Raw genomic sequence first — 288,358 nt, 5'->3', positions numbered from 1 at the left:
TTATTTAGGAGCAGCCGGTAAAAACAAAACTTTGACTTATTTGAACAATTGATACAGTTGATTGGATGTATAGCTATGCTTATACGGACTCAGTATTTTGATGTATTTACACAGGCTTATCTTGTATATTCATTTGAATATAAATAACACGAAGCGTAAATCTTATATATAAAATTCTCGTGTCACAATGTTCGTTCCCGTACTCCTCCGAAACGGCTTGACCGATTCTCATGAAATTTTGTGAGCATATTGAGTAGGTCTGAGAATCGGCCAAAATCTATTTTTCATACCCCTAAATGTTAAGGGTGGTACACGAATTTTTTTTTTTTTGAATTTTTTTGACATTTTTTTTAAATTTTGGATTATGAGTCAACATTAAAAAATACATACAACTTCAAATTTTCACCCATCTACAATCAACAGTTACTTTTGTATCGCGATTTTAATATCGGCAATACAACGTTTGCTGGGTCAGCTAGTAAGTTATAAAATTTGTAAAATGCCATTGCCAATACTCACTACAATATAATCCATATTTATATCTAATATCCTACATATCCAATACAATGTAATCCATATTTTTTATAAAAAAAAGACCGCTGAGTTTCTTTCGCCTGTTCTTCTCAGGTCTGAGGCAGTGTCTTTTCAATGGGTGGTAGTTTTTGACGTTCAATAAGTGATTTTGAATTCTATTTTGAATATAAATATTTGAATTTATAATATTGCCGTAATAATAAAGTTATTGTTCTTAGTAAGTACGGTATGTAGATGGAGCATAGCGGATACCAATCCTTAATCAAAGGTGAAAAGTGTTAAAAGTTTCAAGGTAAAATTTAGGATGAACAATGAAACATTTAGTAGTATGAGTAATGGGTATGTAAGCAGCGATTCGCGCGTTTGTATCCTACTGAGATGTTTGAAAGTATACTGTCAACGAATGTTTGTTTCTTGTGCTGAAATTAGAAAGTTTCCTTAAATAGCGTAAATTAACACTAAGAATGAATTGAAATTTCAACACTTGTTATAAAATAAGGGATGAAGGTACATTTTATAAGCGAGATCCATGAAATTTGGCATGCCCCCTTCTGGCTAGAAATAATAGGTTTTGAAATAGGTGTGTTCAAAATTGTATCTCCTACGTTTAAGGGGTTACGTTTATAGTATATATAGCTTTAGCGCTTTTTTTATATAGTTGCAAGTATCTTTGTTAAGAGTCTTAATAAATCATTTTAATCAGTCTATCTCGCTCGGGAACGGTATGATGATGTGATGATCAAATAGTCGATATCAATTTCTACAATTTTTTTTGTTTGAAATTATATATTTTTAAAATAAATAAAATATAATCAATTTTCTTCATCGGTGTTATTCCTTTATACGCTACTATTTGTAACTAATGCGGTTATTATCATATAAATTGACACTTTAAAGTTTACGCCTTTCTATTAAATTTAGTATTTTCCTAAATACAGTTACAGCTATAAACAGCCAGCATAGATAGTTAACATAGGAACATGTACAGTTAGTCTCACAAAAACAAGAGCAGAATTGGTAAATCGAAGAATCCTAAATAAACACAGACCAAGGGTGTCCACACTTCGATTCCCGATCTCACCCACTACATTAATTCGGGTGTTCATTATAAATGCCATCAAGTCCACCGGTAACGAAGTGGAGCGCAATTAAAGACGCTGACGTCACCCCACTCAAAGTACTTGAGGATCGGAGGACACCTTGAGACAAATTGAAAAAAATTAAGACGTGATCGGTGATGTGGAATCTTTGTCATCATTAATGAATGTGCTTGGTATACTCATTGATCAAGAGGACTTTAATGGATTCCCCTCTGCATCAGAATTGTTTAACTATCATGTAACCTAAAGGTAAAATGAAGGAATATTATAAGGAATTATTGAAAAACCCGCTGACGCTATTTCTCATATTTTTATGTAAGAAGAGGCAAATGGGCCGGAGGCTCACTTAATGGTAAGTGAATAACCCACCGCCCGTGGACATTTGCAATACCAGAGGTCAAGACATGAGCTGCTGGCCTATGGTGGTTGTGCATTGTTTGTACCTAATACCAGTACAAAGTTCACATTTAAAATAATTTTCCTTTTTTTTTCGGTAAAAAAGTCTCAGTGGGCAAGACAGTCAGTTTGAAGATTGGCTGGGGTGTACTTTAAGTTTCCCGAATACAAAGGAAACAAATACTTTCAAGAAAATTTCATAGTTGTTTCTTAAATATTTTCTGATATCGGAAATGCAATTTTTATCAAGAAACAATTTTTGAGAACTTTCATGCCACTTATCAGGTCGCCAGACCTCGGAGACATAAATTGGTGGAACACGTTAATCATACTTATCGACAGTTTCACCTGGTGATGAAAATCGTTGACTGCATAACTGGTGCTTTGTTCAGGGATACTGTAGCCCACAATGGTTTCCAAAAGTAAATTTTTATTGTGTTATTAAGTTTTTTTATTGTAAAGTGCGCGGTTTTAGAATTATAACAGACAACATGATGTGGATGAAATTTTGTATTTATTATTTATATTTTCGTCTTCCATCAATCACGTGGAGTTTTCTGAAGAGGTTTTTGAACTGATTTCTTCCGCCGAATCCTAGGAATGGTGTGTGCCATGTGACATCATTACATCATGGGTATCCACGTCCAATTCGAGAGTTCACGGCCAGAATGCTTGTATGAAGAAGAGTTGATGCGTTGTTGAAGTGAAAGAACCCAGAACAGTGCGTCAGGATCGCGGCAATCATAGGCCATTGATCTCAGGTAGACTGGCGTGATTTTATTTTAAAGGCATGTACGCATTTTTAATAAGCGTAACGACAGTTATATCTTTTCTGATTATTTATGGACATCAAACACGTTACAAAATTTCGTACGTATTTCATTAAGGAATCTCATTAAATATTACCACTCTGTTGGTCTGGAGCTGTTTAATAGTTTATTTTTTTAAATGGCGATACAATAATAAAAAATCCCACAAATTATCAAATCACAAATCAATTTTGAAATTAACATTTTCACAGAGACGTGGCAGAAGAAGAATGAAGGCAGAGTAAATGTGGTACAAATGAGAGCTATGCTTTGTATTATCTTCATTTAGTTTGAATCGATTGTGAAGTTAAAAATGATGAATTAACAGTTGTTGATGAGGAAATGTGGAGGTAGCTTGATCATATAGTCAAGACGGATAAAAGTAGATTTACTGCACAAATACCTATTTGGCGTGAATGTGAATGGAAATATTGGGAAGGGTTGATTAAGTAATCGACAGGGTATATTAAAAAAGAAACCAATTATTAGACTGCTTGCAATAACAAGGTTATGAAGAAACAAAATAAATTTTACTTTATTATCTCTAATCGTCAGAAACACATTACACCATTACTGTATTTGTTTGATTAAAAAATCACATTACATTTTATCACTCTGTCACGATTAGTATAATCCAGTTTTTATTAATGTGTCAAAGTCTTATTATTGTCCCCCTATTAGGGGCCCGAGATAAAACAGTCTCCCATTAGCGAAAGAAACGTCGATGCTATCACTTGAAAGGTGCCAATCTACTTTTTTCTTAACCGATGCCAGAATAATCGAGGCTTGATGCAATCTACGCGGGGGTGTTGGTAATTACCTTTTTGTGAACAATGTCTAAAGTGGTTTTCATGCGTTTTGGATATTTGATTGATGTCTATTTCACTTTATCACAACCTTCAATGGATAGGGCTCACTTGATAGCATCAAACTTTCACTCATCGACGCCTAATATAAGGCCTACTCTCGCAGATAAATGAAGTAATTAATTGATGTATTTGTAACAAAATTATCGTATTGTTATAGTTATTATAAGTGGCCAATTTGCTTACGGGGTGAAGTGACGTATCCGAAAAACGAGAAAAATCTTCAGTATCGTTCCTAAAAGTCTGTAGCAGTTTGAAAAGACTGCTAACTCTATGGGACGGCCTAGGCTCGTTGGAGTATGAAACTAAATCGCCATTTACAATATTCTTGATAATGTTATGTATGTATATAGGCACCTAAGTGAATTATCTAAAACTGTCAAAATCGCAATGGTATCACTAGGAACAAACATGAACTTTTTATACATAGGTAATACTTAGCTAAGTCGAGTTAGTTTTATGTGAAACGATGTATGCTTTTACAACGATCCCAGAAAATATTTAAAACAAATGTATTACGAAATTCAAAAGAATTGTTAAAAGACGTTTATGTGGTAAATGTTACTATTACATAAATAACTTTATTAATGATACCACAGACCGGGGATGGAGCGACTGCAGTTAGGATATGAAGTTATAAATTTATTTGTAACGAAATTTTATCAAAAAAAAAAAAGAAGAAGCTCCCTGAATAAATAGCGCCCGTTAATCTCAGGTCTAATGCATTCATTTCCGTATGGGTAGTAGTTTTTGCCTTTCAATAAGTGATTTGATATCCTATGATCCTTGCATGCGCCTCTCTGCTCCTGGAGAATAGCCGTCAGCTGAGTGAACTTCCTCTTCAGGCTATTTTTCTCTATTGATAATTGTCTGCTTCCGGATGTTTTGGAGCTATGCTTCTAATCTACTACGTCCAGGTCTTCGCTTGCCTTCCGATTTCTCCATCATCAGTAGTTAAAAAAGGTCGTATCTCTCTAACGATAAATATTTATAAATTATACAGGATGGCCGGTGTAGATCAACCTGAAAATAGTTCTTTGTATGTCTTATAGTATCAGACATTCTTGTCATCAAATTTATCTATAAGGAGAAACTGCACTCAAAACCAGTTCGGGAATCAAACCCGGAAGTTTTGAAAAATAAAATATACATAACTTCTATTTAGATATCGATTTTGTAGGTCTTAGCAGTAAATGTTACTATGGAACTTGATAAACTAAAATGTAGTGCTTTTCATATTAACCTTTCATTTAATTCATTAGGTGTTTAAAATGACAACCATATTTGAACTCTCATAAATTCACGAAAGATTTTGATAGTCTAATATAATTTTTAAATGCTTTTACTAGCCTAACTTCTATAGACTCTGACACGGATCTTAAGCAGTCCACCCAAAACCCTTATACTCTGTCACGATATATGAAATTAAGAAAAACAATTAATATTCAACTCACACGGCTAAATATAAAGCCTCTTAAAATCCGCATCAGTAAGACCCAAGTAGATATTTCGAGTTATTCCACTTTTTTGCATTTCTCTTTGAAATAAAGTGTTTTGTCAGGCGTTAGAGCGAGGGGTGTGCCATAGATCGCGAAGGTGTCTCAATCAGCATAAAACAAAAGAAATCAATAGCCGCCCCTCGCGGCTGACAAAGAGCAAAGATTTCTTTTCACAATTAAACACCCCTGGGTGTTGGGTGACGATAACAGTTTTAGCTTTAAAGATAACTAGTTTAGTATTAATGGATGCAGTAAATATATTACTGTCTTGTTATATAAATAATAAGGTAGAAATAAAAAAATATTCAAAGCAAATCAATTAGATATATTGATTGCAAACAGTTTTAGTTTTAAATAATATATCTTATTTAATACAAAGCATTTACAATATAATCATGTTTTGATTTACGCTTCAATTCAATTACATAATAAATTTAAATAGCAAATAAACGAAGCTCTAAGTACAATAAGTACTGATAGCTTCGGTATCTTTGAACGTTATACAGCACACCTATTTTTTTCCTCTCTTTTGTACGTTGCACGCGTTACTCACGCATATCTTACAATATAAATGTAAGTTGTGTATATATGTATATGTGTGTGCTTACATGTAATTTGTTGCCTAGTCAAGTTATTGTAAATAAACTCTCCTACACCCTTAGGCTATCTGGAAGTAATCGCTGATCAGATCAACCACATCGATTGCTCAATTGAACTCTGCAGAAGTTGTAATGGTATTTTTGAAATGCAATAAAGGTTTTCATGATAATATCTGTAGTATGTGATATAATTCTTTTTTTTAGTAATGGCTTTCATAATTTGAAATGGTAAAACTATTCGAATCTTTATTGAAAAATAAAACGCTTTTGAAAATAATCTCTATTTAACCAACTTATAGCAAAAACAGAACGAGATAGGGACAATGTGGCGGTATTTGTTACGATGGAATTTAAGCAAGATTTTAGGTATTTCCTTTCTATTATTTAAAAAACAAACATACACATATTTTCAAAATCTATAGTGTTTGAGTTATACAAAACGTTTTATGTTAAATACACTTTTTATAGGGCTACTACTGCATGTTTCAACGCGTGCTTCTCTCTGTAGGTCAAAAACAAATAAGTCAATGTTCTAGAACGTTTTCAAAAATCTAGAACGTTCTAGCTGTCATGTTATAACGAAGTTATAACGGAAATTTAGCATCTAGGAGGTTTTATTTTAATCGTAAATAGTCAGTTGGACAAAATGAAACTTATTTACTTCATACTTAACTCCCATTATGTAAACTTAGGTACATGTACAGATATTAGAGAAGTTGAGTATGAACATAGTTTACATTTTACATATGGAGTGAAAAAAACGTAATATTTCTCTGTTTATGTCTTTATAATTTGCCTGCATTCAATTATCATCATACGAATAGAAGGTACCATCTGTATTTCGGTGTTTCTTTTAGTTTAATTCTGGTACTATTTGCTGCCCAAGACCTCGTCCACGTGGATGCTATGGAGCAGCAAAAATACCAGCATGCATGTAGTGTTACAATATGTGTTGTCCCGAACTCTTGATTAACATACATACAAAATTTTAATTAAATCCATTTTTGCGCTTTACCGGACATAATATAATAAACAAATAATTCGGTATTGATTGTAGTACACACAGCAAGTATTCTTTTTAAAAGACTTCAATGTACTGTTTTAACTTTGTTACGATGTTATTAGATGTGTAGATAAAATACAAAAACAAACTCCTAACAGTAAGATTTTTAAATTTTTGCACTTATTCCAAAGTATATTGCTAGGTTAAAAATAATGAATATGTGAACATAAAGCGATGTAAGATGACCCCATGTTTACAATACATTAAAATGCGAGTAGAGGCTGTTCAATTCTCGATTCTTGTTTATTTTTTAGTCCATTCGAACCTAATCCTACAATTTCGCGAAGTTTGCTCCCGGATCACGGTCTAATGCAGGTACTGTGGCGGACTGTACGTGTTGATGAATACTAAACAAAGTGAAATATTTCGTCTTTATTTTCCTACGCTACAAGCGTAGCGATAGCTTTGAAGAGGATAAAAAAACGGTGTGCGGCCCGACAGAAGTGAAAACCTGCGACGATTATCATTTGAAATGTCTTATGATTATGAATAAGAAACTCAGAGGTCAGTGAAATTTTCAAGGTGAACTCAATTCAGCAAGAAACAAAATCCTTCTTGCAGTGAATTCAAGACTGATATAACTTAAGATAGTCACATTAACTAAACTGCCTGTTCTTTTTTGAAGAATAGGACAAACGAAGTAATGGGAATCCTGCAATTCCAGAGGACTAGCTGGAGCGATGCCGGTCTTTTCGAAAGACGTACGCACTTTTTAAATTTAGTATTGTGGAAACACCGCTCAAGGGAGCTTAGTCTTCAGTTTGGTTGTACGAAGCAGAAAGTTCCTGGAAAACAGCACTGTGTAGGAACATCACTCTTCCAGATAGTGACCGACTTTGATAATAATAATTTGAATCAAACGAAAATAATCAAAAATAGTTATATCAACGCTTAATATGTATAAAATATTTACCTAGGAATATCTCAAAATCGCTCGCCTCCCACTGGTAAAACGACTTTACAACATTCGATGAAAGCGTTGATTGGAACAAATCCAGTTGTAACAGAACCTTATTAAAATTAGACTCTATTCTCTTATCTTGTTGGATTTCCAACGGTCGCCTAGGAGGAAGATTATATTTGACGAATACGGTTTCAATATTGAATAATCCGTCGGTAACGAGCTCGATCCGGACAGTTAGAAAAGTTTAAATGAGTAGAGAAAATCCACTGACGAGTATGAATATTATAATTACGTAGTTTCAAAGCTCTTATCTATTGCCGTACCTATATTATTAAAGAGATTTCGCAGGGATTTTGCTATATTATCAAGTAAACTTTGCTTATTTAAATTAAAAATAAATCCTAACTTTTACCTTATTATCTTAATTAGTACCTAATAACTGACCAAGTCAACAGTATTTTAGTCAACTCAAATGCTTAATAAAATCCTCAACGTATGTTAACGACCGCTCAAATATAAACACGTTTATCTACGATATTAAGAAAAATGTTATTTCTATACTCGTCGAACTTTTGAAATTGTATTCATACCTATAATTTTTATTTAAAAAGTCTAAAATCTTTTTAATTACCGGCCCGGTCTAGTTTAAATAGTCGTTACGATGAAATAATATGAAACTGGTTTAATTATGTAAAAGTTATGAACATATGAGTAATATATGTTATTTAGGCACTTAATTTATATTATTTATAAGAATCAAATAACAATTTTTTAAATAATATTTGCTACAGACTATTGGAAACACACTATAAAAATCAAATTAATTATTATCAAGATACGTCTTATTCTAAAACTAATGTCAAATGTATGATGTTTACTATAATGTTGTTTCGTTAAAAATTTGCCGTTTGCAAACTACTTAAGTTTTTTGTAAGGGTCTGAGTATCTAGAAAGAGTAGTTTTTATTGTTTATTATTTTCGCATACACACGTAGCAAATGAAAAAGAGATTGAATATAATGTATAATACAATGTGGGCTTAAACACAGGAGCAAGGGTCAGGCAAATTTGATGTGAGATTATCTTACGAATGAGAGATTCATTGTTATGTGTTTGTCTTTCGTCTAATGGACTGAGGTCGTGCATATTATGGGCCTTATTAATTAATATGGACGGTAAAATATCAACATGGAGAAAATAGAATAGCTGATGAACGTCTGGACGTCTGGTTTAATATGATGGTCATGTCCAATGAAATGTGGAAGTTTCAGTACTCTCTTGTAACACTAGAGGAATCACAAGAGCGTTGTCAACCTTATAAATAATACTAGAAAACACTAAAAATACGCTTTCATAGAAAACCAAACTAAAAAAAAATACTTTCAATAATGTTAAAATTAGGAAAGGTGTGATAAAAATAAAAAACGTAATGTGTGCTAGACCTCACGACGAAGTAGAACAAAATATTATTCTATAAAATAGCTCAAGAATGAAATGAAATTCTGAAATAATCAAGAAATCACCGTTTGTGAAACGTTGGCAAAGTCCGAAACGAACTACTAGTAAGGAAGTATTACGTTAAAATTATACAATGTCATCACCAGTGTCTATGCTTTGGTGCAAGATCTCGTGATACTGGATTTCGCAGGTACGATTTAGGTAATATAACAAATAAACCGGTTATTTTATATTCTACTTAGCTTCTAACAGTTGAAGCTTGACAATCTTCAATATTTACTATAACCGTCATCAATCGGGTTGTAAATATTTCTCTATTATTTTTCATTATAAAACATTAAAAATGTTTTTTTCCAAAAACGTTTGGTACAACAGTTAGTATACCGAAACGATCTTTAAACTCTAATTTAATAATACCAGAATTGATTATGAATAAAACACAATATAAAAATAACCTCTTACCAATGGTATAGACATGAGTGTAATTAGGAGCACAGAAACAGACAAGAGGTCAGCAATAAAGTAACCTTCGTCAGGCTACGTCACGTCCGGCCACGGACGGCGGCGAGCGGCCGTCGCCGTCGTGGTGACACCCTCGTTTTGTTCATTCTGCAAATCTGTTTTATTGACTCTTGCGGTTTCTGTATTCCCAGTGTTATTTTGTACAGTGAAAAAATATTATGCACACTAAATAAAACGAAAATTATATTACTGTTTACATTATTTTTATTATAATTTAATATGATTATAATATACCATTTTTAAAATGATATATTGTTTAATAAAAGACATAAAAGGCATTTATTTTCTCAAAATTGATTCTAGATACTACTACCGCTTTGGTAATAAATAACTTTAACAATAACATTTTCAATCAACGTTCATAACTTTTAGTATAGGGTAAAAGCAATGAACTTACAATATTAATCTAAATAAATACGCAAACTAACAACGCAATAAATAAATAAAAAGTTGTACTACATCTATTAAAAATACTCGTATTGTTATCAAAAATGATGATAACAAGATTGTTAAGCTAAGAAGTTATACACAAATAAAATTTGAAATCAAAATTTTATGAACGATGCGGGTCTCGAACCCTCTGGCGTTCCATGCCAGTGCTCGGCCAACTGAGCCAACCGTTCGAGTGACGTATCGTCATAAAATCTTGTACGTTTTCTTCAATCATAATGATACAACCTAAAAAATTTTAACACTTTTTTACAAGAGCATAAAAATAAACCAAACATTATTCTTAATGAATATTATATTAATTCACATTAAATGATTTGATTTCGCATTAATGAGAAAAATAATATTAATTTCATCGAGAACATTTATGTCATTATTAATAAATAAATCTATTTTTCACGTTAGTGTCGTCTACCAATCATTCTAGTAAAGAATCTCACGTTTACAATACAGAATAAATACTATTTCGAAACTACGTAATAACAGATTGTAGAGACACACCATAAACTAAATTATGCATAATGTGTCATTCTAACATCTGTACCAAAGAAGTTAATTCCGAGTTATGAATTTTCCGTAGGAGGACAAATATCCTTCATATTTCAAAGTCTTTTGCATCTGGACACGGGCTATTGAGACAGGGGCTTTACAAATAATTGTTAAGGGTGTTGGGCCGTTACTTATAGTCTAGCCTTTCATTTGAGATCAGCTTAACTTCAAATAACCTTTTTGCAGCTATTAATCGCTTACAAATAACAAATACCGTCTTCATCTTGATATTTCTACAATTTGACATTTTTTTAATTGTGTTTTCTTTGACAAATGTATATTTTAGGATATTGCCTAGTTGTTTATTAGTATTACATACAAAGAAGGAGTTTCATTCCTTTTTATGTCTGATTTTTTTATTTTTGTTTTTTTACGATGTTTACTTATTATCTCCTCTTCAACTGTTATTTCTTGATGTAGAGAAATTCGCACATTAATTGTTATATCACGTTTTCTTTTAAGTCTATATCGCTGATAACTAACAGTATTTTGGAGATTTCTCTTTCAATTTCAGCAGATTTTTCCCTTGACTTTTATCATTATCCGAAGAAACCGCTTCTACCTTTTTCATCTTCTTCTCTTTTTTTTCTTTTACCGCCGCATGAAGTCATCTTCAAGATCAAGGACCTAAACAAATATGAAAAACGGATATTTTATTCATCGCTAACAATAATTCGCAGTTAATCAATCAGCAGTTAAAATGAAACACTAATAATTTTACGCTGTCACATTATATCGCTGGAAATTCCGTTTCCGACAGACCATAAAACCCAAATTCGGCAATAAAAGAACACCCTACAAAACACTCTTCCTGGACACTGACTCAATACAATGGCCGCATTCACAACGGATTATTGTATTTTTCCACAACTCCAAATATTTAAGAAGACTCATAATGAGGCAAGGAATAGGTAAGCAATAAGGAACCGTACTTCGAGCAGATTTAGGCTCATTTGTTCGATGGATGCTGAAAACTTTAAAATTCAGCAAGATTCGTTTAACAATAAGCGCTCTAATTAGCTGTCAGGGCTGCAGACTCGCGTTTGTCTATCACAGAAGTGGAAATTATTCAGCGGATGTCTCCAGCGATTTCTTTTAATGTTTTTTTATCTCAGTTGAAGGGATAAAAATTAGATTTGGATTCATTGTTATAAGATATAATAATATTATATGTATTATAGAAGCCGACAAAAGAATCAATTATTTTATGGATCAAATGCTAAACATGTACTCCAGGGTTTTTGTCCGGTAATCCCGGTTGGTAGATATTATAAAAACCGAATTGGATTTAAGCCTTCGTTTCGTAAACTTAGTCAGCATGTTATGTTAAGCGTTAAGCAATGTTATAACTATTGGCAGGTGATAACCCTCGTACGTTGTATTTCCGGCTGCCATTTTAATATTTTTTTTTATTTGGAATAACAAACAATTATATTCTAAAGTTTAATAAATACATTGTATATGTAAGAGGAGATTCAATCGTATTCGACTACGTAATTCACAGAATTTTAAAATTTATTAAAATTTATATTATATTGCTGCTTAAGTTTAAGACTTCGAAGAACTGATAATATACACGGATATTATCGAAACAAGTACGTACTTCAGCAATTTTTATTTTATTAATTTACATTGACTTTAGATCCACCCAGCTATTACCGTAGTCATTGGTTATACATACTTACTTATATACGGTCGGCAACATAACAATAATTTTTTATTCAGTTTCTGTTAACATGCTAGATTCAATAAGAAAAAATATTTTTTGACATTCATAAGTGTCATTTTCTTGACCTACATGAATAAAGTGATTTTAATTTCATTTGATTTGATTTGTTTTTTTGTTTCATATGTGTATTCATTCATTATTTTGTACAATATAATTAAAAAAAATTGGAAAATCGGATACATTTAGCAGTCAATCAAAAAGACCTACTATATCGGTATTACTTATGAGTTTGGGATTCATAAAAATAAAAATTCAACTAACAATTCCTAATTTACAATAGGTTCTACTACTGAGTTAGTTCTATATCTACTGTTATTGTATATGTACATTACATTATTACATACTAGAAAAATGTATGGGTTGATATTTCACAGTTTTTGAAGTGATAACTTCTTATGGGAGGGTAAAAGTTTTCGTAACGTAACGCGTTACGGCGCCAGTCTGTCTGGCTTCCCTTTCTCTCACGCATACGGCAGCCGTCCTCCTCTCTCACTCTAACCAATTGTTACTTTTATAGGATTAAATAATGTAATATAGATAATAAGAATATAATGTATTTTATAATCAATACAAGACTTGATTTAATAAATAACATTTCCTTACATTATTACATAAAATTGAAGTAAAAACCGTACTATATAGTTTCGTACAATAAACATTGATAATTAAGGAGCCTGAGGGTGTTCGCTTCATTCCCAGTCTGTGGTATCATTAATAAATAGACAAATAGTAAAAACCTAAGAATTTCTCAAGTTGAACAATTTCTATAGTAAATAGTTCAACATATATTAGTTGTTAGCACTTCTGTCGAGCGTCCCGAGACGCATACGTTTTTTTATATCACTTTACCTTATAATTATTAATTGTTTCAAGGATGTAACGTCATCAATGTTGGAGCGTCACCATACACACCATACAACGCTCAAGGCTAATTTTCGCTATAAATCATTGGCATAGCGAAGTTAGAATTCAAAAACAATTACGAGGGCGCCCGCTATGTTGGGCGGATGCCTAATTGGTGTGAGATTTGCAAGTGTAGCTAATTGCGTTGAAATTTGTGAATCCAAGGCGATCAGTCACAGTGCTATCAGGTTAATTAAACCATTAGTCTGAGATTTCCTGTTTCGACATTACAAACAACAATATTTAACTTTTGTTTTGCGTTTTCGTACCACGATTTCAGCTGATTAGTTTCAGATCCCACAAATGTTTTTGTAGACTTCAGTAGTAGTAGTAATTAAAATAAAACGTAGGTCCAATATAAAAATGAGGAGATCCGGAGAAGAACCAAAGTCACCGCCCAAATGATTGCGAAACAGAAGTGGCAGAGGGCAGGACATATAGTTCGATGGACAGAAAGTCGTTGGGGCAGTAAAGTTCTCGAATGGCGACCACGTCCCGGAAGACGAAGTGTTGGTAGGCCACTACAAGATGGACTGATGATCTGGTCAAAAACGCCGGATATAATGGATGATGGCAGCGCAGGACCGATCGTCGTGGAGATCTTTGGGGGAAGCCTTTATCCAGCAGTTGACGTCTTCCAGCTGGAATGATGATGATGTATAATCCTGTGAGAAAGTCTCTTTGGCTGTACTGTATGTACTGTAAATCGTTACAATTTCAAAAAAAGAAACAAGTGAGTAAAATGCTGTTTCCAGCTATCCTTCATTTGTTTTTCTTTTGTTAATACGAGTGAAGAATGTCAATACATCTCAAAACTTAATTTGATGTTCGCATAAAATTTAAAAAGCTTTCCTTACCACTAAAAAGTAGTAGGTACCATTTTCAAGTACCTGATTACACTATTTTCGTCATATTTTTCGTTGTATACATCATATTTCACAAGATATGATTTATGTCATAATTATATTACCAATTTTGGTATACACTGCATTTTTCACCTTTGAAATTCAAATTGCCGCCTTTTTAGAGGGACAATGTTTGACAATTTACAAATGACACTTTTCTCGTGTTTCTATTTTTAAAGGTTCATTTTCATTAACGCCTACGGCTTACATGTTTGTCATAACCTGTCCCAACTCAACTCCATTCATTCTTTTTTCGGACATTTTTAATTTGCGACGTTACGGTGTTATTCCTTCGTGCGTTCCTTTCTCTTTTGGAATTTTAATCGTGAAATTGCCGAGTAAATTGATTAATTTGATTTTTTTGGTAGCTTCATTATTAAAACGATATTGTTAATGTATACGGTTCTATTTAAGAGTCTACTTGATGCTTTTGTTGACTTTTTATGGGCTTATTTAAAACCTGGCCAGTCTATCTGCAAGATTACTGCAAATAAATTTAAATAAGTAAATTGACCAATCCTCTTGCCGAGGTCCTTTTTTCTATTTATACTTAAAAAATCGTAACAAACGAAAACCTAAAACGTATTTTATAGAATTTTTGTCTCGGTTTGTTTTTATGTAAAAAGGCATAAAAGGCGTAAAAGGCATTTATTTTCTCAAAATTGATTCCTTTAGAATTCTTTTTGATATCATTTCTAATATACTAGATGCTACTACCGCTTCGGAAACAAATGGTGCTCTGAGATAGAAGAAGCGACTTTATTATAAAAGTATACAATCCCTTATTTCTAGTGTTATAATAATGAAAATCACTATTAAGAGCAAAAAGGTGACGATATTTGTGAACGTATATTAAATTTTCATAAATTTACTGACAGTGAACAGTCATCATATTTATTTCTTTAAGCTTTTCTTTGAGAGACTATCTATAACCAAGCTGATATATAGCACGAACAGCTCTCTTTTGCAGAGCAAACACTATATCAATGTCAGCAGCATGACCCCATAGTAAAATACCGTACGTCATGATGCTGTCAAAATAACTGAAGTACACTAATCTAGCGGTCGCAACATTCGTGTACTCTCTAATCTTTCTAACAGCATATGCCGCAGCGCTGAGTCTATCTGCTAGATGGGCAATATGTGGACCCCACTGAAGCTTTTTATCTAACGTGATACCCAAGAAGACCGTAGTGTCCACAAGTTCCAATCCCTGCTCATTTATAAGTACGTTGGTTTGTCCACCTCCGCTGTGTTTGGTGTAATGAACCGTAAACACTTTGTTTTTTTACTATTTAAGTGCAGATTATTCGTCTCAAACCAACGCACTATCTTTGAAAAAGGTGCAAAGGAGCCTCCCACTGGTAAATTGGTAATAGATTGAATTCAAAATTTGTTTCAATTTTAGCGATAGGGACAACATATTATAGATTACATATTGTTAAGCTAAGTACACCCATATATTATAGCTAGTTTGTAATATTCATCTTCGTTTAGATTTAAAAACCGCGACTCTCACATCGATGGTATCTCACTAATGAAATATTAATAATTACAGAGGAAATAATTAAATTGTACCATTTAAATCTTAAGCCTTCATATGCCAATAAGAATAATATTGGGATTCCATTACCTATATTGTTACTCATCAAACATCATAATTATTTTTCTTTATGTGAGGTTAACAAATGCTTAGGCGCCTATTTCTGCCGAAAAGCAATGTGTAAGCTTTATTGTGTTTCGGTCTGAAGGGCTAGCAAAATTACTGGGCAAATGAGACTTTACATCTTATGTCTCAAGGTGAAGAGCGCAATTGTATTGCCGCTCTGAATTTGTTTTGTTTTTCAAGAATTCTGAGTGGTGCTGCATTGTAATGGGCCAGGGTGTATCAAATACCATCAACTGAACGACCTGCTCGTCTCGTCCCATAATTTCATAAAAAATGCTTACTCTGTCTTTTGATTGGTTACATCTAGAAGTTGTCTATTTGGTTGTTTAGAGCTTCATTTCGTAGGTTTCGTAAGCCGCAGAAATTTGTCATATCAAAATTCATACTTGCAATATATTGTAATAATTTACTTCATAATCGTTAAAGACTAATCTAAATACTATTTTTTTATCTTAATAAGGGATGAGACGAGCAGGACGTTCAGCTGATGGTAATTAATACGCCCTACCCATTACTATGCAGTGCCACTCAGGATTCTTGAAAAACCCAAAAATTCTGAGCGGCACTACAAATGCGCTCGTCACCTTGAGACATCAGATGTTAAGTCTCTTTTGCCTGATAATTTCACAAGCTACGGCACTCTTCAAACGGAAACACAGTAATGTTTACACATTACTGCTTCACAGCAGAAAAAGGCGCCGTAATCTTCGCGGAAATAACACTCAAGAAAACTGGCATTGGGATAAACCTGGTTTAAGTAACGACATATAGCAGCTATAAAAACTGCAATGCACAATCAAATCTTATATCTAGTAATTAAAAACATCAAACAGAGATATTGTATCAATAAATTTTCATAAAGCAGGCGGGGTTTCACTATTTGACCTCTTTGCATGATGAAATATTCGCGGATCGTTCGCGGCTTTAGATAGAGTGGTGTCTAGACGGTTTGGATGTTACATCTACCTACTATAGGTTCTTAAATTAATTGGTATAGTATATTTAACAATAAATATAAAAAATTTGCTAAATTGTTAATGAACATATTGTATTTGCACATGCAACAGCACCAAAAAAGCTATCAAATTCAAATATTTTTATTCATAATAAGATTCAAAATCACTGATTGAACTCAGCGGGCTTTTTTTTATATAAATATATGGATTACAATAGTACAATAAACATTTATAATTAAAGAGCCTGAGGGTGTTCACTTCAATCGCAGTCTGTGGTGTCGTTAAGAAAATCTTTTATGCTATAGTAACCTTTCCCACACAAACGTTTTTAACAGTTTTAAATTTCGTAACACCTTTGTTTTGTACATCTTCTGGGATCATATTGTAGAAGCAAGTGTAAAAAAAATTGGAAAGGAGAAGAATTATAAATATGTTTGGATAAAAAATTGCAGTATAATGTTAAGACGTTCCGAAAATAGCGCTGTACTAAATATATGTAATGTGAATGATTTAAACAAAATTGTATAAGGATTACTTATATATCTACCTATGGCACATCATGTTATGGAGTCTTTTTGTTTTCCTGCTATAGTTGTTTATATCTTTATAATGCATTTTGCTCAATTTAAATTTTTAACGTTTGTGAAGGCATTTGTGTTTATAAGTTATCTTTTAAATGGGTTTTTAGTCGCGGAATCTATTTAATGTATGTTATTATAGTTATTTTTTATATTTATTATGTAATATATTATAATTTTTCTTTTAATACCAGGCAAATATTGAATAGTGGAGCTATAATTATTATTTTACAGAATTTTTTGTACGTGTAATTGCTTTAAACTTTTTAAATCATGGGATATAATTTAAACATTTTGTACCAAAACGTACGAGGCTTGCGTACCAAAACTAATAAGTTCTTCAGGGCAATGTTGCATGGGGAGTATGATATTATCTGTCTTAGCGAAACGTGGTTGTATGATGGTATTTTTGATTCCGAACTCCTTGATTCAAGATACACTGTCCATAGATGTGATAGAAATTATAATGTACGTGGTGACAAAATGGGCGGCGGTGTACTTATCGCCTTAAAGTCTAACATAACAGTTCGTTCGTCGACATCCATTCAATTGAGCAACTTTTCAGCTGAAATAGTGAAAGTAACAGTATCGTTGATGTCTACTGCAATAACCAGGTCACTTCATATATATTATCATTGTGAGAGGCTTATTGATTTCTTTGAATTAGTTTCGGATGAGAAGCTAAATTATCCTAACGATAGTTTCTTGGTGTTGGGTGACTTTAATGTTCCGACTGCGCAGTGGGATAGGAATGACAATGTCATGATCCTGTGTAACCTTTGCGACGATAATAGTCTGGTGTATGCCTTGGCCAACTTTATGAATTTTGCTGATCTGAGGCAATTTAATTCAGTTCATAATGTCAATGGCAGATTTTTAGATCTTGTTTTTAGTGACTACCACTGTTCCGTTAGTCGTTGCACTCAACCGCCTGTTAAAGAGGATGCACATCACCCAGCTCTGGGAATATTATTTTCTATCCAGAATTTACGATTAATTAAGCCAAATGCTAGATTGATTCGACTTTTTCACCGTGCTAACTACGAGGAAATCAATAATGCACTGTCCGAAATTAATTGGTTTGAATTATTGGATGGCCGTGATATCTTGGATGCAGTTAATGTTTTTTATGAAATAATGCATAAAATTGTAAATGATTTTATTCCAGTCAAAATTTTAAGAAGTACCCATAAGTTTCCCTGCTGGTACCCTAGATGCTTAATAAAAGTTATTAAAGAAAAATTAAAGTATCATAGGAAATGGAAAATTTATAACAGAATTTCTGATTATGATACGTTTAGTCTGTTGCGTGATCGCGAAAAAAGGTTACAAACTAAATATTATGACTTATGGATGGAAATGATATTTGTTCCCTTTTTAGTCAATATTTTGAATCCATTTATGAGTCACCTGTCTTAACCTACAATAATAATTGTGTAAGTGCTTCGAGTAAGTATAGGTCTGTTAGCATTGGATCAGTTTCACTTTCTCCTATTATAGTAAAGAGATACCTCAGTAAACTGGATATTAATAAGGGAAGTGGGCCAGATGGCTTGCCTCCTATTTTTTTTTGAAGACGTGTCGTACCTCTCTATCTCTTCCTCTTTATTTATTATTCCACAAATCTATTTGTAGTGGCGTTATGCCTCAACTGTGGAAACAAAGTTATGTGGTACCAGTTTTTAAATCTAGTGACAAGCACAATGTAAAAAATTACAGACCCATATCCAAATTATGTACTATTGCTAAACTTTTTTAAAAAATTATATTCGATTGTGTTTTTCCTATTCTACGACCCATTATTATTCCTCAACAGCATGGTTTCGTTAGCAATAAATCTGTGGAGTCCAACTTATGTGAGTTTGTTCATCAGGTAACTACTGCAATGGATCAAGGCTTCCAGGTGGATGTTGTGTATACCGACTATTCAAAAGCTTTTGATAAAATCTGTCATCTTATCTTAATTCGTAAAATTGAAGAACTCGGTATACATGGCGACCTGCTCCGTTGGCTTACTTCATACCTCAGGGATCGAAGCCAGGCTGTTACAGTTAAAGGTTACTGCTCTACGTTCGTGCCTGTTACTTCTGGTGTTCCTCAAGGATCTCATCTTGTACCCCTTTTATTTAACCTATACATAAATGACATTATTGCAGTATTTAAACATTCTTCAATTCTTCTCTATGCTGATGATATTAAGATATATAAAACAATAAGTAAACCTTCGGATTGTAGCTTATTACAGGATGATTTGAATGAATTGTGTAAATATTGCAATGATAATCTCTTACAACCTAATATTAAAAAATGTAACGTAATATCTTTTTCTCGCAAAAAAAATGCTATTAAATTCAAGTACACTTTAAATAAAAATCTTATTGAACGGGTTTCATGGGTGAGAGATTTGGGCGTTCACCTTGACTCCTCGTTAACCTTTATTCACCACTATAGATGTGTGACTGCAAAAGCCTATCGCATGCTTGGGTTTGTTCTTAGAGTCAGTAAAGATTTTAAACATATTACCACCTTGATTCTTCTATTTAATGCATTTGTTCGTTCTTTACTTGAATTCGGCTCGGTAATTTGGAATCCTCATTACAATGTCCATATTCAAGAAATAGAGAAAATTCAAACGAAATTCTTAAAGCATTTAAAATTTAGGTGTTCCGCTATCGATCAATATGTTCCTAACTTAATCTCTCTGGAAAAACGTCGTAAGGTAAAGGATCAAACATTTCTGCTAAAATTACTTCATAATATGATTGACTCTCCACTTCTTCTTAATTGCCTTAATTTCCGATGTCCAAGACAATCTTCTCGAATTAAATCTTTATTTAATTTACATACTACACGCACTAACTATGCACAGAATGCCTTCATTCATCGTTCTTGTTTAGTATACAACAAAGAATTCTGTTCAATTGATTACTTTTCACGGTCGATACAGAAGTTGATTGAACAAATTAAGAAAATGTCTTAGTTTTAATTAATTCTCATTAGTATTATATATAATAAATATTGCATCTCTTTATTAACTTAAAAATGTATGCTATTATTATTAATATGATTACTATAATCATATATAATTTTCTTAAAATATTTTGTTATTTTCAATTCAATATATTTAATTAACATTTATTATTTTCATTACAAATAGGTACTTTTAAATTGTAATTAATTTGCTCGCATTTTTCTATGTACTATTAACTTTTATTGGTCAGTGATTTATATTTTAAGTTTTATTTTTTAAGTGTATTAAGTTGTACTGTTTGTTTCCCGAATAAAATTAAATAAATAAAATTAAAAAAAAAAAACATATACATTGCCCAATAAAAGACTTACTAACTCGACCCAACCGAGTAGTAGGCATACCAAGTTTATGTTTGTTCCTCTATCGATCTATCTTAGAACTGTACTTAAATAATTAATATTATTTTTGGGTTCCTAAGGAATTGAATAGGAAGTATTCGAAATTAGCAATTATTAGACCAACGTTTTAACATGACAATAACATGTTAATTCATTGTGCTGTTTTCCATAAAAAAAGTTACTCAATACGCACCATTTCCTTAGTGTTTTAACCCTATTACGTACTTTATAATTGCTAGGTGCACTCATATTAATTTGGAAATTTAATATAATGAGGAAAGTAGATGTATTGGTTGTAAACAGCTTCGCTGATTGAATTTGTTAACGATGGTTTATAAAATATATCTGAGGAGCTTCGTGGAAATTGCTTCCAACCGAGCATAAATATCTATTAGGCGGCATTGTGAGATTAATATTTTTACAATGGGGGCATTTGTTAACTGTAAGGGATTGTCTGTGAATAAATGTGAATAAATATATGAGAGTCTCAACAAACAGGGGTGTTAGAGACTGTGTTGCGAATTAACTGTTTGTAGGTTTTATAATTTCATTGAAAACATCGGATTGGAGTAGAACACTTCGAAGTTGTTATGAAATAACTGTTGTTTCGTTATAATATTAAATTTTTTATAATATTATATTTATTAAAAATAATTTGATTACAAAATGCTTTTGATATTTTGAAATTCACAATTAAAAGTAATACAATGGAAGTAAGAGTCAGATAGATAAAGTTGTTTTACATTTTCCATATCAAAATTAATTTGCTTTGATGAAAGGTCCCTGTCGGAGCTGTACTGCTTGGTCTAACATATTATGGTCCTCTTTCACAGTAAAAAATGGTTTATAGTTAATCGCTTTCAGCCAGTGGTGGAATAAGTGCCTTATAGTTTTGAACATCTCAAGTTTCTATTTAAATCACGTGTTTACATATTTCAAAAACAGATTGAAACTTTTACTTTAAAAGTGAAAAATATAAGCAATAATTATAGTATCTTCAATTTTTCTTTAGGAGCGTACTGAGCATTCTTTTTTGTGGGTATTTAATGAGAATAAGCCGTCACCCTCGGCTATGTAGCGCTCACTCGCATAAACTCGTTTACCTGAGTAATTTGTACACAATTTCAACTATATATAATTATATATATTAATACTATGTGAATATAAAACAAAAATTGTTACTTTTAATATCATCGATCGCGTCTTGATGAAGTTTTAAAGTGGTGTGGTTACACACCGTTACTTATAACTTACTTTATACTCATAACTTTATATCGTTAAAGTTTAAGAATGACTTGATTTCCTGGAATAATTAAACTACTTTGAAATAAAATAAAAATGATTCAAGTAGCGAGTGTATTGCTTAAGTATCATTTGTAAAATATAATTATTATTTCGTAAAACAATAACAATTTGGAGTAAGTAACTTAAAGTATTTTTCGTCCATTTTCCTCCCCTTTGCAAGGTGCAAAATGATATAGCTTCCGAGGTCCAATGTCAGACGATAGGTTGAATTCATATGGAGCTTGCGTTTTGAATACAAAGCGTCTAATTATAATTCAAAGATGGCGCTGAATTTTCTTATAAAATTTCCGAGGTTTTTATTTTATTAAATGAGTTTTGTAGGGTAAGGGTTTGTTTAGGTAAATATAAAATGAATGTGTGCCTATATTTTTCTTTAATTTTGATTTTGTGATTGATTTGATGTTGGATAGGAGCGTGTATTTTCTCGCTATAAAATCTTCATATTTATTAAGTAAAAAGTTAAGGAAATCGGTAAAAGTCACAGAGCTAAATTATTTTTGAATCTTTGCGCAACGCTTATGATGACCGAGTTAGTATTCGGAAGCGCGCTAAAGAGCTTTTAAGAACACAGATTTAAAATTAAAATAGGTGTTGCAAGAGAAAATAGGCATCACTTATTACCAGGCCGTACGCTCATTTTTCTCCTATTTCATGCATAATATTTGAAACTGCATGATATTTTAGTATTAAGTCCTAAATTCAAGTAAACGTGAGCGCACATTATCTCAAATAGTCCCCCGATCAATAAATCGAAAAGTAACATCTTTATCTGGAAGGTAAATACGAGTCCTCGTTTAAAACTTAAGCAACACTTCGCAAACTTAATGGCATTTCATTATATCGTTAGATAGGCTTAGTCGGTTCCGTAACTTGAATTATGGTTATTTGAATTGTAAGAAACAAAATAAATTTGGTGAACGTGCTCTATGCCGTACTGCTCTGCATTTTTGAGTGCTTATTTCGAGTGGGATAAAAGTTTGTGTTATTTATGAGACGCCGAGAAGATTTAATGTGAAGTCAAACAGCGATAATGTTGCAGTCTGAATAATATTGTCGATTTCATGTTTGTGTTTGTTATATATGAGTACATTTGACATATAATGATGAAGGAAGTTTCACGCCGGTGTTATAAAACTTTTTTAAAGTTTAAGTGTCTATTGATAGAGCGTGGCTTCAATTTTATTTAAAATTGTTTAGATAAAAGGTTATTTGCGCAACATTTTTTAAAGGCACAGTAAATAAATCTGTTGATGTATTTTTGAAGTGAACTTTTTTTGCCTCGTAGGGGAAAATCTTATGGTTTCGCATCACCGACATGCTCATGAATGGCGCACGCGGTAAATAATTATACAGATATATAAATATATATATTTAGACACATTTTTTGGATGGGTGAAATCTCGTGAGTTCGCGTCACCGAAATGCTTATAGCAGTTTGATTAATATACTATTAAAATTAAGTTTTAAAATTAAATTGAATTTAATTATTTAAATATTATGAAATTTCATATTTGAATAGTAAAAGTTCTAAGTCTCTAGAACTGCAATTTTTTTTTTATTACTTTTTCATGTTATCTTTTTTTATTTGGAAATAGTTTGTCCTTGGATATAACTACAGCGAAAAGATTTGAAAATTATTTTTGTGGGAAGAATTTTTTTACAAGGATCCATTTTTTATTGAAACAATATGTTGATTGTAATAGTAATTGATAATTATGTATAATTTACTTAAGTGAAATAAATGAATTTAGCTCAACCCGTTAAAAGAGCGCGCTTTCAATTCAAAAAATTTAAATGTTAATATAATTGAATAAATGCTCAAGAATTGGACACTTGTCACCTTTTTAACTTGAATTTGGTATAAGAGGGATTATTACGTAGTTACGACTTAAGTTATTAGTTACATAAAATAATAACAAAAAAAAATCAATTATCAATAATAATTATATTCACTTTAACGAATAGAATTACAAAAAACTAACATAATCTTATTTATTTTATTAAAAAGTTTTAAATTTAAGTTTTTGATGTTAAATACACTTTACAAGATTATATACAAGATTATGTAATACATATATATTGTAAGTAGCGTATAGATAAAGCCTACAAGATAGAAGAAAGTCTCCAACGAAGTTACAGCGGGATAAAAATATAGCGAATCGATTGTTACTGTTACCTATTTTGATTGACAAGTCTTAAGCAGTCAGCCACTCTTGGTAAGTACAAACACACACATTGACAAATCAAAAGTCACACATTATCGGGTCAGTACGTTATTTTATTCTAAGGCTGAGATCTATAGAGCGTACTTTTCTCAGACTTTAGTTACGTAAAACTTAGCTGAGTCTAATAAAACGTGAATTTGACTTTTCTATTGCATTGTCTTAGCTTAACCTCATTACATTTCCTTTTTCATTTCATCATTTATTTGTAGTCATGGGTATACATAAGATGTTTAAAATCACAAACAAAGTTCTCCATTCCTTGCCCGCATGCTGGGGCGTACAAATAATAATTAATAATAAGTCAATTAAATATATATACAGAATATCAGTAAATTGATATGTAAATAATTGAAATTGGTAAAAACATTAGTTAGTAAGTAATTACATTACGTAAAATGATATTTTAAAATGTCATTTGAATGAAGCATCTGAAAAGAAGTCTTTTATAGAATAGTACGATTTTGTCAGTAGGAGATTAAATAGTTTCTTTTAAAAACACGTCAAGTTAAGTGCTATGATATGTGTTGGCATCTTGTTAAATATTCTCGGCGCCATATCCAGAACAGTATTGTACATTGAAGCTGTGTTGCTATTATGTAAATGTAATCTATTCTTAATCTATGTATTCTCAGCATAATTTCAGCTGTCACAAGACTCTAAAAACGATATGAAAGATACCTTTAAACGAGCAATTCTTGTATATATATATTCTCATTCTCGGAAACGGCTCCAACGATTTTTGAAATTTAGTATACAGGTAGTTTCGGGGGCGAGAAATCGATCTAGCTATGATTCAATTTTAAAAAATGAAGTTTTGTCCGTATTTTAATGAGAAAGAGCTACAATTACATTAGAATGCAAAGGTAAGTTTTGGCACTATATACAAGACTATAATAGTTCAGCTATACATTGGGTGATCCGGAAAGCAGAAGACCCCGGTTCGAATCCAGATGTTTCGAAAAATTCGAGCAAGACTCGGTCGTCCGGATATTGAAAGATTATGCTAAGTCTATAGATCTCAGCCTAAGTCTATGCTTGTTTTTTTTAATGAAAATAAGGGACGAGACGAGCAGGACTTTCAGCCGATAGTAATTGATACGCTCTGCCCATTACAATGCAGTGCGGCTAAGGATTCTTGAAAAACCCCAAATTCTGAGTGGCACTACAACTGCGCTCGTCACCTTGAGACATAAGATGTTAAGTCTCATTTGCCCAGTAATTTCACTAGCAACGGCGCCGAGTAATTTTACTAGCTTGTAATCGTGAAACAAAATTAGGTAGCATACAGTCCATTTCCGGGGCCCTCTATTCGTGTAACATTGCTTTATTGTCCATAAGTAGCCACCTTACTATTTCCCCTCCGGCCGGATTTCGATCCCGTTTCGCGAGCCATTTGCTGCAATGCGTGGTTTGCCCGGATTGACATGTTCGAGATCCCTGCCTGCCTAATGATACTTCCAAATGTGTGATTTAATGACAATTGTAACGCGAATTTCTAAACTAATCCCTAACTAATCCAATGCAAATGCTGCGTGACATTAGAATATAGTCTTATTTAATAAGACGGCAAGTGGCATTATAGGGTGCCGTACCCAAAGGGTTAAAACGGAAGCCTTTTACTAAGACTCCGCTGTTCATCCGACCGTCTGTCTGTCCGTATGTCCGTCTGTCAGCAGGCTGTATCTCCTGAACCGTGACAGGTAGATAGATGAAATTTTCACAGAAGATGTATTTATGGTGCCGCTATAGCAACAAATATGCTAAAAGCTATGAAAACCAGAATAAAAAATTTTTTGGGGGCTCCCATACAACAAACGTGATTTTTTTGTCGTTTTTATATGTAGATAATGGTATGGAACCCTTCGTGCATGTTTTTCATGTTTCAATCCTAAGGTGATATATAGAATGAAAATTTATTAGAAACCCAGTGGTTAATTTATTTAAAGGTTGATTTTGTGGTTTATTTTGTTGGCCCGTCTGTATTTATTTATATATATTAAGTCGGGAGATTTGTTAGTGTAATTTAACCTGTGTGAGCTTAAAGTATTTATTGGATGTCTGTGGAAACTTTGTTGGTTTTAGAACTAATTATATATTTTATAGCGTAATTACTTATTGTACTGTTTGTTTTCCTTACAAAACAAATAAATAAATAAATATATGTATAAGATAAGCCAAGCGGCCATGTTAACTGAAACACCAATCAGAGTGAATGACGTCACGGCTCGGTAATCATCATTGTGTCGCTTTAAGTTTCGGTTGTGAACAATCATCATTTCAATAATCTAACAATTTGGGAGTTAAGTCACTCCCAAATCGGAAAGACACAAACTTTTAAATCAAAAAAAGGTTAAGGGAAATTCAATTTAAATTTAAATTAATTGTAATTACATTTGGAGTAAATGATTGTACACAAGTGGCTAATATTGATGGTTTTCATAGCACTTACATAGCGAGCATTGATAATACCTCAACATATCTTAATAAACTAACTATGAATATCAGAAGTATTAACAAGAATTTAGACGATTTTCTTATTTTTATAACCTGTCTTAAACTTAAACCAGACATTATTATTTTGACTGAATGCTGGATAAAACATGTAATTAATCCCCCACTTATCGCGGACTACTGTGTTCATACAAGTGCTCATACACAAAATAACTATAATCAAAATTATAGAGTTATTGTTTACATAGCCACCTACTTGAACGTTGCATCTTTTGAGACTTCAATTTCGGAGGCTAACTGTCTTGTTATTTCATACAACGATATTCATATTATAGCAATATATAGACCCGCGGCCTTCAAATATCCACGGACGTTCTTAGATTCTTTTAGTATGTTCTTAGAAAGTGCTAAATATAAACGAATTATTTTAACGGGTGACCTAAATCTAGACCTTCTTCCGGATAGTCTTTGCACTTATAGCCAGGAATACCAAAATATTCTTGCTCTCAACGCCCTCGTACCAGCAATCGATTGCCCTACGAGAGAAATGCGTTGTCTGGATCATTTTGCTATAAAGAACATAACACATTCCCATACATTTGTCTTTGAACCCCATATTACAGATCATGCTCCTATTCTATTAAACCTTAAATTAAACAACAAAATAATTAATACCTCGCTAAAATACAAAACTAAATACACATATGACACGATGCCATGCAGGAAGGCTTAAGAAAACTAGACCTGGAAAGCTTTTATAAATCATACGATACTAATTATACTGCAAACTATCTCGTAAAAAATGTTCAAGAATTAATTTCGAATAATACACTAATCTCAATTGTCTCTAAGAAATTTAAACCTATCAAACCATGGATTACGTATAGTATTCTCAAGTGTATGAGGAAAAGAGATCGCCTGTACAAAGTATCTAAAAAATCGCCATCCGATCTAAATAGGATAACTTATACTAGGTATAGAAATATCTGTAACTCACTGTTGAAATCACTTAAGCGGCAATACTTACGAGGAAAATTAGAACAAAACACGGGTAACTCTAAAGGTACTTGGGATACTATTAAAGAAATTTGTAATTTACCTACTACTAATGATCTCCCTACTGAATTATTGAATACTAAGTCTACCCTAAGAGAATCATTAGCAGAAGTAAATAAATACTTTACTAATATTGGTAACAACCTTGCCTCATCAATATTTAGTAAACTAGGCGAACACAAACTTGATTGCTCTGATATGGCCTCAAATAATCCTCTCGGATCTCTTATGCTATACCCTACTGATATTGTCGAAGTGAAATGTATTATCCTCAAACTTAAATCAGCAAGTGCTCCAGGTTATGATAAAATTAACTCTTATTTTGTTAAGAGATTTATGAATTTACTCTTAGAACCATGTTTGGGCGTCGCAATTTGGTCTGGACACCAGACCGGGAGACCCATATTATTATTTATTTTCCTTCATATAATTGTCAGATTATGTATCAGGACGACAAGGACATTAAGATGAAGCGTTTGTATAATCTGACGCGTTTGAGTATTTCATGGACACGATTTTTTTTTTCACTTTTAAAAAATGTTCATAACTTTTAGCTATGTTTAAATCGTCAGCCTTTTAAATAGGAGCTACAATACGCTTCATGTAACATCTCTTCCCAATGACGCACTGTAAGTATAAGTTGTTTTTCCGATTTTCTTCACCTTTGTATGGCCACCCCCACCATGCAAGCCGGCAGATAAATATTTTTCCGTTATCACGTGGGGCGCATACACTATTAATATCAGAAGCTCTTGAGACTGTTGTTGACTCTACACATCATATAAACTATTTTTCTTTTTAGCATCTAATTAAATCAAATCAAAATCAAATCATTTATTGATAACACCATGTTACAAGTCAAAAAGCAAAAATAGGTCAATTTAAAATTCAAATTATCATTTTACATAGGTAGGGAAGTCCTACCTCACAATAATACAGTATTATGTAATTATAAATTGTTATGTATATAAAGAAAATAAATATTTTTTACGTATTGTAAAATAAGTTTTACCTAGTCAAATAACTGGCATCTTGTAGAACTCCTCAACTGAGTAAAACGTATGTTCGAGAAGCCATTTTCGGAGTTGTGTCTTAAACACCGTTGTGGAAGTTGCATCTTTCTTGATCGAGTTCGGCAGCCTGTTATATACAAATGGGCCCATTATGTATACTGATCTCTCCGATTTACGCAGCTTATGGTCTGGTGTGACCAGTAAATGTGCGAGATTGTTGCTGCGTAAAGATCTAGATGTATTAACACCTTTCTGTCGGAAGAGGTTTATGTTATTATACGTGTAGAGTGCTATTTGATAAATCAGCTCGCAAGGTAGAGGCATGATTTTAAGTTCCCTAAACAACTCTCTTCAAGAAACATCGTCCGAGACGCCCACAATGGCGCGCACGGCTCGTTTCTGCATGACAAAGGCTCGCCCAACGTCCGCGGCCCGCGCCCAGAGCTCCGCACCGTAGGTGAGATTGCTGTGGACGGTAGCGTGATAGCACGAAACTATCACGCTGCGAGATGCAGTGCTGGCGAGACGGCGTAATGCAAAGCAGGCACGACCAAGTCTAGAGCAGAGCTCGTCAATGTAGACATCCCAGGTGAGGCTACTATCTAGATAAAATCCGAGCAATTTTGTTGATTGTACCATCTCTAGTGGGGCATCGCCCGCGGTGACTGTGAGAGGCGGGGGTGGTGTACCATTCAGGTAGAAGGACATAAAGCAAGTTTTATCTCTATTCAGAGCCAGACCGTTTGATCGGAACCACTGCTCAAGTTTTTGAACAACTGAGTTTAGCCTCTGCTGCAACTCGTATGTTGTCGGTGCGGTGACAATGGCGGCGACTTCGTCTGCGTACATAAATACCTCTGCGTCGCCGACTGGGGGACTCCGAGGGTCGTGACCATCTCAGATGACCTTAAACTTCCGTTTTGCCCTGCAACAGTCTGAGATCTCTTGGACAAGAATGAGGTTAGTAAGGACAGTGCCGGGCCGCGTATACCGTAGAAGTTAAGTTTACTAGAGATACGGTTGTGATCAGCTGTGTCAAACGTGCGTGAGAGGTCGCAGCACAGGACCTAACCTTCACAATCCAATAAGTACCCGAAACCCGTATAAAACCCTATTAAGTATCTTGGGCTCTCCTAATATTATATAAATTGATATTATTTTGTGTAATACTTGTCTCTCTGCTAGCAGATAACTATGATATTTACTACTAGATCTATCCTATAAGGTAAATGGCGCTTATGTGTTAAATAACACTATTTTAAATACACTGTGAAACATGATTTGATGAATTGAGCTAATTATGATGATAAACGATAAATAAGTAGCAAGTAGCCTATTCGTAACCTTACTTGTACATTGTGGAACAGCCCCTTAATATAACATATAATTAATGGGACTTAATAACACTTCTATTTAAAACTATATATATTATTTAGTATATAAGCTAAACACAAAATAGTATAAAAAGATATATAATATAGTAAAGCTCATAGAACAGGAAACTCCACACATAATACAATTCTTCAGTTATATCCTTCAATTAATTAAGCGTACAAGCCACATGTAAGTTAATCTGACCGGAATAACTTAGATTTATAAGGGTTTAATCTCTTCATAACTTGTTACTTAGAACAAGACAATATACGGGTCTTATACAACCGTGTTGTTGCGGTATTATATATCAAGGAAAATGTAATTGAATGAATTTAAATATGAAAGGTTTTTAAAAGAATTTTGGTGTTATAAAGAAAAGCTTCGTGAAACCACTGGGCTACATAAATAATTCTGAATCAACAAGACAGCTACTTGGGCTAAAGTGTTAAAAGTTATAACGGCATGCAGATAACCTACATTAATATTAAATTATACGCCATCGCGCATCGAATAGAAACCCCGCGAGTTGAATGCAGTCGCAACCTGAGGTAAGGAGCGGGAGAATCTCGCCCCGCTGTGTATACGCCTCGCTTCGCGCGTCTACAGAGTAGTGCCTTCCTTTACGAGTTATCGCACCCTTCCCGTGTTATAGCGTTAATACTGAAGTCTTGATCCTGTGTTATTTTTTTAAATTTAATAATGACTGATCCGAGTTCATCAGGTTCTGTTCCAAAGAAACTAGTTTTTATTCATCACCCAGCATGAGCAACGGCGAAAAATGTTTTAGACGTGTATGTTGAAGAAAAGCAGAACAAAAATGTGAGATTTAATCATCAGATTAAAATGATAAACTCGAAGTTTTGTTTAAATTTATCGACACAGGTCATGATTATTTGCCACTATTTATAATTAGGTCACATCACTATCGCATTCCTAAACTCTGTATTCAACTCGCGCGTTATATGTACACTGAACGCACAATACCCTTAAAACCATGAAATTAAATTGGCGTTCTCATCTACGTCTTATTTCAAAATATATTGTTTTGCAAGTCCTCTTGCATATCCTCTGGGTAAACAAATAAACAGGTCACTTTATGGTAAGTGATAACCGCAGCCCATATACTCTTGTAGCGCTAGCGGAATCACAAGAGATCGCCGATCTTATAAACGTACATGTTACGAATTCGAGACCGAAAACACACTGGTACGTAGGTTGCTCCTTTGTGAGAATAAACAAACATTGTTTTATTATTGCTTATCTAAGAAATTCTGTTATGATTAAAATCCATGTAACTGGGACAAAATATAGCTAATACTACATAATTACTATTATTTCGCTGCATTCAAAAATTAATATATAAATCCTTTTAACCAATGTATAATCGGTATAGCCAGATAGCCAAATGTAAATACCAATATATCGCGTTAATCCCCCAGAAATAAATTAATTAATATAATTTCAGTGTAAGTATATCATAAGGGTTGGCTGCGAAAAGGTCGGATTAGCTCGTACGAGAATTTGTTGAAGAGGTAGTAAACGGGTGCCTCGCGGTAGTTTGTCGACCATTTTATATTGAGCTCTTATCGTGAAATAGGTGCATTGAGGTTTTAAGAAAGGAATTGTCTTTCGTTGTTATAGCGAGTTAAGTTACGAGCCGATATTTTCTTGCAAAACTTGTTAAGTCTATGAAAATTTATAACTTTTTGAAATTAAGGTTACAGGTTTTAAGAGGGATAAGGATATATCAATGTAGATAAGTTTAACTTGATTCAGATTAATCTGCAATGCCTAATTACTTTCAATATCACAACGAATATTATGAAACTTCTTAAATAAGCCTTTAATGTCCCAATACGAAGTTACCAGAAATGAAACATGGGTCTTATTAAGTTGGATGCTGAAACATGTATTAATACAAACGGACAGCCAGCCTCAACTATCTCCCACTCGCAGACGAACACTATAATCCCCGATAAAGCCCGCACATTTACATTCAATTCTAATTCCGGGACACCCACTACTCGCTTCTGATTGCCTGGTTCTTGTTCGCTTGATTAAAATGGCATCCACTCAAAAAGTAATTGAACATGTTTTTTTTTAGCAACCGACACTTTTTATGATATCCTAGAATTCTATATATATTTAAATGCTTGTGTGGCCCACCACCAAATTCATGAAATACTGCTATTTGAAATGTATTCTAGTTTTATCGACTTGAAACTTAGAAAGCTTGTCCCGTGGTGAGATTATATTTCCACAAGGAGAAATGATGACGAAGACTATGCTCAAAACCTCATCAGAAACATCGGCTATTTATTGATAAATTATTATTACTATCAAGTAAAAACATAGCGCAAAAAAAATTGCCATGAGGCTGTGTCTTCCACACGGCCATGTTTTTTTACGTGAATGTTCTTTTAATTATACATATCAGTATTTTGTTTTGAAGAACGTATTAAATGATTTATAAACGACGACCTGTATAGCCGAGTGGTAAGCGATCCTACCTACCAGGCTAGAGGTCCCGGGTTCAAATCCCGGTAGGAATCCCGGCAAGCATTTATATGAAGACTATTGCTATATGTTCCCGAGTCATGGATGTTTAAATATATTTATGTATGTTTAAGTTGGTATATTGTATTAAATATATCGTTGTCTTGCAACCCATAACACATGCCTATACGTGGCTATATATGCCTAATTTGGGGCAAGATAATTTGAGTAAAAAGTGTGTCAATATTATTATTATTACTATTATTACAAACGTAACGTGGTTCACAAACGTCCTTCAACTTATATGTATATTACTTTTGGATAACTAAACTTTGTATGTGGATGATATTATGTAATCGCAACACCAAACTGTATCCCTCTTTTATTATCATCACTTTTCTGGATTGCCTCCCACAATAGAAACAATGTTATATACATATCGTATAAATGCATTCGCATCATCTAATTCCGTTGGAGCAACGAAACTATCATTTTCGGTATCACAAAGAGTCATACCTAAGTTAATGAGATACCATAAGATTACACCGCACTGTGACCTGAGACCAGTCTCAGGACGGTACCATATCTAAAGATGGCACATAATATCACGTGCTTGTAATATTTGAAAGCTTGCAGTCATAAATGTGGAAGCAGAAATACAGTGAGCAGATATAGACAGGGCCAAGTGCATGAGCCGTTCGTAGAATATTGGATCATAGACAATACTAGAAACTTTCTGTTGAACGAGGTTTGAGCTCATACAATGGTGCACGAAACGGCAGATCACAGCAATAGCTGGCTTGAAGCATTGCCACACTTTATTGATTTCTCAGATTTCTCGAACCCAAAAAGTCTTAACTATTTTAATACCCAGTATTCCGTTACTGGATAAGGCAGAGGAGTGATCCCGAGAATACCATTCATTGGCCGGAATATCAATGCACGTTGGAGACTTTCAACATAGTTTATGATAACTAATTGTGGAAACCTATAATTGGCTCTCTGTAATTATCTTAAGTATCGTTTAAGTTTTTAAAGCTGTTGGTTTTCCAAATAAATAAAATATCATTGATATGTAGAAGGAATAAAACTAGATAGAAGGAACTCCCACGTTCACATACTAGGTAACTTAAATAGGTAATTAAATTAACCTTATAATCGACTTGCAGAAACTCTTAGGTAGATGCGCATTTATAGGTCAATCTTTTCCGATATTTCTTTATATCCAGAATTACACCATAAAATTAATCAATCAATTTCATTCATCCTGTTTCCAAGAAATTCCTATGCCAACATTTATTTATCAATAACGGTCACATATTTTTCCTACATTGCCTTCTAAAGATATCATGAACTATAATGAAAATTGTTCCTGTATTAATGGCAACACTGTGCACAATTTTTGTTTCAGATGCTACACCGTTTATTTCGACGAAGACAGAGTAGTGACTGAAAGCCATCTGCCCCGCAATTCGTTCAAAATTAAACAGTTCAAAGGTAAAGGGCACTTAATTGAGTTTGTTCAGGACAAAACAAAGAAGCGAAACTTTTTAAATTGAGTGTCCGTGAAGTGTTGGCGACATGTTGATCTTACGCCAGGGAGCTCTACCTGACATTAGAGTTTTTCAACATTTGATATTTTCTTTCTGAAAGTGGTCTAGTTCTAGCGACGAATTAGATTGTTCATGAAAATATAAGCCACAACTAACTACTCGTACATGTTTGTTATGAATAAACATAGAATTTATAATCGAAATGACACAATTATTTTTAAAAATAAACATAATACTATTCTTTATTTAGGGAGAAAAGTATTTATATAATAGACTTTATTTATTCCAACACAATTACAGATTGCTCCAATAGAATGCAAGAGACTGAAGCCTAAAGTAAATCAGAGCCTGAATCTAAGGACTTCATGTTCTCCTAATCATCATGTGAGGTTAATTAGCACTTACAAAAATTATCACATTATTTATTTATTGTGTTTGTTTGTTAGTTGGCGTGACTACCTATATGTTAAGTATTAAACAACGATTTCAAATAATGTTTCCGTATGGTCGTTGGTAAGTTGTTTTATCCACTCAGTAATAATTGATTTGCATTTACGATTATATTAATTTGTTATATAGAGTTTTATAATGTATGGTTTACTATAGTGATAAGGATATAATTTTTGTCCAAAGTAGGTCGAAAAAGAAAGGAGCTTCGACTGGAACTATAACAAATTAATAAAACGTTTACTGTATAACAGTATTTAAAGATATTATATCTTATGCGACAGTAACGAACCCTTTGATAAACCATTCGTATATGAGTTGGAGTCGCATATGAATGGTTTTTTATAATCTGTTTTGTCTCACAGCACACCCTACGTCAAATTGTCTTCGGGAGATTCTTAGCTGTATCGAATTGTAGATCAATCACTTTGAAATGTACCTAAGTGAAAGTTCAGGGTTAGATCTAGCCTGACATTCTTTTATGTAGAAATACAATTACGTACAATTTTCTCCATAGAATAAGTCATAAAGCTCAAAATAAATAATCAAATCAACCAATCAATGCATAGTATTGAAATTCAAATTTATTGTTTTTTCACATCTAACACATAGGGAGGGTCAATGAGTTGACGTATTTATAATAACAAGTATTAAGCATAGAAATTTAACATGAGATATTATAAGTGTGGTAGTCAAATGTAAAAAATTCGAGGGCGGCACTGAAAATTTCGGGAAACAAGGACACAACATTACTATTTAAAAATGTATTTATTGCTTTTCGAAGTATTCTCCGCTAAATTCGACACATTTTTCCATACGATGGAACCAATCATTGAAGCAACCATTCCATTCGGAAGTTGGGGTCTCCAAAATGGCCGTTTTGTAGGCGTCCACAGTTTCTTCAGGTGATGAAAATCTCTGACCACGCAATTTATTCTTTATTTTAGGGAAAGTATAGAAATCATTAGGGCTTAAGTCGGGGCTGTACGGCGGATGGTCTAATAATAATGTTTTCTTGCTCTAAAAACTCTTTTGTTCTGTGCGTGGTGTGAGAGCTCGCATTGTCGTGATGGAGGATGATGCAGCGGTTGCAGTTCTCTTTACGGAGTTCAGAAACGATCTGTGGCAAACAAATGCTAGCATACCGTTCTACATTAACTGTTCTGTGTCCGTCAAGAGGAATAGTCGCAACATGGCCGGTTTTGGAGACAAACGTGGCCACCATTTTTTTTGTAACACTCCGTGAACAAACAATTTTTGTTCGCTTTAACTCATTTTCGAAAACTCGTGACTGGTTTTTTTGTTTTGGGTTCCTACGCGTATATCCAGGATTCGTCACCTGATGCGATATTGTATACAGCATTTGAGGATCCTGCGTGGAATCTTTCGAGAGTTCTAACGCAAGTATCTCGCGTATCCATCGGGAAAACAACTTTTTTACACCTAATTGTTCATGCAAGATTATTTGTATTTGACTCATGCCAATGTCTAAAGTTGCCTGAATTTCGCGGTATGTCACATGTCGATCTTCCTCAATCAGCTTACGCACAGCATCAACGTTTTCTTTGGTGACTGCAGTTTTTGGACGACCTTGACGGGGATCATCACTGAGCTTGACACGTCTACGTTGAAATTCAGCAAACCAGCGATAAATTGTGGTTTTGGATGGGGCTTCATCACCAAATGCAGAAATCATCCGGTCACCACACTGTTTTTGTGTTAAACCACTTCGAAAGTCATAATAAATAATCGCTCTAGAATTTTCTCGAGTCAATTCCATTTTCTCAACGACTAAACAAGTTTGACAAGACCAAGTGACAAGACCGAGAATCTTTTTTTAAATAAATAAATGGTATTCGATTTTTAAAACCAAGGAGTTTTCAATTAAAAAGATTTTAATATGACAGGAACAGTGGAAATATTATATTCCCGATACTTTTAATGCAGCCTATGAATTTCTAAACAATTAATGACGACTATAAGAAGAAAATAATTATAATATCTTATATCAGAACATAATCGTCATTAGACCAACTTTTTTCTATAATTTCTACATAAAATATGCCTTGCCTCATGAGAAGAATGATATTGGTATTGTTCCCAAAACTTGACTAAATAAATTGAAGTAATTACTTACTTAGCGCTTACTTAATAAATAAAAAATATAACGATATTTCCCAATAATATTGATTGCAATCTAAGTCTCCATTACTCCTTTCCAAATAAACAAAGTTACCGTTCTCTCTATGCCGGATAAAAAACAAACATTGCTATGAAAAAGTTCGTCAACTACAGTGATAGGAAGTTTTTACAGCCTCCCATTGCTATTACACCTATGATATAAGTATCACACGGGGATCGGTAACAATAATTTGTTTCTACTTTATTTACAAACTTTCGTTATTGCAATACTGATTTACGAAGAGATTCCCCTTTGTAATGTGATAGAACGTCAATTTTGGTACCAATATTTGTGTTGTATTTATTCTTATCTAATATTGAAGTTAGCTTGTAAAATATTACATCTGAAAACATAAAACAATGATGGATAATAAATATTAATATTATTCAATGTAAAACATATATAATAAAAAAATCTAAACGATTTAACATTTTTTTTATGAAAGAGGAGGACAAGCGAGCGTACTGATCACCAGAGGAATCACAGGAGCGTACCTATGTCATATTAACGAATATTATTAATGTATGTGTTACTCAGTGTTTGTAGTATTCTTAATTTTGAGGGCGTTAGGAATGTATAATATATCATTTCCGTAATGTTGAGAGCTATAAATTACCAAAATAAAATTCAAATGTACGACATGCACAAAAAATATTCAAAAAGTGTTACTATGAATGTTTAAGTTTGTAATATAAATGAGTTACAGTTTTACCACACAATCGGATTTCAAACCTTCCAGATTTTTCAGGATTTAAGAGCGCAGGATAATCATAGTAAAAGTAATCAGGAAAATATTGCCCCTAAAACAATTTTTAAGTAAGAATCCTGAGAAACCCCTAATGAAAACCAAACAATATAATTAATTGATTACCTTCAGGCCTGAAGTAAAATCTCTAACCCTGTTTTACTTTTGCTTACAATTAACTTTGGAAGTGAAAAATCTCTCTAAGTTGGCAACAGTCAGTAAAGTTATTCTTGTTTCTTAAATTGCCCGAATTTTTCTTTCGTGAAACTTTTCGATTAAACCCTTTCTTTAACAAACAATCGATGAAAGCAGTTATTCCATAGATTACTTTTATATAGAGAGTTTGGAAAAATATTTATATTTTTTCTGATAGTGGAAATACAATAATAAATATAATACGAATACGGAATATTTATTTTTAAGAAAACTCATAAAAACACACAAATAGTTGTGTAAATAATGTGTGTTGGACGCGATGTATTTTACTTTCTTTCTTAAAAGCAACTTCTGCAAAATATAAAGTTCTTTATTTTGCTCTAATAAAATTATTATTTTATAACATTTTTTTTCAGTTCTGTTTTTCCTAACCATACCTTCAGATTTAAATTTTTGATTAGCCCAGACGCAAATCAGGGAGCAAAAATGAATCATACAAAAAAATACAAATAGGTATAAAGGTGAATAGTACTTATAGCCTAGCTTACAATTATTTAAAAACAAAGATGAAACTGGAAGCTTTGGAACATAATATTATTTCTTTGGAAACTCCTCCCCTATTTTTGACTATCAGAATAAATTGATTAAACCTCAAATTCAGAGTTACTCTGTGCATTTATAATCACAGGGGCAATAATAATGGATGCCGTGGCAAATACAATTAGGTTAATTAATGAATTAAGGCACGAGTTTCTTTATCTCGTTATTAATTTGTCTTGGGAGAAACCCAGACGTCTTACAAACGAGAGAAAAGCAAATGTTTGCTTTGAACCATTTATTTGTGTTCGCAACTTTCAATATTTGAAGTGGTATTGGATGTGTTAAGTAATATAAAATTAATATGAGTCTTAATATTATACATTTGTTGTCTCGCCCATTGAGGGTTCCATAGAAGCAAGTAACATTACATAAAAGTTCTTTAATAATAATAATAATTGAGTTGATATTGAATGAAAGGTAAACTGCGGCTTACAATTTATGATGTATTAAAAAACTACTTACTAGATCTCCTTCAAAGCAATTTTCGGTGGAAGTTTGTATGGGAATGTACATGATATATGTTTTTAGTTCTATCATTCTCTTTTGGATTTGAGTTGATTATAATAATTGTAATCTAGATAATTCCTTAAAATTATAAGTCAAAATCTATTTATAATTGTCTAAAGCATAGACCAAACATATACCTACTAGATGGTGACAGGTGCGCTTCGCTACCTACTGCTAAACAAATGCATGTAATGTTAGGGGTTAAAGTATGACATTGCCGATTTGTACTGAAAAACTAAAATAGGTTTTTTTTATTTTAACATATTTATTTAATCAAAAGAAATACCATCAAATAGGAAGTCATTTATGCCTTTGCGATAGAACGGTGGTGATCTAGATTCGGCAAACTGTGTGAAAGCATTTTGTTCTGCCTCCTGAGAAGAAAACTTTTTATCACCTAGAAAATTGTCCAAATCACCAAAAAAAATGGTAGTCCGTTGGTGCAAGTCCGTTGGTCCGGAGTGTGACGAATGGTTTCTAATTGCAGTTCCTGTAGAGTTAAAACGGTTTCTCGTGAAGATCGATTCATAAGTCGGGGCTGTTTCACTGTTAGTTTTGCTGTTATTGTTCGGAGTTCGGCACAATAGACATTTCTGCCGTTATTGCTTGACCACATTGGAGAAAGCAATAGTGAATAATACCATACTGAGACCACCAAGAACAGTTACCATTACCTTTTTACTGGTAAGCTTTGCTTTAGCACACTGTTGCGGCATTTTTGATCCTGGGTGTCAGCCATTGGATTTTTCGCTTACGGTTATCGTAAAGAATCACTGCTCATCGTATGTCACAATCCGATCCAATATTCCTTCATTTCTGTATCGATTCAACAAGGCAACACATGTTTCAACGCGTTTCTTTCTACAGATCAATCACAAATCATGAGGTACCCATTTTTCATATTTTTTTATTTTATTCGATATATGATATTTTTGTATTTTATATTTTGTTCGTTCTTCAAATCAAAGTTTCCATCACCAAAGTTTAAACCAAAATCGCACGATGCGTTCATTAGCAGTCCCCTCTCCAAACGCTAAACGTCTAAAGAAGAAAATATTTTCTAAACCAAATCGAAGACAAATCACTCCTTAAAAACAAAAGTGTGATCGCAGTATATAAGCGGCCATTTTCGCGTAAGTGCAGAGTACGATACGGCATCAGAGTTCCGATCACGTACTGTTCCTTTATGACTAATGACCAGCTCACAATCTCACATGGCCCGCGCTCCGTCACACCTCATGAGTGTCGCTTTATATTCAAATCATACAGCTTCCGTGACCCGATTAATGTTTTCTTATGTTGAGTTTCTTCAATGTATTCAAATGATCATTAGTTTCTTCGCCGGGATATCTCGTACGGTAATGTTTTATTATTAAACGCGTTTATCTGCAGACAAAACGTCAAAAGGCTTCGACTGTTCTGCAAATATTAATTCATTACAATCTGTAGTGAATGTTTGGTGTAGATGATGAACTGTTTTTTTTCGAGAGGAGTAAAATAAATTTACGTCCCATATGTCGGGCTGGGGGTGCGGGGCGTCTCGTAATGAGACTCAAACCTCGGACCGACTGCTTGCTAGGCTAGTTGTAGAGAAGATAACTAACGACCTATTGATCTTGCAAGATGAAGAAGAATGAAAACTTAATAAATGTGTTATAAGTGAGCCTATCTAATAGAATAAAACACCTACACGTGTGAGTATGTAACTGTTTATGTATTTGTATGTATTGGTGTGTACAACAGTCAAGTATAACACCGATGTGATCCTAGTTCTGGCACGTATCTTAGTCAGAGAATAAATTTAGCCAATCAAATAGGTTCCGTGGTCAGAGTCTTAGTTATATTTTCGCAATCTGCGGCAATAATGTTTTTCTTGCTTAGGTATAATTACTTAGTATAGTATAGCCAACTTCTAACTCCAACAAGATGGACCGACCAAATTAAAAACTCGTCATTCTAATTCTCCACGGTTGTTAGAGACGAAATGGACAGTAACTGGTGGAGGCTGATCATCCGCTCCAGATGCAACCTTAATGCTAACCACTATCCTCAGATATGAGGGACCGACCCCAGAGAGAGAGAGCTACAAACTAATTAATTGATTGAATATTTTTGGTTTTGTTGATAAATATTTGTTAATTGTATCGGAAAAACATAAAGTTTGATTCAATTTCGTGGCATTGGTACTTTGTTTGATCCCGGCCGAATATTAGAATATTATGAAAATACAGATGAAGAGTCCAAATTCAATAAAAAAAGAAACTTCACACCCTTCCAATAACTGGATTATGAAGGTAGTGACATTCGCAATTGAAACGATGGTCCGGTCCAATTTAAATATATGATGTTTCCGAGCCAGTGGATCGTAGGAAAACATCAGATAAATTTATATGGCTCTCAATTCGGACACTCATGTGTCGTGAATCACAAATAGTTTCCTAATTTGTTAGTGGTGTAAAAAAATATGGGGTGATAAAATCGAATGTTTATACGGACAATAGTTTTAAAACTTATCTATTTGTAGGAACGGGTTTCACGGAGCTATATATATATCTCATGTAACTGTGGACGTATTTGAGAAAAATAAAGGAGTAATCGTGCGTTTTGCAATAAATTTCTTGCTTCTCAAGCTTTGTTAAATTAATTACTGGATGCAGTTCTTACTGAAGTGATGACCTTAAGGACCTTCAAGCATAGACCATACTTTCATCTTAAAGGCCGGCCACGCATATCTTGACCCCTTGTGTTGCGGACGTCGATGAGCTGTTGCCATTTAGCAAAAAATTTTGATCATTCTCAGCAGTACATTAGAACTATTATCAATTTTACAATTATATAGTGACAAGTGCTGACCCGGCACACGATGTTTTACCATATAAATTAAGTAACCCGCGCCCATTCATAGTGTGAATTGTCATGTTATGTAACGAAATGTCACTGACTGAATTATTTGTATTGCGAATATATAAGTAGTTTTATGTCTAAAAAATATATGTTCCGGATATGTAATCACTAACATATCATGTACTAAAACCTTTTCCGAAACATGCTGCATCTTATGGTATTATTCTGATCGATTCAGTAGTTTTCCTTAGTATAACCGAAGGAAAAAATCGGCTCTCCATTTATTTAGTATATTATTAACGTGTATAATATTCATTAGTAAATAGCCAAAATACGTCCTATTTTATTTACTTTTAATACTTTTGTGTTTTAGTCGTGATTTTCTAGTCCTTTAGGAAATAAGGTAGAAAGATTAAAAATGATTAATTTTTAATATTTATGCAAAACAGTATTTAAATTAATATCTCCGTCAAAAAGGTTGAAAATAAATTGACTTAGGATAAATGTGAAGGTATCTCTTCTATAAATCAGACTCCAGTTTCAGGGACGCGTACGTATTAACATTCCGTAGGAAGAGTGAAATCAGTGCGGCGGTAAAAATCAAATTGAGTAGCCAATAAACACACCACCCCACAGGACTCGCAAAATTTTGATTACAACGAAAAGTGTTACTTATTCTCAAATAAAAAATTCCTGAGGAAAAATTTCGCTGATGTCGATATTGTTATGGCGGGTTTATGTTGAAAATTGAGGGTACGGTTATTGCATGTCATTAGGAATTATGGGCTTCCGAGGTAGGTCGGAGAAATTTAGCGTGGAGGTGGGATGATTTTTTCGATAATGTAATTATTGGAAATTTATTCCTCGCCTAAGTGGCATGGTTTGTAACCGCTACGCGTTCACAGGACATTTATCATTGTATTTCACAAAATATATATTTATCAAGGCTTAGAAAACATAATAGTTATAATAATATTGACACACTTTTACACTAATTATTTTACCCCAAACTAGGCATAACCTTTACTATGGGTACAATATAATGATATATTTATTACAATATACTATCTTAAACAATATATACAAAAATACATATAAACATCCATGACCCGGAAATAAACATCCACATTCATCACATAAATGTTTGCCCCTGCCGGGATTCAAACCAGGGAACTCTAGCTCAGTGGGCAGGGTCACTAACCACTAGATTGATAAATTTATTTCTTAATCTCTAGTATAAACGACCTTAATAAATCACTATGGATAAAGAGTCTTGCTCACTTAAACGTATTTCACAATAAAAATGGTTCAATAATTGAATAATTCATTTTAAAAAATTAAATAGTTTTTCGCCACTCGAGACTAAAAGGCAGGAAATCTTAATATATAATAAATTTCGTGTCTCATTGTTTGTCGCGATGAATTTCTAAATTACTGAACCAATTTTTATTAAATTTTGCACATTCTGTGCAATATGGTCAAACTTGAGAGATAGAATAGTTTTTATTTCAATTCATGCAAATAATTGAATGGAAAACATAACATTTTTGTTAGTTGAGCGTTTAGCGCGCGACGCATACCCACATACATACCTGGACGACATCATATTTACAATCTGTCAATATTTTTTTCGCAATCTCGATTACGTCGAATCTATTAAGCATACGTAAAAGTTTAAGTTACGCGGCTTAATTATAACTTTTTTTTAAAGTCACTAAGCTTTTTTACCATGAGTACCTATCTACACTACAGAAAACAACGGCACTTACTAGGCAGATTGAACTTGCATATAGCTCAGTAGTTAGTGCCCCTGCCAACACAGCTACAGGTCCCGGGTTCGAATCCCGGTAGCTCAAAACATTTATATGATGAATAAATGTTTGTTTCCGAGTCTTATATGTATTTATGTATGTTACTAAACGCGTAAACCTGAGTCTTCTGGGGGTTAAATTGGACAAGGCTAATTTTACCGAATTCCGCGCCCATCTCAAGAGAGGACTCGATAGAAGACACATGTTTCCCCCGGCACTAGTGGACGATTTCGCGAGAGAGACCTGCATGGCCTGTATATACGGCCAAGTAGGTAAAAGTATTGATTAAAATTCATTATTGCAATAAATAAATCTTCAGTGATAATTCAAAAATGATGGCACGTACGTGGTACGCGACGCCGTGTCCCATAAAACCGTAGCAGGACTTATTTCATATAGTTACGGGCCCATAAAGCATAAAGAGCATTCAAATGTGATGTTATTTTGCCGCCAACACGGGGTAATTTATTTTCGTGCGATTCATAATTTTCTTTATTCACTTTATGTTGATTTTCCTTGGAGAGTAAGTATGGAGTCGTAACGATAATATTATTTCAACAACCCCATGCATCACGTGTGTGCCTGCCTCCTTTATTTAACTGTTTATATTGCTGGAGAGGATTCTTTGCGTTTATGTGAACTCTTAATGTAATTTAATTATGCCGCGTAAATTGTTATACGTTTCTGTGGAGTATTTTTAATTTTATATCTTGAAGGTTTTATATTTAAATTTTTACGATGTATTACAAATATATGTTTAACAAAGTTACCCAAATTACATCATAATTTTATTAAAATCTAATATATAAAATTCTCGTGTCACAATGTTCGTTCCCGTACTCCTCCGAAACGGCTTGACCGATTCTCATGAAATTTTGTGAGCATATTGAGTAGGTCTGAGAATCGGCCAACATCTATTTTTCACCCCCCTAAATGTTAAGGGTGGTCCACACGAATTTTTTTTTTTAAATTTGTTTGATTATGAGTCAGTCTTAAAAAATACATACAACTTCAAATTTTCACCCATCTACGATCAACAGTTACTTTTGCATCGCAATTTTAATATCGGCAATACAACGTTTGCTGGGTCAGCTAGTTAAATATATAAGTTCTAATTTTTTAATATCTTATTGAATTGTATGAATCCTACAGTACGTTTCAATTTTCTCATTTTATTTTTTTTTTTTTTGTAGCAGATGTGTTTTACCTATTAAATATTTGTGTTAAATTATATGTAAGGAGTATAGGAAAATTAGTACTTTCTTTTTGAAATTTATTAATGCTGTTGTAAGTAATATTATTTTCCTAACGTGGTTTTTTAAATGAAAAATATTTTATTAAAAAGGGACTAAATACTGCAATTAATTATTAATTGATTTTTAATTCAATTTCAAATATGTTAATTCAAAATAGGATTTAAAATCACTTATTGAACGTCAAAAACTACCACACTCACTTATCATAACATTCTTGTTATTATATCACTATTTAAACGAACGTTTTTAGAATTCTTAATTCAAATAATGAATGAAAATGAATTTTTACAACAATCTACATCACTAAAGCCAATGATTTCAATTTAATAAGACTGCAAAATTAATATATATTCGGTATAGCATAATTACAACATTCTCTGTAACTCTCCTAGAGCTTTGTATCTTTTCCTAACGAACGAATACACGTAACATTCCATTTGAAGTTAACGCATGTGTTATTCTCAAAATCCTTCAAAGGTCATCATAATATTTCGTCGATTGTATCTCTCATCTGTTTTCCTCACCGCTACAGAACAGCGCTCAAGCGGGTACTTGTATAATATTGCTTTACACCACGAGATTTTGCTAAGCTGAATATTATGAGACGATTGTCGACACAGGTGGTGTTAAACATCGAACTTGCAAATACGAGGTTCTTAAGTAAACTCTACCTGCCAAGCCGTTTTCGTCTTTATTGTGAAGTGGCAGGGATTCTTGTCTTATCAGGTTTATTGAAGCCCCGTCAGTCACGTAATCGTAAGGAAAAACTTCCTTAGAAAGAATTTGTTTGATCCATTTGTTGTTGCTCGGATATATTTTTATTTATAGATATTTATTTGAGTAATTTTCAATTAATCCGAAAATTCAAGTGTATTGTAGAATGAATAGTATTATATTTCTATAACACTACGATACACAAGGACATACTGTCGTGTCAATGACGTTCTATATAAAACTAATAAAAACCGTAGTTTCACTAGCTACGGCGCCCTTCACACCGAAACTCAATAATGCTTACACATTACTAATTCACGGTAAAAAAAAGCGCCGTTGTGGTACCCATAATCTAGCCAATATCCTGTGCAAAGGAGCCTCCCACTAGGAAATTGGAATGTGCAGGAGTGGCCAACGAAAGGGCAAAAGCCTTAGTAAATACAAGATCACTACGAGAAGTCTGCGAATGGTTAATGTATTGGTTTTTCAATAATTTTCATTTTGTAAATTTATTTGAATTGACACAATAAATGGATACTTTTACACACTAACTCCTTCACTAAATAAAGCGTTTTTAGTCCTCGATCTGAATAGATATTGCAAATAATGTTAAAGTCCTGCTAGATTTATTATTGAATGAAATCGTATACTATTAAACATTATTGATAACTGTAATTTCATCCATTTGAATAAACTTATATCTGACAAACAGAATACCCCAAAATTTATAGTTTTGCAAGTAAAGAAGTATAGAATCTGCTCATAGACCCAATATTAAAAAAAGAATATTTTTGAAGAATTTAGTTCTAGCCAAAAGTATTAAACTTTCTGTAATTGTACATTTTAGTGTTAGTATCGATTAATTATTTAATACTTAATTCTTAGATTAAGGAAAGGTTTCCGCTGCGCTACACCAAGATACCCCACCAACTAAGAAGAATAGCTTTTTATTGAGCCTACTATTAGATACTTGTGTGCGTGGCATCTTTCAAATTTTCGAACATATGGTTCATGTTATTTTATATTGAAATTAATTAAAAGTTTGACAGAACATGACATTGTGACACTTCAACGTCACACATTGTTCACCACGAGACCACACGAGACTGGCTGGAGTACGCCTACGGGCGTAGTATTAGTTGCCGCACTTTACTACTATTCCTGCGCTATCTAGTTGGAGCGCAAAAGAGACCAATCTTTAATCTAAGACTTAATTATAATCTGTATGTATCAAATCAAAATCTTTATTCAAGGTAATGACAGTTATGAATTTCAAAAGATTTTATTTTCTTTATCTGGCAAGTTTATTTCCGTTGAACCGTGGTAAATTGGCAATAGCAAATTGTGCGGGGAGAAATATTATATTTGAGAAGTAATCGCACTGTACCACTAGTAATTTATAATTTACTGAACATTGGATAGGGGACGCATTGCTGACAAATTTATCTAACAATAGTCTATCAAAACAAGGCATCTAGTTACAATAATAGAGGCAGTTGAAAACAAAGCGTTTACAAAGATATATAATCTGTGAAAGGAATTGTTTGTCAATCTGATTTACCTTTGCTGGCCAGTTGACCGGTATAATTCAGTCGGTGTTGGGCCGATACGTTCAGCGGCGCGTAAACTTCGAACAATTTAACAATTCAAGCGTCGCCAACATCGCAAAATAAGGCAGCTTGACTTAATCGTGTTGAAAGTTGTAAGAAAATGTTATTTCTGTTGAATTATGAGAGTAAAAAAGCTTAGAAAACTATGGTTGTAATTATTTGGAGTTGGTTATCATTGTAATGTGCAGATTTGTTTTGTGTTATTTTTTTTATTTATGGTTCTATACTGAATTATGTACAAATACAATGATTTTATTATAACAGGTCGACCAGGAACCACAAGTAGTACTCGTTTACGTCGCATATATTTGAGGGAAGGAGACGACTGGGCACACGACGCGGTCGCAAGCAACATCACTAATTGAACGCCAAAAAACTACCATCCATTCGAAAAGGCATGCCTCAGACCTGAGAAGACCGGGCGCAAGGAACTCAAATAAAACTACTTGGATTAAACATGTTAAGATTTATTTTTCATAGGTAATGCTTAATTAAGTAATAAAATAACTAATTTATTAGTACTATTAACAGTTATAATTTAAGTTTTATAAAGCTTATCTGTGTATGTTAACTGCTTAATTTTTTTACAGTATTTTTAAAAGAAAATAACAATTTCAAAAATTACATTACTTTGCCATTAAAACGTGAACGATGAATGATTTTTTTAAATAAAATATATTTGTAATTCTTCGACATCTTCTCTCTCCGTATTTCGAGGGTAATGCCAATCGTCTTACACAGGTTCTACAACAGCATCGCTTACATATTTTATTACCATGTATTTCGTCATGTATAATTGAGTTATCTTAGACGTCTTTTTGCGAAACAAAAACCCACACCTACATACTTAAAAAAGACTATAAAGACTAACCCCCTTATTTATAATGGTCCAATAACTTTAAACATCCGCTAAGGAGTGTTTTTTCTCATTCTGACTCAGGTCAATAGAAGAAAACTTAGTGAGAATTAGCAATGCTTTAATTTAGCAGACTATTATGAATAAAGGGGTAAGACTATAAGGTTTCTTAAAAAAAAGATATATAGTAGACTGGCAATGTGTTTCTTCCCACTTAATACAATAACTCAAGACACCTTTTTCAGTATATAAGTGCCATTTTGTTCGATGACTTTTTGCCATCTTGTAGGTAGTGACATGACCACAATTCACTCACTCAATTTGGTAGAAATAAAATATAAAAATAGCTGGGAACAACATTTTACTAATTAGCTTCTGTTTTGATATGTTACCTCTCTAATATACCTACTACTTAATATACCTAATAACTACTTCAAAAAAATGTATAAAATACTTTTCGAAAACACGTTCTGTATTCCAAGAAATGCGTCGTCAATTCTTTATGATGTCTCCGTTGATAGTTTTCCAATAAATGACCACCTCAGGCGGCAATAAAACCTCCCGCTATCTGACGACTTTTCCAATACACTAGCCAGTGCGGACATAGCTACGTCGGCTAACAATTATCTAAATAGCCATCTACATTCTTACCCCTTACTTTATTATTACCGGTCAATTTATCCTTTGTTCGCAAATCTCAGCATATCCACTCGCATCATGGGTCCCTGGTAGATCTGACGATAACAATATTGGGTGACAAGGGGATTTTGTTGTATTGGAATGGATCAATTGTCGAAGCCACGTATCGAAATATATTTAAATAATTTTTGCATAGTTAATAAATACATAAGTTTATAATTATTTATGGTATTTTATAATAAACCTATATCTGTGTATATATTATATGAAAGAAATCATTATAAAGAAAACAAAACAAAAAGTGTAATCGACGACGTACAGACTTACCACAATATATCTAATATAGTTTGTTAGTCTTATAATCCCATTAATTAATTCCAGATACAATCATACGTGTTGATTTGAAATTACCCTCGATTAATAAACTACCCAGACTGCGTTGCGGTCTGTACTTAATGTCCCGAACCCACATAATTCGAATCCTTGATACTGATTTGACTATAGATATATGTATGAACATAGACTTACCACCTTACCGACTTAAAAATCGTTAATTTTTCAATGTAAAGGTACGCTCAATCTATTACGTATTTATTCGGCCATAAAATTATGTAGAGTCTACATTCGTAAGTAATTAATCATTTATAAACTCATTAATATTTTTTTATGATGACAAAACTTACTGCGTTAAGAAAAGCAGAACTAACTAATCTATGCGGCTATGTGATCTCTGTTTACTCGCAACGTTTACGTTCAACGTTCACCTGAGCATTGTCGGCGTTCTTCTTAACTGAATCTTTTAAAATTCGGTTTTTCTCTTCTTTTTTCCTCATTTTTCGCCTTTTTCGCGGTTATCTGGCCTTATTTCGTGGGAATGTAAGCGCTAAATCTGCTCTGTTCGCTAAGCAAACTTTTTATTTGTATTTAATAAAGTGTATTTGAAGGTAATGACGCAGTTAGTGGAATGGTTCGCTATACTATAGTCATGAAATTATTTCTTGAGAAAAATGATTTCGTCTAAATATTATATTCTTAAAAAATATCTTGGACCCGAAGCACAGCATTGGTTTAGTATGAAAAAATATTCCGTAGCCGCAGCAGTTATTCTAATTAATATTTGAAGTCCCCCTAGGAACTTTATTATTACTTGTAAATACGTTTTTTGGCAATTTAAGTCAATTATATTTTTGGCCAAATAAAAAACTCAATATTTTCTTTCCAAAGCAAATTTAATTATACTTAGAGATTCTTCTTAGTTGCTACACACTTCATGGCCGTCATGTAGTTTGTAGCAGGGGCAGAGTTTATTTTGTTAATATTATTTTAATATAATTATAATATTATATTATTATAATTTCCCACAAACCTTACATGTTAACCTTACATAAGTGTTAACTCATGTACGCAACCGCCGAGGAGTGGGAGGGTAAGAGAGGACATCTATATCGTTTTAAGCTCTATGGTTTCCCGTATTGCTGAGTCGAAGTCCTTTCTTACATTGTCTCGGCTGACCAGTGGGGGCTGTGCGAGATGGCGAGACAAAAGAAACACATCACTCAATATCCCCCCGACTGCCTCGCTCAATGATCATACCCGCTATTTATCTTCCGGATTAACTTGCTTATCATGCACTGTCCACTGTCACTGGAAAATCGGACCTATTTTTATTACCATTCCTTAACGACGTCATGCCTTGACAGCTTAGAAAGAAAGAAACGTTCTTCTTTTTGTTTTAGATTTCGCTATCTCGACAATTTGGTAAGGGTATAGCCCAGACTTGCTTTTGAAACTATGTATTGATGTACCTCAAAGGGGTGCCCTCGAAGCCAACGCAAATTTTATGCACACATGAAGGTAACAAACCTTGGTATAAATTTTCCTATCAAGCGAATGTCAAAAGAATATAATGAGTACCTAAATAAAATATATATAATTGGTGGACATTGGTGCAGATGGACTCGAAACATTTATATTTAAAATGATCTAAACTTAATTAGACGTAAATTTGTGGTTTTTTACTGTACTTGATTTTAAATTTAACATTTGATACTATTTTTATTTTAGTAACATTATTAACTAATGTAACCCAAGTTATATAATATAGTAAGAAAGGCAACAGTGAATTATGTGTAACTGTGTGAGTTATCTGTACACTTAGATATACATTTAATTTTTTGTAAGTAGTTTATGTATAACTTAACATTTGGAAAATAAAGGATTGAAACGCGTGTAATTTGAACTGTATTTTTACATTTGATTTTTCGTTAAAAGTTACACATTAAAAGTCTCTCTTAGCACGTGATTCTGCAAAGGTCACGGGTTAAATAAATAATATTAAAAATGGAACTTTTACGCATAACTGTAACTGTTTATAAATAAAGTTACAATTACTTGCGTATTATTATTTTAAGAAGTATTTTATTTCAATAAATGTGTAACGCTCGCGTTAATTCACGAATTATCTATTAAATTTATAACTTTAGAATTACTATGTATATGACCACATCAAAATTTTGATGATAATATAATATTGAACAAGAAGTTAATTCTTAATAAGTGCAATAATTTTTGCAAATCCAAATATTTGAAATCCGACGTCATTGTTCAAAGCAAATTTGAAAAAAAAAAAGTGACAAATGTCACTTTACAACCAATCCTTAGTTCTTGTTAGTTGCTTGATAGCAATTAGCATGACGTTAATACATATAAGAACGCTTACCAAAATAAAGTGTTTAAAAAGTCCACGTCAGTTTTTTGTTTTTAATAATATTTTTAAATAATTTGAGATACTCTTTCGGCATTTTTTTTTAACTAGATTACTAATTATATATTGTTATAATATTTTAATGTATATTCCCTTTATGCCAGTCAATTATAAATACACCATCTATATTATAGTTTTGATCAGTGACTTGTTAACATTAACAGCTTTGAAATAAAACACTTTTTAAAGTATTAAAACGCGTGTTTAACTATGTTTTACATTAGATTTTGCGTAAAAGTTACATTTTTATTATTATTTTAGTTAACCCAACGTTTCGAAACCTTTCCAGATCACGTTTTCAAGGGGACATAACTTTTACGCAAAATCTAATGTAAAACACAGTTAAACACGCGTTTTAATACTTTAAAAATGTTTTTTTTAAATGATTAAATTATATATTATGTAAACATATTGCACTTAGATGCGTTTTAATCCTTTAAAAAGTATTTTATTTAAATGTGTAACACATGCGTTAATTAAAGAAAATACTATGAATATAAGCTTATTTTATTTATACGAAACATCAACATGATGATATATTTAAAAATTAATAAGTTTTAGTTAATAAAGGAACAAACACTGACCGACATGATAATAATACATGTTTACGTCACTTAGTTTGGTTATTTAGTAAAATTTTAATACAAAAACATATGACTAGACAACAATAATGATTATTAGATTAATTAAAGTAATTTAAATTTTTAAGTAAATTTTTGCATGAAACTAGGCCACAAATTACCAAATTTTATCTTAGTTTTAAATGAAGTAAAAAAAAATAACGTTTAATAAAAAAATTATAAAAATGCATATTAAACGTTAGAGTAAACAGTTAAAACAAACAATTAGGAACAAGTGTCGGATGTAGGCGGTATTCCTTATTGTTTATTAGTTTTGAAATTGTTTTCAATATCTCCAGTGATATATTAGCCTATAAAAACGATAGGTAATCACGGTTAATATGGCAAGTTTACCTTTATTATTTGTTTACACAATCTGCCTAAAGTAGTGCGAATATTTTGTACATTAGGAATATTGAAATTTTAAGGTAAGTAAGTAAGTTGAGTAAATTATAAAAAAATGTAACAATAAAAGCAATTAAGACGTTAATTTATTCAGACGATAGGACCCAAGAGGGTAGAATAATGTCCCTCTTAGCACTTTAATAGTGCGGAATGTTCCCTAAGGACGGTCAAGCTGTGGACAGCCCGAAGGCGTTCCAGAGACATTAATAGCGCTCCCGTACCTCCCCTTGTTTGTTCCCGCAAATTAGCTCCCAAAGAAAACGTTCACCGTCATTTCAGAAAATCTTTCGTTTCCAGCTTGACAAAATATTAATATTTGGCACGTATAGAGCAAGGGGGTGAATACAAAATTAACATCGTACCTTGAACAAACATTTCCAAGACACCGGTAATACAATGTTTGCTTGTATGTGAGGGTCTTTCGATGAATCTTAATCTTCCTGAGTCAGGGCTACCCTATAACCCGCATGTGTATAACTTAATAGGCGCCCCCCCGTCTCCTTAACTTGCCTCTAATTGTTTGCTCTCGATGTTGTAGACGTCCGTTGCTTTAGATGTATTCATTATTCAGAATCTGTACTCAAATATTACGAGCAACTCAGGAATATTCAAAGTATTTTTGCTTGATTCTAAGAAATTTCCAATAAGTTAATTAATGCTGATTGAGATATGTTCATATTAAATTTAGTATTTTCTTAAATGACGCGAGTGTTACACATTTAAATAAATTGTTAAAGGATTAAAACGCGTGTTACTTTAACTGTGTTGTTTCGTCACCTTTTCAGAGCCGTCATTAAAAGTCCCCACGATAACGTTCTCTGAAACGTCGGGTTACATAAAATAATAATAAAAAATAACTTTTACGCAAAAACCTATTATAAAAAATCAATTACAATTACACGCGTTTTAATAATTTAAAAAGTATTTTATTTAAATTTAATTTTAGATATACTCTGTATATCAATATCGATGTGATGTAGAGACAAACGCAATGTATGCTAAAAGCATTTCATTAAGTCTGTGACGCGTACCAGTATGAAAGTTAAATAAATTTTCTTCACAAACTTACCTTAATTGGACGGGGATGTAGAAATGTAAACGAATTCTCAAGCGTCACCTTTTTATTGCATTGTTCCAAGATGTTCTCGTTCTACCCTTCAACGTGTTAAATTGTCGTAACGAATAGAGCTCATAAACTCACATACTCCTTATAAACTTCTGCTTTCCTAATCTTCTTACCCTATACGATTTGAGTGTTTAATTTAAATGGTTCAACTTTTGTCATATTGTTGTACACACTAACATGATAATGGCAAAACTATATCTATCAGTTTATATACTAATGCTTTCTTTGCAGTTATACTGCATTTAATGCATCTAATGCGCCATTAGGGAAAAATTATAGGAATCATTTTTTGTAGGGATTTTTGTTTTATTACGACAAAGATAAATATTCTTGCGTGCGTTCGTAACTCAGTCTTTATTATAAAAGGAGTTAAAAAATAACGTTATATAAATAAATAATATCTTCAATTCAGCCATTATTATTTCGTTAATATTTTGCTCCCGAGAACGAAAGACTATCTAAATAGGTACTAATAATAATTCAAATCAATATCAGTAAGACGGACAGTTTGGTTACAATATTTGGATTAAGAAACAGAGAAATCTTTAAAAAGGATATATATATATAGTAGAGAAGTAGGCCCCTCAAATCTCCATCATAAAACTTTCCTATTTTTCATTGTTCTCTTGTAATAAAAAAACCGTCAGCAGAAAACCTCTCTACGGACCCAATATAAACAGAAACATTTTCTGTGTATTTTCCTTTAATTAGCATATCACTGTTGTCTTGTGCCTACTGTTCGTTACATCATTTCCATATGGAAAAATGATTCAAATCTCATATCATTGTTCCCCCAACATTTCTAATACACTGCCAAAATATCTTCACAGAACTCTAGCATTTAAATCGTTATGCCAAGCCCTTTTATCGTGTGTACAATTTTTGCCGCGATCAAATAATTGTCTTGCTAGAATATTCAATATGTTAGGATGTCGCAAGAAACCCTCCCATACGCGAAAATTATACCGTTGTGGAACGCATTAATTTGCCATATTAATTTGGCCGTAAAACTCTGCTCGCGACATGCCACAAGGGAATTGTTCAAGTTTTGAGTCCCGAACGACCGCTTGTTCACACAATCGTTTGTACAACATGACTGCTTTATGAGCCTTCAGCTATTGAAGGAAATTCCTCTACATTTCCTGTTATTGCCCGTTACCGTATCCTTTTGCTATTAAAATCTTGTAGACTTGTACGTTGTGTTAGAGTAAGTTTGAATAGGTTCTACTGATACATACGAATAGTTAGTTATTAGTGAGGTTTGATTAGCATTTAGTTTAATGTTAATTTATTTAAACATCTTAAAATATAGCTTTATTAATATTAAAGTAATAAACAATTATAAAGAGACAGGAACATACATCAAAATTCTACCGGACACAGTAATTAGAAATTTAGATATATTCCCAAATTGAATGATACCAAATAACTAATTTTCGACAACAATTCAGTTTAAATTGATTTTTAATTATAACTTTAATTATTTATTTGCGTAGGTGTTGAAATATTGCGAATGATTACGTTAATGATGCTAATTTTCAAAAATATTTCAAGCAGTTGACAGAGGACTGTCCCAAATGATATGAATTATTTCTTATATTTATGTCTTATCGTAAAGTATATATAAATGGAAACATTTCAGATATCCACTTACATTAATAAACATATTATACTGTAGTTGAGTTCTGATTGGAGTAATTTCATAAAGTAACAAAATTTATATAAAATAGTAAATAAAATGCACACTTTCTATACTGAAAAACATTCTTCAGAGAAAATTAAAGTCTGTTGTATTGTAACAAACTTCAATTTTCATTGCCACCAAACATATTTCCTATTATAAGCATTACATTATAATTATAAGTTCTTAATGTTCTTGTATTAATTAATAAAGCCTTGTTTTTTTTTTATATTCAGAAATATATAAGTATTAATTATTGTCGTTATTTATGTATTTGATTTGTCACTTACCTATTTTGAACGTTAAATATACATACATGTCGTTTTAACATTCCATTTTTGTGGCCTTAAAAATAAATATGTTTTCTAATATACAGTCTCCGTAACTCACTGAAGTGAGTAATCTCCACTGACAGATGTATCGAGAGATCTGGGAGTTCATTTTTAACGCCATTGTTGGAGTGTCCGGTTCAACCCTTGGGCACAGAGTGGTTAATCGAAGGGTAATTTATGATCGTGAAAGTCCAAGTAATCCGTGAAAGTCCGTTTTAGAAAGGCGATTAAAAGAAATATATTAAATTGCCATTAATTTTTCACTTATTTTATAATTTTATTACAATCACCAGTGTTAATAAGAAAATATGAAAAATGCTAATTTTAATTAATGTATTCATTAATAAGAATCCCAATATGCACAAATATATTTTGAAATTAAATGAAATGAAATATAACTTTATTGCAAACCACAAAATAATTAATGCTAATATAATTAATACTTAATGTTGTATATATATATACATATGTACAATATAATATAATATATATATACAACATGACTGCTTTATGAGCCTTCAGCTATTGAAGGAAATTCCTCTACATTTCCTGTTATTGCCCGTTACCGTATCCTTTTGCTATTAAAATCTTGTAGACTTGTACGTTGTGTTAGAGTAAGTTTGAATAGGTTCTACTGATACATGCGAATAGTTAGTTATTAGTGAGGTTTGATTAGCATTTAGTTTAATGTTAATTTATTTAAACATCTTAAAATATAGCTTTATACATTATTTATTTATATATATATATATATATAAATAATGTAAAAACATACGGTAAATAATAACTAGAAAAGAACTAATTAAATGACACAGTAGTTGATAATGACTACGGAGCATTGTTTTGAAAGACAAATCTTTAGACTTAATCAACTCTCAAAAGAGTCTTTCTGATTTCAGTGCTATTTTATCATTATACGATAAATTTCGTTGAAAATATTTGAAGATACTTATCTTCTTATGTGAAAATTTGCTTCATTGCTCTCTAAATTACATGATGGACACGATGGAAGTATTATGTGATATTTCCAAATTTTTATCTTTAGCTGCATTTGAGTTTGCAAAGCAATATACTTCAAAATGCATGGCCTTCTATAATGTTAATGTACAATCAGTACAAATACGATACTAAACACAACCTATCCCACAAAGGCTGATGTAAATTACCAACAAATAGAAGTACCATCACATCAATATGTTGCCATAATTCATCTCACGTCTATCTCGGAGGTATCTAAGCCCCGTGATAAGCGTTTTCTCGTGACTTGCATATTCGAATAAGTCGAGAGCCAGATACAATATTTAAAAGTAATTCAAACTAAATTTCACAGGCGGATATTTTTCTGTCTGGACTTAAACTTAAACTTAAGTAGACTAATTTAATTTATTTTGATTTGAGAGGAAGTAAATATTACTTTTTATTTTATTTATTTATTTCAGGAAATAAACAGTCATAATATTCAAACATAATTACAAAGTACATAATTCAAATGGACCTAGCAGTTCCATTAATTATTTGGAACTTAAGTAAACATAGTATTAGACATACAAGTTAACTTAAAACATGTTTGGAGACAAAGCGGCAAACAAATGTGGCAACAATTGAAAATAATCTATAGACTTCCGAATACAATATAATTATTAACATGTACATTCTTCTATTTGTTATGGTTATTTCCATAACTTCTAGGGGAATACATCAAACTGCAAGATTTTGATTTAGAGAAGAAGTATTATTAAGTAAGTATTATATTTTTTTATAGTTTAATTTCACAGAGAGATTCAAGTTGCAATAATCGGGTAAATATCATGATACAATTTCTAAATTTGCAGTTAATTGTGTACAGAGGCAATTGCACTAAGGAATTTGCACGGTTGTGAATTTGTACTGTATTCGAAAAAAATATATCATCTTAGAATTTTTTGTTTTATATTTTACGATCATATCTCACCTTATAAATTACTTGACTTCCTTGACCTTGATTGATGTTTTAAACAGTCTGAAGATTAAGAGAGCCAGCCAGCTCCCCGACTATAAGGGAGCGCGACCACGCATGAAGCTTCCAATCGACATGTTTATCGCTTTAATATAAAATAAAGGGAACGGGGTTAACGTATCGATAGATGAAAAAGGAACATCGCTTCGGGAAAGGAAATTATATTTCCTTTTTCTCACATACGAACTCTACACTTAATCCGATTTAAATGTGTCAGAAGCTTTTGAATTTAAAATTGAGACATTTGTATTACTATATATAATAAAAAACAACTAAAATGTATCTTCGCACACACCACGTATAAGACTCACACGTAAAGTAACATTTCGTATTTATTTCGTCAAAATTAATCCACAGAATTTTAAACTGTTGATTTAATTAGAAACCTTAACCGAGTGCCGCTTCGCGTGCTGTTTGTCGCTTGTGATGTTATATTGCAGTTGTGGGACGTCACGGAGGATAGCGGACAAAGTCACGGGCACACATAGTTAAAATAATGAAAATAATTAAATTGTAAGTTTGAAAATAAACTCTGAAGCTCTCTAAAATATTAATTGATATTATATCAAAATTATTCCCACTTTTTCTTGTCTTAAAAATACACCGAGAAAATAATATTAATTTACATTTAAATTTTGAATTAAAAAAATAATTTAAAAATAAGTTTAAGAAAATATTCATAGTTATTAACGTAACTTTCATAAATTCAGTAATTATAACGTGTTTCAAAGATTCTCGTATGTATTATTATTAGCCCAAGAAAATCGTTGCTCACGATATCAAAGTGTGATGTTTGGTTTATGTTCGTTTTGAAAGGATAACGGAGGTCTATCGATGTTTTAAGCGCTTAATCACGTAGGAAATTAAGAGTAGTTTTATTGTTATATTAATTTTGGGGATTATCAAGAAACTCGTTCATCAAATAGCAATTTTTTATCTAACAATCCTATCAAACGATAAAACAAGTAATTGCAAACTAGCTTGGCGATAGCTAATTGTGGTACCTGATTTATTTATAGTTTTGGTCTGGTATGAGGCTTTTGTTTGTGCAATTAGGCTCCTTAATTGGGGCCGTTTACAGTGTTGGCCAGACACTCCAACCAGCCCAGCTCCTTCCAGAAGCTCAGAACTGGGAAATTCGCAGACTTCTCAGAGCAACATTTTTACCGTTGCTAAGCCACTCCTGTATTTTTCAGGATTACATGAGTAACAGTTTCATCTTCGACCAGATATCTACTTAGGGCTGCTCGTTCTTCTTCTTCGTCGGATTACTCTTGACAGAGCAGTCTTGGTCACGTCGAACGACGAACGTTCTACGCCAGTTATCCCTGGCTCTTGCTTCACTGGTACATGTATTGAGGGGAGTATTGGTCAGGGCTTTGATCTGGTCTGTCCGTTGACACTTCCCTGAACAACAAGCCTCAATGGCATACTCTCCACGTCGCGTGATATGTCCGAAGTATCTGAGGATACGCGCTCTGACTATAGATGCAAGCCCTGCCTGTTACGCCGATTATGAAAAGGTGATGTTGCTGAGCAGGTGAAGTGATGTGTGTCGCGTCAGTTGAATGGTTTCTTGTTTATTCTTATAAAAAATGAAATCATTTATCATTAGCATAAGTCCAACATATTGATATGTACATCTTAATATGATAAACAAATGCTGAACCAAAACACACGATCCGCACATGAAGTACTCACACCATGAACAAGGGTGTGTGTTGAATATTATTTGTTTATAATTTTAATAGCTCCCCATCCGCCTCGTATATTACTAAGGGTGTGCATTTTTCAAGGTACGTACAATAAGGAATATTGTCACTTTAAAATTTGCGGGAGCGTGGAGGGTGATATTTATAGATTATCCCGGATTTTCCTCTTGAAATATACGACGTGAGGCCATAAACATATTTCTTAGATGCATTATTGCTTGATCGGATAATAGTTACATAAGTTATATCTCGCATTACCTAAATCCCTTTCTACGTAAAGTGCCCTTTTGTAAATAGGAAGACAGTAAGTTTTATAGGATTAATTATACAAAAAAAAATTAACAAAAAAAACAAATTACTTCAAAAATAATATTCCAAAACAATAGATATAATATGCAATAAAAAGTATTAAAAATAATTAAGAAATCTCTATACAATCTAATTAATTAACCTAATTCTAGTTCAATTATTGTTATATTTTACGTCGGTGTCCTCCCGCCACGGCCCCGCTTTCGCCTCAAACCTCCTCACGTTCGACGAATCGAGTCAAGACCTATAGTTACTAGTTACAAACCTACCTTGACTTTTTGACTTTTAGTGAATTTGAAGTACACTAACTTATTTGTCAGAATGTGTGTAGACCTACTAAATTTAAAATGAAAGTTAGCGCATTGCAATTTGATTACGGACAGTTAGAAATTCTGCCAAAGATTGCTCCCTTACTGTAAGTCATCAAGGAGCTCCAACGATCATCATATTCTACTACGACGATTAATTGTTAACCGTAACCGTTAAATAGCTAAATAGCGACCTGTTAAAAGTTTCAAATAAATATTCGATATTGACTTTTCACTGATATTTCACTTTTTACTTTAACTTTAACTATGCCAAGGAATACGATGGTGCAACAAATTCCGCAGTCTATCTTTAAGTCAGTGTTACTGTTAACGTGAAATTTGACTTCCACCTTAGTACGATGCAACCCAGCCTTAATAATTAAGAAGACAAAATTTTCAACCACCATAATAATTTTATACAAAAATAAATCTTTCAGGCAAAAGTCAATATTCCCTTGTTCGTATCAATCGATGGCTCAAATGAAAAAGTCAACGCACAAGATTTGAATACCAAATTCGGGTCGCAGTTATTTTCATTCAGCTCTGTTTTCTTCCTTGTTGTTTATCTTCATTCTTTTATTTTGTTATCGGCAACACGGCTGAGGTGTTTGCGTATGTATATGAGCTTTCCTATCGTGAGGGGTTTGTTTTTCTAACTGTATATTATGCTGCACTAGCTGATGCATCTGACTTTGTCCTCACAAATGTATTTTTATTAATAGAAGTAATTAATTAGAAGCATGGCAATCATCTGATGGTAATTGAAATACTCAGCCCGTTTGAATGCAATGGCGGTGAGGATTTTATACGTCATGACTACTACTCGATTAAATTGAGTTAGTTCGTTATAGTTATAATAACAAGTTAAGTTATATTTGGTTGGGTATATAGTCTTACCATATGTTCCCAGAAAATGTACAAATCTAAAACGATATTATTTTTTTTGTAAAAAAACATTTCCCATTTATAAAATCCATCTTAAGATTTTACCAGTTCTTTCTTTTTTTATATAGAAGAGGAGGACAAACGAGCGTAAGGGTCACCCGCCGCCTACATTCTCTTGCACCACCAGAGGAATCACAGGAGCGTTGCTGGCTTTAAGGGAGGGTTAAGTTTTTTTTTGAAGTAACCTATGTCGTGGAAACACACAAGGAAGCTCATCCCACAGCTGTGTGGTATTTGGAAGAAAGTTCTTTGAAAACCGCACTGTGGAAGCTCCTAACTTGTTTTGGTATTTATTTAAAAACATTACGTTTAATTTATATGTTATGTGCCATTTATCAATACATCGTTTTTAATCAGTCAGTCAAGTAATGAACGGAGAGCCACAATATTGCACAAGTAGTCGATCTCCCTTGTTATCTTAGTAAGCACTAAACGTAGGTCAAACACCCATAATGGATTCCACCCAACTCGGTAAATTATCATCTTCTCGGATATTGAATATATTAAGACAATATTGCCATTCAAGGATGTAAAATAGGTTTGTGTTTCTGTAATTGCCAATCCCTGGATCTTATGTAAATAATATGGCGAGTGTGTTTGGGGTCTATTGGTTGTTAACATTATAATATTATTTGGTTGAATACACATTAGTTATATCAGTAGTTTTTAATCTATATAATACTAGCTGGTAACCGGTGCACTTCACTTCGCCTCAACAAATTCATATATAAGTATACAAGGCTTCATTCAATAAAAAAACAACTTTTACCCAAATAACTAATATAAAAATTATAAATAAAGCTATGACAGCTGCCAGAAAACTTTTCATTACCGCCAGTATCGGTTAATATTAAAAGTGTTCATTATTGCACATTTGCGGCTCCTGATTGCATCGTGGAGGCTTATAATATGTGGGTAGATTAATAAGTGAATGTAACTGTACATAATTAGGCATTAAAACGTTCACGCTAAACAACGAACAAACTTCAAGCTAAGTTACACTATCCACGTACTTTAACTAAAGTGCACTTATAAATCCTCTCGACAGGAATCGTACGCGAGACTGATTTATCTTTCAATTCCATAAAAAAATCTATTTAACGGATCTCAAACGCACAGCAACTGTTATTACTGAATGTGACTCAAAACCATGGGTACCCTAACGCTGGAATCAGCGGTCGAATTAGAAAAAGTGGAAACTGCGAAGTACCAACCATCATGTTGACGTGTGGCATTCTACAACCACGCTAGTTTTCCAATAAATTTGTCGCCTCGCACAGCCACTTGTGGAATCAATTACTGGCTGCAGTTTCCCCGAAACGATAGTTCCAACTTAAAGTCAGGTTACGCATCTCTTGACTACTCGTGTTGCGGATGTCCGTGGGTGGTTGCCTCATAACTTCCCGTCACATAATCCTCTAGCCCGTTTGCCTTGCTTATATAAAAAAGTAAATAATATTCCATAGATAATTTTAACGTCTAGATAGATTCTCTTGCTGTGAGACAAACGCTGAAAACAGGCCAGTAATAATATTGTAGTGTGCGTGACAAGCTACGTCGTACACTCGCGATTTTGTCACTTTGTGTTAGTGTGCGTGAATTGCTCTAAATAGAGGTTAGTTCTAAGCATAGCTTTTTCGCCGTTTTCACAGCTGTCATAGTCTATCTAGAAGTAATAAATATGATCTAAGTAATTTGTATTGGAGCGTGGCGTGATAGTACATTGGAATCTGTGGTCAGATCCAACTATACTATATTGCGATAATCGACTATAAAATCTTAATTAATTTTGCTATTTATTTTATCAGTATTTCAAATGTCAAAATGACTTATCGTAACATAAATTCGATGTTCAGATATGAACGTATTTTAATGGCAAGACGACGGAAAGTTTCATTTCAAATTCCTATAATTTTATATCTGACGACAAAAGGAAAGTAATTAGTTTCGAAATCAAAGTGAAAGGAGGCGGTCGAAGACGCAAGAGACGGAGTCCAAGCAATAATGAGAAAGGAGATGAACCAGACCAACCAAGTCTTGAATATTAATCGACTACGGGAAATGGATTAAAAATTCCATGTCCCTACGAATGCGGCCTCGCAACGATCTCTTGTGTTTTTAAACAACTTTTTTTAAACATTCCCGGTCTCATTTGCATTATTTTTTACTTTTCCCTTGTGAATAAATTAATGAATCTTAAGAAATATCCTCTGCTGTGAGGGAGGCGTTACCAATTACAAGTATATTTCTGTGTTGACTTTTTTATGTGGTGTTTAGTACAAGAGACTTTGATTGGGTATTGCGTGAGTAGTTAATTAGTAATTGATCAACAGTAACCACAAAACAAATTAAGATTTACTTATTATTTCACATTACTTTTGATACATACAATGAATCTTGTTATATTGGACGGGGCAAACGGGGAAGAGGTTGACGTGATGGGGAGTGGTGAGGCATCCAACCATCCACAATAACAGATGTCAAGAGTTGCGTTGCAGACCTTTACCTAAGGTAGAAGTATGCTCTTTTCTTAAAGGCCCCTAGGTCGTATGGTTCGGGAAAACAGGAGCCGTTAATTATTTCCACAGAAGGCTTAATTATTTTTTATAGCAAACTAAAAAATAAACAACACAAAGTAAAAAACTTATCTAAATAATTTTTCTCTTCCCTATCACCGTTTGCTTGTCTTTAGACCTAGAACCTTTAGACGTCTTGCTATTTTTATAAATCTTCTTCCCATCGCTTTTGTCTTCCTTGATTATTGCACCATGTCTTGGATACCATCACTTCACTTTATCTTTCGCCTATTATAATATATTTATCAAAAACGAAGATGGTGCTTACTGCTTTCGCATAAGTTGATAACCTATCACCGCCATTTTAAAGGGTTCTTTCCCTTTTTCTTCCTTCTCTCTTCAGGAGATATAGTTTGGGACAACAAGAAACCATGTTATAATTGGGTAACTTGAGAAATAAACAACATCGTATATAAAAAATGTTTTACAATATATTTAAATTTTGACCGGACTTATAACCTGTAGATATTTATTACTTAGATAAAATACTTACTCTACCATCAATTTATATCCATGAATCATGTAGGAAGCACGTAAGCTTGTATGCCTTGTGAAAAGTAATAAAACAAATACCATGTATGTATATAATAAAAATATATATGATTAATAGTAGTATCATAATATAATATAGTAATAGAATAGAGCGACCGAATGAGACGCACGCACACATACACACGATTTACACGGCCGCTAAGCAATCTTGGGACAGCAAAACTATTGAGTGCCACGGCATGCCTTGCCGCAACTGGTATGACTTTAATTAGCTGCGCCGCACCGTCCGCGTCGCCAATCTTTTTGTATGTATCATCCCTAGCGCACTGCTCAGACGTAAGTATAAATTACAAGGAGACTGTTAAGTTACGTTTCCGTTCTATTACTTGTATTGTGGTAGTATAACAGTAATAATTACATGAGAATATTGCTTAAATATTTAACTTAACTTTAACTTAAATAGAAAGAAATCATATTGTCCATGAACATTTAAAATTAATAATGGAAATCTAGAGCAATTATTATCAGAATTCGCCTAAAAACCGAACAATTAAAGCGCCATTTGTCCACAACAATAGACAATCCCCGTCCCCTTTTCTTACGAAATTAGTGATGACTTCAATAAAAATAATTCTTGTCTTTTAGGCAAATTGCATCGCGAAGTCCAAGTAAAGCCTTTAATTAAGGTTGCCCCCCTTTGCCCCTCCTTTGCCCTTCCCGCCGCCCGTAAACAGCGTTGCGGCCGTCACCTTTTATTTTTGTTAATTCTTGAAGCTCTTTCCTCGCCGCATAAGTTACTCTCACCCCTTACCCCGTGATTCTTAACGCCTTTTTGTCACCGTTTTGAATTCTTTTGAAGAAACCCTTTTCTTCCCATCTGCTACGCCCGTCAATATTAACTCCGCGCGACTTAAACTTTTTAATATCCGTTAAATTTTGTTACGGCGAGTGATGCTCTTTAAACGAATTGTTGGAATCTTATTATAATTTTTCTTGTAGAGCGAATCTTTTGTCGTAAATGTTTTTATTTAGAATGTGATAAGAATGTGTTCTTTTTTTTAAGGTTGTGTTCACAGGTCAGAAATGTTTCTACATTTTATCGGTAGTATATAAAGTAGGCGTTTCTGCACACAATGCCTTCTAGGTAGAATCCTTTTTCTGCTGTCAAGTGCAGTAGCAGAATTGTGCAACCATTGTGCTGTGCCTAGCGCAAATTGTCTACATATTGTATACTTTTATGAAATCTGCATGTATTAAAATTAGTTTTTAGTGTTTAACGTTAGTGAGCAATCTATTTGATTTTATGTCATTAAAGTTTATTTTACGTTGACTTTGACTACAAGCTACTGAGCACTACTTTCAAGAATATTTCTTAGAGCGAATTTCATACCACCGGGCATATACAGCGCAGAGATGAAGATGCTCAGGTGGGCAGGTGGTGTAGCTAGGCTGGATCAGCTCAGGTCCCTTATTGGCATAAAAAACATAAAAAGGCACCTTCAAAGTGAGACCTATCTCACATACTACAGAAGAGTGGTGGTAGGGATACGTTCCGAGGCGTCAGGCGACCATCCGACCACATGACCAGGAAAGTGGTAGAAAAACTAAATCCCGAGGGCCAGGGAGACCCCGAATTCCATGGATGTTAAAGAGACCCCAAATAAAGTCAAAGTCAAATGAAATTTATTTAATTAGGCTCAAACCAAGAGTTATTGAATCGTGACTATAAATATTTCCTTTAAGTTACTGATTTTACTATATGTTAGAAGAGCACGTGAAAAGAACATACAAGAAACTCAACGGCCACTCTTCAATCAATAGAGTATTTTAATTATGTACTAATATATTATACTATATAATATAACATCATCATCAAATTATGTACTATCGACAAAATTGAATCGTGGTAAACTTTAATGTTATTTTCAAAAGTTATAATAAGCAATTAGGTCGAAATTAGCTTGAACATACATTTCCTAAGCAATTGTTATCATCTTATTAGTCACTGGCAGTCCAAATTGTCATACAATCTTTTTTGTGCTGATATAAACCCTACTGTTTTTATAATTTTAATCAATTTTGTCAATGGTACCTACCTAAATATACCTACACAAAATTACTGGTATAATGTGCTTGTCAAACTGAATTGATGTAAAAAGTATAAAGACATTGAGACAGTAAAAAGGGGAGGCAGCAAGAATTATCCATAAAAAAACGTAACTTATTGTCATAATGCGTCCCAATTAAGACACTTTCGAATCACGGGTTGAGCGTGCTCATGCTCTACTGACATCTTCTTTTTATGGAAAAGGAGGACAAAAGAGTGTACCTGGTGTTAAGTGATCACCGCTGTCCACATTCTCTTGCAACACCGTAGGAATCACAGGAGCGTTACCGGCCTTTATGGAAGGTGTACGCTCTTTTTTGAAGGTACCCATTTCGTATCGTCCCGGAAACACCGCACAAGGAAGCTCATTACTACTATAAAGTCAGCATTCTTTAGAAAGTTTTCTGCTACCGGTCGTTTTAAAATGATTGAGCATCCATTTTTACAATGAATAATTTAAAATTGATGTTTAATACCAATATTATTAAGCTGGTAAATGAATATGAAAAACAAACACACCGAAACAATTTTAATAAAGTTTTTCAAAGCTTAAACAAAGTCTAAGTAGTATTAATTATCTTGGTCCTTTATTAAAATTACTCGAACTTGGAAAAAATCCGAGTGGAGACAGTTGTTCGAAAATCCGAGGGTTGGTTGGACGCAGAAATTAAAATCATAAGAAAATAATTAAAGTACGTAAGGGGATTTATTGGACACAGGCGTCGTGATTAATTGGTTTTTGCTACAAATTCGGCTGAAAGCAATAAGTGTCAATTTTACGTGTTAGCAATCGTTCGCTAAAAATTAATAAGGAAACTTGTAATTAATTTTTGTTAAGCAAAGTACTGACATAATAATAATAGCTGTAGAATTACTGACATATTATTTATAGTATATAATATAGATTTGTATAATTCCATCCATTTTTTATAATTTTATGTTACTCCGGCTACACCGGTGGGCCATTTTGATTAATTTATTTTAACTTGTTTTTGAAAATAAATTACATTTTTATTTAAATTAGGTATATTTCTCCACATATAACCTAAGTAACTATATTTTTTTATGTTTAACATTTCTAAATTCAATTCATGTTGAAAGTTGTCCAAATTATTGCATGGCCAAGGCTTACTATACGAAAAATATTAAAGTAATCTATAGTTTTAACCTTAGTTATCAAAATAAAATAAAATGCTTGAATAGTAGTAAGAAATTAAGCCATCAATATATTAAAAGGCATAAAAGGCATTTATTTTCTCAAAATCAATCAAAATTGAATTCTTTAGAATTCTTTTTGATGTTATTTCTAATATACTAAAGAATCTTTAATGTAGATACAGCAAGATAGAAAAGAATAGCAAATCAATGGTCACTGTAACCTATTTTGATTGACTGTATTTTGAATATCATACCACTAGCTAACGCACGCATTGACAATAGCGACAATTGGAAAATTGTTCACGAATTGTTGGGCTGTCAGATAGTTTATACGTTGGTATTTTCTTAGTCCAAATAATATAATCCATTAGTCCGAGCACCGACGTAGTAATACAATGAAAAGTGAAAACGAAATAACAAATGACAGCAGTTTAATAATTCAGCTAGAGCAATCAGTTTCAATTGGAGGGTGTTCGCGGCGGGGTCTACTTGACCATTAATAAATGGCTATGATACTTCAGAGTTAACCCTCTCCGGAATAATGAGAGATATCAGCCACCACTTGTGTCTGAAGCTTCATTTCATGGATCAGTTTGAGCTATTTAGTTCTTTAAGGAATTTAACTGTAGAAATGTATCTTTTTGGTACGCAAGTTGAAAATCTTGTTTTTTAAAATCAATATCTGAAATAACTTGTTTTAAACCCAATAGAGCCTGAATTTCTTAATTTCATAAATCAATTTGAGCTATTTCTATTCTTTAATTTTAGAAATGTATCGTTTTGGTTCGCAAGTTGAAAATGTTGTTTTTTTAAATTAATATCTGAAACAACTTGTTTTAAACCCATAAGAGCCTGAGTTTTTAATTATTGTCTTCTAGTTTTTTAAGCTTTATTTCTTTTGGCGTGATAGGCCGAAATTATCAGAGTGAATCATTGACATACCTACAACTTCACTCCCAATCGCATATTAATTGGTCCTTAAATGTAACGTATACAAATAAGATTAAAACATTACACCCTATTTCATGGCAAATATAATTATTTCGTAATACGATTAAAAGCGTTAAGTTGGTAACACGATTTTGATAATTTCAAGGGGCACTCACCTGAAATCCGACACATTTAAAGTTTGGAGATGCTGTTATTTGTACAGTTTTTTTAATTGAACACTGGTCTGCGCGGCGTTGTATTCAAAGCGCGGTCGAAGCACAACTGTACTTTTGTAATGTATAATTTGTAAATTAAAAGAATTTATTGATATTATATTAACGTTGTTTAATTAAATTATGCTTATTTCAAAATCGTTCTATCTACCAACGTAAATTAATCTTTCTCCAAAAGTAACTTTTTTAAGAATTTTTGTTTTGTTAGGTATGCCAAAGAAGTGTAACTTCTTGTAAGTACGCACACTTTTTTATTTTTATCAGGCATCTAAAATTTAAGACTAAAATATACATCCCCTATAATACAGACAGATGTGAGAAATTCCATATTCTTACAGTATATGAAAGAAGGCGAAAAGCCGACCTCTCATATCTACTGAGTATTGCAAACGGAACTATGGACTGTCCGGAATTACTAGAACGCATGAGCTTATGAGTCCCAGGCACGTGTAAGAAGACCAGAACTGTTACATGTCCGAATGGTATCAACATTCTATACACAAAATTCATTCATTTAAGGGCATGCTGGTATTACAATGACAGTGCTAGAGACTGTAGTATAGGTATAGATTTATTTAATACAACGGTAACGAAATTAAAACACCAGCACAGCAAAAATATAAAGAACTTAATATATGTTAAATTATAATGTATATATATATATATATATATATATATATATATATATATATATATATATATATTTATTATAAAGTTTAATATTATAGTGTAGAGTATATGAATAGTAGTATTATTCAAAATATAAAATATTATTTATTAGTATATTATATTATTATAAAATATTATTCAAAATAGTATTCAATGAATGACAGTCTTTATTGAAAACGTATGTGCGTCTAGATGTACGTCGGTTAAGGTACAAAACTTTAATGTATCTTCTTATATAAAATAACTTAACTATGTAACTATGTCACCAGATTAAATTTTATTATCTTCGATTTGTTTATATTAATCACGTATTTTGTAATTAGCTAGTAAATATCTGTGAAAACTTGTATATAGCCTTTCATGTAAATATTTTTCTAACTATTAGGCATAAAAAAGGCATAAAAGGCATTTATTTTCTCAAAATTGATTCCTTTAGAATTCTGCTATCGCTCAGAGCGCCATTTGTTTCCCTTTGGAAACAAATGGCGCTCTGAGAGAGAAGAAGCGACGCAAGAAACTCTCCCAGTCTCTCATTATTGTATTTAGCTGTAAGTTTTACTATTATAATAAAATAAAATAATAAATAAAAATAATTTAACCACAAATTCAACTTATTTATAATTCATTTATCGTTTACTTCAATAGTAACTAACAATAACATAATTATAATTTTTAACACAATAGCTATTAAATTTAAGAAATAAACATGTGAACTTATAATTTCTCACTTATATGAATGAGCCTGAATAACTAAAATGTTATAATAAAATTTATCAATGTTATAATGAGATTTCTAGAACAGGTTTTCATCACCTATTTCATGATAATTATGTTAATAATGAACAACAAGTCAAAGTCAATTGATTGTGGAGGAAAATTAATAAATTTTACTGGAATACGAACTTAATAAGAATATATTGTATAGACATCTTAATACATGCAACATTCGTTGTACTTGTAAACTTCCATTGAATACGGCAATGTCTACGAATTATATGAAAGTAGACAATATTCAAACCGATTTTGTTTTATTAAGTTAAATTTAAATATTACTTCAAAAGTCGGAAGTTTTATTAAGAATACACCAGGGCGACAGAAGTAGACATGAGGTATGGAAATTACATTCCCTGAGGCAACTTGCTTTCACGGTCCACTGGGTTGATCATAATAAAAACTCGCGCCGTCGCCTCCGCGCGAAGTTTGACCATAAATTCACTGGTCGCAGTAATCGCCCACCGCTCTAAGGCAAAATTTCCCGACCCTAGATCTGCTTTTAATATAATAATAAATATCACCGGGATACACTACTTTTTTTGAAGTTTTTTCGTCTTTGTTTTCCCTAGGGTGAGCCAAGACCATTAAAATGGTTGGGGCGAAATTTTATGCGCTTTTAAGTGTGTTACCGCTTTAATAGCCGTTATATTACAACGCAAATTTCTCAAGATCGATTTGATATTATAGTAGGGGTTAAAGTTTAAAGTATTAAATTGCTGATATGTACTGAGAAATTTAAATTCGTTTTTTTTTTATTTAACATATTTAATTAATCAAAATAATTATCATTAATATCTATACATCTAATCTAATAGGAGGTCATTTATGTCTTGACGATGGAACCGTGGTGATCTAGATTCGAAAAACTGTGTGAAAGCATTTTGCAACTGCCTCTGCCATTTTGCCTGCCTGAAAAAGATGGTAGTCCGTTGGAAAAAGGTCTGGCGAAGGCGGAGGGTGACGAATAGTTTCTAATTGCAGTTCCTGTAGAGTTAAAACGGTTTCTCGTGCTGCATGAGGTCTCGTGTTATCATGGAACAATGATGGTGAAGATTGACAGATCATAGAAAGCTATAGTGAATAACATCATGCTGAGACCATTTATAACATATATAACAGTTACCATTACCATTTTATTGGTAAGCTTTGCTTTAGGACACAAGACACAAGAATCCGCTTTTCATCGCATATCATAATTAGATCCAATATTCCTTTATTTCTGTACCGATTCAACAAGGCAACACAAGTTTCTTTCTGCAGATCAGTCAAATCATGAGGCACCCATTTTTCTAATTTTTTTATTGATGTGACGCAAATGAGTTAATATTGTTGGTAACGTTAAACCATGCGCTAATTTCTGGGCAGTTTGGCTCGGATTGGCTTTCACCATCTCTTTCAATTTATTGTTGTGTACCTATGTGTCTTCCACGTAGTTCGTTCTTTAAATCAAAGTAATGATAATGTAATTAAGTCAAATATTAAACTTTTATTGAAAACAAAACAATGCGTATAACTTATTACTTAATAAGTTATAAACATGAAGTAAAAACTACCACGAAGAATACTGGCAGCATTTCCACGTTTGATAGCTTAGCTGTTCCGTTGACCGAAATAGCTGCAAGTACTTGAGACATAGTGTTGAGAGTATAATATTGAAACAAATATATACCTCTACAATGTCTATAAATTATAAAGGGGAAATACTTGTATATTTTAGTTTGTAATGCAAAAACTTTTCATTTTTAAAAATTATTTCATCAGTAGAATAATATAGTAGACTGAGTAACATGGGGTATGTTTAAAAAAATGAGATTCGTACGAAATTACAATTATGTGAGGCAAGTTTCTAGTAGAAATATATTGTAGAAGCTTGAAACTCGATGAGTAATATTTATTGTTTTAGAATTATGTACGAATCGGACAAACAAGTGTACGTGTCACCTGATGTTAAGTGATCACCGCCGCCCATATTTTCTTGTAACATCAGAGGAATTACAGGAGCGTTGCCGTAAAACCATTCCAACCAAAAAAGGCTTATCTAAGGATACTTCTTGGTTTCAAACCTAAGCATACTTTTATTGCAAAAACTAGTGTACTTAGGTATGATACGAATAATTTCCAATGCTGTAATAGGTAGGTACCTATTACAGCATTGAAAATTATTCTGACCAACGGATAAGCAAAGTAAACTAGAAGTAAAAATAAGTAAAACTTTAAAATATAGTTTTTTTACATGCAACTGGTTGTGTATTGTAGGTATATGTAGTAATAGACACGGTGTTCTTGTATATAATTAAATACTTATTTATAATACCATAGCTTATTGTAGGTTCAAATTGAAATAGTAATTTTCTATCGCTTCTAAGAGTGTATTGAGTAAGTTACCAAATTACCTAATTATAGTATTTGTAATAAGCCGCCAAATATTGAAACATCTTCATCAAATTAATAAATATATTTCACGTGAAACAACACAATTAAGCAAAATAAACACGATTCGGAAAGAATAAAAATTCGTCGACGTTGAAAGAATTCAAAATAAACAGACGATGCGAGAACTCCCTCGTCATTTGCGAAAACTTTAAGTAAGACGTGAAAAATGAGAATATGAAAAGAAATAATTTTCCGCGTGAGTCGGCTGTGCAAATGAGCTGAATGAAACGACTCATGCGAATGATTGAGTGTTGGTGAAACAATGTTCAACTTTATTTAGACTTATTTCTACCTTCAAATTTGGAATCCCATTTTAATCTTAAACTTTAATTACACAGAAAAGTGTGTTTACAATCATATGATTCACGGATATATATATAAACAAGAAACAATATATATTTATAGCATCTGTTACTTAAACAATAAACATCTTATGACTCAAAGCCCGATATTGACTTTTGCTAATGAAAATCTCAGGTTTGAGGTATAATTGTACGTTTTTAGGGTTCCGTTTTATCCTTTAGATGTTTAAAACGGAACACTTAAAGGATAAGTTTGCTGTCCATCCGTCCGTCTGTATGTCCCCTTACGTACTGTACCTTACTTACCTGTACCCTTTATCTCAGGAATGTGTGGAGGCATCGAGTTGAAAATAAAACGATGTACTCATTATTACATGCTCTTGTAGCTGTGAAAAACATCTAAGTTAAAATGAAATTGAAATTTAACAGCGACTGGAAGACGATGTTGAAAAAGAAGAGGAAAATTGAAATTAGAACTTGTAGGTAGTTAACTACCTTCTTTACCTACATGTATAAATTTTTAAAATTGATTAGTTATTAGATATCAATTTAAAATAATTTCTTCGTTCATAAAATGTATGAAATGGTAATTTTCAATAAAAACATTTTAATAAAAATTTAATTCATTTCTCTTTATTTAGTTAGGAAGTTATTTATATAAATAACATTAGAAAAAAATAGCTAAGGTATTTTCCTTAATAACTTTATAATTACACGATGAGGTAAGTGTTATTAAATGAATAGATACTGAATAATTTAAAATAATAATAATTATAACGTTATAGTTAGTTAAAAATGCAAATAAGTGTCTCAAAGAAAAATTTAAAGAAATAAATAATGTTCATTGTCAACTGTTCATTGTCAGTACATTTATGAAAATTTAATATACGTTCATAGAAAGCGCCACCTCTTGCTCTTAATGGTGATTTTCATTATAATAATACTAGAAATAAGGGATTGCTTGTACCTAATTCTAGTAGGCTTCATTAGGTAAATAATAGCTTTAAGGGTAAATGTATTCAAATTCAAATTCAAATATTTTTATTCAAAATAGGATGTGAAATCACTTATTGAAAGTCAAAAAAAACTACCACCCATTCCAAAGTGAATGCCTCAGGCCTGAGAAGAATGGGCGCAACAAACTTTGAATTTTGCTCTCAATGATTCTCTAGGACCTAGGTTATAAATAGCGCGAATAGCCCTCTTCTGCAGCACAAATATTGTATTAATATCAGCAGCGTTGCCCCATAGCAATATACCATAGGACATAATACTATGGAAATAACTAAAGTATACTAGTCGCGCCGTATCTATGTCAGTTAATTGTCTAATTTTTTTAACCGCGTATGCTGCAGAACTAAGTCTGTTCGCCAATCCTTCAATATGGGGGCCCCATTGTAATTTGGAATCTAGAGTTATGCCAAGAAATATAGCAGATTCCACCGGTTCTATCACCTCTCCGTTTAACAAAACATTTGCATTTACATTTATGACATTTGGTACGGTAAATTTAATGAATTTAGTTTTCTTGCTATTTAACAATAGGTTATTAGCGCTAAACCAGTACACGATGTCAGATAAAATATCGTTCACTTCGTCATACATAGATTGGTTGCAATATTATGGCACGTCAATATAAAATAAATTATTCAGTCATTTAAATTAATTGACTTTAAACGGAAACTAACTTCCAAGTCGAAGGCATAATGGGTTCAAATACAAAAATATTTTATCACATAAGAAAGAATCCATAATAAAGTCATGTTGACATTGAATGTGTAATTGTATCATAGGTATTAAGTATAACATTAAATAGTTCGGAGAAATCACGATATTACAGATATAAAAGTTTTTTCGGAAACAGGGAAAGACCTACCCTCTGGGATAGCGAAGGGAGGGAGGTGGTTCTAATATAAAATACATGTAATTGGTTATTCTGAATTGAAATGATACAATTAATTATTATAAGCAACTTAAATTAAAGCCACTAGTGTCATCTATTGGGTAGCGTTAGTGTTTAGAACATTGTGATATTACAGATTTCGCAGCATTTCACGTTTCATTGCCTGTTTCAATCCTCGTGAACTGTCATCCAACATAGTTTCTGCAGTATTTTGCAGATGGCGCTTATTACGTAAGTGTGGTTTATATTATGGATTTTAAGGTTTTTTAAGTGGTTCTGTGGTAGACCCAGTTACGGCCTAGGTCCTTTGGAATTTACGTAAGAATATATTTTGCTAGCACATCAAAAAGACGAATCTGTTTGGAAACTCACGAATTAATTAAGTACCTTGACCTTTCTATTTTAATACCTACTCCACCTATATCTTTGTAAAAAATTATTATACGGTTATCTAGTACTAAATACGCAACTTTCTAAAAGACCGATTTGTTATATCATTAGTGGATATGGCCCAGGAGCCCCACAGGTGAGGCATACTGAGCGCAGCAAGAAGAAGGACTATTCTGGCATTGGGTAGTACTTTAGTCCATGCCGATGAAGTAGTGGGGACAACTAATATAAAAATATAGAATGAGATATTTGATGACTATTCACATTTTAACAAGAACCTATCACCACAGGGTAGGGATATATATTTACATATACATACTATCACTATGAAAATTAGCATCATATATTTTTTTTATCAGAAAGTTTTTCTGTTATCTTCCTTGTTGCACCTATCCCCCAGGTGGAACTGCAGCATATCAGTTCACGCAGCTTATAAGCTTGGTATACCACTAATCTTGAAAGTTGGCATGTATCCACTCTGTTACAGCCTGGCGCTGGAGCATACCTACCAAGTTCACTGCTATGTTTGCCACAGTTCGCTATGAAAATTGGTATCCTGCTGAGAACGGAGAGTGCATAGGCTGTATTCATCTACAGTTTTTATTAAATTATTCTGGTGGTGCTTCGCTTTCTCAATTTTTTTTAGAGATCCCGAGGCGAAGTCGCAGGCAGGATATTATATTTGACAAAGTACCAGTTTAGTCAAAGTCAAATAAACTTTATTCAATTAGGCTTAAACTAAGCGCTTTTGGATACTCACAATAAGTTTAAGTAATACTTAAATTATTGGATTCACATTTTTGCAAACAATATTAACTTATTTCCATTCCACGTTAGGTTGTTAACAACTGATATTTTGGACCAATTTAAAAGCTGTTAGTTAGTTTTTTATAGATTTTAATGTTTGATTATTTTGATTGATCAGTCATGTCCAAGGGCATTATTAGGGGAAGTTTGAAATAATAAAACGATTTACTGGTAGATGCTATTGTATAATAGGCTTAAGGTACCTACGTCGTACAGGTTCGGAAAACCTGCAAACAGCATATTATTTCACAAAATGGTTATGCGAGGCCCATGACTCACAGAGCGTAATTAAGATCAAAATAAAACGAAGTGATATACATGAATCATATTATATTTTGTAACAAATACAATACCGTTTAATAACAATTATTGTATCAGTAAGTACGATCACTTTGAATGGAAAACAGTATGTACAATTGTATTAAAGCTATAAATTAATAGGACGTGTCTAAGATACTATATACAATACACGTTTTAACTAAACAACAGTCATTTGATGAAGGCAGTTGATTTTATATAATTTAATATCAATTCGATATAACTAATTTATAACAATAACTAAAGTATATACAATTCTACAAATACACCTAATAATACTTTAGGACGGAGTGCAGATTCTTTACACTATAAAAATAAGGCACATTTAATTATTCTAATTATATAAGTTTGACCAGAAAATAAATGTTTTAAATACAGTGACAAAAATATTCCTTTATTTTAATGCGAAGTTGAACTACTGTCAGGTCTCAGTTGTTTTGTTTGAACATCATCGTAGGCAATTGTAAAAACACTTTTTTTCTCTGTAATTGGAGGTCGTTTTAGGATTCCTGTTTGTTGGGATAAAGTATTCATAGCTATCCCCGAGTCATCGTCATCTAACTTTGATGCAGCGGTTTTATTTAAGTTGGCGTTATCTCCACCAATACTTATTTTTGATACATGTACTTCAGATGCAGATTTCCGATCCTTCTCGTAGTTGGTTGATATAGAAATGCTATGTGTTAGTGCACTTTCAGAAATTGCTTGTAGATTTTGTTTCCTTTTAACTTCTTCTTGGTTCACATATATTGGTTGTTGTTCTATTGATTGTCTTTTCGGCAAAACAGGTATGTTAGAGTCATTTTTAAGATATTTTGGGATATGAGTTGGCTGTATGTGACACAATGGATTCTGATTTTCATATTTATGTTCATATCTGTGTTCTGAATGTTGTAGGAGTGGATGTGCATCAGGCATTGGTCCCTCAGGTACAGGTGTTACTTTACCTTCTTTCAGAATCCTTGGATGTATAAATTCACTTTCTTTTACTTTGAAGTTTTTTTTTGTTTCTAAATTATCGTGCGTTACTTTGGGTGTTATTTTACCATACCTTCCTGATTTTTCATCGTTTGGTTCAATACCTGACTTTATCTTAGAAGGACGTTTTGGCTTATCAGGTGCAGATTTATCAGCCGGTAGTTTCGAATCTGTTGTCTTCTTACTATACCACTGCATATATCTAGGTAGACTTTTCTGTGGTATCTTACTATCATTTGCTTTATGTTCATCATCTTCTTTCTTGTCTTTATTGACTTTTATAATGTCATCTTGCTCATTATGAGAAACAAGAGATTTGCCTAATTCATTTTTCACAGTTTGTTGGTGTCTAAAGTTTTCTTGTGCTTCTGATGAAGAGACATCTTGCATCAACTTACTATCTTGACTTTTATCGCTCATGCTACTACTACTTTTACTCTTATCGTGGCGGAGTTTGGATAATCTATTCATTGCTCCTGAACCTTTTTCCTCTTTAAAATGTTTAGACCCATTAGAGGTTTGGTTTTCATCGAGCGAATCAGAAATTTCTAGCAATATTTCTTTTCTTAATTTTTCATTTTTATCATTATCTAACTTTATTTTAGTAGAGCTTGTAATTTCATTTTTGGAAGTTATAACGGTGCTTTTAGTAATATCTCCATAACACTTTTTGCTTTCAAGGCGCTCATTTGTTTTACTTACTTTAACACGTTTTTCACTCTCTAGTGATGGTGAAACATCACTTTCCTCTATAATCGGTGTTTTGATTTTCCTTTTTACTTCATAAGCACGGATGCTCCGTCGAGGATCTTTATATTTTATTTTCTTTTTTGGTTTCTTCCGCTTAAGCCACACGGGCTTTGTAATCTCATCTTTGACAGAATTTTGTGAATCATCATCGCTATAAGAGTCATTATCACTTCTCGCTTTTCTTTTTACTTCATTGAAAACATTTGGTTCAGTTTGTGTTCCAATATGACATTCTGTTTGAGTAGCCATAGCAGATTGCCCAGGTAAACTTTGTGTTTCTAATTTATTTTCAACTTGTGATGCAGTTTCTTGATTTTGAAATATTTTTTCTCTCTCAATTAGTATTTGATGTAGTAATTCATTCTGTTTCCGAAGTGATGATTCCAACAATTCTTGATTTAATGTTGATTTATTGTGTATTTCTAGAAGGGCTGTTTGTAGGTATTCAGATTTTAGAGGTACTGTACCGGGTACATTATCCTGTGAATTATGTTGTTCTTGTAATCTTGCAGCATCTATATTAGATCGATCGATCTTAGATTCCTTCCCAAGAGAAACTTCATCTAAATCAGTGACCTTGGTGTTCATTCTCTGTCTCATATAATTAGCCTCTTCACCTTGTTCTCGTATAAATCTTTCCATCAATAACTCTTTTCCATTATCAATAACAACGTATTGCGTCTTAGGTATTAATGTAACAGGGCGCTGTTGATGGATTGGAAAATTGACATATCGTTCTTCTTCATTATGACCTCTGGTAACAAGTCTTAAAATTTCCGTATTGCCTTCTTTAATATAATATTGATCTCTGCCGTGAGAAGACGAAGCGTGTTTTTGGTTATCTCCAATCTTTTTTGAACTTTCATCTTTTTCTTCTGCGTTTTTGGCGATTTCAGATTTGTTGGCGATACCAGCATCAGAACCACGATCAATTTCATGCCTTCTTAAGGAATCATTGTCTTGATCTTTGCGATGATGAAGTGTTGCTATTCTATCATAATCGTTGTCTAGATCTTCAATATACTCCTTGTGCTTATTTGCGAAAGCCTCTTGCAACTGCATTTCTTTAGTGTAAATTATGTTCGGTCCATCCCTGTGAATTTAAAACAAGATACTGAATAAGGCTAATAAAGTATCCACTAACAAATATCGAAATATCATTTATCTTTACAGTATACTAGTACTTTGAAGTGTCTTTACTACAAGTAAGATAATAAAATAGTATTGTAAATTCTGGGTGACAATTATTGTAATGGGCATGAAGTGTAAGTCACTTTTAACATTGTTAGTATTTTCGAATACTGAAAGTTAAAATTATAGTTCCATTGAAGGCACATTTTAATGATGTAATAAGACAGGATGGGCACGTCCATATAGAGCATTTCAAAATGGCTACATATTATCTGCACAAAGCTATTATTATAACTAAAAATTAATGATCTTTTTTGTAGTCTGTAAAATGCTGGTCATATTTAAATTATAATCATCATTGAAAAATTTTCAATAATACAAATTTAAATTACCTTTGCCTCAAGGAATGTCTAGTATCATCGTATTTATAGTCGTTGTCTTCAGCAGCATGAACAAATTCTGATGTTGACGATGGTTTTATATCTTTAGATCGTTGATTTCGTTTATTGAATTTCCACTGAGTTGGTTTCGTCCTCAAATCTGCTTGTTCTGCACTCCACGCTTCTCGTCTTCTCCACTCAGCAGTTTGCATTGTTTTATTTTCTAAATTTTGCGTCGATTTTTCCCTCACAGCTCTCTTGTCGCGTACCACTAAATGTACGTCGTCCTCTGTGGAGTTGACACGTATCACTCTTTTCCTAGAATTTATTAATGGATATCTATGTACCTAGCGGTTTGATTTATGTTCAATGTATATGGAATGTGCCACATTTTTACAGTGAAGTGGTTTCATGCATGCACGCACTAAAAATAAATGCATGGGATTAATGTTAGTTGGTTTTAAACCTATTTAATAAAATGTATTATTGTAATGTGCACATGAATCAAAGCACTTATCTACTGGTCATACAAAATTTGTGACTTATATGTTATGGTGTTAAAAAGCAAAATTATGTAATACACAAGATTAATAAATATTTGTTATTTTTAGCAAGATTAAGCTATTTATTTCATTTTCATTTATATTTACCTTGGTGGCATGTAAAGAGGGCATCCTTCGCAAATGCAGCAACATATCAATAATAGGAGAACAAGAGCCACTAGTACAGCTAGTAAAATTAATAACCAGAATAAAAGGCGACTTTCAGCTTTATACAAACTCTGAAAAAAATAAACATACGGTTTCAATTTTATGAACATACTGATTAAAATAAATAAAAAAAAATGTTACTGTTTTGCTTACGGAGTCACTATTATCAACAGTAGATTTTTCATCATTGCTCACAGACCCTGTAGTATATATTGTTTTGTTCCTGGCTAGTTGCTCCTGCAGTTTAGCTACGTTAATTGCACTTTTTTCTGATATTCGTACTAAAGCGATGACTTCACTCCTGAAATCAGAAATAGGTTTACTATTCTGAAATGTCACCTAATTTTATTTTTAATTGTATAGTACTATACATTCACAAACCTTTCTTGATCAGACCCTGCAGACTCATCTGCCTTGCCTTTATAAGGCTTGATATCTATAATATTGACCTTGCCTCCAGAAAGCGTGCTAAGTAGTTCTTCTAATTTCTTTCGATCTGGATTTGATCCAGGGACAATAAATGACATTGTTCTAGTTTTACTTTCTGGTGGGTAGATCTTAACTGTTGTTGTCGAAGTGAGTCTAGGTACTCCGAGATCGTAAGCTCTGATAGTCAATATATAAACTTCAGATTCATCGCTGTCTTCTTGACGTTTTTGCCTAAACTTATTTTGTACCTTATTTTTTTTCAATGGTTCCTTGATACATATTTCTCCTGTGGACAATTACAAATATATGTTCACGTTTATTTAATGTAATTTATCTACCTTATAGGAGCATATAAAATATCAAGACTATTTTAATACATATATAATATATTAAAAAAATACATACCAGTTTCTTCATTGATTGCAAATTGTTGCTCTCTATTTCCCTCGATAATTTCATATCTTATCAAATTATTTGGTGGTTCTGCGTCTTTATCAATTGCCTTCACAAATGCCGCTGATGTAAAATTATCTAGATTCGGCGATAAAACAAATTCATATAAAGTCCTTTCAAACTCTGGTGGGTTGTCATTAACATCTAATAACTTAATTATTAATGGCACTGTTACTCTTAAACCTACTCCATCATTATCTCTAGCCTCTACTAAAAAATGTAATTCTGGCATTGCCTCTCGGTCAAAACCATGATTGTTTGTTGCTACCGTAATAAGACCAGAAATAGGGTCCAAATTTAAGGATGTATTTAAATATCCTAATATGGCAGTATATTGGATTTTTCCAAATGCACCAGTATCTACATCATCCGCTTGCACTTGCACAACTCTTGTACCAGCTGTTACGTTTTCAGGTAGCTCTGCATCATAAGATAATGCCAAAAAAACAGGTGGATTATCATTAACATCGTTTAGGTAAACGGTGACATTTGTTGTAACTGAAAGGTTGGTGGATGGACCAAGTTCTTGAGCTAAAATCTGAAATTTATAAATATTATTAGTTAAATATTATAAAAATTATTAAATGTTATAAAACTTAACTGTTTCGTATCCACTTTTTAATGTATTTGCATTTATGTACGGATAGGGGTTTCATTTTTAGACTTAATTGTTGAATATTTAGTTTAGTGGATCAGTGGCATGAACAACTTTATTTACGAATGTGTCAGAATTTTGATTTAGCGCTTGCGTACGAAGTACGTATTTTTTTAAAGATTCGTTACGACCATCTCTCTCTGCTCCAGATTATTAATTTCTCCAGTATTTCAGATAAACGTAAACAAAGAATACATACAAAAATTATCATCACTTATGGTCGAATGAACTTTGACCAACATAAATTAATTAGAATTAAATTTCGAAGTACAAAATACTCATAGACCTACTGAAAAATGAATTTCAATGGACACTGAAAAAATGCTGTACAGAGGTTTTGACTATTGAAGAGTTTCACCTAAGGTAGGTTTTATCAGAGGCATTATACTCAAATTAAATTAAAGAAAAAATATGTATTAAATTGAGTTCTAAGACGGCACTGATCACTTTGACTTAGATTAATAAAGATTGTGAGTAAAGAAATGGGCTTTAAGTAACAGGGAAGGTCATGGTCAAGGCTATTTTAATGTTGTGAAAGATGTTTTGACTTATCGAATTTCGATCCAGCGAATTCACACTCATCACTCACATACACACACATGCGCTAACACACATACACTTGCAAGGATAATAGCACAAAAATATGGCTTAAGTAGGTAATCGAGTAGTCATAATACATCCACTCTCACACGCTGCATGGAAAAATGAATCCATGATCCCGTATTAGACGAACCTGAGCCTTCTTCTTTTGTGTATTGCTCCATCGACGGCAATAAAGCATATAATTTATTTCGAGAACTCTACTAACACATACCTGAAATATAACCGATTTTCTGGCTTCATAATCCAGCATAGTGTTATCCCGTACTTTTATAATGAATTGCGCATGTCTCTCCGCAACAGTTGGTGATATTTCAAAGGTCCCATTGTTCCCAATTAGCGAAAGAGAAAAAACACCATTTTTGCCAGCATCATTGTCGTTAACTTGAGGAATATAGGGGTCACTGAATGTTAGTGCAGTACCTTGTGGTGCATTCTCGTCCAGATATGTGATGTAACTGAAAGTTGATAATATTCAAAATAAGATAATATTAACTATAACACGGATTTATTGTTGGTCAACATTTGTCATCAAATTAAATACGGTAAAAATTTAATTCAGATCTAAGTTTAAGATACTGTGTTGGAAAAAGCAACTGTTGCATATTATTTATAATACTTATATAGTATATATAATACATAATGTACTAACATCTTTTAAATTACTACCTTAAAAAATATTAAAATAATTTTAATATTCGTTTTACCAACAAAAGGCAGTAAAATTTAAATCAACCAACGGTGTTATTGCAACAGACTTTCAATATAACTAACTAGTATACTAGTAGGTGACCGGGTTAATTATATAATTTTTAAGACAGTACTTACTATTCGTTTTCAAAATATGGGGGCGAGTTGTCTTTTTCCGGTAAAATAAATGCAAGTTGGACTGTTGACGACATAGCTTCCGGCTCTTCTCTGGAGAGCCTCACTTCCTCAGCAACTACAGTCAGTAGGATCGGCGTGCCTGCGTGTGAAATAGCTGCTATTTCTTCAATGGGTCTTTCAAGAGTCACTTCACCTGAAAAAACACGATTGCAATTATTGTATTGATAGATGATATTCAAAGTTTAAATAAGTGACTTGCTCTAATTATAATCTGGCTGTCTGTTTTAATAACTTATGGACCTTCAGGTTAAGAGCATACTCCCAACTTAAAGACCGACAACACATCTCTTGACCCCTGGTGTTGAGGATGTCCGTAGTTCTCACCACATCCCATCAAGTGATCCTCAATACCGTTTGCCCCTCTTAAAAATTGTATACACCAAATCGTTTGTTCTCCCCGTGGAAAATCATATATTTTCCACGTCGTGGTGTGAGGCTTTAATTATAGAATTTTATATAACAATCCCATATAACCACGTGGTTACTAACTAACACTAGTTAGTTCGTGAATTTCCTTACTACTCGAATTTAAAATAAAAAGATTTAGGCCTGAATTGACTTTGTTGAATACCGAAAAATGACTCAAGTAATAATCGTTACTCTCTAAATTAACTAGCCGGTCTAAAAATAGATAAATATTATGGTGTATAATATAAAACGATGGACTGTTATTGATTTTTTCTTTCAAATCACATGTTCTTAACAAAAAATCATAAATTTACCTCGGAATATTCAGTTTAAACCTAAACGTTCGGTTAATATTACTCCAAATATCATAATTTTTATTTTGTAATTCAATGTAATGTAATGTAAACGTAATTTTGTTTCCAAAAATACAGAAAAGAATATTACACCGGGTGGATATCTTAACCTTACTTATTCATGAAATTATTATTAATAAATAATTATTATTTTAATCTTCTCGTACGATTCCGCTACCCCCGGTCATGCGCTATCGCCCTATGAGCAAGGTCACGGGCATGTATTTTATTTTCAAACCCTATATATCTTTGGGCTGATGATGCTAGAAATTGAACTTGCAGAAATTCGAGAAGAATGAAATTTAGTATTGGTACAAAAATGTACAAATTAATTGCAACGTTTCCCAGGTAACAATCTGTAATACAGTCACGGCAAAAATATAGCTGTAGAAAAATATGAATCACTAGAAACATTTGCTTGCCAAGACCAAAAAGTTCATAATTAATAATAATCCAAAGGAAATAAATTATGAGACCTATAGTAGAGGAGAGAACAATATGACGGTATTTATGAACTCTACATTTTGGAATAAAGTATTGCTTGACGTTAAATGTTCGTGGATCTTAAAGCTATTACGTGACACAGACACGTAACTATTTAAGGAATAGTTTGTGTGGCCCAGCCATGCTATAAATCTTGGCAACTAACTTGCCCTGTGCTGGCAAAAAAGAATAGGGGAGTGCCAGGCCCAAGGGAGTAATCGTAAGAGGCGACTAAGGCCTTTTTTAGAAGTGGGAGAGTCTGCAGTCTTATGACGTCACCACGAACTGGTCATACTCATCCGGGTCAATTACCACACATACACAGAATACCGGTTTAAAATAGTGCCGCTATTTTCTGCATAGGTTATCGTCTAGGACCGAAGCCCATACCTTAAAGAGATTTAACCCCAGCGGGTGGGTACCCACTCTACCAGAGTCGGAGTACCCCTCCTCGATCATTTCCACGTTTTTGGTGATAACTCTCCTCAGATGATAGTACCTTCAGAACTTCAGAAGCACCCAGCTTTAAGCGCTCAATTGAAAAGGTGTAGACAATAACAATTAATTTTGCTTTTACAAAAAAATAAACCAATTTAATGATAAGACAAAAGCTCTAAAAGAGGGTTAATTGTATGAAGTAAACGTGCAATAATATGTGCTGGTTTTCGAGCGAACAAAGGGTGGAATTTTAATATAAATTACAATGTGAAATTATTATGAAATAATGTTGACTTGTTGGCCTTTGTAAACAATGGTAGGAGAGGCGAGATAGAAGCCGCCTTGCAGTATGTAGTAATGAGGTATTATGTGCCGAGCTAACTGCAAGGTTGCATTTGTGGCAGATATCTCAAACCCCATTAACTAGCAACGACGTCCTAAAGGTTATGGCGATGTAAGAGAGCATGCAGTTCAAAGTCAAAGTCAAATAGGCTGCAACTAAACACTTTAGAATCATCATAATAAATATTTAAGCAATTTCTTATGTATTAAAGTGATAACCCTCACTTCAAGGATTAATACACAACCAAATTTGAAAACAAAATTTTATGAACGATGCGATACTCGAACCCACGACCTCTCGCGTTCCGTGCGAGTTCTCGACTAACTGAGCTATCCGTTCGGGTGGCGTATCGTCATAAAATCTTGTATGCTTTGTTCAACTCTCAGTTGGACCTCTCGCACGGAACGCGAGAGGTCGTGGGTTCGAGTCCCGCATCGTGTATGGACTGGATAATGCCAACCGATTCAGAAGATTGTATTTGCCAGCTGATTAACAACTAGGAGCCAACAACAATCACGGATTTGGTGTTATTTGATTGTACCAAACTTGCTTAAACATTTAGTTGTACAATTAATTGTATTTATATGCCAACTTCAAAATTGGTAAAGCTTCAAATAATTAATGTAAGGTTTAACTTGTCACATGATGTTTATACCATAAGTTCAATTATACCCGTATTTGGAACTAGATTACTTCAATGATTTCAAATAGAATGTTATTGGAATTTAGTGTTAAGGTGAACCAAAAGATTGATTCGATGATTATAGTCCAATTAAAATGTTTACACTTTGATCTGAATTTTTCAGTAGGTTTTTATACATCATATATTTCGCTAAATACTCTAAGGCTTCACACAAAATTTTAACTCATTAACATACGCGTTTTGTAAACAATATGGTTTCTATAAAATTGTGCATCAAACCATATTTATTTACAGATATTGGATCAAGTGTTACGTGATTGATAGTATTAACCGGCATTAAATCCACACGTGTAAATATTGGTAATCTCATTTTATAGAACACAACTTTAAAGTCAACTGTTATAGAAATCAGTCGTCAGTCTTTTCTATTTTATGGTTTTAAATAGAATCTTAAATTGATTCGCATCGAACTGTGAGACGATTTGGTTTTCAAAACTTACAATATATCGTTCATAAAAATCAAATAATATTATCAAGCATTAACTTAACATAACCAGTGTAACACAGTGACGCCTATTTCTTTCGTAATACAGTAATGTGTAAGCATGTTTCGATCTGAAGGGCGCCGTAGCTAGTGAAATTACTCGGCAAATGAGACTTAACATCTTATATATCAAGGTGCAGGACGCAGTTGTAGTACTGGTCAGAATTTTTGGGATTTTTAAGAACCCTGAGCGGCACTATATTGTAATGGGCAGAGCGTATCGATTACCATCAGCTGATCTATCTGCTCGTCTCGTCCCTTATTCTGCTAAAAATATGATCATTAAGCTTATTATGCTAGTGCCCCTCTTAAAATAACAATGTTCAATAAATCTTACAAATGTTTTTATTACCCGACGCTAACCACAGCATTGATACCTTGGTCCGTAAGGGAAATTATCGTAACGCTAAGCTCAATTTAGAGGCTATACTTTACAAACATTTGAAACAGGAAGTAAATAAGGATGAACAATGGGCACATATATCTTTCGCGGTCATCACCGACTCCACAATTTACCCAGGCAAGAAAATTGACACTTAAGCACATTGATTCTTCACACTTAGCATATCACTTAAATATGTTAGCTATAACGGTATTTTGTTTTATAATTTCATCTTAGAAATTATCCTAACATTCTTAAAATAACTATAAATATTGTCTTAAATTGTAATATAAGTAATTGTTTTTATCTAGACAAGTCTGAGTGTATCTTAGGAGCCTGCAGATAATAAATTGATATTCTATCACTGTACAGTGAACCATTAATTTCCAACATTTCCTTATGTAAGAGAAATTACTAGGTCAGAATAGTTTCCGTTACCAGGCAAGCAGCATTGGTAGGTATGATCTGTTAGTGCGAACAATACGCATTGTGGGCGGAAACAACGTCGCACAATGCGTGTTCCTTATCCGATAAACTTCAGATATTCAAATAAGGTTGAACTTAAGACTTAGACTAACTGCGTAGTATGTGATTTACATTAACGCAAATGTATGGTTTTCCATTTCGAACTCTATTATCATTTTGTTACGCATAATGTTTAAGTCTTTTGACAATGCAATGCACATTTTTAGACTTATTACTTGTTTTACGGTTGTTACCCGCCATATTGTTTTAGTTTTGAAATTGCTTTGTACAGTAAGTGCTCAAAAATGCTCAGTGTTAAAATGTTCATTTGATATTTTTACACAAATTTCGACACTTTTCTGTGCTCCGAACTCAACTCAATGTTAAACATTCATTAATTATTTAGATATTTTGAACTAATGTATTAACTAGTACCATTGACGTATGAACATTTTATTGAATATACTCTCTTCTAATTTAAGCTAAAAAAAACATAAAACATTTGATATTAAAGCCCAGGTCAACGCTCGTGTACCTAATTTATAATCCTTAGTATATAACCTATTCATATACAGTTATTTATTTCGCCATTAATAAAAAATACTTTAAAATTTAATTTTCTCTATAAAATATTAACATAATGGTCATTCGTTTGGCAGAATTTGAATATTTTCTTGACTGCCTGTCGCTTTCGGCTAATATGCGAAATGTCTGAATTAACTAAAATGTTCACTGGAAGATCGTTTATATAGGGCTACTTTTATATTTAATAAGTTAATAAGTTATGGTTCCATAAAAAACCATGACATTGTGAAACTTTCTGATTAAATCTAAACAATTTTTTATATATAACCCTCACTTCTAGGATTAATACACAACAGCACTGGCACGAAACTCCATAGGTCCTAGGTTCGAGTCCTGCATCGTTCATAAAATTTTGTTTCTCAAATTTTATTTCTGATCAAATGTTTGTATTGCCACGTAAGCATGATTACAAAATCACAGGTGGCTGGAAAAACTTAACATTAAATAGAAACTCACCTGTTGTTTCATTAATATTGAAGAAGGGTGTGAAGGGATTCCCTTCAGACACCAGCCCATATCTGATCGGGCGAGGAGCACCCTTGTCTCCATCCTCAGCTTTCACCCTCACGATTAGGTCACCAGGAGACACCTGCCGAGGCAGGTGGGTGATTGGTGGCGCGGACGTGAACACCGGTGGCATGTCTTGTATATCTTGGACTACCACGACCACTTCCAAGGCTGCGATGTTCCTCGTGTCTTTGCCGACCTCTACGTAAGGATCCTTAAACGATAAAAAAAAATATTTTTTGTTGATCAATGAATATTTCTAGTTCTAGGGCACATAGTTCGACGGACAGATGCCCAGTGGGGCAGAAAAGTCCTTGAATGGCGACCACGTACCGGAAGACGCGGAGTAGGTAGGCCCCACAAGATGGACCGATGATCTGGTCAAGATCGGCGAAATAAGTTGAATGAGGGCACAGGACCGATCGTCGTCGAGATCTTTGGGGGAAGCCTTGTTCAACAGTGAATGTTTTGGGACTGATGATGATGATGAGAAATGTAATTTAAGACTACAAATCTGTATACAACTTACCACAGCTAAAAGGGTTAGATGATACATAGACTGAGCTTCGAAGTCTAAGGGTCCGACCAGGAATATAGTGCCTTCAGTGTTCTCCGTGGACACTCGCCGCTGACGAATTGCAAACAAGGGAGAACCCTGAAAAAATATTTAAATAAGTAATTAAACTATAAAACCCATACAGAGCTGTATCTCACTCCAACATTATTTCTATCTGTTCATAAACTATTTTGTCGGTTGGTGAAAGCTTCTATAGTAATAGATAATCATTATTTATTTGTTTAACAAGTTTTTTTAAAAAGTACTTATCCTAATTAAAAAGAAATAAATGCAATAAACAACGTTAAGTATTTACATAAAAGTTTTAGAAGCTGAAGCCAACTAGTAAGAACCTGTATTTCGGCTTACAGAGCCAATCCCCTCGAATCACAATAAATAATTTACTTATATGTTTGCATTTATATATGTAATAAATATTATTTACACTATAGTGGTCTGTGGACTGATCCTCTCTTTGGGTGAATAATAATAATGTTCATGATCACACAGTATAAAATAAAGTCGCTTTCCGCAGTCTGTCCCTATGTATGCTTAGATATTTAAAACTACGTATCGAATTTTTTTGAGGTTTTATTAATAAATAGTGATTAAAGAGAAAGCTTTATATGTATTATATATGCATAACATAGAATAGAAACACTGATAATTTTAGAAGATTCTAGAGGAATGTAATATCATAAATAAACACTTTCATTGCACACGCCGAACCTATGTGATAGATCAATATGATATACTACTGAACACCTTTAAAAGGTCTATTAAAAATCCACAATAGTATGTGCCTATCTCTTAGTGATACCCCACAATAACCATTTTTAATACTTTACGAAAAAAAATGGCTTTATTACGAAGCTATTTTACCAGTGGGAGGCTCCCTTGCACAGGGTGCTCGCTAGATTATGGGTACCACAACAGCGCACATTTTTGCCGTGAAGCAGTAATGTGTAAGCATTATTGTATTTCAGTCTTACTTTCGGAAATTACTGGGCAAATGAGACTACCTTTTATGACTCAAGGTGACGAGCACAATTGTAATGCCGCTCAGAATTCATGGGGTTTTTCAAGAATTGTGCGCGGCACTTCATTGTAATGGGCGGGGCGTATCAATTTCCATCAGCTGAATATCCTGCTCGTCTCGTCCCTTATTTTCATATTTTTTATGACAACAAAAAAAAAAGCAACACTGCAATCCTTATCTGATTAAGTACTTTAAATACATTGTGCATATAATATAGATCAATATGGCATTTATAGCATGTAATGTAAATGAATATTTTTGAAGATATTACAGATTTAAAATGCAACGACTGGCCGGTGAATGGCGGCGCGTGCCTGTTAAGAAGCCTCTAAAGAAAACATGTTGGTATGGTCTAATGACAGATTATAACTGATGAAGAAATGTTACTTTTACGCAAAGTGTAATGTAAAAACACAGTTCAAAATACACGCGTTTAAGTCCTTTAATAAGGGGTTTATTTAAATGTGTAACACTGACGTTTATCAAATAAAATACTTTGTGTAACTAACAATGACGTTCTTATGTATAAAACGTTATAGTTAGTCAGCAATTGAATGGATGATTATTGTCCATCAAATGAACATAAAATAATAGAAGAATGTATGTTAATTTGATTAAGTTGTTTAAAAAAATAAACTTGATCATCTGATGTGCATGTTTTTTATTATTGTTTTCATTTATTGTTCATTCGTGGATTCGTTCGTGAGCCTACTTTTTCTGCTTCTTTGATACGTGGTAATTCAATATCCATTTTGGTTTGCACCCTCTTCCAACTACTCAATAAAGGAAAGGAAATATATTTAAAAAAAATTGCCCTTAACACAGCCGAGGCAACTGATATTTTATCATCTGTGTATATTATGCGTACTGCGATATTTAACGAGTTAGTGAGTAAGTTATTCAACAGGAAGGACCAAATAAATATTGATATACAAACCGACTAACAAACGAGTGTTGATAAAAATTCACGCCTAAATAACTCTCACGTTCCTGTGACAATATTTGTATTAAAAACATGGTTTTATGTTATAGGTTAGAGAGAATCAATATTTTTCTGTCGTTATGTGCTGCTAGGACGACAGCTTAGGTGCTCATTAGGCAGGCTTGACGTGTTATAAGATATGACAACATTATTTCTATAAACAATTTAATAAAAAAATGATATTAAATGTGTGTATTTTCAATGTCCCACATTGAACAATCTAATTTACAATAAGCTAAGCTAAAAACAATATTTCTTTAGCCAATCGATTATCCTTCAAGCGGTCGCGTGACGTCGACTCGACCGCATTCAATACATTTTAGCTGATACATAAAATAATTGTCATCGCTTGCTTAGATCCTAAGTACCTTGTCATATTTTCACTGCCCACCAAATAAACACTTTATCTTTACTATCCCGTGCTCCCCTTACCACATGGAAACGACACCACGGGCCTGTCGTCGAAAAGGTTATGCGCGACGCTCAAAGCGAAATGAGTCTTCCACACTTGAGGCCACTAACGTCGAGTGCCATAATCAAAGAATTACTTCGACAAAGTCCGTGAGTGAGTTCTCAGTGATCAAGAGTCAGAAAGTTCCAACAATATAGTTTGCAAGCAGCAGAAGCAAGTACCTACTTGTAACAGCACAACCTGCAGATGACGTTGCAAAATATGCCCAGCAAAAAAGGAGGTAATCGAAAGCTCATGAATAGACATCATGTCTAAAAAATATTAGATATTTGTAAAAATTACACTACCTTGCAATTAAAATGAATGCTATCTTGGCGCAGACACCAATTTTGTAGATGACTAGACTTTAGATGATATTCATTTTAATATTTGATCTCATGATACCACCTGATTTAAAAAGAATATTATTTTATACTAGATATTTATAACTAGTTACAGGCAACTTGAATGGTTTTTCTTTCTACACCAAAGAAAAGTAACTTTGTATTTTTTGGTTGTATAACTTACACGTAAAGTTTAATTTCTTTTTTTCGACAAATTACTATTCAGAAAATGAATAATATTCTTAATAATAAAAAAATATTATGATCTATAAGTGTTTTATTTCTGTATAGGTCTATTAGTTTAGGCGCGACCGTTGCCATTACAAATGGCCACGCCTCGCTTGAAGGTTAATATAAATAAGGTAAGCTTTCTTCTAATTCTTATAAATATGCCTATCTATGTTTGTAGTATGAAAAAACGTTAACAGCGATTTTAGAGAAGAGAATGAATAGCTCTGAGCAGATAATATCATGATAACAACATCTTATAATTAAATATGTATTACTAAGCAGCTCGGATAAATGTAAAGTGCCTCTGTGCATAGCTGCTCCCGTCACTCACTGAGCTCGGCAGCCGGTAGCGGGCTTAGAGTAATAAATAATAGAGAGACGCAGAACACACGAAGATAGAGGTAAAAATATCTAAAACATCACAACACAACACAGATTTATTAGAATTTACCCGTAAATTTATCGTAATATTAAGGACACATCAAAAGATAATTGGATGTATAATCCTAAGTTGTGGCGTGTCGTGCGAAGGTGGAATTCGGCGGCAGGAATCAGGTTAAACAGCTCTTCGGAACACTCCCCGTGATAAATGCGGTAGAAGACACACAACGAAGTGACTTCTCTACGCAACGCCAAGTGATCCAGCCGTCCACAGCACTGGGTCCCCCACAATTCAAGCTTTTGTTTATATGGAGCTAAATAAGTAACCTATTATTACCTTGTATCATAGATACATTTTTTTTTATTTAAGTTTATCATAATAACATAAAAAGAGAGTGTGCATTAGACTAAAAGGCTAAAGTAAAACAAAATATTAAATGATAGAATTGTTCAAGAACGAAATGAAATTACGAAATAATCAAGAACGTACGTACGTGCTTCATTTGACATTTCAATTGTTTTAAAAACATTATTTATAAATGTTCACAAAAGTTGTTAGGGGTACAAAATAATATAGTTACCCTACATACGTAATATTTAAAATTCCAAATGCGCGTTACATAAATTGAAGTCACTAACAGAAGTTATTAATGTCTTTTAATTTAATAAATAAAGAAGCGCCCGATGTTGTCTCTGCCTGGTTAAATACTCTAAGACGTCGGCTGTCGGACTCACCGCGTGGTTAGCGTTCACTGCTTAGATTTATCACGCCCCAGCTATTATTAATTGCCTTGTAATTTGTGCAACATCACTGCATGCAATGCCCTTTGGTGCAACGAAATATTAGACCATGCAGAATAACTTTAGGAGAAGAAAGTTATTTCAAAAACTATGTTATTAGCATTGGTAAATAACAATAAAGATAAGGGCATAGTCTAGTATTTTAATTAATCCGTACTAAGTGATATTTATTTTTTTGTTTGTATTTCTGTCAATATTTCATGACTAAAGCAACCCAACCGATTTTGATTATTTTTAATTATAATTGTCGGAGGTTTTGTAAGGAATATGAATAGGTCGACATAAAATGCTTATATTAAAGTTCATATGAGTTTGCGCTTTATTACAATTCTAAATAATTCATGGAAGCTTTGCCAACGGGTCGCCAAAATTTAATAAAAATATCTACGGCAAAAGTTTTTTTCATTTCAGCGCAATAAAATCACTTAATAATAATGCAATAGTACAATTGATAAGATGTTTTCAAACCGTTGGCGTTGCATAAAACAAAAAAGTTGTACAACATTTACAAGTCACAATGATAGTCCGCAAATTACATGACAGCGAGCTAGCGAAGAGATTTCTAAGAAATGTTTGCATGATTCAATTTTAATGCTTACTTGCATGGCGTATTAAGTTCTATGTACCGTGTAAATCATAAATGAGTTCGCCTGTGGTAAGCGTCAACGCTACAATATACGCTCAGTGTAAATGAGACATATTAGGCCTTATACACATATTATTTGTAATGTAAAGTTTTCTGTAGCGAAAATATTTATTACTTTTTTTAAATTTAAGTAAAGATACTATGAGTGAAAGTTTGTAAGTAAATAAAAAATAGTACATGGCAATATTTGTCAATAAAATATCTCTTCACCTGCATTACTTTATCATCTTCATTAGCTGGATGTGTGACGTTCATCTACAATCAAGTGTCTGCTACCATACTACCATACAATACTGCTACCATAATGTGAACTGAACGTTACGTATGTGATATTTTCAGTTCGACAGAGATCGATTCTTTCAAATAATCTCTATACATCCACATAAAAGTTTTCATCTGATAGAATAGACGGAGGTGATCGATTATCATGAGATCAAAAACTACGAACAATATACAGCTTTAGTATATTAAAAATTTCAATTGCAATAAGAAATATATTAACAAATTGCGTTTCGAATAGATGATAGAGATCTAAAAACTTCTGTGCATTTGGAAAACGTTGTAAACGATCTAAAGTAAGACTTGAAACTGGTTTTAAATTTAATGATTATCACGGTTGAAATCGGTTTGCTTATAATAACATTAGTAATTTCGCAATAATCGAAAAAAAAAAACATACGTACCTATAAAAAGGAACCCTCACTACCGTGCTATTCGCGGTGTTTTATAAACATACATAACCTAAAACCGTAAAATGTTGGTGAAAGGTTAATTCTCAATCTACGGCACTGTTAACAACTCATATTTTTTTCATACATGCAGTATGCAAGCTATGATCGGAACATTTGACCGCCATGCAACGTGTCGTGTGTTTCCAGCCTACTACAAGCGCAGCATTCATTATGCGTTTACAACGAAATGCGTGTCGAAGACTGTTACCGGGAGCATCATTAAACGATCGCCGCTTGTTCACTTCTAATGAATAATTCAACTCACCCAAAGTTCCAGTTCCAACGGCTTCGGGGACACTTGGTTCTTTCTTGCAATCACTATCTCCAGATCAGTACCACGCTTTGCGTCCTGTACAAATAATTACAATAATTGAAATCATTTCTTCTTCTTGTTTATTTTATTTTGAACCAAAGTTTATGGACGATGCGGGACTTGTAAAAAAAATCAGTGTATTTGTAGGATTACTAATTATGACAGTGATCACGACCATTATGTTTACAAAGCATCCTTGTACCAACAATGAATTCAAGCTCTAAAGGTTGATGCATCCAAAATAGGATAATTTATTTTTAATCAGTTTATTCTTTATTACTTTTTATGAAATATTTGATATTTAAAACGCTTTAAACTAACACAATTCATACTATATTGGATGCAGCATCTTACAAACTAATTTGTTACTTATGTATATTACAGCCATTGTAAAATACTCTATTGATTGAAAAGAGTGGCCGTCTAGTTTCTTGTATATTCTTCTCACGAGTTCTACTTTTTCTAAAGATATGGTAGATTCAGTAATTTAAAAGAAATATTTATAATGACGATTCAAAAGCGCTTAGTTTAGGCCTAATTGAATTAAATTTATTTGACTTTTACTTTGACTCGAACCCGCGCTTATTGGATTCCGTCCATCTCTTACTAACTGAGCCAACCGTCCGAGTGATGGATCGACCGTAAATTTTGGTATGTCTTGTTCAACTCTCATGGTGTGGCTCCGATTTTAGTACAAATTAAATTTGTATATTTAATCCCAGAATTGAGCTATATCACTTAAATATAACAAACTGTTTCTCTTGTTTTCTTAGACTTTAATGTAGATCAATCTATGCTTATTTAGAAAGATATATTATCTGTTACTTCGACCATTATAATGCAAGGAACTTTCTAAATGAACTGGAATCTAAAGATTATCTTGACTTTTTAACTAATTGCATAATGTACCCGTCTTACGAGACAACTTTAAGAAATTAAAATATAAGATTAATTAAGGCTTTAACCAGATTAAAACAAAATATACATTTAAAATATAAAATACTTAGAAATGCAACACATTTAAAACTGAGACCATTAAGACGGGAATTAAATTAGTTAAAAGTTAAAGTGACTTTTATGTTGATGCAAGCGTTCTGTCGCGTAGGCAGTAATTCGAATGACTTACCATATATTAACAATTTAACACGAAAGATAACTCCCGTAACATGTGTATTTAACCTTTTTATCTTTATTTAATTTTGTTCCATATATAACATGATTATAGTTACACATTTACTTTTATTTAGAGACTGAAGTCTTACGCTTGGCTATGAAACGCTCGTTCAGTTAAAGTCGGCTTGAGGTCAGTTAGAGTATATTTTACCAGAGTAATTTAGACATAGTCAAAGAAATGTGTTTTTTACCATACCTAATATTAAGACCACCGTTGGCACGTTGGCTGCGGTTCGACCATGGTAAAGACAAATATGGCCAACCATTTTATTGTGGCCATATTTCCCCTTATTCTAGTTTATTTATTTGATAGAAGATTATTTGGATAATATTAAGTTTATCGGAGGGTTAAGCTATAATCTTTTAGCACATAACTTATTATAATGACAAAATGGAATTTAGATATTATTGTATAATTTAGATGTTCGAGACTACAATAAATTAAATAGGAAGAGAAATTTTCTTTTTATGCAGTTAACATATTTTTATTTTAGTTTAAAGAACATTTCAAATTTAAAGATATTAATTCGAATCTAGACTCTTTTTAATTACTTCTCTGCTATGCATATCTAATTAGATAGTAGACCAGTGGGAGGCTCCTTTGCACAGGATGCCGGCTAGATTATGGGTACCACAACGGCGCCTATTTCTGCCGTGAATCAGTAATGTGTAAGCATTACTGTGTTTTGCTCTGAAGGGCGCCGTAGCTAGTGAAATTACTGGGAAAATGAGACTTAACATCTTATGTCTCAAGGTGACGAGCGCAGTTGTAGTGCCATTCAGGGTTTTTCAAGAATCCTGAGCGGCACTGCATTGTAGTGGGCAGGGCGTATCAATTACCATCAGCTGAACGTCCTGCTCGCCTTGTCCCTTATTTCCATAATAAAAGACAGTGTTGCATTATATACAAGACACCCAAACTGTAAGGCTGAGACTATATCGAATATGTCGGGTTGAACTAATTCCGATATTTCGTAACTACGGTTATCATCATCATCAATCAACGGTGCGCAGCTGTTACATGACGCTGTCTATTCGATGACATAGTACTATCTATATTGCTATATCTATATTGAATAAGTTTCGTGTCTATAAAATGTAGAGGATTTGGAAATATCTAGGACTCATGGTAGGTTGGTACGAGAAAAATATATTGTTACCTGCATCAAAGTCAAATAAACTTAGGCTTAAACTAAGCGCTTTTGAAACGTCACTACAAATTTTTCTTTTAAATTTCTGAATCTACTAATTGTTCGAAAAAAGTATAGGTCGATAAACATACAGGAAACTCAACGGCTACTCTTATCAATCAAAAGAGTATTTTACAATAGCTGTAATATACAAAACAATTAGTTTGTAAGGTGTTGCATCCAATATATGAAACGTGTTCAAAGCGTTTTAAATATCAAATATTTCATAAAAAGTATTAAAGAATAAACTGTATAAATATAAATGATCGCATATTGGATGCATTAACATCCAAATTAAATTTTAAAATTCTAAAAAAAATAGAAAATTAAAATAAAATATAATAATTTGTACAATTTTTTATGTTTTTTTTTTAAAGTGATAACCCTCACTTCTGGGATTAATATGCAAATATTGGAGTTGAGCAGGTTATCAACTGTAAAGTAGATCCTGTAGATTAACACAACCTGAGAGTTGCACAAAGCATACAAGATTTTACGTCACTCGAACAGTTAGCTCATTTGGTTAGAGCACCGGCACGGAATGCGTGGAACCGGAGATCGTGGGTTCGAGTCCTGCATCGTTCATAAAATTTTGTTTTTCATTTTTTATTTGTGTATAATTATTTAACAAAACTGGTAATTACCTCTGGTACTAAAATTATTCCAGGCTGATGAGGAAATATAGTGTCCCTCGGGGTGGTAGCGTTGGTCCCTGTGATAGAGCAAGCGATTCTAGCACTTCTGCCTCTCGTGTTACGGACTGAAAGCCGGAAGTCCACGTATCGACCTGGTTCCAGCCTCCGTAACAAGATGACGTTGGCTTGACACACGGAGTTGTATCGCGTGCACGGTAGAGTTTCTATGCCGATGTCCAAACGACCCATTTGACCTTAGAAAGTATAACAAATGATTTAGACTTCATTTTAATATACAGTTTATTATAAATAGCATTTATTTTGTCAAAATTCGTTTGCAATTTCACTTGCTACGGAAACAAATAATGCTCTGCGAGCGCAAGAGATTCACTCAGTATTCTAATTTTGGGAAAATTTATTTTATTTTTAGTTATTTATTTAGAAATACCAACATTTATTTTCATCAATGCATTATATATTACGATACAGACAAAACATTGTACTAAATTTAACAAACAATTACAGGTATAAAGTATAAGCTTTAAATAAATTTTACAAATTTTAATTTGGTAACACTTCAAAGAAAAAAAAACATTAAAATATTAACAAGATAAAAAACCAAATATGCGAATGAATGGTTAATTGTACAATTCATATTCTACTATTATTATATAAGACTTCTTATATAATTATGAATACATTTTATTCGTTTAACTTAATAACGGGATAATGGGTCCGGCCCCGTTAACAAGCATCTGTTCAAAATAGTTGTCACTGACAACCACCTGTGCAGGGCCTACATGGAGGTAGAAAAGATGGCCACATATCGTCCTGTAGCGCTGAAATGTGGCCACATACCAGGCCCAACACCTGGGGTCACCGAGGACTAACCCCTAAGATATGGACATCAAAGGCTTGAGCTACTTCCTAAAGGAGTTGGGATGGTAAGATTAGTAACCCAACCTTATCAGGCTAAAAAGACGCACAGTAGACGTCGATTTGAAGAAAATAACCTAAACAAGCTATTGCTTGGTATATTTACTTTATATAAATGGTTCTAGCTAGGTGGTATCTTCATCTAATTCAAAAACTTTTGGTTTCGGACAGGATTTCTTCGAATTATTTACTTTTCTGCCTTGAACATCTTTTTCGTACGAACACTACGTTGACGGCCAGATTTTTCTGTCACAAACAGAGTAGTTCTCATTGTGGCTATTAATAGCTCGGTACACGAACATATTTATAATACCAAGCGCATGAAGAGTTTTAAAAAGTGCATTTGGCTCCATATCTACTTTGTGTAATGCAATCATAGCGATTCGGTTCTCTTTATCACCCCACTCCATTTAAATATCGCAAAATATTGTACAATGTATTACTGCCACAATGAGAAATTCAATGATAATCAAATAAAATTGACAGATTCCAAATTCAAATGTAATATTTTGTTTATTTTTAATTATAACAGTGTTTATGGCCAGACTAAGTATTGTTGTTTGTCATCATCACACCTTAACTTTAATTTAGCAGTTGATAATTTAAAACCATAAATTAACTTTCTAGAAGAAAAAATAAGTCTACAATTAAATAATAATCCAAATACACCAACTACGAATTAAAGAAAGACAATAGATGCTATTTTTACCTTAATAATGTTGAAACACGAACTTATATTGCATATTTTACTTATCTTATGCTTTAGTCACAACAATACGAATCGCATCAAATAATTTTAAAAATCAGAGAAATAAATTAAAAAAAAAAATATAATTTGTATTAATTTTCGACAATTGTAATATCTTACTGATAATTAAATTCATTAAATTCCACATATCTAACCTTTATCCCTCTCTCTAAGGCGCGAAAATTCAAAATTTTAGATTCGTATAAATACATATAAACGAGACTTAAAAATTTATTTGCCTGAGAAGTTTCACTTTTGACATGTGTATCATACTTGTACGAAGGCACGTTTTTTATGGAAGAGGAGGACAAATGGGCGTACTCACCTGATTTTAAGTGATCACCACCACCCACATTTTCTTGCAACACTAGAGGAATCACAGTAGGGTTGCCGGCCTTTAAGGAAGGTGTACGCGCTTTTTTTTTGAAAGTACAAATGTCGTATCGTCCCTGAAACACCACACAAGGAAGCTCTATCCACAGCTTCGTTGTACTTAGATCAAAGTTCCTTGAAAACCGTGGACGATTTTTATGCGATTATGCGCAGCGCTCATGATGAGTATAGTTGCGAGTTGCAGTAACTCTTCAGCAAATTAGCCTTTCGACTACACAGTTCTCTCTGGAGAACTTGGAACAAGGCTCATGTTACCACTAGGGGGTGCAAGTAGTTTTATAAGGTAGATTTAAGGAATATATCGATAGGAACTAACAAAGGTTTAAGGGAATATTGTAACTTAAAACTTGTACGTCGTACGTTGTTACGTCTTGTAATTTATATAAGTGGTATGCTTGAAATAAATTATATTATTATAATATAAGAGTCAAACAATCTTACCTATAAGTTCAAAATGGAGTGGGTAGTCGAAGTCTGAGTCAGAAGCTCGCACGCGGTAGATGACAGAGCCCACGGCCGCGTCCACTGGCACCATCACCAGGCGCATCAGCGTGCTGGGGTCAAACACCGGCTCCGAACGTACCACTCCCAGCAGCAGTGGTACTACCACCAGCGATAGTGTCGACGTCATCCTGAACAACAATAGGAACATTCAAACACTGCCACATTCAATAATCAGTAATCAAATATTCATTTATAATTTTTTAGTATAAGTTTCCGTGTGAAAAAATACGATTTAATTGTTTAATATAATTTCAAATATTATTTCCCATTTTTTGGCTAGAGCATAGCTTTCATAATTCTTCTTAATCATTCAAACACAAAAATATAAATTTTGTTGAAATCTCTTTTCTTCTTTGTTGAGTTAAAATCTCTTCTTTCGTTGTCGATTTTGGATTTTTCGGAATCCTGATGGACATCCACTTATTAGATATGGGCAGGGTAATAGGGTAGATGCAGATTATCAGTGATTGCTGAATTATATTTTTTTACCTATCATATATATAGTAAAGTTTAAAATACCAAGCATGTAAACAAATGTATTTTTAAACCAACTCACAATATTTCCCAGTATCCTTTATAATAGGTGATCCTAATTAAAATAATGAAAGCCACGAATTAAATTATAAAGCATAATGAATGCTATTTTCTGCACGGGGATTGCAAAAACAGTAGCTCGTATCACCATAAACAACATTCTGCCATTCCACTTGACTTGAATGACCAGAATAACTACGCACCTCATGTGTTGTAAAACTACACAATTATGCCATTATATTTATGCTGGCCACAGGACGAGGTTATTCTGATCACTTGAATCATAATTACATCAAAATGTGCCGCCTACAATTAGTTGTCTTTCGAACACAAACATTGTAAAGCAAAGTAATTTTTGTATGCATTATTTGAATTTTCACCTTTTTGGAAACAAACGTCGTAAATCCTACATCTCCACAGCTGAATATCTAAGTGATCGATGATTATTTTTTACCATTTACAATGACAGCACAATATTGTATATTTCATTAAAAAGATCACAAAAAAATGCTGGGAGAGTTTCTTGCCGCTTCTTCTCTCTCAGAGCGCCTTTTGTGTTTGTATATAAGAAATGATATAAAAAAGAATTCTAAATGAATCAATTTTGAGAAAATAAACGCCTTTTATGCCTTTTAAACTTTAGATCCTTATTTTGCGGAAATGCATAATTTTCCAAACGCTATGAGTTTTTTCTTGAGTGTTTATTCCGCTATGTTATATATTTACCAAACAATATACGACACCTGTATCGCCTCTACACTACTTGGCTACATTTGGACCTCTTTGATATCCTCTAAAGAAATGTCTTATTTTTCGTCATGAGAGATAGGACCTATAACAATTTCTGATTCTGCAGATTGTTCTCATAAAACAAAATCAAAATACATTTCATTGTCATAACTTGAAAAAAATGTACATTTGAATACAAAAAGATTAGATGAATATATTACTTCGTGATGTTAGCTGTTATAGGATAATTTAAATAAATTCATGCCGTAAGCATAATATAAAAATCAAATTAACATTGAATTGGTGCATGCTTGTTAACGTACCAACTTTACGAATCACAAACAATCTAGAGTCGAATAAAACGAGGCATTCAGTAGATCTCAATAAACTCTGCCCACGTATAAGAGTTTATAACATTATCGTTTCAATGTCTATAAAACTGGATTACGAGTACCTTTGTAATAAACATAAATGATTTTCAAACGAAACGGTAAATAATCTAAAAATGTATATAAATCGAAATAATTAAATCGGTCTGCGTTTACATTTGTTTATACAAGGTAAAATTGTAAAAAACAATCTTTAGAACACCACAATGAGTTAAAAAAGAGCAATATTATAACAACAAAATCGAATCAATCAATCAATGAACGCTTCGTTACTTAACTCGTTCAGTTATTTATGATCAAGTTTTAATTTATTTTCTCGTATAGATACACAGAGACATTTTTGGGTTATACTGCGAAAAACTACTGGACCGATCGGAATATAACTTGTAGTGAATCGGAATAATAATTATAGTGTTTTGGAGAATGTTTTAGTATATGATATCATCATCATCATCACATGTTGGTGATGACCTATATTTTTATATATTTTTGACTTAGTTATATCTATAATATTCGCGCGGTACTTAAATTATATGGCAATAACTAGTTATACAGTAAATGAAGCTCGAGATGGTGGTAATCCGACGATTCCACTTTAAAAAAAATATGAGAAAAACCAACGAGATAAGAGAGACGATAATTCACCGCTTTTAGAGAATCCTTTCTTTCTTTGCTTTCCTGGAATATAAAATAATAATAAAATAGTTCAAGGAAAAAAAACACGTTTTGTAAGTGATCAAAACTTAAATGTAGAAAATATTTTTATATATTGAGAATTTGTACTATAGCGATGTGGACTCTAGCTTGAACCAGTGAACCAAGTATTATTTTAATTAAAATAAATAATTGGACTTTATATCACAATAGAACGAACTCTCCGTGTTTTAATAACTAATTGCATTTTAGTTTGACTTGCTATAAATGTGAGATTTTCATAGTTGTTTTAACTTTCATTAAATTTTAAACATATTGATGTACGTACCTAAATAATATAAAAGAGGTAAGCTTATAAAATAAATATAGGGAATCGATTTTGTATGATTTTTAAGTTAGGATAAAAGCAAAACTGTGCCTGCAAAATTTTAAGAAAAACAATGTTAATAAAATTTCTTAATATAATATTTTAATAAGTAAAAAATACGAAACCTATTAGTAAAGGTTTGTACATCTTTATTTTAGACATACTTATATAATTAGTGAACACGTAGATTGTAAAGTTTTTGGGGCGATGTATATGCTTTTACAGCAACATCCCAGCCAATGTTCCAAACAAATGTATAAAGAAATTCAAAAGAATTGTTAAAAGACATTTATGTGGTAAAGGTTACTTATAAATGACTTTCTTAATGATATCACAGATTGGGAATGGAGCGACCACCATCAGGCTATTAAATTATAAACGTGATTATATCGAAGTACTATTAAAAATAGAAGAAGCCCGCTGAGTTTCTTGGGCCCGTTCTTCTCAAGTCTGAGGGTTACTCTTCGAATGGGTGGTAGTTTCATTCAATAAGTGATATCATATTCTATTTTAATGAAAATATTTGAATTACACACGAGTTTCTACGAAAACAAATCGTCCAAGCAAAACATCATAAATAATGCTTTATAATATCTTGAATGAACGTGCAGTAAGTGATGAATGAGAATGAAGTCAAAGGTCGGGAGCGCGTGTCACGAAAATGACCTTTCTCAAGATGGCGACCGGCGCGGCGCTAACAGTTACCAATTTAACGAGAGATTTAATTAATGATTAAATAAACACTTTATTGGATATTAATTTTTCGTCTTATAATTAATTAACCGTTGGAACTTTAGTTAGTTATTTAGTTAGTTATTTATGCTGACTACTGTGTAATGTGACTGATAATTGCTTTCCTGATTGGAGGACTAAGGGCACGTATGCTCGTTTGCACAGGATGACGGCTGGATTATGGGTACCACAACACGCCTTTTTCTGCCGTAAAGCAGAAATGTGTAAGCATTATTGTGTTTTGGTTTGAAGGGCGCCATAGCTAGTGAAATTACTGGGCAAATGAGAACTTATATTTCATATATCAAGGTGACAAACGCAATTGTAGTCCTGCTAAGATTTTTTTAGGCTTTTCAAGAATCCTAAGCGGCGCTGCCATGTAATGGGCAGGGCGTATCTATTACCATCATGTGGTGATAGATCATCACGATCAATTGAACGTCCTGCTCGTATTGTCCCTTATTGTCATTAAAAAAATAGAAGTAACTAGAAAATAATTAAATATCTCAATGGGCACCATTAATAAAATTGTTTAGTTAGAAAAATATTTCGACTGTCGTTGTCATAATGATATTCACATGCAAAATCCAAGAAAGAAACTCACAAAAGTTTAATAGAAACATTATATATACTACAACCGATTCCCATTTTATTCTTTGTCACGTTAGTCAATCCTATATATTTATTATTAAAGTTAACTCATGCCTTTCAAATTGCTTGCAGAGATTTTGACCTGATTCTACAGAACCATTTAGATAGACTTTGATATGAAGACATTATGAAATCTTGATTTCATAAAATATAAAAAATTCTTAGTTTACGACGCTCTGTAAAAGGCATGTGAGAAAAGGCGGACTTAGATTATGGTTATCTTAGATAACAAATGTGATCTATACCGCAGTGGGCATAATAATATCCGTTGGGTGATTCGATTGTAAATCCCTTGTTTTATCTTATTCCTCGTGAATTTTATGTGTAGGAGTTGCTATATTATGTAATAAAATGCCTGGGTCATAAGCCGGCTGACGATATCAATTATATATTTTACTACAGTTAGTTCAGTGCAGTTGCTATAATGATTTCTTATTAATTGACTTTTGCGGCAGGCTTATTTCCTGTATTATCGTTAGTCACACTCACATATTTAGTTTTACTTTAGTTAGGCACATATTTGTAAAGAAACATAATTACAACTCTTACAACCTAGCCACAAAATCTCTAATGTACATATTTTATATTAATAAAAAACGTAACGAATTGAAGACTTGAATTGAAAACTTTATGTTTCAAATTCACTCTAAAATAACAGAAATAAAATGAAGTAATCTCCTAGACTATGTCGTTGGTAACAGACGTACAAGTTCACTGGCACGGGAAGGCGAAGTTGCCAACTCGAAGATAAACTCAGTAAGATTTAAGACCTAGTTTTCATCTTTCCATTCACGAGTTGTCGAATAAGATTTGTTACTTACTTTTGATTTATAATTCCATCGCATGCTCTTGCACTAGTAAGGAAATAGTTCTGTTACGGTAAAGTAAATAATACTACAGGAAAGGAAATGACTTAATATAAATATCGTCATAATTATGTCATTACTGTGAATATTACATCTTGGTGCCGTTTGACATCGAAACACTAACTTATCCCGTGGGACCTTAAGGAATAAGAATGTACAAAGTACTATCTACGCGTCTCATTGGGCTACGGGAATTACAACCATTGGTAGCTATTTCAGCCATCGGATTGGCTTTGCTCCGATCCAACACGGAAATGCTGCCAGCATTCTTGGTTCACTTTCTGGTAATGATAGTTTTTACATCATGTAATCATATAATGTACGTATTATAAATATAGCTATAATCATATCTATATCATAAATGAATTATGTTATCATGAAAACAATACAAAAAGTGTAAATAGAAATTATCATATAGTGGCAACACCAACCTTTAGACACTGAAATGCGGATTTCCCCAGTCCACAGGCAGGTCTTGTCACCTTCCATTAAGTGTTTTTATCAAGTCATAAAGTAATGTTTTATCTACAAGGGCGTTTCAATGACAACGACAGTGAAAATTAAGGTTGAACTTATATTATTTTCATTAATATAAAATATTGATAATGTTACAAATACAACTACGTAATTTGTAAATTTAATCAACTATAAATGGTGTTTAGTTCTTAGTTTTCTATGTTATATTAACACGTTTTTTTATGGAAGAGGAGGAGAAAAGAGCGTACGGGTCACCTGATGTTAAGTGATCACAGCCGTCCACATACCCTTGCAAAACTGAAGGAATCACAGGAGCGTTGCCAGGCTTTAATGAAGGTGTTAGCGCTTTTTTTGAAGGTACCCATGTCGTATCGTCCCGGAAATACCGAAAAAGGAAGCTCATTTCACAGATCTATATTACGAGGAAGAAAGTTCCTTGAAAACCGCATTGTGGAGGAACGCCACACGGTTATTGTGAAATAATTGTCACTATAATATATTTGGTCCCCGTTGTATTATAGATTTTGATCATAAAATACCTATTGTATATATACATAACAAATAAAAGACAGTATTTTATTTACTTATCACTAACAATATCGTTCACATTCAAGGATAACTTAACATTCGTCATGAATCTGATTATTAAATACAATAATAACCAATCATCCACTGGTAGACCAGGTATCGAGTGTTCAAACAAACAAACAAATTTATATTAGTGCACGGACTAGTAAAAATAATAAGGACTCCGTGTCACCTTACATAACAGTGTAGCACCAAAACAAGCCGATTAACGTGTAAATACATAGACCACGCACACACTTCCACTACTACAGGCCGATAGGCGGCCTTTATGAGAATTGTCATCGTCTGTGACAGATCAGTTTGCGTCTCAATAAAATATTTTAAAAATGCCGTCGTGCATTGTGAAAAAATGTAAAGACGATACTATATAAGTATATGTGGCCATATATGATTATTTAAGGGAGAAAAAATTGTGTAACTCGTATCCCCCGTAACCGCACACACACTAGCATAACGGTGCTTCACTTGCTAATATCACGGCGCGGAGTCCTTCTTTTTTTACTCGTCCGTGTATTAGTACAGATAATTCCTCGTAATTCACTACACGACACAAGCAGATTGTATATTTATTCTATTTAAAATGTAAAAGTACCTTAGTATATCACAGCGGTCGTTACAAATCTTTCCTAAAGCTACCAAACGTCGTTTCGCAAATTTGTCCGTGTGCTAAGATATTTATTGGTTGTCAAAGTAAATCCTGGCGGTATGCTCGACGAATGATGTAGATCTATAAGGTTAGTAGAATGGACGTTCCATTACAATGTGAATGTTATTTATAAATTGAACCAGATATCGAATATGAATGGTGTACTTTAGTAAATGCAGGGTAAGTAGCTTACTATCATATTTTCGAATTACGATCTCGGCAGACTCTTCTGAGTAGATCTACGAGAAGATTACCACTCATGCGCACGGCTGGGAAACCATCAATATTCATAATGTAATTTAATTCCACTTATTTATCATTGCATATCGTTGTTGACTTATTGAATTTAGTATTGAGCTTGTTGATTGAATTTGTTGGTGAGTGATTGAAGTATGAAGATATAAAACAGTGTGTTCATAAGATCTTATGACAGAAGTTTATTGTTATGTATTGATATAGTAATACTCATATCGTCATCACATCACCTGGAAGAAGACTACTGCTGGGCTAAGGCGTCCCCCAAAGATCTCCACGATGATCCCCTATGGTTGAGGTCCCGCGCTACCCTCAACCATATCCATCCCCATCCAACGTATTCCGGCGATCCTTACCAGGCCATCGGTCCATCTTGCCTACCAACACTACGTCTTTCGGTACGTGGTCGCCATCCGAGAACTTTACTGACCCAACGGCCATCTGTTCGTTGAACTATATGCCCTACCCACTGCCACTTCGGTTTTGCAATCATTTGGGCTAAGTCGGTGACTTTGTTTCTCCTACGGATCTCCACATTTCTGATTCGTTGCAACAGTAACTTTAATAGCAACGACTTATATTGAACCGTTCAACCTAATAAGTTTTCTCTTCAAAAAGCATAATCTGGTAAATATTTATATAAGTTTAGAAAATCCAAAAGTGTACGCCTCATAATCTCATTTCCACAATATTGTAAGGTGAGGAAAAAAAATACTACATATAATAAAATAAGATATTTAGTAATATTTCTTATTTTTATGGATATTAGTTACTATGGTAATCAGAATTATTGTTATTGATGTATCTGACATATTATTTGACTTGATATAAGTGCACTCATATTTATATGTAAGTGCAAAATAAAAATAAAAACGTTTTCAGTTTCGAAAAAACTGCTTCTTTAACTTGTCGATAGTAGAGCACTTATGAGGCATGAAATAACTCTTTTGTAGAATGTAGATTCAATAGGGTTACTGACTGATCAATGTTCAGGGAGCGCTGAAGGTACAAAGTAATGTAAGCATAGGTCAAACATATCTAACAGTGAGTGCCGTAGCTATCACGCCAGTAGATTTGCGATCTAAGGCTTTGTTGGAAATATTTCGCAAGCGTCTGGCGCCAGGCTCACTTCAAAGTGTAAAATGTGTGGATGTAACTGCGGATTTATTGAATCAACAATTTGTATCTATTCGCGGCACAGAATGAATCAATAGCTGTATCTGCCGATTTATCTGTCACGAGGATGTTGGTTTACGATTTGAGATTTATTTCAAAGTTACGCGGGAAACGAAAACGTGGTCGCTTCAAATCGTAATTTGACCATAGTTAATTCTTAAGGCTAGGGTTACTATGGATGCGAGTTCTGACGAAAATTTGTTCTGACCAGTTCTGACGGATTCGTCAGAAGAAACAAACGCCTGGTATCCAATGACAGTGTTTACACTGGCAACGATGAACGCGTCAGAACATGAACGACGTCGTCCGAACGACTGGAGCGTTCAAACGAGTTTAATTTTTTCGCACGACCTGCGTCTGCGAATTTCGAGTGATTTGGTTTCCACCATGGATAACGAAAAATTGATCAGTCTCGTGTACGAGATCAGGTGTTTGTGGGATATGAGAGACAAAAATTAACACAACAGATAATAAATTTCTCGGCAAAAGTGGGAGAAAGTTGCTACAGAACTCAACACTCTACATTTGGAACTCTCGCTTGTCGTCTCTTATAGAAAATAACTCGTTAACATGCTCTGTCTTTCCACCATTAAACAATAATAATTTATATAATAACTTTCAATAAAATCAAATTAATCAAATTCGTCCATCTTCGCTGGACGGCAGAAACGAACTGACTATCAGAATAACAGAAAACGCGCACAGTGTAAACGCCTTGTTCTGTCGAGGGTTTTGGACGTACTCCTCAGAACAAATTTTCGTCAGAACTAGCATCCATATTAACCCTAGCCTAAGACGGAAAGCTTTGAAGGGTTTTAACCAAACAGTAATAACCAGTTCCAAACATGCTCACGCACCATTCTCTATGTCTGGAACTAAGGCATCGAATCACAGTGCGAATGTATTGGTACTCTCTGCCAGGTTTAATATATTCCAAATTCAAATTCAAACATAAATATTTTTATTCAAAATAGAATTTGAAATCACTTACAGAACGTCAAAACTACCTATTCGAAATACGGCCGTTTCCAATATACTGACTATCTATACGAGTAGATAGAGATAAATTACTACAGTAATAAGCTGTCAATAATCTGAAGCTGTTCCAATATACCCGATAAGTCATTCTTATCGCCTTATATTGGGACGCGTGAATTACAATTTCCATACAAACTTCTATCGCTGGTAAGCTATACGTCCTTCCATTGACAGACAACGTGTACGGATAAGGTGAGTTAAGGTCGATAAGTTTATTAAGACAGAAAAGTCAACGATAGTTACGATTTTTATCCCAAGTAGGCCACAACCGGAGATAGACTGAATATTGGGAATGGCCGATAGTGTGCCTCAGACCTGAGAAGAACGGGCGCAAGAAATTCATCGGGCTTTTTTTTTCTTATTTAGTTACAATATATTATGCAGTATCGTACAATACAATTTATAATTAAATAACCAGAGGTTCGTATTCTTCTCACTAAATAAAACTCCCATCTAAGGTTTTTTCAGGTCGCACTGACCTGGTTACCTTTAAAAAACGTTTTTATTTAATGATAAAAAGAGACAAAACGAGCAGGACGTTCAGCTGATGGAAATTGATACGCCCTACGCATTACAATGCAGTGCCGCTCAGGATTCTGAGCGGCACTACAATTGCGCTCGTCACCATTAAACAAAAGATGTTAAGTCTCATTTGCCCAGTAATTTTACTAGCTACGACCTTCAGACCGAAACACAGTTATATTTACACATTACTGCTTCACGGCAGATAAAGACGCCCTTGTGGTACCCATAAGCTAGCCGGCTGTGCAAAGGAGCCTCTCACTGGTGCACCAAACTTGAAGACTACCAACAATTCAGTTCAACTCTAGTTTTGCGAAAGATGATCAAGACACCATTAAATTATTCTCATACTGATGTATCCTTCCACTCCATAAAAACATATAAAAAAAACAACCCTAAAACTAATAAGGCAATAAATAAGTTCTCATAACTTATACACATAATATTAATCTAATGACTATAAATTAGAACAACGAACTGATATTATATTCGAAATTCGTATTTTCATAATATAAGGGAACACGCTGCCAATTAAAGTCATTTAGACCTTCGGAAAGCAATTACTGCCATTCGATCAATGGGAAGGCAACGGTACGTAATTACGGGATTATTATCCTAACGTCCCGAGACCCAACCAAACCTGCTTCTATATCATTTAGGACTATTGTACATTGTACTGCGTCCGTTGGTACATGTCGACATGTCCGTGTTTTACTGTGTTACGGTATGTTGTTTTAAATTAACTTTAAACTTGAATTTAAAGTCTCATATTATAAAGGTTATAAGATATTTGAAATTAAATATGAAATATTATGTGGAAATTATATTTCAAATTTAATTTATTTTATATGTTCATTGGGTCGTACGATTCCAATATATTTGATTGTTTAGACACACGTATGAAATGTTATATTTATAGAAGAGAACTTTTCGTGCTATATAATATCAGCTTTGTTATAGACAGTCACTCAAAGAAAAATTTCAAGAAATAAATGTCATGACTGTTGATTGTCAGTATATGTATAAAAATAAAATAATGTTCACTAAAATTTGAGAAAATAAATGCTTCTTATCACCGCACAAGGAAGCTCATTCCACAGCTTGGTTGTACGTGGAAGAAGGGACCTTGAAAACCGCACTATAATAATAGAGAATCTGGACGTCAAAATTGCAATACTGTGATAATATTATTATAAACTATAGGTTAAGTACTGAACATGTCGACTCAAATTAATTCACCGAATTCTTAACAGCGGTCTAAGAAAGACGAACATGTTCACCGAAACTGTAATTGTATTTACATTATATGAATATATTATAGACAGTCCCCCAGAAAAAAAAGTCCCCCAAAGGTCACGAAACTTTTACGTAAGAACCTAATATAAAATACAGTTACAATGTTGTTCTTTGATTAAGCGGGTATGATACCATAATTGAAGCTTCATGTGTGGCTTTTAATCCAATGGTTGCGAAGCTCGATAGCCAAAAGCATTCCTTCTCTTAATCAGAATTATAGAAAATCTGTTACGATTTAAGCTAGCCTCAAGACATAGAAGATATAGACCAGAAACGGTCAGATCACGATGTCGTTGCAGTGATTCTGTTTTCAGCATAAAATGTTAGGTTTCGGTCACGGAGCGGCCATTACGAATCCTATAAGTGTGACTGTGTGGATCTTATTTTGTGTGTAATAATTGTGGGTTTGGTTTGACCCGTCGATAACTTTTGAACTTCGTGAACTGTCCATTATTGTGTACTACTTCACTAATGATGTAGAATTCAGTTTAACTGAAAATAGTGTGTATGTTTTCTTTTATGGGTTTCTATGATTAAATGGGACATGATGATGAAAGTAGTTAAATTAATGGTTGGAATAAAAATAAATGAGTTCTAATGACCTCAAACTCAATTGAATTTTTATTTACAATTATTTATATTGTCATTCAGTGTGAATATATAATTTATGCATTGACTTAGGATATATTTATATATGTATAATTGCTGAGATTATTTATACGTCTAGATAGACTGTGACAAAAGGGAAAACGTCGAAAAAAAAGACTGTTAATCTCTATTTTGAGCAATGCATGCACACTATTTTACATACAAATCGCGAGTGTAAGTCGTAGCTTGTGACGCACGCTAAAGTAATAAACTTGGCCTGTTTTCATGGGTTGTCTAGCAACAAGAGGCTCTATCTAGACGTATATATTATCTAAGTACTACCGTTTAGATTCAAAATACTGAGGAGTTAAATCAAGCTTGGCTGACTGTTGACGACGTGTCAGTAAAAAAGTTTTCCTTTTCTACCTCACTCTATCCGCGTTAGAGATATTATTCTCTCTTGCAGACTTTACTTGTCTATTCGCTTAAATGTCTATGGATTTATGATTTTAGCTTTGCGTTATTTTTATCTGAATGAGTATGATATATTTATTAAATAATTAAGTTTATCACAGATTTAAGAGCCATTAAATGCGTATTTTGTATTGTGTGTGTTTGGCTATGTCATAGATTTAGACAGGTTTGACAGGCGCATGATGCGTGACCGAATTATATATTTTGCCAATGTTTGCGTTAGCTAATGGCTTAAGTTTCATGATAGTAAGGAGCTAATGCCAACCGTGGTTGACTGTGTACGACTTGTCGATCAAAATCGGTTACATTAACCACAGATTCGCGTTCCTTTTCTATCTTTCTGTGTCTCCGTTACAGAGGTACTTCTCCCTCGCACGTTTTGTTACAAGATATCTATTTGCAACGCTTAGGCTGAGATCTAGAGAGCGTATTTAGACTTTTCTCAGATTTTACTTACACAAAACTTAGCTGAGTGTAATAAAACGCAAACTTGATTTTAGCATTGGGCTGTATTACCTTAAGCTCAGCATGATTTCAGCTGTCAAATGACAAAAAAAAAACGAAATCAACGATAATGCTAAGCTTACTTACTTTTTTGACTCACTAGTGTAAGGCATTGACTATTTGACGTTTGGGTACGTTTGTTGCATTACTTTACATATTATATTGTAATTGAAATGATTTGTAAAACGATGAAAGTGTAAATCTTGATTTAAAAGAGTGGCAATGAGTTTCTTGCTACTTCTGTTCATAAGCTCAACCCTGTATGAAGTAGCGGTAACTTCAATAAGAAAAAATATTTTTTGACATTAATAAGTGTCATTAATAAAGTGATTTTGATTTGATTTGACTTACACTAAGCAAAGTTTTACGTAAGTAAAGTCTAAGTACGCTATTTAGATCTCAGCCTGAATATTTTAAATGGATCTTAAAAACTGTTAAAACTTATCCGTCCTTTTCAGGCATAACAAATGCTTGTTTGTACAAAGTCTATATGATCACCTAACATCAAGAGATAGGGTTGATGTTTAAAGTGTAAAAACGCAATACAAATGATTTTGGTATAAAGATAAACATAGTGATAATAAATATAATAATAAAGATAGGTTTGAGTATTATTATAATTCAAATAACTCCAGTGCATGAACTGGCTGATCAATTTGAGATATGGGGTCACGGCTGGCTCGTATAGTCCATAAAATTTTATTGCTAATTTATAACTACGTCAGATACGATCTGAGGTGAACGACGCGGAATCATAGGAAGATGCATTTAACAGCTGAACATATCAAAATGTGCGAGTTATTTTAACAAAATAATATAATATTAAGTTATTTCATATATGTATTTATAGGTTTATATCTTTTTGAGTGATAGCTTTTTATGGGAGGCTAAACCGATACGTAACGCGGTACGGCGCCAGTCTGAGTGGCGTCCCTTTCTCTCACGCATACGACAGCGGTAGGCAGGCTCCTCCTCTCTCACTCTAACCAATCGTTACTTTTATAGGATTAAAAAATTATACTAATAATGTACATACACAAAATTTAACATATACACATATTCAAGAATCCTAACTAAGAATTTAATATATTTTATAATCAAAAAAATATGTTATTATTATACAACCTTTCCTTCTATTATCGTATGAATATCCATATAATTTAAGTAATAACCTAAACTATTCTGAAGTTAAAAAATTTAAATAGTAAATAGTTCAACGCAGATTAGTTTAAGTTATCACTTCTGTCGGACAACGCGAGATGCACACATTTTTATATTTTTTTTTATAATCGCTACTAAAATGCTCGCAAAATACCTTTATTTATTTACAATTTGTATGGATTGATGCATCTACTGTACTCAATTACTATTGTTTTCATTAATTAACTTAAATTTATATTTTTGACACACTCGTGTAAGGAGTTGAGTATTTGACGGTTGAGTTTTTTTATTGCACCACTATACATATATTGTAATTGAAACGATTTGTGAAATGATGAAGCTGTAAATGTTGATTTAAAAGAGTGGCATTGAGTTTTTGCCACTTCTTCTCATTAAAGTTCAACATTTTCAAGTGGTAAAAAAGAGTCTTGAAATTCAAAAGTGCCATATCCTTGGCCTAGATTAATAAAGTGATATTGATATGATTTGAAATAAATGCTATGCCAAATAATATACATATAATCAAAATAGTAACAAAATACAAACTGTACATTGCATTTTTTTAAAAAGATACTTTGTGTTCTACATGAAATAAAGAATGCAAAAAAATATTTTATAGAATTTCATCTTTTGTAACTTAGATTTATTTAGTATTGATCATTTACCACAATTAATTTTAGAATACGATTTGAAGTGCTGTCATAACTTAAACAGCTTGAAGTATTGTAATTTAAAATTGTAAATTTACATGTTTTAGTTTATTTTTCATAGCTTAGTTTATTACAATGATTGTTTGTTTCTTATTCTTATATAATAATACTTAATATTTTTATTAATTAATAATAATACTTATTAATTATTATTTTTACGTGAGTGTAAAAACATCATATTTTGAATTTTTGTATCTAAACCTCATAAAAACTTGTTAATTGTCATATTTCTAGAGCGTCATCATAATATTTAATAAATTAAAAAAACCATTGGTAAATTTTCAAGATTACTGAAGACATTAATATTTTTGTAAAACGATATAGAAAACTTTATTTTACATTCAAATCTACAATTATAATAATATTTAAAACATAAAACAGTTTTCAATAAAAATACTTACCGAAATCAAACTATTATCTTACTATTCAATAAAAATGAAACTGAAAAATTATAAATAATAAACCGCATTAAGGTTGCAATCTGCAGGTAAGGTGCCCAAGAAGCTAACCAACATTGCCTCTTTGAACTTATTCTTTGGCAAAGGTCCGGATCTCGGGTCACCTGAAGAATTTATAATTCACCTGGACCACTCTTTAATATGGGTTCAGGCTAACGAACCCACGATCCCAAAATCTCCACCCATAATGGAAGAAATATGTACCGATCAGCAACTGACGTATAAAAAACTAAACTAATTTTATACAAAATTCTCGTCACACAAACTCGTAAATCGGTGACAAGCGTTGGAAACTATATACAGCTTTTAGTGTTTTTTTTTACGTTTTATTGCTTCACGCTGGTTACGTCGACCATAATCCCTTTTAGAGTATATATTAAGGCAAGGATTATGTTAATTGAATGACATTTAGGCTCTCAATGTGACTTTAATCGCCGTGCTATGGATTTTAGTTTTCATCGATTTATATTTAATTTATCTGAGCCAGCTTTAGATTATATTGAATCGAAAGAATTCCATACTTTTAAGAATTTAATCAAGTTAAATCAAATCAAAATCACTATATTCATATTGGTCGAGCAAATGTCACTTATAACTGTCAAAAGCTTACATTTACCACTACTTTGAAAAAGGTTTTATAAGAAGAAGTGACAGAAACTCACACGAGTAAGTTATAAAAAGTAAATGTAAATTGATAAGTAAAATCACAAGAGTTATTGAGTACAGTATTTATTAATCCATACACACCGTAAATATATAAAGATATTATGCGTAAGATAAGTATGTATACCATAATAGATATGAGATTAATTTGTACATTTTTATGGATACCTTTCGACCAAATACTAGTCGCAAGACCAACTTTGACGACTTTCGGGGTTTTAAAGCATGACCTTTTTGAGCCCTTTTGGTTACCAGTGAGAGAGAACACACACCATCACCGTTGACAAAATAACAGGAGTAATTATCACGTCATAGTCTACTTAATTCATGTTAATTCATTAATTAATCATTGATATTAGTAATATCTCTCATCCATAGACCAATAAACAACTAAATACTTAAATTACATTACATACTTGACTTTACATTGATTTTAATAAATAAACAGTTAAAATTAGATACATGTCATAATTAGAATTGAAATGACATTTATAAAAAAATTCAATATAGCCCGATACAATTCATAAATTTTTAATTTAATTTCAGTACATCATAAAAATAGAATGTTGAATATATCAATAAGTTGATATAGGTCACATATGTCGTATTTACAACAGTCATATAAAACATTAAATTATAACTATCCTTACTTCCTTACTATTATTATAAATGTGTTTCTTACGTACTTATATATTTATACCTTTACTACGCAACTGAAACATAATCGAATTTTGGACGAGTGTTTTCAAGTTAACGATAAACGACCTAAAGTTCTTTTGGGCCGATAATTTTTAACAGTTCTCCAAAGAATATCTTGTGCGATACTTATTTAACGCGGACAAAGTCGTGCGTAGAAGAGTGCCTTATATAAATATGTGATACTAACGTTGAAGTTCTGAAAGTGCTAATTTCTACGGGATCAACTTGCATCGAGTGAAGATTACTGGCCTATTCGATGACAAATCATCGTCTTGTTTGAAATCTAAGAGTGAATGTATCTACAATATGGACACTCGATCTAGTACCTACCCAAGTATCTTGTCAGAACACGTCATACTTAAAAAAAATTCTATTTTAATGGAAGAGGAAGGAAATGGAAGACGAAGAACAAACGGACATTCTCCTGTAATACCAGAAGAATCACAAAAATTATTTAAGTTAAGTTGACGTGGAAGGAAAAGTACTTTACAGTCAACTGCACTGTAGAGGAACGCCACATAAATACCGATTTATATTCAAGTTTACGGCTTCTAATGCCAAGGTGGAATTCGGCAGCAGTGATCAGGTCACACAGCCTTTCGGAATACATCCCTGATAAATGCGATAGAATACACAAAGCAACGGCTAATTGTGTTCTAGCACTAGATGCTCAACAATTCGAGTAGCTCTTATATAAAGTAAACTAAAATAACCTGTAAGGTTAACCTACAAATTATTGTAATAAACATTAAGGTCAAAAGGGCTAGTTCGCGTGTTCTTTACCATAAAGTTAACTTTTTGTAAGAATTTATAGCAGCACGGACCACGATACTATTACCTTACCTTATAGGGGTCAAATGGAAGAATAAATAATGTTAATAAACGTTAATAAGTCACTTAAGATTGCAACGATTATCAGCTACTCTATTTTCTTCCTATCTCGCATATTATCTCAAGATCGGAGGTGGGTTAATCTGGTAATTACTATCTTTCCAAATTAATTGCACAGCCGTGGTACGATCTGATATTATTGCTATTAGATTGGTTTTAAAATGGCTTTAAGATGTTTTATGTACGCTATCGAGATAACTACAAATTTTCGAAAATAGAATGCCCGTTTGTCCTTATTTTTCTTAAAAATATTTGCTGACAAATTATAAAAGCTGACAGCCCAAGATCTCGTTTAGAAAAATTAACTAAACCAATCAGTCCGTTTCGACTCGAATTTTGTTTCTGTAGCTTTTATAATAAAGATATATTGACAAACAAAAAAAATAATAAAAATTCAGACTTTTTACTTTTTTGATGAGACGAGATTGACATTCACCCCATGAAAAGTAATACGGCCTGTCCTGTACAATGCAGTGCCGCTCAGGATTCTTGGAAAACCCAAAATTTTGCGTTGGTTTAGCGATTGCTAAGTGACAAAAGCCCAGTTATTACGGCGCCTGTCAAACTTTTCAAGCTTGCACACTATTGTTTGAAGGCAGAAAAAGGCGCCACTGTTATATAAAATATAGAGAAATAAAAATTATACAGCAATTTATAAAATGCATCAAATTCATTGACGTACATTACACAAATACGACACTCCATTCTTTTTAGTTTGTATATGCTGTTATTTGGACAGTTGTTCACTGAACACTTTGTCATTGCGTGGCGTTGTATTCAAAGCTCGGTCGATACACAACTGAACGAAAACTCTGCCTAATAGACGCGTAGGCAGAGTTTTTCCTTAGACAATTTTTAGCGTGATTGTTTTTAGTTGTTTATTTTTATTGTATGTCAAAGATGAAATTACAGTTCTATTACATATTTATCTCCTTGTTACTTAAAATCTCGTATCGTTAGTTATTAATTATAAACAAATACATTTAAGTAATTAAACATTTTCATATTTAATATCAAAACAAGTCGCGCTTGTATATTAAATTATAACATAAACTATATCTCTACATTCGTATTAGTTCAATTAATCTTAAAACGTTGTACGAAACAGGAACAATTGATAGTAACCAATGCAATTAGGTAACAGCAAATAGATTCCACTGCAATATGATAAATAAATTGTTACGAGCCGGTTGGTTTATTGAATTTGTATTTGAGACGTGGATTGCGGCTTCGATTTTCGCCGGGATCATATATTTAAAAAAGCAATTGAAAATAAAATGAATAATAATATCACAATCCCTTGTGAATTTCGAACCCACGTTTAAGGGTTTTGTTTATGAAAAAAATGGGCGAGACGAGCAATACGTTCATCTGATGGTAATTGGTACGCCCTATCTATTACAATGCAGTGCCGCTCTGGATTCTCGAAAAACCCAAAAATTCTGAGCGGCACTACAATTGCGCTCGTCGCCCTGAGACATAAGATGATAAGTCCCATTTGCCCAGTAATTTCACCAGCAACGGCGCCTTTCTGACCGAAACACTGCTTCTGTTCTGTTACTGCTTCACGGCAGAAATAGGCGCCGTTGTGGTACCCATAATCTAGCCGGCTTCCTGTGCAAAAGAGCCTCCCACTGGTAAAAGGGTGCTTTAGGGCTATATTTCACCGGGAGACCTTGGAGACGCGACCAGTCGCCGCTACCAACAAAATATATACAGCTCTATAGAGTCATTCACCTCGTTTCCGTTTATTTGCGAAACCAATTTGGTGGCGTGACCAGCTCGTGTAAAGTATGACTTCAACTTTCTTCTCTATCTCCTTACATACAGATGATGCAGCTATCTCTTCGATCCATTTTTATACTATCTCAGTGTAGTGTGGTGAGTTTGGTGTCTATCTGTATGGTGTCTAGGTTGGTAGCTTACGGACACCACGGATGCGCCGCCATGGTGTTCCGGTGAATTATAGCTCTTAGACCACTCCACCAATCTGACTGGAATCAATAGTTGCAACTAATGAATCAACTTCACCCCTACTCCGCAAGCGGCTGAAATGCGACATGCGATAGAAGGACAAATGAAATCGAGGCGAAATTAAAGGCTCAATTTATTAACTGGTGTATAACTTGCCAGTTCACTCACTTTATCATCTGTTTATGCAGAATTTTGTCGTATTCACCCCTCGAGGTCTCTATTTTTTTAAACTACTACGCATTATTTGTAATAAAAGTTAGCGAGGGGTACACTTGGGTGAAAGTGATTATGCAACGTGCCTTTGCAAATTTTACGCTACAATAAAGTATCTTGCCTGATTGCAAGTGATTCACCCACACCTCTTTGGAACACGAGCAATCTCAAGGGCTTTGCCGTCTACCGGTTCTTCTTTAATTAAAGTTTGCTAGTAGTTTGCTTCTTTGCTAAAGTATTGTTTAAAGCTTAATAGCATTTGACAGCTTTTTTTACATTAATGGTCATATTCTTGCTTTTAATGACTGTTAGAGTTGCCCAAATAAATCAAAATTCAAAATGTCCATGAATTATGGTACAAAGGATTTTTAATTGAGATGTAGATCAGTTCAGATGACAGAAGTGAGAAATTATTCAAGGCAGGCTAATAATAAGAAATACAATTACGACATCAACTCGAGTTGACTTAAGCTGAACCAGAGTTACCTATCCAAGCGTGACGTCTTAGCAATACCTACAAAATAAAGTGATCAGCGCGCTTAGAGACATTTTCACTTGAAACACCTTAAAAATATATATTATTAGGTTTAACTGCAAATCAATAAAGCATTCACTTTATAATCTCGTTTCCCGCGGGCGCATATTGTTATAACTAGAAAGGTCAATCAAGATTTGCCACAAAAACTTATGCCTTACTCGGAATTAGGAACACCGGTCGACTGGGCTAAATAAATCTAAATGAGTTATGCAAATCAGGTATTCGAGCCAAAGTAATCAACTGTGATGGATCTACACTCAAATATTGCTTTTGTTAATCGAAAAATTTACAGCCACAACCTTCATGATACAAAATTAAAATTATTAAAAGGCAAAAAAGGCATTTATTTTCTCAAAATTTATTCCTACAGAATTATTTTTGATGTCATATCTAATATACTATTCTATCATTTCTAAAATACTATTACGATACTTTAACGATAGATTCAACAGTCATCAAATGGACCTTTCGATTGGCTTCAACAATGGTTATTAACAATTCGTTAATAATTTTTATCTTCATATCATCGTCATTTCAGCCGGAAGACGTCCCCTAGACAAGGTTCTCCCCCAAAGATCGCCATGATACTTCTGCGCTGCCCTCATCCAACTTATTCCAGCGATCTTGACCAGATCGTCGATACATCTTGTGTGTACCTACAAGTCGTCTTCCGGTACGTGGTCGCCATTCGAGGACTTTACTGTCCAAAGGCCATCTGCCTGTCGAGCTATGTGCCTTGCCCAATACCACTTTAGTTTCGAAACCATCTAGGCTATGTCGGTAACTTGGTTCTCTTACGGATATCCTCATTTCTCCATTTTTGGGATAAAGACCAATTTATTTTGTACGACAACACCGAATGAACAATAATACCAGGATTTCTGATCATGCGCCTTTCGGACGGTTGGCGATTTAAATTAACATTACATAATGGTTATTAAATGTATTTTTTTAATGCAAGACAACAAACGAGCGAACGGGTGATCTGATCTCAGCGCCCACATTCTCTTCCAATACCAGAGGAATCACAAGACCATTTCCGGCCCTTTAAAAAAGTGTATGCGCTTTTTTTGAAAGGTACCTTGTCGTATCGTCCTGGAAACACTCCACAAGAAAGCTCATTCCATAGCTTGGTCGTAAGGACGTGGAAGAAATTACCTTGAAAACCGCACTGTGCAGGCAAGGTACATATCCCGATGGTGGGGATTATTTCCTAATTTGTTGCCTAACATTAAATCGAACAGTAATAGAAAATATGTGTGAATTTAAAACATTTTTGTTTTGGATATATATTTAATTATTTAGACGCAGAACAGTATGTCTGGTATGTCAAAAATCACATTTTAGTGATTGGGAGTCAGCGGTAAGGCATTACGCGTATAATTAAAGGTCCGATAAAGCACCATTAAAATCGATGCTCTAATATATCGTAAGATCATTCGAATGTTATTTCATTTCGAAATAAAAACGAACTGTTTGAATTTGTTCTAAATAAATCAAAATTGACTCGATTACGAAACGATAACGATTTAGTTATTTACGGCGCGTTGAAAGCTTTGACGCCAATTCAGCTTTGACTTGAGTTAACGTAATAATTATCGTGACTTGTTCACTAGTTGTATTAAAAGACAACATCTTATGAACATTTCGAATCAGATATTTGCTCACATTGGCAGAATAACTATGAGTTCAACTAGAAAATAGTGATAATGTTGTGTTGATAATTTTCTTTAGTTTAACGAGATTTAATTAAAATATCTTATTATTTAATATTTTTATGTAGTTTTAAGTTGTTTCATTTTTCTTTAAAAATAAGTAATTTAATTTAAGTAGTTAATTAAGTATTAAACTTTAAATTTATATAATATTATATGTCTACCGACGACCTTATTGTACACGGTAAAACTCAAATGAGTTTATGTATGTACAATAATTTTGTCACCTATACTATGTAATTTATTAATAAGAAATAAATAAATAAATAATCTATTCCTTTAGAAACCTTATAAGATTTCTGAAGGAATATATTTGTATGCAACAAATGAAAATATTATTATGACGCATAATTTAGTGAAATAACGTTTATTTAAATATCATTAAATTAAATTTATTGAAGTGATAACTTGTGGGAGGGTAAACCCGCTTCGTAACGTAACGCGTTACGGCGCCAGTCTATCTGACTTCCCTTTCTCTCACGCATACGGCAGCGATAAACAAGCTCTATCTTACTCTAACCAATTGTTACATTTGTAGGATTTAATAATGATACTAATAATGTATATACACAAAATTCTATTGTACTCAAGAATTGTAACTAAGAAGAAAATATATTTTATAATTAATAATTTAAAATAAACGTTTCCTTACATTATCATATTAATAAACCTAAAATTTAAATAATTACCTAAGCTTTTCTCGAACTTGAAAATACTATCAAATAAAAGGTTTATACCAAGACTCTTTAAATGGCTGCTTGAAAATATGTTTTATAGTATTAATGAATATTTATAAAAGTATTAAGTTTTTGCATGCTTTTAAGTTAAGCTGGATAGAGGACACATTGTAATGCTTAGGATCTAGACATACTCTATTCCAAAGCAAAAACAAAAATATTTCATTTCGAATAAACTCTCCCTAACGCGCCGAAAGAAGTATAAAATCAAAAGCACCTCGTATTGTTCCTGCCAATGATGTAAACATTATGTTGTTATCGAATACAAGTCAAGCTCATTTATAACACATGAACCACTTTCTCTAGTCACGTCTCTCTAAGACCTACCTATCGTGTGGTATGCCTCCCTTCATTAACTCAATTTATTGTACACGAACGGATCGACCTACATTCTTAATAATATGCGTTACACAACTTGGCAAACAACTAATTATATCGGCTGATGTTAATCAAGTAATAATCCTCTTTTTTGTTATGGCATTAACGGGTTTCACTATTTTGATGTTTCTAATTTTTTTTCAATTTTAAATATTTTTATTGAAAATATAAAAAAATAAAAATAAAATAATTTAAACAGCCTGAGGGCGGTCGCTCTAGTCTGTGGCATCATGTTGTAGTTCAAAGTTTGATAGAATGTTGCAAACGCGTAAGTTTGTAAGAATGTGCCATACATCCAGTGTATGTTTGTTACTCTTCCACGCAAAAACTACTGAATGGATTTTGATTAAACTTTACAATAATATAGCGTGCACATCAGAATAACACAGGCTATAATTTATAAAGATATATGTGAATTATCCAGAATATAACAATAAGTGTCAAGTAAGGAGGAAAAAAATCTCCCATCTGCCAGCTATTTTAACGTGCGCTGCAAAAACAGTTGGATTTACACGTAATAATGTATTATCGAAATGTTTATCTTAAATGGCTTAAAAATGCTGTAACAGCATATATCTATGTTTTATGTGAAGGCATCATCGCCAAAATAGTGAACCATAAAACAATAACTATTCATAATTTTAATTTAAAATTCACATTGGGTACTTTCAAAATGATTTTTATATCAAAATAAACATTTTATCGCTTCACGCTACATCATTTAGACAGATATTTTTTATAGTTACGAAGATAACCAACCAAGTGCGCGATACTATGGTGCGGTCCGGCGGAGAGCGAGCAAATTTAATTCAAATTTGCAATATTAACTATAGGTCGGGACCACTATAGGCAATATACATATATAGACTATATACATATATATATATATATATATATATAGGACTATATATGTCTCTTTTTTGCTTTAAAGCGTCCACGCAGACGACCCTGTGGTAGCGAGCGGCTAGCAATGCTTATTTAAAAAAATCTATTACTTTAATGAAAAATAGAGCATGTTTTAACCGACTTTAAAAAAGGAGTGGACTTGTTTTAAAGTAAAATCGGTTCATTCTGTCTATGAGTGATTGAAGGAACTCCTCAAGTTGTATAGGCGTTCGTACTATATAGTGTTTTTTCTCCTACAAACAAATCAAGCATTTGTTTATAGAAGGTATCAAATGGATGAAGAACCGTTGGTGAAGACTACTAATTTCTACTCAAATTTTTCATGAAAAGTAGGTATGTCAAGGGTAGCATCAAGATAGATATGCGACTATACGCAACCAAATTGAAGAGGTTCTAATGAAATACTTCCACTGTAGTGGTCTGGTGATGAAGCCATGTATGTATGGAAGCCATGCTTGGAATTAATGTACGTTATATAAATATCCCGCGGTATGATAACATACTATTATACATAATAATTTTCTTTAGTAATTACCTGCACACATATTTTTACATAAAACAATAAAATAAAAACTTTCCTCAATTATTTTAGATATTTTTTATTTATTTAAAAATATTTATAATTTGGTTACTTTTATTGTATTACAATATTATATAAAGCAAAAAACAGCATACATATGAGTAGTCTTTAAAATTAGTACCGATATAACAATTGCTATTTAAACAATATGATCGTGATCCTGCAAAGGTTGTATAAAATAAATAAATAACAATAATTATGTTACTTTTGCACAAGAACCTAACATTTAAAGAAACCTTCGCGACAATCAAACAAAGTACTAAATCTAAAATAATTAAAATATGTACTAAGCATTGTGACCTCTGATTGTAAAATATAACCAATTGCTGGGCGATAAAATATTCCTAGAATTATTATTGTATAGATTCCATTCTATGCTATGTATATTTTTCTTCCAACTTAACTATTTTTTGTGAAAAAACAATAAAAGTAATGTTTATCGTTGAAAGCCAGCGTAGCTCGAAAATATTTCAACGCTGATCCCTACATGACCGTTGTCCCCTTAATAAAGAAAGCATACTCGAATTAATAACTTGTAATATTTCACTAGTTACCAAATAAATAATAGTTTAATAGTTTCAAAAAAATCGTAGAACGATCGGCCATTTTCATTTTTTTAATCTATCTTTCAGATCTAGAGAAATTCTGTGGCTTAGTTAAATTTATACGTTTATCACTAGCAGTTATAATATGTTTCAACTAAGCAACGCATTACTTAAAGGTTAGAGGTTGCACTTATGAAGCCAATATTTTTATGGTCTATAATAAGATTCAATTTCGTTATTTAATACCACTAACTGAGCTCAATGTATCATTATTTCAGTCATAAATGAATGTGTGAATGTTTTTTATGAGATAGTGATGACCTGGTGTCATGGTTTCACGTTTACCTGATGGTACGACGATCTCTCTTGCCCATAACAATTCAATGTCACACAGGATATTTTTATTTAAATTGTAGGACAAAGAAGCGTTCGGGTCACATGTTGTTAAGTGATCACCGCCACCCACATTCTCTTGCAACACCAGAGGAATCACAGGAGCTTTCCTGGCCTTTCAGAAAAGTATATGCGCTTTATTTGAATGTCGTATCGTCCTGGAAATACCGAACAAGGAAGCTCATTTCACAGTGTGTGCACGTGGGAGAAACTTCTTTGAAAACCACAATGTGGAGGAACGCCACAAATCCTGATGGTGGAACTACACATCTTGGTTGAAGCTTAGGTTTGGATTGGCCTAAGACCAGTAATTTTACTAGCTACGACGCCCTTAAAACGGCAAAACAATTATCCTTGAACATTCCAACTTTATGGCTGAATAAGGCGCCGCTTTTGTACCTAAATTATTAATTAAAGCCTATTACAGTATAAAACTATTACTAATCTTTTTATTTATTATATTTTATATATCATCCCAATACTGGGCAACCGCCTCCCCCTTCTTCTTCCATCCTCCTTTAAGATTTACTAGATCGTCTCTCCATTTAGTACCAGGTCTTCCTCTTCTTCTTTTGGCATGTGGTTTTCCTTGATATTTGGATACCCCAATTCTATTTTGTAGTTTTTTTTAATTGTTATTATGTGTTTTAGTATACTTTTTGTCCATGTTTCATTCTTATTTATTTTGTCTTTTAGCCTTACCTAATCTGTCTTATTAATAAACGCTGTGTAAAGTAAGTCCAAGTTTTAAATTACTTCTCTCTGTCATGTAATTTTATAGTGACAAAGGTAATAAAAAGGCAAAAAGTTTTAAGCCTGGAATAACTTTATTTCGTGTTTATTAATAAAACAGAATAAGTATCATTCCATTTTATTTCTTAATAGTTAATTAATAGCAAAAATACTGTATTAACACTTTTATTAAGATTTCAGATGAACATTAGCTTTTCGCGTTAACTCAGGCGAGACAAAAGTCAGCGACTCCAACTGTAGCTCCGATTATAAATTTAGAAAAATGCTCAATAATCTGGATTACATTCTTTTTTAATGGAAGAAGACGACCAAGGAGCGTACGGGTCACCTGATGTTAAGTGATTACTGCCGTCCATATTCTCGTGCAACACCAGAGGAACTACAGGAGTGTTGCCGGTCTTTTAAGAAGGTATACTATTATTGAAGGTACAGTACACTTAATGGAAAGGAAATATCTGTGTCGAACTGTAATGCTATAGTTATTGGCGCTAAACATTCATAGCGTAGTATTGCGACAGGTGGCGAATTAAAATCACTAAATTAGAATTTGTGCAAAAATTATGACTGACCTGCATCATACGTAAAACATAATGTGGAAGCAACTTACAGTAGTGCTTGGTGAGTCCTGAATGAGGATAAAATTTTGCAATTATTTTTGTCTTACACCATTGAGCATACCCATCTGACTCACTCTCTCTCACTCTGACTAGGTTCTGAGTATTGAAGAGCTTGAAGCTGTTTTGACAATTATCAATCCATATTCAAAACTAGCTGACCCGACAGACGTTGTTCTGTTCATAATAAAAAAAAACTCTTGCGGATGGATTTTTTTCAAGTCTTTAGCTCTAATAGTTCCAGAGATATCGTGATGAGTGACTATATACTGATATAGATAAAGCTCGTCCGAAAAATACCGGCGTTGCTCATTACGTGATTCAGTAGAGTACCCAATGTTACCCTTCTTATATTTTCAGTTTGTTTTTAACTTTAGGTACTTGAGCTTTTTATTTCTATATTATACACCGAAAATATTGGCTATGATAAAAATATTCCAGTCAAATTACGCGATTAATTTATAAACATATCTCCACATTACTCTTATTGTGTCAAAATTATTCATGGATCATTGAACTCCTAGTATTAAAATATCTTCAAAAACCTAGTTCTATTAAAGTCAATACTTTGTTCATTACAGAAAACTTTTAATACAAAAACTTATGAAAATTTGCAGCCCGGAAAGACAAAGAGTTATTGAAACTGTTCGTTCGTGTAAGGCTTTTGTGATAATGAGAGGGTAAAGATTTTCCAGCGATTAATGAGTTTTTGCTGTGACGAGACTTCTCAATGCTATTATTGCTTTTGCATGAAATATATGCTGTCCTAATAATAAAATGCGGAGTAAAGTTACTCCAAATTTTAAATTACTTCTCCCTATCATGTAATTCTGTAGTCATTGTAAGTGTAATCAGGAATAAATTTACTTCGCGTTTATTAAGAACACTCTTGAAGATACTTCATGTGAAAGTGATTTTGTGAGACTTTGTGAAATTAACAATAAATAATCTAATTAATAGTATTTCATTTAATTATATAGCAGTGTATTTCTGCAAAATAGTTCTTGTTGAGAAACCATCCAAGTTATTAATAGCTTATCACGAATATCTGTTGTCAAGGAGATAATATTTACATTGGATTTAGGTAAAATTTATAGTACCCTGATCTTTTATTATATTGTTTCATTCGGGGTTTTAATTTTTTTTACTATTAGTTGACTATCCTGGTTAGGGTGTGGGCAGAAAGAGCGATCTCCCTGAAAATTAAAATCAGCATAGTAAGGACCCTAGTTTTCTCAATATTCTTATATGGAGCTGAAACGTGGACCCTCAAAAAAGCTGACCGTGCATGCACATGTGCATTTGAAATCTGGTGCTGGAGGAAAAAGCTTCGCATACACTTGACTGCACACCGCAAAAGTGGGTTCACCGCAAGACTGTCGTCCATCTCCGTAGGATCTTTGACTTTTTCGGTCACATCCTCAGAAAGAAAGGCGACAATCTAGAAAAGCTTCTGGTAACAGGGAAAATAGAAGGCAAGCAACCGAAAGGCAAGAGTACGATGCGTTAAAACGTCCACGAAGCTATACACAGAGCCGAAGCCCGTAAAAATGGAAAGTGATCGTCCGGAAAATGATTCGAGGACGTCATGACCCTCAGCAATGACAAAAACGTCACAAAGAGGAGGAGGAGATGTTTATCAGACAGGTGATAGCTACATTCTAGCTATCTTTAAAAAGGCCCTGTTTGTAAATTAGTATAACAATTGCAATGAGAACCCTTTACGGCTATTGGAACTAATGTTGCTGATTCAACGTTGGATATATCTGTTACTAATACGGCTACATACTTGTGTAGTTTGTCAACTCCATGTATTTTGACAATTTGTTTTATAGTTTTTATTTCATGGAAGTCATCACCGCGGCCACTTTCTTGTATTACCAGACGGATCAAGTACATAAGAAAATCGAAATTGGTAGGTGGCCGACGAGGATCGAACTGGGGACTCCGTTGTAAGGGTGAATGGTTCAACATATTACGCCACCTTCACGCTTCGCATTTCTCTGCTGTCATTTTTATTTTTTAAAAATATTTTTAGCGAAACGCTTCTAAAACAAAAGCTAATCTAATTTTGATGAGAGTATTAAATATTACTGCTATAGAGCCTCTAGGGCGAAGAATTGATGAACCGTTCATTGAAAAACATTAATTATGTCCGCTTCATTTGACGTGAGACATTGTATGAAAAACACTAAAATCATAATATAATTATTTTCAGGCATAACAAATAGCGAGTATCGTAATATTAAAACCGTTATCTTTGTATTGTTTTAAATGTATCTATCTGCGATTATTTTGTTCGATTATCGATATAACGTTGGTTCTATCACTTCCCTAAATCGCCTTCATGAAATTGGAGCACTAGTACGAAAGTCATCGACGCAATCACTTAAAAAATCTTCTTTTTATTACTAACAATACATTTGCTGTTCTCTTTATAACACAAATATACATTTTATTTTCTTTCATTGGCACTAATAAGTTACTTTCAAGTTTTCATATTAATTGTTTAATAATTGACTACGGGTAGTCGTCGCCAATTAAGTTCACAGGGGTGAGATATTGACATGATGATTGAAATATTGTTTTTGAGATAAATAAATGACTTTAAATTAGCCAAAAAAATATTTTTAAATATTTGTCGTAACTACACACTTATGTGTATTTAAATCTTAAAATAATTTCTTTTAATAATGACATAAATAATATTCATCATTTCAAAACACAGCTGCCAAGTCTAAATAACATTGAGATTCGTTCTTTGTCTTGATAGAAACAATGCAACCTCTATCCATATTGTAGTTACCTTTTTGTTTATCTAACGAATTATCTGTTTTAGCTGTAAATGTTGGTGTTGTAACTAAATGTAGGAGTGTATTGTTCTGACTTTGTTTTGTATTTACGCATAATTATTCTTGAGTTTGAGTAACGTTTCATTTGTATTATTGTAGTAATTTGATATATTTTCTAGGAGAATACGATCTAAACATCATTAATAAAAAATGATGTTATTGTAACTACAGTTGAAAATCATAATATTTAGGAATATTTTTAAAACGTCAGCAAATTCACACATAATGTTAATTTTTATTTAATACTATGATCATAACAGACAACATACAACAAACATGATCTCAAATAGAGGTAGTATTGACGTACCTACATTTTTGCTGACAATTAGTATATAGGTTACGGCCATAGGCTTAGAATAAAGTATATTCTAAGTCTAAGTTTAATATACTACTGAATAGACGACCTGACTACCCGATTATTCGTTGAATATTCAGTATACTGAGGAGTTAGTTACAAACGTGGCTGACTGTGTACAGTATAATATAGTGAAGTTTTATATTATTACTAGCTGACCCAGCAAACGTTGTATTGCCGATATTAAATCGCGATACAAAAGTAACTGTTGATCGTAGGTGGGTGAAAATTTGAAGTTGTATGTATTTTTTAATGCTGACTCATAATCAAAAATTTAAAAAAAATGTCAATAAAATTACAAAAAAAAACGTGTGAACCATCCTTAACATTTAGGGGGATGCAAAATAGATGTTGTCCGATCAAAATTTCATGAGAATCGGTCAAGCCGTTTCGGATGAGTTCAATGTTTAACACCATGACACGAGAATTTTATATATTAGACTAGCTGACCCGGCAAACGTTGTTTTGCCATATAAAATATAATTCACGCGATAGTTTTATAAGTAATAAAATATTGCCTATATTATAGCCTGTACATCATTTTGTTCTATTGTCAATAGTTTTTGCAGCGCACGCAAAAATAGGTTTTCGATTTTACACCTTGTGTTACAAAATAGCAATTTTATTACGGATCCCTAATTTTGAAAAAAAAAAAATAACATAGCCTATAGCCTTCCTCGATAAATGGACTACCCAACACTGAAAGAATCATTCAAATCGGACTAGTAGTACCAGAGATTAGCGCGTTCAAACAAACAAACAAACAAACAAACACTGCAGCTTATAATATTATAGTATAGATTACAATAAATATGGATGATTTTTCTGTTGACGAATGTTTAGTAAAATAGATGTCATATAGTTATGTTGTTGTTTGTTATGTCTTTTAATATTGAAGGGAACAAATGTACTTTAACTAAAAAGTTTATGTTTGTTCCGGTAAACAATAGGCGAATGGAGAAATATAGAGGCAATGTTTCAGAAAAACTCACAATTTGTATTTGAATTATAACAGTACTCCAAATGAGATGTATGGTAAGTTATTTAAAATAATTAAAACAGAGTTTGCTTCTATATTTACTTCAAAGGCAGTCAACTCGGGTAGTCTCTTGTCATTTAACAACTGGGCAACAGCTAGTATTCATAGGAGCAGACAACGGTTATATGAACTATATAGTGAGAGATCATCATGTAATCATGATGCATCTTTCCTTGTATATGTGAAAAATTATTCAAAATTATTTAAGAAAGTATGTACTATTGCTAAGTCAATGCATATTAGAGAAATAATTAAAAATGCTTCAAATAAAATAAAAATGACTTGGAAAGTTATTAACTGGGAATCTGGAAGAGCGAAAGACTGCTTTGAATGAATGCGAAAGAAGTTTGAATATAATCTTATAATAAACAAAACAAAAATCCATTCTGAGCAGGAAGTAGCTTCTGCTTTTGAGAATTTTTTTTCTGACATTCCAGTTTCCATCTCAAGCACTCTTGTCTCCTCCACCAGTGTTGCCGAGTCACTTCTTTTGGAAAATGTTAAGGAATGTAAACAAAATTTCAAATTCAGTGTTCTTAGCCCAACAGAAATAATTAAAACTTTCAGATCCTTAGAAATGAAAAAAACTGCTGATATATGGGGCATTTCTGTAAAAATAATAAGTTCTGTTATTGACATCATAGCACCATATCTATCCATATCTAGCACTAGTTTTTAATAGCTGTATTTAACATGGCGTGTTTCCTGACCTTCTGAAGTATAGTAAAATTACACCAATATTTGAATCGGGACTCACTTCTGACCCGAATAACTATCGCCCTGTTTCGGTGTTGCCGACCCTTAGTAAAATTTTTGAAAAAATTATTTTAAGCCAAATGCTTACTCACTTTAACACTTATAAGTTACTTCATATAAAACAATTTGGCTTTACAAGGGACGCTCGACTACGGATGCAGGTGTTGAACCCATCAGGAATTTTGAGGCCTGGTAGGAATCCCAGAATGCACTTGGTATCTTCTGTGATTTATCTAAGGCTTTTGATTGTGTTCAACATTCAACGCTGGTCAGGAAGCTATGCCACTATGGTATAAGAGGATCTGCACTCGATCTTCTGATCTCATATTTAAATAATAGGATTCAGAGGGTCGAGGTGAATGGCAGGACATCTCCTGGGACTCCTCTCGGTATGGGGGTACCACAAGGGTCTATTCTTGGACCCTTCCTCTTCCTAATTTATATAAATGATCTACCTAACCTTGTAGAAAAAAAACACAAGGTGGTATTGTTTGCGGATGACACTTCACTTATATTTAAAGTGAAACGAAGCCAAGTTTTATATGACGAAGTAAACAATGCTCTATCTGACATCGTGTACTGGTTTAGCGCCAATAACTTATTGTCAAATAATCATAAAACCAAATATATTAAATTCACCGTGCCAAATGTCAAAAATGTAGATGCGAATATTTTATTAAATGGAGAGGTGGTAAAACCAGTGGAATCTGCTATAGTTCTTGGCATTACTCTTGATTCCAAATTGCAGTGGGGCCCCCATATTGAAGGATTGGCGAATAGGCTTAGTTCTGCAGCATATGCGGTTAAGAAAATCAGACGGTTAACTGACATAGATACGGCGAGATTAGTATACTTTAGTTATTTTCATAGTATTATGTCCTATGGTATATTGTTATGGGGCAGTGCGGCCGATATTAATACTATCTTTGTGCTGCAGAAGAGGGCTAGTCGTGCGATTTATAACCTAGGTCTTAAAGAATCATTAAGAGAAAAATTTAAAGAAATAAACATTTTGACTGTTGCTTCTCAATACATCTTTGACAATGTTTTGTATGTTCATAAGCACATTGAGCAATTTTCTAGAAACTGTGACAATCATAATGTTAAAACGAGGAACAAACATAAACTTGTTATGCCTACTACTCGGTTGGGTCGAGTTAGTAAGTCTTTTGTTGGGCGATGTATATGCTTCTACAATATGATCCCAGAAAATGTACAAAACAAATGTGTTACGAAATTTAAAAGAATTGTTAAAAAACGTTTGTGTGGGAAAGGTTATTATAGCATAAACGATTTTCTTAATGACACCACGGACTGGGATTAAAGCGAACACCCTCAGGCTCTAATTATAAATGTTTATTGTACGATATTACATTGTAATCCATATTTTATATAAAAAAAAGCCCGCTGAGTTTCTTGCGCCCATTCTTCTCAGGTCTGAGGCAGTCTCTTTTGAATGGGTGGTAGATTTTGACGTTCAATAAGTGATTATAAATCCTATTTTGAATAAAAATATTTGATTTTGAATTTATGTAAACATCTCTAAAACTAACAATTCAATGGTTTGTTCCCTTCTTTAGTGTTGTCGACAAAATCGATTAAACTTTTAATCAACATACAAGCTATATAATAGACCTACAAATGAATATTGTTCAACGAATATCAATATGGAAACTACGACCACAGAAACAGTTATAACATTCAACATAAGCCTGTCGTTGTAAGGTACAATCAACGCTGGCCCAGGCCTTCGAAGCCTGCCCGAGGCGAGTTTCCCACTAGAAATATTTGTTTACTATCCATCTTGATATTGATAAATATACTCTGTGGGATTGTACTCTGATTGATTGTGAATCTGATATCTTGGCGCTATTTCCAATAAGTTCATATATTTCAATCCTTACTGCTTTTATCTGGTTATTCAAATCGAATCAATAACAATTTGATTGAAGAATATTGCATGTTTACCGTATGTGTACACAAAAAACACATGGAAATGTGGCAAGGAAGAGATAAAATGACTTTAAAGGTAAATTAAAAGGATTTTTTTTTTTGTTTCATTCAGACTTAAATCCGAACTAGTAGTATCGAATATTTATGTATAAAATATCTTTATGGAATATAAACTTAGTTTCACTATAGACATATATATTTTTCTAAAATATTTAAATGTGGAAAAATACTATGGCGTCATGAAAATTGCACTTCTTAGGTCCATACTTAGTTGTATAAGCAACCCCACCCCCGTACTACCGCCAATAAGACCTTGTTTTTGACTCCTGCGCTTTCAATAAACCCCCACAAGATTGGTGGCTGTGAATAACTAATACACAATGACGTTAATTTTGTTTTCAATAATAATTAATTATTATTGTTAATTTCATATTTTTTTCTAAACGGTTAAGTATTTATGCTAATCTCTATAGTTAACCGTAACCGTTCCAAGGTGAATTTGTAAGTAACTTTTCAAAGTGCAACAAGCTATAATTTTTATTGTTATTGCTACAAGGGATCCCTATTAGTCAAGTATAGACAAAGGGAAGGTACATAGTTTTGAGTATGTGCAGGTGGATTAGATTTTTTTTAAATTGATAATCGAGTGTATGAGTCACAAGAGGAGTCGAAGGAGCGTTACCGGCCTTTTAAATGCTTGAACATAGATTTACTAATGTACTACATTATATATGTACAACTTAAATTTCTAACCAAAATTTATAACCGATGCGGGACTCGAACCCGCAACCTCTCGGGTTCCATCCGAGTACTTTTACCAACTGAGTCAACCGTTCGAGTGACACATGTTTCGTATATCTTGGCATGTACCAAAGGAGCCTCCTCCTTTGCACAGGATGCCGGCTAGTTTAGGTGTACCACAACGGTGCCTATTTCTGCCGTGAAGCAGTAATGTGTAAACGTTACTGTGTTTCGGTCTGAAGGGCGGCGTAGCTAGTGAAATTACTGAGCAAATGAGACTTTATATCTTATTTCTTAAGGTGAAGAGCGCAATTGAAGAGTCGCTCAGAAATTTTGTGTAATTCAAGAATCCTGAGCGGCACTGGATTGTAATGGGCAAGGCGTATCAATTACCATCAGCTCGTAGAACGTCCTGCTCTTCTCGTCCTGCTCGTCTCGTCCCTTCTTTTCATTAAAGAAAAATGTATTTTTCAACTATCGGGTCAGGTTAATTTTTATAATTAATCCCAGAAGTGAGGGATATCACTTTAAAAATAGCAAAAAATATGTAACCTGCATTTAAATCCCTTTAAGGTAGTTCAATTTTGGTCAACAATTTACGAAGCTATACAATCCTTTCGTTGACCTTAAACAAAAACACAAAAGAAATAATTTCCTGTCGACGAAATTGTAATGAGCGATCGACACGATCACTACGGGGCCAGAGGTCAGCTTGTTAGTAATAAACCGTCGGCTTAAGGTTATCATAGTATTATAGAATCGCGTTCATTTTATAATAATTTGATGATATTATATTTAAAATCTTAAGTTTTTGTTATTAAGGAATGTTTATTTGTGAGTGGTCTGAAGTATCTCAAAATATTATGCATTTGAAATTTTTTTGTAATTTATTTTATTTTCGACCTTGGAATTTTATCAAAAGAGGCAGAAACGAGAAGCTGCAAAAAGGAATAAACAAGCGTAAGTCACCTGATATTAAAGGATCACCACTGCCCACATTCTCCTGCAGAAGAATCACATTACCTTACCGGCCGGCTTAGGAAGGTGTATGCTTTTTGTGAAGGTTACCATGTCGTATCATGCTAAGTAATATTATAAAATTCGTCAATCTGAGCAGTTAGTTGTAATAAGAAGTAGCTATCACAATAGATTACATTGGTCGAACTGAAAACATAGCTGCACTGAACCAAAGCCACTTTACCAACCATAACATAGTCGTATTTTCCTGGAAACACTACACATGCAAACTAATTCCATATTTTAGTTGCACATGTACGAATGAACCTCAACAAAGCTTTCAAAAATTACTTCATAATATCGCGCGTAATGTCACGTAGAAAAATAAAGACGTAATTTGAAACGAAATAAACTAAATCTTGGAAGAAGAAACCACTAGACCCGAAACACTTTTCAACAGTTTCTAATAATGACCGCTGCAGTGCTTCGAGCTCTATACGTAATAAAAAAACATGTAATAAAAGAACATGAACTTAATATACGTACAAAGAGCTATTTTTAAAATGACTTTATTTATTTTACGAAAAAATAGCTACTATTTATTGCTTGAAATTGTACTTACACGTGTAAAGACATATTTTTTGAGTACCCGCTCTTTTTTTGCAAGAAAAAAAAAAGTTAATTTTTGTGATAATGTTTCATTTAGAGATCTCGTGTTATAATGACAGCACCACATTGCTTACTGAGGCTATTAGGCTCAGTACATGGCTAGAGGGGTAAAGGCGAACCCAGACCTCAATGTCCAATGTTAACTTACAGAAGCTTCTCAAATATACGGCTAATAGTAGAAGCCACGTCATGTTTTCACGTAAAACCGCCGTATGTGTTTATGCAAATAAATAATTATTCTGTAATCGCGTTGAGAAAGGAAGCGAGGGAATCTATATATATCGATTTCTGTTGTGAGTTTACAAACACACTGTTAGCTTCAGCGCTATACGGGTGATTTGGCGATGTTTGATAGTGAAATACTAAGGCTGGGTAACAAAATCATGTGAGCTGTTACAGCTAAGGTTTAAGTCAAATGTAACGTTAACAGTAACGCGCACATTAACATAGACTGCGGAGTGTGTTGCACCATCGTATTCCTGGGCAAAGATAAAGTGAAATATCAAGTCAATATCGAATATTTATTTTAAACATTTGACAGGTCGCTGTTTAACTATTTAACATTAAGAATAGCTTTAACCGGCGAAATTATGTTTCACGGTTACGGTTGACAGTTAAAGTTATGGCCTCACTTTGAAATTATCAAATGGTGATACTCATTTTTTGCTTAACCGGTACTTTTCGTACTCGACCAAAATAGAACAAGATTGTTGTCCATCATGAAGCACGCTTATAATTCTACTTTATTGGCACAAATCGTTATAGTAACTGTACTTTGTCTCAATTTACTGAGATTGCGTGTTCCATTCTCATAGTACACAACGATAAGTTCGGAGTCAGATTAGTTTCACGTGCTACTAGCAGTCCTGACCCCTCGCTCAACATGTTAACCGTACTACATTCTTAACTGACAGATATATCAGGCTGCTTTATCGCCACTTCATTGAAACGGATCTTCTTTAAAAACTGATCCAATTTTTTTGAGTTATCTTGAGTGTAAATTACGCTTATATTTGTCAATCAATTTGACACGTGTTTTGACTCTACACGTTCACATCCCCAGGAGACGCTGACTCTCCAAACCCTCTCGTGCCAGCGTTTGGCGAGTGAAGTTTCACGTGTTAAATTGATTAAAGACAAATATAAGCAGAATTTACACTCAAGATAACTCAAACAAGTTGGATAATTATGGATTCCCGCAAAATAGCGCCTAATTTTATAAATTTTTTAAAAGCTCATTCAACTTAATGCAATTTCTTTCAAAGTAATCTTTGTAAATGTTAAAGTTTGCTGACCGGAAATAAAAATATTGAATCAAAAAGTTTGGCTTTCTTGGCTAGTCTCAAGAATAAGGTTAAAAAATTGTTCAATGAGAAAGTTATGAAAAAAGAATCAAAGTTCCATAAGAACTGCGTTGTTGACAAACATCATTCAGATGATGACGAAGTATTTGACCTCGGAGCTTGTAGTTTATTATTGAATAAAGTGAAACAGCTCTTCAGTTCACTACTAATTTTATATCTAGTACTAATACGGCAATGTAGTATTAATGTCATTCCATACGAAGCAATTGTATTATTACTTAAGTAGACAATCCAACGTTGACAAAATCCAAAAGCCATGAATAGCAGACCGTAAGTAGTTTTCACAAATTTTACATAAAATTTGCAAATCATTGAGCGTGTTTGACACTGTCAAATGTAATCATATATTATTTATGCTTTGTTAGAAATTGTTTATGTTGTATATTGTTTGCTTTATAAAGAGTTTATTTATTGTGTGCCGGAAACCAAGACAATAAAGCCTTTATATGAGCGTGGGTCGGTCACCACATCGTCTCCTTATGGATATTCCATAAATGTAGAAGCAGGCAACTCTTGCGCAGGTTATATATTATCATCGTGAAATGTTATAAATCTAATAGTAATAACGGGTTTACTGGATGCTAATACAATAACCACCGCTTATTTTCTTCTGTTAACTAACCAATCAAACCGATAGTAAATATTCACAACGAAGGCTCACATATCTATAAGAAAACAACACCAAAATTAGTTTGTGTCAAAGGAAGGAAATAGAAATAATTTTTCAATATGCTGCATATATTATATTATAAAGCAAATTTTATGATCAGTATATTGAATGGATCGAAATTAATTTAATTAATTTTTATTAATAGTTTAATTAAAATTATCGATGTTTAAAATAAAGTCACCAAGTATTTATTCAATGCTGTATATTTTACCCATTATGATATGTTACATTCAAAAACGGTTAAATTAAGCGTTTCTATATCTTGTTTTTCAACAATAGAACTATGTTGTATTCCAGTGTCATCATATAATGAAAGAAACAAAGACTAATGTCTTTGTTTCTTTCATTATCTCCCTTTTTTTATGATAGTACTTGTAAGTTATTATTGTCAGTACATAAAGATTTTGATACATTTTAACAAGACACAAGTTGAAAAAAAATGTTATTACAGTGGAAAACTCGAACATTAGATCACGTAGGCAGCAAAAAATGTAGAACTGATTTCTGACGAGCTCTCGAATCGATTTAACACTCAAACTGTGATAAAATGTCAGTTTGGTTGAACGCTTTACAGACTAATATCGTAATGCTTTTTAAGTATTCGTAGAAATATAAAAAAAAAATCAATGTCGAGATTGAAAATATTAAGAAAGAAGTTTGATTGTTTTAGCTTCTGCGTAGAGTAATTAAGTTAACAGAAAAGTGGAGGACCAAACCTAAAGGTCACCTTATGGTCAAGTTATCACTGCTATCAATCCTCACTTACAACACCAAAGGAATCACAAGAGCATTTACAGTGCCAGTGCATACAGCGGGTGTAACGCAACGTACCGAAGTCATTTATCGACCTGCCAACACCGCAAAGGGAAATGTCCCTGCAATGCAAAAATCAAGGGTAAAAATCAATTAAGATTGCTTAAGTTAATGAAGTTGGACGTACGGCTAAAAGTTTAGGAAACGGCTATCATTTTTTAGGAACTAAAGATCTTATATATTAAATTTGTTACCAAAATTTTTGAACGATGCGGTACTCGAACCCGCGACCTCTCGGGTTTCACCCGCGAGCGCTCTTCCAACTGAGCCAAACCTTCGAGTGACGTATGGTTCGCAGATCTTGGTATGTCTTGTTCAGCTCTCAGGTTGTGGTTGCATATTCTACACTGTATATTGTGTATTCTACAGGATCTACTTTAACAGTTGATAACCTGCTCAACCCCAATATTTTCATATTAGAGGAGAAATTGGAGCCAGCAGTACTTAAAAATTTATTGAACGTAGTAATATCGTTAAAGGCCTCAAATACTGCTTTACTTCTTTAATAAGTCAGACTATTAAAATTGTTAAAAATGATGATCCTATAGTGTTTCGCCTCTATACGAGGCATCTCTAGGAGCTGTTGACTAATTGTTTTAGTTTGTAATTCAGTGAAACTTAGCGAAAAAAACACAAAACATAATCATATTAAATTATGTATATATTTAGCATATTAAACAAAATAATAACGCCTAATTTTATTTATTTTTCAGTCATTGACATTGAAGAATTTTAAGAGATATCATTCATTAAAGCAGATAAACTCAACGATCTCCTTTTACCACCTTCTCAGATCCATGACTTAGATAGTTTATACAAACGTTATGTGAAAACGACGAGGAAATTTAGTTTAGAGTTAACCTCTATTTTAAGCAATGCTACGTGCATTATCATAAAGTGTCATACAAATCGCGAGTGTAAGACGTAGCTTGTCACGCACACTAAAGTATCAAACCTGGCCTGTTTTATCGGTTGTCTAACAGCAAGAGACTCCATCTGAACGTATATGCTAAATTTTGATAGTACCTCCTCCATTCTATGTTGGAATTGTTCATATGATGCAGTGGGGGGGCGGTATACACTTACAATAATAAATTGCTCTAGTTCTATACAAGCTATCTCAATTAGTTGTTCTATAGAGAGATTAACAATATCTCTTCTATTTTTACATTTTAATCTATTATTAATAATAATTAGGGAACCTCCATGTATTGCCCTACTTCTACAAAACGAACTGACTACTTTATGTTCTCTAAAACTAAACTGGAGCTGATGACTCTTACGCCAATGTTCTGTAATACATAATATATCTATATTACAGCAGCTCAAAAACAGTTCAATTTCTAATTCCTTACTTGAGATACCTTGTATATTCTGGTGAACAATATTTATGAGCTTTATATTATGATTATCTATAGCAGTAACATTTATATTTGGTGAATGTTGCCTATTTTGTATGATATTGCAAGAGTTGTCCTCCCTTGTCAAATAACTTAATTTAAATTAATTGAAGAAAAATCTTCATTGTTATATTTTTGTACATTAGTACTAATACATTCCAATGTTTTCTAAGATCTATGCCAATTTCATTAAAATGAATATTTTTATTAAAATGTCATCAGATAGTTTGTATGACAGCGCCAGTAGACTCAGACGTGTTTGAATAACAACAAGTTTACGTGTGATAATTTATTAGTTACATTCATATGTCGAAAGCCTCTCGAGCAATTCTCGTGGGCGGTTCGAGTTTGGAGTTGAGACTACCTAAGATGCAATGTCATCTAGTCGCTGAACATTGTTTATCGCTGGTAACATAAATTATAATTGACTGTAATTTTAGAATTATAGCCATTGTTATTAACAGAACAGAATATGTGATTATATAAATCGTCTTAATGGAATAAAAGTGGTGTAATGGTTTAATAAATAGTTTTCGTTTTAAAATTTCGATTAGGAATGCTTTATTGTGTCTTCTAGGGAGACAATTAATTGAGTATAAAAGTAAAGATAGGCTGATTCCATACTATACTAAAATAGTTACTATCTAGTCTACTTTTGTGATATGAGAGTTGTTGCAAGTTATTTGTTCGCTGTTGGACTCCCAAGAGATTTATCACAAATCTTTATGACGTGTTTAAATTGAAACACTTTTAAACGATTAAACGATTTTTGCTTTATAGTTACATTTGTATTTTTATTTTAGCTAACCGGACGTTTCAAGACTTTTCCAGATCTCGTTTTAAATCTACTGTAAGAACACAGGTACAATTACACGCGTCTTAATCCTTTATAAGTACTTAATTTAAATGTGTGAAACTCGCGTTATTCAAAGAAAATACTGTGTTTAAATTGAACTATCACTAGATTTTAAGAAACCTACCATTAAATAGTAACTCACGCAGATAATTACGATAATAAGTTTCAAATAAAAGTTCAGTACGGTAAAAAGTAAGCTTAGCGAAATTATTGTGTATAATTTTGAACATTGATTTTATTGGAAGCAAAAGTGTTATAATAAGTAAAAAAGATAGTACTATAATAAGTAAAATAAAAGAATCAAAACAGGAAACGTTACAATATTGTATTCGGTATGGTTAGCAATTACCGGCACAATAATTCGATTATGATGTGCAAGTCATATTAAATTGGTTCCAAAAATGCTAATACAAAAGCACCTGTTAACAAGATGATAACGGTACAGTTACAACACAGAACAAACTGTACATCTATTGTTATGTTTGGCAGTCACGGTGTTTGAAGTACACGATCAGATAAGGGCACAAAAATATCGAGTAAAGTATCGATTCGATTGTAAGATCTCGATTCTCGAGTCGTGATCGATGCTGGATAGAAGTGTCACGCGCGGGTTCGTTGACTTGGGGTCAGGGTCGAGGATTCTCGAGTGCAGCATGCGAATGGGTATCATTTCTCCAGCGGATATGTTGTTACGTGGAATATTGTATGTGATCGCTTCATTGTTAGTCTCGCAATGTATTCTGCTGTACAATATCTGCGCGAATGTTTGTCGTTGTTTCGTTTGTCACTTGGAGTTTTAATTGGCGTCGTCTCGATGATTTATTAATCGCAGTTATGTTAGTTATTTGTTGAAAATTTCAATGATGTTGTTATTAGTGAGTGAATATGGACAGCGGTTAATATTTGTAATATGATAGTTTTTTAAGGAAAAGAGGGACAACCGAGCAACATGATGGTATGTGATCACTGCAGCACATACTCTCCTGTAACACCAGAAGAATAACAAGAGTGTTGCCGGCCTTATAAGGTGTCTAATAAACCTACATATGAATAAGAAAACTGAAAACATTTTGGTACGTGGCGGATAAGGATCAATATTGCCACCGATTTAATACTAATTATGTTATTGTGCATCATAAAGAGAAGTAATTAGTTATAGTTTGACTCCTGTCTGTAAAGCCACAGAGCTTGAAGTTATTTATTACAATAACAAAAATGGTTTGCATACGCAAATGAAAATACTGATTGATTTTTTTTATATAAGCCTTAACTTTAACATATAAGTTATTAACTAATTGTTGGTCGTGTGTCTGTTGTATGACTTTACATATATTGTAATTGAAATGATTTGTAAAAATATAACGAAGGTGTAAATGTTGATTTAAAAGAGTACTCAATGAGTTTCTTGCCACTTCTTCTCATTAAAGCTCAACCGAAGTGGTGGAAAATGTAAAAAAAAGACAACTTTTGACATTCACAAGTGTCCTACTTGACCTACATGAATTAAATGATTATATTTGATTTGATCAGTTTCAGCTAGTGGGCAGTTGAGTTATTTTCCCTTGAATACTACTGATTGAGTATTCTTATAATATATTCCAAAATCATTTTTGATTATACTAGAACATCCTTTTGGAAACTTTTATACATATTATTTAAGTATTACCACATTTTGAAAGGGTAATTTTAAGGCTACTAGAGACAATACTTGCCTGTGTCTTACCATGTTAATATATAGTGATGTTATCTAGAGCAGATACATGATTCGTTCCACGACATGTACCTACAGCCGGTTATAGTTCCAACTAAACGCCAATTTCCCACTCAATGCGATCGAATCACCATAAAGCTATCTCGCTGCTCGACGCCTGTATATGGATCTAAATAACGGACCAAGACTTCGGTGACGTTTGGAATTTATCTTGACCTTTATTGTTATGGAATTCAGATTAAAGAATGTTCTTATTGTGAGTGGCGGGTTTGTTTGAAGTGGACGTAGTGTTATATAATATGAGCTAATATATTTTACAACACAGTCAATGACGATCTATGTCTACATATAAGGACATAGCGAGATATAACTAAATTCGTAGTAAAGAGAGAGACGTACTCAACTCGGCTATCGAACGAAGAAGCTAGTGGTACCTAAAATTTGTAACTATTACGGTATGCGTAGCATGCAATGGGTAATACCTACTTTTATTAATTAATTAACTATGGGTGACGCTATATGTAGCGTCACAATTGTCGAATTGTAAAACACAAAATCAGGTAAAGAACTTATTGCGAAAGTTTTACTAAGTACAATGTCCATAATAAATAGACTTAAGAAATATTGGCGGGGACTATTAAATTGTCACAAACAAAAACACATTATTGGTTTGAAAATATGCAAAACACGAGAATTACTGCCGAGAAACTGCTGCGCACTTTGGCAGAATACTATGTAATTTTGTTTTTAAAATAAATTATTTAAAAAAAATATCATTCGAAATCTGATAGCGGGACAGCAAAAATGTGCTTGCTCACAGACAATGTAAGCACACTGTTTTCTTTGTGTCAACTGTCGCTATCTGAATCAAACCTAACTGAATAAATATTCTACATTGCTACTTATTAAACAAAAATATTTTAAAAACTGATGTAAATGTGGCAATGTAAAGATATAGAAGTGGATGCTTATATTATTGTGTACTTTTTAGTATGTTCTTTGTTTTTATACGTTGATATGTCTATATGTATTGAACGTCATTCGATACCACATATATATGTTAAACATGGCGTGCTTTCAGAGAATTATGATTCGAAAATTAAATCTTAGCTTAGGCATCTTTCTTTTACGCGGTCGTGACTTTATGATATGAGCTCGATCATTTCTTTAACGGTTTTAAATTTATAAGTCAATTTAAAAAGTTTCGTAGCAAGTAGTTTTTATACATAGGAAATGTTTTGTAGCAAGAAGTTTTTATATATAGAATAAAATCGGATAGATTTTATACCAGGTGAAATGTAAAATGAATAACTTTTAAATGTTTGTTTATTATATTTATATATTATTTATTCAAATATAATTATTTTCACATCAAAATAGTAGAATACTGTTTGGCCTAGTTTCGCTGAAAAACAAAATTTATGTTGCAAAAATACGCCATTTTCTGAAATTTGACATAATATAGTTCCATAAACTAATTTAAAGAATATTTTTTAAGCAAAACCTTTTTAAACCCAAATTAGCAACAACAGAGCATCACCAAATAAAGAGATGTACTTAAACGTTAAGCGGTTCGATTTTATAAATAATATTGGTTCACAATCCATTGTATAATATAGCGATCATTACCTTTACATTGTACATCATATGATTATGATCGACAAGGATTCTTCGGTAAGGAAAACGATAATTCAATGAAGCACTCGATCTGAAGAGCCCTTACTATCCATCACACGTTGCACTTGTCCAAGTCAAGAGGCAAGACGTAAGAATATTGCAATACAGCGAAGTCACAGGTCGAAGGGTAATCGAGTATTACTAACGGTTCTTGATACGACGCTACGGCGCCCTAGGCTTGTGTGGACTCGCTTTTGTTGTACAATTTATGTTTACTTCACGACTAATATTTTTATTACAAAACATTTTATTATTGTACCAGTGGGAGGCTCCTTTGCACAGGATTCCAGCAAGATTATGGGTACCGCAACGATGCGGTGAAGCAGTAAAGTGTAAGCATTATTGTTTCGGTCTGAATTGCGCCATAGATAGTGAAATTACTGGGCAAATGATACTTAAATTCTTATATCTCAAGGTGACGTGCGTAATTGTACGACTCAATTTTTGTTTTTTTTTAAGAATCCTGAGAGGCACTGCATTGTAATGTCTTGTCCCTTATTTTCATTAAAAAAAAATCTAGTTGATACCCGCGATTTCGTCCGAAAACACATGACGCATAAAAATCGTTGTTTCAAAAAACTTTAATAACCTTATATTAAATGAAGATATCGCACTATTTTAAATAAGAGCCAAGTGTCTCAGAAATTATTTATATTGTTATAGATCAGCCAAGTATCCTTGGAAATTCAATATATTACGACGTTTTTGTAATATTATCCAATTCTTTATAATATCGTTAGCCAGCATATTATTTTAAAATTATTTTATTTTATTTAATGATATATCATAAGGTTGTAACTATTTGTTTGAGTCTCTGAATCAATACGTTTTGATGTTTAGGGTTTACTATAATACGTTACATAGTTCTGTAGGTATATTAATTTAAAAGATTTTTCTATTTTTTTATTAATTTTAATACTTTTAGCTATATGCCATTGGATGTTCCGCACAAAATAGTCTAGCCATTACGGATATTGTAACTGGTATCAGTAACAAGTAAACACTTATCATGCATATAAGTAACATTATAAGCAAATGCAACATTATTATTCATAAGTTACCTCGAGTAAAAAATCTCTAAGCGTTTACATTATCAATAAGTATTAATTCAATCATTTACTTAGGTTAATAACGCAATCATGTCCAATACTTGTTTAAATTAACGTTTAGTAATATTAATTATACATACTTTGTTACAACTGGAAGAAATATCCAATTAAATGAACCCACACTACACTATAACGACACGGACATCGGACAGGCCATCTATCGAATCACTCTTAGAAAAAAGTAATCTATTGAATCCCGAAATAAAAAATGTGATTATAGACATTTTAATGAGACCATAAATAACATTTTGTAGCGTTGATTACACCAATCCGAAATCAATACAAATTGATGCACCCATCCTGACACTGCCTAAGGACTTGGGTCAAATACTTTTACCTGGACCTTGAATGGTCGCTTGATTTTATGATTTATACGATCCTTTATAAGATCTGTGCTTCTTCGTAGTTTGTTTTGATTGAGATTCCTTTCAAGGTTCATAAGATTGATTGTTCTATGCAGTGGGAGTTTTTGTTGGCCGAGAAGCAAGTGTGAATGTGTTGGTATTTTATATCGTTAAATTCTTCGCCTACGTATGTCGGAGTGTTGTGTGGAGCTTTTAAAATTATCTTATTTTGACACCTTACAGGATGATAAGTGACTTTAAGGTACGATCCGTATTGCTTTTAAGATACATGGCATCTTAAGTTATTTCTAGAATATTATTGTTTCATATTATTGCAGTACCTCGCCATGTTTGGCTTAAGTTTTAATGTTTTTGATGATATATTTCTTCGAAGACTTCTTACAAGTGTAAATTTACTTTTTTTATTAAATTAAAATTTTCAAGCCAACCATTCTTTCTTTTTTCTTAAATCATTTAAAATTTTCTTTTAGTAATAATTTATATAATTGTCATTCGCTTAAGCTCATAAATTAATGTTTGCCATAATTAACATAAATCATTAATGACTTTAACTGAATGTTACTAAAAATATCTTGACCATATTTGGGGTGTATCAATTTGTTGTATTATCTGGCTATGTTTGATTTATTTCATTCAGCAGTAATAGTAGTATTATGTTATGGGTTTAGATACAATATTTATGAAGACTTTTTCATAAAACAACAATTAATGTTTTATATAATTAACATAATGCAAATTATCGTACTTACAAAAGCATAATTACATGTAGTCAGCGAGCCGTGGGAAGAAGTATGCTTAAAATAAATAAATAATAAAAGGTAAAAAGCGAAGACGTAGGTAATAATACAAAAATTAAAGATGCACTCGAACACGCATTTCGCTAAAATGCTGAAAACGACTGAATCCTTTCTTAAAAAGAAAGTAATCAGACAGCAAAGATGATTGTGCAGGTGATCTTGTAACAGTCACCGGAAGCAGCTTCGAATAGGGAGAAATATTAAGCTTAATTATCATTAGTTCCTATTAGCTTAAAATCAAAAACATTTAATAGCCTTATCGATTGATACCAACTTGCCAAACTTGCGGTCAATAAATACCAGATGAAGTGAGTAAAAGTGACACAAAAGAAATATGGAGAGAAACTTAGTAAGACTAAACTAAAAGACGTAATAAAAATAGAAAAAACAACAAAATGGAATTGGGCAGGCCTGATGTCAAGAGCAGGTACCGAAAGCTGGAGCAGTATAACCTCAAACTAGTACTCATTAGAGGTCAAAAGCAGAAGAGGATGAGGTACCCGGTACGAGATAGAGAGACGAGATAGCTAATTACGAAAGAGTCTTATGGTCTGGCAAAGGAAACAACAATGACAAATGGAAGGAGAAGGGGGAGGCCTTTGCCCAGTAGTGGGATGATTTTGAAAACTAGATAAGTATAACTCAGTTAGTTTTATACTATAGGCTTTAATAAATAAATTATCATAATTATACTCTTTCAATTATTATAGCATGAGTGCTGTAGTAGGTACGATTACAACAATGAATAATTAAGCAGTCAAGAAGCGTGTGTATTAAGTAAAGAGGATTTTGTATTGAAGCCGTATGTTAAATTAATTAAAGGGATGAATGCTTGTAAGTCACGACACCAGACATGAAAGTAGTTGTATTTGTTACATCATTAACAAACACTACACAGCTAGATAATATGATCACTATTTGTTACACGATTATTGTACGTCAGAATAGATTAATTTACATATATATTATTTCACTAAAGTTTGGAGTATTAATTGTGATCTAAAGTTGTTATAAGTATGTACAAATAGTCTGGTTCAAGATTAGAAAATCTAAAAATGGATGGATTATAAGTGTAACAAAATGCCGGATTACATTATTAAAACTTATATGTTATACTTTCAAGACTTAATTATAAATTTTTCTTATTCGTTTGTCCCTTTATCTTTTTTATTTTTGTATTTAATTTGTGCCATGACATTAAGATTTAAATAAGAATGTATTTGAGTTTAATTATTGATCGGTCAATGCTAAAACAGGCTAAAACCGCATGCCTATATAAATTGAAATAAAAACAGTGATATATAACCAAGTTTTTTTATTCAAAGATTAGCCGATATTATCTACACTATAGAGTTAATCAGGTTCGTTTTAATGTTATTTTTCTTCAAGCATGCCGGTCAGTTTTGGTGTCCATATCATTAGGTGAATTAGTAAGTTTTATATGGTTGTACAATAAGATCCCAGAAAATGTTCAAATAAAAGTATTACGATATTCAAAAGAATTGTTAAAAGACGTTTGTGCGGTAAAGGTTACTATACCATAGATGAATTTCTTAATGATTCCACAGATTGGGAATGAAGCGACCGCCCTCAGGCAATTAAATAATAAGTTTAATTGTACAATATTACTTTGTAAACATATTTTTTGATGAAAAAAAAAAAGCCCACTGAGTTTGTTGCGCCCATTATTCTCAGGTCTGAGGCATTCTTTTTGGAATGGGTGGTAGTTTTTGACTTTCTAAGTGATGTCACAAACTATTTTGAATAAAAATATTAGAATTTGAATTAACGACATGTAAGAAATATCCTACTAATATTATAAATGTGATAGTTTGTATGTCTGGATGTATGTTTGTACCTCTTCAACGCAACAACTACTGAATGGATTTTGATGAAACTTTATCATAATATAGCTTACACACCAGAATAACTCATAGGCTATAATTTATAAAACTATGGTGTGAATTATCCAAAATATAAAATAAGTGTGAAGTAATTAGAAAATAAATCTGCAATTTATATGGCAATACAACGTTTGCCGGGTCAGCTAGTACATAATATGTATGAATCCCTAATACAGACCAGAAGTACAAGTCTCTAAGCTAGATTTCAGTTATATTATACCCGCAACTACTAATTTAAGAATCTAATGCAACACGAATCAATTAGATTCCCATGCCTATTAGATCGAATTAGTCAATAAATCCATTAAAGAACACTGCATAAACGTGCGCTATTAATTGTATTGAAACCGTACAATTCAATTCAGTCGTAAATTTTTGCAGCGCAAAGCTAATGTCGCTGAATTAGTAGAGGATTTAACTAAGCTCTTAAGTTTGTTAAGAGGAATAAAGATAAATAGTCAATGCTGGGTTTAAAATAGAAATAGCAAGTCAGAGATGACAGTGACATTGATATGTATTGTGAACCAAGGTGGACATGGCACACAACACTTTCTTTGTTGATAAGTGATCTTCACCATCCAAGAGGCATTTCAACTGTTTATTTAGTGATCGAAATAGTTGTTGTAAAGATACACGAATATTTAGTGCATTGTTTGGTGATTCTTCGCCATAAATGGAAAACTATACGTCATAAAAATCTGTTTAAGCTTGTGCCAATGAAGCCCTTTCATACGATACCACGGTCGACTTTATACAAAATTTTGACCGCCGTTCCTTGCATTAAAACAGTGTTGTTTTATAATTTAATTAAAAATGTATAGTTTTCAGAATTTTCTCCACACTTGAAGTATTAGAAGGTATTATTTCCTAAATTTCATAGCTGACACTTTGAAAACGGCCGTATCTTTGTTTTACGTTAACTTAGAAGTTTTATTTTTTCACAGCTTCAATGGACTAAAGACTTGAGTTTATCGTATATGGTATAATTTCACCTCGATACCTCCACGTGTTCCCCAGATAAAGGTTCTTGATAGACAGACGGACGGACAAATTGATTCTATTAGGGTTCTCAATTTTCTTTTTAAGGTCCGGAAAAATCATGTCAAAGAGCTGCTTTGAACCAAGCCCTGAGAAAGAAAACTAAAAATTATATATTATTTTAACAAAAAGCATGTTAAGCTACCGAAAGATTACACTTAACCTCTTTATATCAATAAGGTAAATGTAGCTATGATTAAAAATACTTTACTGCAAATCTTATCTATACTGTAATAAGCATGCACTAAAATTCTACTTCGGTATAATTCTCAGTATTAGAATAAACGTTAAAATATAACTTTGAGACAAGATATTGCATTTTGGTGCCAAGTTTTGAATTGTTCATCAATTTAAAGATCTGGTTTTGAATGCAGTTCCACTAAGTATAAACTCTGACACATTTTAAATGCAATTGTTTCGAGCAGTGATTTACGAAATTCCATTCTGAATAACTGTCAGTTACACTGAATCATTAGTTTGATGGAAAGTACTGAAATTAAGTAATTTTCTACATGATATATTTGTATCCGAGAGTGTATGAAAATAGAAAAGTTTATGGTAAAGATAATACTTGAGAGAACAATTCTTTTAGATTAGTATTTAAATATCTCGGATACAGAATATCAATTTATGTATTAAGATAAGAGTTATTTCCTGACATTTCATTAATATAGTCTCTCATAAAAAAAAAAAAAAAAACGACATCTCATTAGTGTTAAAGGTATCTGGTTCCACTATTGCTATTGTATGTTAAGCTCAGGTTTGTACTACCTTTTATGTACTTATTAATTTAGCAGCACTATCTATGAGATTTCATTATCAATTTATGCCCTCTCATCACCAATTGCCGTGTGCCCTCTCATCACCAATTACCAAGATTCTGTCTTTGTTCTTATATTACCTATAGACTTTTAACTCATGTTCAACATTTAACGAAAAAAAAAAGTATTTGAAAGTTGAAGAAAAGCAATTAATTAATGATCTTTACACAACTGAGTAGAATTAGATTCTGCCTCTCTTGCCTCACGCTTTGAACTGTTATGAATAGAAAATGAATTTATTATCGATATTACTCATTATTATGGCAAATGCGCATAAACACGTGTCTCGAACTAAAAAACAATTTAAAAAAGCTACCCTGTAAAAAAAACGAGTGTGCTTTAAACCACACGACTGACGTAAAACAAAATAATATTAATTTATAAAATTACTCAAGAATGAAATGAAATTATGAAATAATGAAGAAATCACTGTTCGCGTAACGCTAGGTTTCATTCAAACAATTTCTTCGCGCATTTTTATTGTCCTTCCTTAAGTTCCTGTATCCCCTAGCTGGAGAAGCGGACATCCACAGTGCATCTCCATCGCGATCCTGAGCATCTCTCTAAATTTAACTCCATTTTTATTGTTATTTCCAATTGTAATGTCGAACGATGACATATTTATATCGTAAGTGGTGTGTACGAGTACAGGAATAGGGCCCGATGTTATTACTGACAATGGGCGGTATAAACGCATGTCATCTAATCATCATTTTGTACTGTTAGCCAGACCTCGAGGCGTGCACGCTAAAGTGCAAATATCATACGAGTTATACCTGTGGGTAATTTCCTGGTAACATCTACATAATATTGTTGTCAAGGTAATTTTCTCTGACCAGTCAAGCGGTTAGAGTTTTTACGCGTTGCCTTCCCAGTTGCTTGCGTCCATCTTAGTTAAAGCTCTTCGTATTTTTATTACTTTTAACTACCACGCTTTTTATTATTGAATTATGTATTTCGTATTATTTTATTATTTATAGTCCTATAAATAAGTGAAGTATATTATTGGTAGATTTATAATATCCTTCCTAAGACTAAATATTGTGATCAAGTTGATTCGGACACAAATAAAAGCTACGAACAGTTGAACGTTGACGCCTCGTCATTGTAATTATTTGTTGACACAACAAATTCAACTGCAAATTCCGCGCGTGCGCTAAGTCTGCAATAATACAATATCATATAGAAAGAGTAAACAAAGAAAACTATATCAACAAAGTTATAAGCCACAATACAACTATTCTTGTATGGTGTTTCCAAAACGAAACGACATGAGAATCTTTTAAAAAAGCACGGTAAAGGCATAAAGGCATAAAAGGCATTTATTTTCTCAAAATTGATTCCTTTAGAATTTTTTTTGATGTCATTTCTAAAACTACTAGATACTACTACCGCTTCGGAAACAAATGGTAATCTTCCCGACAACGCTCCTGTGATTCCTTTGGTGTAGCAGGAGAGTGTGAATGGCAGTGATCACTTAATGTCAGGAAACTCGTTTGCTCGTTTGTCCTTCTCTTCCAATAAAAAACTAATGTTATTTCTGTGAGAAATACATAGTTTGGCGTTAAATATATTGACAAGCGCATAGATCAAGGGTACTCCATAGCCATAACGTAGAATTAGCAGACATTTAATTACAATCTGGCACACAGCCTTGTTGATATTTCGTAATTCCTTCCAACCAACTGTTGCTATGATTTATAAATTATTGTATAGACAACTATCGTGCGCTTTATTCTGACAAATTATTCGTCTGTCGTATACTTTTGTACATTCTCTCTTGTCTACAAATTTACACTAGTATAATAATTTCTTATAAGGATTATTACTAAGTATTACTTATTATATTAGCATTTTTACCATCTGTCAGTGCATTACGATCATACTTTGGAGTTCAAAACATCCAAATCATGCATCCAGGTTACTTATAAATTTGCTTTAATTGATCTCGTTATGTTCATGACGAGACATAAATTACTATCCAAGATATGAAATACATACATACTAGGCGTATTATGTACTTGGTGAAAGGGAAACTTTCATTTATTGTTTTTCGGGTGCTTAAAATATTTAACATTTAATTTCCAAGGAACAACAATACATCCATTATGCTAAGATAAAGTCTGTAGGTAAATCGCTTCGATTTGTTTACTACAACTTTCTTAAATTAGAGGCCCCTCTCAACCTGCCAATATCGCAAAAATAAATTCATTTACAATTCGTTGTACGTGAAATTGTGCGAGCTTGTGGCGATAGAACACACACTAATACTTGATAGGAAAGATGTATGTACAGAGGCTAGGAAGAAGAACTGAGAAGGTTTCTTTTTGTAAACAAATAGGCATAATTCATCGCGTATTTTACTGTTTCAAGACGTATCAACGATATGTCAAGCAAATACGTATTTGTTACCTGAAGGAGGGATTATGATTCAAAGTTTAGGTATAGCTTAGAACATAGAAAATACCTATTAAGTTATTAATATTTTTATAATAAATATAGAGTTATTTGTAATAACAGAGGTAATATAACCATTATTTTAGCTTGTCTATATATTTTGAGGATGCATTGCAATTATAATAAATCAAAACTGCATTAGGAATACAAAAGCCACATGAAATTGACTTTAGAAATACACTCGTAAATCTTCAGCGGTTATTTTAATCAAGAATATTCAGACTGCAGCCCGAGTCTAAATTATTTTAAGCTTTTGAGGTCTTTTGTGTTATGTACATAATAGAAGTAAGGTCTATAGAGCTCAGTAAATCAGCTTATGGCACAGATGGGACGCTCTCTTATCATTGTTCGTTTATAAATAGCGACACTGTTTTATTTCGCACGCTCCAAGAATAATGAGTTTCCGTAACAGAATCTACTGTTTCGTTTAGTGTTAATACTTTGAAATGAGTACTGGTTTCGGTATAAATTTTGTTTATAGTATCTTTATCATACCGAGGATATTCTCAATATCCTCGGTATTCACTGGCCCGATAAAATTTCCAATTTCCAACGATCAACTTTGGCAACATGCAATGCATGGCAGTCATGAAATCCCAATCGACCAACAATAAACAATTGACTATGACTTGACCGCCGATAAATCGAGCTGCTCTTTATGTGTTGTTTCAACGCATTTTCGAAATAATGTTCCACGCTGATTAAAAAACAACAGACCAATAGAGTTGGAAATGACTTAGCAGAATCTATAAGTAATTGTATATAGATTAACGCAATCTTGTTTCGTAAGTCAAAGGTGAAACCTTTTTGAGGCGGAATCCGTTTAATACTGTTAGCTTGCAGATAGCCTTTATTGAAAAACGTTGTGAATTATCCACATAATTGCTTACTTTGTTGTTGATAGAATTATCATTGAACGTATTAGGTTTTATGTGCTGACAAGTAATGAAAAATTGTATTCTACCTTGTGCACTGTATTAGCAAATTATACGATCTTTTTTTAATGGAAGAGGAGGGAAAATGAGCGTATGGCTAAGCTTATATTAAGTGATCACCGCTGCCTACATTTTGTTGCAACACCAGAGGAATTGTAGAAGCCAATAATTATTATTGATCACCATAAATTTACCAGTGGGATACTCCTTTGAATAGGATGCCGGGTAGAAGGATACCACAATGGCGATTTTTTTGGTAGGAAGCAATAATGTGTAAGCATTATTGTGTTTCAGTCTTAAGGGCGATTATAGTGGTGCTGCGCAAGAATTTTTGGGTGTTTCAAGAATCCTGAGCAGCAGTGCATAATATTTATTGCTAAGTTGTTCAATGTATCAACAAACCAATGTGCTTCCATTTGAACTAAAAAATAAGTCTCGAATTTTCTCGAACAGTCTTGTTGCTAACAATAAGAATACATGTTTTGTTAAGCAACTAATTACGACAATGTCAAGGTTCAACGAGGATCGTATTCCGTATCGAATTCTCGCGAACATTCGACGTAATAATATATAAATCAAATTAAATATCCAAATGAAATTGTCTTTGAAACAAAAGCCAGCAAGTTAAATTGAGTACACCAGTCCTGAGGTGACAGAAAAACGCACGAGTACGCATATCTTTGGTGTAGTAAAATAAAAATACTGAAAAAAAATATTCCATGAGCTATTTTACGTTTGTAGAAAAAATAATATTGCAATAAAGAAGATATTACATACAACCAATGAAAATATTATTACACCACATAATTGACACACACCACAGAGTGAAATTATTTTATTTTTAATTTAAAACTTGTATATAAATTGAAATTGAAAAAAATGAGATTCATTAATTTAATTAGTGCGAAGTGGTAGACAGTTTGTAGTATCGACACATGGCTTATATGATAAGAGCCCGACTCAATTACGGTCAAGTGTGGTCAACTACCTAAGAAGCTTAAATACGACCTTTGCAAAGCCGATAAACGGTATGGAAAAGATTACAAACATAAAAGAAAGCCATACGAAACTATAATCTTCATAAAAATAACAAGAATTGATCGTAAAGTAAATAATTACTGACAAAATTATTGTACAAAGAAGTTTCAAATTTGTTTGACTTAAGTTTCATTCTAAACGTACTAGCAAACTACAGATTGAAATATTTTCCGCGCTATTTCCAGGTCAATCTAGGTATCTAGAATCAAATCGTGTACAGACCGGTGACGCTTCTGTGATTTCAATGGTGTTACAAAAGAGGGTAGGTAGGGATGCGGATCTCCTGATGATAACCTGTATTGATTAATAAAATTATCCCTAGGCAAATCATCTATCCAGGGGAGGTAGTAGACGTTGGTTACATATCTACAACAAGAGTCCTTTATTAATTTGTTTATGTATGTATTTGTATTAGGTGGTTTGTAGCTTTAATAGAACTTATATTGTTGCATTTCATTTATAACGAACCGTTAATTGAAGCATTTATATTAACTTAAGCAAGACTTTCAGGAACTATATATACATATATGTAGGGCTATATTCGAAATTTCTCTGCGAGATCGAATCAGAAACGAGGAGATCCGTAGGAGAACCAAAGTCACCCACATAGCTAGCTAGGTTGCAAAACTGAAGTGGCAGTGGTCAGGGCACAAAACTCGATGGACAGATGGCCGTTGGGGCAGTAAAATCCTTGAATGGCCACCACGTATCGGAAGACACAGGGTTGGAATGTCCCCCACAACATGGACCGACGATCTAGTCAAGATCGCCGGAAAAGACTGGACGAAGGCAGCGCCGGACTGATCGTCAAAGCGATCTTTGGGGGAGGTCTTTGTCCAGCAGTGGATGTCTTCCGGCTGAAATGATGATGATGATGAAGCAAGACTCAGTAAGCGTTAATGAGGCTTCACAATGCAGATTGAATAAAAAAAGAACTATGCAAGAACTTAGGAAAAAGCAACTCAAATATTGCCAATCTCCAGATTACGCCATATTGCTTCGTGGCTTGTATTGACCGATTTACGTCGAGTGCCGGCTAATCATTTATACAGTGGCCGCTATTGTTCAAGAGGTTTTACGTAACGTGCTGCGTTTGAACTTCAAACTTTGACAATTAATTATAGTCACCCAACTACGTGGCGCCAATAATCTGCGACGGTGTCAGTTTGCAAGCTTAATCATTTTAAATCTGTGTATATAATTAGTATCAATAATACAATACCTATTACATATTTATGAAGTGAAAATTTCTGTGTTCGAATTGTCGCTCGGTTTTGTAATGCTCGTTAGGATAAGATGGCCTCGAGTCGAATAAAGGACCGCAATCAGTGAGAGAAAAATTTATTAATAATACCTGGTTACATTATCTGTGGACTTGACGTCGATGACGTCACAATTCTCGCTTTGTTACGGTGTGCAAAACAAGCATCACTAGGATATTATTAATAATAAATAAACAACAATTTATTTTGTCATTATTGTAGATTTATGTGAAGTTAATGTGTTGTGATACTAATATAATGATGAAAAATCAATGAAACTATCTGTGTTAAGTAAATGAAGATTTTATTTGTTTGGTAGTTCTTATAGCAACACAGAACAACAGAAGCAATAACAACAAAAGTCAAAATGTCACAATGAAAACTACAAAAACAAAGCAGTCATATCACATGTACTTGATGAAATGAAACTACAAACCGTACTGTCGCAACAGGACGAGCGCGATGGTGTAAGGGGAATGGGAGAGGGCTACACGCTCTAGCGAGGTCCAGAGATAACGATAATGTTATGAGCTTTTTTTAAGAGTTAATTTCGCTAAGATTTGTTAGTCTAAAGCCCAACTATTTGGCTTTTTACATCGTTCACCGAAGAAATGGCCCACGCCCAATGAGCTTCCTTGTGCGGTGTTTCTGGGACGATACGACATGGGTACCTTCAAAAAAAGCGCGTACACCTTCCTTAAAGGCCGGCAACGCTCTTGTGATTCCTCTGGTGTTGCAAGAGAATGTGGGCGGCGGTGATCACATAACACCAGGTGACCCGTGCGCTCGTTTGCGCTCCTATTTCATAAAAAAAAGGACTTTGGTTATGACACAAGCCATGCACATAAGAGAGCGCAAAAAATAAAAATAGGAGAGTTTCTTGCGCCGCTTCTTCTCTCTCAGAGCGCCATTTGTTTCCGCAGCGGTAGTAGTATCTAGTATATTAAAAATTACATTAATAAGAATTCTAAAGGAACCAATTTTGAGAAAATCAATGCTCTTTATGCCTTTTTTCAGCCAATATTGGTTTGTATAACTTTGCTGCCTAATGTTTTAAATGTTTCTTCTTGCTGTTGTAAGTCGTTACAATTTTAAGGTTCTTTTAATATCAAATTCAGCCTGAACGGAATCGAGGCGACCGTTCATTACTTTACTAGTGTAGTTGTATATAATATTACACAACATGTGTGCGAATTAAGACAATTTCAACCTATATGTCATATTAAGTAGAGTGATGTTCGTATTTTAATATCCTTGACATATAGAATTAATGAAGTTAGATTGATGCATTTGGTACATTTATTGCACACCTTTAATACTAGTTATTACATTAATTTGTTATGGCTCTAAATCAATTTGTAGTTATCGTAAATAAGCGTGAAGAAATTGAATTTTTTTAACTTAGAATTAGTTCAACAAGAATCAATTATGTAAATTATTATGAAAATATATTATATTGTCTTGAAAGGCTCTGCCTTATTATTGATGGTATTTATTGCTCAATAGCTTTTATGGTTATTTGTATCATGTACATTTATTTTTTTAATCTGTTTAAATTTTACGTACATAACATAATAGTATTTTTGTTGCATCACTTTCCATAGATTATAATTTAAATAATTTGTAGAATGATGAAGCAGTAAGTCTTTACTGCTTCATCATTCTACAAATTATTTGAATTGATTATTATTAGATTTGATGGAGAGCCGTTTTTTCCTTCGATTATACTGCAAAACTACTAAACCAATCGGAATAATACTTAGGTGTACCATAATATGCAGCGTTTTTTATAGTAGGTTTTAGTATATGATATTTTGTTGGTGATTAGTTATCCGGAACAAATAACCGAACCAAACTCGTAATTCCTCCTTAAAAGAAAGAGTATAGTGAATTCATAAATTCACGTGATTCCTCCTTAAATGTCGGTAGAGCTTTTGTTATTCTTGCAAAGAAACCTGGCTAACATTATCTCATTTTCCATAAAAATAAGTTATAGTTAATTTTCCATTTTGTATTCAGGTTAAGTTCTGCCACACAATTTATATAATAGCAGTTTTAAAACACTCGTGACCTTATAATATTTTGTGTGGGAACTATACGAAAGAGTGTTTTTCTTAAAACTAGAACACAGTTGGCCATTGTACTGCGTGTCATATTTTGATTTATAACAACCGTTTGGCGCCGATGGCTTAAGCCTTAAATCAATATTATAGTTGGAATTACCAAACAACTAATGTAGGTACATTTTTCAAAGCCTTATAAGAAATGCTACATCTAATATATGAGGAAGTTCAGATTCAATTGGAGTTCTGTTATTTATGTTTAAGTATATGTAAAGGTATTGAAAAAAAATATGAGATATAGGTCTCAATTTAGAACGGTTAGTCATATACGAAAAAGCTTAACTGATTAAAAAGAGACATCGAATGAATACCTCTATTTATCAAGTAGCATTTTTCATAATGTGTTAACACAAAAAACCCTTAACGAGCCTGCACATTGAAAAGAGAATAATCTATCTATATATATAAAAATGAATTGCTGTTCGTTAGTCTCGCTAAAACTCGAGAACGGCTGGACCGATTTGGCTAATTATGGTCTTGAGTTATTTGTGGAAGTCCATGGAAGGTTTAAAAGCTGAATAAATATGAAAATTCACGGAAAAAAGTAAATATAAACAAAAATTTTGTTCTTCCTTTGATGTGTCCCCCGTCGTTCAGAAATAAAATTGAAAGAATAGTTTAAAATAAATAACTAATTAGAATCTATAATATATCTTTCTACCTCTCAGGAGGTAAAAAATAAACTTAATTTTAGCTAATAGTTGGCAGATTAACTACGGTTGTTAACTATCTATCAGAATATTTTTATGTACATTGATAAATCTTAAGTTTTGCCACAAATTAAATTTATGGACCATTAGAATCCATCTTCAATGTCGATCGATACTTTAGACAAAGAGTGCATCCTTCTATCTTTGTGAGTGACGATTACCGCCACGTGCGAGAACTTTATTTACTTCGGTTATCCAATGTGATGTGATGGTGACGTTTCAGTTCTTAAAAAACATTTTTTTTTTATTAAAATAAGGGACAAGACGAGCAGGACGTTCAGCTGATGGTAATTGATACACCGTGCCCATTACAATGCAGTGCCGCTTAGGATTCTTGAAACCCCCAAAAATTCTGAGCGGCACTACAACTGCGCCTGTCACCTTGAGACAAGATATTAAGTCTCATTTGCCCAGTAATTTCACTAGCTACGGCGCCCTTCAGACCGAAACACAGTAATACTTACACATTACTGCTTCACGGCAGAAATAGGCGCCGTTGTGGTACCCATAATCTAGCCGGCATCCTGTGCAAAGGAGCCTCCCACTGGTATTATATTCAGAACAACGTCTGTCGGGTCAGCTAGTATAAAATATAATTGGTGGGCTTATTTAGAGTAGGTATTCTTTTAATTTGTATATATAAAAATAATATACATATATAGAGTATCACTAATATTTTGAGATTATTCAGAAAACTATTTTTTCGGGAAACTACGGATACGTGAAGTGTACGTCAATGGAAATTATAAAATTTAGTTTTGAAATATAAAAATTTAAAAGCTAATAATTTTTTATCAACAATTTGTTGTGACACTCTACTACAGTGAAAGGAAATAATATTTAGGCAGAGCGTTTGCATTTGAGAAGTGATTTTATATCCTGCATTATAAATTTAAAAATTATTGTTAACATTACATATATTTAAAAAAGCTTGCGTCCTTCTTCACAATGGAAAAATCTTCAATCGATTATTCAATGAATAATGCAATGAATATACCGTTGCTGTAAGCTGAAGACAAAAATGAGAATAATGAATACAGATTTTTTATAAGCGGCTCATTGTAATGCAAATATTGATGAGTTCACGTCGATATAAAATATAATGCAACAAGAGGGTGATGCTCAATGAAATTCTGTTCAATTTACTGCAGTCTCTTTTATATGTCTTAAATATAAAGTTTATAATTAGGTTCGAGTCGAGCAGGAAGTTCAGCTGATGGTAATTGATACGCCCTGCCCATTACAATGCAGTGCCGCTCAGGATTCTTGAAAAACCCATAAATTCTGAGTGGCTCTACAATTGCGCTTGTCACCTTGAGACATTAGATGTTAAGTCTCATTTTCCTAGTAATTTCACTAGCTACAGCGCCCTTCAGACCGAAACACAGTAATGCTTACACATTACACTACACACAGTAAATTTAAATATCATTGTTATTAAATTAAGTATTCTCATTGGAGACTTATATATTATATCTAACCTCATAATAATATTGAAAGCAACATCTGTTCGTAATAATCTCTTGAATACTGCTTTATTAGAGTCTACTTTTCTTTCTTGTTATCTAACACTTATATAGTAACCCGTGGACATTGTCGTAGGTTATGCACTTAGTACTACTTATGTTATTTCTTTCTCTAATGTAATCATCTAGTGTGTAATTGTTTTGTGTCCCAAATAAAATAAAATAAAATAACACAGCAGAAAGTTGCGCCGTTGTGGTACTCACATTCTAGCCGGCATCCCGTGCAAAGGAGGCCCGTTAATCCTGTCCGTAAATAAAATATCTATATACCTACTTTTTCAATCAGAAAAATTAATTTGATTTTAGATTCTTACAATCATATTCATAGCCTGTCTCTCTATGTTTATGTCATCATATTTTATATCATTCATAATTTTATGAATTGACATATTGTGTATCTTTGGTGTTGGTTGACCCTGAATAAATAAATAACGCCTAAATCTCACTAAAGATTAAACATAAGAAAAAATATTACATTTTATATTCGCCTTAATTCTACGAAATAAAAATTGCTTTACATTATACTATAAAGATAAAGCAATGTCAATACAAATAAACAGCGGGGTACAATCCGTACTACTACCAAACTAGACACCATACAGACACCAGAGTAATGTCCACATCCACAAACGGACGTCAGGTCTAGGATGATGGACACCAGGTAAATAACTCTCTATAGAGCTGTATGCATTTTGTTGGAAGCGGTGACTGGTTGCGCCACCGTGGCGTCCCGATGAAATATAACTCTAAAAAGAATAGATGAAAAATATCTACTTTTATAAAATGTCTCTCATTTAAATAAAACACTTTTAAATGATTAAAACGCGTGTAATTGTAACGGTTTTACATTAGATGTGTGCGTAAAAGTTACATTTTTACTTTAGTTAACCCGACGTTTCAAGACCTTTCCTGATACATTCGTTTTCAGGGGGACGATTAATCAAAGAAAATACTAAATGTACATCAGAAAAGAAAGAAAATCAGGTCGGTTTGTCGTCTAGCATAAACCTCGTCGACCTTCCATTGAGCCTGTGCCCACTGAGTTCTATCCTTCGCAACCCTTATCCAATAAAACCACAAATTGAGGCGCATATCATCCTCAACACATATCCTGGCAAATTAAAAAGATATAATTTGAACCTTTTCGAGGAGCTAACGAGCTGTATCGCACCATTTTGTTTTTAAAAACCAGACGAAAGACAATAAACCGAATTTTGGAAAAATATTTTTTAGTACGTAGCCAAAATAGTAGTCTCATTGCATCACACAGTCTCTAAATGTGCCTCTAGAAGAACAAAAAACTTCAAGGAATTTATCAAGCCAGTTTAAACGGTACTTCTCGTTCCCAGCCATTCCAATAACGGAGACATGAGAAATCACGATATTTTTCTAGACCTACCAGAGATATTACACGTTTGCTGATCCGAATCTATTATGTGGAATCGTGACTGGCGATTTGTTTGGAATTGATAAAGTTATACAATCTATGCTAATAAAAGGCACTATAGACACACCCCAAAGGTTTCGTAATGGTCGAATTAAATTAACTTGTTCAATTTTTTGAAGTGAAAACTTCATTGGCACTTATTGTTAGGAGAAAATCTTTTGGGTTCGCATCTACGAAATGCTTATAGCAGTATATCTGTAGCTATACAGCTGACATATTGAGTAACATTAGTATTGTGTATATCTTATAAGTGAAATTGAACCGATTTAGTGAAAAGTTCAATGTGTATATACTGTGCATTTTGAAATAATGTTTTTGCTTGGTAAATATAATATTATTGAAAAAAAGTTTTAAAAATATTTGAAATTAATAATTTAATTGTTTTAAGACATACTGAAATTTCAAATTTTAATACTTAAATTTTTAAGTTTTCACTTCCATTGGCAGTGTCTACAACTGCCTTTTTTTTTCATCTATTTAAGGATTAATAATGACGCGTTATCAATCATCGGCCTGTGACGTCCGGTACAATTATTGTGGGATTAAAATCAAACATTTAGAACAAGTTTCAAAATTATATTTATTGTTCTGAGAAAATATAACTTTGCCGTTAAGAATGAAATAATTAATTCTGATACATGAGCCAAAGCAATTATATTTATATTTGTAGCTAATACATAAGTTTTGTAATACAGGCTGGTGAAAAAGTATTGAAAAAGTAACACAATGCCATTGGCTACCTTTTCCAAAAGTGAGCACTGTTTTCACGAAAAGTTTATTCAAACATACGAATTAATTACATTGAGTGACCCCCTCCCGAGTTTCACAACATTTTGAATGGTTGCTCGCAAAACATGTGGGTGATTGAGAAAACGCGGCCATTTCTATTTTACTTTGTAGACTTGCAAAGTTTGTTGTGGACTTGTGGTAAACGTCGGGATAGCAAAAAGCCGCAAAGGAAAGTAGTCCTTATGCACATTGTGACATTTTTTTACAACACCGTGAAGTTAGTTGATAAATCTTCCTATAGTATATTGTGATATCATTATTCAATAAGAATATATATATTTATACAAATTTAATATGAACTTAAATTAATGAACGATGCCGGATACAAATCCGCGCCTCGCGGGTTATGTCCCAACGCTCTTACCACGGAAGCCTATTGTTCGCATGAAGGATGATCTGTAAATCTTTGTATATTTGTTCAAGTCTCAGGTTGTGGTTCCATCCAATTTTGGTGTACATTAAATTTAGGATATCACAAAAGTTACAAACTGTTATGTATTATATGTTTAGACGTCAGAGTTCTGAAGAGGTTTGTATTCATAATAGTTTTATCTTCAAATATTACGATACTAGAAATTTAACATATTGCTATGCGAATATATACTGATTATAATATATATATAACAATAATAAATGTGGATTGGTAACGATCGTTTGAGTAAAGTCGGCTCGATTCGACTGATTCGATTTTCACCTCAGCTATGTATTCCAATATAATACCAAGCTGAATAGAAATTTTCTATGTAATTATTACACAATTTCATATTTAAATAATTATCCATGCTATTGAACAAGTACAAAGTCATACAAATCCAGCCACTCGATTAAACATACCGATTTACGACATAAAGAACAAGCCCAGCGAAATTAATAAGTAGTAAATATGTCTAGTTTAGCATGTCCGACATAATAGTGTAGATTTAACAAGCACATACGGGGGAATTTATAGAAACTTGTCGTAAGCTCGCGTGTATTTATCATTCGTTAAGCGTATCTACGAGAAGTATCGCCCGCCCATTGTTAGCTCCGTGGATGGAATAACAAGTGCATCTCTATTAGTGAATATCCAATTGAGCTTCTTTGACGTAGCCTGCAGTGTTCTTGTATTAGCTTCAGGTGGGTCACTGACTTCGTCTGAGTCAATGATCATCTTAATGTGAGCTTCATCATCATTACCACATATCAGCCGGAAGACGCCCACTGCTGTACAAAGGCCTCCCCCAAAGATCTACACGACAATCGGTCCTGCGCTGCCCACATCCATAATATCCGGCGAGCATGACCAGATCATCGGTCTATCTTGTAGGGAGCCTATCAACACTGTGTCTTCCGGACCGTGATCGCCATTCGAGGAGGTCGCCAAGTGAGCTTAACTCCGAATATTGGTAAGATTTGGAAATTGCAAAGAAGGATTTTTGGGTTTGTACGTGGTCTCTTGATACGATGATTGGATTCCCTATGTTCCTGTATGGAGTAGAAACGTGGACAATCTTGGGCCGAGAAAGGCAAAGGATTAGAGGTTTATGCTAAGAATACCTTGGATAACGAAACGCACTAAACAAGCTCCGAATAAAAACTCGCCTGTCCACCTTACGCAGACAACGTATTCTGTCCTATTTTAGCCACATTAGCTCATAAGAAACTCATTGAGGCTCAAATTATTTATTAAATCAATATTAACAGCTTCATTGTTTGACAGATCAAAATGATGTCATCGTTTTGGGTTTTGTTACAACTTAGATGGTTAAAATGAATGGGATTATAATGCAATCATTCTGACTTACTCATTAACAAGACAGTGTGTCTACGACAAATTAAAACAAAATACTTTTATGTTTCATATTTACAATATAAAAAAATAAGTATTTATTGCTGTTTTACAATAAACTTACAATTGAATATACTTTTGTTACTAACAATTGGTTTTTAAAACAACACCTTGTCCTTCGACAAAAGCCTCTTCATATGACTTCCAACTATTTCTGTCTCCTGTAAGTCTACTCCATTCTTCACCTGCAACTCTTTTGAAGTGCTTAGAACGTGTGCCCCTGAGTTGACGCCGGTGCTAACGCGTTTATTCCGGCACTCTTATTCTAAAGGCCTAGTCCCTGACTCATGGAAGTCTGCCCTTATCCATCCGATCCAAAAAAAGGACACAGTTCGGATCCGGCAAACTACAGGCCTATTGCTATTACCTCTCCAAAATCATGGAGAGCATAATAAGCCGTCAGCTCTTGGTATACTTAGAGGGTCACCAGTTGATCAACGACCGACAATACGGCTTTCGCCATGGTCTGTCGGCAGGTGATCTTCGGGTATACCTAACACATACATGGGCTGCGGCTATTGAAAGCAAGGGGGAAGGCCTGGCAGTTAGCCTGGATATAGCGAAGGCCTTTGATCGTGTATGGCACAAGGCGCTCCTCGAAAAACTTCCATCATTTGGGCTTCCCGAGAGCTTGTGCAAGTGGACCTCCAGCTTCCTCACTGGGCGCAGCATACAGGTCGTTGTCGACGGACATTGCTCGAACCCGAAGCCCATAAATGCTGGAGTGCCCCAAGGCTGTGTGCTATCTCCTACGCTGTTTCTTCTGCATATCAATGATATGTTGGACACCTCCAACATTCATTGCTATGCGGATGACAGCACTGGTGATGCCTTATACACGGGCCATGCAGGTCTCTCTCGGGAAATCGTCGACCAGTGCCGGGAGACTTGTGTCTTCTATCGAGTTCTCTCTTGAGAAGGTCGCAGAATGGGGTAAATTGAACCTTGTCCAATATAACCCCCAGAAGACTCAAGTTTGCGCGTTTACCACTTAAAAAACCCCATTTGTCGTATCACTGCTCTTCGACAACACTTCCCTTAAAGCCTCGCCTAGTATCGGAATACTGGGTCTCGAAATCTCGAGCGATTGCCAATTTCGTGGTCATCTGGAAGGCAAAGCCAAATTGGCTTCAAAGAAACTGGGCGTCATTAATATAGCACGGCAATACTTCAAGCTGGCCCACATACTAGCGCTCTACAAAGCGCAGGTCCGGCCACACATGGAGTATTGCTGCCATCTCTGGTCTGGCGCACCCCAGTATCAGCTCGATCCATTTGACCGCGTGCAACGCAGAGCTGCTCGAATTGGAAGGCAAAGCCAAATTGGCTTCAAAGAAACTGGGCGTCATTAATAGAGCACGGCAATACTTCAAGCTGGCCCACATACTAGCGCTCTACAAAGCGCAGGTCCGGCCACACATGGAGTATTGCTGTCATCTCTGGTCTGGCGCACCCCAGTATCAGCTCGATCCATTTGACCGCGTGCAACGCAGAGCAGCTCGAATTGTCGGGGACCCAGTGCTCTTTGAACGGCTGGATCACTTGGCGTTGCGTCGAGACGTCGCTTCATTGTGTGTCTTCTACCGCATTTATCACGGGGAGTGTTCCGAAGAGCTGTTTAACCTGATTCCTGCTGCCGAATTCCACCTTCGCTTGACACGCCACAAGTTAGGATATCATCCTCACCATCTGGATGTGTGGCAGTCCTCCACAGTGCGGTTTTCAAGGAGCTTTTTTCCACGTACTACAAAGCTGTGGAATGAGCTTCCTTGTGCCACCGCACTCGTGATCACTTAACAACAGGTGACCCGTACGCTCGTTTGTCCTCCTATTCCATAAAAAAAAAAGTCAACCTCCCAACGTCTCATTGGTCTCCCTTTATTTCGTTTGCTATCCCTGTGGCAACACTCTCATTTTATTATCCATTTCACAATTTTATCTCTCAGCATGTGTCTGTCATGCCCATTTTCATTCAAGTGTTTTGCATACTTTATTTACATCTTTAAATTTAGTTACGATTTTAATTTTGTTTAAACTTATTTTATCTATTCTTTTTACTCCGATTACACTTTTCTCTATTCCATTTTGACATATTCATTGGACACATTGTATTAGTTACAAACAATAATCAAATTAACAATCATTAATCAATGAAAAACTAGACTCAAAATCACTCTCAAAAATTGTCTGAAGCAAAACTCTGCCTACGAGTCTGTTAGGTAGAGTTTTCGGTCAGTTGTGCTTCCACCGCGCTTTGAATACAATGACACGTAATTCAGGGAAAAACTTTCCAAATAACAGCATATCCAAACTCAAAAAGGATGGAGTGTCGTATTTCTGATAAGTGCCCCTTTAAATTAACAAAATTGTGTACCTAACTAACTTGGTACGTTTTAAATCATCCTGTGTTTACATCCGTCTCGCGCGTGACTTAGTGTTACTACTTCTAATGAGCGTATACAATACTTTGAACATTACTACTTCGAAATAAGGTTTTAATTTGAATAAATGTTTTAATGTCATCTGTATGAGTTAATCAATATGTATATACAACGCCGCTCGTTTTTTTTCGCTCAACATTTTTTTACGACCTTTTAATAGACGATTGTTTCTCTAGTTGTTTATTTTATGTCAATAATAACTATGTATAAATCACTTTTACCAGAGTATATTAAATAAATATTACTCTGCCTGAAGTCTGAACGCACTTTCTTAGATGACTCAAGCTGGTTTTTTTCTCCGGTTCCGTTTCCTGTACCCACAAAATAAAGAGCGTACTTAAAGTAGTCTTCACTTTAAAAATCACCACACTTCAAATTCTTTTTCAAACGTTATCAAACTAACGATAGATCCGTTTGTTCGCTAAGCAGACACGTATATCAAACGGCTCGTCAATTCATTGTTGTATTATCGAACGCACGATCCCGTCCAATCACAATCTTGTAAAACGTTATTTATGAGAACAACCGCAATTCAAATCAACGGTGAATGGACATTGAATTTATTCTGCCATCATCATGCAAAGTATTGCTTTTTAAATATGATTCTCTTGGATGTTATTTCACTTGATTGTGATGATGTTGGCTTATTTGGGGCAAGTTATTTTAGTTATCATGATTATAATGTGATATTCTATTCTCATTATTGTTTGTATAACGGCTTGCTTTTAATGCGGTAAGACATTCCATAAATCATGTAAATATGCTCATAGATTATCATTGAGTAAGAAGGATTAGATTTTTTTATTCAACAAAATTTTATAAGATTGCAAAGTTTTCTTAGTCTAATAACGAGTAATTACAAATGTTTTTAGTCAGGTTATATCGGAGACATGGCTATGTTCCCGGGAGTGCTCGGGTGTTGAAATAGGATATTCGTTGAAGGTAAATACTGACCATAATATGATCTGTATAATGATAATGGTCTTCTAAGAATTTAGCAGCAAGTTAATGGCTTCCGATGAAATCAGGCCAGGTTTATTCCTATAGTGTGGCATGACAGCTACGTTTGGCGGTACGCTAGTGACTTTGTTTGACACTTTCGTTGCTGAAAAGAGGCTAGAGTTCGCCCCTATTTTTATTCCCGTAATATTGTTCTAAATAATTTTTTTTTACATAACTTTGGTAAGTTTTTGACCAAAACCGACTAATCAGCGATTATATTCCATATATTCATCTTGGGTTTCGATTCTTTATTCTCGATTCTTAATTATATTATTTCAAGTTACCCACAATATACAGCACAGTTTGTTACAAGGATATCTACCTTGAGTCACAATATTATTATCTACTAGATGTAACGATAGATTCTCACCGACTACTAAACAAACTTTATCCACGTCGGCACAACAGCCCAGATTGCTTTTAAAGTTCAGTTCGCGTGTCAAAGTTCCTATCACCATGGCGTGAATTTAAATATCCACACGAGTAATGCGATGTCGGGATTATCTGTTCGAATAGTTACGAAGTAGGGTAATTCACTGTTAGTTGGGATATAAAACTTATATAGGTACTGGCACACCATTCAATGTCAGTATTTGTTTCAAATGACTTTACTCTCGATTTATGGTGGTAGTACCAATTAGTATTGGACTATTCATTCAGAAGTTGTTCAACTGGTCGGTACCAAAACAGTCAGTGTCAAGCAAGGTAGGTTTGTCACTACATACATAGTTACAGTTGAGATGTGCTTGTGTCGCACGCGCGACTTGAAGAGGCGAGAGGCGAGAGCGGGGACGCGGCGGGAGGACACTGACTTAACAACTGACTAACTGACTTGACAATAATTGAAACTACATAATATAACCGTAATAATTTGATTCACTTTTAAGTAGTTAGTACTCCTAATATTTTACATTTCATTCTACTTAGGATAACTCTAAAAATATTTTGATTATTATTTGTTATTCATAGATATGTGTTGAGTTAAATTTAAAGTGGATATGTACCTACCTACCTTCATGCATGCTAAACACATTGATCGTACTCACATAATATTGATTAGTTGAAAAAGTAAGTTGATTATTAAGTTGTATATATTCGAAATATGTAAGTTTGTAAGAAAACACCACACAACACCTCGCTATAAAAATAATCTTATGCAAACTAACTCTAAATTAACATTACATAGTTCCGGTCCCTACCGAATGTCAGTTAAAATTTATAATAAGTTACCAGAACACTTAAAAGCTGAAACAAATATTAAAAAATTCATAACCTTTTTGAAAAAGTTACTTTTGGAAAAATGTTACTATTCTATTAATGAATACCTAGAGGAAAAATATATTTGAATGTCTGCCCCTCTGTCGTTCATTGCTATGCCTTATTACGAGGTGCATGTGATAATTATTTAGTACTACAATTTTGTTTAGTAACTAAGTCACATGTAACGCAATTTAATTAAATAAATAAATAGAAGAATACGAAATTAAAAGAAAATACTACACAATAATATCATCTCATGCGATACAAACAAAATATTAAAATGTAGAGATAGATATGATTGATTAATATTTGTTCGTTAGAACAAGCTTACAAAGTATCATGTTTTTGCATAATTCTAGACGCCACTATTGATTTCAATCAAATATAAATTAACATATCAAACACATATTCTTACATATATAATAATATTATCAAGTTAATAAAAATTCCTTGTCGTTTACATAATAAAAAATTATACCGTCGCGACGCATAATATTAATGTCTATCCAGCGTAGATTACTTAGTCATCTAAAATATACATTTTTTTTTTTTCAAAAATAGTTACTTACATTTTTAATTACATAATTACACTATTAGTAGTTTATGCTTATTGAAAATAATTATCTATTTTTTATCTAGGTTTTCTATAAATTAGTTTTCTTTTTTATGTTTTAAAACGATATATGTTATTACGATATTTGTATACTGATCTTGAAGATACTACTAAGATAAATGGCATGAAATATTATTGAATATGACGAGTGTACCAAGTTTGAAATTAATCCGAGGTTTTAAAGGGAATAACATTCAAATATTCCGTTACATACAAACAAACATACACACCAAGCTAATAAAAGGGGAACAGACTGTTTTAATTATTGTATGGTCATCGGTCCTTGATAAGTGCGCAAATTTACAATTCAATCTGACATTTAAAAGTTCGTGAAAATCATGTTCGAAGATGTCAGTAACACATTTTTTGAAAGATACGGGTTATAATTTAAAGCGTGTAAGAATTATTACTTTAACTAGATATATAAAAGTAAAACATGAAGAATAATAATTTCTATTCAAAGTTACTTTCATATCGGTTCGTGGTTTGGCTTAAGGCTGCATGGATTAGCTTTGTATGCATAACGTATTAGTGGTTGTGGCCAACGAAATGTTTAATTAATCCATTGTATAGTGCTTCAATACGTTACCGTATTTGCTATTTACGTGTTCAATACAAATTATCGTAACTCCCAGCTCTATCTAAATTATTTCACGCTTGGGCGCGCATTTTGTAATAGATTAAGGTGCGTTTTATCATTGAGTATTAAAACAGCAATGAATTTATTGAATTAGGCGTTACTTTGCAGAAATCCATAATTATACAAATGATTTAAGTTTTCTTTAGTGTTAATTCCGCCAATATTTGCTTTTAAACCAATTCGACACGTGTTTCACTCACAGTCTCGACTCACAGTCTCGTGCCAGATTTTGGCGAGACAACACGTCCTGATGATGCCTCGTGTAGAGGCGAAACACGTGTCGAATTGTTTTAAAAGCAAATATTGGCGCAATTAACACTAAAGAAAACTTAAATCATTTGTACAGTAATGAATTGTTATTATTAAGACATTGTTATTTTTCAAATGATGTTTTTGCCACGTTGAGTAATTTTTGGGATTGCAAAAAACACTCGTAATAAGCCTATGGTCAGTTTTTGAATATGTGATAAAAGTGATGAGGGAAATTGATTAATTTTAATTTATCGAGTACTGTGAGAAGATCGCGGAATGGGGTAAAACGAACTTTGTCCAATTTAAAGTCCAGAAGACTCAAGTTTGCGCATTAAACACAAAAAATAATATCGGAATACTAAGTCTCGATATCTCGTGCGATTGACAATTCCGTGATTATCTCGAAGGCAAAGCCAAATTATATTTGCTAAATTGTAAAAATATTCTGTTAGTAACTGGAATAATTTGCTATTATTATTCGATTACTCTGAAGAGAATATACTCCCATATAATAATACAATGTAACCTCTACCGAGCTTTATGTACCGGCCCATATTAATCTGTAACTCATATCCGTTTTATGCAATTCATTACTCAAACTTTTTTTGTTTATATTTATTTATTACCGATTGAGTTACATCAACAAAGTCTCATTGGCTCGTCGTGCTTAGAACATAAAGCCTGTACCGAGTTTCAGATGTAACCAAGTATCATTTAAATTGGTTTATTTTTTGTATATCAATGGTTTAGTGTTTTAAATTATTATATATTTGAGGTTAGTACTAAGTATTATTTTAGGCCTTCGTTCAGAGTGTTTCAGCACCTTTTGCTGAAATTATGTTTTCTTGATTTCCTTGTATGATATTTAAGAAAGATGCCAAGATAACTTAAACTAATCTAAGTTGACTAATTTAATATTGAAATCATTTAACTTGAGAAAAACTTAGGTTATTACTTAAATGTGGAAAATAATATGGTTATGTAAGGAAAGGTTATTAACAATTAAAACCTTACGAAGCGGGTTACCCTCCCGTAAAAAATATGACTTAAAAAACATTGGGGATTAAAATATATCCCCAGAATATTCTGGATCAGAAGGTGTCGGGAAACAATTACCATCTTATTCTATTGAAGGAACAAAACTTCATGACAATCATGACGACTCTATGAAGAGCGAATGAACCGAGAAATCTTATTCTAAGATTTAATTAAGATGAAATAAGTAAATATAAAAAACAACTATAAACTAAGTACAAGAAAGAGCATCTTCCTTATTAATTTTCTTCTTTGTTTTAAATTTTAATTTTTCCCCAATCGAATACTAATTAGACCTTAAATAAATATGTTGTTATATCTATATTCTAACATGGTAATTTATAATTTTGTAAGAATTAGCTTCTCATAATATAAACAATTATATTACACACAAAAAATATTATTTGGGGGTTATTTTCTTACAGTAGATGCCATAGGAATTGTTTTTAGAATTAACTGCTTATTAAATAATTTAAACCCCCCCCCCCCGTGAAATAAAAAATATTAAGTTAATTAAATGCACAATTATTTAAAGAAATTCCTTGTTTAAGGATCACGTTTTTTAACTAAAATGTGTAGTTCTATTAAAGTTCAATAAGCGTAGTAACAAATTAAAAAAGGTCACTTTGAAGCTATTGGTATTATCAAATCAAAAATAGTTTTAATCATTTAAGTCAAAAAATTACACTTACGAATGTCATATTTATATACATTATATCAGTTACCATCAGTTCGGAACTGATTGAACTTTAACGAGAAGAAGTAGCAGGAAACTCATTTCACTCGTTTAAGTTAATATTAACAGCTTCATAATTTTATATGACTATGAGCATTTAAATAAAAACATGCATTAAAATATACTATTGATTGGGAATTCGTGACTATGGTAAGAAGATTTAATGAATCAATATATTATTATTTAAATGACTATACTAGCTTTGCGAATACCTTCGCCTGGAATTCAGTTACATAATGCTTCCTTGGAAAGTTAAATAGATTTTGAGAAAAAAGTTACAGATCGGAGAAAATATTTAGACGTTAAAGTGTGAAAGCTTTACAAACTAATGAACAAATAACGTCATATTCTCACAGTCAATCGAATTAATAATAATGTTGCTTAACATTAATTGAGTGATCAGATGTCATATTTTTTTTATGGAAGAGGTGGATAAACGTCAATTTCTTGCAAAACCAAAGGAATCACAGGTGTGTTGCCGGCCTTTTAGAAAAGTGTATATTATAGTGTCGTCTTGGCTACACCACACATAGATGAAGATTCCATAATATTATTGTACGTATAAGAAATTTCCTTGAAAATCGCGCAGTAGAATAAATAACGCTACTGCGGAGAAGTTGAAATTTTATCGGAAGAATTAGTAGCAAAAAGTACTTTACAAAAAAAACTTACTTTTACTTTTTGCGTTTTTCGGCACTATATTATTTATGAACATTCTGACTTGCTTGAGTAAAAAAATCAAAATGTTACTCAATTATGAGAGAATACAAACTCAGGTTTTATTTTCCTAATGAACTGAATTAAATAAGAAAAGTCTTAGATTGGTCTCTAGGAGTTATTGCAGTATAAAGTGACCTCTAAATTTAATCTACACTAATTAATGGATAGCCGTTTTTTTCCTTCGGTTATATTGCGAAAACTACTGAACCAACCGGAATAATACTTATACCATAATATACAGCGTGAGAAGGTTTAGATTATGATATGTTGGTTATTACTTATCCGGAACATATATTTTTTGACTTACAAATACCTATATATACGCAATACAAACAATTCAGTCAATAACATTATCACAGTAGTCCTACGTAATGTCTACTGTGACATTACAATTCATACAATGAGCGGGCGCGAGGTACTTAATTTATATGGCAATACAACATTTGCCGGGTCAACATTTGTAATAATAATAATAATAATATATTTTAAACGTGAACTATCAAAACTGGTACATCACGACAATTCACTCAACCTTAAAACGTTTGTTTTTTGCAAATACATTTAAATATCGATTAGCTGGTTACTGTTTTTATTTTATTTAAAGGCAAAATTGGGAAGTAATTGGTTTCGAAGCATGGTGCAAGAACATCTGTAATGACATTTTAATAAAAACGATAAAAAGATTGCTTGTGAACGAAAATATTGCAACATCTATGAAGATTAAGGTTTTGCCTTCTAAATAATGATACTCAAGGTCTTAGTTTTACAATTGTTTCTCTTCTCTCAATTCTTCGTAAGCAAATGTCACATTTGTACGAGAAAAAATTGGTTATCTGTAAAGTCGGATTACGGACGATAATTTGACTTGATAGCGTCATGAGAAAAAATCTTTTCATACGATCGTTTATGATAAAAACACAATCTACATTCTAACGGTGAATTCTAAGCGAAGAAGCGAGATAGAACATTCGCGCGGATGAAATTCAAGTTTCATCACAAACATTTCCACAACTGTAAACAAGGGAGCAAACAAAGAATCATTTGATAAATGAGAGGACAGGTCGCAGAATTCTGGGATGATTGCGGTCACAATTGGATTTGCAATCATGATTCGACCCAACTTGGACGCTCAATCTCTCATCTTGCATAATTCTCTTCTAGTTCTGATGAAATGTATAAGATATTATTGTACTAGAATAATGAAAATAATATCAAATTGTTAAGCTTTTAAGATTATATAAGTATTGATATGTGATTGTTCCCGATCACCCACTTTAAAGTGGTTTTTCTTTCGTCCTTTTAGGGTAGTGTGGTAAGTACCTTCTAACTATACTAGTATCTTCTAACTATCTTACTGGATCATGACAAAAAATAATGGCCGATGGCTGGTCCATGCACTATGCTTGTGTACGGGCCCTACCCATGGTGGCTATGTTTGTAATTGTTTATATAATGCTTCCATAATATCTTTATTTATTTACAGTGTGTCGATTGATGCATATAGTGTACCTACTCAATAAGTCTTGTGTTTTTTACTAACTAAAATTTATTTAATAAACCTAATTGGGTAAGTCATTAAGTATTTGGCGATTGAGTATTTTTGTTTCATTATTTTACATAAACTGTAAATTCATATAATTTGCAAGATGATAAAGCTGTAAATGTTGATTTAAAATAGTGGCAATAGGTTTCTTGCCACTTCTTCATATTATAAGCTCGACCTCTTCTGAAGTGATGGTTAATTTTAAATGAACATAACTTTTATCATTCAGTATCTAAATAAATTGTTATTGATATGATTTTATTTAGGTACAACTGAGGTGTCCTTCTGCAATTGAGTTCAATAAATTTGTTTTTAATATCTTTTTTTGTTTGTCTGTTTGTGCGCGCTACAATCGTTAACGGCCATCCCTATATGAATGTGTAACACAAGTAAAATTTTTGAATTCAATATTATCCACATTAAAGGCCGACAATGCTCTTGTGGTTCTAGATAAAACCTTTGAATAAATTTCAAGAAATGTTTTTCGGAATTGTCTCATAACCTATGATCGTTAAATAAAGACCAAAGATATTTTTAAGGTATGATCTACGACAAAACGACATAACTGTTAGCTTTATGAAGGCCTATAATTTACTATGTTAATGTACTATGCTTATGTAATAGTACAGCAACAATTACACGCGTTTTATTCCTTAAACTATTTTATTTATATAAATGTGTATCCTTAGAGTTAAAGGACAAAGTTGTGACCATTGCCCTAATAACTTTGCCGGCTGGTTAAGTACCTAAACCAAATATCTATCTTTCTGGCCTCATTTTTAAAGACATATCAACATAGTTCAAGAGAAATAAATTAACTAGAACAACTTTTATCTGGTATTGTTTATTTAAGACTATAAAACATTATGCCATTGTTACAGCCGGCCGGTTCGGCTAGACAATAAATTTGACTACCAACTTATATAATTGGGACGTGATTTGTTGATACAAGCAATATTATGTTACTGACTGATTGTGAAATTGTGATTAATGATATGTGTTATGTTATGTGTTACATACAAATCAAAAGAGGAGGTATTGAGTTCGTTGGTATATATAATTGGTTGTTGCTTATTTATTTTTTATCACACCGTTATTTTTAAGTGATATCCCTCACTCCTGGGATAAAATATACAAATTTAATTTGTACCGAAATTCATGGACGATGCGGGAGTCGTACTTGAGCCTCTCGAGTTCCTCCGAGCGCTCTTACCAACTGAGCCAATTGTCCGAGTGACACATCGAACGTAAATCTTGGTACAACTTGTTTAACTCTTAGGTTGTGGGTCTATTATGGTCGAAACGTCACTCTGACGGTTGGCTCAGTTGGTAAGAGTGCTCGGAGGAACCCAACAGGCGCGGTTTCAAGTCCCGCATCGTCCATAAATGTTGGTAATAATTAAATTTGAATAAATAAACATTACACTTATATCTTTACACTTCGTACAGCACTTATTAAAGTATTTAGGTATCTATTACTAGACGCAGTGATTTGTGTTACAGCTCGTGGCGTCATTGTAATGACCCAACAGCTAGAAGATTATAATAACAAATGAATTCACTATCGATGAATTGAAATATTCAATGCATTTGCAATTATTTATCACTTGTAGTAAACGTTTGTATTTTATCTGGAATCACGATAAATCTCATTCTGTTTCCTATTATTATTCATTGGGGTCGCCACACCGCATTAACTAGCTTTACCGATGGTTTCGCCTACACTTCTAAGTCTCTGTTTGTCGCCAATGACTCATAGAACAAATACCGAATTAATGAATATCGATTATATTATGCAAGAACGTAGAGCGACTTTTGAAGAATATAAAAAAATCACGTAGCATTCATATGGTGTTCGTTCAAATTTCAAAAAGCTTTTAAGTTATGAAGTATTTCATGAGCCCATTTGTTAAGTCATATACGAGCTAGTAAGCTTCACATAAGAGATAAAAAGTCACTAAAAATAAACATAAATTACCCAAAATAGTAACCGAAGTATGCGTTTTAAACTAAGAAAGAAATGGCAATGTTGATGAAGTATCATCTAGATATGTCCTAACAAGCATTTCAAGGAACTTTTTTCTATGCAAACTTGTGTAAGAAACTAGAAACTTAAAAAAAGGGCAAAATTTTTATTTATTTGTAAGTATAGTACCCGCAGCTATAAATTTTAAATAAAAAATTATGTCAAGTAATGTCAGGAAGCCAATTAATTACAGATAAGTCTCATCGTTTAGGCGAACCAAAAAAATTTAATCTTACAATTATAAATATCACATAACAACAATAAGAATTAAATAATTAAACTACATTTATTATCAATTGAATGAATATTGATTTTGATCTCATCAATCATCGAGATACTTATTAATAAATAACTTGGACTGGCTCTATAAATAAGTATTAAAAGAGTTTTTTCTATAAATGCTGAGATGGTTTGGACATGTCGAGAGAATGAATGAAGAACGATTGACGAAGAAAGTGAATAAGGCCAGTGTGAATGAAGAGTGTTAGAAGGGGAAGACCTTGGCGGACGATTCAAGATCAAAACAGGGACGTCTTGGAAAAAGGCCAGGTCAAGAGTACCCTAAAACGGAGGGCATGTATGAAAGAAATAATGAAAGTAGACGAAGCGAAACATGTATGTAAGGATCGTAGCAAGTGGAAAGAAGTGGTCTCTGACTAGACCTACGGGAAAGAGGCCTGATTATATGTATGTATGTATGTTTCTATAAATTGTTTTTATGAGTGGAAAATCCAGGGTTTGGGTTGTTTTATTAACTTTTTGCGGAACATTAAAATAAAATTAGTACTCATGACACTGTAAAAGCATCTTAAAGTTTTGGTACGGTAACTCATTAACCCTTACAAAAACCTGTTCAATAAAACTTCAATTAAAATATTTTAATTTGATTTTAAGGATGTACCTACTAGCGTGTACACTCAGTGACAAAAGTACGTTTATTATTTAAACTGATTTATTACTTTACAAAGAGCTTAAATAATTCTTACTATATATTATTGCTATTCAATATATACAATAAAATTTATTCTATTCAATGGGTAAAATGAATGATATTTTCAACTCGTTCATATTATCGAATAGTGCATTCAAGATGCACAACCAAAACGTGACCGTGTCCCATTGAAGAGGATTTCCTATTTCCTGTCGACACCATGTCAAACAAAAGTACGACAAATGCTCTAAGTCTAACAAATATTAATATTATATGCTTTTTGATGTTGACCAAAAACTTTAAACTATTAACGGACTATAAACTGTTATTTTCACTTGTTGGTTGGTGGTTATTAATAAATTAATGTCTCTCAGGGCACTCTTACACTGAAAGTTAAACGATATATGATGCCTCATATCAAAATTAGACTTTTCGCTATGCATAGGAGGTTTTGAAGCCAGAATTAGACAAAAATGATTTTAGTGTCAAACCCTAGCTAGAATCCTCATGTGTTGCTCAAACTAAGACGCTTATCTGGGTTTATCAAAAATATGCAAGTAAACTGATTACGATATAAAGTACCTACTTAACTGTATAGTTATATTCAAAATGAGAAGTAGCTATTTAAGTACCTTGTAAGTAAGAAATAGGTATTAATAAAAATATGAAAAATTTTATTACAAAAAAAAAAAAATTTATTCGCTGACTGTATGTATTTTTAAAGTAATTGGAAATTCTAGGTGTATTATAATTTTTTATTTGGAAAAGCCGCTCAAGGATTGTAATAACAACAGCCATTGCAAAAAGAAATAATTATAGAAATGTGTTGTCACTATGAAGTAAATTGAAAATAATAAAAAAATCTGTTACATTAATATATTCAATCATATTTGTATATTATGATGTGAAGGAGAGAGGAGCAAATAAATAAATATGAATGAATGAGTGCATGAGACCAGATGAGCGGTTTGAATCCAATTAAAGAGCTGTGTGTTTTTCAATCCTTATTAATTGGGATTAGCTAAGAATATGAAGAGTAAATATACTATCGTTATGATGTAATTATATTTCAAAATGAATTGCAAACTTAAAAAGGATCACATCATTACAGTTAATAGATATAATAACGGATTATTAGCTCATTTCTAATGCAATACAGTTCGCCACAACATCAACGATAGTTTGGCAAGACTATTTATTATTACTACATTGTATAAAGATTTCTGATTCCAGTGTGTTTTCAAAACAGCAAATTGATAAATTACTTTACTTTTTGGTCGTTGTCTGCAAATTATATACATTTAAGGTAATTCATATCAGCTTTATTGCGAATATGTGGCAAGATACTTTAAAACTGTGAAAACGTTGAAAAAAATGGAGGTTCACTGTTAACCTCTATGTTGAGCACTGTACACACACTAACACAAAATGACACGCAAATCACGAGTGTAAAACAGTTTTCATCGGTTGTCTAGCTGCACGAGGCTCTATCTAGACAGATAAATTATCTTAGATTACAGTCCTACAAGTAAATAAACCCTATAATATTAAAATACGCTTCCTATCAATACATTGCAATTATCATGAAGCTATAGATTTGCTTACGTAATCGTTTGTAACGCAATATTCTCTCGTCAGCTGATATCGAGAACAACAGCTCGTCAAATCAGCTTTCACGAAACAAACCCGGTGGGTGGATCAGAATCTCTTGTACAAATATAATGGCGTTATGAAATTAAGATTTATGTTTTTAATCTGTGTCCTTTGTTCTTGTATTCTTATAATCCGTTTTATTACTTCTACTATCGACTAATACGTTACATGATATGTAATTCTGGACCCAATTTATATTGCTTAATATTTCATAACAGTGCAACTGTCGATTACTGTAATTATACTAAGATGATAAATATTACAGGCTTATTAATGCTTAATCAATCATGTGTTAAAGCCTTTTTTGTACTTAGTTTAATCAAAGCTCAGTTTAGTTTAGCGATGCCACAAAATAGTGTTTAACTTTTAAGGTAATAGTTATTTTAAATAGCTCATAGTAAGATACATTTTAAATGAAACTCAATTCATCAATTTTAAATGGTCATATTATATTCATTACATATTTTTTTAACATTTACATTATGTGTTAATGATACCAAATTGGTGGTGCACAGTCTGGCATGGTTCTTAGCGCGTAAACTATGTTTTGACTTTTGACACTTAACAGCGACGTAGCACAGATAATGTTTAGGTTTGAACGTATTTCATTCACACTAACATTGTAAAAAAATCAAAATATTAGTCTATGGTAACGATAAACGATAAGGAATTCGAACATTTGTTAGAGTAGGGTAGTTGCGATATATTCGGAGTATTATCGTATCGTTCCGAATGTATCATTGTCGATTTTGCGAGTAGACCTCCAGGGCTGAGGCGCGAATAAGACGTCACGCGCTAGTTTCACGCTACTTACCTATAAGTTACTAGTGGCTGTAAAGTCATGGACCAATCTAACAAAGCCAAATCTACCATGGAACTCAAACGTTTTTTTCAATACACTTTTTTCATGGTTCTCTGGTAGAACTTTTATTCAGTTCTAATAAACAGAGAAAGGATAATATGTGCCGATGACTGGAATAAAAGCACTTTCGTCGTGGTTAGCGATTGACAATCGATTGCTTATATACCTCGAGGTAACTGCTCGTAGGAATGTTTACGTATCAAAAGCATAGAGTGACTCACACTCCTTTACGACTTCTGTTTTATTATATTTTTAAGCAAAAAAATATTAAGTGAGGCTTTATTTTGCGTCAATAAAAAATTGTGAAAATGTTATGTTTTTTCTAAGTATTGATTCCGCTAACAAGGCTCGTTCCAGAGTCGGGTGAGCCAACATCTCCTTCCGATGCCTCGTGTGACAAATAGCTGAATTAACACTTTACACAACCCATAACATTTATATATTTCTATAAAGAAGATGAAATAATTATGACCTGGTGTTCTAAGATTCAACGTAGATATATCGTTTTGTAAAACTGTTAAATATTGTAATGCAATCATTCGAAGATATTATCAACTCAGAATCAATGATAAACCGAGAACTAGGGATAGGACTACTAGAGGCGTTGGTTAATGATACCCTATTAACCTATAGGTTGTATAATGCAAAGAACCAGTCTCTTTAGTCTAAGAGCTGAACAAAAGATCTCACTAGTTTGTAAATGAAGGAATATTTTACTCGTGTGAAGATATTTGTAGGTTTTCAGGTATATTCTTTATTTTAACTAAAATTTCTTGATCCAGGCTCAAAATAAGTAAGTTATATATTATATACTATAAAGTCATATAACAATAGATTTAAAATTTACTTTATTAGTCGATACTGTCCAAAATGATAAATTTAATTGATAACAGTTAAATATCTGAATTCATAACAATAACATCTGATGAGCATGAGAGCAATTAAATGTTATCGGGTCATAATTCACGGAGGAATATTAAGTTTGGCCCAAAATCAATTAGATTAGATGATATTTAAAATAAGACTTAGTAACTTTTTTATGTGCATCATATATTTATTGCGTAAAAATTCAATTGAAAGTTATTTTAGTACGTAAGTTTTGATAATTTATATGTACTGTCGACAATATTAAATCGTGTCCCACCTTAATTTCATTTTCCTACAGTCACAATAAACAAGTACCTACGTCAAAATTAGCTTGAACATACATTTCCTATGTTACATATTATTATTATGTCATATATTAGACACTGAGGTCCACCAATTGTCATACAATCTTTTTCATGTAAATATAAACCTACCTGTCTTAAATGATTTTAAAAGAATAATCAGTAATGTGGGTCATGATTCAATTTTGTCGATGGTACTTAGTTATAGATATTTTAAATTTCCGAGCTCCTTGACTATGTACAACGCAGGAATTGCTAACCAACCCGTTTATGCGGAAGGACATTTTAGGCAGCACAGAGCCAATATTACTTAACAATCGGCGATAGCTGCACCTCTTGACAAGAGCAATACTTATTTATTTAATCACCTTCGCGCTTTATCATGTATGGAATAGGTTCCAGTTTTCAACTGAGAGGTATTCTTGCGTAATTGCTTCTAGCGGCAAAGATATATTCGTTTATTTATTAAGTCTTCTGCAGTCAATGCCAGAGAAATTATTGTCATACGAGATATAATATGATAATTTATAGAATATATATTTCAGTAATTCTCTGTTTAGTAAAAATAGATTCTGACAGCGCAATGACCCGGAGAATATGTTTAAAAGAAGGGATAGAATTCGAAATTCCGGTTGTTTTAAAAGAGAGGCAAACGGTAAGTAATTCCACAAAGTGGCTGTGCGAGGCAGGAATTTGTTTTTGTTTTACCTTTAATTCTTCCTGTTTTTATAGAATATTATGTAACATAATTTTGATCAGATGTATAACACTATTAAAAGTCTTAAGCCATTATCTACAACCATAAAGAAAGCTTAGAGCGTGAGAATATTCAGACATAAAAAAAAAACTGGTCAAGTTGTATCGGACTTACACACGCACGTAGGTTTTCGTACCATCGTATGAGATATAATACTGTGTATTTTTAAAATATTTTTGTAGTGTAAAAATATTAATACATAATCTGTTTATTGCAGCTGTCGACATATTATACCTCGCTGATAGAAAGATTGATTCCCGGACGGTTAGCACAGTCCTAAGAACGGGTCCCCATCGGTTAACCTTCGGGAACAAAATCAATAATTTTAATTTTTGAACACTACTATCATGTTTGTTTATTTAAATTGGCTTTACTTAGAATTCATCGGTATCTACTTGTGTGTAGAGGTTCCTCTCCCTGTCAAGCCGCGCACTATGAGTGCATATCCGTCGTGTGAGACGGGGCGTTACTGCAAATTCGTACTAATAAAGGACCTCCGAATAGTCCAAAAGCCGGTTAAGGTTTGTATTTTGAATGTGGATGTTTGTTTCCGAGACATTGATGTTATTATGTATTTATGTATGTTTAAGAAAGTATATATATAGAATGTAAATAATTAAATACGAATGAGTTAAAAGTACAGTATTATTAAAATTATTTTATGCGAGCAATTGATCAATAAAAATTTTCTTATAATTGGAAATAAATCCATCAAAGCGGAAACTTCATTGAAAATAGTAACTGAAATGATATAAATTATCACAGCAAAGGAGACACCCGCCACTTATATAGACATGCGGATATACAGTCAAGATTAAAGATATGGAACTGAGTACCAACTCGAAGGAAGTGTCAAGTGTCCGAACGTGAGTTTCTATTGACAGTTCTAATTAGTAATCTGTCATATTATTACTATTAACCATAGACTTACTATATACTTGCGAATGGAAAAAGAAAAAAGAAGAACATCTCTAACAGATATACAGCAAGATAGAAAAGGTCTAGACGGATCTATAGTTACTGTAGCTATTTTTGATTGACAAATCGTAACCCGTCAGTCCTCGGCATTTTAGCTCTTTATTATTTTGAATACTAAGCTCTGTGATTTACACCACAAGCTTACGCACACATTGACAATACGATGTTGGTCACGCATTATTGGGTACATATTCTACGTCGAAAAAAATAGCAGTCAACTTATAGCCTCTATTTCCAGCAACGCAGCCACACTTACACAAAGTGACTAACGTGTCGCGAGTGTAAGACGTGGCTATCATGCTCACTAAAGTAATAAACCTGGCCTGTTGTCATGCATTGCCTAACAGCAAGAGGCTCTATCTAGACATATAAATTATCTAAGAGAGATATCACTCCACACAATACTAGAGGAAAATTTATCGATTGTGGAATAAACGTGACTCTCTTATATTTTTAAAAAATAAACCATTGTTATGAAATGAAAGATAGTAATATACTCTAAAAATTTACTTCAGACATGTAATTCATTGCTTTATCGGAACTATTTGTATGACGCTAAGGTAGCAAGTTCAGCCAGAGCAAATTTAAACCAATTTTTTTTAACCAATACATATTATATAATATAATTATTTTGTTATTAAAGACAGCGAGTTATGTATATTTATATTTAGTTAGCTGACCCGACAGACGCTGTTCTGTCAATAGAAAAAAAATATGTAATTTCGGGAATAATGTGGTCTAAAACCTTCGGAAATGTGTTATCAAGGCTTATGAGTTCAGATTGAAACAAAAACATATATTTTCTGAATGATTTTTATAATATGTAGTAATAAAATGATAAGTATTAAAATTTTATTTCTGTAAATAGCTTTTACATAACCGTTATATAATTTCCAATTCTTAAAGCAGGTATTAAAATAGATAATATAGTATTGTCATCCTTAAGAGATAGACATATGCCATTTTCTCTAGACCTATAGAACCTTAATTAATGAAATATGAATATTCCACCACACATTATTTTGTTAAATCTCAAAGGGCTTAGACAGCGTTTAAGCGAGAACCGAGACCTGTGACAAATATTGTCAACCTTCCTCAACAACACGCTATCCATTTGTGATAACAGCATGAAAATCGCTCCAGTAGTTTTTGAGTTTTTCGCGAACTGACAGACAGACACGCGGCCACATGACAAACAATAAATTGTTGTATTTGGTCGACTTGATAGATTTTTTACACATAAAAATTACTAGTATTTTATGAAGTATAAGTACGTAGATAATTATGTATATTATAGTCACTCAAACCACGGCCACGAGTCCCAATCGTAAATATAGCATCAACAATTTATTAGTTAGCTCATGACGTTAATTGCTTCACCGCATCTCGAACAACTTTTATTTTTTAATCCGCAAATGGCTACTTTAAAGATAGTCGTTTATTATAGCAGCGTAATTGTGGTAGCTAGATTTATTGATATCAATAGCTACATGTTTAAATGTTTCTTTTTTGTTTTAAAATCGCGGCATTCGAGGAATATCAATTGCTATATAATCGTTATCTTAAATTTGTACTTTTACATTCATTGTACTTTTTATCTTAACTAGGCTTCTTGTGTCTTGTTTGAGGAAAACGGGAATTAAAAGATTGATTATGTTTAACAACTTCAAACTTAAGATTTTTGAGTAATGCTCTTGATATTGTTACGGTATTGTAACTGTTGGGTGACAAAAAACAAATAATGTGGAAAACATAATATTTCATAAGGTCGTTATGAAGATTTGATTTTCTCTTGTGCATGTGTGTATGTACGAGTTATTATTGTTTGGCAATAACTAATAGTTAATACGGAAGTATCCACGGAAGTATATAGTTTTTTTTTGGTATTATTAGTTTAGTAAATTTGGTACAGTTTTATTAATCACAATCGAAAAAGTTTTACCGCACCTCTTACAACAACTACGACTGTTAGATTACTTAATCAGGCACTTAATAAACTGCGTTAAAGACATTATACATTTTTGACGATGTGTTGTATATGGTTTTGGGTGCATTTTTACTTTTTACACTACTGTCATTTCAATTTTTTTTTCGTATTATTACTTAGGTTTCTTAAATACAGTATTATTAATCATTATTTTGTTGAACATAACTAATTGGTAGCTAATTAGAATTTTAAGAATGTAAAAAATTTCATTCGTTTTTCTTTTATCAGTTAAGACGGCTGAATCAATAAGATGTATGGCTTATAAAAAAGATTTAAAAATATATAACCAAATAAATATAAGTTTGCGACTTGATAATCTTGCACATTATTTGGATAAAAATATATCTTTAGAAAAAATACCTAGGTAAATATGTAAGATATATTAGAAACATTGCTCAGAATATATTCAACTAATTCTCAGGGTTCAATTTCGTTGCAAAACTTAAAGCAATTAGAAGTAATTAATACGCAGAAGCCAACAAATCAACGTATCCGCGAAATTAATATAACGTTGAAGCTTGTTCCACATAAAGTAACGAATGTAATCTGTGTACCAAGCGTGGCCCAATAATATGGGATAACAAATATGTTTGCTACAAATAATTTATGTATTTACTTATATTAATATTTAACTTAAATGTTACTCGTGGCACAACTGGCTTTGGTATATATTAATACTACCTACTCAAATTATTAGACATTTAACTCACGCTCTCACCTGGCCGGTTTAATATTATATATATCTCACTGAAGTGGACATGGGCTGGTCATGTGGTCAGGTCAACAGATGGACGGTGGACAAAGCTGGTCTCCAATTAGTTTGGACCATGAGGCAAGAGAGTCAGACGATGCCCTAAGGAACGATGGGTTGAAAAAATTGCTGGAGAAAACTGGACTCAGAAAGCAAAGTCAAGAACAACCTGGAAATTGATGGAGAAGGCCTATACCCACCAGGGGCTTTAACTATGAAAATAATATTTAAATGTATATATTTCTTATTTTTATGTCATAATGTTAGTTAAGGAAATAAAAGGGCTTTATTATTATTATAAAGCAGGCGAACGAGAAATTATTTTGTTTTAGACACTCAGCAGTCATTTGTTTTTTATGAAAATAAGTGACGAGACGAGGAGGACGTTCAGCTGATGGTAATTGATACGCTCTGTATACCATAACAACGCAGTGCCGCTCAATATTCATGAAAAACCCAAAAATCTGAGCGGCATTAGAATTGCGCTCGTCACAGAGAGACATAAGATGTTAAGTCCCATTTGCCCAGTAATTTCACTAGCTACGGCACTTCAGACCGTAAACCAATAAAGCTCACACATTACTGCTTTACGGCAGAAATAGGCACCGTTGGTATCTATAAACTAGCCGGCATCCTGTGCAAAGAAGCCTCCCACTGCTCCAATTTATCCATTCAAAGCAAGATAAAAATTTAATTCGTGATGAATGATCGCGAAAGAGTAAACATTAAAACATCATTTGTTTGTCAAAATTGTCACGCATTCACTCGACATGTCAGAATAAGGATTTAAAGGTCGTTAAAAGTATTTACTTTTACATGAAGGAGTGTTGAAATTAGCCATTAGCGTGTAATTGACGTTTTAGACTTGAGCAAATATAACATTTAACAGTTTATTGTTGCGACTTTATGTAGCTATAACAGTTTAGCCCGGATTACGTAATTGAATGTAAAATTGTTTCTGTATCCTATGAAATAAAATTAATATTTAGAGAATAGATAATATTATGCTCAAAATTTTATAAAATTTAAATAAATGTTTTAGCTAAAATATAAAGGCTATTTCGGCTTGCCTGACAAGCCATAAAAAAGTGAGTCCTCAAATTGAAATAATTGTGGATAAACTCTCCTCGTCTCTCTTAGTTGACTCAACCCGAATTTAACCGAATGAACAAGAACGTGGCTAAGTCTCATCAAATACCCACACAATAGTAACAACACTCGTAATATAAAATTAAATAAACATGATACTTAAATTATGTGTTAAACTATTAAAATTAATTAATAACAAATCGTATTTATCATGATGATCGCGACTGGAGCTGGCAATGTCTCTGTCTCTCTGAAAACATAATCATTATTCAAATAAATGAATTCCTTATTTCCAAACCGTTTTATATGGAGTGACTCCTGTCGCTAATGGATCGATCAGGTGTCCTGACTGATACAGAGCATATCACAGCACTGTCTTACTTATATTTGTCGCAAGTGAATTTATTTGCTTGAGTATCTAAAAAAAATGATACTAATAGAAATTATAAATACTGCACTAGCATTGGTTAGTAATGATAACGTATGGCTTTATTCTTCTAATCTGATATCAACCGAAATTTGGTTCTATTTTACATAAAATGCTTATTTAATGTTGTTTTCTTTTATTTTCAGAAGGTTATCAATTACTTATGTGATTTTGCTTCGTTTTATTTATTTATTTATATTAGAGGGGCTGACAGCCATTATACAGAGTTAAATGTAAATAATAATAAGTAAGGGCCCCCACAGTATTATGTTCGTTTACAACCTGTACGACAGTATTAGGTTAATTTGTTAATGTGTCAATTACTAGTAATTCGTTAATAAACATAAGTAAATATGTAAAACAAACATAACATAAAATCAAAAGACTATGGTATAAATCGTCAAATATGATAGTTCTCTTAAAATATATAAGATTGTCATAAACTGTTCTTATACTGAAACAGTTGCATTTAGTGACGTAACAATTATCTAATTGTCGTAATTGTTCTAAAAGGTGTAGTGAAATATTTTCGCTCGATTAAGTTGTGGTTATAGCAAATCTTGTGTTTTATTGTGCTTAGTTTGACTGTGTTTTGTTTGTTACCTTAAGTAAGTATATATTCGTTGCTTATGAACTAAATTGAATTTTGTTTCGTGTGAAAAGGTATTATAACTCGTAACAACATAGGGTAACACTTGAATACATGTTTTATCACATACAAGGACAAAAAAGCTATTTCATATTTTTTTAATAATACAATTTTATTTGGAACAATAATAATAATAAAAACAAGACAAAACAAGATTTATCTGTGTATCTATATGTATACAGTAATACACGAATAGAAACCTAGTTAATTACATATAACATAGTTAACAAGAATTCAGACCGTGCGAAAACTAAGAAAAACTATCAAATAGTCACTCATGTAGTACATGTTCATCGGGATTCATGTACCCGTTAACTCATTTTATCAATCTATTGTCTACATTTAAAGTTTCATACATTTCTCGAGCATGCAAATGTCACACGTTCGCGAGAACAATGTAATTTGTTTGTTATTTATCGCTCGCTTCGTGAAGATATATTTCACCGGGATGTTTAAATCGTGGAATTATGTGTGGGGTGGCGTGGGCGAGATATGACAATATTCAAATGAATGCGTGCGATGTTTTCATGGCGCTTAAGTCTCATTTGCCAGGACACTTTATGCGGCCCTCGGATAACAATGCCTTGCAATTGCTATTTTAAGAATACCTTTGGAGACGTTATAATGCGAACATTATTAACCAAGAAAGTCTTAATATGTTTTTATTATTCGTTTCGACTGACGAACTTGCAACTCAAACAACTGTATGTAATTAATAAAGATTATAGATTGAATATGAAATTATATTTGTAACCAAAATTTATGAACTATGCGGGGCTCGAAAGTCTCTTTCTCGACTCGGGAGTCGATTTCCTATTATGCAATTATTGGGGTTGAGCATGTTATCAACTGTAAAGTAGATCCTAGGGATAAAATAAATAAATAAAATAAAATAGCCTCTATTGTTGCTTCATTCCTTTAAATAAGTTATCCTTTGATACATTTTTTCTATATCAAATTCTATCTCACCATGATTTTTTCCTAGAAGAATTCTGTAGAAATGTTTCTCCTAAATAGAAAACAAAAATCCCGTGTAGTTTAAAGATAAGCCTAGATAACTCTAGATAACTTATTCTTTGATCATAAATATTCCATCTAACTAATTTGTTATTTTTAAAATGATATCCCTCACTTCTGGGATTAATTATACAAATAAAATTTGTAACCAAAATTTATGAAAGACGCGGGTCTCGAACCCGCGCCGCGTTCTGTCCGAGCGCTCTTACAGCAGAACCAACCGTTCGAGTGACGCATGGATCGTAAATCTTGGTATGTCTTGTTCAATTGCCACAACCTGAGTAATTTTTATTACTTGCAATAGTACAGCGTCAATCGATTATCATCATAATAAAATATAGGACTAACCTGATGGTTTTAGCTTGTCTCCAAAATAAAGGTCCCACCTCCGTTGCCTACTCCTCATCATTCGAGAAGCCAGTCACTCTTATCCACGTCCTGAAAAAGGAGATAATTTTATAGGCAAGCTAACAGTTGTTCAATTCGGAAATTGTAAAGGAGCAGAAATGGTAGGTATCATTTTTGTATACGTATCGAAAGATGTCGATCTTTCGATACGTATACAAAAATGATACAATAAGACATTTTGTTTTAATTTTGATTTGGGAATGGCAAAAAAATTCTACTACAAAGATTTTTGTTTCAAAAAACAATGTATTTTAATAAATGATGAGTTGAGGTACTCTTTTCTGAAATCCCATCAAATACATCAAAAAAGCAGCAATCAAAAAGAAGATCACAAATGGCGTTAAAAGTGAAGATCAAACAATGATCATATCTTTGTGATGTTATTAACAAGGTCTTTCTTTCACTTCCCCGTTTCTCTTCAGTATCGATAAGAATTTTATGTTTGTGGGTTTCAATTATCACGTAGAGCGAGAATTAGAACGGAGCTACTCATTAGGAGAGCACGCTGTGGTAAGAGGTAGATTTTAGATAACGCATTACGCATGCGCTAGCTATTGTTCGCGCCCAGATGCCTAGATAATGTGAAAGCGCGCAAAGAGCCATACAAATGCTTTTGTTGACATACTACCTTCATTTCGCGGTTTTGAATATATCAAATGATAAGGTAAGGTTGGGTTGCATCATATTAGCTGGTATAGTTAAGGCTTAAGTCAAATGTAATGTTAACAGTAACGCTGATTTTAACATAGACTGCGGAGTGTGTTGCACCATTGTATTCCATGGCATAGTTACAGTTAAAAAGTTAAATATCAAGCTAATATCGAATATTTAATTCAAACTTTTGACTAGTCGCTCTTTAGCTATCTATTTAATATTGACAAAAACTTTTACCGGCGAACATCGGACTATTACGGTTAACACCTAAAGTTATGACGTCATGTAAATATTGTCAAATGGTGCAACAAATTTTTGCTTCAACCGGTATTTTATCATGTTTGTTATTGCTAAAGTTAGTTGGAGCAAAGTCTTAAAGTCCTTCGGTTATAGCCTTACAATTACGGATTCTAAGCTTTGTGCCTATTTCTCATAGAAAAAAAAACTAAAGCGATAAATACATTGTAAGTTTAGTGATAGAATCTCTCAAAAAATATTATGAGGTGCTAAACAATATTATTTTATTATTCTTTCAATTGTTGGTGTATGTACACCTTGAGTGTATTTTCACAAAATATTCTACAAGCGGGAATTGGGAGGCTTTTTTTCATGACGTGATGTCTTCCTATCATAGTACCAAGTACCTATTGTTGTTTAGTGATTGACAAGACATCTTAGCTGGTGAAGTTGCTAGACTAATGATACTTAACATCTAATATCACACAGTGAAGATCATAATTGCGATGCCACACAGAGTTTTAAGTTCAATCAAGAATCTTCAGCGGCACTGAAACGCAATGCCAGGGCGAATCACTGACCATAATGTTGTTTGTTTAGTCAGTTTTTTCCATAAAAATAACTGCAGCGCTCTGAGAGTGCCGATAGAAGTGGAAACTTGAATAATTACGTGTGTATTTTTGAATCGTCACGAAATCATTATTTTTCCACAAAAATACTTTTAAATTAAGTGTTTTTGGTAACGGTAACAGTATCACTGGTTTAATTGTTCTTCCCATCTCAAAAGATACCAACATGCGTGTGTATATATGTACGGTCATATTCAATATTATTTATTTATTGTTATGAAATTAAGTATATGACTGAACTTAAGCCACTGTTTATCAATGTTATGAGTTCAATAAACGTTTTGATTTTGAATATGTTATGTACATACTTATACACAGAGATGTTAGTACGAGTAAAGGTTACAGTATCTCAAGTTTAAATATTGTTTTTCCCATCTCAAAAAATACCCAACGCACCTAAAGGAGTTTCTACTTCAAAAATATTTGAATTAGAAACTCTTTTAAGAATAGATTGTACTATTACAAACGTCTATGATCTCTGGTTTCCTTATCAGAAAGCTTAGTATAATTATCTATTTATTGAACAGAACTAATTCATCAGTATTATACATTACAAATCTCCAAAGACTTTAATAATACAAATTCAAGCACTTAAATTGTTCAGGTTTTTGTAATAATTAATGTCTATTTAATGGTTTGTATCCTTCGCGGGTAATTGTAAGGTTATGCAAGCCGGCGCACGTGCCGCTAACGTTCATTTTCTAAGCTTCTAAGTTATACTTAGACGCTGTCATTTACATGTTGACATCTTCATCGATTAGAAATAGACTCGATCAGTTTCACAACGATATAAACGATGAGAAATCTCGAAGTAATTTTATTTATTTATTTTTAATACGTCACTAGCTCGAATTTTTGAAGTGAAAATTTATTAAGGTACGCTGAACAAAGGCTGAACACCTAATTTTTTTGGGGGTGTTTATTAAAACTGAGCTAACACCTCGACTATGAGTGCCATCAGTCAGAGCAAAATATATTTATTCTCAATATGAAAAAGTAGTTGTAATTCGTATTGTTGACCCAACCTTAAAATTTAATAGCTCGTGTTTTTATATTTATTAAGTTTATTTGTGACTTTATTAAAATAATTATTGCATAATGTACCCATTGTTGGTTGCAATCACACAATTCATATACATTTAAATTTAAACAATATCTAGCCATGTTTGTCTTTCGTACATAAGTATTTAATTTGTAAATCACATTTTGTTGCATTATTCGAATACAGTTCAACTGTAAATCGAATAATGATTTAATAATAATGAGATTTTGCGAGTGTGTCTTATTGTTATATATATATTTAGATAATTTTGTTTATTAAATAAATAAACGAGTACCGAGTAAGTATTATTCAAAAAAAAACAGAGAATAAGATTCAATTGCATTTTTTAAGATTAAGAATAAAAAAGAATTGCTTAATGTCCTCAAACATACCGCCTAACCTATGGGAACATGACATGACATTCAATTTAGAATGTTTGTTAAACGCACATAATATTATTATTTGGTCAGTACTTAGCCTGCCTCAAGGGTCAAACGGATGTAGTGTTTGCTTAAAATCAAACGCAGCCAAATATAACGGTTAAGTTGAACAAAGGTTTATCTAAGTAGAAGAACTAAATTCTTAGCGAAACGTGAAAGAGATTAACAAAGTTTTTCTCGGTACATTTAGATTAGATTACAAGTGGGTGTGTTATGTGGAATTTTGTTGTTTACGAAGTTGGGACTCGAAATTACTTTTGTGATTATAAATGCGGATTTGGGTTGGTTTACGTGAAATATTTGTACCATGGCTGTTAATTGTTATGGTCGAGAGGACAAACATGCGTACTGGTCCTGAGGTTTTACGATCACCACCGCACATATTCTCTTGCAACACCAGAGGAATCATAGGGGCGTTGCTAACCTTTTAGAAAGATGTACGTACTTTTTTTTGAAGTTAACCATGTCGTATCGTCCTGGAAACATCGCACAAGGAAGCTCATTCCACAGTTTGGTTGTAAGTGGAAGAAAGTTCCTTGATAACCGCACTGTGGAGGAACGCCACACATCCGTCGTGCGAAGATGGAATTCGGCGGCAGGAATCAGGTGAAACAGCTCTTCGGAACACTCCCCGTGATAAATCAACAATTCAAACATTATCATAAAATAATTAAATAATAACTCACGATGAAGAAACAAAAAGTCTTACAACTTGAAAACAATCCTATAGTTAACTAGTTTTTGTTCCCAATTCATAAAATGTTATTTTTACCATGAAATGAATTAACTTTCAAACCACACCTTAAGTCTAGAAACGGAACAATGCAAAGCTTGTTCAACAATAGTACAAGAGAGTTGTCTACTAGTAGCAAATTTACGTGCTACCTATTTCGCAAGCGACCAGTTTTTGCTGATGAAGATATGGAAAGCGTGGCTTTCGTAACCGATCTAAAGTAATTAACTCTATATCTACGCTACAATGGGCTCTTGACAGTGATTGAAAATGGGTTAAAAGATTGAACTTTACTGATAGTTTTAAAAAAGGCTATTGTTTTTAATAACACTTTAATCGTTAATCTCCAAAAATCTAACTTCCGCATTCACTTAATATTTATAATTCGCTATTGTTATACCTACAATTTTTTTCGATACCATTAAGTAAATAGACGTGAACTTTAAAAGTGAAATACAGAAGTAAGTATACGTTTTAATATGTTAAAAAATCTTTTATAACATGTAAGGTAATACTTATACGGCCTTGCAAGTAAACTTGGTATAAAGTTATACCTGAGAATAAACCAAGAATATGCAAAAAGTTTACAAATAGTCATTTTGATTATGATTGGTGGACTTATCACGTTTCCCGCGTTTATTTGCAAGGCTACTTGACATTCGGAAAGTTTCAAAATTATCATTGTTTTGACAGTGTTGTCAGGTATAATTTTATGCCAAGTTTATTTGTAAGGATGAAAAAGTTTATATTATGTAAATTTCGGCTCAAAATCACATAATTTCGTTCTTCTAAAAAAATAAATGACTAGAGTGAATAGGGAGGGATATTAGTACCTATATATAGTTTTAAAAATTGGAGGGGGATATCCGGGAACGTTCAGCTGTCATTGTTAACGACTCACGGATTGTTATCATTGTCATATTCAAGGCTGAAGCGCCTCTAGCAGCCACCAGCTCGGACCCATTTTTATTTTGTCAAAAATGTATTTACATTAACCGCTTTGGGTGTTTGATCAAATACGTGTATTGAGATTAGGATAACTAATGCCATTAACAACATAACCTGTAAAAAAACAATATTTCGCAACTTATTTCATCTACCATAAAAAGTTCCTACTTAACGTAACTTAACTTCTGTCTTAAGTTATAACGTAATTAGCTAACCTAACAACATCTTATAGTGATCGTATTAATATTACAAATATTTTATGTTTTAAGTAAATAAATTAGCTAGGCCATCGCATGAAAAAATAATGTATCTTTTTTATATTTTTTAAAAACGCAATTTTACCTCACTATAATACGTAATTATATTAAATAAAATTGCTTAGTGCTTTAAATTTTAGGCTTCTAATATTATCCGATACAAAATTATAGGGATCGAAAATAGGGAACGAACTGCTTCGAGAAAAGGATGGTACACGGCCGTGCCGCTTGTTTTTGCTCGACTTGGCGGGGACACTGCGGTGCCCCCAAGATACTGTATTCGCACTGAGATAAATTTTGATATTCTAGAGCATAGTTGTCTTTTTATAACATTAACTTCATGGAAGTAATATCATAGGAATCACAAAATTCAAAACCGATGTCACGTACCAAGGTGGCGTGTGATACATTGTGCTCACAACGTTTCTTCAATCGATATATTTGCGATTATATTTAGTTACTATGCACTTATATAGAAAAACTAGATATTCCCGCCTCTTTGTTGACGTATATTATTGGTGCATTTGTATGAATGAATATTTTTAATGTGCAAACAAAAACATAACTTTTCCTCTAACTAAATGTAGCCTACATTTAGTTCAGTACTTTGGTGAAAGTTTCATGCAAGTCTGTCCAGTAGTTCAGAGATTAGCGTATACAAAAAGCAGACAGACAGACTCACAATTTTTTAAAATTTTGTACTTCCGTATCCTGCTACACTTCCTTTATCACTAAGGGCTTTTAGATAAAATATCCTAAATCTAGACACGTTGACTGTACAGTTATATTATTATATAGATAAGTTTAATAAATCTTCCTCAACTTATTCAAAAATATTATGTGAACATCGCCTAATTTGTTATTGATTTTGTTGCAAAGAATCGCTGTGTGCAAAAGACGTGTCAAAGTCAGTAAGTAATTTTTGTAAGTCCCGTTAAAATTAAAAAATATTCATTTAAATTGTCGTGCACCGTGTCAGTAGTTAAAAGTTAATCAGTCTTTTAAAATGTATTCATAGATAACTATTACAAATGAGAGCAACAGCCGCGCACTAATGCGCCTGCGCTTGCGTGAAATATAGACTAATTTGTTACACCTTTTATCTAAAGTACAATTTGTTAAAATGTTAAACTTGTTCTTAACTTGTAACACTATGTCTGAACTTAATAATCATGATGATTATGTAAATTTACTTAATGTGACATAACTTGAATATCACTCTAACAAAACTTTTTTTGTTAGAGTGATATTCAAGTACCAATAACCATCAGCTGAACGTCCTGCTCGTCCCTTATTTTCAGAAAAAAATTAGTCATTTCAAAATATTGCATCACCAATACAAAATATAACAGTGATTAACTCGTAAAATATTGACAGCTAAAAAACTCTCACGTCTCACAGAAAGGTTGGTCCTATTAAAATTCAGAATGGCCAGCAGAATATATAATAATGTGAAGGTATAATAAATGCACAAATTCAATGAACTCGAAGGGATACGGTTCGTCCTTGTAGCCTGTGGACATGTAGCGAGTCATGTTCGTGATTTAACAATATTCAATTTAGTTTGTTTTCTCTTACACTCGCATCCATTAAGGCCTCGCCTGTTTGAGAAGCGATTCTCTGTATAATGTTATTTTCAGACTTCGCTGTTTTTGTTTAAAGTCAAAGTCAAATAAACTTTATTCAATCAAGCTTAAACGAAGCGCTTTTGAATGGTTACTATAAACATTAATTCTTTTAAATGACTGAATTTACCATATTATGTTCGGAAAAGTTGAGCTCGTGATAAGAACATACAAGAAACTCAATGGCCAGAGTGGCCGTTGAGTTTCTTTATCATCATTGCATTTATCATTAATTGAGCTGTATAACATGAAAAAATCTGATTTTTATTTATATGAATCAATCGTATTTATAAATTTATTCTGTTTTATTTTCAACATTACTTTTGTCCATTTTCATCGAACTATTTTAGTATTCAGCTCTGACGTGAGATTGGTGAATGAAACTAAACTAAACTAGATAACTAAACACACTTTTGAATGTCTTTTGAATACTTTACTTAAACAATTCCAGTATCTTATTGGTTCGAAGCGTGCATCGGCACAAATAAATAAAATTAAAGAGTCTATTGATAATCAATGTATTCGAGAATACCATATTTTATTGTCTGTCTGCCTGTTACCTCAGGCTAACTACGATGCAGCTGAATTAATTGTTCACGGGACATTCACTAGCCGATAAAACATTTAAATTTTAAAATAAAATCAATATGTGACGTAGCGGGCTGATGTTTGTATAAATTAAATTTCAAATATTTTTTATTCAACATAGGATATCACTTATTGAAAGTCAAAAACTGCCTACCATTCCAAAAAGTATGCCTCAGACCTGAGAAGAACGGGCGCAACAAACTCAGCGGGCTTCTTTGTTTTTTCATAAAAATTATATGGCTACAACACATGTTAATACAACTATAACTGTAATATCGTACAATCAATTTTATTATTTAATAGCCTGAGGGCGGTCGCTCCATTCCCAATCTGTGGTATCATTAAGAAAGTCATGTATGTTTCAGTTACCTTTACTCTTACTCTTTACTCTAACGTCTTTAGAATACATTTGTCATATCACACACTTGAAAACCAAATACGGTTAAATTTGAGAAGGTCAATTAATCATTCACTGCACAACACTGCATCTAGTAATTAAATTACCACATATAAAATATAGCTGAAACAAAACATCTGTGATTACCGACAAAGAACAATACTAGTTGGAATTGAGTTGCGGCGAACATCAAAGAATGCTCATCAATGATTTTTATTACTAAGACACTTTTAAAGTTCACGGAACCCTAAAGCGGGTTATTTCGAGTGAAGGCAAGCAGGTTTCATCTGAGCTGGTTACGATTGGAATACTCCAACTTTGTTTATGATCTCATATGTATTCTTCGTAACATATTATGTGGGCGGGTTTCGCATAAAGCACTTTCGCTAACCCATAATTTCCCTTTTAATAGCATACTTATTTCAACGCAATCGTTGTGATGTGTAAAGTTTTTTCTTACTATCAAGGAAAACTTATTAATTAACAATTGTCATTGACGATACATATAGCCCAGTGGTTAGTGAACCTGCTTACTGAGCGAGAGGTCCCGGGTTGGAATCCCGGTAGTGGCAAACATTTATATGATGAATGTTTGTTTCCAATTCACGGATGTTTATATGTATTTATGGATGTTTAATTACGTTTATTATATTAAATATATCGTTGTCTTGTACCCATACTACAGACTATGCCTAGTTTGCTGTAATATAATACATAATTGTAAAAGTGTGTCAAAATTATATCATATTATTATTTTTTGATTTTTGATAATGTTGTCTACCATTCCGTTTTGATCTTTGCGATTCTGATTAAAATTTATAGAACATCCTTAATAATGATATACCTTTTTTCATGAATATTTTAATAATTACATCACTTTATTTTGTTGAAAAGATAAAACCATAAGATCACAAGGTAAATAAACTGGCCCAGCCGAAGAATTTCCATGTTTTTTTTTATTAATGCTTATACTTCCTTTGTCAAACTAAATATCCTTTGTAAAATAACGACATACCTACCTTCGATAGAAACAAAACATTTCTTAGATTGACATTACAAAGCTCTGATAACATTACAATAATCGAAGTTAAGTCACTTAAATTATTTAAATTGAATGCTTTTGTGGTCATTACGTTATGTTAATACAAATGGTTATTTCAACGTTACAGGCTCTTACAGAAAATTAAATTCTATTACGAAAGTTGGATTCTACCAAGTTACCTTAATATCAACTATTTAGATTAAGGATTGGTCTCCGCTGCGCTCCAACTAGATATCGTAGGCGTAGTCGCAAAGTGCGGCAACTAATACTTAAGCTCAAGTGGGCGTACTCGAGCCAGTCTCGAACAGTGTGTGACGTTGACATGCCAGATGTTCTGTTCTACTTTGCTAATAATTGAAACTACAATGCCAGGTTGCGTAGTAAAACTTAAACTAAAAATAATACTACCAGAAATAAGAAAGACACCGGGATCACATACCGGAATCACGTATTTTGTAATTTTTATTAATTTCAATGTTAATTAACACAAAGCGTATGTTACAAAATTTGAAAGATGTTATTGAATGTCAAGATGCCACGCACACACGCATCTAATAGTTGCCGTAATAAAAAAGCTATTGTTCTTTGGAAGTGTAGTATCTAGTTGGAGCGCAGCAGAGACCAATCCTCAACCCTAAATCTACTAGTAATTTTATCAAACACAAATAATTTATAAAAAAAAAAACAAAGCTAAATAACGTTTACTAATTGTTGTTTAAATGCAATTTAAAATGTGACGTTGCAGGACTTTTTATTTATTACACCTTTCGACAAGCTGTGACACTCGTCTGGGTTAAGTCGGCCCGGGATTTTTTTTTCTATTTTTTTTTTAAATAAGGATCAAACAGTTTTGTACAATAACCATTTGAACAGTAAAATACACACACACGAGGTATCCAAAATCTTATCTTATATAATAACGCAGGAGTGTCAATGACATAACTTATGATTACCGGCGAACTATTAACCTCTATTTCAAGCCAGCGTACGCACCCTGAAAATTGACTGGTACATCGAGAGTGCAAGACGTAGCTATCATGCACACTAAAATAATAAACCTGGCCTGTTGTTATGCGTTGCTTAAAATAATGTAAGGCGTTAAACATAAAAGTATTGAAGATCTCAAATAGCCCATTACGCAAGATTTCGGAAGCTTTATATCCACATTAAATAACAAGATAGTGTAATCACAATTTCACTTAATAATGAAAGCGTGGGCACAAATACAGACATTAAGGCAAATTTACTATTGCTTAGTCTCAGCCTGCAGTTTGCCAATATTTAAGCGAAACTAATGTGGTAATAACAATGCTATACAATGTTTTCTCTTCTCTACGTGGGCTTTGTGTGATGCAACTCAGAATTTAATATATTTGAGGTTTTTGTACAGAAATGATTAGCGACAAGAAGACATTGTAGTCGAAATAGAAATATATTTATTTACTAGCTGACCCGACAGACGTTGTTCTGTACAAAATAAGTAAATTACTATTTTTTATTAATTTGTCAATAATATTTCATAACATCAAGAATTATTTCGTAAAATATGCTCCGGCCTGTTGTTATAATGAAATTGTTTCACAGCAGAACTGTCAAACCGTGCGTCAATAAATTCTCTCAAAGAAAATATGTCCATACAAAACAAATATTGAAAATAAAAATAAAAACTATCCCATCTCTCAAGTTGGACCAAACTGCACTCCATGAAGTAATTCCCATTTAAATCCGTTCATTAGTTTAGGAGTCCATTGAGGACAAACATTGTGACACTAGATTTATATATATTAAGATAATACGAAAGGCAATGCCAATAACATAACTTGGTAAACGTCATGCATGCATACATTAGTTCGTAAAGACTAAAATAAGAAAGAAGTACTAATTAGAAACTCCCAGCCCATCTTTTAAATCGGACAAGTCGTTCTAAGGAGCAATATACCTACTCTTGCCAATAATACTGAAAAAAAGAAAAAACACATTTTTTGTACCAACACTACGTGGACGGCCAGATCTTTTTCTGTCACAAACAGAGGTCTCATTGTACCTATTAATAGCCCGGTACACTATCATCTTATTACCTAATACCAGGCATATGGAGAGTTTTAAAAATTGCATGCACAGCGATTCTCTTTATCACCTCACTCCATTTTAATATCGCAAAATATTGTGTAATGTATTGGCGCCAAAATGAGAAAACTCAATGAACAATCATATAAAAATGACAGATTCTAAATTCAAATGTAATATATTGTTTATTTTTAATTGTAATAGTATTGTAATTGTAATAGTATTAGTTTTAAAGCATTAATATCTCTTTCTTTATTGTTTTTTAAACATTTGTATTGTTATTTTTCTTTTCTTTATACAATGTTGATTGTCATATCTATTGTACTTGTAAAAAATTTGGTGGCAGTTTTTCGCAAATAAAAAATTTATTATTATTATTATTATTATTTATGGCCAGACTAAATATATTCTCTGCGATCGCTCCCTCATGACTGAAGGTCATGGTCATTGTCATATATTGTTAAGGTAAAACTACGTCAAAATGCGAAATTTTGACCAATAAAAGCGTTGATGCCTGGTATTTAACAACCACGCGTCTCGCAACCTTGTTGACTCTCACATCCACTTCGTTGAATTATCAGCAGTCCAGAGCAGCTTAAGGTCAGCAACAAATCTCTTGACTCTGTACTGCGGATGTTCATGGAACTCCCGAAATACCTTATCAATATTATTTTTTAGGATAATTTAAACGTTTAGATACATAATTTATCTGCTAGAAAACAGGCTAGGTTTGTTACTTTAGTGTGCTTGACAAGCTACATCACTTTCTGTAAGTGCGAGTGCATTTCTCAAAATAGAGGTTAACTGTCAACCTCAATTTCTTACGCAGTTTTCATAGCTGCCACTTTTTATCTAGACGTATAATTAATAATCTCAGTCAATTACAATATGAATAGGATGAAAATTTAAAGCGGACAAGTGAGAGTCGAACCTGCGCAATGGGTTCAACAATAAAATGATTTAATTTAAAAATAAAACAGAATGTTAAAAATATAAGGAACATGCGAGCTTAAGAGAAATTGTCATCGAATATGTATTAATAGTAATGATGTTAGTATTTTCTTTGATTGACGCAGGTGTCACACATTTAAATTAAACACTTTTTAAAAGATTAAAATGCGTGTAATTTTTAATGTATTATTTCAAGACCTTTACAGAGTACGTCCAGAAAGTCTCCCTGAAACTATGCTTTGGCTCAATCAAACAGACAAACGTGCAACGAAGTATTCACAGAATAATTTAAGTCTTCATAAAAGTATTTAAAATCGGAATTAGTTTACTTTGGATAAATCTATTAATGCAAGTTAATAAAAAAAAAACCTAAGATCATATTGGCAACGGCTGATAAGTTAGAATTCATTTAAATTCGAATAATTACAAATTTTATATCTGTAAAGGTAAGCTAAAGATTATAATCTATTTATAGATTGTAGTTCTTAGTAGAGGCTGCGTTCTTATTTAAAAAAAAAACGTTGTGTACTCAAGTGAACCGGTCGCAGTAAAAACTTAATCAAGGTGAGGTAAACAATACGTAGTACAACTATGCTCACGGGACGAGCCACAGTGCATTATCACATGTATACGGTTGCCTTCTAAACAGTATTGCTCCATGCCGTGTAAGCTTTTTCACATATACACGGTTTACGCACGGTCACCCGACGGCAAGTGGTGGTTGCAGTATTGTCGAGGGACTAGACTAAAAACGTTGCCGTTTTGTGACTGTGTTCATGTGAACGAGGCTATACAAGTCAATACATAACTGGAAAGACGATTGCCGCGTCATAATCGTATTTATAGTTGATAAGCACGGGTGGATGGGCAGCGTTCTGGAAGCTCCGTAAAATCTTCTCTTCCAAATGCCGCAGTGTCTGAGGACGAAGGTTTTCAACTAGTGTGTGTTGAAAGTGCTGACTTACGGTACGCAGAAGTGGTCGCTAACTATGGGCCTCATGAGAAAGCTCATGGTCGCTCAAATGGTAATGTAGAGGGCTATGCTCGGAGTTTACCTGCGAGATCGAATCAGAAATGAGGAGATCAGTAGGAGAACCCAAGTTACAGACATAGATCAAATTGCGAAACTGAAGTGGCAGTGGGCAGGGCACATAGTTGGATGGATAAATGGCCGTTGGGACAGTAAAGTCCTCGAATGGCAACCACGTACCGGAAGACGCAGTGTTGGTAGGCCCTCCACAAGATCACCACAATCGTCGTGGAAATCTTTGGGGGAGACCTTTGTCTAGCAGTGGACGTCTTCCGGCTGATGATGATGCTGAAACACGGGCGACACGGTCCGTGTCATGTAAAAGATGTCATTGTAGCTCATATATTTCTACTTAGCCCTACGTATGTGAAAAGTCACTGAACTCGACTCAAGGCGTGTCTACTCAAACGAGCGTTACATACCTAAGTGTAACAAATTAATCTGATTGAAATCCCATAAAAAAGTATCTTATGTACACGCGTCAGAAGTTATACTTCTCTGGCGTAAGACAATATTTTAAAGTAACAAAAATGATAAAATTAACGAAGAAAAACATTTTACTTTTGAACAGTTAAAACAAATCGATTTTGATGAAATTCAATACAGAGACAGACAGGCTTGGAAAAGGACATAGGCTTTTATTGCGAAAAAAAGGATGAAAGTTCGAATGGAAGTCAAAATCAAGTCACACTTTCAGGCTTAGCTAGGAATTCGATTACAGTCATATTTGGTACAAAAATAGAACGCTCAAAAGTTACATAAATACTTTAGGGAAAACATGCTTTTATTATAGGAAACTACATTATGTGGCGTGATCACGATTATCAAACCCGTAAAATCTTTATGTTTTAGCAAAGGACGGTAAAACAAAATAATGTAGATTATAAAAATGTATTAAAATAAGCAATAATTTATAGTTAACTGCGGCATTTCGTATGTGTATTATTTGCACATTAATAAAAAATATTCTAAAAAATAAAAAATGCTGCCCACAGTAACTATTCCACGCGGATAAAACCTATTAATTCATAAATATTTAAATAACCACTTTAAATAATTTAAAAGACATTCATAATGTTGTTTTTTAAGATCAGTGTTCGCGCGCAACTTAAAAATTGTTCATCGCGCTTGTTTTCACTATAATTCTTGAGTTTCTGATATATTTTATGATTCTCAATAACTGACACCTCACATAATATAGTAATCGAACAAAACGCTTCTTTTGTATCGCCACGTATCGCATCAAACGTTATTTGAGTGGAAAGTGGTCATAATTTATAGCCCAGCCATAAAAACGTATCCATTTACGGTAAACTACGCAATAGCTATCATATGACAGTCCTTTAAAGTCGCTAAGTTATGAAATAATATGTGGCGTGCTCGATTGAACTTTTCTCATGGCGATGCAACTAAATAGCTTTGCACATTCTTATAAAACAGAGCTGAATGATAATGAACATTGATAATTGTTATGTGAATTTTTAGAGAGTTTGTGTTACAGACTTTAATCATATTTATAAATTCAATTATATCTCTGGGAGATTAATTTGCATGGGCTGCCAGGTATGTGACAGCTGCACTTTTTTTCTGCCGTTAATCTGCCAATTTGTGTTTGTATGGTGTGGTATGGTATAAACGCGCGAATTTCCGCAACTCGACGACTGTGCGCCTATTTCGCGTATGTGGGAATGTATTTGTTGCCTGCTGCCATCCCACCTCCTCCAGAAACCTCAGCAACCTCCTCTCCTTAAGCACTTAAGTGAGTGTATTGAAGTGCCAAGATTTTGTTCCCGATAAGTAGCTACACCTGGATAATGCAAGAACATATGCTCCGCAGTTTTTTCTGCCACCATGCAAGCCCTGCACAGGGGGCTGTCATATTAACTAACCTATATATAAACGATGGATATCTGTTCACATGGAGAGTAACAAAAAATAAATTGGACATGTAATTAATATTATGAATTTTTATATCTTTATATTTTTATATTTTGGACACCACACCCTTGTACAGTGATGGTTTTCTAGTTTTTAAGTTTACTTTTAATTAGAATAAAGAACTAATGTTAACTATGGGACGTAATTGGCCTGAAATAAAAGAATTATTATTATTATATTAAAAAAATATTTATTATAAGTCAATTTTTGTTACAATGAAACATGTAAAGGTTTTGCGCGTCGCGTTACTTTTTCTCATAACAAAGTTACATTCTTATTTTTTCTTCTTTTTGCCGACCTCTACTATACGAGTATATTATTAAAACTGGTTTCTTTATCTATTATGTGCCTGTTTGAGTTAAATAGAATATGTTGCAAGTTTGCGCGTTTCAAGCTCGATTTCCGCTGGGTAACAATGCATAATATTTTTTCCATGTCCAGCTTTATGAGTTCAATTGATTATCAATGGTTAATTAATAAATCCAATGGGCCTACCAATGCAAAAGACGTTCGGATTTCAATTTTGATGTCATTACATGGTGGGGAAGGCCATCTACTATAAACCAAGAATAGTCCTCATCATCGTCCTTGGATCTCACATAAAAAATTAAAATATTATATTGATTTTAATAAAGGAAGATGCTTGTAAGCTCAATACTTTTAAAAGCAATCGTTTAAATTTAAATACATCATTAAAACAATCAGCTAGAAATTAATTATTCAAATAAATTTCTTTAATTAATCAATAAGCTGTAAATTGCTACTCTACTTCAACCTATTAAGAGCCTTAATCATTAATTAAGAGATTAAAGGTAACTGTGTTTCCGAAGGCTTTATAATTAACTCGATAAACATTTCAATGTTGAGCTCTGTGTAAAATATTTGTTTAATAATTTATCGTAATGGAACTGATTAAAAGGAAAATAGTTAGTTAATAACAGTCTTTGATCTTATGTAAGAGAGAAAACGGTTGATTTTTCCCGCCTGACCTTTTCAAGCGGCCGGCGGCAGTGCACTAGTTTATAGTAGGTGTAGAAAGTGGACGTAAGAATGAACCTTTACTCTGACCTTTTACAGATATAATTCCTAATTCCTATATGTGGAAATTGTTCAATAAACTCTTGAATTATTATTTATATTCAAGCCCATTACGGCGTAGTATTCGCATACAGTTCAGCTTAATACCAAAAACAATTAAGATATTTCAAATTAACGTTCATTGATTACTTTGATTATAAACTGTTTAATAAATCTTTTGATGAGTGATGTACATATAAGTTCGTACAATATGATCACAGAAAACGAAGAATTTGAAATTCAAAAGAATTTCTAAAAGCGTTTACGTGGTAAAAGTGACATTAGCATAAATAGCTTTCTCAATGATACCACAAAGAAGAAAGCCACAACAAGGTATGAATTAAAAAAGATATTTAAATTACTATTGTTTTATAAAGTACTAGATAACCCGACAGACGTTGTTCTGGTCATAAAAGAAAACTCATGCGGGTGTAGAGTCAAAGTCATTTCATATCATTCGCCCGTTCACTTTACATATAAAGTTAAGACCCAATGCTTATGTGGTGATGTCTACTTAAAAAAAACTAATATAAATCCAAGAACATCAATATATAATGGTAACAATTGTATTTAGACACCAGAATGCGAGGCAGTGGCCGGAGCTAAGTACCGCGTGCGCTATTAGACGGGTGCTTAACAGATAATTGATGCGAGAAGCGTGTGATAGTGTTAAAATGTCTCGTGTACTGCTCAAAGAATATCTGTGAGGGGGCGTGAGCATCGGTCACGTATTGCTCTGAGTTATAACCCAAGAATTAAATAAATCTAGGCTTACATTAGTCCGCTTTGTTAGACCTATGCTGAACTCTACATATAGATGGCAACACCCACGCAATACTCACGTAAATCTATTACTCAGAATCGGAAATTTTATAGGAATGGCGTAATGTAACCATTTACTTCAATAGTGTTGATGTTCTTGCTGATTCATCGTATTGATTTGTGATATTCAATGAAAATGTTGCGTAATGTAGGTATTTCAATTCAAATCAAATTAAATCAATATCACTCTATTCATTTAGGTCAAAGAGACACTACTAAATGTCAAAATTAATACTTTTTATCTTTTGCCACATTTTCGGAAGACAACAACTCCTTTAAATCAATTTACAGCTTATGATTTTCACAAATTATTTTAATTACAATCTACGTAATGCAATAATCATTAAATCTAAGTCAATAAGTAAATGTATTGAGAATGATAAAAAAACCTATAAAAGCTCTTCAGAAGAAAAAAATGTGACAGAAAAGAACAAAAGAATAAATTACGAGTAGTACCATTAATAAATAAAGTAAGTAAGTAAGATCTTTATTTGTTGACTAGGGTAATACATTATAGATACATTATTTAAATACAGTTTAGCTCTTCAAGTCGTGCCCGTTATTGAGCATACAAATATTTGACATATAGATATTATAATCAAATCATAATAATTATCATAAAACAAAATTTATTACATCATGAAATAAAGTTAAATTAAATTAATTGCATCATGAAGTTAAAAATAAGAGCCATATCATTATTAAGAAAAAATATATAAATGTTGGGGTGCTTGATGTCAATTGTTATAATATCTTTTTGACAGATATTTGTAACAGAAAAATACAGTTTTCAAACCAAACTATAACTACGTTAAACTTATTGAAAATTATTTATATTTTCTAATTTCTTTTCTATTAATTCGTGTTTTTGAGTTTTTTATTACTAACTTAACTATTATCCATTATTTATTTTTAAGAGTTTAAACGATGACAATTTCAGAGCAACGAATAATCGATTGTTTAATGTTGCATACATTGTATTGGACACGTCTTGATTTTTAGAGACTGCCGGCTACCGGTTATAAAAACCGCTTGCAAGAGCTCGAGAATCACGTTCATGATTCAATTACATACAAACAAACATACATATAAAACAAACGACTGTGCAACAAACTATTAAAATTATTATATTGTCTTTGGTCCGTGATAAGTATGCAAAGTTCCCATCACGTTTTAAAGGTATCAAAAGTCATATTGAAACTCTAGTTACATCGATACATGTAACATAGATACTAAGGTAATAAAAGTACAATACAGTTATAGAACACTACATTAACTTCATACAACAGCACCCGAAATGACGCACGCACACATATGTACAATTTACACGGGCGCTCAGCAATCTTGGGGAGACAAAACTATTGAGTGGCACGCCGCACGCGCCGCCGAGACTTGTGCAGCGTCGTCCGCATTGTCAATCATTTTTTATGTACTATCCCTAATGCTTAGTCCAGAAGAAGGTTTAAACAAAAATACCGCTAGGTTAGTAACGCCTCTGATCTTAATAGATCAGCACAATAATCTGTATTGTGATTAAAGCTTGTCAGTAATGACGTGGCAATAGGTTTCACAATGTTTCTAACATCATTTGAATTTGTTATACCAACTTCCAAAGTACTGTTATAGTACTTTATTAATTAAGTCCTTGAATCCCATTTCGATAGTTTAAAAACTTCACACATAAATGAAAATTATACAATTGGTTACAGTTGTGTCGATTGATAAATAAGTCACGGATCATTTATAACACAGGCAGATGAAGCAATAAATAATTCGTTCTAATTATTTCTATCGAATTGAGGCCCATTTATATTTTCTTATTCCCAATATATATCCAGTTTCAATTTGGTGAGTGATCAATTCAGATTTTATCAAAAATATCTTTCTTACTTTAGGACATTATACAATATTTTCAACAATAAAAGTATAAGCAACGACCATTCATAATTACCCCAAACAACTAAATACTCAAACTGTGCACATAATTGTGATTTTTTTTTTACATTAATTGTTAACACTTAGTATCTTCTTTGATTAAAGAGAGAGTTACAATTAAATAAAATACTTTTAAAAGGATTTAAATGCGTATAATTATAACTATATTTTTAGATTAGGTTATAGCGTAAAATTTACATTTTTATTTTTAATTTATTTAACCCAACGTTTCGTGGCCTTTGCAGAGCATATTTTCAAGGGGACTGTGGTTGGCAGGAGACGATATTGTATTTGTCCTAGACTGTTGTCATTATGAAGTAAAGCGCCATTTATTTCCTCGGAGATGGTATTTGCTGTACACAGATGGTTTTCGGAAAAATTTACAGACAGTGTCTTCTTCTTTTGGTTATGTGTAGTTTGTAATGTTAAGTTTTATTAGTAATTTGTAGATAATTGGATCCAAGGTGTTCGATAATTTTAGCTCGTCTTCTCTATTGAAATTTGGATGTTTTTTTATTTGAATAGAATAGAGAAAAGATTCTTTCCAATAGTAGCAATGGTAGAGAGTCATTGAAATTAAAATGCTTATAACTATATTTACAATACTATGATACTATACTTCTCCTCCGAACCTCACTATTTCTTGGCACAGTGAAAACATTTATTTAAAACTATCTGTGTTGACAAGTTTGTCACTAAAAGGTCAACATATCCTTATGACTTTATTAATCTCGCTTCTTTACCCTCGACTAAAATAGTTAACCTATAAAATTGAAGTAAACGAAAGTTTTTGGTTTTGTGATTCTAAAGATTCAAATCCGAGAATAACGGATAATCAGTGGACAGTATCGTATTGCTTATTGATATTTATTAAAAATAACTCAAGGCTGAGTTACATCCTGTTACTCGAGACTCGTAAGGCTACACACAATTAAAACATGTGAAAAGAATTCCAAACTGCCAAGCGACGGATGAATGGAATAAATTGATATTATAAAAAGTGCGTAAAACCAGTTTCGCATTATTTATCAGCAAGATAACACAAAACATTAGCATTGAGAAAGAACCATTTAGTGTGGCCATTAAACAGGCGAATAATGCTTATTGTTCCATTTAAAATTAAATATGCATACCTATTATCAAAAAAATTGTCATGCAAAAAAAATATATACCAACGCTTTTTACAGATACATATGATAATTTGGGGAAGAATACCGACAAAGATCATAATAAATTGTACTAAAATAACGGTTTATAAGACTTGGTATCATATACAAAAACAAGTTTTATGAGAGCAATAATAATCACACCACTAATTATATTATAAATACCAGATATTGATTGATAATTAAGAGCATTGCACACTTTTCATATTTCATTTGTGTAACAGTTTTATTATGACTATTTTGTACAAATTCAAACATTTAAAAAAACGACAAAGTGACTATACCAAAATTATTCAAATATATTTGAAAATAACTTTTTAAATGATTATAACGCTTGTAAAAGTTAATGTATTTTTACATTAGATTTTGCGTAACAGTTACATTTTTATTATTATTTTAGGTAACCCGAAGTTTCGAGACCTTTCCAGAGCACGTTTTGAGGGGGAAATTTTGTTTAATCAAAGAAAATACTATCAGAATACCTATTTATAATTTATTGTAGGCAATAAAAATTTGACCAAACCATATCAAATTATTGCTCACTTATTTCAGAAACTCTATACTTACGACTGTATTACACTCGTATAACAATGACAACGTATTAATATGCTTGTAAATGCCACAGTAGCAGATTTCATGGCCCATTTCTTCCTGTGAGCCATTAAACAGTTCTACCAATACGATCATAAAAACACGAGACCAAGTCGCCCGCCTCGATTTCAAGTTTATGAGGTCTTTTCGACCACACGCCAGTGCTATCGAATTATCTTTATTACCTGTTTGTTAAGTGATATTGTGGGATGGAACCGTAATCTATGATGATTCTAACTTTTTATTGTTTTTAAATAAATTCTCACAGATAATAAAACAGATAACTATTGAGAACCCACGTTTGAGATTCACAGATCAAATAAAATTTGCTGCCGAAGCCGAATAGTGAATAAAATTAAAATTTTCATATGACTGCAATTTCTCGAAACGTGGGGATAAATGAATAATATAAATTTTCTGACTTTATGTTTAATTTCATTTTAAAATTTAAAAACATGACTTTTAATCCTTAAGCTATAATCACGTTAATTGAAACAAATACTAAAATCGGAGAAGGACACAGTAAAAATATTTTGTATTGTTATAATATAGTAGTTCCAAGACATTTTAAATTTACACAAATAATTTAAAAAATAAACACTAACTGTGTTATTAATAAACGGTAAGTAAAGTTATTCCAAATTAAAAACTTTTTGTCTTTATCTTACCTTTGTCACTACAGAATTACATGACCTCTCTGTCATACTTTTAAACTTTAAGTAACTTTACAATGTGTTTATTAATAAGACATTTTAAAAGTAAGTAATTCCTCCAGTGAGCTGGTCTTCAAATAAGAATATTGGGCTTAGGTTAAATTATCCTGTAGTTTTCATCTATATAAATGAAATACTTTTTTACTCGTAAGTATTAAAACGCTTGTAATTGTAAACTATCTTAAAACTCTTAGTTTTTGCGTAAAAGTAACATTTTTTATTATTATTTATTTAACTCGATGATTCCTGACTCTTGCAGGATCACGTTTTTAGGGGGAATCGACGCAACTTACGCATGCTTTTTAAAACCTTAAAAAGTATTTTATTTGAATAAATGATGAACACTCGCGTTCACCAAGAAAATACTGTAGGTTTCAGTAAAAAATATTATCAAAAAGAGTCTTGTAAAAATAGTTCAGAACTTTGAATTGAATTATATTTATTTCTTAGTAAGTACAAACTTTTATATTCTAAGCATCTGATGTTTGAAGTGACGTCCTTGATGTACGATATCCTTTGTACTAATCTCATACTAAATGTATGGGAGTCTTCAATATTAAAATTTTGGGTACTTCTCGTTTGATTTTTAAAAAGTTATTGATGTCATATTACTGATTAGGTTATGCACTTTCAATATCAGATATAATTTTTTTGATATCTGTAATAGTTACGGAATAATCTCCTAGTCACACTTAATGGTTACTCCTTTATGTTATATTGTATTAAAAGATAACATTCAGGTAAATTTAACTCAATAGTCTTTCAATATCCCGTACAGTATCAGTTCAGTACATACTCTAGCTAAGGCAAAGTTAATTCTATGATCATGTGATAATTGAAATTGATAGCATTAACATGGCTTAGTATAGCTGTGGGAGGAATCAGGAAATCTTTTCTAGTCTACAGCTAATTTAACCTTTGTCCAGTTAAGTTTAACTTGATAAGTATCTGACCCTTGAAGACCTTTGAAGCCTGACCGGGCTGTTGATACGTGTGAGGAAATTACTGACTGTTATCACGTTTCTGTTCAATACGTGGCCCATTTTATTAGTAATCGTTAGATATTGAGTGCTCTATGAAACGGCTAAGCGATAAATTTAAGCGCTGTATTTCCAATTAATTTGACATCATATCCTTATAAAATAATAATTATAGAGCGATTTTATTGATGTGTTTTCGGTTGAATTTAAAAATGAGAGGGTACATCTATTAGTCAAATTTGAATGTTAAAATGATAACTACTTAGGGGGGTAAACCACTTCGTAATTTTTATAGAATTAAATAATGATACTAATGATGTAAATACACCAAAAATGGGAATGTATTCTTTCAAGAATTGTAGCTACAACTAAAATACATTTTATAATCAATAAAAGATTTTATTAACACATAGCCTTTCCTTATACTCGTATTACCAAATTAATATACATAAGTTAAGAGTAATGACAATGTATGCCTCAAACCTGAAAAGAACAGGCACAAGAAACTCAGCAGCCTTCTTTTATTTTTTTTATAATTTTTTTTACAATATTATATTTTTATTTAAATTTCGTCGTCCTTGTGGTCCCCCCCCCCATATTGAGAAGAGTTCTAGGAGATCTCCTGCCATTTACATCAACCTTTCCAATCGATCGAGCAAATCCTTGGTAACCGACTTCAAAAAAGGAGGAGGTTCTCAATTCGTCAGTATGTTCTATTTTTTTTATGTTTGTTACCTCAAAACTTTCGACTGGGTGAACCGATTTTGATAATTCTTTGATTTGAAAGCTGGTGCTTCCCGTGTGGTCCCATTGTAATTTGGTCTAGATCTGACAGTGGCATCCATGAGAAAACCATAAAAGTCTTAAATTTCCTATACATATGTGGATGATAAATTTACATTTATTTTTAGATTTTTCATTGCTGCATTGAAAAATTTAGTATATCTACACATATTTAGACAAATTGTTGGTTAGTGTACTTCAAATTCACCAAAAATAAAAAATAAAATATTTTAACAAAAAAAACAAACGACTTCAAAAACACTATTCCAAAACAATAGATATAATATTCACTAAAAAGTATAAAAATTGTTGCGTATTTTTATACAATCTAATATAATAATCAAATTCTAGATACGATTATTGTAATGTTTGGAGTCGGTGCAATCCAAGATAGGTTTGTAACTACATACATAGTTATAGGTGAGATGTGCTTGAGTCGTGAGGAGGCGAGAGCGAGTCGCAGCGGAAGGATATTATATCTATTGTTTTGGAATAGTTTTTTTGAAGTCGGTTGTTTTTTTTGTTAATTTTTTTTTATAGGCTTTAGTGACATTGCTTCCAGACCAGCATTACACTATGTTCACACTCGGTTCATCACAGAACCAAGTACATTCTGTGATACCTCCCAGGCATCAAACATATTCTTGATTATCTCAACACCTGCGTCCGTTGTTGAACGTCTCTAACGTTCACTGTTCTTTAATTAATGATGTTAATGTTAGTTACTAATAAGTTAATAAATACAATTGAAACTGTTTTTTTATACGCCATGTTATATGATTTTTTTACGATAAAGAAGTACAAGTGACTACTATTAATTGCAATATACTAGCGTATAGACGACCAGACAGCCCGATTATGCGTGATATCTCAATGCGTTAGCTAGTGGTTAGCTTGTTTAATGTTCAAAATACTAACGAGGTGACTGTTTACGACTTCTAAATCAAAATCGGTTATATTAACAATAGATTCGCACTATCTTCAACTAAAGTTGTATTTTTACGCAATTAGTAAAGTAATTTTTAATACAAAGTATTTCATATGACGTTATTTTAATCCATTATAAGACTTAATAATACTCAGAAATACAATAACAATAAAAAAACTTAATTACAATGTTCCGCTCAAATTATAATTTACCATCACACATGTTTTACCTTCACCTTCGTCAGTTCGCACATAAAATTGAAAATCTGTAACGAATCTCCGTAAAAATAAAATAATTTATGACTCACAGCGCGGTTCTCAATCTGAGTCTCAAAGGTAGGCAAATAAATATTCATTGAATTTGGTTAATCAATACTTTTGGTGGTACTCGGTCCGGCTAAGCTATTAAATAACTACAATAAATGATGCGGTTCACAGTTCGTGTCTTTGTATGTCTAGCACCACTATACTATGATTTATAAACTGTTATGAATTTATCTATGTATTATATACATGTAGTTACACTAGACGGAATATGTCTGTTATTAATCTTATAACGTATAACTACTATACCATTCAAATTAACTGTTATAAATAACAATGTTAATTACAAAAAATGATTTTACCAAAATATAGTTAATTAATATCAAACGAGTCATTATCACATATTGTGGCATGTCATATTATTATATTTTTAGTTCTAGTGGCTTAGTTGATCCCGCGATTACAAATAATATTTTGAGTACTAAAAGTATTATTTGTAGAAGACATACGTATATTGTTTGATTTGTAATAAAAGAATACACAAAAATAATAAAGTGTGGCACTCGGGGACTGCCGCGGGAAAGGAATTGCATAGCATTTTTTATCAACTTATGCAATTATAATTATTTATTTAATTTATTTATGCGGTATTCTTTTTTTTTGATAAAATTAATTTTAAAAAATGCAAACGGGAAGTGAGTAAAATTTAAATTGCAAGATTTGATTACATACAGACAACGGGACAAGTGAAACTAAATAAAAATGCTTCTCATAATAATAAAAATTAAATAAACGTGATAAAAAAAATAAAGAAAAAAAATTAAGATGTACCCCAGGTTCGAACCTGGTACCTTTTGCACAATAAGCATACGTGATAACCGCTGTTCTACGGCAACTGTAATGACCGTGCCGAAATATCTATATACATCTAGTAAGTAAGTGTTTGGTTATTTATTTCCGTTACTGAATTTCTGGACACGGTCTCCACGCTCAAGGCCCGCGACAGAAGCTATGCAATATCTTAATATAATTATAACACATTGGGAATGACATGTATAGATTATGTTTCAAATATTTTTTATCAATACGTTATATTGTATTTGATAGGTAAGTCTGGTTCAACATGATACTGATCTAAGTAAGGAAATTCAAATTCTTATCTGAATAAGGTATAAGTATTATAATATAATATAGGTATATTATGACATTATCAAATAAGGTATATTGTAGAAGTTCAGTTTTCTTATAAGAAATTCAGTCCATATTTAAGATTAACAAAAACATAAGAACATCCTTAAAATGTACTTTAATGTTAGCACTTAATTTATTTGTGCTACACAATAATCAAATTTTTATTTAGAACGATAATTTAAGAAATAATTTTGTTCTATTTGTAACAAACATTCTTGATATCAAAAAATCATTTAAAAAATAAGTGCGTGTAATCTTGACAAAGGATGGAAGTAAATTTTTTGATTTACGAGCAATTTCGAATTTTAGGGTCATCTGATGGTATGAGATCTCCGCAGGCCACTTCACTCTGCTCTCTTGTAACGCCAGAGGAATCACAGAAACGTTACCGTTGAAGAAACGTACATATTAATAAGAAAACCGAAAACACATTGGCAGCATTATTTACAGCAGCATTGCCATTTATTCCCAGAACACAATTTTTACTCATTGTCATATTCCATAATGGTGAAATTATAATTTTTTACTTAGTAGTGATGCAATTAATAGTATAATAAAGTTTAATACAAAATAAAAACAGTTACGTTTCGTACAAGACGTTTATCTTTTAAATTATTTTGATTAATGAAATAGTAAAATGACCCCGGATTATTGCCATATTATTGAACTGATATCTGTTTTATTACTAATTTAAATTAAGTTCGTTTATACTCTCACTTCTAAAGTTATTTTCACTCTATTGTTAGTTATTTTTGACATTCTATAAGTAAGTTTCTGTTTTTAAATAGCAACCACAGATACATCAACAGTATGGAGCGTTGCTTTTGTCAAAAACATAATCTGAGTCACTCTCATGCCCAAAGCAGCTTTACTTCAATAACTCAGTTCAATAACAATATTTAGTAATCTATTATTCGATCTTTTTTATGATACTAGTATAAGACCTCCCACAGAGTGTCAATCTGTCCTAATTTTAACAGTTTTGTAATGTATATATTTTATTGGAAAATTCGGCTCTATCGAATACGTGAATTAAATTTTATGACTCTTATCCCCTCACGACTATTCGATGGGTTCATTTGAACAATTATGTATTTAAGTGCAATCAAGAAATAGACACACTACCAATTTCAACTTTGTTAGTAATATTATAAGTATAAATTTGAGTTTAAATATATTCGTATATTTATTTGTTCCACTTTTACGTCTCAAGTTACGTTTTACCTAATCGATCATCGTGAATTTTTGCATGCAAAAGAATACAGACTACTAACCTTAACAATAAAAAATAGCTGAGTTCTAGCATGATATTTAACTGGCAAAAATAAACGGCAGCAAGAGGCCTGGACTTTGGACAAAATAAGAAAAAACATTCTGTTGTGGCATAAATATATTCATACATTACTAATTGGAACCTTGTGTTGTTAAACGCATTTCGAATACTGCCAATGATTATATAGGTAGTGGATATTGTAAGTACATTTTGTACATTTGCCCATGAATGTCAATAGTGACACAAAAGTCACCGCCGATGCTGCCTGCGTCCCCCACTCAACGTGTGATCGTGAAGTCGTGCACTACGAGCGCAAATTTGTAGTGCTAGATGGGACGTGATTCGCATTACACTCACCCAGAGGACGTCCAAATGGTTTGACACAAGTCGGTAACAACACCGATGAATTGTGATTAAAGCCGATAAATAAAAGCAAATACAAAGGAATATTTTAAACTGTTAGCCTTCATTAAAATAATAGATTTTAACAATGAAATATTTCAAAATGTCTACTCACATAAAGTTTTAATGAACTGAAAAGGTCAGATCGAGTGTGAGGTTACCACAGACGTTTGACATATGATACGGCTAACCATTCATGAAACAGAACCATTAATCAATAATAATTGTTGTTATAATGAAATAGTTGTGAGCCCGTGATGGGGAAAATTGGTAAGATAATCAATCAACACGTGGAAATCAATTCATGTTACCAGTCAAAACAAAGATGTCGTGATTCAAAGCTTAGTATGTATGCATACTGCATACATTATAAACATTCATCGTAGGAAATGGTCTTGATTGAAATAGAAAGTGTTTGACACTGTTAATATTATGTGACTAAATGCAAATAGAAATATATAAAAGAACTAATACATATGCACCAATTCATTAATGTTTAACGTTCAATTGTGGAATATAGACCACTATAAATAAAAGTCATTTTTTTAAATATCTTAGTAATTCTGGTTGCAAAGCTCATAGCTTGCAAATATTGTATTGCCATTGGCATATAAATGTGCAAATTTTTGTTAATCAGATGTCTTGAAGTAGCTGAAAATCACGTCCAAAGTTATCGTTACTTTCTTAGTTATACGCGAAGCTACTAAGCGTATAAAATAAAGTCTATTGCACCCAAGATCAGTGTTATGATTATATTAATATATTAAGAGCACATCTTTTTTTAGTATACCAGATAGCTTCAAATAATTTGTATTGTAGGCCATTTCCACCGTACAATAATTAATTGAATCTTCAAAAAATCAAAAGATATAAAACGATTGTTTGCGTGTATGATATAAACTGGTTAATTAACATATTATAACTAATTATGGTTAGCGTAGATATTTGTAAAAACTGTCACATAATTACCAGAAGATTGAAACACATTAAAAAATGTGAAAACCATCTTAAAAGCTAGCATAGCTCCTGTGATTCCTCTGATACTGCAAGAGTATGGACAGCGGTGATCACTAACTATAAAAAACCCCCGGTTCGAATACACATATCACGTACAAATATGCTTTCGGTTTTTAAATTCAAATGTACTTTTATTCGTCCTCTTTTTTTTTTCTCTTGTTTTACTAGAGAGTATTTGCCACGATGCTTACATCAGCTAACCTATAAGAATGCTAATTTGCCCACCTCCTCCATAAAAACTTAACCGCATGCCCGTTAGTCGCCCTATCCCATACAGATGCAATTGCGTCATATTAGAATACCCGTTCTTGTTAACATGACAAGCAAGCAGCGACATTTTCAAAACAAGTTAATCGTAGGAAACGATAAAAGTGTTATTTGAATGAGGTAAAGTATTACAAAGCCTCTATTGATCAGGTTCAAGAAGGCTCCAGTGACCTGGTTTACTATTTAATGCCACAATTATATCGTGTGTACATCTATTTTATTTTAGTACTTTTTCAACCGATCGTTCACACGAACCGCTAGTATTTTGCGTGCCTCACAACATTCTAATTAGTTGTTCTGAGTTCTGACCTAAATACGGTAGTGTAACTTGTTTTTGTGTTAAGCGTTTCCAAGTAATTGATTGGTTAGATGAATGGGAAGATAAACTTTTTAATTGTAGAACGAGAAGTTGCCTATTTCACGTCATTCTGTAAAATATATATTTTTTAATAAAATACTTTTATTATTTTTTTATTATATTTATTTGTAATAGTGTAATATACTTGTTGTAATTGTAAATGTATTTTTACACTAGGTTTTACGTTAAAGTAAATTTTTTATTATTTCATGGGCACAATCCTTTAAAAAATCTTATAAATCTTAATCTTATCTCAATGAATGTAAGTTGCTACTGTTAAAATTAACTACTTCTTATATCTATCTATTATTACTTACGATTAACTAATATTATAACATAAACTTAAAATTTAATAACAAATTAAACTTGTTATTTGACTTTAGTTATATCAGAAATTTTACTTTCAGTTTTAACATCATATAATAAAAATATGTGAAAAAATATGGGTTGTATAAATGACAGGTTTTCGTAAGTTTCGTTTATATTATTGTAGAACTGTGTTGTAGACTATTGGAGAATATATCAAGTTCTCTATTTTTCTATTCATCTCTTTGTTATGTCTAAGCAGTTGTGATCTTGGCGAAAAGGAGCCTAAGTTTATTCGATATCATGGTTGTTATATAAAAATTGTAAATTAGCTTTACGAGGCATGTAAAGACATGTATCAGGGAACTCCCAAACAACATAATTTCTAGAAGCGTCCTCTGCTAAGAACATTATTCACCTCATAGAAGCGAGAAGCTGAAATAGTTGCTTTAGAAACATCGCATGGTTGGGCAAAGCACACAATACATAAGGGTTTCAGTGTTCGAGAGGACCTTTATCCACTTAACCCAAACAAAAATCTAATCTTGTAGCATTATAAGTACACTTCCCAGTAATGATAAATGTAATTTAATGTTATCATAGGATTGTTAATAAAGATATAAGATTATTTGTTTGAATAAATACATATATTTGGTTTAAATTCTAATTTAATCTCCTTAAACCTGTACATTTTTAAAATATGTATCGGTTCTATTGGATTTTCGGTGTTCGCTACAAAGGCAAATTAGTGTTAAATATTATTTAAATTAAAAATTACTTAATCTTTTATTATAAATGGTTAGATTTTTGAGTTATTTAAATTAATTCGGTTGTATTTAAGGGCAACTTTAAATAATATTTTTATATAACATAATAAATTAATGCGATGTAAATTTTCATCATGTTGATTGTTAGATAATGCTGAAATTCCGTTGCCGCTAATCAAACTTTGTTAATCGTGAGAGCCAATGAAACAATAAACAAAACTAATTTATTTTCTCAGATAAGCAACAAGGTTCGCGACGAGTGACATTTAAAAGCGTTTCGTCTGCTCTTTGGCACAACAATTAGCTGAGTCCATCAGTTAAGGCGAAGCACGTTATACCGTAACCATAGCAACCAAGGACCACACACGGCTCACTGGACTTCACTAGTGATGTGACGCGGTTGATTGGAATCGATTGTCGACGTTTAGTAATCGCATGTGGACGAATGTCAGCTAACGAGGTTACGGTCTAGGTCTAATTATCTAGCGAGTGTTCAACCTGTTGTTAAACAATCGCACTAATTTTGTTAAGTTTAATACAATCATTTTATTATTTAATAATTTATAATAATTCATCTTATATCGTATGAAAAACGTGGTCAAAGCAATAAGGGAAAGAATTCGAACAAATCCTGTCCGAAAGCAAAAGATTTTATCTCGGGAGATGAACATAGCACCTAGAACCATGTTGCGTATTTTAAAATATGACTTAGGACTTGCAGCCTATAAGAGACTTCTTCTTGGTGAAGTTTAACGCTTAAAAACCAAAATAGTATTTTATGGTTTTTTTTAAAAGTGTCGCGTATCATATATATTTTTTGTTTTTTTTTTTTTGCTAATTAAAATATAAGTCATGATCATAAATTTTAATTTTTAGGTAACTTTTTACTGTAAATTAAATTTGATATGTCGGAAATTCACTAAGATAATGATATGTATTTTCGTATTATATAAAAATTCGGTTCGCTTTAATTGAATAGTTATATAATGGTTTATTTTATATAAATAATAGTTTGTTTAAATATAATTATTACGATTTATCAATAGTAATGTAATAAAATATAATAAGTATATCTATATAGTTAATGCGATAAAATTAATACAACGCCATATTATTTTAATATAATATAGAATGTATTGTTACAACACTATCCTAGACATAATCCTAACACAATATAGTCAGAACAAATGCAAATGAAGCCCTTGTATTATTCACGTTCAATACTTCACCCGTTTTTAAGACAGGAGCTCTACTTACTTAGCTCATATTGTATTAATTCTTTACAATCGAAGTGTGAAAACATCCAATAATATAGTAAATTTAAAACAAAATAATATATTTAATTACGAATTAATTTTGTCCTACTGTTACATAAAAAAATAACGGGTTGCACTCCGGGAGTGCCGGTAGAAGTGATACTTGAACATATTAACGTTGAGCATTTTTTTATTTTGGAATGGTATTAGGGGATAATTTTTCACAAATTACTTTATTTTATCAGTATAAAAGTTAGACTAGCATTTATGTGTTTAAATACAATATTCCTTTATTGCGCTATCGTACACGAAAATGACAATATATAGTACAGAATTAATTAAATTTTTCAGAACTATTACTGTTATTTTACATTAAAAAGTTTATCTCTCAGAAAAATCAGCTATCATCCATAATTTCAACGCCTGCCTTACGAATTTTCGATCAGGCCACGTAACCTGACGCGAATTTAACATTTTATACCGATCCCAAGAAAAGTGCTCAACGCCGCTAAAAAAGTTTTCACTTCAAAAAGGTTAAGACCGAGTCTCCCTGAAAATCATTGGATCAGATAAATAATATAAATTTTTACCAATTTACCGATTACTAACAAGTATTTCCCTTAAATATTGTTGTTTTTGAAAGTGACAAGATTAGCAAGGTCTTCGCCTGATTGTAAGTGGCTTTAGACTTTTCCAGGCTTCTTGAAAAACTCGAAATTGTGAGTGGCATTTCAATTGCCCTCATGTTGAGACATCATGCTGTGATATCAATAGACTTGATGTAAAGTTATTCCAAATTAAAAACTTTCTATCTTTATCTTACCTTTGACACTTCACAGTTACATGACAGGGAGAAGTAATTTTAAACTTGGAGTAACTTTTCATTGAGTTCATTAATAAGAGAGAAGATGTTAAGTCTCAGAGCCCAGTAATGTCACTAGAGACGGTGCCCTTCAAACCAAAACACATAATTGCAGAAATTTTCTAAATCTCAATTTTTTTTTTTAATTTTTGTATAACATAAGCAACGGTAAAAAATAAAGAATTTTTATACATTATTATAAATTATAATAATATTTAAGTTTTATAATTACACAATAATTAATACTAATTTGTTAAATACACCACTAAAATGCTAAGTAATGTTAATTAAAACAGTTAAAGAATAGTATTTGATCTGCATACACAGATAATAAAAACAAATTACGTAACTGTGAGCGCATTTATTTCATATTTGGGTGGGATTTATTCAAATGAACCGTTATGTTCTGGCATGTTTGCATAAAGATTTCCTCTCGAGATATACGATTTTAGGAATACTGACCTCATAAACATTTTAGGAGACTACGTGAACAAAATAAGAGATAACTTTAAGTCAACAACTTGATTTTGGTTTTTTGTCAAAAGTAGCGTGAAAAGACGCTGTATGCGTAGGACACGACGGAAGTGAAAATTCAATTATATGACATTCAACTATTTAGTTTTCTATATTCATAAAGTAATAATATTTTCAACACACTTGTACTTAAGGTGAGTCTTATGACATCGTTCTTAAAGCCATAAACCAAACACACGTGCATAATAACAGAACACAATAGTGCATCATAGAATTATCCCTACAAAGATAAGTTAGTACCTAACTACAAATCATATAAGAGTAAACAGAAAATTTTAAAATTAACCGGGCACATAGTTTTTTGTAACATCAAAGAGGTTTTATGCCGCTGAAAATCCATTTACATTTTTAGTATAAGTAAATGTGTCCCTAAGAAAGACCTAATTAAGACAAACACAATTATTAAAAAAATATTTATAATTCACAATAATAAATTATGCATTTATCAGTAAAATTATAATTTTGAAATAGGCTGTATATATATGTAATCAATCACCTTACATTTGGCGTTTGCAAAAAAAAACTTGCGCGCATTAACAAACGTTCTTCACAATTTTTCAGTGTCTCACAAGAACATGAAATAAATCTGTATTGTTAAAGGCACGTGTAACCTTTGGTAGACCTACCCATAGCTACTTAAAAAAATTACTATTTAATATATGACAATAAAAAGCAACGAAATATTATAGTTAACCTGATTAATGACTATAAAGTAAAAAATAAAAAAAAACTACGTTTAAAAAAACCGACTTCAAAATCTCAAAAGTACAAAATAAAGAATTAATTTAATACACCTCTTATGCAAATCTTATACCTTTAATATTAATAAAATACTGTTATTTGTATGTGCTACCTATTGATAGGTTTGAAGTCGACGGTAAAAATTGTAATTATTTCATTTCAAATCGGCGTAGTCACTGATGTCTAAGGTTGCCTATTCACTATTTGTTTCCTTTCCTAGCCCCTAAGGCTAAAAATATTCAATACATCGTAGTATTTTTTCGTTCAATGTTTTCGCTAATCTCAGAATGAGACTCAGCGTGGTTTAATGTTCAACTCAAAGCGCCCACAGTCCCATAAAGATATCTAGAAAACAATTATTATCTTAACTTGCAACAATAAATCGTTTGCCTTACAACTGACCATTATTAGCGTCTCATCCTATCTGATCCTGTGCTGTGACATATTGTTTCGAATACACCCTAACATATATTTTGTCTCAACTATTCAAGTCACGATTTGAGAACACTTTGAACATTTGTTTGCTACACAAAGGACCTTGTTAGAAACATAGATGGCAGAACAGAGCCATAAAACAGTTTGTATTCCGCTTATATTGAAACCAATTTTAGTCTAGTATTTTTGTAGTAAGTTCCTTATATATAAAGATGTCAAGGCACAATGTAGCCGATAAAGATCTTTGATTGTATTGAATTTACAAACTGTAAGACAGCGTTGTATTTATAATGTGTTATCAGAATCGCATTTGAATCGGGTGCGAGGTAAACTTTGAATTTATTTGAATTTCAGTCGAACAGAAACGGGTTCGAAAGTAACTGTTATCTTCCAGTACAATTATTGATAGAGCTCAGTGACCTCGCTGTGTCTGTTAGAAAGGAGTCTGATGAAAAAAATACTTAGAGCTAAAGTGCAACATATTTTAATTTTTATTTGCATACCTTAGGGATAAAAAAACAGTTCTCACAATATATTCTTAATAGCAAAGTATAGGTAGTAATTAAAATCTAGTTTAAGCCCACATCGTTATTAACAGTTTATTTAACAGTGTTTCTATTGACACAGAGTTGAAAAATAAAGTTGAACAATTAAAAGTATGCATACATTAAACAAAAGAACTACACAACTAAAGCTATATATTAATAATATTGACACACTTTACACAAATTATCTTACCCCCAAACTAGGCATATAGCCTATGATGCTATGGGTTGCAAGACAATGATATACTTAACATTATATGTACTCGAATGCAAATCAAAGATCCATGACTCGGAAACGAACATCCATATTCATCATAAAAATGTACTGCTTATCTTCTATTTTATATACAAATATTATGTAAATTAAAACTTTTATGATCACAAAAATAGCGTGAATAAATCAGGGAGAAAGGGGAACTAAGTCTTATATTCATGACATATTAAAGAAATCCTGTTCATTCCTTGTTCACAATATAATATTTATACTTACTATATCTGTATATATTTCTACACGTATTAATTAAATTAGCGTTAGAAAAAAAAGCGTGTATTCTCATGTACGTACGTAGGAAGTTATTCTTCATTAGCGCAATTAACCAAAGATCCTTAAAGAAAATTAAACGTAGGGTATTAAATACAACCAAAGAAAATAATTTTTATACTGCATAATTTTGTTAAATATCGTGTAATAAAATATCATTACATTATTTTTATACAATAAGAGATTTTTTTTAAACTTGTATATAAATAATTTAATTCTCGTCCATTGGTTGTGGTTCATGGGCATCAGACACGGTGAACGTATATAAAATATGGAAGCATTTCTGACCCTTTAAAATAGCGCAACTAAAACTATCCCATAGTGGGTTGGGCTTACAAACTGTACCGGCACGCCGATCAGTTGGGCGGGTGAGTGCGATTGAATCCCTGTCAGACGAGATTTTCAGAGCAAACTAAACACGGAATCACGCGGATCATCATCCCAAGGGTGGTAGAATCAATTTTTTTCGTGTAAGTACACTAATAGCCGAAAAATACATTAAAACATATTCTATGCCATCCAGCATTATGCATGCTGTGGTAGCTCGTTTAACTAACATTTAATTATAAACCTAAAATATTCTATAAAGTTTATTATGGTATTCTGCTGTATTTTTTAGATTTTCGGTTATATTCACTTTTCTCCGACTCTTTCTAAATCAAATCAAATCAAAATAACTTTATTCATGTAGGTCATTGAAATGACACTTATCCTTACTTTTTTTTATTGAATTGAGCTAATGAGAAGAAGTAAGTAGCAAGAAACTCATTGCCACTCTTTTATATCAATATTTACATATCCATCGATTTACAAATCATTTCAATTACAATATGATATGTAGAATGATGCAACAAATATACTCAAACGTCAAATAGGCAATGCCTTACACGAGTAAGTCATAAAAGTAAATGTAAATTAATACAAAAGTTATTGAGTACAGTAGCTGCATCATCCATACACACCGTAAATAAATAAAGGTATTCTGTGAGCATTTTATAAGCGATTATAAATAACATATATACATATACATACACATATATCTACTCATCCTATATAAAAAATATGTATACTTTATTATTTCCCGTTATTTATAATTTAGATTGCTATAAGAAAGGAGTCGTCAAGATTATGGATAAAGGCTGTTCAATTAGAGATTTACTAATAATACCTAACTAAACATCTCAAATGTGATCACCTCAATTAAAAAAATTAAGGTTTCTTTTTATTCAATAAAAAATCACGATGCTTTCTAAAAGTAGTGTACTAATTTGCACCATGAGAATTTATTTGGCTCGGTGTAAATGCGATTTTGTTCAATGACATCTCATATATGTGAGATGTACAAACATATATAATTTGTATAAAACACGCATCGGTCCTTATTGTAAACGATGTGTTATATAACGGGGAACAGAGTTGACAAGCATATATGTCACTTTGGTATCAAAATTAAGTAACATCAGAGATTTATCTTGACGTAACAACGTGTATGAAATTGCTTTTTACAAAATGTATAAAACATGTTACAGAGCAGCTTTACACCGTCACAGATATTTCCAGTTTTACCATTTATAGACATGTGAATGAGATAATTTTGTATTCGTTTTATCTTGATCGGTTGAAAGTTTTTCGCAATCTTATATAGGATGTTATGTCTCTACGTACATCCATTTACGGTACTATTTCTCTCGACGCTGTTGCAATTTTTATTGGAATTAACATTCAACATGTTGAATCGGTTATATCTTGTTGTTCTAGTAATAAGTAATAATCAATTAACGATGTTATTTAACACTTGCATAAATTCTTCAAAAGACTTAATTAAATTAAGCAATTAATGTGCTTAATTGAACTTATTGGATAGCATTTAGAAACAGTACCTATTATAAAAAAAAGTTCTTAAATCATTATATTACTTTAGTTTTTTTTAATTTATTCAAACAATATGGAACTTATAATAATATTTACAATAATACCTTTGATTACATTGTCAGATTGTTTATGAGACCCGCACTCTTACACACTATATATAATAACGTTTTAAACAGTGTTTCAAAATTGCTCAAATTCAATAGTCGCACATTTTTTTCTTTAAGATTATATATTTTCAAAACCCATCTTGATCTTAACTTGAATAGTTCAGTTCTCTGAATAAGTTAATTAGTATCGATAATCTTATACAAGCAAATATTTACGTTACATATTAGAACTCAGAAGCTATTTAAGCCGGAAGGGACAGGAAAGAACCGGCTCAACAAACAACATGAACATGAGGAATAGAAGATCGGAACATATCTGAGTAGCGGTTCACGGCGGTAGCTAATTGAGGTAAAGGCTGTTGCACCGTTAATAAATTAAGCTGAATCGATGCGGAACTACAAGTACGGGCATCGGCTAATGCCTTCTGTTATTCACGGCTCTGACAGCTGAGATACAGTGACGTAAGATTGACACTTCAATTGTGAGAAAGTGAAATGAATGCGTGAAATTACCAAAATAAGAAACCGTTGACAAGAATTGTCTTAAGATCTTACGAGAGTAAGTTTGAAATTTTAGTCTACGGCAATAATATGAATTATATGTACATTTTATTTAATTTGACTGATTTGACAGACTTTCTGCTGCTCCTATTAAAACGAAAGCATTGGGAAATTAATTACGAGAAAAAATATATAATCTGAGCTTTTGTTATAAAACATTTGAGCGGATCTTGTGACTTTGTAAATTTAATGATTATCCTTTAATTTAAAATTTCTTGTACTGGTTTATCTACATATAATATCAAAATCATCATAAATCTATATATATTAGCTTAAATGGGCATATAATATTACAATTGATTTGATTTAACATAAACATTTACATTTCAGTCATAGAAATAAGTATAACATTTTAATGTTGTGATCAAACTTGATTTCGTGGCGAGTTTTAAGGGAAAAGGGACCTTACAGACAGTAAATCGGACGAACAAGGGAAATTTTTAAACTACACCCTATTTGTATAATATAATCTTATAATTTAATTTACCTTTCACATTCAAAAGTCTTTCAATTCATATTAAACAAATCTATTAGAAGCAGTCAGATGCTATCAATAGACAAGTCGAATAAAACAGGGATTTCGCACACGCATTTTCTATCGAGATACGCAAAGGCTCTCATTCCAATCTAGCCTTCGGATAATTAAATGTCAACTGAAGCGAAAACCCGCCGCTAGCCAATGGTAGAATATTGTGGTCGATTATATCTTCATAACAAGTTCGGATTGTTTAATAAACATATTTGAAGGCTCCAGTTATACATCCAATGAGATAATTATATAATTGCAGGTTTTATTCCAGTTGTGTATGGATTAAATTAAAAATACATATTTACTTAATCATACCGTTAAAAAGAATGTTAAAAAATAGATTTTTAGTTAATACGGGTTTTGAAATTGTGGTGACATCAAAACTGGAAGAGATTATAAACTACCAGAAGACCAATTATGCTTTATTGGATGCATTAACATTTGGAGCTTTCATTGTTTGTGTAAGGATGCTTCGTGAATATGATGGTCGTGATTACTTAATAATTAGTAATTGCATCAAAAATATACATTGATTTTTTAACTGTAACAGCTAGACTTGGCACCACAAGAATTTTCACGAATTGACGCATGGACCAGTCAAAGTTTCCTCCGCAAATATTTGAAGGAAGGAGACGACCCGTCAGACGCCGCCGCAACAGTTATTAATTGACCATTTTGGAAAATTTTAGGAACGTTTACACGTCTCTATATTTCAAGTTCACTGTGACGTTGCTGTGAATACGGAATTTATTTGCGCGAACTTCAGAGCAGACTGGAAGTTTGGTGAGGTATTCATATTAACTTCAACGCTATTCTTTTTTGAATAATAACTCTCATTTTATTTTGTAAAAGAGAAGGACAAACAAGAGTCTATGTCAGCTGTAGTGAAAGTGACCACAATGTTCTGCAATTGCAATGGAGTCACACCAGCGTTGCTAGGTCTTTAGGTAGGTCTCCATGAATTTTACGAAGATATTAATCCCGTTTCGTTTTGCAAGGATGTTTGGGTGTACGGATAAGAAAGCTCTTTGAAAACAGGACTGTAGACCTACCCCATAAATCCAAATATGTGACGTGACGTATGCTACAGTTAAATACTTATACAGCCCTAAAATATACTCAGAATAATTTTAAGCACTATCTCACTCTATTGATAGTACAGTTTCTTAGTGCTTTTTGACAGATTTGAGAAACCTAAATTTTTACAGCTACTCAAAAGATTCCACGAAAGGTGTGTCTATATTCTCGTAATTCACACATTGAAACTGTTTAACTAGAACTAAAGTGTTCAATAAGACAGAACGTTTTTTCCTTGCTCATTTTCACTCAATGAAATTACGACACACAACAAAATCGTTTAAAGAAAACCACGTGAAATGACGCAAAGTTTCCTAGAATTAAGGGCTGGCCACTAATATGGGCCGAAGTAATTTATTAAACGTTTCCTCTGCTCCGAATACTTTTGCTGACCTAACGCTGACGACATTGACAAAGATCTCACCCGCAAACCAAATAAATCTACAAAAATTCAGACACAAATAGTAGTTTTTACACACTATACCATTCTGATTAGACACAGTATCCATTATTGAATAAATTACGTGAGGTCACCAAAGGCGAGCGAGTTTTTACTGCATATAAAAAGTTTGTTTTGAAATGTCTCAACATACTAGCATTGCATTAGGTTTTACCTTAAGGAACACTTGCCATTTACAAGAAGTTGATTCAATTGATTAAATACATTCTAAGGCTGAGATTTATAGTGCGTACTTAGACTTTGCTCAGACTTTACTTACGTAAAAATAAGTGTAATAAAACACGAACTTGACTTTTGCATTAGGCTGCCTTAGCTTAATTTCAGCTGTCAAATAACTATAAAAACGAAATCAAAGGTCATGAAAAGCTAACACTCACATAAGCTTTACGTAAGTAAAGTCTGAGTAAAGTCTAAGTACGCTGTATAGATGTCAGCCTCAGTGTAATGAAAAAATATATATTGTGGCTCGTCCTCGATATAGGACGCACTCTGATAAGAGAATTCTCAAACGCATATCTTACGACCTATATTACAAAAATATCATGTTTAAAGCTATGTGAGAGGCGTAGCCTGTATTTAATTGCCTATATTATATTATTTGTCATTTATCTGACGTTCATATAGAAAAAGAATTATTCATAATAATATTACATATGCAGATCCAAAGATAAGCGCGTTAAAAGAACAGAAAATAAATAAATAAAAAAAAAAAAAATAGTATAGACTTATAACGATAAATTTATTATTTAATTAATTGCAAAATCATTTTGATATGATTTAAAAATATTTTTTTTATATTTATATTAGATTTTTTTTTAAATCCCACCATATTTAAATAGAGATATAGGTTACCTACTTGTATCGTATTTTACAAATCACTTACACTTACAATTTATTATAATATATTAAATTACACTTTATATATTATTTTTATAATTTTACATTATCGTGATTAAGATTTCTATAATATTCTATATATGTATATCTTTTCTTTCTTCGTCCATTAAAATACATACATATAATAGAGGAGAAAGATTTCTTTTAAACCCTTAAACTAGAATCAGTTTAAGGATTTCTCAATATTTCTATAATTTATTACATTTTATTTAAAATGTTTATCGATAGTTATAAATAATAAAAAAATAAAGTAATGGACCGTGCAACAAACGTTTCCAATTCATTTTATATGTTTCTCGGAAAAACTGCACGTATTTTTGCTAAACACAGTACATTGAATGTGAATGAAACCCAATTACACAACAATTAATACAATAAACCGCTTTACAACGAGCAACATTCAATTTGCTTTATTATTTGCTTGAATGATTTCGTATTATATTTCTCGGATATAATTTCCATAAGTGTTTATAACAAGGTCATGTAGGGTCTGTGCGTGATTGAACACACTACTGCGCAGATAATATGAAATAACTTCGATATAAAGCCGCTGTCCCACCGCGGCGCACGGAGAGGCTACGCACGTATGTTAAGCTTCGTTTTATAAGAAAACTAGTGGACCCGACAGACGTTGTCCTGTACAAACGTCTTAAATTTGAAAAATCGGGCCAGTCGTTAGGAGTAGTTCTCTAACATACACATGAGCAGGAGAATTATATAATATGGACGGAATTGAGAATCTAAACCAATCTCAAATTCACTGAAACAAACAAAAAAATTATCAAAATCGGTCCAACCGTTTAGGAGGTAGTTTAATTGTGAATCTAAACCATTCTCGAATCCACCTGAAGACACACACCAATCGTTTAGGAGGTAGTTCAATTGTCAATCTAAACCATCCTCGAATCCACCTGAAGACACACAGAAAGTTTCATCAAAATCAGTCCAGCCGTCTAGGAGGAGTTCAGTGACATACACACGCATACAAGAAATATATATAACTACTAGTGGACCCAACAGACGTTGTCCTGTACACACGTCTTAAATTTGAAAAATCGGTCCAGCCGTTATGAGGAGTTCACTAACATACACATTAGCAGGAGAATTATATTATATGGACGGAATTGAGAATCTAAACCAATCTCAAATTCACTGAAACAAACAAAAAAGTCATCAAAATCAGTCCAGCCGTTTAGGAGGTAGTTTAATTGTGAATCTAAACCATTTTCGAATCCACCTGAAGACACACACCAATCTCAAATTCACTGGAACACACAAAAATATCATCAAAATCGGTCCAGCCGTCTAGGAGAGGTTCAGTGACATACACACGCACACAAGAATTATGTATATAAAGATAAGATGTATGTGATTGTGTCCACTGCAGCGCACGAAAACGCGTTGATATATGCGTGGCATGCTCGAATAGGCGCTTACATAGCTCGCTGTCAAGGTTCATGCACGCTGTGCATGCGGTACGCACACAATGCATGTCTCATTGCCGTTTGACAACGGGGGTCTTCGTTTCCACTGTAATACAGGCGTTGAGCGACGAATAAACAAATATGAGTTAGCCACGTGGCTTCAATCAATTCATGCATAACGAATCCGTGCATCCATGCTATAGTTGTACATAGTCGTATATTCCTGTATAGTGTGTGTTACAGTGGAAACGTAGACCTACGTTGTCAAACAAATGAACCCACGCAGTGTAAATACGCCGCGTGCTCGTGCCCATCATGCGCATCAGTGGGACAGCACCTTTATAGTTCACTTGTACGAAAATTGAATTTCTTACACCAAGGAGCTTCAATTTGCGGTGAGCGTGTGATTATAGTCAGTGGATTTAATAAGGCTTCTTGTGTTTACGGTAATGAGAAATTCATTTTTTATTATCTCTGCATATTTTTTTTAATCAGTTTTCACTGAGGCCATAGGGAACCGTTTTGATTCCGTTGAACATTATTTAATTGAAATTGAAGGTGTTTAGTGCTTCATCATGCTCACTAAAATGTCATTGCTTGTGGCGATGTCATGGGGCGGGTCGTTTGCTTCCCTAAATATAGTCAAGAGAGGTGAGGTAATGCTGGTACATATATACGTCATTCTCGTTAACGGTGTTTGGATGGTCTGGTTATCACAAGTTCTGCTTTAAATTGTTAATTTTAAAATATTTATATTTTGAGTTACAATAAAACATTTCATAAAGTTAATATACAGCAGTATCGTGTTGATTGATATATAATATATTTTCTTAATTAATTTCATATTTTTTTATTTATTTATATTATAATATTTATTAATTTATATTTATTTATTTATATAATTTATTATTTATTTATATTATTATATTTTATTATAATATATATCTTAGGTATTTTTTATGATATTATTTATATTTGTATAAATAAACACATGGGCAGATTCTTTTAAAAAGATAAAAGAAAAAAAAGAAAGGTAGATAGATCCATAACATCCTATTCTTGAAACAGAATCCCAAGAACTCCTAAAAGGAAAATTTCTATCATATCTAAGAGTTGATGTAAAAAACATAGATAATGTATACGTCATGATAGAGTCTCTTGCTGCTAGAACTACCATTATAACACGCTAGGTTTATTACTTTAGTGTGCTTGAATAGCTAAGTCTAACACTCGCGATCACTTTCTGTTAGTGTGCATGTTTTGGTTAATATAGAGACTAACTTTCAAACTCAATTATTTTCAACGTTTTCATAGCTGTCACAGTCTATCTAGATGTATAAATGATATAAGGTGAAAAATATACAAAACATCAGCTTCTTCTTTGTAATTATTGTTGTAAGTTGAAAAACTTAGAATTAATTTTAGTTTTATTACGATAACAGATAAAAGTTTAACAATTTTTAGATACTATAAAACATACATATACGATAAATTCCTATCGGTCGGCTTAATAAAACTCTCCCACAAGAAGATGTCTTAAGATGTTATCTAAGCAATGAAATAAGCATGCCACGTCGTAAACCATATCAACGCTTGCTATCTCAGAGCTTTTCTATACGTCACTTGTTAATTACACTGAGGTTCATATTGATTGTGTCGCCCTATTTATAGAACAGATTAAAAATCATTATATATATATTCAAGGACAATATTTGCTGGCAATTTATTAGCAATGTCACTAGTAATTATGGTTAGTGTTTTTATGGTAATTATATTTATAGGTTGTCAATAGAATGAGCATGAAGTTAATTATGCATCCGTTCATTTGAAAACAATGTATGTAAAGTAAACTAACAAACACAACAACATACATTTACACACAACATACACATACACACAAATCCACTGCGTTATTCTTATTTAGTTTTGAAGTCATCAATACTTCTTTAAAATTATACAACTTTTGTAAATTTTTATTATGTTTTATTTTTTATTTCTTTTATTTGTTTGTAATTTTAATGTTTACATACAACTCAACAGTTTATCGGTGCAATCGTGTTTGTTTATTATGTTTTGGAAGCCCGCTACAGGTTGACCTAATTAGGGGTCCATTGTAAACGTTTATGTGGTTTTTCAATTTGTGAATAAACATTGTTGTATTTGAATTGTATCTGTAATACATTCAAATGAAAAAAAATTGTATTATTTCTTTCAAATCCATGCAACAACGGTATGTGTTCCTATCGTGTGAGTGGTTGTATGTCTAATGGCGTTTATAGAGATAGTTTAAACATATTTGTACATTAAATATAATTTTTTAAATTTATTTATTACTTACATATTATTTATTGTAAACTTGTAGATATGGAATATTAAAAGGCTTATTATTATTAATAATAAAATAACGAAAATATTTCTCAAGTAATAAATTTATTTGGCCAATATCGACCAACTAGCTAACATAATATACTCGTATTTAATTTTAAAAATGAAACATAATACTTCTAAAGCGATTTATCAGTTATAACGATCTCTTTAAATAGCTTTTGAAATAATACATCAACCTTTGACCCCTCCAATAAAACAAAATGTTTTCACGAAACTTGAATACGTTTTGTAAAGCCACCGACAGCTTCAAAATATTTGAAAAAATACTTTTTGAAATAATACCGAAGAGTGCTTAAGTAGATATGTATTGCATAATATAGAAGTTATTTAGTTGTTTTTTTGGACTTTGACAAAAATTTTAAAAATCTTTCTTATTTCTAAATGCAATTTCCAAAAAAAACAGTGAGTGTTTTTACGCACAGACTTATGAACATGCATGCAATTAAAAATATTTACTTGATTTGCAAGTCAAATTATTAGTTTTAAAATAAGTTTTTTGTGTCCGTTGTCTCACAATGTAAGTAATCACAGTATTTGAGAATGTAAATACGGAATTTATGAGTGGATCTACCATTTTGCGATAAACTTTATTGAGATTATAAACTTTTCAATATTATCATATCTTAAAGTAAACCAACTTTTAATGCTTCTGTAAAAATTTTATCTTTGACAACAATATAATATATCAATAAAGCCAATTCCGCTAATGGCTAGTTTACACAGTGCGAGATAACGTACGAGACAATCTGCCGAGTAACTCATCAGTAACTCGCAGTCGTACACAAACTATAATTAATTCAAATCAAATCAAATCACTTTATTCATTTTGGTCAAGGAAATGACACTTATAAATGTCAATTTTTTTTTAATATTGAATCTTCTGCTTTTTCGTAAAGGGTTGAGCTAATAAGAAGAAGTAGCAAGAAACTTATTGCGACTATTTAAAATTTTTTTTTCAAGATTAAATTTTTTATAGTTTTACAAATCATTTCAATTACAATATATGTAAAGTGTTGCAACAAACGTACTCAAACGTCAAATAGTTAATGCCTTACACGAGTAATTCAAAAAAGTAAATGTAAATTAATACAAAACAAAAATTATTGAGTACAGTACCAGCATCATCCACACATACCGTAAATAAATAAAGGCATTTTGCGATTATTTTATAAGCGATTATATAATAAATTTTAAGAGCTTCCCGTAACAGGATCATTCTGCCACCATAAGTAGCGCCCGTTCACGAGCATGACGCATGGGCCAGCCATCGCCTGCCTGGGCCATATTTTAGAGAAGGGGATGACCCGTCCCATGTCGCCGCCACAAGGTTAAGCAAGATTAAAAATGAAAGTTATATAGTTTACAAGTAAATCCGAAATACCATTAAGAATAATAAGTATAATAAATATTTTGTTACATAAACTTACAATAAAAGCTTACCCTAATAAAACCAAATACATACACCCAAACCTTTAACCTAGTTTGAATTTTACAGAAACAAAGTTGCCTTAATGAGCAACATAACCTAGCCTTTGGTTTAAATTTCATGAAACAAAAGTTTAAATACATTAAGGCCCCAATTACAATATATTCGTTGGCTACGTACAGCTGATACGATATAATTTGAAATAAATCTTTTGTACGAATAACAAGTTAGCTAATTGTGTAGCTGGTCTAGATCTAGAACACAGTTTCGTATCCGTACGTGTTTTCCATTATTCATACCAGATTGTTATTTTGACGTAAAATCGTTAGCGCCCATTGAGTCATTAAAGAAATTGTTCCGAGTGACCAGTTCTATATTGAGTCTGTCGTATTGTATTATATTATTGTTTTGTTTTACTCATACATTTCTTTAGATCTTAGAACAGAATTTTCGACTATTCTTACTCAAGACAGCTTCGTATGAAACTTTGCAATTAAATATCATTCCAACGATAATACAATGTTATAAAAAATGTTTTTATATATTTCGCATGAATATGATATAAACAATGATTTGGTATTGACCAAACCTCTGTGATCTGATCAGATCACATAGGATTTTAAAATAACAACACGATATTATTATCGCGAAACAAATCAAGTGATTTGATTAAATACCAGAATTGGTTCCGTGAAATTACTAAACGAACAAAGAAAAGATTCTTTGGTATTTAAAAGGTCTATTTGGTAAAATTTCGACAAAGTTTTAATAATTATTAAGTGTGGTATAAAGTAACTTTAGTATCGTAAATCACAATGAACAAAAACGGGTCTCCCTGGTATGAAAATTTTAAATATTTATTTATTTAAACAGTACATTGAAAAGAATCGGTTAATGCGGTGTAGATATATATATACTAACTGACTAAACAGACGTTGTTCCGTACATAGTAAAAAAAAAATACTGTTTTATAGGAATTTGCCAATAATATTTCAAACCATCAAGAATTATTTCGTAAAAAATGCTCCCTGTTGTTATAATATAATTTTTTGTTGGTATAAAATTCTTTCACAGCGGAACTGTCAAACCATGCGTCACTAAATTCTCTCATAGAAAAAATGTCCATACAAAACAAATATTGTAAATAAAAATAATTATGGGTCCCAATCGAAATAAAAACTATCCTATCTCTCAAGTTGGACCAAACTGCACTCCATGAAGTAATAATCCCCATTAAAATCCGTTCTTTAGTTTAGGAGTCCATCGCGAACAAACAACGTGTCACGTAATTTATATATATTAAGATATATATGTATATATATATATATATATACATATATACTCATATATATATATTATATGAGGGGGTAAACGGGCAAGAGGCTTTTGTGATGAGAAGCGGATAGGTAGCACTAGGAGCTAAGAGACGCAAGCGGGAAGTATGTTCTATGCTTGAAGGTCATTGGAAGCTAATAGGTGACAAAGCGCGTTGAGACTTTGAATTTCAGAATCATAACATATTAACTTTATGGGCATTTTTCTTTATCCACGGATACAAACTCCTCAATCCTAATACTCCAAAGGTTCTGTTGGTACTCCACTTATATAGTCACGACTGAAGATAATTGATGGTATATTCGTATCGTGGGCATAGTTTGTACAAATGGTGACGAGATGTTTTTAGTAAGTACATCATCTGTGGTAAATAAAACCTTTTAACTTTATTGTTTTAAAGTAGGACTATACCTTTTCGATATTGAGTGACCGACTTTGTTTATGACGAGACCAATACGACGTTCACCTGACAGTAAACGAACGGAACCCGAGAATTAACTTTAGTTACAAATTTAATTTAAATAATTCCAATTAATTTAAAATAACAACTTGAGTAAATGACACATACTACCAATGGGCAGGACTGCTAATGGACATCTGTAATGCATGCATTGCCACTCAGGATTATAGAAAAACCTATTTATTTCATCAGCTATGGCGCCCGTCAGACCGAAATCTAAATAATGCTTGAATAGTACTGCAAGTTGATCACAAAAATAATAAAGTGAGATGATACTCTTTACATTTTCATACAACAAGTAACGTGCGTTTAAATGTAAATAGTGTACAACGTTATTGAGGATAGAAATACAAAACTCTTAACCTACATATTATATGGCCAAGCATTTTCTTGCTTAAAATTGTTTTTCTTCTTGATTTAAAAATCACGGAATTACAATTTTAAGCATGTATTTCTTACGAAATTGTAATGAAGGTATCTGCAATAACAATATTAAAACTTTTCAAATATATTTTTTTTACTAACTAGCTTTTACCAGTAAGATCTATTTACCTACCTACCTACCTACCAAAGTAAACTAAAATCTTTATTATTGAAAAAATAATGGCTCTATAATTTTGTACAGTCGGCAAAATAATTTAAATATATATGATATATATATAACAACAACTAATTACTTTTATGCTGCTTATGTTGTAGAAGAATTGGCAAGAAAATACCAGTGGGAGGCTCCTTTGCATAGGATGCCGGCTATTACTGTCTTTCGGTCTGAAGGGCGCCGTAGCTAGTGAAATTACTGGGCAAATGGGACTTTACATCTTATGTCTCAAGGTGACGAGCGCAATTGTAGTGCCACCCAGAACTTTGGGTTTTTCAAGAATCCTGAGTGGCTCTTCATTGTAATGGGCAGGGGGCATCAATAACCATCAGCTGAACGTCCTGCTCGTCTTGTCCCTTATTGTCATAAAAAAAGAAAAAATAAACTAAATAATAATTGATTTGATATATTATATGATATATTTATGTGTGTAAGATGCTATATACATATGATACATCCAATACATCCACACCACCACATTATATTTTCATTTTTTTCTTAGAGAAGTCTGTCGGAAGGTGTTTCTTAATTGGTGTACGAGCGTGAATAGACCCCATTTAATAGACCTGCAATAGTCACAATCATGTAGTCCCAATCAACATTATCGTACAATCAATTCAACCCGAGTACTTCTATGGGATAACTCAGTAAGGAAGATGTTCATTGTAATTGGTTCTAAGTGGTTGGCGACGGTGCTCTAATGGGCTATCTGAGGACTAGAGCATACTGTCTTCAGAACACCACAGTCTAGTCAACTCACGATTGTCTAATGCCTATTTAGTAAAGTTGTTAGTGATCGCGTTTCGAATACCATTTTGAAATGCAATTGTGGCTTATACAATAGCTAATAATCAATATGTATCTCTTAATAATGCGATATTATTTAGACAGTGAGTTTTATTCGCTTTTTAATAAGTGGTAATTATATCAAATCAATTCCGAACTTTACAGAAACTAAGTTAAATGTTTGATTTGAGTTGAAGTGATACCACGCTAATATGTAGTACGTAAGCACTGGCTCTGAACAATTAAGTTTTAACTTATCAAGTATGTACTTACTAGATAAAAAATTCGTTATTTGATTTTATAATATTCAAATATTTGAACCAAAGCCTCAATTAATTATAGTATTGTGTCTACTCTTTATTCAAAAAAATAATAACTTGTTGTATATTTAAACTGACATTCATAAGCTGAGCTTAATTACTTCTCCCTGTCATGTTATTCTCTAGTGACAAAGGTAAGATAAAGACAAAAAGCACTAAACTTTGATTAACTTTACTTTGCGTTTGTTAATAACATAGTCTGTGTTTAAATATAGCTACCAATTTTCATATGAATTGATTAACCGATATAAGTTTATATGCTATAGTGTCACCTATTGGAGAGCTACCACAAAATGAAAAACACATGCCAATTTTTTTTATTAACGGAGAAAACGACAGAATATATAAAAAAATATAATTCTAATCAGTTCCCATTTTTGCTTAAGTCAAATAACTGTAAAGTAAAAGTAACAATGTGTTAAATACTCCAAACAATATTTATTTATATATGATAAAAGTACGTTTGATACGCAGGATAAATCAGTAAAATGTACCGTTATGATCGACTGTCGGAACATGCTCGTAGCATACGAAAGACTTCAACGATAGCATGATCACGCGCATTATATTTTGTACAGTCAAGGAAATATATATATACAAGTTAATAAAAACAATTTAAGACTTTTATGAACGTGTAATTGGCTTTTAGTTATACATTTTTTTTAACATTTTGCTTTTTAAAACTGTAAGGAATACAAAAAAATAAAGCAACAAAATGGTTTTATCACCATCATTATCGAAAGAGCTATTAAACATGCTTAACTCTCACTTATTATATCAATAAATAAGCTTAAGCCGGACCAGGCTTCATGTGGCTCATTCCTATAACAATTTTACAAAAACCCAAATAAAAATCGTTCAATACTAAGCTTCACATGATCACACTCTGGGATAATATGAAGATTACTAAAAATTTCATCAAAATCAGTCCAGTTGTAATGAAGCTCTAGTGAATGGATCAGCTTTATCAAAGATACACACATAAAAAAATCAATTAAATATTATATATATTTCTTCTAAAGAAATACTTGTAATGATTTTGATGAAATTTACTACAAGCTGATTTTTGGAGCGCAAAAACGGTCTTATCTCTGGGATAACGCAAATTACCAAGCTTAGAGAATATCATACTGAGCAGAATAAATTGACCCTTGCAATACATATAATTATATTATACTAGGGTGTCTCTTCAGTAAATTAAAATGTCGAATAAATAATAAGTAAAAAGACCACGGAAAATACATCATGAAAAATAAAATTCATAATATCTTTATCTTTAGTTATTTTATGTACACCTGATCTTTAAGTTAAATATGAAGACGTATAAGAGATAGAAATATGTTACTACTGTATGTATGTTACTCATATATTATATGACTAGCTTACCCGACAGACGCTTTTCTGTCCATAGCAAAAAAAAATGTAAATATTCGGAAGTAATGTAGTCTAAAGTCAACGGAAATGTGAAAACAAAGTTAATGAGTTAATTAATAATATCGTATTTTTGTAAACAGCCTTTACAATTTAATTAAAGTATTAACATGGATATATTATGTTATCCTTAAGAGATAGATATATGCTATTGCGGACTTATCTGTAGACCTATATAAGATACAAAATTCCACCATATATTATTTTGATATATCTCAAAGGGTTTAAACAGCGTTTTCGTTAAAAACTCCCAAATGGTTTATTTTTTCCGACACCCCCAACAAATATGGTATGAATACAAAAACAAAACAAATTGTATATTAAAACATTTCGCGAGAACCACGCTATCCATGACTGAAAACAGAATGAAAATCCGTGCAGTAGTTTTTGAGTTTGTCGCGACAGACAGACAGACAATCGCGGCGGTGAACTTTGTTTTATAACATGTAGTGATAAATACAACTCAGCCACTAGAAGGAGCAACGACGGGGTGCGGTATGAAAGAGAGCGGGTACGAGTACCGGTTTGCTCAGTTGCGTACCGGTACTCATAATATTTAGACATTTACGTACATGAAATCTGTTGTACGTGTTTAGTGTTCTCAAGGCAAACATCATTGAATAAGAGAAATCTTAACATTTACAATACATTTCAATGACATATTAATTCCGGTCAAAGTATTTTGGAAGAAAATATTTGAGTATAATTTTTATAATGATATAATAGTATATTTTGAACACAAACCTCTGTAGTACTGTGACGCCTTTCTAGACTTTAATAATAATTTAATAACTGAGCGTGAAGTTTTGAATTCAAACGTTCGAATGATTAATCTTAAGTAAATTCACTTACTACCTACTGTCGCCTTACTTCCTTACTTGATCATATTGCAGGAAGAGTTAAAAATACACCCTTTACTGTGCTTTTATTCTATACAAGTAGTTAGTGCCTGGTTAAGTTATCTATATAGCTATAATGCTTCTAAATATAATGTACGGCTATTAACAATGCAACTTGGACATTATGTAAATTTCTGACAAGTAAACGTTCTATGCTATATTCAAATTTATAATATAAATCGGTGAAGGTATTGTCTATGTAATTGTTCGTAGTATTCAAGTACCAATTATTCATTGAATTGTAATTTATTAACAATTATATTGTGATGACTTTCAACCAAAAGACCTTTACCGATCATGACACATCACAAGCAATGTGCATAAAATTTGCTCAGCTCACCTAACAAGTTTCCAAATTTTTTCCACTTCAAATACTTACGGCCTCACGACACAAGTGAAAACTTCATCAAGAACCAAAACACTGCCAACGTGCGAATGTTAGCGCTGCTTCAACTTCTAGGAAATAAATTATTATATATATATATATATTGTCTCAATGTCTTCGTGCTGCTTTTTTAGATAGCTCAGTAGATTTGAAACCTACGTTAAGTTCATTACGTTCATGCGCATAGTTTGGAGTGTATATTTGGTTATGACATTTTATTTTTATTTAGGTACAAAATATTTGGTCGTTACACTAAACATAGCCTGACCTACAGAACGATTGCCTACAGTTAACCAATCTACATTCCATGATTACCAATAGGCTGCGAAAAGTCAAATAGTGTATTGTGTGTGTGTGTGTGTGTGTGTAGGTGCACGTATGTGTGAGCCCCACAAGTAAGATCGATACGCATAATTAATACTGAAAGATTAAATGTATCGATAAGTTGATCGCAAAAGCATCAAATTGAGAAGCTATGCCATATTAATGATAATGTATGAGACGGAGAAGATGTTATCCGATCACAGATCGAGAGATATGTTCTCGTATCTCGATATATAATTTGACATATAAAGGCGAAGCTACTTGTTTATTATATACTGGATAATAATCTTAGGTATTATAAGAAAAATATAATCTTTTAAAACGTTCATATTAAAAAAGATGTGTCTGTTTCTATTACCAAAATATTAGGTTTTTGCTATTTTGGTATATTATATTACGAAGCTTTAAAAATTACATATTCTTAATTCGTATAAGTATATTATTTAAATGTTAACTTTGAAACACAATTTTATAGTTTTAATATAATTGAAAAAACACACAAACTATAACTATATAAAATAAATAAAAAATCAACAGTGTAATCAAAAATTAATATCAAGTATTGTTAATTTATTACGTACGTAGATAATCTCAGGGTGCTATAATCGTTTTGTTAGCCAATTTCGTGCGAAGTATTTTAAACTGATCACATATTTATAAATAAAAACAGAAGTATATAACTGCTTAATTTTGTTATTTAGAAATTTAAGATGGTTTGATCAGGTATAGTAAGATGATTGGCAATTTCACAAATTCATACATTGAGTTTAGAGAAGTGACGGAAGTAACTACGGAAAAGTAGACAGAGCAAAGATCAGCAGGAATGTTAATGTGAGCTAAAATGTTTTTAAGTACCGAAGAAAACTGGGTTCATAATCTCAGCCAAACCAACAAACAAAATAGGATATCATATCACTATTGAAAGTCAAAAACTACTACCCATTCGAAATAGTATGCCTCAGACCTGACAAGAACAGGCGCAACAAACTCAGCAGGCTACTTTTTTTTTCATAAAAATATGATTACAATGTAATATCATACAATAAAAATTATTATATAATGGCCTGAGGGCGGTCACTACATTCCCAATATGTGGTATGATTAAGAAAGTCGCTTATATTATAGTAACCACACAAACGTTTTTTACCAATTCTTTTGAATTTCGTAATACATTTGTTTTGAATCTTTTCTGGGAACCTACTGTAAAAGCATATACATCAACCCACAAAAGACTTAACCAAGTAGTAGGCATTGAAAGTTTATCTCTGTTCCTGGTGTTATCAATATGGTTATGACAGTTTCTCGCAAATTCACTTATGTGTCTGTGTACATAATATATTACATTATCAAGACCAAGAAAATCTATAGGTAATTTCATCTATCTTTTCTATATGTACTTTCGTCATGATCAAAACACTTCAAGTCAAATTAATCTTCAGAAATGTTATCAATAAATCATAATTGTTATTAATGTGTCATGTTTCGTTTATGTGTTCAAAATATCAAAACTTGTTGTAATTCCATTCCTTTGCATTAGAATTTTGTATATTGAAAGAGAAATTCAATGAAAACTTAAGCTAAGCTAGTCTTAATCCTAGGCTAATCTTTGCCGCTGATATCTTATAATCGTAAATGAATAATGTCTGAGCACATTTCAATTTAATTTGTATAACGAACAACTTTAATTGTCTCGCTATTTTTGCTGTTACTTATTTTTCTTATATTTATATTTCTTCCCTTGGTCTATAATAAAATCGAACCCATATTGTAAGAACTCTTGAACTTTAAAAATTTTACAATATCGAGTAACTCACCTAAACGAATACGTGTATAATGGTGTGGGTTACGAAATAATTAATAATATTTACTTATGTATCATAATTATTAAGTCTATTGAATAATGTTAAATTATCTTTAATAAAGCATATATCTAACTATTCCAATAAGACTCATGAAACTCTTCTATGACCTAAGAAAAACAAGTAAGTAACAAAACCTCACAAAACTTTTTTTATGTGAAACACAATGTCTACTGGAGATGTTAAGGCGGTTTTTTTTCAATATCCCGCTAAGGTAAGGAATTGAGTATCTTACAATGTCTGATTAAGAAAAGTTTTGTTTTTTTGATAATTGAATGTGAGTAATATACATGAGCGTTATTTTATATCTTATTTATCTATATTATCACTATTGGCATCAAAATAAAATATTTATTAATTCTCAAATTAGTCTTCTATCAGTGAAGAGAGTGCCGAGAAGTTATTAAACTTTAAATCAAAATACGAAAAATACAAAACATGATCTGTAATCATATTACAGGCTATTATTTATAGCAGCTATTTATTTAAACCGCTTGGACTTGCTTACTATAATAATGATTTTCTAAAATCTACATTATCTTTGAATTGATAGCGTGTAATTTATTATTATTGCGAATTATATTAACTATCGAACTATTAAACTCAAGATTATCTGGGTTTAAGCCTCGTATAAATCCGCTCAGTCGTATCAAAGTTCTTCAATAAACTTCGACAGTAAATTTAGTTATTATAGTTTTATAGTAATTGTATTTTGACTTTCCACATCGATGAGTTCACCAAAATTAGAAATCAATAAGTACTTGTTTCCAGTCGAGTGAGCCGCTTTCAAAAAACATTAAATAAAATAATCGAGGAATTATAATTTAATAACACTATTCAGACGAGTTTTTTCGCAAATTGGTTTAAAGAAAAAGTTCCAAAGAAATGTAATTATTACGTGTACTTACTTTGCAGTTTAGATTCCAGCAATTAAAAAGGTATTATTTATTCACATTGTTGTAACAAGTTGTTTTTCGAAATATTTGTTATGGGAAAATATTTCATCAACTGGGTTTTAGAAATATTTCGATTAGATGATATTTTATCAACTAAAGAATTTTTCAGTTTTCCGTTTAATATTTAAGATTTGCATAAAAATTAAAATAAATATAAAAAATAATTATAATCTATGTATATACACAAAATACACGCATTATAATAATAAAATTGTAAAACTAATACTTCACATTTTCGTTCCATTTTCAAATTTCTGTCAAACGTCAAATGCGAGACGTCATAGAGATTTCAATACAAGAGCGGTCATTGGTAATTTTTACATAGAAATACGTTACGAGCATGTCGAGGGAAAACCGTAACGCGAGCCCATAAGTTTTTCCCCGACCAAAAATCACTGAATGCAGCTAATGAAATTTCACTTTAAAATAATGTACGAGAAAAATTTAATATCCTTAACAATTCTACTTATTTTCCCGACAAAGGTTACACTTTAAACTTTAATAACAAGAGGTTTTGAAATTGAATCAACATTCAAAAGATATTCACTGGTATGTCTGAAATCCCAGAAACTGAGATTGTCTATCTGAAGGCACACTATCTAAACGACACATCGCATTCACTTATCGTTATAGTCTCACCTCACCTCTCGTTAGGTCCGACACTGGCCATAACAAATGTAGAGTGCAAACTCTGTGTTCTTATGCTATCCTGGTACCTTTTTATTTACATACACATATTCATTATTTGAATATATTTTACAAACTAAATTTAATTATTTATTTTCTTATTTAATTATTATTTTACCCAGTCTGCAATTCCCATTTGACATGCTAAACATACGAATTCGAGGTTTCCTTGGATTATCTATGTAAGGTACCCTCAGCGACGTCATTAACGACGTCATGAAGCAATAATGTACTTACTGGGCTAATAAAACTGTATGTATCTTATGTCTCAAGGTGACGAGGGCAATTACGACGCCCCTTCGAGTTTTGGGATTTTCCAGAATCCTGATCGGCACTGCATTGTAATGGTCAGAGCATACCTGTACCATAAGATGAAAGTACCTTATAGAAAGTCTTTTTTTTTCATAAAAAATATATAAATATCTACACAAAATAAAACTCATACCCTAACATATTTAATTAACATATAAAATCAGATTTTGTAATTTAAATTTACAACTCTGCTTAAAGCTTTTGAATAAAAAGCACAAAAAGCTACTAAAAATATTAACCAACCATCTAATAAAGCTAATTTTATAAAACACAAAAATAATTTTGACGAATAATCAGTTGTTTTATTATTATTAATGTTTTGTCGTATCTAATATTACAAGATTTCTTTTTAAAAGATTATATCAGCAAAGGGAAATTGTCAAAATATTTTTAACTTGAGTGTATAAGCGACGCTATCAAATCAAATCTACGCAATCAACTAAAGCAGTTAAATTTCAGAACTTGTACTTACTGTTATCACGAACAAATCACAAAAACTCAAATGTTACATAAAACTTATATCACGCCAAAATCACCCCACTGTCACACTCACTAATATGTCAATTTAGTGTCACACGTGTTTTGAATGTTTGTTTTCGTGTTGATGTCTGCGCGCGCCGCTTGGCTCTCGGAGTGAACGGCGTGCGTCCGGTACTCTGGTAGGTTCGGAACGTACTATTCGAAACAAAGCAAACTAACCTCTGGCTACTGAATACCTAGCACAGAAACCTTCCGCTGGACAATACTCCTTATGTATAACCTCCGTATAGTATATGTAATATGTACGGTGCTTATACGTTTTATGATTCCAGTTGAATTTATTTTATATTAACATGATTTAAAATAATAATAATGAGAGGTTGTAAGACAATCAAAAAATTTTTTAATAATGTATTTTATTTATTAATTGCAAAGCAAAACGGATTTTATTATCTTTTAACACCGAATCTCTTCGAATTCTGACATTTGTTTGACAATATTAAAAAAATGTGATTGATGACAATGATTGAATTATTAAATTTGATTTATCAATTTCTTTTATATTATGTTTTTCAGTTTTCTGTAAATCTTCTCTATTTATGCCTTTACTATGCCCAACCTCGCACTGTCTATGCGCGTTATATTCTTAAAAAGCGGTATACAGTTTCCGCAACGCGATCTTTATTACAGAGGACGTTAAGTGATCATTTTGGCCAATCGTGTTATTTATTTTTCCCCCTTTTGTATTCGACGACTCTCCCAATTCTTTCAAATCTATTCTATTCTTAACTCTATTATTTACATCTCATTATCATCTTTAAAAAATCAGCTGACTGACGAAAAATTTATTAAATATTTATTTAATTTAATATTTAAATATATTTTCACTTTCATTTATAAACCCAATTTATTGTTCTACTTATATTATATTTGAAGTTAAATTTAACAAGTGTTAACAATAATTCAAATGATTTTAGTTTTCTTTAGTGTTAATTCCGCCAATATTTGTCTTAAAACAATTCGACACCTGTTTCGCCTCTACACGAGGCATCCTCAGGACCTGTTGTCTCGCCAAAATATGGCACGAGACTCAGTCTCAGTCAGACAACTAACAAAAAACTCAAATCATTTGTATAATTATGGATTTCCGCAAAGTAACGCCTACTTCAATAAATTTTCGTGTTAACAATGTAACACCAGTTGAGAAGGAAAGTAAAATAGAAACTTAGTTTTATTAAGACTCGTAATTTAACACATAAACCATAATTATATTATATCAACCAATAAACTGGATATATCAATTATATTTCGAGAGTTCTGTCTTAAATATAGAGACCTTATATTTTAAGATGTAGCCTCAAAAGGTATTATGGGTTAGAGTTAGATGATCAAGGTATAAAGTGATGCTAGTCCGCGAGGCTTTGTTCCTGGGTATATATTTTCTAAGAATTTATTCGCGTCCCGGCTTCGATCGTAAACTGCTAGTGTGTAGACAGTTAATAATGTTTTGTTATTTACGAACTATCGGGGTGGAATGAATGTATAAATTAAAATGTGAGTGTTGCTTATGGTTTCAGAGGAAGAGTAAAACTTTCATATAATGAGTCAAAATCATTGTTATCTTTAATTACTTATGTCTTCACAAAATTTCGTTAATATTAGTTTTCTAAAGTTGCTTTTATGAATAAAGTAGTTGTGCTCTTAAGTACCAATTGTGTCTTATATGTTAGAGTAAATGAAGATTGTATTTCCATCCATTGATCATCTCGCCAGCACACAAGTATATTCTTTTTTATATTTTTTCTTACATGACATTAATATTTTTATATGATATACTTACTTAAACATACATAAATACAAATAAACTTCCATAACTCGGATAAAACAGTTCGGGAGCGACTATTTGAGACGTCTAGTGATAGATCAGAGAGCCTAGTGATAGATATTAATATAGTCCTTAGTATCCCTTAGTATTGTGGCTATTAAATATAAGAAGAATAATTGTAATCCGTATAGTAAATCCAGAGATTACCGCATTTTAATAAGTAAAAATATTTTCAACTTTGCCTTTAGTTTTTTTTTAATTTCCGATCATGTGGTACAATTGATGGTAAGATAAATGACACGCAGCTTTGAATTCAATTTTATGTTCTTTCAAGGCTCAGAAATTTACAAACTGTAGCTGAAATATGCATATCTATAGGCATAAATATTTAATTAAAAATACAATTTTTAAAATTAACTTCAAATGATTTATCGGTTTACTTAACTTGCCATAACGTATCAAAGCTTTTTTGAAATTTTTCCTTATAATGACTTCAATCGATTATTTACTTCATTTTATTTGATACTAAAATCAATTTATTTTAAGCAGCTTATAATATCGTTACGTTTTGTCACACTGACCATTTCCTTGTACAAAGTCACGGATAAGGAATAGTTCAAATATTTCAACTAAAAGATCGAATTGCGTGACGTAATAGGGTGAAATAGTCAATCTGTTATAATTACCATACAAAAAATTGCTATTTTTGTTCCCTTCCTTACACAACGCGTTACGACTAATTCACGACACACGAGTAACGACAAATACGATTTATTTTCTTAGAAATAACAGTTTATGTACTTCCGAAATTTAATCGTACCACGATTTATACAACTTCAAAGGCCCGGTTATTATATCTCTTGTTCAGGTTATAATAAACAAAATCTTTAATTCTTTTTATTAATTTTAATACAATTTAATAGATCCCTTTCTTACTATCATCTCAAAGGGCAGCAAACGCATCTTTAACACCTCTGATATCACAAAATATGTTTTTTTTTTCACCAGATAATGATAATATATAATTACATATTAATGATGAAGATAATAATAATCCTTCATCATTCATAATATATTTTAATATCAACGTATATATTATTGGTACACTTCCTCGTATTGATAGTTTTAGTTTCATGTAATCATATTAGGTACTGTAAGTAAATCAAATCAAAAAATCACTTAATTTATGTAGGTCAAGGAAATGGCACTTATGAATGTCAAGTTTTCTTATCTTGAGCTTTAATGAGAAGAAGTAGCAAAAAACTCATTGCCACTCTTTTAAATCAACATTTACAGCTTCATCGTCTTATAAATAATTTCAACTACAATATGTAAAGTGACGCAACAAAAATAATCAAACGTGAAATACTCAAAATTTTGCCATACGCGAGTATGTAAAAAAAGTAAACTTATTTATATATTATATTTAAGGCGAAAGCGTCAAAGGAATTAGATACATTAACTTTGACGAAATGAAAATCGCGGAATATAAATTGCATTCCACTTTCAAGAAACCTGCAAGACGCGTGACTGGAACCCTTCTCAACTTTGACGTCACAAGGCAATAAAAGGGTGCGATACCACGTAAAACCCAAACAAAACAAAACCAAATTGCTTCACCTCTAAAACTTAAATCTATAGATTTCTCAGAAAATAATTAACAGCTATTAAGTTGTCTAAGAATTATAAAAAATAAAAAGAATCCTTTGATTAATATGTTACAGCAGCTATTCTATAACCTACCAAGAAATTAAAAATAGTACAAAAGTATTAGGGATTCACAGATGATACGAGATGTTGCAAATCTCAACTGTCATCTATTTGTTCAGTTGGATTGCAATGTGTGTATTTAAATGGTGATAAATATACTATATGGAAACTAAAATGGCAATGGACAGGAAATACAGTAAGAGGAATCAAACAATGGAACAAAAGCATAGTGTTTTAGAAACCCTAGAAATAGAAAAAAGAAACGAGACAGACAAACCCGCAATAGGAAGACGAGATAAAGACGAAATCAGGAAAACGATGGACAAGAAAAGAGTGAATATAAACCGTTGAAGAATGGGAAGAAATGGAGGAGACAATAAGAGACAAGACGAGCCAGACGTTCAACTGATTATAATCGATACGCCCTGCCCATTACAATGCAGTGCCGCTCAGGATTCTTGAAAAATCCAAAAATTCTGAGCGACACTACAAATGCGCTCGCCCAATTGAGACATAAGTTGTTAAGTCTCGTTTGCCCAGTACACTTTACAGTTACCTTATGCTTCACGGCAGAAATAGGCGCATCCTGTGCAAAGGAGCCTCCAACGTGGCAAGACATTGTCATGTCATCGACTTTGAAGTTAATTTCTAATTATCCTTTTTACGTCTGAATAAAAACTATTATTATAAATATCACGGAGTTGAGTTACTTTAAACTTATGTCCTTACAACCACACGACAGCAGACTTGCTTGTGATGTCACCGTGGAGCGGGTCGTTCCTCACCCAAAAATATGATTGAGGGAGGAGATGGTTTGTTGAGGTGTCATGCTCCTTAACGGGCGCTTATTGTAGTGGCTAGATGATACTAATACCAGAAACTTAAATATTAACAAAATGAATTATTATAATTTTAAAAATAAAATAAAGTTAACTTATATATTTATTGCTATATAGTCATTAAGATTAAAAACACAATATACTTCAAATTCAATATTCAAAAATAATATAACTTTTACAATATATGTCTAAAAATGTGTATATAAAATTGCTCTGGTAAATTCTACTCTAACTGATCGTGCTCGAGTCAATTCGAGTCGACTTTACCCGATTAAGCGTTACGTATATCATAACGTGACGAATCATTGTCATTCAGTCAGTCAGTGCCTGTTGGTCGAGTTATTGTGTATTTTTTGCATATTAATTTGTTTCCTGGGTAATATTGGGTGTTTATTGAATGTAAATTAGGTACGTTTTTCATGTTTAATTAAACAAATGTAACCGTTAACATTTCGCCCCTTATTTGTGAAATCTCAACTGTACTTGAAAATACATTTTTTGTACAGAATAATTAGTGTCTAGTTATTTTTATGCATGCAACGAACAGGAATTACTTTCTCCTCCTTCGATTTCCAATTCCAAATGACATTTATTTATGTGTAAAACAAAAACGCTATGATCTTACGTGACTATACATCAAATATATTGCCCAAAGTCCTCCGCGAAAAATGTCATTCTTCATAGACATAAAATATGTTGTTTGCGACAAAGATTTAGATACGACGGCTATCAAAAGCGACCGCCGACCAACTCAACTGGCCCGTGCCCGACAATGGTTAATCAAAAACCCGTATCTTATTCTTGCTCGGGTAGAGTTACGCTATTTCGATTTCAATTGCGTGCTCGTGCAAGATGTTTTTTAAATCTTGCTGCGCCCGCGCATACTGTTCGCCCAAAGGTCACGCCTTGATCTCTGAGCATTGTTATCTAAGTAGAAATATGACGTGAAGCCTGGTACGGTCAGACAAATAGGATTCTTCAGAAACGTATATCTCTAGGCGATTGTTAGACATTAATTTCGCTGTGATGAATGTTGAACGTAAATCATTTAAGTCCTGAACACATTCGTTTTTCGATCGTGACTCCACTCTATTTAGAATAAGTTTGATAAGTCGTTAAGCTCGTTTATAAGAATCTCATATCATCATTCTTTGTTCGGTGTCCGTTACAAGGATCTTCCTTTTTTTCTGAGTATGCTTTTAAGTATGATTGGTTTTTTAAGTGAAAGTAATTACTAGTCACTTGATCGATACATTTAAAGAATACTTAAAAAAGTAATAGAATTTCAATAATGATAAAGTCATGCAGCAGAATAAAATGATCTATAAAAGTTGAGGTTTAATAATAGTAAAAATAAATCTTATCTTGTAAGCTGTGATTTATCAACGGAAATAGATTAAGTGATTTACAACAGAATAATAAAAAAATCTTTGTGTACCTATAACATTAGTCAAATATTTTTACTTCAGAGAAACTCAACTTAATCCATGTTCGAATGAATAATCCACTATAATCCGACATCCAGAACGATCTTAGTCATAAATATCATTAAAATTTTACAATCCAGCATCACAAAGTTATACACTTAAAATAGTTTTATGACTTAATATGAAGAACTTGTTATATCATAAATAATATTACACACAGTAGAATTTCACACATTAAAATTTTAAATTCAAGTTTCTCACAAAACATCTTTGATCAAAAAGCGTTTATCGGTCGCTTTTAGAGCCAATAAATGTTTCCTAAAAAACAGGAATAAAAAACTGTGAATCGTCTGTAATTCCTTAGGAACTGGTTCCCTAAAAAGTATGTTTTGTTGGTCCCTGTCCTTAGAATTTATAAGGGTCGGAAATGGTAATCGATTTAACGTTATACTTATTTGATTACTGTGATCTAAGAGTTATGTAGTGCCGTGCGACAAGCATACTTTATGCGTATTCTTTCAAGATTTGTTTACTTAAATTCTCGTCTCACGGATTTTTAATGATTTTAAAATAGTTGGTGCCTGTTGAAATTTTACTAACTAATTTACAGATTACATGGTGTAATAGATATCATTCTAACTTTTCTTTAGTACATTTAATTGCTAATTTTATTCTCAATAAAGCTTTTCCTTTTCTGTATGATGGTAAAAATATCGCTGAATAGTGCTTCTGTGTGTTAAGTTTAGTTTTAATTTTATTTATTTTTATTTAAGTCCTATTCTGAAAGCAGTAGGCATCAATTGAATGTAGCACTTAGTCACACCATATAATTAAAATATTATGTTTTATTATATTGTTTAAAAATCTTAAAAATAAATTATATTTATTCTAACAGGGATATATATATAATATCTCTCATAATATATATAATATGCTTTATTTTTACTTGTTGTTATTTTAGGCTAACTTTATATACATCAGGGTTCTGATGAAATTTTATGTTAATTGAACTCATATATAATTCAAATTAAATCCTTTCTCGGTTACTTAATTTGAAATTTTCATAATAACAATATTTTGTTAAAATAACTTTACTTAAATATTAAAGTTTGTAACCATATGAGAAATATAATTCACGAGAATTCACTTCGATGAAATTATGTATGATTTCAAGGTTTGACTAAATTACACAAAATGGATAAACAGAACATTGGGGCGATATTTGGAAATATTTAAATCAAAATAAATAGAAGTTATATAAAGAGATTAGTTTATTTAATTAGATGGCGACAGTTATTATGGCTATTTCTTTTATATCGGGCAATATTCGTTGGCGATACGGTTATAAACATATTACAAGCTAATATTGAAATAAATTTGGAAGTGGGTGCGATGTATACGATAAAAAGAAGTATTATTTAAAAACAGGCAAAAATAAAGACGGAACTGTGATAAAACTATAGTTTGGTTGTTGCCTTAATAAATCTACAAACATTCAAATCACTCATATGGTCGGCCTACAATCAATGGAACCTAAACTTAAAGAACAAAAATAATAAATGACCTAGTCCAGCTTATAAACCACTGATCGTGACGGAATACCTCTGTCAAATCAAAGTATTAAGGCAATAAACTTAAAATGTTGTTTAATTTAATTTTAATACGATTAAACGATGGATTTTTTAAATTAAAAGTGTTGACTTTTCGAAAGGCCAAAAATAATTATTTTATTACAAGAATGTCATGTAAGTAGTAACCATTAGAAATTTTTGAAGATTAATAACACATTCTACCTTTAAAAACACGTAAAGTCTACGCCGTACTACACATTAACTCGCTCCTTCCAGGTGGGTAAATCACCACTTTAGAGGACGTTATGTTTATAGTGGTGTACATTACGGTCCTTCGAAATTTATGGAAGGCATTACTTCGTCATTACCACTTAGATTGACGACCGCTATAAGAGTATATGGAAAGATATTTTGATGGCCACACTTTGTTTTTTATTAAAATATACTTTGTTTTTATTTCGTGTTAGATGTTTAGTCGTCGCTTCTGAGTATTTTTTGAAGTGAAAAAAAATCATTCAACTCGCGACACTGTAACCATTATTATATTTCATGATAATCCAAAAAATTCATACGAAATTGTTAAGGTTTTCACTTGTATCGGCTACCGGAGTTCAGTAGTTTTTGCAGAATAACCGAAGGAAAAAACGGCTCTCCATTTATTAGTTTATAATATATTATTTCTTACCTATCATTTTCGAGTACTCTTGAGACTCAATTACTATCAATGCCATTATGTTTTTTGACTAAGAATTAATTAACTTTATATTAGCATTACAAATAATTCAGTCAATGAAATTTCAACTTACTTCGTTTATATGGCAAAACAAAGTTTGCCGGGTACATAATACATAGTACATAACGTAATATATAAGTTAGTACTTATATATATATATATATATATAAGTTTGAACATACCAGATGCATATAGATTTTTGGACAAACAACCACACTGAACTACAAGTATCTCTCAAAGCCAACTGAGCCATAAATTTTAATTTATTGCTATTGATATTAGCCTAACGCAAACACAAAAAAAAATCGCTTTCTTATTCAATAAAAAAGCACATGTAATAAATCTGGAACTAATAACAACGGTCTGAACAAAAACGAAAAAAAGTGTTCCGTTCTTCGAAGCTAAGGTCACAAAGCGTCGGAACGCGAAGCCCGAAAAGGAATAAAATGAAAATAAGGCATCTCGTATGGAAAGCAAAAGATTATCTTATGTTGCTTTGTATAAAAAATAGTAACAGATGAAATATGCCAGAAAAATGAAGGTGGCTCCTTGGTCCATTATGAGCTATTAAATTGATCACGACCTCAGCTTAATAATATGTACAGATGTAAGTGGCACTGCAGCTAATAAATTTACGTCGGGACTTGAAATTACAAGTGAGTATAAAAGTCTACTTATATAGAGGTCTATAAATACTGTAAAAGCGATTTATTATCTTGCATATAATTGAGCTGTTATTTTAGAACGAGAAAGCGCCCATAAGCAGCAATTCTTTAATTGAACTTATTATATTATTTGCTGACCCTGAACTTGATGATCTGTTTATGGAAAGGAAAGGCCTTTTGAGAAAGGTCATGGGTTTGATTTACGTTTAGGTAATATGGTAATAATATTATGTCTGTATAAATATAAAAACAAGTCTATGTCTTATAAAAGTGAGATATATTATGTTTGTTTATAATATAAAATAATACTCACGTTATTCAATCATTTTTCGGGTGATTTTGACTTATAATTATTTAATTTGGCAACAACGGAGCAACGAATCATTATTTACACAAACATTTAGAAAATTTAAAAACGTTTAAAAAAACCGACTTCAAAAATTGAAAAGTATCAAATAACTAAAAATGTAATATAATACACCTCTTATGCAAACCTTTACCTTTAATATTAATAAAATACTATTTTTTATTTGTGCTACCTATTGATAGGTTTTAAGTCGGTGTCAAGGTGCCAAACAAAATAAAACTTAATATTATAAACAGCTTACTATAATTATTAAGGTTGTCTGGCCACGCGTGTGTGTCCGCTTGGGTTGTTTTGTTCTAGACGAAGCTATCCCGCTCAAAGTCGTAGGTACCTACTTATTACCTTTGGGTTGGCACCGACTTCAGAAGTATCAATATGTAGTACATACAAATAATAGTATATTATTAATATTAAAGGTAAAGGTTTGTTTAAGAGGTGTATTATATTACATTTTTAGTTATTTGATACTTTTCAGATTTTGTGTCGGATTTTTTTATTCTTTTTTATTTTTTTACTTTTTAGTGTCAGTCAATAATAATAATATTATATCATCAACCTGATTGAAAACTACTAAAAAGCCATACACAAAAATCAATTATATCATCCAGGTAGACGAAAATTTTCATAAAAAATGTTCATAAAATGGAAACTACTGGGCCAAACTATATAAATATTTATGGGACCAAATGGCATCTATTCCGCATCAAACTAAAGAAGAATTACGTAAATCTGATCATAAATCTCCGAGTAATCGGTGTACATACATAAAAAATACCGATCGAATTGAGAACCTCCTCCTTTTTGAAGTCGGTTAAAAATGACGTCGTTTATTTATGCAAATCGAGAGGCACAAAAAATAGGAAACTATTTAGAACAAGTTTTTATAAGTTCAATATTTTAAGCTAATTTAATTTCAAAGATAATCCGCACAGATTTTTATTCTTTTCAGTAAAATCTGAACCAAATACTACCAAGGAGTATTGAGTTACGTTATGGAGGAGAAATTACAAATTTACAAATAACACAGTTCACTACGAAGACAATTTTTTTATTCTGTTGTCTGTTGAACTCCTTTATCTAAAGCTCAACAAGGATTGATATATAGGTCATATTTATTATAAAATTTAATGTCCTTAAACCTAGACTATAAGTGAAACTAAAACTTCGTATGATTACAGAAAGTGATTCTTAGATCTCAGCAAAAAACAAATATTGTGAAATAACCCAAGTTTTTAGTACATTTATATAATTAATAATTCTAAATATTGCAATTTTAAAATATAAACGTTTTCTTAAGAAAATATGTCAACGTAGCACTGCGCCAGGCCACCGACCGTAACTGATCAAGGCGTGCTGTTGATATTCTAAGCGTCGTTATCCTCACCAGTGAGGGGACGACGAAGAAGAAATAAGAGGTAACAGTCAAAACGTTTATTTCTTTAAATTTTGCTCTTAATGATTCTTAAGCATGATGCATATCGAGATATATTTAAGTATTCTATTATCTTAAAATAATGAATCAGCAATTTTGAAGCAACTCAAACTTCGCTTCAAGTTCTTTAGCATTCACTAACGATAGTAAAAAAGTAACCAATTGTATTTATATCGAACAAAAGTCATCGGTCATCCAGATTTCAATAAATCGTGACTGAAATCGGAACAAACAATTGTTAATGAACATAGTTTAATTAGCAAAACGTACGTTAAGTTGGAAATGTTCGCGCTATCTCGTTGTGAGGGTTACAAAATGTTGGGAGTCACGCAATACTGGCCACAATGGACCCAAAGATCTCAATGTTAATGAAATACAAGTTCCTTCAGGCGTTCTGATAGTGTTGAACTTTGCCATAAGTGAAACATTCACGGAACAAGATTTATAATAATTTATTGCTATGAGAGTTTCATATAACTTATGGTTTGTAAAGTAGCTTTAGTACAGTTCAGTCTAGCCCTATTTCACTGCGATCAATGTGATCTACTGTGATAGCCACTGTTAACTATGGCTCACTGAGAAGATTGATTGTTCATGAATTTTATTATGTTTAGCAGTGAGCTGACGTATCTCTAATGGAGAATTGGATTTCCCAAAGAGATGCTACGTTTACACAATAAAGGACTACATTCATACAGGATGTGTAATGGGTTTCATCTACACTATTACAGAATCTACACCTTAAGCAATCTCTGAGGCCTAGGATTGAGTGGTGTTTGCTTTTAATCTGCAGTGCCCAGTTAATGTCCTGGTTAGAATGCGTAAGTTTTCCCTACTTAACCCTAGTGCCTCATAACATAATTCATTTATAACATGTATTGCACCACTGGCACGGAACGCCAGAAGTCGTGGATTCAAGACCCGCATCGTTCATAAATTTATGTTTTTCAAATTTTATTTGTTTTCAAAAGAATTGTTAGTAAACGTTTAAGTGGTAAAAATTACTATAACATAATCTCTTTCTTAATGTAACTACAGACTGGGAATGGACCAACCCCCTTAGGCTATTTAATAATAAATTTTATTGTACGATATTATATTGTAACCATATTTATATAAAAAATTGAGAACCGCAGAGTTTCTTGCGGGCGTTATTCTCAGGTCTGAGGCATACTTTTTGGAGTGGGTGGTAGTTTTTGACTTTCAATAAGTGATATGATATTCTATATTGAATAAAAATATTTGAATTTGAATTTAAGATGCTGTTCTTGTGATTTTTAAGAATATTAAAGATAATTAATCATTAATTTCACGATTCTCACCAGAACTTGGCACCCATTCAGATAAACTCTATTGTCAGTGAAGTCGATAACCACATCATTACTATTATCATATTATTGAACTTAGCTCCGATGTTCTCATTATAATTTAGGGTAGTATCCATACACTAATATATAATAATAATTACTCCAATTTACTATAATATAGAAATTGGCGAAGTGAATTTTTTTGTACATTTAAATCTGTCTACAATATTTGGATTGGCTGATTTGATAACTAGTAGGAGATTTGTTTGCACGTCCTAAGAGGGTACCACATCAACGCCTATTTCTACTTTGAAGCAATAATAACTTAACGAGTAATGTGTAAGCATTATTGTTTTTCGGTTTGAAGGGCGCCGTAGTTAGTGAAATTAATGGGCAAATGAGATTTAACATCTTATGTCTCATAGTAGATTCTTTGATTTTATTTTATTTACACATTCATTTAAATTTCCTGTCTGTATTCGTAAGCCTGCAAATGTCGCGAAACATCGGGTTAAATATATTATAATAATATAACTTTTACCAAGTGTAACAATGAATCTACAATTACACGCGTCTTAATCTTAATCTAAAGTATGTATTTAAATCGTATTTTTCAATGTGACGAGTGCAGCTTCGTAACCCTTCAGAGTTCAGATATTTCGTTTTTCTAGAATTGCAACATACAGGGAGTATCAATGACTATCATCTTGGTCATCATCGTCGGTATCACTAGTTCTTATAAAAAAATGCCTCTCAACGGTCAAATTCACGAAAAATATATTTACGATTGTTCTTGATACCACTTAGCAAGAGAAATATTGAATCGATTTTTGGCCGACCCTTCGTCGGTTTTAAAAAGGGGTTCAGATGTGGGTGAAGCCATGTTTAAGTACATAAACCTTAAATTTTTTTTTATTAATTATTACCTTTCTCACTTAAATTCCAATGAAATTTGCTCTGGAGCGCAGCGGAGACCAATCCTTAATCTAAGAGTAAAATTGAATTATTATCAAACTTAGGTAAGGTTTATTATCTCCGTCTACTTAATTATGACGGGCCAAACTGACACCTGTAATGTCTTTAGAGTTCAATTTAGAATGTACAAGTCCCAACTGCCTGCATATTTTGTTACAAGGAAACGTTTTGCTCATACACTCTGGAGTCGGCAGTCAGCTACTGCTCGGTTCCAACAAATAATGAGCCCTATTGTTTTGTAATGTAGAGGTCAGCGCCTGACTTTATAAACAGCTATGCTATGTCCGTCTGTCTTGATGCTTGTACAATTGTTTTATATTTTTCATCTATGTATACATCTGGATTCTTAATGTCTTAAACGTTGACACAGTTTCGTCAATATGATCTTTAACTCTCGTTCACAAAAACTAGATTCCTTTGAAAGGCACAAACAATTATTATCTTTTGATTTGATGATAAATATGTACGGGTCTGTAGTTTATTTGCCGTGGGCGGTGTAGCACTGGGCAACCAATATGAATATTGCAGTGTACCTCGAACGGTATAGAAAATGTCGATGTAAATATTAGAATCAATGTTTCTTAAGATGATAATAGTTACACCTTTTAACTGTGGGAATCTAATATTGGATCTATTCACAGACATATTTTAGCGATATTAACTGTTAATTCTGATTAAATCACTGCCTTGAAGAGTAACGCAAAGTCTAATTTAACAAATTCAACGGACATTTATAAAGTTATACCCTCACTTCTGAGGTTAATTAAATTAAAATTGTAACCAAAATTTATGAAAGATGCGGGACTCAAATCCGCAACCTCTCGGGTTCAGTCCGATCGCTCTTTCGCTGAGCCAACCATTTGAGTAACGTATCTTACTTACAGGATCTACTTTACTGTTAATAAGCTGCTCAACCCCAATAATTGCATATTAGGAAATTGACTTGAAAGTCACTCTTTTAAATCTAAACAATTTGTTATTTCAAGGTGACACTTTATCTTCTTCCTCTTCACACAAATCGTCCTAAATTTTGGATACAAATTTGATTTAATTCTCAATTTCTCTAAGGTGGAAAAAGATTAAAACTGTGTTTACGAATAGAACAAATAGAAAAGTAAATAGAAGAAGGTAATAAAATAAATAGAAATAAATAGAAGAATAAAACAAATTTTATAACTATATATATTAGAATAAAACGATTTTCAATTGTGAGATCTCAGATCCAATAGGATCAAAGCTTCAATAAAGTTTGTTTGACTTTCAACTCAGTAGATCTATCTGATTAAGGAATAAGTTAAAATGATTTTGTTACAAAACTTGATATTACTTGCGTACAGTTTTTTTACGATATTTCAATTGTTCGAGTTCTAATCTTTATTTCATCGCATGCTTTGGTAGGCGAGGATTAAAAAGATCTCTAAAAAAGTTAAATATTGAATTTATCAATGTTACGTCATTCGAACGGTTGGCTCAGTTGGAAAAGCGCTCGCACGGAACGCGAGAGGTTGGGGATTCGAGACCCGCATCTTCATAAACTTTTGTTTCGAAAATTTTCAAAATTAGTTTATATAATCTAATATATATATCACTTTAAAACATAACAAATTGTTTATATGACATAAAGTTTGGATACTAATTAATGTTAAACATGAGAGCGGTTATTGAAATTTGAGCATAAAAGTAACTCTCTTAAATCTTTTAAAATTAAGTTTTATTAGAAGGTACGGTAATATAAGTATCATATAAACTTTCGGTTAATCAAAATGTACAAAGTATAAGGTTTAATGATCGAATACATAATGCAGAATTGTTTGACAGTCGTTACACGATATACAGGAGAGATAGGCAAAGCTCCGGTTTTAATGCAAGCAAGGATGGTGGTGGAGTACTTATCGCAGTATCAAATAAATTTAATTCAAATCACTATAAGGAAGGGGATAGCCAATGTGAGGATCTATTTGTTAGCATTGATATGAGTAGAAGTAAAACTATTTATTTATGTGCTGTATACCACCCATATTAAGTTAAAATATGCTTATGCACTTTATAGATAATTTTAATCGAGTTTCTGAGAAAATAGATAACATCCACATATTAGGCCGCACACATGTCCATTGTCTTCCATCAAGATTAATACATCTCCAATAATTAATAACGGTTCCTTATTAGGTCAAATGTTTGTGGATTTCTTGGCGCTTAGTAATCTCGTACAGTTTAACAATGTTACGAACAACACACAGAAGGTATTAGATTTGGTTCTGAGCAATACATCTGGCACAGTTGTCAGAGCTTGTGATGACGCCCTAATCAATATTGAAACACACCACCCTCCTTTAGAAATAACAATACATTCTTTCAATGGTACTTGTCTAAAAACCAATAATATTTTGCGCTACAACTTTTACAGAGCTGACTATGATAATATTAATATAGAGCTAAATAAAATAGAATGGACTAAGAAATTTTCTGTGTGAAAGTGTAAATGAAATGTCATTGCATTTTTACACTTCATTACACAGTCTCATAGAAAAATTTGTACCTAAAACTAGAGTCACTAAAGACAAGTATCCACCGTGGTTTAATAAGCAATTAACTAAGTTAACAAAAGAGAAAAATAAACTTTTACATAAATACAGGGTCTATCATAACCCCTTAGATAAAATTTCGCTTCAAATCTTAAATAAGAGATGTAAGCAACTAGCTACATCATGCTATAATAATTATATACAAAGGGCTGAAGATAGTATTAGAATTAATCCTAAATATTTTTATTCGTATCTAAAAAATAAACGCAGTAATTTAGTTCAGATACCTCAAAATATGACTCTCAATGATACAACTGCATCTCAAGGGGCAGAGCATATGTAACTTGTTTGCCAACTACTTTTCTTCAACGTTTGATAATACTTCAGCTCGTCCAACCACACAAATTAGTACAACTGTTCATAATACTAACTTTATTGGCAAAATTAATATTGGTCAAAAAAGCATCCTAAAACAGTTAAATGAACTTGATGTTAACAAAGGGGTTGGACCAGATGGCATTCCACCGTATTTCGTGTCTAGGTGCAGCCTAGCTTTGAGTTTTTCACTTTTTCTTACAATAAACAGGTCTCTTTCTACTGGTATATTCCCTGATATATGGAAAACTGCCAAAGTAGCTCCTATCTATAAAAACAGAGATAAAGACATTATTTCGAATTATAGGCCCATCTCAATTCTGTCCGTATTCGCGAAGTTATTCAAAGTATTGCTCTATCCGTATTTAAAGAGCCATACAAAACAACTTCTCGTACATGAGCAACATGGATTTACTCAATCCCGTTCAACGAGCACCAACTTGGTTGTATACCATAATGAAATAGTAAATGCAGTTGATGCTGGTGTACAAGTAAGCGCTATTATATGGACTTTGCAAAGGCCTTCGATAGAGTTAGCCATATTATTTTATTGCAAAAATTAAAGTTATATGGAATAGGCGGGACGCTTTTGGAATGGTTTAATTCCTACTTATCGAACAGAACTCAATACGTAGCGGTGAAGGGCTTCAAATCCGACAATTACGCAGTGATCTCAGGAGTACCTCAGGGTTCTCATTTGGGGCCATGGCTGTTCAATTTATTTATTAATGATATTGTATCTCACATCCAACACAGTAGCACTTATCTCTTTGCAGGTGACCTGAAGTTATGCAGAACTATAACAAGCCTTTTAGATTACGATTTATTACAAGAAGATCTTAATGCAATATACAAATGGTGTGCTAGTAATAAAATGACATTGAACACAAGTAAATGTTACTCTATCACATTCACTCGCAACCACGATATACTCAGAACTCAATAGAGAAATAGAGGATAAAACTAATATTAGAGACTTAGGGGTTTGTTTTGATAACAAATTAACGTTTCTGCCTCATATTGATAATGTTATTAATAAATCTTCAAAAATGCTAGGCTTCATCATCCGTAACTGTAAAAAATTCCGCAATCCAACAACTAAAATAACCCGATATAATGCTGATGTGCGCAGTAATCTAGAATACTATAGCATCGTTTGGTCTCCTCAATACAACATTCATCAATTAAGAGCTGAACGCATTCAAAAACGGTTTTTATGGCGCCTTGCTTTTTCTTGTGGGGTACATAAGCAATTGCCATCGTACTGCGATAAGTTGAGACACTTTAACTTGAAAAGTCTTTCTGTTCGACGACAAATGCTAGATCTAATATTTTTATACAAAATAATTAGAAATCAGCTCGACAGTCCATCACTCGTGCACTCCATCAGCTTACGAATTCCCCGCCGAGTACCAAGGCGTGCGCACGTCGGAGCTGGCCTGTTTCATCAGCCATTTGCCAAAACTAACCTTAAGCAATTTTCTCCCATACCACGTCTATCAAGAACTTATAACTCCATCTGAGGTGAAGTAGATATTTTTAAAGATTGCTTTTAAAAAAAATATTACGAGATTGTTAGGCGCCAAAATATGATTAATATTCTTCTTCTTCTTTTTTTTTCTTCTTTTCAAATTCGTATCTTGATTTTATAATTTTTGCTTTATTTCATATAATTGTTTTCTTGGTGTCACGGAAGCAAAGACTGTGCATGTTGTGACACCTTAATTTGTTGTACATTCAACTCATTATTTGTTAATATTTGATATATTTTAAGCGTATTAGAATGTAACAACTACTGGTTGTCCTATAAATAAATAAATAAATAAATATCAAATATTTGAATGCAGAAACAAAATATAGTAGTGTCAACTTTTTCAATATTTATTCCATTATAATTAATATTTTCATTCCATTATAATAATTTTTTACGAAGTAGCGGTAGATTCAATAAGAAAAATATTATATTTTTTTGACATTCATAAGTGTCATTTCCGTGACCTACATGAATAAACTGATTTTGATTTGATTTGATTTATTAAGATCAGTTTTTTTACGTAACTGCGTAATATAAGCTCACCATAACTGTTATAGGAATTAAATAATTTTGAGAGACGCTATCTACTGTGCGCAACCTGTTTTGATCTATGTTCCTTACTACTTTTAATTAAAAGTATGTTGGAGGTAGACTCGCTATAAATACATGAACCTTTCGTCAATAGGAGTGCTGCTATTTAATAAATGCGAAAATATAAAAATATATTTCAATTTTAAGGTAAGGTGCCATAGTACATAGTACAGTTTTTTATACTCAACTTGGTATACGAACGTATTATTTCCTAAAATTTATACTCTTATAAAAATAATGACAACATTTACTGACTTCCCGAGATGTTGGAATTTAGATCTTTTTTTTTATGGAATAGGAGGACACACGAGCGTACGGGTCACCTGTTGTTAAGTGATCACCGCCGCCCACAATCTCTTGCAACACCAGAGGAATCACAGGAGCCTTTAAGGAAGGTGTACGCGCTTTTTTCTTGCATAAATGGATATACAGACAGGCACATAAAAAAAATTGGCAGTTATAGAGCGTGCCGATGGAAGTGAAAACTTGGAACTTATTGTATTAACATTTGACATTTCATAATAATTAAGAAGTCTTAGAACAATTAAATTATTAATTTCAATTTATTTTTAAAACTTATTTTCAAGAATAATAATTATATCACCCATCCAAAAAGTGTCTCATTGTATATATTTATTCTTTAAATTATTTATTAATCGCATGCACCAGTCACGAACATGTCGGTGACGCAATTGCATAAGATTTTCATCTACCAAAAAGTTCCCAACGTGGCTAAAGAAGGTTTCACTTCAAATATCCAAAAATCATAGGATTGGTATCAGCCTATAGAATATGTATACAATAGTATAGATCTTTAATAAATATTGTATAAAATATAAGTTCAAAACGAGGCAACAAATACAAAACTATTGAACATATTATTTCCCACGTACGAGGCACGTTAAGATCAACATGCACTTTGTTAAATTCCTTCATCACTTCGTCTGTCGTCGCGTCCACTTTTCCGGCATCCCATCCTATTATACTCCTACATCAAACAAATATAAACTCTGCCACTGTAACATAAGGTCTCATTCAGTTAGTAGAGGGTTGTGTATAAGTGCAGGCTCCACAGTCCCCCGGAGCTTAAGGCAGCATCGTGACACCTATAGATTCAGAAAACGCTGGCTGTCCACAAATGTATATGCTTATTATCATATGCTTAAGGATTTGAATGGGGTAAGGGAACAAACAATATTGTAACTCCCGTTGCAAGCGTTTTCTTAGAAGATTCCTTTGCCATAGGGAGAGATAAGTTTTTACTAGACATGCGAGTTTCTGACGCTTATAATATCCGACATTGGTTCGACCTATAATTGAAATGCTTTTCTAAAAATATCATACACCAACTGCTTACACTATTACTATTGAATGGTTAATGTCCCACCATAACATATTTTTTGGAATGAATTAAATTAAAATCTTTATAAATCAGTTATAAATTTAAACAGATTCCACGCGATCTTAGAATATGTTACAATTGTATTGTCTTCGTTAAATTTTTCTTGAATATTGCTTTTTACTGTCGAATATTATTACGATAATTTTTTTCAAACAATTTTGAGTTTTCAGTGTAAACATGTAAGGAAACATGTAAGCTTCAATAGCAAAATTAATAAAATAAGATGAAGATCTTTTATATATAAACTAGGATTTATAATTTTTACCTATTTTGAATTATTCTATAATGATTGTAATTGTATTTATTACATAATATATGTCAGTTGGTTAAGGGATTAATAGGTTTTTAAGTAAATAAAATGGTCAAAGCTCTGGACCATCGTCGAATCCAACGGGGAAGAGATCGTTACCCAGGCGATTGTTACACAGCCCAGAATGACAGCTCAAATCTCTTTAAAATAAAATACTCGCTGTGCCTAAAGAAATTTTCACTTCAAACAACACAGTAGAGATAATCTCCCATTATTCATTACTCCCCAGTATTATTATGGTATAGGTAGGTATAAGGTATGTGCACATAATGGTAGAAGTCAATATGACCGGTTATTAGGATCACAGGAATGGCAGAAGGTTCACTCACGCCGGAGCGATTTTCGTGCGAGTCGGGAACGATTTCCTTATTATAGCGCCCGGAACGATTCCCAGAGCGTATTTTTGTATTGGAGTTGGCAAAATACTAGTAACTTTGTTAGTACCTTTTATTTTTAAAGTCTTCCTGTAGATCAAGATTTTATGTTAGTTATTTTGCGGATAGATGAAGCTTGCGTGGTGGTTGATAATCATCAGCTGTGATGATGAATCAACAAATACTTTCGATGTCAAACAATGACATCTAAATCTTTATTTAAATACGTACCTAAAGCGAATACTTTGTACCCCTTTTTAAAAAAAATTGCGAATGGATGAACGTAAAACTTAACACTGTTAAAGTAAATGATAAGGAAAAGAAGTGTATAAAGCTATTTTTATATAAATTTCCTTATGAATACATTTGATTCATTAATTATATATTACACACACTACGGCTTGAATGACATATATATTATAGTGGTATACCAATAAGTAAATATATATATTCTTTGACAGAAAAACCCTTATTAACTTAAAAACTTAAATTTTTTATGAATTGTGGTCAAATTTCGACCTCTAAGCGTTGGTCAATAAAATTAAATGAATACATTCCTCGTTTGTAGCCAATACCAGTGTTTATCTTTGTTGCAAATATTGGATCCGTGTTGTAAAGTAGACACACTGTTCCATCCATAGACTAAACAACTTATCAACAATTGAAAGCTCGAGGTCAATGCACTCTTATAATGCGTACAGAAGTTTTTATCAAATGTAAAAGGTTTTATTATCTGCAGCAAAATTAAAGGTACAGAGATTTAATTTATTTCTAAATGAGTGAACGTACGTGACTTTCGTTTGTAATTTGTTTTTGTCCTACACAATGTCTGTAAACTTTAAGTAGTTAAATTATTACATACGTGGCTATTGTGGAAATAGATTCAATTGATGGTAAGAAGTGTGACTTTCATAAATCTTACACAATTTTAGTGTCATTCTGACCATCTGATTATAAAAAAAAATTTTGTCATGTTGTTTGTCCGGGATGACTCCTAAACTATTGCACCCATTTTGATCAAATTTGATCCAACTTGAGAGATAATATTGTTTATGTTTCGATTCGTGACGCTTAAATTATTTTAATTTCAAAGTTTATTTCTGTATCAATAATTCTATGAAATAAATTTTTGACGCACAGTTTGACAATTCTGTTGTGACGTTACTTTAATACAAAACCAGGGAACAAAGAAAAAATAATTATTGTAATGATAAATTTCGAAATGAATTTCGTATAAGTATATGCATTTGTTTAGGTGAAGCGAAGCATGGTTACCAGCTAGTATACATTTGATTGTTATTCATGATCAACTTTTGTATGATAGTCAAAAGGCATGAAATGTTGATCTATAGATATGTATATGCACAGAACAGAAAAACTAGATCTTGCTGTTCCGTGTGTATATGTATAACGTCATTTGATATTCTATCTTGTTACCTCAGGGCGAGCCGTCTTTCCCGCCATGCCGATTTGAGCTACGTTATCAGATGGTCGTTTGCTGCCGTCAACATGCCGGCTGGTGGTGGTGGTAATGGTATTTTATGTGACGACGGCAAGAGATTTTATGGCATGACATTGATTTCCTGAAGTCGTGGCAGGCAGCTTGTAAGGAAGTGACTAGAGTCTGGCAGACTCTCATATTAAAAGAAAAACAAACACATGTCATTAGAGACCGCAGGAACAACGGCAAAATCTGGCCAATGCATCTCTTAGCGATGAGTACTTATTTTTCTTTCTTATTCTCATATGGGTGGGGTACCCAGGGAATGCCAGAATCATTGCCAATGAAATGAGTTGGAATCAAAATCGAAAAAACTTGCAGATTTTGCCGATGAAACAAATCTCCATCTCCTCTGCGATTGCGGCCCTCTAATGTCTATTAAGTATAACAACATTCTAGGTGACTACACCATGCCCCCAGAGTTTAAGCTTTTTAGAACAGTAACACACCGAATTCATTAGTTCTTGTCTGGTTTTGGGCAGGCCAACAAAAATTGTATCTATTGTAGGCTAACAAATTTTATATGATTTAAAAGATGGGCTGAGAATTTTTTATCAGTTCTTCACGCCGTGTCTAAGCCCTTTTACGAACTGATGTAGCTTCATGAAAGAAAATTTCTTTATTTATTTTATTTTTTATATGAGAGGGAGCAAACGGGCAAGAGGCTCACGGGATGGGGAGAGGTGAGGCAACCGCCCATGGACATCCGCAACAACAGGTGTGTCAAGAAATGCGTTGCCGGCCTTTAAGGTATATAGGAGTATGCTTTTTTATTAAAGGTCCCTAAGCCGTATCTGTTCGGGAAGACCGCTGCCGGTAGTTGATTCCACAAAGTGGCTGTGCGAGGCAAGAAATTTCGAACAAAATGCGCGGTTGTGGAATGCCAGACGTCTACCTGATGCGGATGGTACTTTGCACGTAATGTCCGGTGGTGGAATTCGGCCGCTGGAATCAACCCGAACAGCTCCTCTGAGCACTCCCCGTGATAAATGCGGTAGAAGATGCAGAGAGAACCCACATCTCTACGCAATGCTAGAGAATCAAGCCGATCGGAGATGACTTGATCGTCGATGATTCGAGCCGCTCTGCGTTGTATGCGGTCAAATGGAAGAAGCTGGTACTGGGGAGCACCCGCCTAGAGGTGAGAACAGTACTCAAGGCCGAATTTGCGCCTTATAAAGTTGCAGGCGGTGGCTTTTAGTGAAGTACTGTCTCGCCTTACTGAGTACACCAAGCTTTTTTGAGGCCAGTTTGGCCTTCTCTTCCAAGTGACCATGGAACTGAACGTCGCTCGATATATCGACGCCAAGTATGCCAATACAAGCTGTGGCAGTTAGAGGAGTGATCTCGAATCGAGGGGATACGACAAAGGGAGAGTTTTTAGTGGTGAACGCACAAACTTGTGTCTTCTTGGGGTTGAATTGGACTAAATTTTGTCGGCCCCATTCAGAGACTTTGCAAAGCATAGTCTCGATTTTAGACACAAGTTTTTTCCGGTTCTCGTCGATGCTATCCCGGGACATGTTGGCACGGCCGGTGTAAGAAGCATACCCTGTGCTGTCGTGTGCATAGCAATGAATATTGCTGATTTGCAGCATATCATTGATACAAACAACAACAACACAACAACCTTGATGCTCCGATCAGCCAAAAAGCTAGTGACCCATTTGCACAACTTCTCGGGAAGCCCATAGGATGGCAGTTTCGCTATAAGCGCTTTATGCCACACCCGATCGAAGGCCTTCGCTATGTCCAAACTCACCGCCAACGCCTCTCCCTTCGACTCAACCGCTTGCGCCCATTTATAGGTGAGGTATGCAAGAAGATCACCAGCTGAGCGACCTTGACGGAAACCGTACTGGCAGTCGCTGATCAGCTGGTGCCCCTCTAGGTATCCCATGAGCTGGCGGTTGATGATCGACTCCATTACTTTGGAGAAAATGGAGGTAATGGCAATGGGGCGGTAGTTGGACGGATCTGAGCGTACACCTTTCTTAGGGATCGGGTGCACTAAAGCCGCCTTCCATAATTTCGGGACTACGCCTGATGAGTAGGTGAGCCGGAAAAGATGGGTAAGGACCGGCGCCAGTTCCGGAGCACACGTCCGCAGCACTATCGGGGGAATGCCATCGGGCCCGCTCGATTTGTGAATGTCCAAGGTGACAAGCACCTTAAGCACGGCGCCATGCCGGATTTTTACCTCCGGCATGTATGACTCGCACCGCGGAATATGCGGTGGTGGTGCACCTTGGTTATCAAGTGTCGAGTTGGACGCGAAGAGGGAGCCCAGGAGATCAGCTTTCTCTTTTGCGTCATGGGCCAGCGAGTCATAATCCCTGTGCAGTGGTGGAATGGCTGGCTGGCAGAAGTTTCCTTGGACAGCCTTGGCGAGTGACCAGAATGCACGAGTTCCCGAGGGAAGGCGTTCAAGTCTCTCTCCAACTCTGCCAATGTGCTTCGACTTCACGTCTGCAATAACTCTTTTAAAGGACCTGGAGGCATGATTGAAGTGTTTTTTAAGTTCGATGGAATTCACATCCTTAGATACCAATGCATTGACCCAAGCCTGATAGCACTCCTGCTTTCGGCGAGAGGCCATTTTGCAGGAGCGGTCAAACCATGGTTGGGACCTGCCACCGATAGGCACAGAGGAGGATGGAATGAAGAGTTCCATACCTTGCAGTACCACATCAGCAACAGCGTCAGCAGCGGCATCTGGATCTCCCAGCGAAAAACAGATCTGCCTCCACGGGTAGGATGCAAAAAAGCACCGCATCTCGTCCCACTCTGCTGACCTATAGTGCCACACGCGGCGACAGCCTAAGAAGCGGGGCCGTGTTAGGCGCGTGATCGGCATGGTGCTTCGGATCAGGCAGTGGTCCGACGATCACAGAGGAGGGTCAACGGAAACTAGGTAGCCGTCCAGATTTGAGGTCAACAGAAGGTCCAACAGTGAAGGTGTATGATCTTGCACATCTGGGATTCGCGTTGACGCAAAAACCAGTTGCCTCAGATCATATGCTAAGTCAAAGTCGTGAACAGATCTCCCTGTATGATCGGTGGTACGTGAGCCTAGCCATTCGGCGTGGTGGGCGTTAAAACCGCCAAGAAACACGATCTCTGCAGTGGGGATCTGCTCCAACACGGAATCTGAAGCCATTTGGATGTGTTCGAGGAGCCGGTCAGTCTATGCGTTACCGCTATGGGACCTACACAGGCATGCGTAGATTCGCGGATGGTCATCGCAGTCTACACGCAGCCAGATGATGGATAGGTCCTGTCCTTAAAAGAAAACTCAGGCGTCGAGAACAGACATCCTCCCTGACGTAAACGCACACGCCAGCCCGTGGTATAAAGGAGTGTTCCAAATTGTACCCCGGGTATGAAAGGTAAGATGAATCAGCCAGGGAGGATATCTGTGTAAAAAGAGCAGGGCCGGCTACGCCGTCTCCAGGTGAAAGTGGATGGCATTTAAATTTGAGCGAAGCCCCCTGATATTGCTAAAGTCCACAGCGTGGAGGAGGGTGGTTTGAGCCTCCTGCTCTGTTTTCCCCGAGTCAGCGCAGATTTGCCCTCTCCAGAATACGCGGAGCAGCCTGGGCAACTACTATTAGGTGCAGGCTCTAATTGTGGACGCCCAGGGACGGATTCTCCAGGGCTGCATAGCCTGGTACCGTCCTGGAGTAGTTTTTTTTTTAGTCCGTGCTGCCATTTGTATTTGGGAGGCGGAGTGTAGGCCTCCGGATACCCCACTCACCGGACGAGACACAGCGGCATAGCCGCTATTTCACGCCGGTTTCGAGTGGAGGAGTGGTGTTTCTCCGGACGTGTCGGCCCAATTCAGTTGTGTCCGTGAGGACCCAACATGGCACTACCACTCCTATTCATTTAGGTACAATTTATACACTTATGAAAGTCAATTTTGACGCCTTCGCCTCAAGAGACTACCAGGAGGACTTGTTCTGAGAAGAACCCACCAGAAACTCAGCAAATTTTATCCTTCAATTACATATTGACGTTTACCAAGCATTATTGCAATAGGTTATGTTATTGTCACTCCCTATGGTAAATAAATATATTTCTATTATACTCTATTTAAATCAAGTTTATATTTTGTAACACGACACCTACCTGCACAATATTCGTTGACAGATCGCCAGCGCTTGGATTCATTTATTATCACTTCGTTCATAAGTGGTATACGAATTATTTCACTTACCATATTGGTTATTGTCAAGTGTAATTTAGTACAGCCAATCCTGATTTTGCGACGCGTAAGCGCAGTGACGCCAATTAGCGAGATATGGACACTGAGTGACTGGCGTAAATTGGAACGTTTTACGCATATTCATGTGTTTGAAATTCTGAGCGTAGCAATTGTTCAATTCAAGCCTACGTTTCAACAATCATAGTTACGGTACTCATAATTAATATAGTTTTATTTGGATATTTTTCGTGATGCCTTTTGCTTTTGAATATATCCATATCAATCTGGTGTTCAAATTAGTATCTCCATTATTAAAAAATTTGCTATCGACAATATATTTTATTGTACAATGTTACTTTGTAAATGTTACTTTAATTGTAAAACATATTTTTGATGAAAAAAAAAGCCCGCTGAGTTTGTTGCGCCCATTCTTCTCAGGCCTGAGGCATTCATTTTGGAATGGGTGGTAGTTTTTTTGACTTTCAATAAGTGATTTCACATCCTATTTTGAATAAAAATATTTGAATTTGAATTTGAATTAATACAATGTGGTATTTACGTATTACGGCCGGCAACGCTCTTGTGATTCCTTTGGTAGGAGAATGAGGGTGATAGTAATCACTTAAGATCATAGTAGTAGGATTATTTGAATAATTGATGTCTCAAGGTGACGAGCGCAATTGTAGTTCAGCACGCGTTTTTGGATTTTTCTTAACTCTTGATCGGCACTGCATTGTAATGGGCAGGGCGTATCAATTACCATTCGCTGAATGTCTTGCTCGTCTTGTCCCTTCTTAACACAAAACAATGTATTATCCAATAAAGATAATTCTAATAGGCTCCTATTAAGAATTTGTTCTTCACGGATAACTTTAGTCAAAATGGATGTGTTTGACCATTCTCGTATTAATAATAGATAGGTAAGTATTTCATTCCCGGGCCGGGCATTTGCAAAGCATTGGGGTTTTAGTAAGAAATTTCTGAGTAGCAGCCCAGAGTTTAGAAATGTGGAGGCTTGCTCCTATTATATGGGTAAATATGAACCTTGTCCAATTTAACCCCCAGAAGACTCAAGTTTGCGCGTATACCACAAATAAAACCCCATTTGTCGTATCACCGCTCTTTGACAACACTTCCTTTACATCCTCGCCTAGTATCGGAATACTGGGTCTCGAAATCTTGAGTGATTGTCATTTCGAGGCCATCTGGAGAGCAAAGCCAAATAGACTGTCATCTCTGGTCTGGCGCACCCCAGTAAGCTCTATCCATTTGACCGCGCGCAACGCAGAGCAGCTTGAATTGTCGGGGAACTAGTGCTCTGTGAACGGCTGGATCACTTGGCGTTGCGCAGAGACATCGCCTCATTGTGTGTCTACTACCGCATTTATCATGGGGAGTGTTCCGAAGAGCTGTTTCACCTGATTCCTGCCGCCGAATTCGGTCCTCCACAGTGCGGTTTTCAAGGAGCTATTTTATGAATGAACTTCCTTGTGCGGTGTTTCCGGGATGATACGACATGGGTACCTTCAATAAAAGCGTATACACCTTCCTTAAAGGCCGGTAACGCTCCTGTGATTCCTCTGGTGTTGCAAGAGAATGTGAGCGGCGGTTATCACTTAACACCAGGTGACCCATACGTTCGTTTGTCTTCCCTTTCCATAAAAAATACAAGCCTCGTGTTATTTCGGTGAGTGTGCATACCCCTTAATCATAATACGAAATTCAATGGACATTTTATTTAATAATTTTTATACTTTTGTTATGTTCCGACATTCATGTTTGTTAGATCGTCGCGTTGGACTTTTGGATTGCAGTATTTTCGTATGATAATCATGGCAGATTATAGGAACAATGAATATTACGACATGATATTGTGTGTTGGTGCGGTGACAAATAACAATTTGGTCGCAGCTCGCGAATTGTACCACCTGCACCGTCGGTACCGGAATAGGAGGCTTCCCTCATACACCTGTTTCCGAATATTGGTGCATGATTGAACCCTTCCTTTAGTGGTGTTGCTGCAAAACCTACGTACCTCCTTATAACGGTATCATGTGTGATGTACCTGGGCTGTTTTGAATGTACTAGTGATGAAATAACTAGGTATATACTTAGTTACCTAACTACCTAAAACATAATCAACATGACGTGATGTGCTGTTTTCTGTGTATTTATTGTGAAACTCAAGGAGTGTTAAAAAGCTGCGCAGCAAAATTAGTATGTACTGTTATTATCGAATACCTAATGTTTAAGTCCGTAGGTAGGTTACCTAATTTTGTTTACAAACAACGACTCCGTCCATATTAAATGGCGGTCTCTTTAAAAGTTAGGGTTGTCTCAGAAAAGAAATTGAAAAGTAATATTTTTATTATGTAGGGGCTTTTTTTATTCTTATTTATTTTATTTATTCAAATTTAAACATCACAATACTATAGCATATGACTTATATAACTTAGCATTGAAGGGATGTTATACCCTTTTTGATTCACGTTGTATATCTTTATTAGTCATAGTCACTATTATCTTTATTTAGTCGTTATATATTATGTAAAAACGAGTAAGATCAATATGAGAAAAAAGAAAATGTGTCTTATATGAAAAGATTGTGAGGTAAGTTGTGATAGGTTATTAGCATTAACAAAAATTATGCAATTAAAAATGACCCAGCGAAGCGGGTATTCACAGCTAGTATAATATAAACCTAATATTACATAATTATTAAATTAAATATTTGAAGGCAATTTATATATACATGTATGTGTGTAGAGTCAATACATAAAGAGTATGCCTCGTCTGACCATAATTTACAAATAAAAATGCATTTAATGTATTTTTAATAAACCTTATATGTATTTATTCATTGAGTGATAGCAATTTATTTCAAATTCGATTTTAACTGATTTCTATTTGATGAAGTATTGAGTGTTATTATATCACCTTGTGAGATTGTACGGAATCATTATTGTGTAATTAATTTGAATTTTACTTTTAAGTGGAATTTAAGCTGTATAGAGCTCAGCCGTTGCCAAATTGACAGTTTACAGTTTAATTCATCTTTCTATTTCATAAAAAACCGGCCATGTGCGGGTCGGACTCGCGCACGAAGGTTTCCGTACCATCCCTGCTAATATCATAATGTGAATGTAAGTTTGTTTATTACGCTTTTACGCCGAAGATACTGAACTGATTTTTATGAAATAATTTGATGTTATTTTATGTCGATGAATTATAGTTATACCAATAGTAGGTTCAGTTGGCAATCTTCCTCGAAATAAGATTCATATACTATGTTGGGAACGGGAGCGAAATCTGGGACCGCAACTGGAATGGGACATGAGATAGTCTTCAGTTCCAAACTTGCTTATTTTTTTTAAAAACCCTATATCTACGCGGACGAAGTCGCGGGCATCAACTAGTTACCTATAAAGATCACGTTTGTTGTATCGGTACCCCCTTAAATATTTATTTAATTCTGTTTTTTAGTATTTGTTGTTAAAGCGGCAATAGAAATACATCATCTGTGAAAATTTCGGAGGAACGGACGGACAGAGTCTTAGTAATATAGACGTTTTACCCTTTGGGTATGGGATCCTAAAAACGATGCAACCGCCTAATCTCAAGATTACATTTTACTCGTAATACCTCATAAAAGCTGTCTCATACTGTCCATTAACTCGGTGGCAAAGTCATGCTTAGATAAAGTAATTACCGCTATTCATATCACATACTCATGCGGTCATATAAGTGGTTCTGTGTTCGCGTCATTAAACGTAATTGGCATTAATGTGTTACCTCACAGTGTCGTATCGTTAGTATACTCTCGAGGAATTTTATGAGCTGCGATTGCCTCCTACTGAATCTGTATTGAAAAAGTATTTAAAGAGTGTTTATACTTAATTTTTGCATTACACTACACTATAATTAAGAACTATTTTATTCCAAGTCAGTTTTGATATTTATATAAACTAAGCGCTATTCGATAAAGATAAGTACTGAATCTGAGATCGTGAGAATTACATATGTACATGAAACTCAACCGGCATTCTTTTAACGGCCGCTTTCAATAACCAATCTACTCTTAATTTAGCTTACGGATACATTGTTGTCACCGTTTAATGACAAGATCTTATCTATCCATACTTATGTACAATACAGTTATAGTCCAATGTCAATAGGTTATTGAAATGTAAGTAAGCGTAAAAGGATAGATTTGTATACGTCTAGTAAGTTAAACTAAGGATAGATAGGTTATTGAAAATGGCCGTAAATCAAACAGCACTGTACAATAGCTGTAATATGCATCATATTTTTACTAAAGCATTCAATATATGAATCATGTTCAACGTTAAAAAGGGTACTATCAAACATTTCATAAAAGCGATAAAAAATAAAGCATATACAATTTAAGTATAAGGTATATTGAATGCATCGAATTTTAGAGTTTGAATTCATTGCTTATGTAAGGACGCTTCGAAAACATGACATTAATTGTTATTGCTGTCATAATTAGTAATCGCATAGAAACAAAGTTAATGAATTAAAATTAGCTTTAAGGCACCACAAGTAGCACTCGGTTACGAATTGACGTATAGACAAGTCATCGTTCCCGTTGCACATATTATTTGAGGATAGGAAATGACTCGAAAATTACGGAAAGGATATCCTATATACTAAATATTATATACCTCAACTCCACCTAATAAAATTACATATTGAGATTGTATATTATGTAAAAGCCGTACTCAAATTTGAAAAGCTCCTGCCAATAATGTCAATACATACATACCAACAGTTCACTCATCTCAGCCGGAAGACGTCCACTGCTGGACAAAGGCTCAAAGATCGCCATGACGATCGGTTCTGCGCTGCCCTCATCCAACGGATTCTGGCGATCTTAACCAGATCTTCAGTCCTTCTTGTAGGGCTACCAACAGTCCGTGGTCCTCCGGTCCGTGGTCGCCATTCGAGGACTATACTGCCCCATCTGTCCGTCGAGCTATGTGGCCTGCCCACTGCCACTTCAGTTTCGCGACCACTGCGCTATGTCGGTGACTGGTTTTCATATGGATCTCCTCATTTCTAATCCGATCTCACAGGGATGACTTTTAGGGACCAGTGGGAGGCTCCTTTGCACAGGATGCTTTGCAGGATGTAGATTATGGATACCACAACGGCGCCTATTTGTGCCGTAAAGCAGTAATGTGTAAACATTATTGTTTTTCTGTTTTTTATAATAAAATTATTGGGCAAATGAGACTTACCAACTTATGTCTTAAGGAGTCGAGCGAAATTGTAGTGCCATAATTGCACTGCATTGTAATGGGCAGGGCGTATCAAATACAATCAGCTGAATGCCCTGCTCGTCTCGTCCCTTATTAACGTCCCTTATCATAAAAAAGGGGAACTCCGGGCATCGCCCAAGACAAACAATTCAAATTCAAATATTTTTCTTCAAAATAGGATGTGACATCACTTGTTGAAAGCCAAAAAAAGCCTTTTTTTTCTTACTATTTATTATACATTTAAACTTAATTAATATTATACATTTAAACTTATTATTTAATAGCCTGAGGGCGGTCGGTCCATTCCCAATCTGTGGTATCATTAAGAAAGTCATTTATGTTATAGTAACTTGTACCACACACGTTTTTTAACAATTCTTTTGAATAACGTAATACTATTGTTTTGAACATTTTCTGGGATCTTGTTGTAAAAGCATATACATCGCCCCACAAAAGACTTACTAACTCGACTTAGCCGAGTAGTAGGCATTATGAGCTTATGTCTGCTCCTGGTGTTAACATTAAAAATAAATGATCACTAATATAACAAGGAATCCGGTGTCAGCAATATGTAACAAAATTTAACGTGATAAAATCGTGAGGCATAAGCAATTGTCATACAAACGGGAAGTTACAATATAAGTAGCTGTCCCATGCAACTTGATCCGCGTGTAATTTTTATAGCGCTCCGTCGGGTACTAGGGTAGTCGGGTCTAAAAACTTGTGCGCAGTATATGTTCAAATTTATGATTACAACATAGCATGAAATTCTTTGTAGTATTTTTGAGTTTATCACGAACAAACAGACGCGCGGAGGACTATGATGACACTTCACTTAATTATATTCAAAGTGAAACGAAGCCAAGTTTTATATGACGAAGTAAACAATGCTCTATCTGACATCGTGTACTGGTTTAGCGCCAATAACTTATTGTTAAATAGTCATAAAACCAAATATATTAAATTCACCGCGCCAAATGTCAAAAATGTAGATGCGAATATTTTATTAAATGGAGAGGTGGTAAAACCAGTGGAATCTGCTGTATTTCTTGGCATTACTTTTGATTCCAAATTGCAGTGGGGCATATTGAAGGATTGGCGAATAGGCTTAGTTCTGCAGCATATGCGGTTCAGAAAATTAGACGGTTAACTGACATAGATACGGCGACATTAGTATACTTTAGTTATTTTCATAGTATTATGTCCTATGGTATATTGATATGGGGCAGTGCGGCCGATATTAATACCATCTTTGTGCTGCAGAAGAGGGCTATTCGCGCGATTTATAACCTAGGTCCTAAAGAATCATTAAGAGAAAAATTTAAAGAAATAAATATTTTCACTGTTGCTTCTCAATACATTTTTTATAATGTTCTGTATGTTCATAAGCACATTGAGGAATTTTTTGGAAACTGTGACATTCATAATGTTAACAGGAGGAACAAATATAAACTTGTTATGCCTACTACTCGGTTGGGTCGAGTTAGTCAGTCTTTTGTTGGGCGATGTATATGCTTCTACAATATGATCCCAGAAAATGTACAAAATAAATGTGTTACGAAATTTAAAAGAATTGTTAAAAAACGTTTGTGTGGGAAAGGTTATTATAGCATAAAAGATTTTCTTAATGACACCACGGACTGGGAATAAAGCGAACACCCTCAGGCTCTTTAGTTATAAATGTTTATTGTACGATATCACATTGTAATCCATATTTTATATTAAAAAAAAAAGCCCGCTGACTTTCTTGCGCCCATTCTTCTCAGGTCTGAGGCAGTCTCTTTTGAATGTGTGGTAGTTTTTGACGTTCAATAAGTGATTTTAAATCCTATTTTGAATAAAAATATTTAAAAGAATTCATGTTCTATAATATTATGTTAGTCATTTGTACCAATACACAGTATTCTTAACAAGACTTAAACGACCTTAATAATAGTTTGGAGCAACAAGCCTAGTTCGATGAACTCCAGTTTTTGTACCTTCGTACTGTATCAGTGCTTTGTTAGTGACGTAATAATAGAATCAGTTCACAACACATTGGATGTTCAGCCGACGCTAATAGTGTTAAACAAGATGGAGTAACATCCGGGATAGTTTCACTTTACTATTTAACTTTGCGTTCAATTATATTGTAATAACATTAGGTTTTAAATTATAACGTTCAACCTTGTATCGTATGGCTTGTAAGTTTTTGAAGTGGAAACTTCTGTAGCCGCGTTGGGCACTTCTTGATAAGGGCGAATGTTATGGGTTCGCGTCACCATCATGCTTATGACTAGCGCACGCAAAAAGTAAGTAATTAAATAAATAAATGTAAATATATAGTTAGACACTTTTTGGATGGGTGAGTTCGCGTCACAAAATTCTTATAGCAGTATATCTGTATCTATACAGAACTTTATACTATATTGAATGGATTTAGTGAAAAATTAAATATTTATATACTGTGCATTGTTGAATTAGTGTTTTTGTTTGATGAATATATTAGTGAAAATTTGTTTTAAAATATATTAAAATTTTAAAAATAATATTTTTAAATTGTAATAATTAATAAGTTATTATTATTTATTAAGTATTAATTAGTTTTAAATTGTCACTTCTATTGGCAGTCTCTACTAGCTGAAAATTTTTCACTGGAAGAAGAGGGAGCGTACCACCTGATGTTAAGTGATCGCCGCCGCCCAATTCTCTTGTATAACTAGAGGAATCACAGAATCGTTGGTGGCATTTTAGAAAGGTGAACAAGCTTTTTTAAATAATTACACAAACAAAAGTAAACACAAACAACTTCAAAACCTAGCCCTGACAGACTAAATGCAACTATAGTAGTTAGATCTATATTGCATACCTTCCTAGAAAACCAATGCACGCCCCTGTTTGCAACGTATGGGTTGAAATTGATAAAAGATTTTTTACTGTCGTTAATTTAATAATAATTTAACCGATATCTGAATACAATAAGTAATAATTGGGCTTGGATTGCTATAGACTTAGACAGATGTGGGATATTCTGCTGAAAGTTAAGAAAATCAACCAATCAAAATACATTTCAAATTTGCGATAAGAGTTGCTTGAAAATTCACATACAGTTTGTAAGTTTCAGTTCTGGATGCATCTAAAAAAGAGAAATAATTATTATTGTATTATGAATTTAATCTTAAATTTTGATTACATTGTTCAAGTATTTTTAAGAATATTGTAATTATTATAAAAACTACTAAACCGATAATTTTTTTATAGTTTTATACAATTATTAGTTCAGAGGAATGAGCAAATATGTAAAATACAGTGTTTTATGTTATAAACGTTTTATTTAACATAAATATTTTTTCAGTTTCTATAACATTGCTATCGTTATTATAATATACAATACCTGGACGCCAGACCTTGCTCGGATTTTTAAGAATGTACAAAACTTGAACAAAAAAACTTATAGGACATCTGGATTCGAACCGGGGTCTTCTGCTTTCCGGATCACCCAATTTCCCATCTGAGCTTTTTTAGTCTGGTATATAGTGGCGAAATTTACCTTTGTGTTCTAATGTTATTGTAGCTGTTTCTAATTAAAGCATGGATAAAACTCCATTTTTTTAAATTGAAACTTAGCTATTTCTATACTAAATTATATGAAAAATATGGAGCCGTTTCCGAGATTCAGAATAAATACAAGAATTGCTCGTTTAAAGATATAAGATATACGTGTCAATTATATTACCTACGTTTTTTAAAGTTGGTTATTAAGATTTAAAAATATATTTTATGTCAGGTCAAGATTCCGAATTGCACATTTCATTAATTTCAACTCGTTGACCAATCTGTTGAATATGCATCGAATTATTATATTAAGTATGAAATGCAATAAAGTTATACGAATTGCAATATAAGTGAAAGAAAAATTATTGTTATAAAATCATTCGTCTGGAAAGCGATGTAACACGTTTTATTTAAAATGTGCAATAATAAAATAAGTTAAATAACTATTGGAATAAAACTACGCTGTCAAAATCGAATGAAATAAATCGATTCGATTCTCTCTCTTTCTAAGATATATATTATTTAACTTAGTTTAGTTAGACTTTAGCTTACATTTTTATGTAACTGAATGTTTTTTTCCTGCACTGTTATAAACGAATAGTTTTATTTACAAAAATCGAATATTTTAATTAATAGAAGATGACAGTTTTTATAACCTTCTTTATATAACTTTTGTGTTGGCATGGAAATGACGCTCGTCACATTAATATATTTTAAAAAGCACGGCATTGAAAGTTTTATTTCTAAACAACCACAATAGATACACAGCCCCATAATATATTGTTGGGAAGTTCTTGATGCAAACCGTTGAGTTTGGGTGTTTACTGTTCAGGTTCAAGGATTTCCAATTGAAAATGAGGTTTCATGCGAGGGACGAGCAAATTTAAAAGTCACTAGTTGATACATTACATAATATTAAGTCTCATTCGTCCAGTACTTTCACTAGCTACGGCGTCCTCGAATCCAAAACACTATAAGGCATGCATATTATTGCTTGCCGACAGAAAGCAGTGCCACTTCGGTACCCACCTAGGCAGCATTCTGTGCAAGGAAACTGGTACGGAATAACGTACGATTTTCTTGAAGATCTGATACATATCAAGGCCCTTGAGAACAATAAAAAACTATCATTTCTTTAGCCTTGTACCTGTACTTGTATTTTTGCTACATATTTTTAAGATTAAAGTTATTACATTTTCGCTACTAAAATACCCGCAAAATACCTTTATTTATTTATAGTGTGTGTGGATTGATGCATATACTGTACTTAATAGCTCTTGTGTTTTTACATATAAATTTATATACTTATTTTTTAACTTACTCGTTGTATGGCAGTCAGTATTTGATGTGTGTGTGTTTTTGGTTTCATAACTTCATATATATTGTAGTTGAAATGATTTGTAAAACGATGATGATGTAAATGTTGATTTAAAAGAGTGGCTATGAGTTTTTTACTACTATTTTCTAATGAAGGCTGAACCTTTTCCGAAGTGGTGATAGATGTAAAAAATAAAAGAAAACTTCTGACACTCATAAGTGTCACTTCCTTGACCTACATGAATAAAGTGATTTGATTTACCAGCATTATAAAATGTTTGCATGTATATAAATGAGATAGATATAAAGTGTACTGATTTATTATTAAAAAAAATTTAAGTGGACTTTAGAAATATATTATACATACTAAAGCTTATTTTTCAGGTTTTTTCAACTATATTTTGCAATATTCATTGATTAACATTTACATTTAGTTTTTTAAATTGCCAGGTGGCGATAGCTCCCTTCGCAAATTCAAATTTAAATGTATGATTTATCAATTGGTGTTGTCAATATTTAAGATAATAAAATTGAACACATAATACTTGCATTGCTTACGATTACTTGGCAAAAACTATGGGATTTAATGAAAGCTACAACCGTTACACGAAGTAATCGTCGAATTAAGTCTAAAACACGCAAAATAGTTTATCGAACGAACACTAGCGATTATCTTATTACGTAATTACATACGTTTATCTTAGCTCTACTAATACCGGACATGTAGAGCTATTTAAAAGGTGTTGGGTTTCTTGCATTGCTATTATAGTTCTACTGATTGAATTATTAATAAACAGAACTGGCATGAAGAAATGATGGCAAGCGTCCTGATAGAATGAGCCTTTGATGACCCTGAAGGAAAGTCTGGGACGCGACTTGCGTCGACACTCTGGCTCCTTCAAAAGGCATAAAAGGCATTTATTTTCTCAAAATTGATTCCTTGAGAATTCTTTTTGATGTAATTTCTAATATAATACACAGTACAACCGCTTCGGAAATAAATGGCGCTCTGAGAGAGAAGAAGCGGCGCAAGAAACTCTACCAGCACGTTTTATGAGCTCTTTTTAATCAAATATACAATTTTGTATAATCTAGTCCCAGGCTAGTTAGATTTATGACAATTTTTTAATAAAACAATTAAATTTATTTATAGATAATGCCTGAACAGTGGCTGGGACTTTATTATAAAAGTGTATACATTTACCCTTAAAGATATTATGTATCTTATGAAGCCTACTAGAATTAGTTACAAGCAATCCCGTATTTGTAAACCTCTGTAAACATAGGTATATATTCGAAATAAAAAAAACACATTGTGGTGGGTGAGAATTAAATTGCACTGTGATGAGATTCCTCGGTTACTTATTTTTTAAGATAAATAAAAATAATTGCATAAAGCAATTTTTTTATTATAATCGTTAATACTTCATTTTGCACGATAGTATGGGGACAATATTTTCAATAATTTAATTGAAGAGTGTATTTAATGGAAATATATAACATCACAATTATTAGAGATAGCAATTATACATCCCTACTAATATTATAAATGTGTATGTAAGTTTGTTTGCTAGGCTTTCACGCCTAAGCCACTGAACCGATTTTAATTAATAATAATAATAATAATAATAATAATAATAATAATAGTAATAATAAAAAATTTATTGCCTTGAACTTAATTTAAGTATACAATATCAGCTTATTACAAAACATACATTAAGACAAAAGGGAGTAGGCTCAGCTTATGCTGCCTGAAATAATATTTTCATGCAGCGCTGATTTTCAGCCATTCCCATCTCCCTAAGGTGTAAGGTGGGATACATAGTAAAGAGGGCAAACTAATAATGATTACAATGCAGATCTAAACTTTTTCTAAATGTATCAACCTCTGTATAAATTATGAGTGTATTTGTGAGTGTGAGTGTGTGTGTTGTATAAATATATGAGTGTGAGTCAATGTGTCAGTTTAAATGTAATATGAAACGAGTTGCAAATGTTATGGTTTAATCATGAAAAATATTTATATAAGGGAAGTTCTTTCCATACACAATAATTAAAATTTTCAGCTTCCTGTTGTTTTTTTAACAATGCCATTTTATATTTACCCTTAAACTGATTTATATTTTTTATTATTCTAAGAGGTGGTGGCAAATCATTCCAAATACGGGAAGCCATGAATTTGAAACTGGATCTATATCTTGTTGTTTTGTAGTATGGTATATTTAATAAGTTTTGAGAGGCAAAACGTGTACATTTTAAATTATAACTTCGGCTCCAGGACAATTTTTCAAATAAATATTCAGGGCGCTTGCTATAGATAATTCTCTTTATACTACAGGCATAATGCAATTCTCTCCTAGCTTTCATATTAAGTATTCGTTTGTTGTTTAAATATGGAGTTATATAGCCTCTGTTTGGAACATGAAAGGAGAATCGAATACATGCATTTTGTACCCGCTGCACTGCTCTCTCCAATTTATAACTAAGTCTGGGACCATATGTTGTACTGCAGTGGTTGAATTGGGAGAGAACAAGTGACTCAGTCAATGAAGTACGTAGTTCCTCTTTTAGGTATGGCCTTATTTTATATAGTGTTTTTAGTTTATAGAAAGCAGTTCTTATTTTATTGTTAACATGTTCCATAAATTTTTGCTCGCCGTCTAATACCAGGCCCAAATTACGCGCAGATTTGACATATTCTACTGGTATATCATTTATTTTTACTTTTTCGTTGCAGTTACATATATATTTAATTTGGTTTTTTGTTCCAAGGGCTAACATCTGTGATTTAGCTGGATTAAGTGACAGCGAGTTTTTTTTTGACCAATTGTAGATATTTTCTAAGTCCTGATTTATTTTACGTATAGCGTCTTTGACATCCTTGCCTTTGAAAGAGTAATACAGTTGCGTGTCATCAGCGTAGAGGTGGTACTTACAAGTTTTTATATATTTGGGGAGGTCAGCAGTAAAAATGGAGAAAATTATCGGGCTTAGCAAAGAGCCCTGTGGGACACCTCTAATCACAGGCAGCAACGAAGAAAGAAGTTTTTTACCAGTTTTGTCTTCAATTTCCACCATTTGGCTTCTACCGGTCAGGAACGTTTCAAACCAACAGCAAGTATTTTTGGTGAAACCATAGTGTTTTAGTTTTGACAGCAGTATTTCTGAAGGGATACAGTCGAAGGCTCTAGAATAGTCTAGCAAAACTAGTATACTACTATATCCCATATCCGATGCTTCTGTCAAATCATCAGTGATTTGTAGAAGGGCTGTTTCTGTGCCGTGACCCTTACGAAACCCAGATTGATATTTTGGTATTACTTTTATACTGTCGAGATAAGCAACCACTTGATCTAGGACTACTTTTTCTAAACATTTGGATAGTACGGGTAAAATAGAAATTGGTCGTAAATCATTTAGTCCATTAACAGTTGTTTTTTTTGGTATAGGTTTAACAAGTGCGTTTTTCCAACAAGAAGGGAATTTATGAGTTAATATTGACGTATTAATGATATTTGTTATTATAGGCAGAGTAACTTCAACGGTAAGTAAAATCATGTCAATGTCTAATTTATCAACACCCATAGCTTTAGTTTTGATAGCCTTTAAAATATTAAGGACTACCTGCTCTGATGTAATTTTCAGTTCAAATGCTTGTTGTATACTGTCTTTTTCGTTTGTCGTAATTTCTATATCTTCTTTGTTGTATGGGGGTAGATTTAAAAAATTAGCGTTTATTTCATTTGGGTCTTTAAGGTGGTCCGGTAACGAGGTGTTGACTGATTTAGTAATCGTAGTAATATTTTTTATATTTTTCCACAAGAGGGCTGGTTTGTGAATATTGTTATTAATAGAGTGTTCAAAAAATGCTTTTTTTTCTCGTTCCTTAGTAGCTGTAACAAGATTCCTGAGGGTACGATAGTATGTTTTTGAGGTATCAGATTTAGTAATGTTTGCTTTCTTTAGAGCTTTATCTCTCAGGTTCATCATAATTTTTAAACTGTCTGTGATCCATGGTTTAGGTGGGCCTCTTAGAACTGATCTCTTAATTGGGGCATGAAGGTCGAATAATGTTAAGATATGATCGTTAAAAGTATCAACCATATGATCTACATCATTGAAGCTGTTGATAAGATGCCAGGGAATTAAATTAAGGTCAGATTTGAATAAAGTCAGATCCATATTATGGAGATATCGTTTGAACTTAAACGTTTTTTTAAGCCTTGGTTTCTTAATATTAAAATATGTCAACACCATCGAGTGATCGCTTAGGTCTCTGTTATGAATTATATCAACTTTCTGACATTTGGATGGAGTGTCAGTTAAGATAATGTCAATCAATGTTTCCGAGTTATCCGTAACCCTAGTCGGATCCTTAACTATTTGATGTAAATTATGTTGATAGCAAAAGGATAATAAATCTCTTACCTGTGGCAGTTCTTCATTGAGGAGATTGATATTGAGGTCACCGAGAAGACAGCTATAGTTGCAGTGCCCCATCAGGTTTACTGATTCACTAATGTTATCTATCGCATCACGGACGCTGACACTCTCGGGTCTATAAGCTGTACCGATAGCCATAATAGCACCTGGTAATTGAACTTCCAGCCATAACTGCTCAAGAGCAGTGCTTGGAAGTTGTTTAATGCGAGCGACTATCCCTTTTCTGATAAAGAAACCAACTCCACCACCTCTCCTTTGACCGGTTCGAGCCTTGTGAATAAATCTGTAGTTGGTCACCGATGGCACAAGAGCTTCTTCCCCTTCTTTTATCCACGTTTCATTGAGCGCAAGGATATCTGGTTCATACTTTAATAAACTTATCAATAACTCATCCGTCCCTGTATTCAATGATCTTGCATTTAATAAACCTATTTTCAAACATTTTTTTGAAGGGTTAGCCATTAGGAATTTTTAAATGAACTACTTTAATAAACAATGTGCAACTAATATTTAACATTTGTGTATGTTTATATGAATATGTGTTTAAGAGTTCTGTGTGTTTAGTGTGAGTTCTGTTTAGAGTGTGAGCATTATTTGTACTATGTTGTGTAGAAAAAGTATGAAATAACAGAAGGTTGCACATTATAAAATTATAAGCTTTAAATGTAAGTTTAAAATAAGAATGATAGGAAAATAAAGGCTCAAATATTAAGATTTTCCAAAAACCCGGAATAAATCACTCTCCTCACGTATCCTGAAACGTTCTTTTCCTTGCTCTTGCCGTACATAAATTTTACCGTCGCGTGTCCATACATATTTAAATTTTAGTTCGCTGGCTAATAAGCGTGCTTTCTGAAATAAGTATCGGTTGTGTCCGCTGAGACGTTCATTTATATAGAGAGAGCGTGTAGGGCCTGGAAGCTGCAGGACTTCGGTGTTAAGGCCACGGCGAACGCGGGCGGCGGTTAGCAACGCGTCCCTAGTCTCACGGCGTGTAAGACGCACGATAAGCGGTCGTGGTCTATACGGTTTGTCTTTCTCTTCTGGACGCCTGGGCCCGACTCGCTCTACGTTGACAATATCTTTCTCATTGATACTGATGCCTATTTTATGTGCAACGGTCTTAATAATATGCATTGCACTTTCGTTTTGAACTTCCGGACACCCAGAGATTTCAATATCGTTTGCTAATAATGTTTGCTCTTGTTCGAATATTTTTATACTGAGCTTCTGTATTTTGTTCTCCAAAACTGACAAATCGGTCGATTTTTCTAATTGCGACACTCGATCTTCAAGCTGTTGAATACGGGAGTTTTGCGCCTTAATGGTGTCCGTCAAATTAATAATAGCGTCCTTAATGCCAGTCATTTGTGAGTTAAATAGCTCACTCATGTGTAGTTTCAGTTCTTCCATTATTGAGAACTCTGCTGTAGTATCCGTAGTTGTAGACCGAGCTGATGGATTTTTTACACGCAACGTGACATTTTCATTCTCTGTATTTTTTTGAGTACGCTTAGATCCTTCACACTTGTTCGTTACATGTTGCCGGACTTCGTCCATTGTTGTGTCAATGTTTCGAACTGGAGTATTGGTATTGCCTCTTTTTGGTATTTTATTAAGGCACTCAGGGCAGTTCCATTTATCCTTACGTTGCATCAAACAATACAGTTTGTACGTCACGTTGGCACAATCCAAGTCGTATTGTCCTTTACATGTTAAACACTGTAAATATTCTATCTTAGGTAAGGCATTTCGGCATCCAGCGCATTTCGGGGGTGAGTTCATCGTGAAAAAGACACTATATATGTTTTATTGGAGCTTAAACTATATTTATTAACTTAATTCACTCCTATATGTGCACTTTTTCTATTAATTTCAATTTTTAAACACTAAGTCAATGTTTACACTCGCTTAGCGCCCTCTAGTCTTTATTAAATTTAGTACAAATATAGACAAGAGCTTGGTAAAGGACATAGGCTAACTTTCATAGCGAATAAATAGCTTGGCGGGGTTGAAATAGGGGGTGGAAATTTGTATGAAAGTTCGTCATTATCGAAAATAACACCATTAGAATTTGTATTTAGTCACTTGATAAGAAATAAATAAATATTTGTTCTAGCGTTTAAAAATTTAGACCTGTGGGGTAAAAAGAGGGATAAAAGTTCTATATGTTATAAAAATGTATTTACCATACCAGTTTGTTGTGTATTATCTACAAAGTGAGTATATTAAAAAATAAAAATGCTGCCCAATGTAACTATTGCATGCGTCACGGGAAAAAGGTAGTATATATAAATATAACTCGAGTAGGGTAAGGGAGGTAAAGTTAATTATTTATTAAGTATTTTATTATTAAAGTTAATTATTATGGTTAATAAAAAAATACTACGGAGAGAGATTTAATGAATATATGGTGCTGGTCACATACGTGGCTGAAGAGTGGTCCCAAATTCAAAAAAATTAAGCAAAATTAAAACTGAAATATACGCTGTAGAATACCATTGAATAACTCTAACTAACTATTGTTCAATGCTACTCAACAATGATACCTAGCTATCTAGGGTATCTAAGGTAAATTGTTTTTTTTTTATCGTTCTCCTAGTTTAGCTTAAAGGAAATTGTTTAGTAGGTTCACATAATTAAATGTGTTTTAAGCGCAATAACTTGCCACGAAACTGTCAAACTGTCAAAGTTCATTTCTTGCATATCATTATGAATCA

General features: G+C 32.9%; 1 protein-coding gene across 5 annotated transcripts; it reads right to left on the bottom strand.

Moving 5' to 3' along the window:
- Positions 1-75,982: 75,982 nt before the first annotated feature.
- Positions 75,983-245,594, bottom strand: LOC126965507 (cadherin-86C). Of its 5 annotated transcripts, none has more exons than XM_050809139.1 (15): positions 245,385-245,594; positions 189,429-189,518; positions 100,104-100,294; positions 97,595-97,839; positions 94,540-94,623; positions 88,642-88,767; positions 88,062-88,326; positions 82,902-83,094; positions 82,288-82,531; positions 80,771-81,356; positions 80,318-80,651; positions 80,090-80,237; positions 79,877-80,007; positions 79,239-79,544; positions 75,983-78,808 (listed from the first exon to the last, which is right to left on the bottom strand). In XM_050809139.1, the coding sequence occupies exons 3-15, from the start codon at positions 100,291-100,293 to the stop codon at positions 76,387-76,389; spliced, it is 5,274 nt and encodes a 1,757-aa protein (XP_050665096.1). In that variant the 5' UTR covers position 100,294; positions 189,429-189,518; positions 245,385-245,594; the 3' UTR covers positions 75,983-76,386. The 5 variants fall into 5 exon arrangements, with proteins under 5 accessions (XP_050665096.1, XP_050665097.1, XP_050665098.1 ...); XM_050809140.1 differs by lacking the exon at positions 245,385-245,594 and adding an exon at positions 244,145-244,215; XM_050809141.1 differs by lacking the exon at positions 75,983-78,808 and having other exon boundaries at positions 79,303-79,515.
- Between the last annotated feature and the right edge of the window lie 42,764 nt (positions 245,595-288,358).

Source organism: Leptidea sinapis, chromosome 7 (genome assembly GCF_905404315.1).
Source record: "Leptidea sinapis chromosome 7, ilLepSina1.1, whole genome shotgun sequence".
Taxonomy (NCBI): domain Eukaryota; kingdom Metazoa; phylum Arthropoda; class Insecta; order Lepidoptera; family Pieridae; genus Leptidea; species Leptidea sinapis.
The sequence above is the reverse complement of the archived record's forward strand: the minus strand, read 5'-3'. Positions and strand labels throughout refer to the sequence as shown.

Bases quoted from the DNA above. Each gene is read 5' to 3' on its own strand.
- LOC126965507 (XM_050809139.1), bottom strand. From the start codon at position 100,293: ATGACGTCGACACTATCGCTGGTGGTAGTACCACTGCTGCTGGGAGTG. The intron at 81,357-82,287 runs GTATGTGTTAGT...TATAAATTTCAG, and splicing joins GAAAATCGGTTATATTTCAG to ATTTTAGCTCAAGAACTTGG. The intron at 80,008-80,089 runs GTAAGCAAAACA...TATTTTTTTCAG, and splicing joins CTGTTGATAATAGTGACTCC to AGTTTGTATAAAGCTGAAAG.